The sequence below is a fragment of the Ceratotherium simum genome, chromosome 10, assembly GCF_057802395.1.
Source record: "Ceratotherium simum simum isolate JZ-2026a chromosome 10, ASM5780239v1, whole genome shotgun sequence".
Lineage (NCBI taxonomy): Eukaryota > Metazoa > Chordata > Mammalia > Perissodactyla > Rhinocerotidae > Ceratotherium > Ceratotherium simum.
In genome coordinates, this window is record NC_141909.1 from 51,844,284 (window position 1) to 52,132,641 (window position 288,358).

At 36.5% G+C, this 288,358-nt stretch overlaps 2 long non-coding RNA genes across 3 annotated transcripts; both read right to left on the reverse strand.

The window, feature by feature from the left end:
• Positions 1-2,054: 2,054 nt before the first annotated feature.
• Positions 2,055-42,808, reverse strand: LOC147916112 (uncharacterized). Of its 2 annotated transcripts, XR_015553412.1 has the most exons (4): positions 42,635-42,808; positions 12,117-12,159; positions 5,125-5,228; positions 2,055-4,159 (listed from the first exon to the last, which is right to left on the reverse strand). It is a non-coding gene; the product is annotated as an uncharacterized LOC147916112 (long non-coding RNA). The 2 variants fall into 2 exon arrangements; XR_015553411.1 differs by lacking the exon at positions 12,117-12,159.
• Positions 42,809-89,553: 46,745 nt separating this feature from the next.
• On the reverse strand, positions 89,554-225,401 carry LOC147916113 (uncharacterized). Its single transcript, XR_015553354.1, has 3 exons — positions 225,309-225,401; positions 106,231-106,338; positions 89,554-89,874 (listed from the first exon to the last, which is right to left on the reverse strand). It is a non-coding gene; the product is annotated as an uncharacterized LOC147916113 (long non-coding RNA).
• Positions 225,402-288,358: the final 62,957 nt, after the last annotated feature.

The window sequence follows — 288,358 nt, forward strand, 5'->3', positions numbered from 1 at the left end:
TATACCTGATGAGACTACCACACTCCTCAGAAATATAACCTAAACTTTCATCTAGTGGAAGAAGCTTCAAAATCCAATCACAAGGTCATAGATGAACCTGGAAGATTTCTGGAAATGTACTTGCCAGATTTTACCTGTTTTACCATTGGGAATATTCCTGGGATTACATATACGCCGTTTTATTAGGTAGAATTTATAACGGAAAATATGGTTGTCCTGGAATAGATTCAACACAGGATGAGTTGGGGATGCAGACGTGATGAAGTGATGCAGGCCCCTTACATAGAATTGCTTTACTCTATTTCCTCCGCCTGGGGAAAATCCTACTCCTCCTTTATAATCCAACTTAAATAATTCTTAAATCACATTTTTCCCCACAATCCTCAGGAGAGGCTTATCAGAGGCTGGATAAAAAAAAATAAACAAACAAAACCAAGAAAAGAAGAAGCTCAGCATGGCATGTTGGGGTGACATGAATACTAGAAGATCCAGATAATGAGAAGCATTGGGCCCAGACTACTCAGCACCCTTCCCGAGCTAAGATGTATAGATTTTCTCATCTGCAATGGGAAATCAACTAAGGATTTAAAGCAGGACCATAATGATTACCTGAGTTAGGGCAGTAGTAGACGAAGACAGAAAGGAAAGGATTAATTTGGAAGACATTAGGACAATAGAATCAATAGGAACAAGAGGCTGCCTGCATGAGGAGGAGAGCTAAGGCTTATTCCAGGTTCCAAGGCTGGGTGCCTAAAAAAACATCTATCCTCTGAAAAGAATGTAGAAATGAAGAGCTGGATTAATTTAAAAATACATTGCATTAGGTTTTTTCTTGTCGGATTTTAAATTGTTAGCAACTGTAGGACTCCAGTCATTGAAGATTTTTTTTTTCTTTAATAATAACAAAGAGTAACAGTTTTCAAATGGCAGTTAGTGAATCAGAAATTTCTGGGGACTTTGTGAAAAAAAATACAGATTCCTGTGCCCCAATCTCACAGATTCTAATTTAGAAACTCAGTGAGGGCCCTGGAAATCTGCGTTAAAAACAAAACAAGGGGCCGGCCCAGTGGTGTAGTGGTGAAGTTTGCATACTCCGCTTCGGCAGCCCAGGGTTGCCAGTTCAGATCCCGGGTGCAGACCTAGACGCTGCTCATCAAGCTATGCTGTGGCGGCATCCTATATACAAAATAGAGGAAGATTGGCACAGATGTTAGCTCAGGGACAATCTTCCTCATGCAAAAAGAGGAGGATTGGCAACAGATATTAGCTCAGAGGCCATCTTCCTAACCAAAAAAAAAAAAAAAACTCCAAATCCCCAGATGATTCTAATATGCAGCCAGGTGTGGGAAACACAACTATGTGCCTCTGCCTTTGGCTAGTTAAAGATCTCAAAATTCTAGGTGAATTTTTAATGAATAAGGATGCTGAAAGATGTGAAATAAAAATAACAGTAAAGTTGTAGGTATCAGTAAAATTTCAGAGTCAGAGCATAATTTTGAAAGAAAAATAGACTTGTCTTCACACACATGGAGGTCTAATTTAATTTAGTTCCCATTACCTTTTTATTTTTAACTTGGAGCAAAAATATATTTATTTTTCCCTTAATTCCCTTTGTAGTCTTAAATACCTGCTCTGTAAATGAACTTAGGCTTTTTATTCAAGATGTGTAAAATAGCTGGGGACAATTTTTCTTCTTTTTTTTCTGTTCCATAAAAGTATTGGTTCATTAAATTGTAACTTTAGTAAATGCTCTTATTTAATATTTATTGAGTATAAACAATATGTCAAGTGCTGACAAACTATAGTCTTTTCACAGCAAATATAATATAGTTCTTTCATTTCTTACTCATGCTCCAATTTAAACGTCCTCATTCCTTCCTTGGTAAGCCAAGGAATCCTTCTGTTTGTGTTTACTGTAAAATTTTCAGGCCAGATATCTTATTTATATTTGTCATGAAAAATTTTACACTTAAAAATAAGATAACATGAAAATGGAATAAAACAACTTTAATTTCTTAGAACATGAGATAAAGTATTAGGGAAAAGAAGGCAATTAGAAAAGGCATTAGGAACAAATTATATTCATTAAATCCCCTGGCGTTATTCCAAATGGAAATTCTTTTGATAAGAGAAATCAATGTTATTATTACTCAAGAATAAAGAACAGTAGGATGAATCCAGGGTAAATATTAAGTTGCAGAGTGCTAAGTCATGTATAAAGAAGTTTGTTTAAGAAGAAGAATTACTTCTTATGTCCACTGGATGCATCCATGTAGATATGCAAATTTACCAACTTCTTGACTCTGGAAATTAACCAAGATTCTACCAGGCACTATCCTCTTTGGCTAACACATATGTGTCTACGGGGCAAAGAACTTCAAAAGGCTCTCAGCCTTCAGCAGAAACTCTGACAGAATGGTGACAAGAGCAGTCAAATGCATAAAAGTAGAAAATGACCCATACTCACCTCAGAGCTATTTCAAGCTTTCCAAGTATACGTCCAAAATTACATCTATCGATCTTTATTTTCAGGGATAGAAGACAGACAGTGGTTTTCAGGAACTCCTTAAAATATGTAGAATAACTGTAAACAACATCTTCTGGATAGAATTTCTTTTTGAATAGAGTTCCTAAAATGGACCAGGAGGTCTTTTCACCTCTGACAATACGGACAAGCAGATAGACACTGTATTACAGGGTTGCCACTGGTCATTAATTTTCCCAGTCAGGATGACCAAGTGGACTGAGTCCAGTCTGAAGACTAGGTCATAGTCAAGTCTAAATTTGGCATCCCCTATGACTGTCCTATTAACCTTAGATCCATAAGTTAACCCATAGCAGGCAGAGTAGCCCAGCTGAGCGTATCAAGCAGAACCCATGCCCATTTCACGACAAGTTGAAGGCTTAGAGCCTATTATTTCTTGGCTGAAGGAAGGTCAAGAGTATCCCAAATTAAATCAGGAAAACAGAATGGTATGAGTTTACTACTTAGACTACAGGAACAGATCTGACACCCTATGGAGAAGAAAGGGCAAAGGGTAAAGCTGACGGGACAAATTTTATGGCAGGGTGACAAAGAACAGCAGGGAGTAAGAGGAGCACTTTGAATTCTGTGCAGAGTTCAGCGGCAATGATCCACGGGCTCTCAGAGAACTGGTCTTCTCACAGAAGCTGCATCGGCAGTGCTGGTAGAGCAACGGGACTCCTTCCAAAAGTTTGAGAGCAGCAGTTTACGAAGCTGCCAGAATGGAATAACATAAAGCAAGACTGTGTGTGATCACTTGTACATCACCCTTGAGTATTTCCAGATACAACCAGCTAGATTTAGTGGGAAAAGAGTGGTCTTTATAACAGAAATGGGGTAAGAAATTAGCGACATATTTCATTACTACCTTAAGCAGGTGAGGCCCAGGACCATTCAGATTGCAGAATTTTGTGGATGTCATCTGACAATGTAATAATAATAATAAATAATTTCCCATAATAATTTTTAAATAAACTTTTTCTTTTGGAATAATTTTAGTACAGAGTTCTTGTACTTGTCATGCAGTTTTCCCTAACGTTAACATCTTACATAACTGTTATATTTGTCAAAATTAAGAAAATAATAGTGGCACATCACTATTAACTAAACTACAGACTTTATTCAGACATTATCAGTTTTTCCACCAATGCACTTTTACTGTTCAAGGGCCTTTTACTGCTTCAATCCACAGTAGCACATAGCAGCATGATTTTATTAAATTACAGAGTAATCAATTCAAAAATACATACTGTGTATCTAAACAGTGTGCAAGACTATTCTCTTCAAGGTATTACAGTCTAATAGGAAAAAAAAAGCAAAAGAAGTCACAATTGTAGCATCTTATGATAAATGCTGTGATAGGATCAGGCACTGTGGACTCTAGAAGCACACAAAGAAGGCTAAGATAGCCTAGGTAAGGTGACATTTTCTCTGAAATCCCCAAACAGGGATAAGGGTTGGAAGGCAATTGACTGAAGGTAGAGAAAGCTGTTCCAGGTAGAGGAAACATCTTTTAGGTGAATAAGTCTTTAAAAAGTTCTGTATAGGTATATATAAACTGTATACATAAATGGCTTTGAAAACTTGCTTTTGTTCAAATTTTCATAAAACATTGTCTTTTTCATCCTCTTGAAGCTGTGAAAACATTTAAAAAATCAATCATTAAATGTGGCATAGGTGGTTCCTGGTAAATTCATAGGTATTGACATTCTCTAGCCTAATTTATCTTATTCATTCTTAGTGTTGGATGCATAATCTGGTGGTACTGACTATCGGTTCTCTATTTTAATATATGTTTGTATATTCTTTTAATGTTAATAATTTATCACAACTATTTTAAATTGTAAACCCCTAGGAGGCAATAACCTGTTATATATCGCCAAGTGACTGATTTAATTCCAGATACCAATGGTGCTTCAATAAATACTGTTTAAATCACTATTTTTCCCTTGGTAGATATGGGAAACAGGTGATCGCTATGCATGCATGTGTGTGTAAGTTTTGAGGAGAGAAAGAGTGATTGAGTTCATTGTTTTTTCTTCTGAAAAAATACTGTGTTGATAATGATAGAATGAAAGAAGATAGAATCTGAGCTCCTGAAACTATAACTGAATGTTAAATGGAAACATAAAATGTTTAGTTTAAGACGGAAGCCAACTAACAATACCTTAATTTCTTCCAACTTCCCATTAAAATACCAATGATGATATCCATGTAATGCTTATAAATCTTTAAGCCAAATCATTCCTAGAATGATATTGTAGTTAAAAGAAAACACATACACATATATTTCATGTCTCTAAATGTAGTATCAAAATAACCAAAACCCTTTACATGTATTTCTTGAAGACTGCAAAGTAAACACAGACTTCAATATTTCTCATTTCTCTTTCTTTTTGCCTTCACATACCACAACTGTTCTATCTATTTTCAGAAATTCATCTCCTCAACTGAAAGAATTCCATTCAACTGTCAACAACTGTAAAGCATCTGAGATTTTACCCTACTTTCAAGCTAAGAAGTTAGCTTCCACTGTTTCATGGATGCTGGCAGAAGATACGGTACTTCTGGGTCAGAGATAAGAACTGTTTATTACTCACAGCAATAGTAATGGCTGGAACGTCCACATCATTGTACGAGTTTCTTGAGTCCCAGTTCCAAAGAAGTGATGCAAAGAATGCCAGATAACAAGCCAGTGGATTGTCTGATAGGAGAGGAACACTGAACTTAGGGAACAAAAATATTTTATAATGCATACCTGTCCTTTGCCCTATAGAGAGATATTATCTTTATTTTACTGGACACTAAACAGACTTTTCCTTTGCTCCAGAGGGAGACACTATGTCTAGCTACCAGGGCCATCCACTAAATATTATTTCAAACATAGTCTAGAACAAAAGACAGTCAGTGCCTTACTCACAAGACATGCAAAAATGTGAGCCCCATGGAGAATTGTCTCCCTACAGTAACCTCTGCCAAATGTGCTTCTTACTATTCTCCCCTTCCCCTTTCCTATTAATTCTATCTAAAAGCTCAGTGTTCTATCTGGCAAGACCAGACCCTCTATGAAGAGCCATGGAAGAGGAGAAATGGCAATGGGCCAAAGATGTCTCTCTCTGTGTGTGTGTGTGTGTGTGTGTGTGTGTGTGTGTGTATGCGCACGCGCGCTTTAGGATGAGACGGCGGTAGTCTAGGAATATCTATAAACTACAACTTTGTCTGTATCATAAAGAAAGAAGACATATCACAGTTGAAATGTCGATATAGTCTATACGACAATGTCTAGGGAGAATTTTTATTAACTACAGTTTGAAGAAAGTACATTTAGAAAAACTTTTTCTTGTAAAACACATACATTATCTGCTAAAACACAAAAACAAAGGAGAGTGGATATAAAAATCTTTGATATAGCCATATGTTCACCTCTAACTCTGAGACTAAGATGATGTATCAGAAGATGTACTGAACAACGAATCCAGACTGTATCTCCCTAGCACTGTGATCCGAGAGAGGCAGGACCATATCATGCTTAAGAACAAAAGTCTGAATCCAGGTCACTTGCTTTAGTCCAGAATTTGCCAGTCATTAAAGCATGCTGTATCTTTGTGTCCTCATATATAAAATGTCAGTGATAATAGTATATGCTTCACCGGAATCTTGAGAAGATAAAACGGACTGATAAACGTACCGTAGTCCCCTTTATTGGTGGGGAATACGTTCCAAGACCTCAGTGAATGCCTGAAACCACTGATATACCAGACCCTATATATACTGTTTTTTCCTATACATGCATTCCTATGATAAAGTTTAATTTATAAATTAGGCACAGTAAGAGATTAACAACAATAACTAATAATAAAACAGAACAATATACTATAATAAAAGTTACCGTAGATCTTAACAACCTCAGCATGTGGATTTTTTTTTCTTTCCCTATTATTATTAAAGTCGAGAACTTTTACCTTTTCACTTAAAGGAAGCACTTTATGGCTTCTCCTTGGCATATCCGAATTGCTAGTAACCACTACTCTTGTTATTTGGGGCCACTATTAAGTAAAATAAGGGTTACTTGAACACAAGCACTGTGATATTGTGAAAATGATCTGATAACCGAGAAGGCTACTAAGTAACTATAGGGAGGGTAGCATATATAGCGTGGATATGCTGGACAAAGGGATGATTCATGACTAGGGTGAGATGGAGCTGAAGAGCATGGGATTTCATCACGCTACTCAAAATGGCATGCAATTTAAAACATAAATTGTTTATTTCTAGAATTTTCCATTTAATAGTTTTGGACTGCAGTTGCCTGCTGGTAACTGAAACCATGGAAAGAGAAACTGCAGATAAACGGGGACTTCTGTAATGTGTTTAGAACCACACCTGCAGAGTAAATGCTCAAGACATGTTAGCTGATTATCTTCTGAGGCAGTCCTTGCAATCACAGTACATCTTCTCCATCATCCTTACACCATCACGACCACTCTACCCTTGCCTTCCCAGTGAATCTTTCTATATTTATTCTGAAATTACAAATTCTCAGTATATTTGTGTCTTGTGTTTCAACAATCTTGGGAGCTTGGTACTTGGAAAGTATTAAATATATTGAAAAAAGGTAAAATAATATCTGCGTGTGGTGGGTTTTAAAGCAATATAATCATCCCTAACTAAAAGAGAAACATAATTTGGTTTTTATTTATAAACAATTCCATTTTCTCAGCAATTTCATAGTTATATTTCTTAATTTATATTCTAAATTTTTTAAAGTGGAAAGTCTTAATCATATAAAAAAGTACAGTTGACGATATAACGAACCCTCACCCACCTTGCAAAACTATAAATAGGGCCAAACTTATTTCCCAAATTACTCTTCCAGCTAGTCCCAATCTCAGATATCCCAGCTGTATCCCAAGCTACTCTCCATATTCCAAATTATTTTGAAAGAAATACGAGACATCCTAATTATTTCATCTCTATATATTTAAGCATGAGAATCACGTCTAACCTAAATACTCTCTTTTATGAACTGATGTATGCTATTCAACGTGTCTAGCAAACCACCTCAGGATTTAAAATTTTACTTCAAATATAATAATTTTTGTCTTATTTTCTTCATTCCATATTTCTCCGTTATATTTTCCATTCTAATGTCATTTATACTTTTTAAAACAGCATTATTGAGGTATAATTGATATACAAAAACTGTACTTATTTAATGCATACAATGTAATGAGTTTTGACATATTTCTACACCCACGAAACCATCACAACAATCAACGTAATAAACATATCCATCATCTCCAAAGTTTCCTCATGCCCTCCCCAAACTTTTTTTGTGGTAAGAACACTTAAAATGAGATTTACCCTCTTAACAATGTTATTTTTATAATTTTTTATTTTATTTTATTTTTCCCCCAAAGCCCCAGTAGACAGTTGTATGTCATAGCTGCACATCCTTCTTCTAGTTGCTGTATGTGGGATGCGGCCTCAGCATGGCCGGAGAGGCGGTGCATCAGTGCGCGCCCGGGATCCGAACCCGGGTCGCCAGTAGTGGAACTCACGCACTTAACCGCTAAGCCACAGGGCCAGCCCTTAACAACATTTTTAAGTGCACAATACAGTATTCTTAACTATAGGCACTATGTTTTATAGCAGATCTCTAGAACTTATCCATCTTATATAACTGAAACTTTAAACCATTGAACAACTTTCTATCTCCCCCAGCAACCACCACTGTACTCTCTGCTTCTCAAAGTTTGATTATTTTGATACCTCATACAAGTGGAATCATGCAGTATTTGTCTTTCTGTGACTGGCTTATTTCACTTAGCATAATGACCTCCAGGTTTATCCATGTTGTCACCTATGGCAGGATTTCCTTTTTTTAAAGCTGAATAATGTTCCACCGAATGTATATACCACCTTTTCTTTATCCATTCATCCATTGATGGACATTTAGGTTGCTTCCATATCTTTTCTATTGTGAATAGTGTTGTAATGAACATGAAAATGTAGATATCTCATTGAAACCCTGATTTCAATTCCTTTGGATATATACCCAGAGTGGGACTGCTGTATCATATAGTAGTTCTACTTTTGATTTTATGAGGAACCTCCATACTGTTTTCCATAGTGACTGCACCATTTTACATCCCACCAACAAGGATTCCATTCTTTATTTCCAAAATAGATTTCAGAAAAACAGTGAAGCACACAAAATGTAACAATGACACTGTTATTAAGATGCAGTGCAGTGAACACACCTTAGAAGAACATAGAGTATTACATATTTATGATATATGAGTAAACATTATATTTTCTCTACTGAGGAAAGCATATTCTAGCAAAACTAAGGCCGAAAAAATGATATATGAAAACTATCGAAATAAAAATGCCATAATGGAAGTTAAGAGTGTAGTGGTAGAAAGTAATAAGGACATTTAGCCCTGGTTTGAGAATAGCTTTGTCTAGAAAAAAGCCATTTAGGAAAAGGCAGAAACACAATACTCCAAATAGTGGATGCTCAGAGCTATAGTCTTTCACATTCTTTGCTGGGAACAAAGAAGAATTACATTCTGGCTATGCGACTGTAGCAAAAATAAAGACCTTGACGTCCAAAGAGCCTCAGCTCAGGAGAACAGAATAAAATAACTGAGAAGTCCAGGAATTAGTCTATGAACTAGGCATATCTATTCTGGGAAAGGTAATCTGTTAGGATAAAGGTGCATAGTCAGGGGAGGGGGTGCAAATAGAACTAAAAAAAATCTATTTGCAAATGTCAACCAGAACATATGGCTTAATTTTGAGTAACTAAAAAGTACACTGGGCTTTTTAAACTATCCCACAAAAGAAATGACAATTATCCTGAAGAGAGTTATATATATGTGTAAGCGTTTGAGGGGGGAGGCATTCTACATAAAATAATAGAATATTTTATGACATCTATTTATTGCCATCAGATATATGCAAAAATTATGGCCTCTATGGGGCCGGCCTGGTGGAGCAAGTGGTTAGGTGCACGCGCTCCACTGCGGCGGCCCGGGTTCACCGGTTCGGATCCCGGGTGCACACCGACGCACCACTAGTCAGGCTATGCTGTGGCTGGCGTCCCATGTAAAGTGGAGGAAGATGGGCAGGGATGTTAGCCCAGGGCCAGTCTTCCTCAGCAAAAAAAAAAAAAAAAGGAGGATTGGCAGATGTTAGCTCAGGGCCGATCTTCCTCACACACGCACACAAAAACATGGCCACTAAAAATTAGAGTAGGGAGACGTATTGAACAAATTCACTATCAAAAAGGCAAAATAAAAGAGAAAACTATATTAAATGAGAAAAGAAGGAAATAAAACCAACAATGAAATAATCTACCATTATGCCAGCTGAGACAAGGTTGGATGTTATAAACCACAACTTCACTAATGGGTGGTACACAGCTGAACAGCTCAACCAGAACACAACAGAAAAGAAGAAAGGAATGAGAACCTCGAGGAAAGAAAGTGACAGTTCTGGTGGACTTAGAGTGGTGTCCCCAACTACAGAATGGTGTCCCCAAGTACAGAATGGTGTCCCCAACTACAGAATGGTGTCCCAAAGGAAAAATAAGAGGAAACGGAATGGAAGCAAGAATCAACTACACAACAGGAAACAAAGAAAAAACGGCTCTAAACTGAAGAAGAAATTCAAGTTGACAAGATAAAGGATTTTAATACGATTACTAAAACTCAATTTAAAAAAAAATAATCAGGTAGAGTATGGCCTTCCTGAAAATTTCAAAATTAGAGAAATACATACAGGTAAACGAAGAGAAAAATCAAATTAATACAAGGGTTCAAAAATAAAATCTTCCTCATAAGTATTTCCTAGAACATTAAGTTTTTAAAAAGAAAGTATTGCTTCTAGAATTTGCTTGATATCTCTTTTACATTTTTTCTTAAAGATGTTTTAATGTAAGTAATATATGTACATATGAAAAAGTCACACTATACATTAAGAGATAAAATGAAAGTTGAATTCCGTGCTTCACTCTCTGTCTGGTCTCCTGGCCCCTAACCTGAAGGTAAACAATATTAGCAGTTATTTGTGTATCCTCCACTAAAAATAGTACATACTTATGTATAAGATAGATAGACAAACTTGTTACTTTAATACATGCTTATATAGAATTTCCTATGCACTGAGAACTGTTATAAGCACTTTAAAAATTATCTATCTTATATTATTCTGTATGTACTATTTGTCATTTTTAATATAAATTTACAAATATATGTTAACAGTGTGTTTTCCTGTATTAGACCATACAGATTTGTGCCATTCTTTTTAACAGTTACGCAGTATTTCATGCCCACAGAATTTTTGAGGTCAAATATTATAACCCAAAATGCTATACCTAGCCAGCTTATTATCATATTTATTTCTGAAGTCAACAGAAAACCTTCTCAACTATGCAACTAAAAAAATGTGCCAATTGTATAAATTCTTGAGAAGATTACTTATGTCTACAGCCAAAAATATACCTCTCAAAATCAAGAATGCAATAATAAAGAGGCCATATTAACAAGAACTAAAGTGACTACTGGTCCCAATTAAATTAATGGGACCAATACTTTTATAAAATGATTACAAGTAACTTATTAACGTTATAAAAATAATAGTAGAAGTTGTGATATATTAACAATAAGACAAATCTTGTGTAATATGAAGCCTTTGGCTATATTAACAAAATCTCTAAAGTGGTAGACATGGGCACATATATTGCACAAGATTATTTGTACACAAGAAGGAAGAAAATATATCTACTGTTTTAATTTCTCCAATTAATAAATATGGTTTTAAGAATACAGTTGTAATATATGAAGTTAAAAACAAAAAGAAATAAGAAAAAATGAATGAAACATATAACAGTAAACCAAAAAGTATGTGTTAAAGAAGATTTAAAACAATGGAAACAGAAAACGAATGCAAAAAATAAAAGCAAAAAATAAAAAAGATAATACTAATAGTGAAAAAATATTTTTTAAAATGTTTGGAAGCTGTAATATCAATGAGTTAAACTTTTGTATTAAAACTTCCGTTCTCTTAATTGGGTATGAAACAAAATCCTCTGCATATTGTCCACAAAATAATGCAGAAAATATAAAAATTAAAGCATGTGCAGATCTACATCAGCCTAGCACAAGTAAAAAGGATCTAAGAGTGAGTAACAATATTAACATCAAAGTAGAATTTAAGATTAAAATAAATATGAAAAATATTCCTTAAAAATGTGTAATAATCATGAAACTGTATGTGCTGAAGACACAGAATTAAAATGTATATTTAAAAACTATTCAAAATGGTAGGCTTAATTGAGAGAAACCCAATTCAGATGACATATTTAACAATTATTAATAGATCATTTAGGACATGGGATAGATACACACACACACAGACCCCATACACATTACAGAGGATAAATCTATTTTTAAATCTATCTTCAAATGCCCTTGAAACATATATGCTACAAAATCTCAATAAATATTTTATGTAGGAACTGTAGAGCACACATTTTCTGAATGCAATGCAATAAAACTGAATGTTTAATAAAAAACTAACTTACTTAAGGGCTCGCTTTGTATGTCAGACACTGTTCTTGGCACACTCTACAAAAAAGATAAATATATCTTCATTAGAAGCTATCATACTAGTAGGGGGAGACTGACAATAAACAAAATAAGGAAAATATATAGCTTATTTTATGCAGATGAGAGATACAAAGAGAAAAAAGCAGGAAAGAGGAGGAGAGGGTACAATTCTGAATGGGGTGATCAGAAATGTTTTCATTAGGAAGATGAAATAAAGAAATATCTGAAGAAGGTGGAAGATTATTCCAGGCAGCAGGAACACTAAATTTACAATCTTTGGGGAAAACAGAAATTACCAGAAGTAATTCGAGCTTAATAAGGAAAATGGAATAAAGCATTGACTACAGTAAAAACTGAAGAAGATTTGGAGAAATTAGGATTTGTAAAAGTTCTATGTTCAGACAATTTATGGTTAAAAGAAAGCGCCATTGTTAGTTGTTGTTATTAGTGCCCAAGGAGCATACTGTAAATAAAAAGTATATATATATATATTTATATGGTTAAAATATCAGTATTATAATAAAAGAGGAATTTTTAACTTTGCTTGGGACTGTTCTAAATTGGTTTCCAGAAAGGTAATATTTTAGCCAAGACATGAAATACAGATCAAAATTCCAAAGCAGATGAAGGATTAATGTCAATTTAGACAAGAGGTGTTGAAACATGAAGACACAGAGACATGAGAAAGCATGCATATGTCTAATGTCACATGGCAAAAGTTAGATATGGTGGATGTCATTTACATAATTTGGAATCTCTTCAGGAATGGAAAGGAGAGTTTTAAGCAAAAATTCTTTTTTCATACTAACTGTCAGTTTACATTTTAGGAAGATCTATGGATGTTTGATTGAAGAGAAGGGAAAACACGGGTCAAAGAGGCTGGATAAGAGGCTATGCATGTGGTGTTGGTGAGAGATGATGAAGGCATGACCTGAGTAGTAACTAGAATGATATCTTCATTAAAAATGTCTACCAGCCTCTGCATGTTTGAAGATCCACCACTGCCAGCACTACTGTGATCTCCATGTATGAACACGGTCACTCCCACAGATGTTCTTTCTCCAGGGAGTCTTCCTTTAACTAACTCTCAGAACAGGACAAGCCATGGTAGAAGGACTTCCAGATGTTCCTCAGCCAGTTCCAACACCACCAAATGTCATTCGACCAGTAATATCTAGCAATTAAAGATTGGAATCCTGTACATCTATTTTAACAGGTCTGGACAACTACTTGAGAGGCCACTGACAACCTGGCCAAGATCCTCATTTTTTCCCATTTGCTGAAACGCAAGCCCTGGATCTATCTGAAGATATCCATGGAGACTCCTTGGTCCCACATTGTATCTAGTCAAGGAAGACAACCTCATAATGTCAAAATATCTGCAGTTGGAGAGTGCCCCACTACAGTAAAAGATGCACAGGTATGCTCTGGGTTACAGATATTACTCATGGTTCATCTTTCCATTCACACTAATCATCTACTATCAATTTCCCCTAAAAGGACCATGCCATGACCATGACACTACCTTCTAGTAACTGATCTGTTCACATCCTCCTCAGTCCTGAACAGTCTTGAACCATGATGTCCCTATGCAGTCATTGGGAGGAAATTATTTAAGATACATGGAAGTATTCTCCACTACATAGGGATATTGTGCAGGAAATTCAAGAATCGAGCAAAGGGTGGAACCAGATAACCTCTAACGTTCTGTCCAACTCTGATTATATGACAAGCTATCTGTCTTGTAAACCAATAAAAATTTTACTCTTGGGCATGTTTGAAAATATATCTACATATATCACTGCCATAATTTTACAGGAAATAGCAACTGCACAATCTGTGACCAACTCAACATGCCAAGGGATTTAATGTGATATATGACCAGACTCATTGGACTAGACTACTTTATTGCGTTCCCCAATATCAGCAGGCTGGTTGTCATGAGCTGGAAGTATGTTAAAGCTACTTTAAGCACGAAACATCAAAGAAGCAGACGTATGTTAAATAACTTTGTTTAACCCCTTTGCTCTATTTTTTCTCCTACATGTCTCCTGATATATACCTGCACTCCCCAATGTACCCCACCATTTACAAGCCTTATTCACTCTACCTTAATTTGGGTACTTGTTAACACTTCTTTTAACCTTCCTTTTTGTAAGAATTTCCACTTCTATTATATAAGGGTATTCTTTCTTCCTTTTAATGTAACTTTTATATCTATCAAAGATATACACACATATGGTTTTAGAGAAGTCAAATAGTTCTCCAAGGCTTAAAATAAAATGTAGCTGTCCCCTCTCTTCCTGTCCCCAAGCTGATCAGCATTCCCCAGAGGTAGCTACTTTCAGCTCCTTTGGCTGTTTCCTCTGGTATCTACTTTTATGTTTCTAAATAACATGCTTTGGGGGCTGTTTCTCATTTTTTTCCATTTTAGGTATTACCTATCGACTTCCTACCGTGAAAATTGAGGAATTTTTCTTTACCCTCTTTCTCTCCTTCTTTCTCACATGCAAAATTCCTATACCTCATCCTTCAATATAATAATATCTGTGTTTATAATATCAGTATTAGTATTCACTACTGCCTCTCTTTTACAATTTTTGGCTCTTCCTGAAGGTATTCTCATTATTGCATGTAATTCTACATCATATTTCTATATTCTATGTTATAATTCTATATTTATCCCCAAACTCTCAGATATAGGTATAAATCCTGTCTAAATATACTGAAAGACATCAAGTACTTCAGAGATCGACTTTCAAATAACCTGATTTTTAACCCCCTTTACCCTCACTTTCTGAAAAACTGGTGCTTCTGATTCTTATGCTTTCTGGCATTCTGTAGTGCGAACCAGTTTGCTTCTGAATCTTCCCTGCCTCCTGCCCCACCCCCCCGACTTAGCCACACCTACTGACTTCATTTCCAGCTTCCAAAATTTTGTTGCTGTCATCTCATCTCTCCTTTTTCCCTGCCTTTCTTGATTTAAGCCTTGTCAAAATCCTTTTTAAACTGAAATCTCAAGGTTTATTCTTTACCTTTTTTTGTAAATTATAAATCTTCTACCCAGTAAAGGGCATGCCTCTCTCGTGCAATAATTGTCCATTTTTTATGGCAAGGCTTTGATTGGGCATCTTAGACCTACATTTTTTTACAGCAAAATTTCATTTACTCTTTCTTGATTTTTCATGAGCATAGGTTATTAGAGTAGGCAAGGAAAACAATTTTCCCTAGTGTCCACAATAACTAAAGGTCTTGTTTACAAAAAGAGATCCATGAAATTCAGTACCAAAAAAGGAAATAATTGTGAGTAATATTATTGAGCACTTGCTCTATCACAGGTACTGTTCTAAGTGGTTTACAGATATTAATGAACAAATACACTTGATCCTCATGGCCACCCCAAAATCTCAGGGTTTTCTACGTCAAGGAAGGAAGATGGAAATGATGGGCTCTGAAGGTTTAGTAGACCACTAGCCATTCTGTTCTGAACAAATAATCTGAAAAACGTAGAGCTCTGGAGACTCAGAACAAGTTATGTAACAATTTTATTATTCAGAAATTATTTTCAAATATAAAGTCGTAAGGATATTTTCTGAAATTGGAATAGTGTTTTTTTTAGTCATACCAAGCCATGCTTAAACATACATTTGTCACTACAAGGTCACATGTGGTCTCGCTCTCCAGTGTCCCTTAGCCTCATAATCTTGCTGTTCATTCTTACACTGTGTATACCTGCCACACAGGACTTGTCTGTTTCTTCAGCACTTCGTGCTAACTTTGACCTCAGAGCTTTAACGTAAGCTGTTGCATCAGACCGGATTGTCTTCCCTCTTATTATTTATCTAGCAAATATCTATAGATCTTACAGACCCTTCAGGTCTGAAATTTTATCTAATTTGCTTAGAAAAGTTGAGTTCCCAGGCTTAGGTAAGCCCCATAATATACTTCCATAGTACCTACATGTCTGCTTCATAGTACTGTGCATGTTTTTCATTGTTTGATTATGTATATGTACCTGTCTTTTCTGCCAACCTATAACCTCCATGACTTCAGCAAACATATCTGATTCCTTTCTCCTCTTTAACTCTACTGTTTTCCCAACTGCTTATTATTGTGCCTTTTAACTAAGTAGGGCCCAATAAATGTTTGTTAAATAATGAATGACCAATTATTTTGTAAAATTAGCTACTTCCAGTGCTTAGTCATTTTCCAAAGATGGAAGATCCATTTTTTAAAGAAAATAGTCATGGTGGAGTGAGAGTAATTTAGGTAAAAGAAAATTCTCTCCTTCCTCTTCAATAGATTTTCATATTAAGTCTTCTGGAAATTTTGCCTGCTGTAAACCCAAGTTTTTCCCTCTACTTATTGTCTTGATTTTACAAAAAGACGGAAAAAAAATCTTTCTGCCATCAAAGAAGTCAAGATGTTCTATCTGAAATTACTTTGATCTGTTCTCTACGATTCTTGAAGTAAAGGAAGAGTTAGGAGGAAAAGAAGCATATTTTACAGAAATATGACTGAGAAGAGCTTTGTACCCTGCAAAAGTTATTCACAGTTCCAAGTAGCTCTTGAATAACAAAACCCCACCAGGCAAATGACCCCTTTTCCTGTGTGCCAATCTGACTGTATAAGACCAAAATTTTTTACTTACTAATGCTTAACGGAAAAAGTCATCCTCACTCAGCTTTCATGGTTAACCAATTGTCACTTCTCTACAGTCTTATAAACAAGGAGAAGAGACAATTGGGATTCATTTTAGAGATCATTAGAAAAGAGCCGAGATGGACTTAGTGAAATTTTAAAAGTCAATACTTAATCAAGAGAACACATGCCGAAAGAGAGACCAGTATTTTCATCTGACAAACTAAATATCAGCTCCCCGACCATCATTGTAAAACAGAGTTGATTCTATAACTCCCAGCACACTCAGACAAAAATTTACCACCAAAGTCTAATTTGATTTCCTTATCAGGCAATTAGTATATTATTAAAAATTCACGGCAGGGTCAATCTCCTGTTGATTTGCATAATTAAGTTACCCTCTCTCAGTTAAATTAAGGGAGTTTTTATTCATTTCTAGGGCAGATTTTTGAGGATGGAAAAGATTTTTTTTTTACACCAAAGAGTAAGGTATCCGTGGCTATAGACATATTTTTTACTTTTAATCTTTCATAAAGTTCAAGCTGTCAGATTCTGGCAAGAGATGCCCAATTCTTTCTATTCCCTTCTCTGCTCACTCACTTTCTCAGAAATATCTGTAAATAAATAGCTATTTCTTAATACATGCTGAAAGCTTACTTAGTGCTTCCTGAGGAGGTACTTGCTGCCTGTCAACAAGGAAAAGAAATAAATATTAGTGAAAGCCAAACCTCATGAGGTTTATAGCTTTGGTTTAGATAAGACGGCAAAAAAGTGTTTTCCAGATTGTGTTTAAACTTCTTGAGTCTACTAAGTTTGGCTGAAGATTTCCTCTTTAGGATTTTTGTTAATACTTTTGCAAGCAGTTTCTTGTGGGAGTCTGGCAGTCCTGATTTGGATCTTAGACCCAGAAAATTCAGAAGTACAAATCAATTTTTTAAAAGGTTAATTTGAATGATTATAGAACAGCGTAGAAAAGAAAAAATTCTTCCTTGACCATCTTAAGGTCCCTGACTGGGTCTGGAAATTAAACTGACAAAGACAGATTAACAAGAGAAAAGCATACAGATTTTACTGAATTTTTACACGTACATGGGGACCTTCACAAGAGAATGAAGACCTGAAGAAGTGATGAGAGCAGGAAGCTTTTATACCTTTTAGACAAAGAAATAAAATACATTTGTGAAGAATTGACGAGACAAACTGGTAGGAGTAGTAAATGGTGAAGAAGTAACTAGGAAGATAAGGGTTCGTTTAAGAAGGTTTGTTTATACCGTCTCTGGGCCCTAAACTCCCTGTCTCTGGCCATAAGGACGTCCTCTGTCCTCTCTGTACAGGGAGAGTACATTTGACATGGGAGATTGATATCCTGCTTTCAGGGAAGAAGAGCAAGGATGGGGGACAGGGGTGAAGAGGTCAGAGAGAACTTCCTGCTTCTGCCTTTTTCACAAACTCCTTCAGCTTAAGATATTCAATATGCCAAGGTGCCATATTTTGGGGTAGTGTGTCCTGAACCTCATCAATAGGTTGTTTCAGTGTATTTTTCTTGCTTATTATACAATGTTTACTGAGAGCTATGCAATATAAAAGACAATGAGGCTGACAAGTTTACTGCCTAGAGAGCCAACTAAATGAAATAGATTATATATTTAATAAAGAGTATCTGGGAACCCAGATGTGTACCTCTCGGGGACAATAAGATGAGATGGTACATTTGCAAGGAATGATTGTTAGTTCTGTGTTACTAGGCAGAACATTTAATTTTTATGTCTGAAGTGTCCAAACCACCTTCAATTCACCTCCAGGAAAGAAAAAGATACAAGAAAAGCTATTAACAACTGTGTTCAGTGTTTAAGATCATTTCTGTTGAAATCTCTTTCTGCTAAGATGTAGTGCAAGAGTCCATGCCTTTCTACCACTGAACACATAGTAGGCATTGAATCAATGTTCGTGGAAGGAAGAAAGGAAGTCAATATGTTCTTGATTTCAAAATTATATTTACTTTTTTTTAGGACTCACGAAATTAGTACATAAATTATTCATTATTGGAAATGAAAAGTATTTGCTCCATGCTAGTCAATTAATGGAAAGAGAGTAAGAGAAAAATTATGTTGTTTTTTTTTTTTAAATATAGCAGTCCTCCTTTTTAATGTAACCACTTGATTCAACTCTGGAAATAGTTTTCTAAAATTAACACCCACTTTCCCAATCAAAGTCCAGATTTGTATTTAGACTCCAGTAACCATCACTAACATGGCATGTAATATTGACTGTAAATGATTATGGCTATTGACTGTCTGATTTGTTTCAGAATCCTGGTGAACCAAATAATTTTTCAGGGTTGCTAAGTAAAAAGACACACTTACATTAGGACTTCTATTTTTTTCCGCTTTTTATATAGGTGCTTCCTTTTTTAATTTCAAAGGTGAACGTTGCTCAGTTTGATATAAGCTCTCAATGTAAACAATTATCCAAAGTTTATAGAATATTTAGAAAGCAGTATATGTTAGAGGGGACAGTAGGGGAAAGAGGAGATGACAAGCAACTATGCTCAGAACGTATAACAAAGACTACAGAACATTATTGTTAAAAATTCTTCATTACTACTCAAAATGGTCATTTTTGTCCTTTCACATTTGCATTACAGGGGAGATTTTCCACAAGATAAAATAAGGACAGAAAGGATTTTTGATGAAAAGTCAGGGCACACACACCTTAAAGGTGCTCTTGGAAGAATGCTCATTTGAACAGGCAGAGAGTAAATGATTGACACTGTGCATAAGGGCTTTGAAAGTCAAGGCTTTGACATGTCATTTGTTAGAAACCCTATTATAATAACTGACAGCCATACCCAGCAGATGCACCATAGAGATGTTGTGCCAATTTCTTCCCTAAGAAACATTAAATATTGTGAATTTTAATATGAAATATTCAGCAGCAGAAACCAGTACAGCTATTTCTTGTTGACAAGGTATGGACTAAGTACCAGGGACAAAATTCTAAAAGGTATAAAGGTTACAAGTGATGAAAATCATATCAAAGAGTTACAAGAGCTCCACTAAGCCAGATGATTTGAAAAGTGGACAGAATGAAAGGTTTAAAAGCACAGAGATTCTTTTTATGTATAAGAACTTCTTTTTGGGGGACAAACCTTGAAATCAGCATTTAGAATTTACATAAGACTACTAGCTAATGCAAAACATTTTATGACACAAGATTAGGGGTGTCTGAGGAATGGGCACATGTTAAATATTCCCAATTCACTGCTTAAAATGAGATATGTGCTTATTATTAAAACTCAAGAAGATAGCAGCCAAGAAAAAGTATTTAATCTCTCTCCTACTTGCTAAGGGGGGAAAAAATGACCATGGAGAGGAGATGAGACTAGACTAAATTTTTGTAAAGGAGTATTGGGCAGCCACACTGATCATCCTTTACCACCTCTCCCATTTCTAAAACTTCTGCTCTGTATTTATATAATTTGCATAGCTTTGGAAGGAAAGGGTTTGAGAAAACAGTATATAAATCCTGCTGACTACTAATCTTTCTGCTCAAGGGGGAAGTGTGGGCATGCAGAAGTGAGCAGAAGATGAGTCAGAGGAGGGTTGTGATTTTCCGCATGTATGGGACACAACCGTAGAGGTAAGCCTGTTAGAACACATACCTGTCATCCTCTTCCTTACTCCACCTGCTCTAACTTAGGGTGTCAAGAACAGCATTTGGCACCCTATAGGTGCTCGATAAATACTTGTTGAATGACTAAGTGAATGTAGTACTTTGTTAAAAAATGGCATTACTGCCTTCTGTGGATAACTCAGTGATAATTCTGCTTTGTCAATTTGGAAACTGAGTCACATGGGAATGGGGGAATGCTGGGACACAGTGGGATAACATACTCTGCTAAATCTTGCTGTCTACTTTCTCTTTTTCTCTAAAAGGCTTCCCCACCACACCCCTTGGTTTATATATGGGAACATAAACATCTGATTTAATATTAATTTCCTCTTGCTAATATCAATGCATGGAATGAGTATTTGGGAGATCAGCCATTTTTGTTTCGTAAGACCACAAAATTGTTAAAAGGTAGAAATAATTCTTGCCCATTTGATAGCAGCAATTTAAACTGATACCTTGGATATTGGAAGGAGGGAGTTGCCTAAGGATGACAACTAGCCTCTGATCTAATTGGAAAGCCTTTTAAATGCCTCATTGTGGTTTTCACTTAATGGCTTATTGAAGCCATTATGCTCAGCATAAGAATCCTTAGCCATTGGCACCCAGAATGCAAGCCTGGAAGGCATGTCTCCTATTGATTAACTAATGAATTAATTAATCCAAAGAGCCTGTCTGTGTTCCTTACCAAAGATCTATGTATCTCAGGCTCAGGGGCGGTGAGGTAGAGGGGGAGACAGACTATGCACGAACACAAGATTAGTATAAAAATTCAACCTTTTTTTTTTCTGCAAAGCATAACCCATGAAGATAGAAGCATAACCTCCTTGCTGCGAAAGTGTTAGAGGTGATTTTGAGAACTTTATTAGTAGTCCTTGTGCTCCTCCCATCTGCATGTAACTTCTCGATTAGGGAATTACCTTACAATACCCCTAATTAATGCTAATTTATGCCCGTTTAGTGACCATAAAAATGTGTCACCAAATTTTAATTGCATGGGGAGGGTAGATAGATGAAAGTACTAAAGAATTAGCGTGTCATTTACTAAAGAGACCTTTAGGAACAATAAAGACCATCTGCCCTGTCAATCTTCATTCTCTGGAGACAACACTACACCTTAGAATCCAATGATAAATAAAATTGTCTGCTGTAGCAATGAGGGTAAACGTTGCCCTTCTTCATTATTTGTGTCAAACCATGATAGGTGGAACTTTTAGAGAGACAGCTTGTTGCAAATGCTGACTGTTCATTTTAAAATTAAGTTTTATGAGTAGCACAGCATTTTTATAGAACAAAGGTGACATCTATTATCCACTTAGGTCTCAAGAGTATATTTTTCATAGGTTGTTAATTAAATAGTTCAGAAGGCAGTTTTTGAAATGTATCAGGTGAATTCTTTATTTATATATGCCCCAGATTCCCAATATTCATGTACTTAAATGAGAATTTCATGTCAGTAGGTTTTGCAGACTATGGCAATGCTATTTCTAGATATCTCCTAAATTTACCTTTATATTTAACACTCTTGGCTTCGCTAGCAACTGACTTCAATACATAACAAAGCACACATGCTGTTCCAAGCTTCAAGGAGATTCAGCAGGCAACAAAATGGCATCTTTGATTCCTTGTGCCTAGTAAAGAGCCTGGCACATGGTACAGCCTCACAAAATATTTGCTGAATGAGTGAATGAATGAATGGATGGATGACTTCAATCATCTGCCATTGTGGTCTCTAGTCTTCACTACAGTTCCTGACAATGTGACAGTCCCAAGCTCCTCTAAATGGAGGAAGAAAAATCAATGAATATGTTCAAAGTAATGATAACTACACCCAAGACTCTGGCACAAACTCCTATTAGGTTACACCAGGTTAATGATATAATTGCTAAAACCTTTGGTACTCCCACCCCCAAACTCTTTTTAACTGGAAAGATTCCAGGTGATTCAGAAGCTCTTCTGGCTTTAGCTGTTCACAGTGAACCAGTAATCCCTACACTCATGGCCACACAGCCTACTTTCCCAGGTAGAATTGTTCCTAAACCACTCTTTTCTGTGCCTCCCTGACACAACCACTACCTTCAGAGCCTAGACTCAGAGCCCCAGGTGAGGACAATGCTCCTTTCTGCAGTAGTATCAAGAACTAACATCTCTGTCCCTATCCAGGATGACCACAGCCACCATAGGCAAGCCTATGAGTCCCTAGATCTTGGGATGTAGCCCTGAGAGGCAGAATTGTCTTTTTGATGAGTGGGTGGGGAAGCACTGCTTTAAGCTAGTGCTTGTTTGTGTTCAGGTCTGGTTACAGTCTAATAGCAGCTGGTCAGGGAAGAGACTTGCACAGATGCTCGACCAGGCATGGAGTCCCAGAGAAAGAGGACAGAGGCCAGGGCAGCAAGGGCATTATATTTTCCTGATGGGGAGATCTGCAAAGTGTGATTTATAATGATATAACATTTTCAAAAAGTCATCTAAAAAGAATATGCATAACATGAGCACAATTTTGTCAAAATTATGTGTGCAAAGTTATATATTTTCTTCCTATCTATCTACCTACCTACCTATCTATCATCATCTATCTATGGCATTTATAAGAATATGCAACCAAATTATAGAATGGTTATTTCTGGGTCCTAGGCATACAGATAAATTTCACTTACTTCTTAATATGTTTCTGAAATATTTTTGTTTGTTTGCTTGCTTTGTTGTTTTTTTTTTTTTTTGCAGTGAAAGATTCGCCCTGAGCTAACATCTGTCGCCAATCCTCCTTTTTTTTTTCCTCCCCAAAGGCCCCCAGTGCAGAGTTGTATATCCTAGTTGTAAGTCCTTCTAGTTCTTCTATATAAGCCGCCTCCACAGCATGGCAACTGACAGATAGGTGATGTGGTTCTGCGACCGGGAAGCAAACCAGGGCCGCTGAAGTGGTGAGAGTGCCAAACTTTAACCACTAGGCCATCAGGGCTGGCTCTGTTTGTTTGTTCTACAAACAGCAAGTATAACATTATTCCTCAAAAAAAATTATTACCACTTTGAATAGTAATAATAACTATAAAAAAAAAACATACTTGGTGACTAAAAGGTTCAGTGATCCTTGGCAATGATTTCTCTAAATTTCTGATTTCAGAAAATGAAACCCTTTATTTGCAGGATAAGGAAAATAAAACCTTTTTATCCCCTCTGATAATCTTAACATTCAGAAAATATAAATATTTTAAATGATGCAAGTAGGAAGAAAAGATACTGAATTTCACTGTGTAGTTGTTTTCTATCACTTTTAGAAACATCAACATTTTATCAGATCAGTCATCTAACATGTATTTACATTCATGTTATTTCTAAAACTCTCCTCTACTTTGGAAAACTTCCTTTAAAACCATCAACCTGTGCCTATATTAACCTAGTACTTGGAATGCCAAATCCCATTGACAACATTGCTAATATAGGAATGTTTGTAAAAGACCAAGGGCAAATTCTGCAATTATCCCCAAGTCTCAAAAAGCTAATGTCTCTTCCTTGAGTTCTTTGACAACTGGGCATTTATAAAATGTGTTCTCTTTTCCAAGCATTGAATTCTTTAAACAAACAGGCACCATCAACTTTATAAAGGAATGAGATTAGAACTACTTTCTCCTTATTTTAAAGAGTCTTTTTCCTTAAGAGTTGAATTAGAAAATGGCACAATTTACCATCAGAAATTTTAAGGCCATTTAGTCCATTGTATTGATTCCCATGTGACTCTAAGGCTGTATCAAAGATATGATAGAAGCAGAAAATGAAAAAGGTGAAACAAAACAGGATCAAGGTAATCTCAAAAATAGAAAGGAAAAGAAAACAAAAGGAAGATTTTCTTCCCCCTTTTAACCAAATTCCCTTGGGTCCAGTCTTTAATGCTCTAGAAGGTCTTAGGAAGGAAGAAAGGTTATCTGATTGGCATCAGGAATGCGATCATGGGGATTCTATTACAGGGGAAGTGAAAAGGAAGCCCCCATCTCTCTCCATCTGGCTCAGGGTCACCTCTGTCTGTGATGTTCCTTGTGACTGGGCAGAAAGATAAACATATGGCACCTCAAACTATTTTTCTTAGTTAAGGACACAGATAGAACCTGAGACTTTAAAAAATAAATGTCATACTTAATTGACTAAAAGGAATATTTAGAGGATATTTCATGGATTGGTGTCTTTGATGAAAAATTTTTTTTTGGATCATAAAAATTATTTGTATTCTATATGCTTACTTTAATTCTTTATTTTCCAGCACAAGGTCAGTTTTATACAGACAATATACTGTTTCTCATAAAAATGAAATGGCCCTTCTTCATATATGCAGGCTATAATTAAAATACATCAAGATATGTGGCAGCAAACTTTAAGACACTCAACCACTGACTGCCAGTAACAAGTCTAATCAACCCGTGAAGAGACTGACAACCAGGATTTTGCAGTTGCTGGAAGGTAGTGATTGTGCTGAGATATATGTGAGAATATATGTAATAAAGGAGTGAGAGGGAATCTGAGCTGTGGAGCTGAGATATCCAGCTACTTACAGTTACTCGGGCAGGAACCACATTCACTAAAATTGTTTATGGCTCTTAAAGGATTATTTAGGTGCTTGGTGCCTAACGAGAACATTGGTTATCACAGAGTCATTAAGGATATATTGATGAAATAATATCACAAAATGGCCTGATGAGCACTAGAGATATTTTATTCATTGTTGTAAATACTCTGAAATTTGCTTTTTGGCTTGCTTGGAATTAAAAGAAACACCACTAAGTATGTGATGCTGGGGAGATTCAGCCTGAGATAACGAAACTTAAGAAAAAGAAAATGAAAAGACGGGTTTAAGTACAAGGAATACAACAAGGCTATACATATATAAACATGGGCTTTCACTTCGTCATGTATTTCATACTTTATGGAATGAAGATGGAGGAAGAAAAACTAGGAGACAACTCAATAGGAAACCTTAATTGATTAGAATGCCAATGGCAGAAAGACACAACTGGAAGAATTCATTAAAGATTAGCTACATGCTATTGCAAACAAAACAAATTTAAACGATGCAGCCCAGGCAGATACTAGGAAATAAAATGGTAACAGCTGAGAGCCTGTTGGTAAGGGAAGTTCATATGGTTAGCTATTCCATACTTTCTCTCTCTCTCTCTTTCTCACACACACAGACACACACAGACACACACAGACACACACACACATCAAAATTCATTACCAACTCGTCCTTCAAGCTATTGTTGTTGGAAATAGGAAATGTTATATCTAGCAAATAAAAAGGAAGAGAAAGAGAAAGCAGTAAGGTCCTAAAAATGTATTAAAGCTCATATCATAGATACTTTTCTAAATAAAACTCTTGAAAGTGTTATAAGGTTCATTTTAAGTTACTATTGGCATTTCACCTCTAGATCATGCACATGGTAGAAGTATGGGAAAGTCTAAAATGTTCATTTTAATTTTTTTGTAAGATTTTACCATGCACTCTGTGTTTAGGTCTATAAAAGAAAAGAACCCTGATGATAAACATGCTTCAATTACATGTAACAGTAGACTTAGAAGGAGCATAGCAAGTCTTTGCTTTTCTTGCCAAACCTTTCTGCAACTTAATCTATACAAAATCACCTCTCGGATTACTGTCAAACATCAGCCTAAGAAGACTTGCCTTTTTTTCTCTCTCTAGCTTTTTCTGGGAAAGGCATAATATGTTTATGCTTCAAAGATTCTTTACTACCAGGAGATAGGCAAGTAAGAGTAAAGAGGAGAGGTAGGAGAGGCAAATGATGATTTAGGCAAACGATTATTTAGGCAGAATAGATGACATTGTTGTCAATATAAATAGTATTTTTTGAACACCTACTAAGTACCAGCAATAAAAGAGATACAACAATAAAAATACAGTCTAGGTCCTCAAGAAACTAAAAGTCTAGTAAAGGGATAAGAAAAGTCTATAAATAATCATATGGAAAAGAAAGTAAAGTAAGCTCAAAAAATAGGTTCAGAGTTGGGGCTGGCTGGTGGCATAGCGGTTAAGTGCATGGCGCTCTGCTTCAGCCGCCCAGGGTTTGCAGGTTCGGATCCCAGGCATGCACAGACGCACCACTTGTCAAGCCATGCTGTGGCGGCATCCCATATAAAGCAGAGGAAGATGAGCACAGATGTTAGACCAGGGCCAATCTTTCTCAGCAAAAAAGAGGAGGATTGGCATCAGATGTTAGCTCAGGGCTAATCTTCCTCACAAAAAAAAAAAAAAAAGGTTCAGAGAACCAATCTGGAAAACATCTTGCAAGATAAAGTTGACTTCAATAGGTAGAGCTAAAAAGAAGAGAATTATGGACACAAGGAAAGTACAGGTTGCAGGAAGCATGAGAAATGGTTGCATAACAGTTGGAATTCTAGTTGACTAAAGCATTGAAATATATATAGGAAATATAAAAAGTGAAAAGAAGACAGAGAAACAGGCTAAAACTCTCACAGAAGACTTGATCATACTAAGGATGTGCATGATAAAAATAATTTTTTCTTTTCTCATACTTCTCTGATTCTCTTCAGTCTCCTTACTGCACTGTGGTTTTTCTGATATTCCCCAGGGTTATATCCTTGACCTAATATTCAAGACATTCTCTATGGTCACATGGACTAATCTACTTTACATAAAATGCCAACCATCACTGACATCCTGATGACTCTTGGATGGGTTTCTCCAGTTGGAATATCTGAAGCCCTCTCTTAAGTACAAGATCCATGTTTCTAAATACTTAATGGGTTATTCATGTCAAATATCCCTAAAGCACCTCAAAATCAACATATTGCCACTTGCTCCTTCCCTAGATTTTGTAAATGACACTATCATTTGCCTGTTATAAAAGCAGGTTCCCTATTAAGCATACCATTTGTGCACTGGAGGAAACTAACCTGCTAAAGGAGTAGCCTGGGGCAATTTGTTAAGCATAGAGGACCATTTTGCGAAACTTGCAACCCCCTCCTGTTCTCATAAGGGATTAATTCAGTGGCTGTCTACCAAAGAGCAGCTCTTCTGTATGCTGGGCAGTGGCCTAAGAGGGAGGCTAGTGCAGAGCACTGAGCAAGTGGAGAAAATATTGACTAGGTTATTTAGATAATCTCTCAGGAAATGGAATTTGAAATGTGAGGAGAGTATTAGAGTATTAAGCAAGGGACAATGTTGGCAGAACTGCAAAAGGCACTAAGACACAGGCAGTGAAAGGAGGGTAGTTGAGTTACATTAACGGTGATGCACAGGAGTAGAGGTAAAGCAATTGTTAGGGCCCATCCTTATATCTCTAACACAGTGCCTGACATTCAGTAGGTATTCTACAGATATGTGTTGACTTTTTCATTTTGGATGTGATTATATAGCCACTATAACTGTCTGACTTTCTGGGCCTCTGAAGTTGAGAGTAGGAAGAATAAGCAGCAATTGTTGCAAGGTAAGAGATAAGAGGTAATTATGGCCTGGGTTAGTGTAAGAAGATACATATGAGAGAAAAATTGGTATTTAGAATCTCCAACACTTACATGATATAGTTAAAGGAAAAATGAAAGATAGCCTTGAGTGACTAAGCCTGAGTATCCTGAGAAAATGTTTGAATCTTCAATAACACTATGAAAGTTTAGAGGAGGAGCTGGTTTGGAGATGATGTGGATGAGTTTGGTTTTGGAAGCTAGAGACAAGGTTTAGGGAGCATTTCTCATGAAGGAAAGAAGTATTCCTTGAATGATAGTATTCCATATGATATTTAATATTTAAGTACCCTATACAGAGTATGATAATAAATACTATTATTAAAAATAATATAATAGAGAAGTCAAGATGGCAGCGTAGGCAGACTCTGAACTCACCTCCTCCTGCGGACACAGCCAATTTACAAGTACACGTGGAAAAATTGCCCCTGAGTGAGAACTGAAAACTACTAGATAAGAGGAACTCCTGCAACAAAGGACAATCCTAATCGAGGTGGAAGAGGCAGAAACTCCCTTCTGCAGAGAAAAAACGCTGCCTTCACAAGCCGCAGTGCCTCACGGCTGCCCGGGAACAGCGCACAGGTCTGCAGCCCTCCCTGGAGGCGTGGGGCCCTGAGCTGGGAGCGCCCCCGCTGTGGGCATTTTGTGGACCCAGCACAATCAAGATGAGTGACATAATATGTGACTTTGCCTACTACTAAAACATTGGGGAGTACCCCCAGAAAAGCTGGCTCACAAAGAAATTAAAACCAGCTCTTAAAGGGCCCACGTGCAAACTCACCCATTTCAGAAAGCAACCGAAAATCACCAGAAAGAAAGGTGCACAGTGCTTTGGTGAAAAGACACTCACCTGATAGGCTCTGAGTGCTTGCAGTGAGAGGTGAGACCTCTCCAGGGACTGGGACATTGGCGGAGGCCATTGTTGTGGCCTGGGGTGGGCGTGCTGACACAGACGCCATTGGAGTTCTCCCTGGGGCCTGCAGGCCCAGGTCTGTCCCACCCACTGGAGCACCAATTTAATCTAGCTCAGCCAGGGCAGGCAGCACACCCTACAGACTGGCCCCACTCAACAACAAGCCCTCAGGCAACTTGTGGGCCTGCATAGATTGGTGACTGGATTCTCTGCAGCCTGGCAACTGAGCCCACTTCAGTGAGGCAGGACGTACACAAGGAGCTGGTGGAGAGTGTGGGGCAGTGGTGGAGTATGTGGGGCTCCCGCCGTGGAGAGACTGGGTCTACTTCAGGAGGTCAGGGCACGCAAACAGGGCAGGACTGTGTTGACTGTGTGCATAGACCTATGGGTGGCAGGGCTTGTCAGCTGCAGAAGACTTGTGCTTCTCAAAGACCCACGTAGGGGGTTTGCCCCGCCTTCCAAAGCCTGAAACAATTGGGTGCTCCCGTGCCTGAGGCCAGCCCCACCCAGATGCAATCCTCAGAGAGCTGACAAGAGACAAAAAGGCTGGAGGCTTATAGCAATTGTAAGCCCCTGAGCCTAACAACCTGCCACACTGGGGGCCTACTCACTTAAAAGAAATACTGCAACACAAATGTGGTATTAGAAGTTGCAGCCAACTGTGCTGGGGCTCCCCACACCTGATAAAGAGACTGAAGGGCCCACAACAACTACAAGCAGCTGAGCATTACAACAGCTGGCCAGGAGCATAACTTGGCCTCCCTGGGCGCCTACAGGGAGAGTAAACAGGCCACAACAGAAGGACACACGTAGCCCACATAGGGGTCACCCCTGGAATATTGAGAACTGAGGGAAGCACACTAGGCCTCCTAAGCCATCACTTACATAAGGTCACCTATCCAAGAGCAGGAGACATAGCTCACCTACTTAATACGTAGACACAAGCAGAGGGAAAGAGGTAAAATGAGGAGACAAAGGAATACATTCCAAGTAAGGGAACAGGACAAAACCCCAGAAAAGGAACTAAGTGAAACAGAAATGAGCAACCTACCTGACAGAGAGTTCAAACAAAGAGTGTTAAGGATGCTCGCTGATCTGGGGAGAAGAATAGATGAACTCAGTGAGAATGTCAACAAAGAAATGGAAGATATAAAAAAGAACCAATCAGAAATGAAGAATACAATACTGGAAATGAAAAATTCACTAGAGGAACTCAAAAGCAGAGTAGAGGATACAGAAGAAAGGATCTGTGAGCTGGATGAAAGACTAGAAGAAATTACCCAAGGTGAACAGGTAAAAGAGAAAAGAATTAAAAAGAGTGAGGACAGTCTAAGGGACCTCTGCGACAACATCAAGCGCACTAACATCCGTGTTATAGGTGTCTCGGGAGGAGAAGAGCGAGACAAAAGGGCAGAGAATATATTTCAAGAAATAATAGATGAAAACTTCCCTAACCTAAGGAAGGAAACAGACATCCAGGTACAGAAAGCACAGAGAGCCCCAAACAAGATAAACCCAAAGAGGCCCACACCAAGACACATCATAATAAAAATGTCCAGAATTAAAGATAAAGAGACAATCCTAAAAGCCGCAAGAGAAAGACAAGTTACATACAAAGGAAACCCCATTGGGCCCGCCCCGTGGCTTAGCAGTTAAGTGTGCGTGCTCCGCCACTGGTGGCCTGGGTTCGGATCCGGGCGCACACCGACGCACCACTTGTCTGGCCGTGCTGAGGCAACATCCCACATACAGCAACTAGAAGGATGCGCAACTATGACATACGACTATCTTCTGGGGCTTTGGGGGAAAAAAAAGGAGGAGGATTGGCAATAGATGTTAGCTCAGAGCCGGTCTTCCTCAGCAAAAAGAGGAGGATTAGCATGGATGTTAGCTCAGGGCTGATCTTCCTCACAAAAAAAAAAAAAAAAGGAAACCCCATAAGGCTATCAGCTGACTTCTCAGTAGAGACCTTACAGGCTAGAAGAGAGTGCCACAATATATTTAAAGTGCTAAAGGAAAAAACTTACAGCCAAGAATACTCTACCCGGCAAGGTTATCATTCAAAACGGAAGGAGAGATCAAAAGTTTCCCAGACAAGCAAAAATTAAAGGAGTTTGTCACCAAGAAACCAGTGCTACAAGAAACGTTAAAGGGACCAATTTAAGGGGAAAAGAGAAGACCACAAATAGGAAAAATTATCTATTTCCATGATAAGAGGGTAATGGATACAAACGCACAAAAAAGAGGTTAGATATGATATCAAAAACATAAACGGAGGGAGGAGGGGAGTTAAAGAGCTTTCAGACAGAGGTCAAACTAAAGAGACCATCAACTCTGTATAGAGGACTACTAAAAACTGAGAAAAAACAAAAGTTAAAAAATGGCAGTAAGTACATACTTATCAATAGCTACTTTAAACGTCAATGGACTAAATGCTCCAATTAAAAGGCATAGGGTGGCTGACTGGATAAAAAAACAAGTCCCAGAGACACACTGCAGACCTAAAGACACTCACAAACTGAAAGTGAAGGGATGGGAAAGATACTCCATGCAAATGACAATGAAAAGAAAGCTGGGGTAGCAGTACTCATATCAGACAAAATAGACTTTAAAACAAAAACTGTAAAAAGAGACAAAGAAGAGCATTACATAATGATCAAGGGAACAATCCAACAAGAGGATATAACACTGTAAATATCTACTCACCCAACGTAGGAGCACCTAAATATATAAAGCAATTATTAACAGACATAAAAAGAGAAATAGTAACACAATAATAGTAGGGGACTTTAACACTCCACTCACACCAACGGAGAGATCCTCCAAACAGAAGATCAATAAGGAAACACTGGCCTTAAATGACACACTTGAACAGATGGACCTGGTAGATATATACAGAGCATTCCATCCAAAAACCGAAGAATACACGTTCTTTTCAAATGCACATGGAACATTCTCCAGGATTGATCACATATTAGGCCACAAAACAAGTCTCCATAAATTTAAGAAGACTGAAATAATACCAAGCATCTTTTCTGACCACAAGGGTATGAAACTAGAGATCAACTATAGGAAGAAAATCAGAAAAGCCACAAATACGTGGAGATTAAACAAAATGCTACTGAACAACGATTGGGTCAATGAAGAAATCAAAGGAGAAATCAAAAAAAACCTGGAGACAAATGAAAAAGAAAATACGACATGCCAGAATTTATGGGATACAGCAAAAGCAGTTCTAGGAGGGAAGTTTATAGCAATACAGGCCTATCTCAACAAACAAGAAAAATCTCAAATAAACAATCTAACAATGCACCTAAAGGAATTGAAAAAAGAAGAAAAAACAAAGCCCAACATAAGTAGAAGAAGGGCAATAATAAAAATCAGAGCAGAAATAAGTGAAATAGGGCCGGCCCCGTGGCTTGGTGGTTGAGTGAGCACGCTCCACTGCTGGCGGCCCGGGTTCGGATCCCGGGCTCGCACCGATGCGCTGCTTCTCCGGCCATGCTGAGGCCGCGTCCCACATACAGCAACTAGAAGGATGTGCAGCTATGACACACAACTATCTACTGGGGCTTTGGGGGGAAAAGTAAATAAATAAAATCTTTAAAAAAAAAAAAAAAAAAAAAAGAAATAAGTGAAATAGAGCGTAAAAAAAAAATAGAAAAAATGAATAAAACCAAGAGCTGGTTCTTTGAAAAGATAAACAAAATGGACAAACCTTTAGCTAGACTCACCAAGAAAAAAAGAGAGAAGGCTCAAATAAGTAAAATCAGAAATGAAAGAGGAGAAATTACAACAGACACCTCAGAGATACAAAAGATTATAAGAGAATACTATGAAAAGCTATATGCCAAACAATTCGACAATCTGGAAGAAATGGATAAATTCTTAGAATCATACAACCTTCCAAAACTGGATCAAGAAGAAGTAGAGAATTTGAATAGACCAATCACCAGTAAGGAGATCGAAACAGTAATCACAAACCTCCCCAAAAATAAAAGTCCAGGACCAGACGGCTTCCCTGGTGAATTCTACCAAACATTCAAAGAAGACTTAATACCTATCCTTCTCAAACTCTTCCAAAAATTGAGGAGGGGGGGAAGCTCCCTAACTCATTCTATGAAGCCAACATTACCCTGATACCAAAACCAGACAAGGACAACACAATAAAAGAAAATTACAGGCCAATATCACTGATGAACATCGATGCAAAAATCCTCAACAAAATACTAGCAAATCGCATACAACAAAACATTAAAAAGATTATATACCACGATCAAGTGGGATTTACTCCAGGTATGCAGGGATGGTTTAACATTCGCAAATCAATCAACGTGATACACCACATTAATAAAATGAAGAATAAAAATCACATGATCATCTCAATAGATGCAGAGAAAGAATTTGACAAGATACAGCATCCATTTATGATAAAAATTCTGAATAAAATGAGTATAGAAGGAAAGTACCTCAACATAATAAAGTCCATATATGACAAACCCACAGCTAATATCATCCTCAATGGTGAAAAACTGAAAGTTATCCCTCTAAGAACAGGAACCAGACAAGAATGCCCACTGTCACCACTCCTATTTAACATAGTATTGGAAGTCCTAGCCAGAGCAATCAGGCAAGAGAAAGAAATAAAATGGATGCAAATTGGAAAGGAAGAAGTGAAACTCTCACTATTTGCAGATGACATGATTTTATATATAGAAAACCCTAAAGAATCCACCAAAAAACTTTTAGAAGTAATAAACGAATACAGTAAAGTTGCAGGATACAAAATCAACATACAAAAATCAGTTGCATTTCTATACACTAACAAGGAAGTAGCAGAAAGAGAATTTAAGAATACATTCCCATTTACAGGTGCAACAAAAAGAATAAAATACCTAGGAATAAACTTAACCAAAGAGGTGAAAGATCTGTAAACTGAAAACTATAAAACATTGCTGAAAGAAATTGAAGAAGACACAAAGAAATGGAAAGATATTCCATGCTCTTGGATTGGAAGAATTAACATATTTAAGATGTCCATACTCCCTAAAGCAATCTACAGATTAAATGCATTCCCTATCAAAGTTCCAACAACATTATTCACAGAAATAGAACAAAGAATCCTAAAATTTATATGGAACAACAAAAGACCCTGAATAGCTAAGGGAATCCTGAGAAAAAAGAACAAAGCTGGAGGTATCACACTCCCTGATTTCAAAATATACTACAAACCTATAGTAACCAAAACAGCATGGTACTGGCACAAAAACAGATACACAGATCAATGGAATAGAATCGAAAGCCCAGAAATAAACCCACACATCTATGGACAGCTAATCTTTGACAAAGCAGCCAAGAACATACAACGGAGAAAAGAAAGTCTCTTCAACAAATGGTGTTGGGAAAACTGGATAGCCACATGCAAAAAAAATGGAAGTAGACCCTTACCTTACACCATACACAAAAATTAACTCCAAATGGATTAAAGACTTGAATGTAAGACCTGAAACTATGAAACTTCTAGAAGAAAACATAGGCAGTACGCTCTTCGACATCGGTCTTGGCAACATATTTTCAAGCACTATGTCTGACCAGGCAAGAAAAACAATAGAAAAAATAAACAAATGGGACTAAATCAAACTAAAAACCTTCTGCACAGCAAAGGAAACCACAAACAAAACGAAAGACAACCTAACAATTGGGAGAAGATATTTGCAAACCATACATCTGATAAGGGGTTAATCTCCAAAATATATAAAGAACTCATGCATCTCAACAACAAAAAAACAAACAACCCAATTATAAAATGTGCAAAAGACCTGAACAGACATTTCTCCAAAGAAGATATACAGATGGCCAACAGGCACATAAAAAGATGTTCAAAATCATTAACTATCAGGGAAACACAAATCAAAACTACAATGAGATATCCCCTCACACCCGTCAGAATGGCTATAATTACAAGACAGGAAACAACATGTGTTGGAGAGGATGTGGAGAGAAGGGAACTCTCATACACTGCCTGTGGGAGTGCATACTGGTGCAGCCACTATGGAAAGCAGTATGGAGATCCCCCCAAAAATTAAGGCTAGAACTACCATATGATCCAGCTATTCCACTGCTGGGTATTTATCCAAAGATCTTGAAAATACCAATGCGTAAAGATACATGCCCCCCTATGTTCATTGCAATAGCCGTGACTTGGAACCACGTTATTCACAATAGCCAAGACTTGGAAGCAACCTAAGTGCCCATCAAGGGACGAATGGATAAATAAGGTGTGGTATATATACACAATGGAATACTACTCAGCCATAAGAAATGATGAAATCCAGCCTTTTGCGACAACATAGATGGACATTTAGGGTATCATGCAAAGTGAAATAAGTCAGAGGGAGAAGGTCAAATACCATATGATGTCCCTCATTAAGTAGTAGATAATAACAACAACAAACAAACACCTAGAGAGAGAAACTGGATTGGTGGTTACCAGAGGGAAAGTGGGGAGGGAGGAGGGCGAAAGGGATGGGTTGTAACTAGTATTTGGGTGGTGAACATGATGTAATCCATGCAGAAATAGAAGTATAATGATGTGCACCTGACTTATACAATTTATAAACCAATGTTACTGCAATAAACAAAAAATTTTAAAAAAACAAATAAATCAAAAATAACAGTATAATATAGTTTTCATTGAATGATGTACAAAAAAAAGGTATATACTGATTTTCATATCATGTTCTATATGTTCCCAAGCAGAGAATCTGTGATTATTATTTATAAAATAAATTAAAATATTGTTATAAATTCCACATCACAGAATTATTTTCTCTGGTAAATTTACAGTTTACTGATCGACTCCTATGTTACAATGTCCTATTAGTCAGCTGTGTTTTCTTATCCAGATAACATTATCAATTATTAACTTCCTCAGCTTAGTTGATCTATAAAATTAGTAGTACTTATTTTCTAAAATGAATGGTTGAATTTATTTTATAATTTGCTCAAATAAATTCACGTTTACTTTTTATTAATTTGTTAGCACCTTAGAAACATTTTCAATAATCATGATTGTAAATCATGTTATCAACTATTTTCCCCTTACAGACACTTCCCAAGACTTTCTATAACTATGGCTATTTTTGTTTTGTTTTGTTTTTTTGTTTTGTTTTGTTTTGTTTGTGAGGATGATCAGCCCTGAGCTAACATCCGTGCCAATCCTCCTCTTTTTGCTGAGGAAGACTGGCCCTGAGCTATCATCTGTGCCCATCTTCCTCTACTTTATGTGGGATGCCACCACAGCATGGCCTGACAAGGGGTGCCTTTGCGTGTGCCTGGGATCCAATCCTGGGCCGCCAGCAGCAGAGTGTGTGCACATAACCACTGCACCACAGGGCCGGCCCCAACTATGGCTGTTTTGATTAGAGTGTTGTTTATAAGTATTACTATTTTTTATCTATATAAAATATGATATGATTATATACTTTTTTTTATCTTTTGTTTTTTATTTATTGAGGTAACATGGGTTTATAACATTGTGTAAATTTTAGGTGTACATCATTATACTTCTATTTCTGCATAGATTACATCATGTTCTCATGTTCACCACCCAAATACTAATTACAAGCCATCACCACACACATGCGCCTAATTATCCCTTTTGCCTTCGTCCCCCCACACCCTTCCCCTCTGGTAACCACCAATCCAATCTTTGTCTCTATGTGTTTTTATTACATACTTTTAATTTATCTCATTTATTTTAATAGAGTAGATTTCTGTTAGGCCATTGGTTCTTTGAGATTAAGTACATTTCTGAAATTAGCCTGTTGCCTCTATCTTTGCAATTTTTTCTTGTTTAAAAATTATGACACGATTTTTCACTTGGGTCTCAGTTTCTTCACCTATGAAATGAGGCAGTGCGGCTAAGTGACTTAGGGTCTCTTCAATCCTAACATTAGTTCATTCTTTGGCTCTTATATATAAGAGAGTTGGCTATGTCTATTTCCAAGGTTGCATAATTACCCTATCCTCCTGGCTCATTATATCACATTTGCAGTGTCATTAATATTAAATATTGAGGCAGCTTGTGTAAATAACATAGTGCTGTGACCTAAAGCTTATGCACAAAAACTTTCATTATGAATATTTCTATTTCTTCTTTTTTAATATCTGTAATTTTTGTACACATTGAAGGAAATGCAGGAAAGAAACAGAGTAGGCAGAAAAGAGTAGGGGAGGGGCATTGCTTTGTCCTAATGATGATGTCCATTATGAAGATGTAATAAATGTATAGTAATTTTATTTTTATTGAATTTTCCTCCATTCTCAATTGAGGAGCAAATCATATAATTTTGCTGGCAACTATTGCCCTCTTGGATAATTTATATTGCAGAAAGAAAGGCATGCTCTCCATGGATATTTGTTATGTTTTTCTTTATCATTATTCTTAAGTAGCTGATTTACACCTGTTGAACTGTCATTATTCACTATTTGCAAATGATGCTGCAACGTTATGGTCATTGAGGGGTTATATCCAGAATCCAACTAAAGAAAAACTAACTCAATTCTTCATTTTCAGTCAACATTACAGAAGGCTTTTAGATTCATTTGGAAGCTTATTGCACTGCTAACCTTTGCCATTTTTATTCCCCTTCCATTATCCAAAATAATGTATTTTTCATCTGTAGTAGATATACAAATTTGATCCTAGCTTTAGGCAATGTAATGGTATGTTTCAACTTCTATTTTATAATGATCACTCTGCTGGATAATGGGATAGCAACAGGATGAGAAAGAAAAGAAGAGAGACAGAGAGCAAGAATGTAAGAGAGAGATCAGTGTTAGAGGCAAGAGATGATGGTGACTTGAACTAGGGAAATTAAAGTGGGGTAAAAAGATTTAAATGGATTTAAAAATTATTTAGATGATATATAAATAGAGTAGAGTGACAAACAAATTAAACATAATTCCAGGTTTCTGGCTTAAGTAACTAGGTATGGTGGTGCCATTCATTCAGATTGAGAATATCAGAAGAGGAGCAAATGATGGTAGTTTTGATACAATGTAGAGTCTGAGTGGGAATATAATGGGTGTGTCTATACTTCCTGAGTTTGAGGTACCTACTAGATAGTTAAACGAACATATGCATGAAATTTGGACCTTGTGATAGTCAGCCTCCAGGATTGCCTCCTATGATTCCTGCTTTCTGTTATCCATACTCTTTTACAGTCTCTTCTCACATTGTGTGAGCACTGGTCTGTATGACCAATAGAATACAGCTGAAATGATTACATGTGACTTCAAAGCCTAGATAATAAAAAGCATCATTGCCTCCCTACTTGCTCTGTCTTAGATTACTCAGTCTAGAAGAAACCAGCAGCCATGTTTTAAGGAAACTCAAGCAGCACTAAGGATAGGTCCACATGATAAGGAACCGGGGCCTTCTGACAACAGCCGTGTAAGCCATATTGGAAGCAGATCCTCCAGCCCCAGTCAAGTCTTCAGATAACTGAAGCCCCCAACAATAGATTTCCTGTAACATTTTGAGTCACTTTGAGCCATAACATCAGTTATACTGTTCCCAGACTCCTGATCCTCAGAAACTGTGTGAGATTATAAATTCTTGCTGTTTTAAGCTGCTAAATTTTGGAGTAATTTTTCATGTAGCAATAGATAACTAATACAGACCTCAATAAAGAGATCTAAACCAGAGATAAAGACGAGAATCATTGAAATCAGTTTCATAGTTTTGGATGAGTTGAGCTTTGGTATTGTGTATAGGAAGAAGACAAACAGAGGAGAGAATCTTAAATACAGCAATATATAAGGGCCTGGAATTATGGGGAAAAAGTCCAAAAGAGACTGAGAAGTGGCTAAAAAGGCGTGAGGAAAATAAAAAAGGGTAATGTCATAGAAGCCACATGAAGAGAATATTTTGAGAAAGAAGGTGGAGGGAGGGGTTACACAACTAACAAATTCTGCTAAGAGGTCAAGTCAAAGAAAGACAAATATAGTGACAGTCAGGAGATCGTCTGTATGGAAAGCAGTTTCAGAGAAGAGTTAAAAATAAAAACAAACAAAAAAAGTGAGCTGAAACTAGACCTTGGATTGTTCTGAGGGCAAATGCCTATTATGATCACTACCACAACTCAATACTGAACTTTGGTCAGCAGCAAGTTTTAATTTTGGAAAGCAACTAAAGGTGGTCTCCCACGTACGGTGTATTCTTTACTTAGAACAGAAGCAACATCTAGATCCTCAGATTTCCAATGGGAAAGATATACCAACTATGAGCTCAAGTGAAAGAATCAATGGATATGCAAGGATACAAATCACCATACGTGAGCATCAAGAGAAAAAAATTGATTAAAACTATCAAGAAATTCAAATATTGACATTTTCAGAAAAGACTACAGAATTATTATATCTAAAAGCATAAAAATTAAAATACAGATTCACAAAATGGTCAAGCATCAAAAGAATCCCAGAAAAAAATGGGCAGAATTGAAAAAGAATAAAACAGAAATCTAAAAATAAAATTATTGAAATTAAAATATTCAGTGGATAGGTTAAACAGCAGATTGGATATGGGTAATGAAAGAATTATTTAATTGCTGTAGGCTGTTTCAATGACATATTGAAGATGGAGACCAAAAGGAGAAAAAAAAGAGCTGAAACTAGAGCAGATTAAAAAAAAGATCTTTAGAAAGGATCAGAGTTCAGCAGAGAGAGACACAAATATGGAAGATATGTTTAAAAAATAAAATAAAATAAGAGACATGGAGAATAGAATGAGACTAGTGAAAAAGAATGAAAAGCAGACCAACCTATACATGAAGGAAAATAATGTATGACACAGGTGACTTGGTAGATCATTCGAGACAATTCCATAAATGATACTGGGACAAATTATATCACATGGGGAAAAATACAAGTATATTGCTACCTCAAACTACACAAGATACAATCAATAAAACCTTATTGAACAATTATCATGCGCCAGGCGCTGCATTTATTTTGAGGCATTCAGCATTGATAGGTACAGTATTTCCTTTCATTAATATATTACACCCATGCCTTCCTCTCTCTCTTCTGCTCTATTTGGATTATTGAACTATCCTTCTAGATGGTATTTCTCTTTCCAGTGTGGCTTTAATTTCCACACTCCTTCCAGAATAATCTTTCTATAATGTAACTGATTATGTGCTTCTTGCTTTAATGACTTCTACTCCCTTTGGAATAAAATAAACACTCCATAGCATGGCATGCCAAGAGCTTTTCCATGTCTGTCTACCTCCCCGGCTTCCTGATGTACCATTAAAATGTGTGCATAATGTCTTGTGTATTCTACTACTTTCGGCTCCCTGAACTCACTGTTGTCATGCTCCCTCATCCCTCTATGCATTTGTCCATGCCACCTCCCTGTCAAGAGATGTACTGCCTCATCTAGCTTTGCTCCCATGTGGAAGTTTTTTCTCATCTGTTTTAGACTCAGAGTAAGCATTGTCTCTTCTGTGAAGCAAGCAGGGACGACTTCCCTCACTGTCTGTACAGCTTTCTGTCATAGCACTTAAAAGTTAATTTACACTGTTTGCTTACTTTTCTATCTCCCCACTAAAATATAAGCTGATTGAGGATAGGAAATTTTATACATCCCTAAGGGTTTAGAACAGTGCTTACATATTTTTAGATGTAATTAATAAAACCCAGCAAAAATGACAAAAACCAAAACAAACATAAACTTAACATATTGATTCTTCTTGAAATTATTCTAAATCATACATATTCTGGATCTGTTAAATAGTACTGTATCAGAGAAAACTACAGGAACATAAAGGTCCAAAATACCAGAATAGTAATACGAAAAAAATAACTACAATGACAGCTTGACTTTGCTTTTGGTCCTATGATTGGCTTCGGCGAATAGGATGTCAGCAGAGAAGTCTCAAGCAAGGACCTGAAATGTGCTGGAAGGGCAGGTGTTGCCTTCTTGTGCTCCTGCTGTAACCATTAGAAGAAAATGTCCTGGCTAGCCCACTAGTGGTTTTTTATTTGCTTGTTTTGTCCTTTGAAAATGCAAGTGCATACATAATAATTCCTTGCAGGTAATAAGATTCTGATTAAAAGGCTCTACTGAACTGTGACTTATCTCTCTACTTGGAATTTGCAAATGCTAATGAACTTACATATTTTTCTTATGTGCCACACAGACATCCAGTTCACTTTGTTCCCACCTGATTTCCCGAAAAAGCAACAGTCTCATCCTATGCTTGTCCTAATGTAAGGCTTATTTACTTAGCCAAAAATTTTCACCTCTGACAGGCATGCATAAATCCCCAACCGAAGCCCGCCAATCAAGATCCTAACTCAGAGGTAGACTATGCCTCCGAGACAAGCATCAGATTTGCTTTATTATTGAGCACAGTTCTATAGACAGGCAGAATTCTTACTGAAGCCATATGAATCAGTCCAAAAAAAACTGAAAAAGTTTCGTCTGACTCACAGGTGCAACATGAAGAAAAAGACAGCCCTGAGTGAAGATAAAAATGAGGTCACAGCAAGAAAGAGTCTACTTGGGTTACTCAAAAATCTCCAACACCATAAAAAGCAAATTAAAGAGCCATAACATTATTTCTGGAGACATCAGGGCTTCAGTGACTTGCCAGCTCAGTTTATAAGAGTAGGGTGATAATGAGGCCATGCTTTAGGGTCCTGAGGGGACCACTTACTTTGGCTGTGCTCCAAGGCCACAGACTTCACCCCTAAACCAAATCAGTAGCCGTGAAACATTTGCTGTCAGTTACAATGGCCCCTGAGTGAAAGGGCTTTGATGGAGTAGTGCACATCCATCACTGCTCACTGAAAAAGCAGGTCAAGGCAGAGGTCCTCTTGATGGAGTGTGTGAGAGGTTGAGTAGACTCATCTCAGGACAGGAATACAAGGTTACAGAGCTGAAGATTTATCAATTGTCAGTTTTCCCTCATGTTCTTTGTTAATGTTGTTTCCTTTCATAATTCGTTAGCTAAAAATGGGCAAAAGGTCAGTTAGGGTGGCAAGTTACTTGCCCTCTTTAATCTAACTCAGATGAGGCCCAGGGTCTGACTAGCCCATAGAAAGAAAATGATTCTTTCTCATATACAATAAGTATACATTCTAGGAAACAATTCTAGCAACACTGCTGTAACTGTATTTGAGACTACTAGCTGAATAAAAAGACATTATGTGGAAGAAGCACAAGGAAATAGTTTTTAATTTAATTTATTTAAAAAGTTGGGTTTTGGAGGAGTCAAGATGGCGGTGTAAGCAGATCGGAACTCACCTCCTCCCATGGACACAGCCAATTTACAACTACTCGTGGAAAAATTACCCCTGAGACAGAACTGAAAACTGGATGAGAGGAACTCCTGCAACAACGAACAACCCTAACTGAGGTGGAAGAGGCAGAGACTCCCTTCTGGAGAGGAAAAACGCTGCCTTCACAAGCCGCCAGCTTCACGGCCGCCGGGAGCAGCTCACAGGTACGCAGCCTCCCTGGAGGCGCGGGGCCCTGAGCCGGGGAGCGCCCCCGCTGTGGGCATATTGTGGACCCAGCACAATCGACACCAGCGGCATAATATCTGACTGTGCCTGCTACTAAAACACTGGGGAGCACCCCCAGAAAACCCGGTTCACAAAGAAACTAAAACTGGCTCTTAAAGGGCCCGCGTACAAACTCACCCGTTTCAGGAAGCACCCTAAAATCACCAGAAAGAAAGGTGTACAGTGCTTTGGTGACAAGAGACTCACCTAATAGGCCCTGAGTGCATCTCGGTGAGGGGTGAGACCTCTCCAGGGACTGGGACATTGGTGGCGGCCATTGTTGTGGCCTGGTGTGGGCGTGCTGACACAGACACCATTGGAGTTCTCCCTGAGGCCTGCTAGCCCAGGGTCTGCCCCACCCACTAGAGCACCGATTTAATCCAGCTCAGCCAGGGCAGGCAGCCCACCCTAGAGACTGGCCCCACCCAACAACAAGCCCTCAGGCAACTTGTGGGCCTGCATAGATTGGTGACTGGATTCTCTGCAGCCTGGCAACTGAGCAGACTTGAGCAGGGCAGGGTGGGCACAAGGAGCGGGTGGAGAGTGGGGGGTGGTGGCAGAGTGTGTGGGGCTCCCGCCGAGGAGAGACTGGGTCCGCTTGGGGAGGTCAGGGCACTCACACAGGGCAGGACTGTGTTGACTGTGTGTGTGGACCTGTGAGCGGCAGGGCTTCTGAGCCGCAGAAGACTTGTACTTCTCAAAGACCCACATAGGAGGTTTGCTCCACCTTCCAAAACTTGAAACAATTGGGTGCTCCTGTGCCTGAGGCCAGCCCCACCCAGCTGCAATCCTCAGAGAGCTGACAAGAGACCTAATAGGCTAGAGGCTTACAGCAATTGTAAGGCCCTGAGCCTAACAACCTGCCACAGTGGGGGCCTACTCACTTAAAAGAAATACTGCAACACAAATGTGGTATTAGAAGTTGCAGCCAACTGTGCTGGGGATCACCACACCTCATAAAGAGACTGAAGGGCCCACAACAACTACAAGCAGCTGAGCATTACAACAGCTGGCCAGGAGCATAACTCAGCCTCCCTGGGCACCTACAGGGAGAGCAAACAGGCCACAACAGAAGGACACACGTAGCCCACATAGGGGTCACCCCTGGAACTTTGAGAACTGAGGGAAGCACACTGGAAGCCTCCTAAGCCATCAGTTACATAAAGTCACCTATCCAAGAGCAGGAGACGTAGCTGACCTACCCAATACGTAGACACAAGCACAGGGAAAGAGGCAAAATGAAGAGGCAAAAGAATACATTCCAAGTAAGGGAACAGGAAAAAACCCCAGAAAAGGAACTAAGTGAAACAGAAATGAGCAACCTACCTGACAGAGAGTTCAAACTAAGAGTGTTAAGGATGCTCACTGATCTGGGGAGAAGAATAGATGAACTCAGTGAGAATGTCAACAAAGAAATGGAAGACATAAAAAAGAACCAATCAGAAATGAAGAATACAATACTGGAAATGAAAAATTCATTAGAGGGACCCAAAAGCAGAGTAGAGGATACAGAAGAACGGATATGTGAGCTGGACGAAAGACTAGAAGAAATTACCCGAGGTGAACAGGTAAAAGAGAAAAGAATTAAAAAGACTGAGGACAGTCTAAGGGACCTCTGGGACAACATCAAGCGCACTAACATCCGTGTTATAGGTGTCCCGGAAGGAGAAGAGCGAGACAAGGGGTCAGAGAATCTATTTTAAGAAATAATAGATGAAAACTTCCCTAACCTAAGGAAGGAAACAGACATCCAGGTACAGGAAGCACAGAGAGCCCCAACCAAGATAAACCCAAATAGGCCCACACCAAGACACATCATAATCAAAATGTCCAGAATTAAAGATAAAGAGAGAATCCTAAAAGCCGCAAGAGAATGTCAAGTTACTTACAAAGGAAACCCCATAAGGCTATCAGCTGACTTCTCAGCAGAAACCTTACAGGCTAGAAGAGAATGGCACGATATATTTAAAGTGCTAAAAGGAAAAAACTTACAGCCAAGAATACTCTACCCAGCAAGGTTATCATTCAAAATGGAAGGAGAGATCAAAATTTTCCCAGATAAGCAAAAATTAAAGGAGTTTGTCACCAAGAAACCAGTGCTACAAGAAATGTTAAAGGGACTGATTGAAGGGGAAAAGAAAAGACCACAAATAGGAAAAATTATCTATTTCCATGATTAGAACATAATGGATACAAATGCACAACAAAGAGGTTAGATATGATATCAAAAACATGAGGGAGGAGGGGAGTTAAAGAATACAGCTTTCAGACAGAGGTCAAACTAAAGTGACCGTCAATTCTGTATAGAAGAAGAAAGGAACAGAGAAGGACTACTAAAACATTGAGGAAAAAAAAAAAGTTAAAAAATGGCAGTAAGTACATACTTATCAATAGCTACTTTAAACGTCAATGGACTAAATGCCCCAATTAAAAAGCATAGGGTGGCTGACTGGATAAAAAAACAAGACCCATATATATGCTGCATACAAGAGACACACTTCAGACCTAAAGACACTCACAAACTGAAAGTGAAGGGATGGAAAAGATACTCCACGCAAATGGCAATGAAAAGAAAGCTGGGGTAGCAGTACTCATATCAGACAAAATAGACTTTAAAACAAAAACTGTAAAACGAGACAAAGAAGGGCATTACATAATGATCAAGGGAACAATCCAACAAGAGGATATAACACTTGTAAATATCTACGCACCCAATGTAGGTGCACCTAAATATATAAAGCAATTATTAACAGACATAAAAACAGAAATAGACAGTAACACAATAATAGTAGGGGACTTTAACACTCCACTTACACCAACAGATAGATCATCCAAACAGAAGATCAATAAGGAAACACTGGCCTTAAACGACACACTAGAACAGATGGACCTAGTAGATATATACAGAGCATTCCATCCAAAAACCGAAGAATACACATTCTTTTCAAAGGCACACGGAACATTCTCCAGGATTGATCACATATTAGGCCACAAAACAAGTCTCCATAAATTTAAGAAGATTGAAATAATACCAAGCATCTTTTCTGACCACAACGGTATAAAACTAGAAATCAACTATAGGAAGAAAATCAGAAAAGCCACAAATATGTGGAGATTAAACAAAATGCTACCGAACAACGACTGGGTTAACGAAGAAATCAAAGAAGAAATCAAAAAATACCTGGAGGCAAATGAAAATGAAAATACGACATGCCAGAATTTATGGGATACAGCAAAAGCAGTTCTAAGAGGGAAGTTTATAGCGATACAGGCCTATCTCAACAAACAAGAAAAATCTCAAATAAACAATCTAACAATGCACCTGAAGGAACTAGAAAAAGAAGAACAAACAAAGCCCAAAATCAGTAGAAGAAGGGAAATCATAAAAATCAGAGCAGAAATAAATGAAATAGAGACCAAAAAAACAATAGAAAAAATTAATAAAACCAAGAGCTGGTTCTTTGAAAAGATCAACAAAATTGACAAACCTTTAGCTAGACTCACCATGAAAAAAAGAGAGAAGGCACAAATAAGTAAAATCAGAAATGAAAGAGGAGAAATTACAACAGACACCTCAGAAATACAAAAGATTATAAGAGAATACTATGAAAAGCTATATGCCAACCAATTCGACAATCTGGAAGAAATGGATAAATTCTTAGAATCATACAACCTTCCAAAACTGGATCAAGAAGAAGTAGAGAATTTGAATAGACCAATCACCAGTAAGGAGATCGAAACAGTAATCACAAACCTCCCCAAAAATAAAAGTCCAGGACCAGACGGCTTCCCTGGTTAATTCTACCAAACATTCAAAGAAGACTTAATACCTATCCTTCTCAAACTCTTCCAAAAAATTGAGGAGGGGGGGAAGATCCCTAACTCATTCTACGAAGCTGACATTACCCTGATACCAAAACCAGACAAGGACAACACAAAAAAAGAAAATTACAGGCCAATATCACTGATGAACATTGATGCAAAAATCCTCAATAAAATACTAGCAAATCGCATACAACAATACGTTAAAAAGATTATACACCATGATCAAGTGAGATTTATTCCAGGTATGCAGGGATGGTTTAACATTCGCAAATCAATCAACGTAATACACCACATTAATAAAATGAAGAATAAAAATCACATGATCATCTCAATAGATGCAGAGAAAGCATTTGACAAGATACAGCATCCATTTATGATAAAAACTCTGAATAAAATGGGGATAGAAGGAAAGTACCTCAACATAATAAGGACCATATATGAGAAACCCACAGCTAATATCATCCTCAATGGTGAAAAACTGAAAGCCATCCCTCTAAGAACAGGAACCAGACAAGGATGCCCACTCTCACCACTCCTATTTAACATAGTATTGGAAGTCCTAGCCAGAGCAATCAGGCAAGAGAAAGAAATAAAAGGGATCCAAATTGGAAAGGAAGAAGTGAAACTGTCACTATTTGCAGATGACATGATTTTATATATAGAAAACCCCAAAGAATCCACCAGAAAACTTTTAGAAGTAATAAACGAGTATGGTAAAGTTGCAGGATACAAAATCAACATACAAAAATCTGTTGCATTTCTGTACACTAACAACGAAGTAGCAGAAAGAGAAATTAAGAATACCATCCCATTTACAATTGCAACAAAAAGAATAAAATACCTAGGAATAAACTTAACCAAAGAGGTGAAAGATCTGTACACCGAAAACTATAAAACATTTCTGAAAGAAATTGAAGAAGACACAAAGAAATGGAAAGATATTCCGTGCACTTGGATTGGAAGAATTAACATAGTTAAGATGTCCATACTTCCTAAAGCCATCTATAGATTCAATGCAATCCCTATCAAAGTTCCAACAACATTTTTCACAGAAATAGAACAAAGAATCCTAAAATTTATATGGAACAACAAAAGACCTCGAATAGCTAAAGGAATCCTAAGAAAAAAGAACAAAGCTGGAGGTATCACACTCCCTGATTTCAAAATAGACTACAAAGCTGTAGTAAGCAAAACAGCATGGTACTGGCACAAAAACAGACACACAGATCAATGGAATAGAATCGAAAGCCCAGAAATAAACCCACACATCTATGGACAGCTAATCTTTGACAAAGGAGCCAAACACATACAATGGCGAAAAGAAAGTCTCTTCAACAAATGGTGTTGGGAAAACTGGATAGCCATATGCAAAAAAATGAAAGTAGACCCTTACCTTACACCATACACAAAAATTAACTCCAAATGGATTAAAGACTTGAATGTAAGACCTGAAACTGTGAAACTTCTAGAAGAAAACATAGGCAGTACGCTCTTCGACATCAGTCTTAGCAACATCTTCTCAAACATCACGTCTGACCGGGCAAGAGAAACAATAGAAAAAATAAACAAATGGGACTACATCAAACTAAAAAGCTTCTGCACAGCAAAGGAAACCATCAACAAAACAAAAAGACAACCTAACAATTGGGAGAAGATATTTGCAAACCATACGTCTGATAAGGGCTTAATCTCCAAAATATATAAAGAACTCATGCATCTTACCAACAAAAAAACTACCAACCCAATTAAAAAATGGGCAAAAGTCCTGAACAGACATTTCTCCAAAGAAGATATACAGATGGCCAACAGACACATGAAAAGATGTTCAAAATCATTAACTATCAGGGAAATGCAAATCAAAACTACAATGAGATATCACCTGACGCCCGTCAGAATGGCTATAATTAACAAGACAGGAAACAACATGTGTTGGAGAGGATGTGGAGAGAAGGGAACTCTCATACACTGCTGGTGGGAGTGCAAACTGGTCCAGCCACTATGGAAAACAGTATGGAGATTCCTCAAAAAATCAAGGATAGAACTACCATATGATCCAGCCATCCCACTGCTGGGTATTTACCCAAAGAACTTGAAAACACCAATTTGTAAACGTACATGCACCCATGTGTTCATTGCAGCATTATTCACAATAGCCAAGACTTGGAAGCAACCTAAGTGCCCATCAAGGGACGAATGGATAAAGAAGCTGTGGTATATGTACACAATGGAATACTACTCAGCCATAAGAAACGATGAAATCCAGCCATTTGTGACATCATGGATGGACATTGAGGGTATAATACAAAGTGAAATAAGTCAGAGGCAGAAGGTCAAATACCGTATGATTTCCTTCATTAAGTAGTAGATAATAACAACAATAAACAAACACATAGGGACAGAGATTGGATTGGTGGTTACCAGAGGGGAAGGGAGGAGGGAGGAGGGTGAAAGGGATAATTCGGTACATGTGTGTGGTGATGGGTTGTAATTAGTATTTTGGTGGTGAACATGATGTAATCTATGCAGAAATAGAAGTACAACGATGTACACCTGAAATTTTTACAATGTTATAAACCAATGTTACTGCAATAAACAAAAAATTAAAAAAAATAAATAAATAAAATAAAAAGTTGGGTTTTATTATAATTATTGATATTTCACCTTTGGTTTATATATGGCCTTAATAACTGTTTCCTAAGGAAGGTGTTCATTCATATTCCACATGCAAAGTCTCAAAAATGGTTGCTTAATAGAAAATACTTTATTAGTGAGGATGTTATAATGAGAAATGTTAATAATAATGAGACAGATATTCATTTCACATATTAATTAAATATTTACACAAAAATTTTAAGTTTTTCTACCTTGCTAATTTTATGCATAATCCTGTAAATAAACTATTACCTGGGACAAAATATAACCCTTCTTTCTGACAAATGGGGTACCACTACCTATGAAGTAAAACATGATATAACCAGGTAATACCATTTGGTAACTTTTGCAAATATTGGCTGCTCCTTACAAAACTAGCACTTTTATGACTGAGATTTTAGTGTAAAAAAAAATCAAGTTACATTAAGCATTCATGATTCTGTACAGAAATAATTTTTTGTAAAAAGGGGTATTGGACAAAACAGTACTACAAAAAAAGAGAGAGAGCAAGAGAGAGAAATTGTAAGAGTTTTCATAGCAGTGAGGATAAAGACCTCAAATTGCTTTATCAAATAGTCTTCCTGCAAAGTGGTACTGGCCTGACAATTACCCAAATGTAGAATGAAGCCCTATACCAAGGAAATATACACACATATTTCAACAAATCAATGGTCAAAATGCCCCCAAGGAAAGTGGGCCATCAAGGAAGGAAATGTAATTGACACAAATTAGCGCTATCAAGTTTCATCAATATGAGCAATTAGGAAAACAAAAAATATTAATTCGTGATTACAAATTAGGAAATGAAGATGAATTCTAGAATAATATAGAAACAAATAATGGCTATCAAAGAATGACTAAAAGCTGTCATGAGCCACAAATATCTCAGATACTTGAAAAATATATTAGTAAGACTCTAATGGACATGTTTAGGTCTAAGAGACCTGTACCAGGAGACTATACAAAAGGTAAATATTAGAAACACATTTATGTGCCATAAACCTCATTCTTTACCATCCTAACTTATTCGATTTTAGTGAGAGCAGAGTGATGACAAAAGAAAAAATAAGTCTAGAAACATTTTCATGATTAGAAAATGACAACCTCTAGGTAGTACCAGTGTTGGTATTTAGTAAATGCTGGTTAGGGGATATACGACATATGAGCCAAAAAGAAAGTCGATTTTTAAAAAATAAGTAAAACATAGAAAAGACGTGAAAAGTTTTCTTCAACAAAAAAACTGATGAAGTAGATTGAATAATTGCCTAGGTAATTAATCTCGTAGACTGACAACTTACATGAAAATAAGTTAATGAAAATATCCAAACAAAATTTTAAGAACAGATTCAAAACAATTGGAGAAAGAAAAATGAAAGCTATAATAAGGAAAGAAAAGTGACTTCTCAATCAAAAAACAGTAGTGGTAGACTTTTAATGGTAAAATACATACACTAGGGTACTTACACCTCCAAATAAAAAGAATTGGGAATTCTAGGAAAGTGTGTTTGAAGTTAGAGACATGATAATAGAAATATAGAATAACTGTAGAAAGGGGAACTATTTAGGAGTAGAATTATACTGTCAATTTCTATGTGTATTTTTAATAGAAAAATTTCACTCAAATTTCATTCATCACTCAAAATTTCATTTTGAGAATATATTTTCATAAGAATATAAGACCAGTTCATTAAAAATTCTGTGAAAGATTTCAAAAGGTGTAACTTTCTATGTTGAAATGGTTTAGCATCTAGTTAATAGAAAAGACCAATAAAAAGAAAAAGAAAAGAAGAACAAAAAGGAACAATTTTCAGGATTGTTCTCTTCTCTCATTGACCCATGAGGCCAAACAATGACTTGGGCATACTTTTTCATCTTCTTTACATTATTTTTCTCATTTCTATGGAAAGAGGTATGGTGTCTTGACCTTCTTCACAGGAGATTTGTGTAGACAAAGTTGGGGGCATCATTTATTGTAGTTCTGAAAGTTTCGAAGGTCATAGTAGGCCCTGTGCTGTCTCTCTGCCTCCTTGCCAGGCTTGCTGTCGACTCCTAGCAATTCTGTCCTGCCTCCTCACCCAGAAATATCACCCTATATTTTGCTCTTACAAAGGGGGACTTAGAACCTCAGAGAGTGTTATGAACCCAACTATGCACTACTCCATTATGAGCAAACCCTTTATGGAGTTGAAAGTTCTTGAGGAAGGAAGGAACTAAAGAAGGACAGGATAGTCTTAGTCAGGGCCAGAGACCATAGGCACTGAGATACCCTTTAGTAAGTCTGGAAAGAAGGATTAAAACCAGATGGGTGCTACTAAAAACAGGTGTGCAAGAGGAGGTACCCATTTAGCATTTTAGAATAAAAAAGAATCTTCCCAGGGGTCTCACAGCAGTGTTTTTAGAAAAACATATCTACACAAATGTAATGGAAACCCGAATTTTTTGCCTCCATTATATATGATTTCTCTGCAAATCAAGTGAAAGCAACTACTTTGCTTTATTCTATTCTTTATAATTCTCCTCCTCACTCTGTCCTTTTGGAGAATATTAAAACACAATTCACTCTCCCTCAATTTGTGTGGAGATGAGACTGGATAGAAGTGCCACGGAGCTGACAGGTCATACTTTAAATTAAGTTTCCCAAATAAGAATTTAATCTAGTTTCAATAAAAGAGTTATTAGCCACTTTTAATTAGGAAAAGCAGGCCTGAATCTGGGGTACGCTCTTCAGCTCCCAATGCAAGGACTGATCGTTAGTCACTGATGATATCAGGGCTTGTCTTCGAAGGGCTGTGATACAGAGGTCCACCAAGTAATCTCAGGAGAAGGAGAAGGTTGAAATGCGCAGTTCTGGGGATCGTCCACAGATCTCAGTTCTACTTTATCTGCAAAGGCTTTATCTTGGCATCAATACACCGAGACTCTCTTTCTAAATTGACTAAAACTTTTGGCAGTCACTAAATAACTCACTGGTAATAAAATACACGAGTTCATCACCACCACAAGAAAGAAAGCTGTATTTACCAAGTACATCCACGTACATTAGCAGTCTAGAAACTTTGCAACTTTATTTTTCCTCATACCTGCTTGATATCTAATAATAAGGAGTTTTTCTCTTATTTGTAAGATTATAAATCAATGGTAGACTTAGGAATAAATGGGGTCATGTGACCACAGGCAAGCAACCTTTTCTCACCCACCATACACGTCCCTCAAACCCCAACAGGTGTGACCAATGAAATAAAAAAATAGGAGAGAATATGTATCAGTGCTGAAAAGTTAGAAGGATATTTACCATTCACATTCCATGAACTTTAGAGCATTTCTGCCAAATGAGGTACAGATTGAATGGAAGTAAGGATAAAAGAGCCAAATTGTTCATTAAAGAGCTTGGAAAGAAAGCACAGGGAACGTTGGTAAAGCTTCACAGCCACTTTTAACTTGAAAGAGAGAGAGCAGACCATGAATGGATGCCAATAATGATATTAAGACTTGCTATCATGTAGGCTGCATAAAATGAACAGAAAGGCCATATGGCAGAGCTTCTTCTGAAAGTGACAGAATAGCAGTTCAGTAAAGCATCCTTCAAATCAGATGGGTAGCAGAGAGTCTTCATTGTCAAAATTCATTTTGACTGGGGCTACAAGTACATGAAAGCCTTCAGAGTCCTAATGTCTTTCCAGCATGGGTGATTGCAACACGCAGAAATGAGCAAGCGGCAGAAATCGTCAGACCTGTGAAAAGATACAAGGTAGACGGGGCCACTCTGAAGAATCAATAGACATGTCACTCTCTGAAACAGATGTACTGCATAATGTTCCAGAAAATACTGGCTTTGGGTTTTCAAAAATTTTGCACAGTCACAGTGAAGGATTGATCTAAAATCAGGAAAGAGAATTTAAAGATGAATATCGTGGTTGTGAATTAAGTTATGTTACTGACAATGAGAAACACATGGAAAACTGCAGAACTGAAATAGTGAACCGAATAATATACTCAAGGAATTCACCTGACTCTGAGGAGATATAGAACATATGAAAAAGAAAACAGCCAGACATGACAGACCCAGGATTTCCAATATACTAATAATTGGAAGTCTAGAAAGAGAGAATTTAAAAGCCAAAACAAAAGAAAATGTAATTAAAGAAAATATAGAGAGAAGACACACATACACACAAAATTTTCCAGAGTTGAAGAAATAACCAAATCTGTAGACAAATAGAATGAGTTTACCAAGTATCAGGGGAAATAAATAAAGACACCAATATGTATTAAAATAAAAATTTAGAATTTCAATGATAATAGAAATACATACAAAAATCCAAGGAGAAGATAAATTTAAAGATACATCAAAAAAATTTTAAATGACGTGTTTATTTTAAATGTTTCTAGATGTATAAGATATTGTAGAAAAGTCCACAATAATTTTAGGAAAAAAGAAGAAGAAAATTTTTATCAAGAATTCTCTAGGAAGTTGTTTTTATATGTGATAACTAGATTAAAATAGCCATAGATATAAAGGGATAAGAAAGAACAGCATCTATATATGTATTTAAAATGTACTCAGAGACTGAACCATTAATTAAAACAAAGACTATAAGAATAGGAAAGTACAGATATAAGATCATGATGACGATCAACAAACCGTGGAAATATTAGAGTTGTATTTTAAAAGCATTGCTATTTTGGTTATAAGTTAATGCAAATTAAAAAGAAAACCTTGACTTAGGATATGTAATATGTAACAATAATAAAATTTCATAACAACAGTCTGGGTCTAAATGTAAATTAGATCAGTAAAAACAATAAATTGAGGAGAGAAGGTTGGAAGAAATTAAACATGTAAAACCTCAAACAGGAGAATAGATATATACTGTTCTTTATAATTCGAAAAAATAGATGTGTTTTTCTAAACATTTGAAGGTAACCACTAGTAGAAGAAAAATGGATATTCACCTTCCAAATCAATAGATTAAAAGGAGGAAAATAATAGGAAATGAGAGAAAGCATAAACCAAGCTTAGAGGACAAGTATATTCATTGCCCCAATAACCCTAACTTAATTCTAAAAACTACAATAAAAACACAGTCTCAGAATGGGGGGAAAAAGTCAAAATTCCACAATGCACTCTTCACAAAATGAGTACCTAAATTAAAGTGGCAAAGAAGGGCTAATTTGGAAAACAAATTATGTGCTTAAATGCTTATCACCATGTAATTGACAACACCAAAATCCTCAATACAATTTTCATAAATCTATAGGACCTTGTTAAGTAACTTAAGGCACTTCCGTCTGAAAGGATATTATTTTCAGCATGCTATTGAGATGTATGAAAGTGTTAAAAAAAAAGCAGATTACTAAATGTCAGTCAGGTTCCTCTTAGCTTTACACAAGTTTCTACATCTCTGTAGTTTTATCTGGGTGGTGGGAATATGGGCCATTTTATTGTTTTTTATATTTAAAATTTTATGAAATATATTTAGAATATAACTTATTTTAATAATAAGAAGAAAAGTAAAAGAAAGATGAATACATGAACTTTGCCCATCCTAGAAAGTGTGGAAGTTCCTGGTTAAGGTTTCTGTGACGAGTTGCTGTGCATCTCTTCCAATGAGGGCAGCTTCAAACAGAACAAATATTAAGGTTTTATTTATAGGTTTTTAAGTTCCAGTCTCATTTTCTCCTTTTTCCATTAATGTTATATTCAGCCACTAAACTTGAAGGAAATTGAATAAAGGCAAATTTGAAATATGCAATAGCTCACACACAATAGTTTAAGAACCACCTTAGACATTGCTTTGCATAAATATAACACCCAACACTTAGTTGTCTCCTGCCTCTTAATGTGCAGCTTGTACTATTGAAGCCATTGCTTCGTACATGCCTTATAAACAGACTCGTCGCTTTCTCCTCTCCAGAGACTAACCTGATAGCAACTTTCTAACCTCAGAAATCTCCATTTATGCCTTTCTTTGAAAATCCCTCTTCTTAAACTGTAGACAGCTCTTACCACATAGTAGAAATAATAAGAATGAAAACACCAGCTAAACCTAAACTGGGTCCATACGCACTAAATGTCTCTCTTTATATTATTCAAAACACATAGATGGTAATGAAAAGAGGTAATGCAGATAAGGCACATACAGTGATATAATTAAGAAATATTTTCTTTTGCCTAAAGAATTCTGGGAATTAATAAGATTATTTTTGTGAATGCTCAGAATAGCATGAAATCCATCAGAGGATAATTTTCTAGGCAAGTTAACATTTACATGACAAGAGCCTTTTGTAAAATTCAGAATTATCATCAACATTTGTATTGATTGTGATTCTTCTTCAAATTTTATCACTGTGTATACACGGGTAACCATACTCAGTTCACAGCACATGTGTGCATCTATTGGTGCCGTATCATCGTCTTCTTTTATGTTATTTCCCAGCTTCCTGCCATTGTCTCCTCCTTGATGTAGTCCAATCTAATGTATTTCAGTTATTACTTTAAATATGCATGCACCTTCACATAACATGTAGTATTCTTGTCTTTTTAGTTCATTCTCTCTTATATTCTTTTTCTAATTAACTCATTTCTTTCTTACATTTCTCATTCTCTTTCTTAGTGTTTTCACTCAACACTATATTTCTAAGCTCTATGCAAATTGCTGTAACTTAAGTTTTTGATATTAACTGCCACATACTATTCCACATTTTACTAGAATATACCTTCGTGGTAGACATCTCTAATTCTGACTTCCTAGCAGTCAGAGACAATACAAATATGAATATAAACACTTCTATCTTTTTAGAGACTTGTGAGATAACTATAAATATATAATAGAGTATAAAAGTTATAAAAATATCATAATTATGTGTGTGTATACATAGTCATATGTGCATACCCAGGAGAGGAACCGCTAGGCCATAAGGAATAGACGTTCTTCGCTTCAGTAAAGACTGCCATAGCACTAAGGAGAATGTGGATACTATTTGAGATCACAAAGAGGGCTTACTGAGTTTCTTTCTCTCTATATGCTTGAAAACAGATTCCAAGACCTCTCTTTGTAATTTTTGTGACTCCGATGGATGTAAGTGATTGTGTAATTTGCATTTCTCTGATCATTTGTAAGTTCGAGCATATCTTCATATAGTTACTAGCCTTTGAGCACCCCTTATGTGGATTCATGTCCCTATTCATATTCCTTTCCATGCTCTACTAGTATTGTATTTGTATTTTTTTATTGTATTCTTGACTTGCCAGAGTTCCCTATATATTCTAGACATTGACCTGTTTTAGATGTGCAAATATTTTATCATAGTGTATCATTCATCTGTAAATTTAATGAAGCAAAAATTTTTAATTTGGATGTAGTAAAATGCATCCTTTAAAAATCTAGTTTGTGCATTCTGAGTCTTGTTAAACAAGAGTCTTTCAACCCTAGCTCATAAAGGTATTCCTCACCATTTTCTTCAATTAGCTTTACTATTTCACTTGAATCCATTTGACGTCTACCTTTGTATATGGTAAAATAGGCATTCAGCTTTCTTTATTCTCCAAGTAATAATACAGTTTTCCAGACATCATCTACTAAATAAGCCACCTTTCCCCCAATACTTTGTAGTGTCACCGTATTTCCACTTCTTGTATGTAGACAGCTCTATTTTTGAGCTGAAGATTCTGTAACATTGGTTGGTTCATCTGCTACTATGCCAACACAATACTAATTTTTATTGCAATGAGTTTGCACTGAGTCTTAAGATGTGGTCAGATAAGTCCTAGCCTCTTTGTTTTTCTTTTGAAAACATGCTCATTGTGGGTCTTTATTAAGCTCCAAATTTTAGAATGATTTTGTTAGGTTCTCCAAAAATTCAATTGGAGTACTTCCACCATGTTCACAGTGTATCTCCTTCCTTTATTTTACTCTTTTTTTAAGATCAGTAATGGATTTAAAAATTGTTTCTATGAAAAGTTTTGTGCTTTCTTGGTTAATTCTTAGAAAGCTTTCCTGTTGTGCTTGCTATCATGAAGTGTACTTCATTTTATTTCGGTACTATTGGTACCATTGGTGCTATTATATTTTCTCCGTGAAAGCTATTTTTTTTTTGTATTCAATAAGCTTACCGGAATATATTATTAATTCTAATAGTTTGTCTAATCTGTTGGATTTTCTAGGTAGACGATTACATCATCTGAAGAATGACAGAAGAGAAACACAATTAGAAGACAGCAGAGTACACAATTGCTAATTTAGAGAAGAAAGGCACTGATTCTATTTTCATACCTTATTATCCACAAGTGACTTATCTTTCTCTACCTGTCAAAAAGCTCACATTCTAAGGCGAGGGTATTTTTTGGACCTAGTATCAATGTTTTTTTTTTTCTTTTTTTTGAGCAAGATTGGCCATGAGCTAACATCTGTTGCCGATATTCCTCTTTTTCTTTTTTCTCCCCAAAGCCCTAATACATAGTTGTATGTCCTAGTTGTAGGTCCTTCTAGTTCTTCTATGTGAGATGCCACCTCAGCATGGCTTGATGAGCTGTAAATAGGTCTGTGCCCAGGATCTGAACCTGGGCACCCTGGGCTGCCAAAGTGGAACGTGTAAACTTAACCACTACACCAACAGGGCTGGCCCCTCAGTGTAGGTGTTGGTCAAAGGGATTAGCATAATTCCATCAACTCTCTCCCTCCCTCCCTCCTTCTTCTTTCTTCCCTCTCTCCCCCTTTCTCTTTCACATCTCTCTCTCTCTCTCTCCTATAATAGACTAAATTTTCACCTCTTTTTTAGATGAAGGTAGATTACTTGTTAGCTTACCTAAAATTTCAATTGCACTGTCTTTCTTCACTAATGTATATACTAATTATCTTGATGGAGATTAGGTACACTATTTGCTCTTCTAGATGACAGAATGGCAAAACTGATCTTGATGTAACTAAAAAAAGATTGACAAACAGCTCCTTTAATTGGTCCTATGCCAATTGTTAGGCTTTTTAATTTTAGCCATTCTAGTGAGTGTGCAGTAGTGTCTTATTGCGGTTTCAATTTGCATTCCATGATAACTGTCTTAATTAGCTTGGGCTACTGTATTTGTTATATTGGATGTCTGGTAAGGGCTCTGTTTCTAGTTTGCAAACAGCTGCCTTCTTGCTGTATCCTCTAATGGCAGAGAAAGAAATCATCTCTCTCCTATCTCTTCTTATAAGGGCACTAATCCTATTCATGAGGGCTCCACCCTCATGACCTAATTGCCTCCCAAAGGCCCCAGTTCCAAATACCACCACATAGGGCATTAGGGTTTCACCATATGAGTTTCTAGGGAGACGCATTCAGTCCACAGCAAACACTAACACTATTGAATATCTTGTAATAATAATTGCCATTCACATCTTTTATTTGATGAACTGTCTAAATCTTCCACCATTTTTCTTTTTAATCAGATTGTTTGCATTCTTCTTAATGAGCTGAAAGAATCGTTAACGTATCTTCTGGCTATGTGTCTTTTTGACATATGTTTTGCAAAATATTCCCCGTCTGTGGCTTGAACTTTCTTTTTACTGTTTTTTGAAGATAAAAAGTGTTTAATTTAAATAAAACCCAATTAATCCATTTTGTCTTTTATGGTTTGTGCTCTTTGTGTATTATCTAGAGAAATCTTTGCTTAAAGCTTGTATAATTGTATCTCTCACATTGGGTCTATGATCCACTTTGAATTAATGTTTTTACATGTATGAGGTAAAGATCAAGCTTCACTTCTGTGCATATGGATATCCAATTATTACAATTATTCCAGCAGTTTGTTGAAAATATTGTTCTTTTATCTTTGAATTATCCTGACACATTGTTGAATATCAATTGCTAGTATATGTGTAGGTCTGTTTTTGACTATCAGTTCCACTGAACAATGTATCAAATCTCATGCCAATATTACATTGTCTTGATTACTATAGAAAGTCTTGAAATCAAGTAATGCATGTTCTCCAATATCTTTTTCTTCTTTTTCAGTATTGCTTTGGGTATTCTACGTTCTTTTCATTTATATTTGAAATTTATAACCACTTTGTCAATTTTTATAAAAATGCCTGTTGAGACTTTTTTTGACATTGCATTGACTCTATAGATCAGTTTGGAGAGTCATGACAATACCCATATTGAGTCATCCAATACTGTAACTTCTCTCAGCAATTTTCTGTAGTATTTAGCACATAAATTTTGCATATATTTTGTAAAATTTATCCTTATGTATTTAATATTTTTATGCTATTGTAAATGGTATATTTAATTTTCATTTTCTTGTTAAGATATAAAAGTAAAATTATTTTTTTAAGATAATCTGAATCTTACAAACTTACTAAGCACATTTATAATTTCTATTACTTTTTGTTATATTCTATAGTATTTTCTGAAGAGATGGTTGTGTCACTTGTCAATAGAGATGTTCCTTCTTCCTTTTCCATCTATATGTTTTTTATTTTATTTTATTTTTTTCCTCATTGCACTGACTAGAACTCCAGTACAATGCTATGTAGAAATGTAGAGATTAGCTATCCTTGCTTTTTCCTGAATTTAGGAGGAAATACTTAGTCTTTCACTATTAAATAGGATATTAGCTGTGGGTTTTTCAGAGAAACACTTTCTCAGCCTCAGGAATTCCCTTCTCAGACAAGTTTGCTGAGAAATTTTTATCAAGAAGTGCTGTTGAATTTTGTCATATTTTTTTTGCATCTATTAAGATGCTTATATGTATTGTTTTCTTTTTTATTGCTTGTATTGGGAATTACAGTGATTGATTATTGAAAGCTAAACTGCTCTTGCATTCCTGGGATGGAATTCATTAGGTTGTGGTGTATTACTCATTTGGTTTATCACCAGATTCAATTTGTTAAAATCTTGATAAGAATTTTTCTCTATGCTCATGTGGTATATTTGTCTGCATTTTTCTTTCCTTGTAATGTATTTTTCTGATTTGTGATTTTGTGTGCTGACTTCATCAAACATGTTAGCACACATGCTTTTCTAATTTCTGGATGAGTTCATGTCGAAATAGTATTATTTCTTCTTTAAATAAATGATAGAAATCATCAGTAAAGTGATTTTTCTTTGTGCCTATTAATAATTATTTCAAGTTATTTTATAGTTATAGGGCTTTTCATGTTATCTATTTATTTTGAGTGAACAGGGAGTGAAAGGAATTTGAGTGAGTGAAAGGAATTTGTCCATTTCATCTAAATTTTTTAAATTACCAGCAAGAAATTTTTCATCATATTCCCACATTATATTTTTAATGCATGTAGATTCTGTACCAATTCTCCTTTCATTCCTGACATTAGTAATCTGTACTCTTATTCTCTCTCCCACTCTCTCCCTCTCTCTTCTTTTTCCTGTTTAGTCTGATTGAAGGTTTTCCAATTCTGTTGGTCTTTTCAAAAAACTAGATGCTATTTATTTTCTTCACCTGTTTTCTGCTTTTATCTATATTATTTCTTTTCTTTTGCTTAATTTGGGTTTTATTTGCTCTTCTATTTCTAGTTTGTTCTAAGGCGCAAGACTAGATCATCGACTTGAGACATTTCAATTTTTGTTATATGTATATTTGATTATATAAATCTCCCATTAAATAAGCTTTAACTGCATCCTATAAATTTTGAATTTTCATAATCTATAAGTTCAAAATATTTTCTCATTTCCTTTATTTATTTATTTATTTTACCCATAGGCTACTTAGAATGTGACTTTCCAGTTATTTGGGACTTTGTGTGTGTCTGTGTGTGAGAGAGAGAGAGAGAAAGAGAGTGACAGATGTCTAGATTAATAATTTTGTGGTCAGAGAACATATTCTGTAAGGTTTAAATCTTTCGAAATCCTGTGACTTGTTTTATGGCATAGCATACTGTCTATCTTGGTTCCACGTGCTTTTGCAAATGAAGCATATTCTGCAGTTGTTGGGTGTAGTTCAGTGTAGTGTTGAGAATGTCATTCAGATTTTCTAGACTTACTAAATTTTTCTTTATTTGGTCTGTCAATTACTGAGGGAAGTATGTTGAAATCTTCAAAACTGATTTTAAGATTTGCCTATTTCTCCCTTAGTCTCCATCAGTTTTTGTTTTATATATTTCAAAGCTGTTATGATGTGAATGTATACTTCTAATTGTCTTGCATTTTTGATGCATTGACTCTATCATCACCATCTTTGTCTTTAGTGGTACTCCTTACCTTGAAGTCTATTATGTCTGATATTAATATAACCACTTCAGCTATCTTACACTTAATATTTTCACAGTATATTCTTTTCCAACCACCAACTTTCAATCTATCTTTGTATTTAAAATGTGTTCTTGTCAATAACATGTATGATTCTTTCCTTTATTTTTTTGGAACCAGAGGTTTGAAAACATCTGCTTTTGGATTGGATTGTTTAGAAAATTTATAATGTATGTATTCATTGCTATAGTCATTTTTATCTCTACCAAATTACTATCCATTTTTATTCATCTCCTTCAACTCATTGATCTCAAATTTATTTAACAGTTTTCATACTTTGTTGATTCTAGTTGTTCATTCATTGGTAACAGGCTTTCCATCAATTCTGTGAACGTATTTATAAAAGATATCTTAAAATCTTTGCTAAATCCAATATACAGGCCTTCTTGAGTTTCTTCTCACTGCATATTTCCTGAGTATAGGCCTCTTTCCTTTCTTATAACTTTTGATTGAATATTAAATATTATAAGTAATATTTTGTAGCAACTCTATATTCTACTGTGTTCTTCTGATGGGTTTTCAAAAAATTCTAGTAGGCAGTAGACTTGCCTTATTCAAACAGCAAATAGTGTCTCTTTTACTCTATGTAGCTGCTGGTATCTCAACTCCATTTTTATGGCTTCCTACCGCTGCTGTCCTATCCTGAGCCACTCTCAGTCTCCCTTGTGCCTGGAAAATCTGGTAGTCAACCAAGGATTTGGTCAGAGATGGAACACACCCTCTCTGTGGTTTTCTTGCTTCCAGCACTCTCCACACCTCCAAATTTCTAGCTATTCTCTGTACTTTGACAGAGAGTCCAATTATCAAGATATGCCAGTCTCCCACTCAAGCTGCCCATTGTTAGGAAATGTAATCATTTGAAAAAACATCAATCTCATGGATATGGCTCTGTGCAGTGCCATCTTTCAATAAGCAAATGTTTTCTGATCCTTCTCTGATTTTTCAACGTGTCTTTTAGAGGTTTCCCAACTCACATGTAGCTTAGCTGTCAGCCATGGTTTTGGGGCAGTTTATGCTTTGAATTTGGATCTCATTCCTTCTTCAGCTCTCATGCTGCCATAATTTCACTTCAATTTCCAGCAGCCTCCACTGCCCTGCTCTTTGATCTTTGTAACTTTAGCTGGTAAGACTGCAACTTTTCTCAGTGCTATTTTTGGTAGCTATAGCTGTGGGACTTGGCCAGCACGCTCACCCTCAGGTCAGAAATTATCAGGGATAATCCTATCCCTTCTAGTTGTAGGTTTTTGGAATTAAACTTTCCTCTGGCTCTGCCTCCTTTTGGACATTTTCCAATCTTCAAATAGCTCTTTTTCTTGATCTAGTCTTTTTTATAAATACTCTCTGCATTGGGTTTCTGTAACGATATCACTATTGTGCTTTTAAGGTAAGCTCCTCCCTATTCAGGGTTTTGGGGATCATATGCTCTCTAATATCTTTCTAGGACTGGGAGAAATACTAGGGGCTGCTACAAAGGGTTACATAGTAATTGATGTCATCCTGAGAAGCATGCAACATTACACCCTGCTATAACGTATCTTCTCTCTCAAACTTTACTTGGGAAAATGAACTTGAACTGAACAGCACCCCCGGTCCCGCCTCATATGAAAAGGGCTCATCCTATTTCTTCACTGATGGTTGTTGACTGGGATGGGCAGTACACTGGAGAGTGCCATGAGATTTTTCAAATCTTTCGGTTCCTCCAGATACTGACATTCTAATTATCAGTGTCTAGTTTTGCCAAAAAAGCAAAAATACTAATTAAAGACACTTGGTATGCCAGCAAATTTGGATTAGGTACAGAAACTGACCCCGAGTACCAAAGGGCTTCCCTGAGGAGTTCATATATAAATTTTGTGTTTGTCCTTGTTTGTTTCCTGCCTGGAAACATGGCAGTGGAGTCCCCCCGTCGGGTATGCAGCATGTGTTCTAAGAGCCACAGGCTGTGATGGGCTATCTCACTTCTGCACGCCACAGACTTTCAGACTTAGATCCCAAGCAGAAGAATTCCCATTGGCCCCCACCATTATTTCATATCCAGGTCTGCGTTTGCTTTGCTTATAGGCTGGTTGCTATCCCAGTACTCATATCTATGTCAGTTTACAGCTTCTATACTTGCAAGGTTTAAAAAAAATCCACCCACAGAACTCAACTGAAAAGGAAGGAGTGGAGCAAAAGGTCAGGACAGTCCTACCTTGTGGGAGTTGGAGCAAGAAACCAGAAAGTCAGAAACCAAACCTCTCATGGCTACCGAATCTCTGCCTCTCTCACTCATCCTAAGGGATTCCATTTATTTTCTCCCTTCCCTCTTTTTCTAAGTAAGATCCATATGCATCAGCCTTCTAATACCGCCATCTTAGGCCAAATTCTCTATGGGGTGAATTCTCTCAAGAATCTACTCCAAATTAGACTGAAGCATATGGAAAGTAGGGAAGCCTCCTCTAATAGTCTGGGCGGAAAAGATGTTTGTTCCACCAGACAAATGGACTAATAGACTATCTATTCACATCAAAAAATAATAAATGGCAAAAAAAAAAAAAAAAAATGGTAATAGCCCCAGAAATAAAAAATATGCTTTGCAATAAAACATTAATTAGATATTTTCTTATTGAGATCACTACTATTTAGAAGTATCCTCTCAATGTTCAGAAGTTTAAAAGCATAATTTATATCCTAATTTAATTATAAATTTGTGCTAAGATATATAATAATTCCATTTCATTGCCTTCAATTTACTTTTCTACTCCTTTCTTTATAGTTGCATATACCATGCTTTATCTATTGTGTAGTACTTTGTAAAACAAAGGCACATTATATAAATGTGAGAAGTCATTATCACGTACTTACTACGCAAGACTGTACAATGCCCAGAGCAGCAAAGGGAAGGGAATTCTCTGTACAGAGCAGTTTTTTGCACTTTGCTGATACATTTCTCAAATCACAATCATTTCCATGGTAACAGTCTGTGATATTGAAAAGCCAGCCAATGTCTTCTAAGATCCAGCAGAAAAATAATTTTGTCTCTAAATGCAAAAGCTTCTTAGTCAATCACAAATATTGTCAATAATTAGCAATAACAGCAAGGGGAATTCAATTACAGGCAAAGCAAATTGCTTTTTATTTAAATGTTCTCTTTTTAATGCATCCCAGTGTGTAAGTCCCTCTTTAAATTAGTGAAAGCATGTGTGATCTCAATACCTCCACTGGGGGTTGTAGGAATATATGGAGTCTCGCTCTTTGCTTGAGTGTTTAGAGGCTTAGGACAAAATTGTACTGCTGTTGGTACTTTGTAGTGATATATATCAATAGTAATTTAGATAATTAAGTGTATTCCAGCTTTATTTCAATTTTCTCCAGTTGTAAAATCGTTGTCTGCTAGCTTAATATATTCACATTTATGTAAATTTAAATACAATCATAACCATTCCATAGTCATTATCAAAACAGGTTGGGTCACCTTCATTTCATTTTCTGATGCTTTTTAACCTTATGGAAAGGTCCAACAAATGTTCTACTAGAAAAGAGCAAAGAGGACTCATCTTGGTTCCTGTCAGTTGAGTTTAATTTTTGCAGTAGGTGTCATTTTAGCCAATAGTAGAAATGTGAAAAATTTATGAACAGGAACCACGGCATCTGGAGGAAGAACCTGAGATGCCCACCCTTCAGTAATTTCATTAAAGAGATGAGAATAAAAGAATTCAATTTGGGCATCCTGGGGAAATTTGCCTTGAGGTCAAAGTTTATCAACTGGTAAGAACTCTTCATTATATACCCTCTTCTGCTCTTCTCTAAAAAGCAGCCATATTCTTAAAACTGACTGTTCCACCCACTGATTTGTAACTTGGCACAGAAGCATACGATATGCAAATTAGATCACTACCAGGGCTGAGAAATTCAAAGTATGGGAAAATAGAAGCTATAAGCAATTTTCTCTTCTGAGGTGTAAACTCCAGTATTTTCATTTTACCTACCTCAGGGTAACACATTTCTAGTTGATTTAATCTATGTAAGTATTAGAAATTGCATTGTGGCCACAATGCAAGCAATTTTTAGTGATGTTAACTATAAGCACTTAGGTGATTTTTATATATTTCCCCTTTTGTTTTTTTGCTTTATTATATGTTGTGTATTATAATTCCTTCAAGGCTAGAACCTATTGCTGAAAACCAACCCATTACCTAATCTGGAGTACATTCATACAGCAAAAGATGAACGTGGTAGATTAAGGACGGCTGAGTATACTTTGATACCCCTGCCATGGAGAGGTAGAATCTAAACCCTCTCCTCTTGAATCTTCGCTTGAATTTGTGACTTCTCTGACGAATAAAACATTGCAGAAGTCATGTTCTGGGACTTACGAAGCTAAATCAAAAGAAGTCTTGCAGCTTCTGCCCAAGCCTTTTGAAACACACTCTCTGGGAATCCTAAGCTTCCAAGTAAGAAGTTCCTTACCCTGAGACCATAGTACTAGAAAGGCCATTTGTGATACCTGCAGTTGACTGCCCCAGCTGAGCCCAGCCTTCAACTTATTCCCGCCCAGGCATCAGATACATGAGTGAAGCCATCTTGGACCCTCCAAACCAGTCCGTCTAGCAGATGAATACAACCAAGTTACCCTGGTTGGTGCCATGTGGAGTAGAAAAATTGGCCAGCTAACTCCTGACTGAATTCTTGGCCCACAAAATTCTGGAGATATAACAAAATGATTGATGTTCCAAGGTTCTAAGTTTTGGCGTGGTTGTTTATGCAGCAACAGATAAACCAAAATAAGAAAAAAAGTGTCCATATATTTGGGGGTTTTTTTAGAGACCGCAAAATATTTATTCTACTGACTAGCTAGAAACCTACTTTTGTCTGTTTATTTCTACTACTTAATATAAACGTAAACTTCATCTATCTAATGATTGCTCACTCTTTTTTCCCTCTTCAGCACCATCCTTATTATTGACATTCTATATTTTATACTTTCCTTTCATTCTAAAAGTCATATTTAGATAAAGTTAATAATGATCTTTTCTCAGGGAAATGAAGATATTTTGAAATCACACAAAGCTCCTCTACTACGTATCGTTAACAGTCATGTAAAATACTATCTTTACATACTATAATGTTATAAATTCATTTGTTAAGAGTGGAGAACTTACGATAATACACTCTCTCATAGTGGAGTAGCAGACTGTTTTTTGAGATGATATACTATCATACAATATCAGGAACATCAAAAATGTGCTATAGTTTACAATTGAAATCAAGAAAGAAAATAGTTTGAAATCATGAAAAAAAAAATGTAATCAATCAAACAAAAGCAAAATGTCTAACTGCAAGCTGGCAGTCCCTACTTGAGGAGGTAAAGATAAGCCTGAGGAGTGCTTTAGTCACCAGCACAGCACCTCGCACATAATTCCACATATATATGTGCTAAATGAATCAATTAGATGAATTAGAGCCTAAATTAAAGAATGAATTAGAAGCTAAATGATTTCTAGACAGAAGAGGCAATATATTTTATTGAACCATGATAAAAAATTCTAAGAGGCACAAGGGATTCAGACCTGGTATCAAGACAGTTGGCCAATAAGACAACATACACAGAAGGCAAATATAAGCAGAAGAAATTCAACATAATCTGTGCCTTACTAAGAGATAAATAGTTTTTCCCAGGGAAGACATATACCTACTATCTAAATAAGCAGCACCCTACATTCCATGTAAAGAAAAGTAAGATGTGAGCCAGCCCTGATGGCCTAGAGGTTCAAGTTCGGCACTCTCACCCTTTTGGCGGCCCGGGTTTGTTTCCTGGTCACAGAACCACACTACCTGTCTGTCAGTTGCCACACTGCGGCGGTGGCTCACATAGAATAACTAGAAGGACTTCCAACTAAGCTATACAACCATGCATTGGGGCTTTGGGGAGGGAAAAAAAAAAGCAAGATGAACATAGGCACAAAACACAAAGAATTCTTTTTGAGCTTCTGATAGAATAAAACTGTAGTGTTGCATGTGGATCTGTCTTTGAGGAGCCAGGATGCAATCGAAAAAACACAGAACTTGAAGTCAATCAGATCCATGTTCAAATCTCAGTTTCTCCATGTCCTCAACTTTCAGCAAGTTACCTAACTTTTCAGAGATTCAATTTTATTCTCTCCAAATGAAAATAATATCTCTCCTATTAATTAATTACCTAGTACCTGCCTGAAATAGAATAGGTAGGCACCCACTAAATGTAACTTTCTCTTTCTTTTAAGGGGATGGAGACTACCTTTAACCATATATCATTCTAATGTAGAGATAAACTTTTTTTTTCCTGGAGAAGTTAAACTGTGTCTAACTTTTCAAGCCACACTCAATTCTCTTTTTCTGCTTACTCATGTATAAAAGAAGGAAAATTAAAAATAACAACAGCACATATCTGCTATGCATTTCTATCTTTAAGTCTTAGTGGGAGTATGATTAATGTTTTCCTCTCCTTTTTCAATTGAAGATTATGACTTTGGAAAATGATAGGAAATGTGCCAAGTAATTATATCTAAAAAATGACTCAAAGGTTTCAGAAAAGAGCCTTTAAGAAATAATAGGAATGAGGAAGACAATTTTGAGATAGTAGTAGAATATACAGAAATAGTGTAAAATAAGATCTTACAGAGTTCAACAGATGTAATTTAGAAAGAAGCATCGTGGAAGTACTGCCTAGCAAGTCTTAGATTAAGAACAATGGGATGGGAATGATATTTTTGGCCTTAAATATCTGAATACCACTGAGTAACAACAATCATAGCTAATGTTGATTGAGAATTTACAAACAAATAGTTACTCCTTAAAATCATTACTCATTTTTAAATTTAATTCTCAAAGCAACTCTAGGAAATAGGTACTATTATCTCCATTTTTCAAATTAGGAAACTATGTCACTCAGAGATTCAGTGACTTGTCCAAGTTGTACAACTAATGAAAGGTAGAGATACAAATGAACTTGAAAATTTCACATGAGGAAGTAAAAACGTCCTATAGATATTATCTCTTTTTGTTGATATGGAATATTATATAAAATGCAGTAGCAGATGATTCCAAAGAATCACATTACAAGGAACCAGCAGGAAAACAGCTCTCCGATCAAGCAAATGCTTCAAGTTTTTTTGTGAATTTACTTGATCCTCCACCCCATTTCCACAGTTATACATCTAAGTTCTGTTGGAGTCACGCACCACTTCTAGTCCTCCAGATGCTGGCTAGAATTAATACAGTAGTCCCCCCTTATCCGTGGTTTCGCTTCCCATGATTTTAGTTACCTGCAGTCTGGAAGCAGATAATCCTCCTTCTGACGTACTGTCAGAAGGTCAATAGTAGCCTAACGCTATGTCACAATGCCTACCTCGCTCACCTCACTTCATCTCATCATGTAGGCATTGTATCATTTCATATCAGCACAAGAAGAAGAGTGAATATAGTATAATAAGATATTTTGAGAGAAAGAGACCATACTCACACAACGTTTAGTATAGTATAATGTTATAATTGTTCTATTTTATTAGTTGTTGTTAATCTCTTACAGTGCCTAATTTATAAATTAGGCTTTATCATAGTTATGTATGTGTGTATTGGAAAAAACATAGTATATATAGAGTTTGGTACTATTTGCAGGTTCAAGCATCCACTGGGGTCTTGGAACATATCCCCCACGGATAAGGAGGGACTACGGTACTGACACAATCCACCAACAGTGTAGTCAATATTTGTTAGTTTCTATGTGGAATCAGTCTCCCCAACTCCCAACCAGTGTGTCCCGGCTTTCCCTTGTAAAATTACCTACCTCCTATTCTCAGCTGTGTAACAGTTAGGTGAAAGTGACTGAATTCTTAGTCATAGACTAGTTCGAGAATGGACATGTGATACAACTCTGGCTAATTGGAATAAAGAAGCTATTTGCTGGCAGGTTCTGAGAAAGAAGCTCCCTGAATCTTTTATGAAAGCTACTGGAAAAATAATTTTCTCTTCACTAGATGGCTTTTTGCATGGATGTAACAATGTGGGAGTGTAGCACCGATTGGTGCTATCATGAGGAAGATAATTGGAGAATCTAGGTGATGGAAAAGCCAAGACATCTGCAAGGAAGTGCAGGTGGAGTATGGGAGATTCTGCAAATCTCTGGATCAGATCACTCCTGAAGCCAGGTCTAATGCTGTATTTCTCGGTTATGCAAGTCATTAAAGTTACTTTTTAAATTGAAACTAGATTCCATATGATACAATCTCATAGAACAGGATTTCTTAACCTCAGTACTGTTGATGTTCGCTCAGATAAATCTTTGTTGACTGTCCTGTGCACTGTAGGATGTTTAGCAGAATCCCTGGCCTCTACCCACTTGATACTGTAGAACATCTCCATTCGTGACAATTAAAAATATCTTTAGACGTTGCCAAGCGTTCCCTGCAGGGCAAAATCGCTCACTGTAGAGAAACACTAATATAGAACGTTAATAGACATTTTGGGTGCCCTGCCAACCATTCCCTCTCTCTAACTATCCTGATTTTCATTCATGAATCCACACATTTCTTGCTTTGATGCCTAAACTAAGCCATGTAATCCTATTCCTTAGTCATAGATTTTTGAAGGCTGTAAAGTGATAAAATTTGGGCTGATGAATTTCAGAAAAGGTTTGTGTTTATATCTAGAGAAAAAACACTTCCTGTAAGCTGTGAAAATAGGTAATTCTATTAGATTGTAGAACTACGTAGTCCTGGGAATCATGGGCAGCCATCTTGTGACTGTGCTGAGAAGGCAGCCCTTAGACTACAGCTGACACAAATCAGAACAGGAAGACAACAAACAAAAAACAAGTGTTTGACAGCTTATTATGAAGTTGAATGAAACCAACTCTGAAGCTTCTAGTTTCAGGAGTGAATATATTCCCTTTATTGATAAATTTGTTTGAATATATGTCCATTACTTACAACCTATGTGCCCTATCTGAGTCAGAGTTTGCTTTGTCTTGGGATATGAAAAATGTTCCAGGCAACTAAACAGAGTATAGGCAGTTCTGTCTGATAGAAGTTTCTGTAATGATGGGAATGTTCTATATGTGTGCTATCCAATATGGTAGTCATAGCCACATGTAGCTATTGAACCCTTGAAAGTTGCCTAGTGTGACTGAGGAACTGAATTTTGTTGTTGTTGTTTTATTAAGGTAAGAACACTTAACATGAGATCTATCGTCTTAGTAAAGTTGTAAGTGTAGAGTACAGCATTGTTAACTCTAGGCACAAAGTTGTACAGCAGAACTCTAGAACTTAGTCATCTTACATAACTGAAACTTCATACCCATTGACTAGCAGCTCCCTATTCCCCCTCTCTCCATCCCCAACAACCATCATTCTATGGTTTCTTTGTATTTAACTATTTTAGATATCTCATAAAAGCTGAATTTTTAATATTATTTAATTTACATTAATTTTAATTTAAATAGCCACATATGGATAGTGGCTACTGTATAGGGCAGCACAGGTCTAGAATAAATTAGAATAAAACATGGTCATGCAGTCAAAGCTTTGGTTAGCAACAAGCCACAGCCTATAAAAATAGTAGAGATGGAGCTCTTAGCAAAATCAAGAAATCAGCAAATACGAAATTTGAAACTATTGTGAGATGGACAAAACAAAGAAACAGGACAATTCCACAAGTGTTAGTATTCCAGAGAGTACCAAAGCTGGCAGGTTACTCTGAAGGCTGACTAAAGCTGACATGGAATTTTAATTTGGACAAATCCAAAGCACAGTCTCCTTGGTCTTATATCTAGCAGACAAAGTGGTGAGCATCTGGATTGGAAGAGCTTGGATCAGGTGCCTACCAAGGCCCAGTCAGCAATGGCCAGGGTAGTGGATCACATAATTCTCTGTTCATGACAGCATTTGTCTATAATTTCCTCAGCAGTCATTACAGGCATTAATAACAATAAACATTATTTTCTTTTAATTTGGATTTCCTTAGCCATGTAAGATGTGTGCTATCATCCTCTCTCTATTAGTGAATAAATTGAGGAAGAAGCTCTTAAGCAAGTGCTAGTTCTCCTTCATCGAGACGGCCTTTAGAAACTACAATAGGTTATTGCGAATTCTTCTCCATATATCCTCAAAAGTCTGCTTTCTCTTTTAGCCCCCTTTCCATCTCCCTAGGAAACAATTCTAGAAATACTTAGATCAATTTCAAAATGCCATACTTGTTACTTTATTTAAATTGTTGCTCCCTAGGGGGCATGTTCCCTGAGGGAGACACAGCTTGCATTTGTGCAAGTACCAAATCACTCTGTCTTTATTCCAAAATTGGAAGTACATGCTTGAAATTAAAACATCGACTGCTCCAGAAATCCACAAGCAACGGGTTGCCTGTGTGTTGTAGATGACAATAACAAAATGGAGTAACATGTCAAGGCTTCTAAAATGGAGCTGGGAGGCCATTAAGGAAGTGGGGCTTATGCACACACACCCTGTCCACCACCAGCTGCTTAACTGACCTTTACCTGACACCATAGGTCACATCTTGAAGCACTTCCTCATTCTAAGAAAGGACAATCTGCCTAGATACAACTTAAGGACCAACTATCACCTTGCCCCATGCTAGAATCAGTCATTAACTGGTTCAATGTAAACCTCTGTGGGCCTGTGCCCTTTGCCTTTATAAACTCATGTCTCATTTGTCCTCCTCAGAGCACATTTGAGTTTCTACTAGAATCCATGTCTCCTGAATTGCAATTCTTGAGACCTCAAATAACTTTTTGCTTCCTTTGCAGTTTATGCCTCATATTTGTTGACAGTGTCTTTAGAGTCAAAGTGTGGTTATTTACTTGGATTGAAAAAGTTAACTGTGAAGTAGAGACTTTCTTAAAACTTTCCACTTATGGAGCTCTCCAAGTCAGAGCTGTTTCAAAAGCTGAGAAACCAAAGAAGTCAGTGATGGCTCCTGCTCTGTGTGTTTTCAGCTATCTGCAAGAGCCTCAGTACCACAGGGTTTTGCCAGTGAGTCTGAACACTAAACCCAGAGGGAGGGAAGCTCCATGGGGGAATTGTCAACAGGTGGGGCATGGTATCAACTGAAAAATCCAGTGCTTTTACAAAAAGAGTTGCAAAACTAAAGAGGTGCCAGCAGCCTGTAAGCTCCACATACCAGGCCCTGTGGTGCTTTCCCCTGGTACTTTTCTGCCCATGGCATAGCTCATATAAAATCTGAAAACTCAAAAATCTGCAGTTTTGGAAACAAACTGAATGAGTGGCAGAATTTCTGGGTTCATATTAAACATTGCTCCTTCTTTAGGGAAAGAAGAGGCGATAAAACAAATTTGAAGTAAAGTTTGCCACAGACTGAATTTACAATGTGCCAACTCTTCAGTGCCTTACTAAGTGGGCACTACAATAATTTTTAGGAAAATGGACAAAAGAAAGAAATATTAATATCACTGCTGAGAAAAAGCATTGTACTCTGCCTACATTGTTGGAACATTTGGAGAGATCATGAGCAAATATTTAGGTTAGGGAGACATCTGCCAAGGTAAAGGTCTTTCAGTGAAAAGGGCATTGGAAACTTCTGTCTGGAATATAATACTTTGCTCAATGAAAGTATCAAAAGTGAGAATAAAATATATCAAAAGATTGATGGTTGGTTTTGGGGGGATGGGGGGAGGATTGAAGAAGAGGAAAATAAGGGTCTGTTTGAGCATCCAAATATAAATAAAATTTTTAAAAACTGAATTTACCTAAAATTATCCATTTTACTAAATATAAGTATAAAAAGTGAATGAATAATTTAATAGGGAGAGACAAGAGAGGATATGAGCTGCCCGGAGAAGTAAATTCCAAGCTTGAGCTAAGTGTTCTTTCTAGACTATTCTCTTTGGAAGTATTTCCTGCCAAAAGTATGCTCCCAGGATCACCTCTGGTGATGCATTAACATTCCGAAAGCTTTTACCTAACCCAATAAATGAAACTCCCTGATTAGCTACAAGCCCTGTAGACTTGGTAACTTTACCCATTAATTAACAAAGGGACAAGTGAAAGGAAGGAGAGAAGCAGAGGGCAAGAAATCTTGCCATTTCTATTAAGTCTTAGCATAACAACAAAAATGAAAATGGATGATTTATAGCCACTCTTCTCTGGGTAATTTGTTGTAATAGCTAGATTTTGGATTTAAATCACATAAGCTAGCTGATCAGTGATCTGTGTATACGGGTTTGTGTTTGTGTGTGTGTATATACAGTTTTTCATACATGTACACTCAGAATGCTTACTGATAAGTATAAATATTTATGACACATTTGTAAATTCTGTTTAAGGAAATGTTATGGATAGTTTTACTTCAAAAATTGTGATGCTGGGACTTTCAGAAGATTACAAATACATTTCTGAATAGAAACCAAGTACACATCTGCTAATAAGACGAAAAGCCACCATAATGCGTTCCCTTTCCACTCAGAAATTAAAGTGATGGCTGAATTTTAAAGACACAGAGGATATGTGGCAGTGAAATATTTATTAACTTAACCAGAAATATCAGACACAGGTAATTTTTTCGTTTATAAACAACTGATCTATTTGGATAGGAAAATGTCACATTGAAACACAAAAGCACCTGGAGTAGGGATAGAGAGAAGATTGGTTGCAGGAATTCTAGATGAATTTCAAAGTAACAAATCAGCCCCTGACAAGGGCAGCATTGAAGAGTTTGATAATACAAATATGCAGAGGTTAGGCTCCAGCCTGGAGAAGATATAGAAAGCAACACTATCTAAACCCAATAGCATTTTAATATAAACCATACATGTGATCTCTGTATATCTCTACAGAATCACCAAATTTAAAACAGCAAATTCCGTCTACACTAACCTGATCATTTTTTTCTCTAGAGGGTGACAAATGGTGTTTCTTAAGAATTGTTTTTGTTTTAATTAATTAATTTATTTTTTAAAAAGCCTTCCCTATTTTTGTGTGTGTGTGTGTGTGAGGAAGATCAGCCCTGTGCTAACATCCATGCTAATCCCCTTCTTTTTGCTGAGGAAGACCAGCTCTGAGCCAACATCTATTGCCAATCCTCCTCCTTTTTTTTTCCCCCAAAGCCCCAGTAGATTGTTGTATGTCATAGTTGCACATCCCTCTAGTTGCTGTACATGGGACGCAGCCTCGGCATGGCCAGAGAAGCAGTGCGTCGGTGCGTGCCCGGGATCCGAACCCCGGCCGCCAGAAGCAGAGCGTGCGCACTTAACCACTAAGCCACGGGGCCGGCCCTTAAGAATTGTTAAACTGACTTTCCCAGTGATCAGAAATTAAAATTAAATAGGCTGACTTCTGATGTTAATATAAAACTATGTAGTTATCAAAATTTACATAATAATTAGGAGTGTCTGAATATTCAGTGAACATTATATCCAAATACAAGAATAACAAATATACTAAATTAGTGAATTTTCATTAAAAATTTCGACTAAAAATCCAGACACCATGTATGGTAGTATCAAAAATTACCTTTGAAAATAGAGACTTTTCAATCAGCTAATGAGGAATCTCCAACACAGTTTATTTACTCTACAAACTCATGTTCGTTACGCTAAGTGATTTAGGAGCTATCACAGAATTATGAGAAGATGTCTCTGTATTTAAGAGTATCCTATTGGAAGACTAAACTATATGATACACATATGAAACTAACTGCAAAGACAAAGTTGTGAAGGAAAGGAGTAAACACATATGGGCTGAGGTAATGATGGGACATTTTATAAAAGAAATAGAACCAGAGCATACCTGGAAAGATGGGGGTTCTATAACAAGTACTTATGTGTTGTGATGGTGGGACATCCAAAATTTGGAATAGAGGGAGATAGATTAACCTCTGAGCAATAATCTTAAAGATACAAGTCAAGAAATTACAATGAGATTGAATGATTTCTGCCAGATGAAAATGTGTTTGAATTTATCAATATATTTAAAGAAAGGATACATTTTCTTCAGCAGGGGTATAGGTTGCTAAGGAATCTTAGAAAAGAAAATATCAGAGGAAAATGACAGTGCTCGTGCCCTTGCTTCCCAGGGAGAGAAGCCACGGTGTTCAGTGGTTATGAAATATATGATCCATTCAACCTCCCTTAGTCTGATTCCCTGATCCCCACACAAGCTTCCAGCTCCATATCTCTTTCCTTCCAAGAGAACGAGATGGATATTAAAACTCATAGTACAGAAGTTACGTGCTGCCTCTGAAGACAGCCATCCAGACTCATAACCTGGCTCCACCACTTACTACCTGTATGACTTGTGTAAGTTACTTGAACTCTCCATAGACTCAGTTTCATTAGACCTCAAAACGGGTCTAATAATAGTGGCTACTTCAAAGAGTTTTGGGGAGAATTAAGTGAATGTAACACACTTAGAGGAATGACTGGCATATAGTAAGTACTCAAAAATATAAATTATTATAATAATAAGCAATTTACACAGCCCCTGTGACAATGGTTCCCATAATAAATTAATAAATGAGCTTCTTTTATGTAGCTTCAAAAGCTACATATATGGCATAAAACAACTGCCATGAAATGCTACATTTCGAGTGTGTGTGAAAGAGCTCCTGCTGCCAATAAATGGGTATTTTTTTGATATTTCTGCCCCATATGTTTTGTTAATAAGATTTTATTTCCTGGAGACTGCTCAAGCTTTGGCTTGAGTAAGAGTTGGACATCAAGGCCATTATATCAAAGACCATCCTATCAGACTTCCTCTAAATGAACATTTCACAAAGCGCAGTTCTACGAAATATTAATCTCATGGCATGCTACAAAAATAGAGTTCCCTTGCTCAAAAAGGTTGGGAAATGCTGCTCTAAGGTTTCGTAGAAATCTCATTCCTATTCTTACCCACTGGAACAGGACTAGCTCTTCACTGGTTCTTTACAGTAAGAATGTTACTTCAAAAGCCAGGCTTAATATTTAATGGTTAATTGCCTCCTAAGTAAAGTCAGTGATGAAATGTAAGCTGGATCAAAACAGGAGAAAATAAAGGCATCCTACTTTTTCTTTATATTTCTTAATTCAGTACTTTATAATGTATGCTACTATCACTTTTTAAGTACTCTCTCTGTTTCTATTTTAACCTTTCATCTAACCATTCATGCTCAATTATTTAACCATTCGTGCATTCATTATTTAACCATTCATGCTCCATACTGCCATAAATGATATCCTTCTGAAAAAAAATTGAGAGTCACCTCTCAATTAAAAATTGCCTATTTAAGGCCAAAGACCTGAATATACACCTCACTCAAGAAGATATACAGAGCTTGGGAGTCAAGATGGCGGCGTAGGCAGACTCTGAACCCACCTCCTCCCATGGACACAGCCAATTTACAACTACTCGTGGAAAAATTACCCCGAGACAGAACTGAAAACTGGATAAGAGGAACTCCTGCAACAACGGACAATCCTAACTGGGGTAGAAGAGGCAGAGACTCCCTTCTGGAGAGGAAAAACGCCACCTTCACAAGCCGCCAGCTTCACGGCCGCCGGGAGCAGCTCACAGGTACGCAGCCTCCCTGGAGGCGCGGGGCCCTGAGCCGGGGAGCGCCCCCGCTGTGGGCATTTTGTGGACCCAGCACAATTGAGACCAGCAGCATAATATCTGACTTTGCCTGCTACTAAAGCATTGGGTAGCACCCCCAGAAAACCCGGTTCACAAAGAAACTAAAACTGGCTCTTAAAGGGCCCGCGCACAAACTCACCCGTTCCAGAAAGCATCCTAAAATCACCAGAAAGAAAGGTGCACGGTGCTTCGGTGACAAGAGACTCACCTAATAGGCCCTGAGTGCATCTCGGTGAGGGGTGAGACCTCTCCAGGGACTGGGACATTGGCGGCGGCCATTGTTGTGGCCTGGTGTGAGCGTGCTGACACAGACGCCATTGGAGTTCTCCCTGAGGCCTGCTAGCCCAGGGTCTGCCCCACCCGCTAGAGCACCGATTTAATCCAGCTCAGCCAGGGCAGGCAGCCCACCCTAGAGACTGGCCCCACCCAACAACAAGCCCTCAGGCAACGTGTGGGCCTGCATAGATTGGTGACTGGATTCTCTGCAGCCTGGCAACTGCGCTGACTTGAGCGGGGCAGGGTGTGCACAAGGAGCGGGTGGAGAGTGTGGGGCGGTGGCAGAGTGTGTGGGGCTCCCGCCGTGGAGAGACTGGGTCCACTTGGGGAGGTCGGGCGCTCACACGGGCAGGACTGTGTTGACTGTGTGTGTGGACCTGTGGGCGGCAGGGCTTCTCAGCCGCAGAAGACTTGTACTTCTCAAAGACCCACATAGGAGGTTTGCTCCACCTTCCAAAACCTGAAACAATTGGGTGCTCCTGTGCCTGAGGCCAGCCCCACCCAGCTGCAATCCTCAGAGAGCTGACAAGAGACCTAATAGGCTAGAGGCTTACAGCAATTGTAAGGCCCTGAGCCTAACAACCTGCCACGGTGGGGGCCTACTCACTTAAAAGAAATACTGCAACACAAATGTGGTATTAGAACTTGCAGCCAACTATGCTGGGGCTCCCCACAGCTGATAAAGAGACTGAAGGGCCCACAACAACTACAAGCAGCTGAGCATTACAACAGCTGGCCAGGAGCATAACTCAGCCTCCCTGGGCGCCTACAGGGAGAGCAAACAGGCCACAGCAGAAGGATACACGTAGCCCACTTAGGGGTCATCCCTGGAACATTGAGAACTGAGGGAAGCACACTGGAAGCCTCCTAAGCCATCACTTACATAAGGTCACCTATCCAAGAGCAGGAGACGTAGCTGACCTACCTAATACGTAGACACAAGCACAGGGAAAGAGGCAAAATGAAGAGGCAAAAGAATACATTCCAAGTAAGGGAACAGGACAAAACCCCAGAAAAGGAACTTAGTGAAACAGAAATGAGCAACCTACCTGACAGAGAGTTCAAACTAAGAGTGTTAAGGATGCTCACTGATCTGGGGAGAAGAATAGATGGACTCAGTGAGAATGTCAACAAAGAAATGGAAGATATAAAAAAGAACCAAGCAGAAATGAAGAATACAATACTGGAAATGAAAAACTCATTAGAGGGACTCAAAAGCAGAGTAGAGGATACAGAAGAACGGATCTGTGAGCTGGAAGAAAGACTAGAAGAAATTACCCAAGGTGAACAGGTAAAAGAGAAAAGAATTAAAAAGAGTGAGGACAGTCTAAGGGACCTCTGGGACAACATCAAGTGCACTAACATCCGTGTTATAGGTGTCCCGGAAGGAGAAGAGCGAGACAAGGGGGCAGAGAATCTATTTCAAGAAATAATAGATGAAAACTTCCCTAACCTAAGGAAGGAAACAGACATCCAGGTACAGGAGGCACAGAGAGCCCCAAACAAGATAAACCCAAAGAGGCCCACACCAAGACACATCATAATCAGAATGTCCAGAATTAAAGATAAAGAGAGAATCCTAAAAGCCGCAAGAGAATGTCAAGTTACATACAAAGGAAACCCAATAAGGCTATCAGCTGACTTCTCAGCAGAAACCTTACAGGCTAGAAGAGAATGGCATGATATATTTAAAGTGCTAAAAGGAAAAAACTTACAGCCAGGAATACTCTACCCAGCAAGGTTATCGTTCAAAATGGAAGGAGAGATCAAAATTTTCCCAGATAAGCAAAAATTAAAGGAGTTTGTCACCAAGAAACCAGTGTTACAAGAAATGTTAAAGGGACTGATTTAAGGGGAAAAGAGAAGACCACAAATAGGAAAAATTATCTATTTCCACGATTAGAACGTAATGGATACAAATGCACAAAAAAGAGGTTGGATATGATATCAAAAACATAAAAGGAGGGAGGAGGGTAGTTAAAGAGTACAGCTTTCAGACAGAGGTCAAACTAAAGTGACCATCAATTCTGTATAGAAGAAAAAAGGAACAGAGAAGGACTACTAAAACACTGAGGAAAAAAAAAAAAAAAAAAAAGTTAAAAATGGCAGTAAGTACATATTTATCAATAGCTACTTTAAACGTCAATGGACTAAATGCTCCAATTAAAAGGCATAGGGTGGCTGACTGGATAAAAACAAGACCCATATATATGCTGCATACAAGAGACACACTTCAGACCTAAAGACACTCACAAACTGAAAGTGAAGGGATGGAAAAAGATACTCCACGCAAATGGCAATGAAAAGAAAGCTGGGGTAGCAGTACTCATATCAGACAAAATAGACTTTAAAACAAAAACTGTAAAACGAGACAAAGAAGGGCATTACATAATGATCAAGGGAACAATCCAACAAGAGGATATAACACTTGTAAATATCTACGCACTCCAATGTAGGTGCACCTAAATATATAAAGCAATTATTAACAGACATAAAAACAGAAATAGACAGTAACACAATAATAGTAGGGACTTTAACACTCCACTTACACCAACGGATAGATCATCCAACCAGAACATCAATAAGGAAACATTGGCCTTACACGACACACTAGAACAGATGGACCTAGTAGATATATACAGAGCATTCCATCCAAAAACCGAAGAATACACGTTCTTTTCAAATGCACATGGAACGTTCTCCAGGATTGATCACATATTAGGCCACAAAACAAGTCTCCATAAATTTAAGAAGATTGAAATAATACCAAGCATCTTTTTCTGACCACAAAGGCATGAAACTAGAAATCAACTATAGGAAGAAAATCAGAAAAGCCACAAATACATGGAGATTAAACAAAATGCTACTGAACACCGACTGGGTCAATGAAGAAATGAAACAAGAAATCAAAGAATCGCAGGAGACAAATGAAAGTGAAAATCCGACATACCAGAACTTATGGGATACAGCAAAAGGGGTTCTAAGAGGGAAGTTTATAGCGATACAGGCCTATCTCAACAAACAAGAAAAATCTCAAATAAACAATCTAACAATGCACCTAAAGGAACTGGAAAAAGAAGAACAAACAAAGCCCAAAATCAGTAGAAGAAGGGAAATAATAAAAATCAGAGCAGAAATAAATGAAATAGAGACCAAAAAACAACAGAAAAATTAATAAAACCAAGAGCTGGTTCTTTGAAAAGATCAACAAAATAGACAAACCTTTAGCTAGACTCACCAAGAAAAAAAGAGAGAAGGCACAAATAAGTAAAATCAGAAATGAAAGAGGAGAGGTTATAACAGACACCTCAGAAATACAAAAGATTATAAGAGAATACTATGAAAAGCTATATGCCAACCAATTCGACAATCTGGAAGAAATGGATAAATTCTTAGAATCATACAATCTTCCAAAACTGGATCAAGAAGAAGTAGAGAATTTGAATAGACCAATCACCAGTAAGGAGATCGAAACAGTAATCAAAAACCTCCCCAAAAATAAAAGTCCAGGACCAGACGGCTTCCCTGGTGAATTCTACCAAACATTCAAAGAAGACTTAATACCTATCCTTCTCAAACTCTTCCAAAAAATTGAGGAGGGGGGGAAGATCCCTAACTCATTCTACGAAGCTGACATTACCCTGATACCAAAACCAGACAAGGACAACACAAAAAAAAAGAAAATTACAGGCCAATATCACTGATGAACATCGATGCGAAAATCCTCAACAAAATACTAGCAAATCGCATACAACAATACGTTAAAAAGATTATACACCATGATCAAGTGGGATTTATTCCAGGTATGCAGGGATGGTTTAACATTCGCAAATCAATCAACGTAATACACCACATTAATAAAATGAAGAACAAAAATCACATGATCATCTCAATAGATGCAGAGAAAGCATTTGACAAGATCCAGCATCCATTTATGATAAAAACTCTGAATAAAATGGGTATAGAAGGAAAGTACCTCAACATAATAAAGACCATATATGAGAAACCCACAGCTAATATCATCCTCAATGGTGAAAAACTGAAAGCCATCCCTCTAAGAACAGGAACCAGACAAGGATGCCCACTCTCACCACTCCTATTTAACATAGTATTGGAAGTCCTAGCCAGAGCAATCAGGCAAGAGAAAGAAATAAAAGGGATCCAAATTGGAAAGGAAGAAGTGAAACTGTCACTATTTGCAGATGACATGATTTTATATATAGAAAACCCTAAAGAATCCACCAGAAAACTTTTAGAAGTAATAAACGAATATGGGAAAGTTGCAGGATACAAAATCAACATACAAAAATCAGTTGCATTTCTGTACACTAACAACGAAGTAGCAGAAAGAGAAATTCAGAATACCATCCCATTTACAATTGCAACAAAAGAATAAAATACCTACGAATAAACTTAACCAAAGAGGTGAAAGATCTGTACACGAAAACTATAAAACATTTCTGAAAGAAATTGAAGAAGACACAAAGAAATGGAAAGATATTCCGTGCTCTTGGATTGGAAGAATTAACATAGTTAAGATGTCCATACTTCCTAAAGGCATCTATAGATTCAATGCAATCCCTATCAAAGTTCCAACAACATTTTTCACAGAAATAGAACAAAGAATCCTAAAATTTATATGGAACAACAAAAGACCCGAATAGCTAAAGGAATCCTGAGAAAAAGAACAAAGCTGGAGGTATCACACTCCCTGATTTCAAAATATACTACAAAGCTATAGTAACCAAAACAGCATGGTACTGGCACAAAAACAGACACACAGATCAATGGAATAGAATCGAAAGCCCAGAAATAAACCCACACATCTATGGACAGCTAATCTTTGACAAAGGAGCCAAGAACATACAATGGGGAAAAGAAAGTCTCTTCAACAAATGGTGTTGGGAAAACTGGATAGCCATATGCAAAAAAATGAAAGTAGACTTTACCTTACACCATACACAAAAATTAACTCCAAATGGATTAAAGACTTGAATGTAAGACCTGAAACTGTGAAAGTTCTAGAAGAAAACATAGGCAGTACGCTCTTCGACATCAGTCTTAGCAACATCTTTTCAAACACCACATCTGACCGGGCAAGAGAAACAATAGAAAAAATAAACAAATGGGACTACATCAAACTAAAAAGCTTCTGCACAGCAAAGGAAACCATCAACAAAACGAAAAGACAACCTAACAATTGGGAGAAGATATTTGCAAACCATACATCTGATAAGGGCTTAATCTCCAAAATATATAAAGAACTCATGCATCTCAACAACAAAAAAACTACCAACCCAATTAAAAAATGGGCAAAAGACCTGAACAGACATTTCTCCAAAGAAGATATACAGATGGCCAACAGACACACGAAAAGATGTTCAAAATCACTATCAGGGAAATGCAAATCAAAACTACAATGAGATATCACCTGACGCCCGTCAGAATGGCTATAATTAACAAGACAGGAAACAACATGTGTTGGAGAGGTTGTGGAGAGAAGGGAACTCTCATACACTGCTGGTGGGAGTGCAAACTGGTGCAGCCACTATGGAAAACAGTATGGAGATTCCTCAAAAAATCAACGATAGAACTACCATATGATCCAGCTATTCCACTGTTGGGTATTTATCCAAAGAACTTGAAAACACCAATTTGCAAAGGTACATGCACCCCTGTGTTCATTGCAGCCTTATTCACGATAGCCAAGACTTGGAAGCAACCTAAGAGCCCATCAAGGGACGAATGGATAAAAAAGCTGTGGTATATATACACAATGGAATACTACTCAGCCATAAGAAACGATGAAATCCAGCCATTTGTGACAACATGGATGGACATTGAGGGCATGATGCAAAGTGAAATAAGTCAGAGGGAGAAGGTCAAATACCGTATGATTTCCTTCAGTAAGTAGTAGATAATAACAACAATAAACAAACACATAGGGACAGAGATTGGATTGGTGGTTACCAGAGGGGAAGGGGGGAGGGAGGAGGGTGAAAGGGATAATTGGGTACATGTGTGTGGTGATGGGTTGTAATTAGTATTTTGGTGGTGAACATGATGTAATCTATGCAGAAATAGAGGTACAATGATGTACACCTGAAATTTTTACAATGTTATAAACCAATGTTACTGCAATAAACAAAAAATTAAAAAAAAAAAAAAAATTGCCTATTTAAGAGATGGTAAATGCTGCTATGAACTGAACGTTAGTGTCCCCTCAAAATTCGTAAGTTGACGCCCTAACCCCCCAGTGTGGCTGTATTCAGAGATGGGCCTCTAAGGAAGTAAGTAAGGTTAAATGAGCTCACGAGTGTAGGACTTGATCCACTAGGATTAGTGTTCTTATAAGAAGAAAGACCACAGGGCACAGCAACGCACGCATGAGCACATATTCTCTTTCTGTCTCTGTCTCTGTCTCTTTCTGTGTGTATGCTGCAAGGAAAGGCCATGTGAGGACACAGCAAGAAGGCAACTGTCTGCAAGCCAGGAAGAGAGCTCTCACCAGAAACTGAATTGGCTGGAATCTTGATCTTGGATTTCTGGCCTCCAGAACTGTGAGAAAAAAATTCTATTGTTTAAGCCACCCAGTCTATGGTATTTCGTTATTGCTGTTGAAGCTGACTAACGCACATGCCGATGGAGATTGATTTTGTTTGTAGCTGCCTGGTATACTATTATAAAGCTAAGCAGGACATGGTACAATGATCTATGTGCAATATTGGGAAATGGTAGTATGTATGTCACGTGGCTGACCTATGGCTTACAGTATATATTATAAATTCCTTAGCATGGTGTCCATGGCCCTTGATGGCTTTGCCCCTGATGGCTTGGCCCCAATATACCACGGACAAGCAGAACATCCTAAAGAAAACTGTCATAAGGAGTTGATTAGTTTTCTGTAAAATCATGATCCCAAGCCCAGTGGCACTCACGACTGCCTGGCAGTCTTCTAGAGTTCTGATGGTCTTCCAACCCAAGCCTTCTCCTCTCCTCTCAAACTTCTGAATACCCCTCCTCCATCATCACTTCCCTCTCTCACTTTCAGCAGATGATCTTGCTGCATGCTCATCCTCCTGCAACTATATCCATCTTGTCTCCTGTTGCAATTGTGATGAAATCCCTTTTCCTAAAAAAGGCCAGTGCTTCCACAAGAAAACCAAAACAATGCTAGTTACTTCAACATACAGAATTCAATTTAATTTAATCAGTTACATACATGTTGGAGGACTGAAAAAGCCAAAAGGGGACACTTAGATAAAGATTATAGGAGGCAGCTTCTCTATAGCTGAAGAACAAAGGAAAAAGGCTGAGGTTATCCAAACCTAGGAGAAAAGCCCTGTGTAACTGGAAACTGATTCTCTGAGGATGGGACACCTCTCAGCTCTGAGCTCCATGTAAGCTTCCAGCTCTGAGGGGCTCAGTGAGGCTGATGGGAGCGTATAATAGGAAGCTAGACACGGGAACAAGGTGACGCTGGGAGGCCATTGACAGGAATAATGCACAAACACAAAGGAGGTCCCTCCTTCCTTCATTCCTACTTGCAGGCCCCTTCTAGTGCCTCCTGTTGGTAGAACCGACCAGGAAACCAGCAGGTAAATGAGAAATGTGTTTGTAGCATTGCTGGTCAAGCCTCACAGAACAGAACAAAGAAGAATGGGTTTGGAATTAAGAGACAAGAAATTTATAACCAGAATATTCTGTTATTTCTTTTCTGTCTTATACCTTAAGTTTCTTTCTCTCTATCATATAATTCTATCATCATTCCAACATATTCTCAAATCTTCCATAAAATCCTCCCTGGACCTCATATGCCTCTCTATAGCTACTGTCCTTGCTAGTCCCCTTCATAAGAAAAATTCTCAAAAGAGCTCTCCAGAAAGTCTATTTCCACTCAACTACCATCTAAATATCAAACCACTTCAATTTGGCCTTCACTTCCACCCTTTAGCGCAATTCCATTAATACTTGGATCTCACCAGTGTTACCAAATCCAAAGGATCCAGCTTTGTACTCATCTGACTCAACCTTTGTGCATTCAACCCAGGCAGCTACTGTCTCCTCCTGGAAACACTCTCCTTTGTGGATTTCCATGAATCCCTGTTCTCCTCACCGGATGTTCTTTTCAGTCTCTGATACTTGCATCTCTTGTTTTACTTCACTTCTAAATGTTAGTATGTCACAGGTGTTGATCCTGGTACGTAACATTTCTGTAACTTCATTGACTGTAAGGCTTGAGTTTTTAACAGCATCTATATGCTAATAAACTCCAATTCATATATCAAAAGATATTACTCTTCTGAACTCCAGACAGCCAATAAACTGTGATTCCTCCCTCATTTTTGTTAAAGCATCACAAACATGACATGGTTCAAATGATACTATTTATTATTTCTCAAAACATGTTCCTTCTTTAGTCTTCTCCAAGACAGGAACTAGAATCAATTCCTACCAGTTGCTCAAGTTAAAAACTAAGAAATTATCCTTGATGATTCTATTTCTCTCATCTTCCACATCCAATATTTAGGGATGTCCTTGCTTTTTCTTCCAAATATATCTAAAATTCATTCACTGACATTTTCCCTTTCAGCACTAAGGATCCAAGCCAGCATTACCATATCTTCTTCACTGGTTATCCTGCTCCTATGTTCTCCCATTCTAATTCAATCTCTCCAGAGCAGCTAGAGTAATCTTTAAAAAAATAAAATCAGATTTGGTTACTTTCCTTTCAAAACAATTAAACGGCTTCCTACTGCACTTAAGATAAATTCCAAATGACATTCCACAACCTATAGGGCCTTGACTATTTATCTAATTTCACCTTATATATGTCTCCCAAAAACAACTTGCTATATTCCAACAACATTGTTCTTCTTTCTGCCACTTAACCAATTTTTGAGCATTTACTATGTGCTACCATTACAATAAGCAAAGTACCTAGCATCAGGAATATAAAGTCTAATAGAAAGTGACACAGATGCATATATGCACACATACAGTTACAGATTTTAATACTATTGTATAGAAATAAACACAAGAATTTAGGACAGAAATTAGCATCACAGTTGGTGGAGAGTTAAGCTGAACCCTATAAAATGAGTAATTATCCATACAAAAGATGAAGAAAAAAAAATTTTCAAGCACAAGAACACCACAGAAAGGCCCTGAGAGCTTAATGCAGACAAGCATGTGGTAGAAGTTCAGGACAGCCAGAATGCAGTAAATGAAAGGGAATCAGGCCAGAGATGTGGTGGGGGAATACGGCAGCCTAACCAATCCAGCCATTACGGGTTTCTCAACCACAGCACTATTGACGGAGCAGAAGTCTTTTTTGTGGGTTGCTGACCTGTGTATTGTAGGATGTTCAGCAACACTTCTGGCCATTAGACGTAAGTAGCACATGCCCCCAGTTATGGGAACCAAAATCATCTCCATATATTGCCAAATGTCCCATAGGCAGCAAAATCACCTTCAGCAAAGAACCACCCAACTGCAGTAAGAAGTTAGAATTGTATTATAAATGTGAATCATGGAATCTGTGCCCTACATTGATTCATTTAATGATTTATTCAGTATATCTTTATTGAGAACCTAATATGTGTCAGACACTGTGACTAAGTGCTAGAGACAAAAAGTGAACAAGACAAATCCCTGCCCTCATGGATCATATAATCTAATGCAGGAGCAAGTTTCTAAACAAATAACATAATTATATAATTACATCTGTGATAAGTACTATGAAGAAAAAGTACATTTTTTCATTTGCACAGGCACAGTTGAAAATAAATGAAAAAATATTTAATCTATCAGCATCCCTTCATATACCAAAATCTTTGTCCAACATCCAACTTATGTTTAATGACATATTCTGTTGTGTTTCTTGATATATTTTACTTAAAAATAAATTTTTAAAAGTTTTAAAATCTTAGAAGATAGTATTTGGGTACTTTATATTAAATGATCCACACTGACTATGAAAGTTTTATGAGAAGAGAATGCAAGCCCTGAATATAGGATTTGATATTAAGGACCCAATGGGATGAAAATTCAACAATTTTCATAAATGAAAGAGGGTACGCTGATGAATAGTCTGATGCTGATGAAACAAAGCAATGAAATAAAAGATGACCTCAAAAACCTACAAACAGAGAACAATAAAAACGTGTGGACTGTTAACAGAAACGGTATATCCAAATGAATGAAGGGGATAAAATTCTCTGAGCCACATGGAGTTACTGGTTATTCACAAAGAGCATTTAAAGGGAGTCTCACAGGTCAGGGGTAACATATAATCATGAGAGATCATCACCACTTTCACCACCATCATCCTAACCATTCCTCATACGGCTATTTGAATGAAGTACTAGGCTAAATATAGTGCAAAGGGAGCTAAAAATTGTTGTTCCTGACCTCTAACTAAGGCAGGTTCTAATAAGCAAGAATATTGTTAGTGCTTTCATATGTCCAGCTTAACTTACACCTGAATTTTGCCATGAAGTCCTAGGACATAGGGTCTACACAACTAGTTGTTAACCTTTTGTACAAGATCATCTAGGAGGTCTCTAAGAGGCCATGATAAAAAACGAAAGCTTACAGACATATTGTGCATAACATCTGGTCTTTGGACATAGTGATCAGGATTTCTCTTAATAAGCAAACGTGTTTGCTTATTTATTCAGTGGTAAAAGCAAGCATTTCCATTTTTAAACGTTGGACAGAGAAGCTACCATTTACTTTAGAAAGGTAACTTTTGGTTATCATGTGTCTAAATAAATATCTGTTTACTGACTACTGACAGAGACATCTTTTTAGGAACGTTGCCAGTATGAAGATGACTACCCCAAACAAGCATTATCAGATAATTTATGGGGTTTTGGTTATTATCAGCCATCTCAATCCCCACAACGCTTCATATTTTTGGAATGGAAAGATAACTGTTTTATAAATAATTGAATTTGATTGACAATATCAGGACATCTAGCCATATTAAAACAAAAAAAATAAATAAAACACATTAACTTTATAATTTACAAAAAACTTTATAATCTATTAAATTGTTTGTTATGGACTGAATTGTATTCCTCCAAAATTCATGTGTTGAAGCTCTAACGTCCAATGTAACTATATTTGGAGAAAGAGCCTTTGAAAAGGTAATTAAGTTTAAATGAGGTCATAAGGGTTCGGTCCTAATCCAATACAACTTGTGCCTTTATAAGAAGGGAAAGAGAGACCCGGGATGCTTGCACACAGAGAAAAGGCATTGTGAAGACACAGTGAGAAGGCAGCTATTTGCAAGCCAAGGAGAGAGGCCTCAGGAGAAGCCAAACCTTTCAGCCACTTTGATCTAGAACTTCCAGCCTCCAGAACTGTGAGCAAATAAATTTCTTTTATTTCAGCTACTCAGTCTGTGGTATTTGGTTATAGCAGCCTAGTAAACAAATACATTGCCCAACTTTAACAACATAATTCTAAATTAAGTTTGGCATTGGTATTTCTAACTTAGACATAAGTTAAATTATTTGTTCTAAGTCATAGAGCTAGTCAGAGGCTGAACTGGTGCTCAGAGATCATCTATACCATAAATAAGTAAAACATCTTATGACCAACCAAAGGCAAGTCATTCTATCCATAATCCAAGAATACTTTACAATTTAATAACAGAGGAATGCTGGCACTTGTAAAAAAGTTACAATTTGACATAATTATTCAAAAAGAGAATTAGAAATACAAATAAGCCAGAAAAAAAATCCTGAAGAAACAGAGATTTCTTTAGAATATTCCTTTTAATAGAGCTCTTTATAGGAATAATGTTGTTTATATTTAGTGTTATGTTTTCATTTTTAAAACCTCTTAGTTACAGCCTAAATATTAATTCTTATATTTTAAAGCTACTTTTAAAATCTAAGGCACTGCAGAATTTCAGAGGTCCTTCATGTAGATATGTTTATATATGTACACACATGTGTCTTTTGATTAACCAAGACTTATATAACTTGTTAAGAAACTGATGTTCTTGTAGTTACAAGGAAATAAAGAATATGACACTGAAATTCTTATTTACACTAATGATTAGAGATATCTCTATGGCACTTAGTAACCAAGGCTATTTAAATATGTGTTTTATTTCTTTTCTGAGCTCTTTTTTTTTCTCAATGATAATTATTTTTCTTCTCATAATAGATGAGCTCATTATTACAATAGAAAAATACTAGAAAGTTGACACAAAGTTTAACCTTGGTGTTTTCAATTTATGTTAATACTTTAGAATCTAGTTACTGGATATTTCAAGTGATAGAAAAATTGATATGAATTTGAACACTTTCACATTCCACATTATACTACTCTTTTCAAAGCTATAACTTAGCTAAATCTTTGTTTTTAGGATAGTTAATGATGCCACTATTTTAAAACATCTAATTCTAATAATAAATCTAATTCTAATAATAAATCTAAATAAATAATAATAATAAATCTATAGTTACTGACTTTGAGACAAACAAATGGAACGTACATTAGTAGAAATTTTCCTTTTTATTATAGTCTGCTGTCAAAGAAAGTAAATTATTTAAAAGATAATAATTTATCTTTATATAAAAGATAATAATAAAGTTTCAACAGTGTGTTTGAAACACGTTTCTTGACTGTAAGGTGTTAAACGTTCTTTCCATGGTCCCATTAGCTCCCAGAGATTGTTTTAAGACATAAATCCTATACAGATAGTTCTAGAGAAACTAAGAACAGTTTCTCTACACCTGCAAGGTGATTCCAGTTTAGTGATGTGGCTGTAACTACTGAGAATAAATTCTTTCTCTTCACATTTCACTAGAAGACAGCAGCATATCCCTGGAGAAAAAAGAAGGCAAAAGTAGATTAATATATTTGCATACTTTGGATCTTCTAGATCCTCTCAATGGACTTGGTATAGGCTACATCTTTGTAATTAGAGTTTCAAATACTCTCTTTATTATTTGAATGAAGATATATATAGTCAATTGCATGAAATACCTGATCTATACAGTAACAACTGCCTATGAATAGGCTATGCTTCCTATACTCAGTATTGAGCAATTTTCTCTGTATTTATTTAAATATAAGCTGATGATACATTTTATGACCAAAGATGCTAGCTATTAAACAAAATCCATTTCCTTTTCTTCCCGGGCTCTCACCTAGACTATATTCCCCACATCCTTTGTGATTGTGTGTGGCCACATGACTTGAGTTCCAATCAATAGAATGTGAGTGGATGTGATATGTGTCACTTCAAAGCTTGACTCAGACACCTTTCTTACATCTATTCCATAATATTATTTTCCCCTTCCAGTGTCCATAAAAAGGACTGTAGAAGCAATCTTAGAAGGCCATAGTTGAAGAAGACAAAACTTTCATCAGCTGGTAGTCCTGAAAGAATGGAGAAGATATAGTCTCCTTCTCAGGCCTGACATATATGCAAAAAATAAAGCTTATTGAGTTCCACCCAATATATACTTTGGGGTCCATTTATTACTACATTTGTTTAGGCAACATTTGTAGGAATGTTTGCCATTCAGCAGAGAGTACAGTTTTTATTTACTGGCCACGTGAGAATTCAGTTTGGTGACATCTCTACTACTAAATCTTCACTAATAAATATTAATTGATGGTAGACTTGTGATCATTTCTCAATATATACAAATACCAAATCATTATGTTATACACTTGAAACTAATATAATATGTCAATTATATCCCAATAAAATTTTTTTAAAAAATTAGAAACAAAAAAATATTAATTGACGGTTTTATGAGTTGGGAAAAAATAAAACACAAAAACAATTAAAATTACATCCTAGTTTTGCTCTCTCATGTCAGCAAGATAGCAGAGTAGGAAGGCACAGGCCTTCCTTCCACACAGGGACCCTGAGTTAACAACAATATACACACCAGAATATCTCTGTGAGAACTCTAGAGACCAGCTGAAAATCTATAGCACCTGAGCCATTATAAAACCAAGAAGGGATCCCAGTGAATGGAGTGGGAAAATTCACAGCATTTGCTATGCCCATTCATACCCCTCCCACTATGCAACATAGCATGGAACAACCAGGAGGAAACACCCTACACTGGAGCTCCTATCTCCAGATGAAAACAAGAATTCATGATGCATCCGATGTTCTGGTTAATCCAGGCACTGCACAAGAACCGATTTCTGTGTCACCTGACTCACAGCATTGTCCTTATTGGATTCAGAGTGTGGAATATGCTGAAAACAGAGGTGAGCAGGATGCTATAGCTGCAGTTCTGCAGGCAGATGCTAGGGGGAGAAAGAGACCAGAAAAAGTTAGAGAGATTCTAGAACCTCCAGCTGGGCTACGTGGTGAAGGTTGTCCCCTGTACAAAGCTGCTATACAAAGCCTAGATTAGGTATTTTCTTTATATGTCCAAATCCCAGCAAAAAATTCTGCAAGATATACAAGGAAACATAACCAAATCAAAAGAATAAAATGTAATTTGAGACACCTCTTCTAAAGAAGCATAGAACTATGAACTGCTGACAAAGAATTTAAAACAACTTTCATAAAGATGCTAAATGAGCTAAAAAAAAAAATACAGATAGATAACTAAACAAAATCATGAAAACAGTGCATGAACAAAATGAGATATCAACAAAGAGACAGAAACTATAAAAGGAACAAATCAGAAATTCTGAGGCTGAAAAACACAATAACTGGTCTGAAAAATTAATTAGAGGTGTTCAATAGCAGACTTGATCAGGCAGAAGGGAATCGATGAACTTGAAGAAAGGTCATTTGAAATCAAGTCAGAGGATCAAAAAGAAAAAAGAATGAAGAAAAGCAAAGAAAGTCTACGGGACTTATGGGCAGCAATCAAACAGACCGATATATACCTTACGAGAATCCCAGAGGGAAAAGAAAAAGAAAGGGACATAGAGCTTATTGGAAGAATTAATGGCTGAAAACATCCCATATCTGAAGATATAATTGGACTTAAAAATTCAAGAAGACCAAAAGTCTCCATCTAGGCATAATCAAAGGGAGTCACATCAATTCACATTAGAATTAAATTGTCTAAAGTGAAAGAGAGAAATTCTTGAAAGTGGCAAGAGAAAACTGATTCAGCACATACAAAGGAGCTTCCATAAGATTTTAGTAGATTTCTCAACAGAAAATTTGCAAGCTAAAGGGAATGAGTTGATATCCAAAGTGCTAGAAAAAAAATTGTCAACCAAAAATACTGTATCCAGCAAAACCATCCTTCAAAAAATAAAGGAGAAATTAAGTCTTTCTCAGATAAACAAAAGCTAAGGGAATTCATGACCACTAGAACTGCTCTACAAGATATACTAAACGGATTCCTTCAAATTAAAGTGAACCAATGATAGACAGCAATATGAAGCCGTACTAAAATATAAGGTTCTCTAGTGAAGGTAAACACAAGGGCAAATATTCTAGCCTGCACTATTGTCATTTTGGTGCATAGAATTTAAATGACAAAAACATTTTAAAACCTTATAAATCTATGTCAAGGGTATATAATATATAAAGATATAATTTTTTACATTAATAACATAAGTGGGGAGGAGCTGTAAAGGAGTGAAGGTTTGGTCTGCAATTGAAGTTAAGTTGTTACTATATTAAAACAGAATGCTATAACTTTAAGATGTTTTACGTAATTACAATGGTAACCACAAGGAAAATATCTATATTATATACACAAAAGGAAATGAGAAGCATATCACTATGAAAAATCAACAAAACACAAAGAAAGGCAGTAAGAGAAGAAAGGGGAGACAAAAAAGCTACAAGGCATACAGAATACAATTAACAAAATGGCAGCAGTAAATCCCTCCCTATCAGTAATTACTTTAAATGTAAATAGGTTAAACTCAAAAATCAAAAAATACAGATTGGCTAAATAGACTTTTTAAAAAAAGGATCCACCTATATGCTGTGTACAAGAGATTCACTTTAGATCTGAGGACATATATACACTGAGAGTGAAAGGATGGAAAAAGATATTCCACGCGAATGGTAAACAAAAGAGAGCAGGAGTGACTATAGTAATATCACATAAAATAGACTTTAAATCAAAAACAGTTACAAAAGACAAAGAAGAACATTATATAAGAGGGTCAATTCACTAGGATGATATAACAATTATATTTATGCACCAAATCTCAGAGCCTTTAAATATGTGACACAAGTATTGATAAAATTGAAGGGAGAAATAGCAATACGATAATAGGATGATACTTCCATGCTTCACATTCAATAATGAACAAAACAATCAGAGAGAATACCAATAAGGAAACAGAGGACTTGAACAACAAGATAGAAAAATTGGACCTTACAGACATACAAAGAACACTCCACCCAACAACTGCAGAATATACATTCTTCTCAAGTTCACATGGAACATTTTTCAGTATAGACTATATGTTAGGCCACAAAATAAGTCAAGAAATTCAAAAAAATTGAAATCATACAAAATATCTTTTCCAACCACAACGGAATGAAATTAAATCAATAGCACAAAGAAAATTGAAAAACCCACAAATACGTATAAATTAAACAACACATTCTTAAACAATCAATGAATCAAAGAAGAAATCACAAGGGAAATTAGAAAATACCTTGAAACAAGTGAAAATGAAAACATAATATACCAAAATTTATGGAATGCAGTGTGGGCAGTGCTAAGAGGGAAGTTTATAGCTGTAAATATGTACATTAAGAAAGAGAAAAAGATCTCAAATCAACAACCTAACTTTATATCTCAAGAAATTAGAATAACAAGAAAAAACTAAATCCAAAGCTAGCAGAAGAAAGGAAATAAAGATTAGACCAGAGATAAAGAAAATAGATAGTAGAAAACAATAGAACAAAATCAATGATTCTAAGAGTTGGTTTTCTGAAAAGATCAAAAGAATTGACACTCTTAAGTAGATTAACCAAAGATTAAAAAAAAAAGAGAAGACTTAAATAACTAAAATCAGATATGAAAGAAGAAACATTACAACCAATGCCATAGAAATTAAAAGGATTAGAAGAGAATACTATGAATAATTATACTCCAATAAGTTGAATAACCTAGAAGAAATGGATAAATTCCTAGAAACATATAACCTATGAAGACTGATTATGAAGAAATAGAAAATATGAACAGACCAATAATGAGTAAGGAGATTGAACCTGTAATCAAAAACTTCCCAACAAAGAAAAAGCCCAGGACCAGATGTCTTCATTGGAGACTTCTGCCAAATATTTAGAGAATTAACACTAATCCTCCAAAAAATCCTTAAAAACATTGAAAAGGAAGGAACACTTCCAAGCTCATTTTATGAGGCCAGCATTACCATGATACCAAAGCCAGACAAAGACATTAGAAGAAAAGAAAATTACAGACTAATATCTCTGATGAATTTCATGCAAAAATCATCAATAAAATACTCGCAAATCAAATTCAACAGCACATTAAAAAAAGGATTATACACCATGACCAAGTGAAATTTATGCCTGGAATGAAAGGATGGTTCAACAGAAGAAAATCAATGAATGTCATGCACCATATTAATAGTTAGAAGGACAAAAACCACATGGTCTTCTCAGTTGATGGAGAAAAAGCATTTGACAGGATTCAGCACTCTTATATGACAAAAACACTACAAACGAGGAATAGAAGGAGACTACCTCAACATAATAAAGGCCATTTATGATAAGCCCACAGTGAACGTTATACTCAATGATAAAAAACTAAAAGTTTTCCCTCTAAGATCAGGAACAAAGCAAGGATGCCACTCTCACCACTCTTATTCAACATAGAATTGCAAGTCTTAGCCAGAGCAATTAGGTAAGAAAAAGACAAAAAATGGGAAAGGAATAAGTAAAATTATCTCTGTTTTCAGATGACATGACCTTATATTGAGAAAACACTAAAGATTCTACAAAATTGTTAGAAGTAATAAACATATTCATCAAAGTTGCAGGATATAATATTGACACAAAAATCAGTTATGTTTCAATAAACTAATAATGATCAATCCAAAAAAGAAATTAAGAAAACAATTCCATTTACAATAGCATCAAAAAGGAAAAAATATCAAGAATAAACCTAACTAAGGAGGCAAAAGATTTGTACACTGTAAACTACAAAAATACTGCTGAAAGAAAATTAAGAAGAGACAAATAACTGGAAAGATATCCAGTATTCATAGATTGGAAGACTTAATATTGTTAAGATGTTCTTACTTCCCAAAGTGATCTACAAATTCAATGCAATATCTATCAAAATCCCAATGGCATTTTTTGCAGAAACAGACAAAGTCATCCTAAAATTCGTATGGAATTTCAAGGGTCCCTGAATAGCCAAAACAATCTTAAAAAAAAAGAAAAAATTTGGAGGACTCACACTTTCAGATTTCAAAACATACCAGAAAGCTAAAGTAAAAACAACAATATAGTACTGGCATAAAGACAGACAAACAGACAAATGGAATAGAATAGAGACCCCAGAAATAAACCCTTGAATTTATGGTCAAATGATCTTTCACAAAGGTGCCAACGCCACTCAATGGGGAAAGGACAGGCTCTTCAACAAATAGTATTTGGAAAACTGGATATTCACATGGAAAATAATGAAGTAGGTTTCTTAACCTACACCACATAAAAAATTAACTCAAAATTGATTAAAAACCGAAATGTAAGACCTAAAACTATAAAACACCCAGAAGAAAACATAAGGAAACATCTTCACGACGTTGGACTTGCAATGATTTCTTGAATATGACACCAAATACACAAGCAACAACTACAAAAATGAATAAATGAGACTACATTAAACTTAACAACTTTTGTGCATCAAAGAACACAATCAACAGAGTGAGAAAGCAATCTATGAAATGGAAGAACACGTTCGCAAATCATATATCTGATAAGGGATTAATATCCAGAATATATAAAGAATTCCTACAACTCAACAACAAAAATAAATTAACCCCATTGAAAAACAGCCAAAGGACTTGAATAGACATTTCTCCAAAGATGGTATACAAATGACCAACAAGCATATCAAAAGATGCTAACATCACTAATCATAAGAGAAATGCAAATCAAAACCACAATGAGATATCACCTCATATCTATTAGGATGGCTACTATTAACACACACACAAAAAACAGACAATAACAAGTGTTGGCAAGGATGTGAAGACATAAGAACCCTTGCGCAGTGTTGATGGGATTGTAAAATGGTGTAATCACTAGGAAAAACAGTATGAAAGTTTCTTAAAAAATTAAAAATAGAACTACCATATGAACGAGCAATCACACATATATCCAGAATAATTGAAAGCAGGGTCTCAAAGAGATATTCTTATACCCACGTTCATAGCAGTACTATTCACAACGGCCAACACATGGAAACAATTCAAAGAGCCATGAATGGAAAAAAAATCTGGTGTATACACATAATAGAATATTATTCAGCCTTAAAATGGAAGGAATCCTGTCACATACTACAACATAGATGAATGTTGAGGACATTATGATAAGTGAAATAAGCCAGTCACAAAAAGACTTTTTGTAGGATTCCACTTATACGAGGTATTTAAAGTAGCCAAATTCATAGAAATGTAAAGTAGAATGGTGGTTATAAGGTCTGAGGGGAGAGGGGAAAGGGGAATTGTTGTTTAATGGGTATAATTTCAGATTTGCTAGATTAAAATGTTCTGGTGATCTGTTTCACAACAATGTGAATATACATAACAGTACTTAACTGTATATTTAAAAATGGTTAAGATGGTAAACTTTTTTTGCGTTTTTTTAACACATTAAAAAAATTAACATTCTAGGTGGTACGTAGAGCCATAGTTTCCAAAATGTTTTTCTCTTTCACCTTTATATATATACACACAAATGTACATATACATGTATATCTATATGCACATACATATATGTATATTATATGTATATTCATAATTATATTCATATATTACTATGATTAGCTAATATCTCAAGGTATAGTATGCACATAGGATAAGGGTCATATTTAGTGCATATAAATCCACATTTTCAAAGGCATTCTTTGTCATTTTAATTTTCAAAATTTTGGCCATCTATCAGATCTAATTAGATCATTTTATTTATTTTGTAATGTGACTTACAAAGAATTCGTACTAAAATAAGTGTCAGCTGTGCCATTTCTTTGTCGGTTCTCCATGCTTATATGATTAATATTATTTCAATTTGAAATTTTCTTTGAAGGAATATTTTAAGCCATTTTTTCATTTTGTAAGGTGAATTTATTAAAACTAAATAATACGATCTATAAATCCACTCAAATGATCACATGTAAATTGCAATGGATAGCAATACAGTGAAAGTGAATGCAGTGTCAATCATGCCACATTGTAAAATTCCACTTTGTGTAGGATATCTCAGGTACTATCTGTGACAGATGACTGCTTGTCTGACCTAAGGACCTTTGAGGACACTAGGGTCAATCAATATATTAAACAGTGTTAAGGCTTAATTTGTTTCATATTTTTAGGTGGAAAATAAATATAAATAGATATTTTAATATTTCCTTCCTGTGCAAGTTTGGAGGTCAATTTTTTTTTTCTTTAATCTTAAACAGTCAAAGACATTTTTAGTCCAGGCTTATAGTTTCTTTAACAATATGGTACCTAAAAACAATGAGTAGGCTTCTTAGCTATTTGATTTCTTTCAGTTTCATGTTAGTAACCACCCAAAGTTCTTTCCCAGATATCGTTCTCAAACCTGCTTTCTTTATTCACAAACCACCCCTCCCCCATTATGTCCTCTGCTTTCTCAACTTAATGTCTGAGACCTTGAAACCATCTGGAGCAGTTGGCATTGATGAGATGGTAGAATCCTCAATCCGACTTTGCTTCAAAGTTGAATCTTGGTTCAATGGATAAATCTCAGTGAGTGCTTACCTCTCAAAATCATTTTTAATCTTATCTCTTACTCTTTCAAGGCCAGAAACACCTTTGTGAACCCTGTCAGGCCCTTGATACCTGAACTCTCCTCCATCCCCTCAGTCTCTGCCTGAAATCACCCAATTCTTGCCTGAGCTTCTCTCTTGTGACACGGCAAAAGGCAGCCAAAAATAGCCAACATATCCTAACACGTTGGCTTTTTCCAATCACTTTCTACAGCTATAGGCTTGGATGTATGTGGTTTGCCTTCCAGGTACCGCATGCGAAAGTTTTACCAAATGATTTACAACTACATAACGTGAACCATAAGCTTCTCAGCCTCTGATATTAGTCTCTTTGCCATGCCATCTGTCTCCTAATTGCTAAATTCATGCCATGTATTAAGCAGAACTCCACTTTATTGTACCCATTTCTGTATTACATAGAGTAATGCTAACTGCCATAACAAATGAACCCCACACCTTAGTAGCTAAATTCCATAGAAGTCTGTATCTTACACTATTTATAATAGGTGGTGGGGCAAGTTTAGGGAAGGGAAAATATCAGCTCCGTGCAATCACCAAGATATCCAGGCTCCTGCTATCCAGCAGTTCTACTTTTGGCATCCTCTCCACTCAGCTGACAGATTGGGAAGAAAGTGATTAATTACACATATTGTTTTACAGGCCCAACCCAACATAGGTACATGTTACTTTAACTCCCAAGCCATAGCCACATTAACTGCAAGGGACACTGAGGAAATGCAGCCTGAGTAACCAGAAGAAAAGGCAAACCATTTGGAAAACAATTAACCAGCTTCTTCAGCACAGAGATGACTGAAATAGCTTCCTGACTGGTTCCCTCCTTTTACTTTGGCCTCCGAGAATTCTATTCTCAATTCAATAGCCAACAATTTCCTTTAAATATAAATCAGGTCTTTTCACACAGTTTTTCAAAACTCCACAATAATGCCTCATTAATTCGTAGTAAAGACAAAGTCATTACAATGGCCTATAACGCCTAACGTGTTCTGGCCCCAGGACATCACTGTCCTCCTCACCACCAATCTTTTCTCACTCATCTGCTCCTGCCACATTGGTCTCCTAAATATTCTTAAATGTCATTAAACAGGATGGGTGCAGCCTGGCCTTAGGATCTTTGCACTGGCTACCCCCTCTGCCTTGAAGACTATTCCAAAAAACTGCATAACTAAGTTCATTATTTCATTTAATTTTTCTCAAATGTTGCCATCTCAATGGGACCTACGTCATCCAACTCCCACAGCTAATAACCCCTGCACTCTAGAATCCAATACACTTGCTGTGGCACTCATTAGTAGAGTGTACCAAATAGGTCTTGTTTTCCCGCTACAAGGCAATTGGCAATACTGTGCTTTGTGGCCGACCCTATTATGAGTTGATGGGACCCATGATGAGCTCTTGCCAATGACCTGGGAATGGAAACAAGGTGTGGTTCTTCCTGGCCAGAGTGATTAACTGCCTGGCTGGGACTCTCTGGGCTCTCTTTTCCTATGTCACGGCAACGGCATGATTTAAACCATGGCACTGTTAGCCTTTCTAACTTATAGACTTTATTTGTTAAATTTACTATTCACTGTCTATCTTCCACAACAAAACTATTAGTTTAAGTGGCAGCAATCTTTACCTGTTTAATTCATTACTACATCCAAAGTTCTCAAATAATGTCTGTTATATAATAGGTATTCACTAAATATTTATTAAATTGATGAATGAATAAAAGGGAGTCCCAAAATTATATCCTAATGAAGAAATCAATAAAAAGAAAGGACACAGAATGGGCAAGAAAAGGCTCCAAGGAACAGGTGGTGACAATAAAAAAGTAAAGCATAAAAAGTAAGTATAGGGGCCAGCCTCGTGGGATAGCAGTTAAGTTCGCATGCTCTGCTTCGGTGGCCCGGGGTTCGCGGCTTCGGATCCCAGGCACGGACCGACACATTGCTTATCGGATCCCAGGCACGGACTGACACATTGCTTATCAAGCCATTCTCTGGTGGTGTCCCATATAAAGTAGAGGAAGATGGGCAGGGATATTAGCCCAGGGCCAATCTTCCTTAGCAAAGAGAGGAGGATTGGCAACAGATGTTAGCTCAGGGCTAATCGTCCTCACCAAAAAAAAAAAAAAAAGTAAGTCTAAATACTGAATTATCACACACACACACTCTGACCATGTAGATAAGTATATACAAAAGTATTTTATAAAGAACAATGGAAATAAATACATTCATATGCTTAACCTTGTTCATTTTTGTGTGTAAACATTTGTATATTTTTCTTTTACTACTTCTCTAATTTTACAAAATTCTAAATGATTAATACATCTGTATAAGCTAAGGGGTTGATATTTAAAGAGTCTCCAAGTATAGAGTATCCTCTTCTTCCTTTCAGTAAAGAGATTCCTCTAGTTTTAGTTGGACACCTACATACACTATTTCTCAGTTCCTATTATAGTTTGATTTATCCATGTGCCTAAATTTGGGTCAATGGGATATGAGTAGAAGCAAAAGAGGAAGTTCCAGATCATCTCCTTAAAGAAGCTTGCCCAGGGCTCTCTGTATCCTTCCCAATCACTGAACGAGAAATGCCAAACACTGGGGCAGCTGGTTGAAGTTGCCAGACCTGCTCTGCCATCACTGCTCAATCACCCTCTGGACTGTGATATGAAAGATAGATCAATTTCTAACTTATTTTACTCACTATATTTTACAGTCTCTTTATTATAATGACTTAGCTATTACGCTAAAAACCACTAAATCCAAGTAGGAGGTGGCCACAAAATGAGCTAATACTATTTTGTTGTTTAATATAAAGGCATCAACATATTTCCCCACTTCTTTCTCATCATATGTGAGTATGAAGATTCAATCATAAAGTGACTCTCCCTTTTCTGAGAATAATACTGGTTAGATAAAAATATGACACTTCATCACAAAGGAGTAACTTTTTAGGCAATGTGTTAGTTTTACTTAAGATGTGTCCATTTTTATACTTGAGTACAACATGAAAAAATACCTATGGGAAATGTTCTGTAAAAGCATAGACAACCCATATTTTGTATGACTATGTTTGTAAATATTTTAGATCAATTTGGTGCGAGTTATTTTCACTTGAATAGGACAGAGTATGATTAAATTGGTTTTGTTCTAAAAATGTATAGCTTCATTTATTTCCTGAACTCTGTCTATAATGATTTCTATCCTATTGTCCCTGCTCTTCACTGACACCTATCATAATATAATTATATCCCACTAGTTTTGTTCTATTTCTTTTCTTACCTCCTCTTAATTACCCCTTTTGTACCCCTAGTCTATGGTCTCTGTGTCTCTAATATATAGAGGTACTAATTTCACAACCCCCAAGTCTTGTCAGGTTAATGATTAATGAGCAGACTATACTCAGAGGCTTTGGAAAGGTTAAGCATAATTACAAATGGGTATTTTATGCAATGCTGGAGATGTGCAAGCTGTTTTTTAAAAAAGGGCAAGAAAAAAGGTAATGAAACTTATGGGATTCATGTCAACTATTGTATCTCAAAAAAACGGTCTTGTTAAAATGAGAAATTAACATGCTAACTGAAAGAGATTGTTAAATTCTACCCTTTGTTTTATTCTCGATTAAAAGACACACACACACACACACAATCATATGGTAGAAATTAGGTACAATCACAGGCCTGTATTACCATTGACCTTTAATTTTACTTTTTTTTCTTTATTATGGAAAGGTACTTTTTCATATTTAGAGAAAAAATTATGGTTTGAAATAAATACAGTAGCTGACCATTGCTATTAGAAAAATTAAATAGCATTCAGAGAGGGAATATGTAGTTTCGACTTGAAATTTTATCGCTCACCATGAAAAGAGCTACTTTCCATGGAAAAATAACTTAAAGCTTCTTTAGAGGTTCAGTTACACAATTATTGTAAAATATAAGCTGAACATCTGGCCATCCCAGCACCATGGGGATGGTACTAGGATTATAGTAATTAAAAGAAATCCAGTCAGTGTTTTCTAATTATAAAGCGTTACCAGGGTTAAAACATTCATGTTTAAAAGTTAGAAAACCGTTGACCTAACTGGAGGTGCTTTTTCCCAAAATGTTTCAGAACAAGGGAATATGTTGGAATTAACTTAGTTCAAAAAGGAAAAAAAAATGAGAATATTGATCTTTAAATGTTGAGTTGAAAAGTGAGAATTTTTTTTGTAGCAAAGAGATTAGACATTAATAGTATTAATTCATTTCCTTTCAGAGTATTATTCAAGCCCCTACGAAGGGCAGCCCCCGCCGCCTGTCCACTCAGATTTCTCCACTCACTCTACTCAGTGACTTCGCAAATGTAGTCTCTCATTCTTGCATCAATGTTTTTCTCTCTCTATCGAATAATTTCCATTGACATATGAACTTCAAGTTTTTTATCTCATTTAAAAGGGGGGAAAACGGTCACTCAACTTCATTACCCTTCTATCCACCACCCCATTTTACTCATTTTGTTTATATCAAAATTCCTTCAAATACTTGTCTATTTTTCTTGCCTCTAATTCCTTGCTTCCCAATCTCTTTTAAGTTTCACTCCAATCAGCCTTTCAAATCACTCCAATTAACTGCAATGGCTATCTTCAACATTATCGATGATCTTCCTAAATCCAATGTTCAATCCCATCCTCCTCTTCCATGGTCTATCATCAGCATTTGGCATATAATTCCTTCCTTCTTTTTTTTTTTTTTTTTTTGGTGAGGAAGATTGGCCCTGAGCTAACATTTGTGTCCATCTTCCTCTACTTTGTATGTGGGACGATGCCACCACAGGATGGCTTTGATGAGCCGTGTGTTGGTCTGCGCCCAGGACTTGAACCTGTGAACCATGGGCCACCGAAGCAGAGTGTGCGAACTTAACCACTTCATCACTGGGCCAGCCCCTAATTCCTTCCTCCTTGATACATTTCCTTCACTTGGCATCCAGGACATCCACAAGTAACTACCTGGTAGTTTTACGTCCACCTCCATGGTTGCTCCATCTCATTCTCCTTGCTAGCTCCTAATCTTTTTGAATTCTTACTGTTGTTTATGAATGCCCCAAGACAGTCCTTGAATATTTTCTCTCCTCTATCATAACTTTCTCCCTGGGTGAGTTAATCCAATCTCATGGCTTTAGATATCATTTATATGCTGATGACTGATAGGCAAGAATTTTTACTGTTGACCAAGTATCCACGTTCTCCCTCACATTACCCAGATCCCTTGTAGTTGGGGGGCCCATTGGATTGGCCATTACCAATAGGTGATGTCTATCTCTTCTAGGCAAAGCATTTAGGAGCTGGTGTGAGATCCCCGCTACGCACATGATGATGGCAATGATGATACATGGTGATGGAGAAGTCCTCATATTGAAATAGTGGAGTCCTGAGATGGAATCAACTTAGATTTTTGAGTCAAGTGCTTAGAAGTGAGCTGCTCTGCGAAGAGTGTTTGGACACAGAGTACAGCTTGTTTGAGCAAGAAATAAAGCTTTTTTGCTTTAAGCGTGGGGTCCACAAACTTTTTCGGCAAAATGACAGATGATAAATATTTTAAGCTTATAGGCCATGCCATCTATTTTGCACCTACTCAATTCTATCATTATAGTGAGAAACCAGCCATAGAAAACTGTAAATGAATGAGTGTAGCTGTGTCTCAATATAACTGCATTTACTGAAAAGGGTAGTAGGATGGATTTGGCCTATGGACCATTGTTTGCTGACTCCTGCTTTAAGCCACTGAGGTGTGGGGGTTTCTTTATTATCATGGCATATAGCCTGGTCTACAGTGATTAATACAACTTTCAAATTTATGTCTTCGTTCCAGACCTCCAGGCACATATATGACTGCCATAGGCTCTTTATTGCTCCCTTTTAATTTTTTTTGTGTGTGTGTGAGGAAGATTAGCTCTAAGCTAACATCCGATGCCAATCTTCTCCTTTTTGCTGAGGAAGATTGGCCCTGGGCTAACATCCACGCCCATCTTCCTCTACTTTACATGGGACACCGCCACAGCACGGCTTGACAAGCCGTGCATTGGTCCGGGCCTCGGATCCGAACCTGCGAACCCCGGGCCGACGACGAAGTGGAGTGCGTGAACTTAACCCAACGCCACGGGGCCAGCCCCTAAAATTTTTTTTTACTCCATTCTCAACCCTGAATGTCAGTATCATATTATCAAAACATCTCAGATCATATCACTCTTTTGCTCAAAATTCCACAATAGCTTTCTATCTATTTAGCAAGTGTCTAAAATTGTTATAATAGTCTGCAAATAAGTTAACCATTCATTCTAGTTTGCAAGGACAGTATCCAGATATAATCATTAAGTTCACCTCCTTCCACTTTCAAAAACGTAATAAGATGATGAGTTATATATAACCATAAAACTTATGAGGATTTGGCCCCTCACATCACCTCAATGACCTCATCTACTGCTGTCTTCCCATCTTTCATATTTCTCCGGCCATATTGGCCTTCTGGCTATTTCTTAAATACACAAAACACCATTCAATTTTAGGACTTTTTTGCATATGCTCTTCCCATTTCCTGGGATGCTCTTCTGCAGACATACACTTGGATTCCTCCTCACTTTTTTTTTTTTTTTTCTTGTGAGGCGATCAGCCCTGTGCTAACATCCGCCAATCCTCCTCTTTTTTTTTTTTGCCGAGGAAGACGGCCCTGGGCTAACACCCGTGCCCATCCTCCTCCACTTTATATGGGACGCCGCCACAGCATGGCCCGCCAAAGCAGTGCAACGGTGTGCGCCCGGGATCCGAACCAGCGAACCCCGGGCCGCCGCAGCGGAGCGTGCGCACCCAACCGCCTGCGCCACCGGGCCGGCCCCTCCTCCTCACTTTTATCACATCTTTCCACAAATGGTACATTCTAAATGTAGTCTTCCTCAATCTCCTTGTTTTAAATTGTACGTCATCCACTAATCCACTTTCTATCCACCTCTCTGATTTACTGATCATCATAACACTTATGACCATCTATGATAGATGAGTATGATAAAACGTCCTTACTTCATTTGTTAAGAATCTTTTCACACTAGAATGTACCTTCTAGGAAGACAAAGTTTCCCCACCCCGAACCTACAGCAATGCCTTCATATAGTAGATGCTCTATAAATATTTTTTGAATGAATAACATCCATAATGAAAAGTAACTGTTTAGGTCCTAAAAAGGGTATTATTTCTTTTCAAGTTCAGTTACATTGCACTGACTTAAGAGATGATCTGTGTCTTAGCCTGGATCGCCTAGAACAGAGATTTAGGGAAGGATTAAGTGACAATACTTTATTTGAAAGGTCTAAGTCTTCAGTAAGAATGAGGAAAGAATCAAGTGGATGAGAATATTATGAAAAGCAATGTAAGGTGACACATTACAGTGCTAGCTATCGCTTCACAATGAGCTGCTGAGAGACCCAGAAGTTGTTTCACAGGTGATTTTGCTCAGGCACATGGAATGTTTCTTGAAAGACCAAATGGGGAAACCCTGCCTTGGATTAGCCTATTAGAGGGAGAAAGGAGAGCAAACTCATGTATTCTCCTCACTCCTTTCTCAGGTTTCCCATTGGTCAAAGTTAGCTGCTTGGGGATATAATGCCCCTGAACTTTCTGGTTGTATTATTTGGCTCTTCTGCAACTGTTTGGAAAGTCAGATCCTAAACCGTATGGTTTTGTGTTTTATATAAGTTTGTTAATACTTCAAGGAGCCAAAGACATGAGTCTGCCTTGCCTCAGGCAGAGAAACTATGTGGACCAAGACAGGGTTGGGAGGTCAGGGTAGCTGCTGCAGAGGCAAGAGGTTGAATGTCTGAGAGTCAGGGAAGTCAAGAGAAAATTTGAGAGGGTACCTAGGATGTGTTTTTTATAACCATTTTTTTAATTGGTCAAATCCATATTTCATGGTCATAATTACTATATGCACTTCTTTTTCAGGGAAATACACATACAGGTTCCCCCCACTATCCAAAAGTAGAGTGTTCCTATGAAACCTTTGGTAAGTTTTGAAATGGCATAAAGCAAAGAAGCAATTACCATTAATGTATATGGGAAAAATTTTTGAGCATTCCTAGACCCAAAAAATAACCTGCCAAATCATACCAAATAACACTAACATATAGTAAAAGTAGGAATGATGTGACAAATACACAGCCCATATCAAGTAGAAATTACGTACGTACGGTGTAGTTTCACTTACCAGAATCCGGAAGACAGCGAGCACCCTGGAAGGCTGAGAGGTGGCGGTGGTGACGATGGTGTGTTAGGCTGGGTCATCGGAGGTTGGCATAGTGGGAGGCACAGGAGACTGGAATGTAGGAGAGAAGAAGAGCGTCATCTATTAACATGTCGTCATCATGTGAATCCACCAGGGTAGGCAGGTTACTGACGTCTACACCCCCTACGTCTGCCTGCCTCAATGTCGAAGGGTGAGGTTCGTCGTCTGCTATGGCTGCCGGAGCTGATGTGGAAGGCTTGAAATACGACAGCATGCTTGACTGCTCAGCCTCTGTACCGGCTCACTGCCAAACAAATGCTAAACGCTATTTTCACTTTTCCCCTTTTGTCATAAAAGTGAAAATCCTCTTCAGATTTCTTTCAGTTAGTGAAAACGATAGTACTAAGGTATGTCTTGCATAAAAGTGAAGTGGAGTAAAGAGAACTTTCAGATAATGGAGGAAACCTGTATTGATTTTGTTTTCTTTCTTTTAATTAGTAATATAATGTTAATTTGTGGATAGATTAGGTAGCTACCTGGGCTGAATGTTCAGCCTTGAATAACAAATTATTAAAAAAAAAACAAAAAGACATGCTAAAAGTATAGGAGAAAATGTTGTGTGCTTGGCATCTGACCTGTGGAGAAATCTTACAACACTGGAAAACTGACTTGCACAAGCTGCTCTATCAAAGGCTAAACTGTGTGTTGTGAGGGTGTGGTCAGGTAGATAGTGAATAACCAATTTCTATTACCAGCTACTCAGGAGATAATCGTCAATGTCAACTACCTGCCTTCCCAGAGAAAGTTGAGGTTCTGTCTTCATAACTACAGTGCTGGAATTGATGCTGGAACAATAGAGAGAACTAATTCTTTCCTTACTCTTCTGGAAAGTGTGCTATTTAAGCTGCTTTCAGAGGTGTGCGTGCTCCTTTTCTCCTCATAACGTAAATTCCAAATTATCCTATCTTTACTAACTCAGTTTAGATATAACCCTGGATATAGAGTATTCCTAAGAAAAATTAACTAGATTGCTTGATGGCTCGATATGCAAGTTCCCCTCAAACAGGTTAAGTCCAAAGCAGAAGTTCTCCAACTTTCAAAATCCATACCTATTCAGTAAAAAAATTTTTCCTAACACCACCTGCTTCTGAATTAAAAACTTAATATTTTAGGGATATATGGAGGTTTGGTCTCCATGTTTTTAAGTAATGCCTCAGTAGTGATCACTCCATTGTTGACACTTGAAGAGATCCTAAACTTAAACCTGCAAATCTATTTCACAAGACCACTACCAAAGCTAGACATTCAAGATCTTCAGGCATCAAATGGAGAGCTTTACACAATTTAGCTCTATTTTAAATAGCCTGGCAAGAGCAATTATAAAGTGTTCATGACACTATCTCACAATTTCAAAGTTAGATATTAAATTAAGAAATATCACCTAGTTTTTACATTTTAAAGACAAAACTATTTAAAAACAAAAATTAGAACTTCTTCCTTCATCTCCAATTAACATAGTTTCTTTTCATGTTCTTATTAAGAAATGATGTGATGATCATGATTCCTTTGTTACTTCACTTATTTTATGGTTATTTAAGTAACACTATGAAAAGAGAAATAGGTAATAAAATTGATAAGGAGAAATGGTTTGGAAAACGTTACCCACTTTATATCCAGATCAGAATGCATTTACCGAGACTTTCTTACTGAGGAGCCTTCAACACAAATGATATCTATAAAATTAACAACATAGGAGCAGAAATCAGTTAAGAAACTGTTTCTAAAGGCTTTCATAGTCCCTATCCCTTAATTAAAAATCTTTTTCCTGGTTTTGCTATTGGTTGGGATTTCTGCTGATGTTTTCCAATGAATATTTCCACTAATGAAAAGGTCTTTATATTTAATAGCTTTAGAGATACAGCAAGATTCTGTCCATTAAAAGGAGTTATTTTCTTATTAATTTGGAATAGACTAATGACTGAAAAAGGAATATGACAAAGTCAAAATGAGAACAGGTTACTAAAAAATAAGGACAGCCCGAGGAGTTGGGGCATGATCATTGGTGCAGCTTGGGTATCTATAGTACCTTGGAAGGTCATGTTCAAGCTTTGGGGTAGCAGAAAAGAACACATGTCAGCATTTATTAGCCATTTACATATGTTATCTTATGTGGCCTTCCCAACAACCCGATCAGTATGATTTTCTCAAACATCACACAAAGAAATTAAGGCTCAGAAGGGTTTGGAAACTTGCCCCAAATCACACACATCAATAGTTCTCAAACTTCTGAGTGCAGTAGAATCACTTGCAGAGGTACTGAAAATCTAAATATCATCGTTTCATCCCCATATGCTTCCAGTTAAGTGTCTAGTCTGTGGTTTTCCTAACCTCTCCACTGTTTATCCTGAGTGTGAGAAACCCTCACTTAGACAGCAAGTAGCAGAGCCAGGATTCCAAATCTATATTCCTGTGTCCACAAAAGAACTCTCTAAGTCTCAAACAAAACCAGCATTGCATAGGAAATAAAATGGATATAGTTTATAATAATCAGTGTCTCTTCTTTTCGGCTTATTTGAACATTAACATCGGACATGACACTAATTAACTTTGGACATAGAACTTGTTTCCCTTCAAATGAAAGAGTAAGTTTTCTCTGAGCACTTATTTTAGGATTCTAGTCTATATATACCCTACCTATACTAATTAATTTGGTTACTGCTTTGCTATACATTTAAATTTAGGTAGTTTCAAAGTTTTGGCTGGTAGGAGTATTGGAAATAAATAAAAAATGTGGTTATTGTTTTGTTAAGAGAAGTAGAAACAGCCATTGATGTGATTGCTTGCTCCAAGGAGGCTTCCAGGAGCTGAAGCTTTGAGGTTTTATGGTGTTACCTATTCCCCCACTGCACATATTGAATTCAATAGCACATAGATTTAGAAGTATGGCTAATCATCAACAGTAATGCGTGCATGCACTGTGGTCCAGTAAATCCTGCTATCAGAGCATTTTCTTTTTTCAGTAATTATTTATTAAATTGTAATAATTCCTTCTCTTCTTCAAAGGAGAAAGGGGACATGATTTTTTCAAAACATTAAAGCATTTAACTTCACGATCCCAAAATTGTTCAAGCTGAATTTGCAAATTTAAGTACATTTGGTTTAGCAAAGATACATCAATGAATAAAATGAGAATAGATTCATATCACATTTTTATACTTTTTATACTATGCTAGAAGACAAATGTCATAAATTCTTTTTATTAAGAAGCAATAGTTTGTTTTAGTCTTCCTTTAAGTCAAAGACTTTTAGATTACAGAGTTCAGCCTTGCACTTATTTTCTATATCAACAAGCATTTATTGGACACACTATTAACAAGTGTTTCTACTACGTATTTTGGGTCTTTCAAAGTTGAACAAGAAGTTATCCCATCCTCAGAAAGTTTACAACTCACAGCTTTATGTCAATTTAGTGGAAAAGCAATAGCCAAACAATTAACTGAGAAACAAATTGCAAGCACCATCTGACAAAGGGTTATAACACATATCTAAGACAATTGATACATCCATTTCACCATCAGAGACCAGAGCTGGGTCCGGTCAAGATATTGGCTGAGGATACATCAGAGACAATGAAGGAATGGGGCAGACCAAAGGGCAGGCATGGAGACCAGGGCCTAGAAAATAGTCAAGATTTAGAAGCAGAAAAAGGAGAGGGACAAAGGAAAATGGTGGGCAAGGAATTAGTGTGGAAGGACAAAAAGTAGAAAAGACTAATGTGCATAAAGAAAAGCATCTGTTTTCATGTAAAATGATAGAAGAGCTTACTTCTAAAATATTAATATATGAGAAACTGATGTTCAGAGAAGCTGTACTGACAAATCCCTACAGAAAATAAACTGAAAAATATCCCAATTATTCAAGAAATTGATACTTCGATGAAGCAATCATTTGCTGTTGATTGTCATGAATCGGTCTGCTTTCACAATTTAGTATGACAACTGAGAAGGGCAGTTGTCAGGAGATCTGGGTTCTAGTTATGACCTGTCAATAGCTATCAAATGTGCATGTCACAACTCCTTTGAGTTTTAGTTTTCTCCTCTGTAAAAAGGTGCCAGACAAAAAACAGGTTGGGGGTAGAGTGGCATGAGGAGAGAGTTCAATTCCAAGATTCTGTGACATGGTAATACACACGGTAAGGACAGAATAGGATAAGAAAGTAGAGATAACCATAAGGGCACTGTGCACAGGCCGTACAGCAGGGAAGCAGAGAAAAAGGTTATCATGCGACACCTCGTGGAGGAAGCAAGATTTAAAGCAGCGTCATAACAGGACTCCTAACAGTTTAGGGGAAAATGCAAAGGAAAAGGCATGAGGAGAGACAAAGTGATAAAACATGTGCTTAGGCAATGGCAGTGCTTCAATTTGGCTTCAGAAGAGAGAAGGTATAGGGAGGTGGAAGAGAAAAAGCTAGCCAAGATGCAAAGAGTGGGCATGAGATTCATATCTTCTGGTTGACGGCCATGTAAGTTTTCTTTTTAACATAATCATATTTGTGATTTAGGGTAGTGTCTCACTTAGGTAACTCCAGTGTCAGCTCTTCTATACCAGACTTGTGGCCCCCTAGCCAATCAATCAAGCCTCTTTCCCACCAGCCTCTCTAAACCCATCTCAACACAAGTAGCTGTTACCATTACAAAAATATGGGCAGGAAAGTTGAACTCTCTTTTCTAGTCTTACTTGTGAGATATTAAGCTGGTCACTGAGGTAAAATGGAGCCAGAGGTGTATCCCTGGACTGGGAAGCTGGGAAATGGAAGGAAGTAAAAGATGAGACCCACTGCAGAGCCTTTGCCACCTGTAATGTGAGACAGGTAAGGGAATGGGAGGCCACCAACAGGACTCGGAGGCACCCGCCTGGAACCTTGCAAGACTGATAGTGCCCATAAGGGAAAGGAGAGAGACTGTAGGAAGGAGCTGTGAGGAGCAATGTGATTAGGGCTTGTTGAAGTTAGATGTGAGCACGGCATATTTATTGGGACTGGACCCTATGGTACGAGCAAGAGCCAAACAGACTAGAAAAAGAGCAAAGGTGTCTTAGATAGAAGTAAGAAATACAATCAAAGGTGGAAATTAGCTACTGTAAGTAGAGAAGTGAAGACAGTAAACTGAGAAACACTCTTTCTAATGGGAAAGAGGGGGATGTGAGCTTGCCTAACAAGATGGAGCTGATTATGGGATGTCCTCTAGTCTCTTCCTCTTCTCCCAGGGCTTGACTGCCTTCCTTCCTTATCATCATATTGAGGGTGGTCAGAGAAGCAGGAGTCCCTGCTTAAATAGCATGCAAAAGCAGGCAGACACAAAAAGCCAGCATAAGTCAGAAGGACAAGAAGAATGTACCGCCAGGGAAGGCCATGCATAATTCCAGCCTGCCTAATTCCCTAGCCTTCGTTGAAGGATTAGTTGGTGGCATTTGTACTTGATATGTATAATGCCTGCTCAGTTATGCTTCAATAAAATATTCCACACTGTGCAAATAAAGCAGGCTTTGTGTGGGATACAAAGGAATTTTTCTGAGTGCTGCTGTTTTGGTCCCAGTTTTGTATTTAATCCTCACAATGTGTAACAAACGTGTGGCCCTTTCCAATGATTCTGCGATCAGCCTCTGCCATCACCGCCTTTGGAGACAAAGTCATTATGCTCAGTGACTCAGGTCCTTTTGCCCTCAATTTACAGAAAGGAAAAAGGGCTTCACCATACCTATGCAAGGGCTCACTATCCAAAAGCATTCGCCTATTGAAGGTGCAGAAGCTGCCTCCCCCGTCTTCTGACTCAAAGCCTCAGGACTCACTGAGGCCATCTCTGGACAATTCTGCTATATTAAAGCCCAGAAAAGGTATACCTTATGTTATAGCTTCTAATTAATTTTAATCTCCGTACTTGAGTTTGTTTTGTTGGCAGGCCATGGAATAAATGTATAGAAACAATAGCAGCTATAATTGATGTGCATCCACCAGCTAAGGTGGGTATATGGTGACGCTTAAATGTCAGAGCACTGAACTTATTTTTATCATGCCTTTTGTTTGGGAAATACAGTGAGGGGAAAAAAGCACTCATGCCATAGATCTCTGTGGTTGTGCCTGATGCTTCGAACATGGGTGATCTGGCTTCAGAAGGTTTATAATGACAGACGCGAAGCGAGCTGCCCTGATACTGATCATCCCTATGGGAGATAAACTATAACGGGTCTCCTTGGGGTGGAAAACGAATAAATGGGTTTGAGTGCTATTTGCTAAAGCAAGGTCACCACGGCTGAATAGCAATTTAGAATGCATCACAGTCAAACAGACATTTGGTCCTTGGTTGTCTGTAATTTAGGGTATTACATTTGTAAGATACTGTTTTTAATTCACAGTTTTAATATAATTGTGTTTACTCAATTGGAGTTGTTGGACATTGTAATTTCTGAGTTCTAATCTGGTTTTTAAAAAGGCAGAGCAAGCATTGATTGTCCTCATTAAAGTTTGAACAGCAGCTATAAAAGCAGCATGATGGAGCTGAGCATCAACTTAAGAAGAAAATAGAAGGGAAATGATGGAAGCAGGCAATGGAATAGGAAAAAAGCTTAAATTTTCACACCTGTTCTAAGCACCCTCGGGTTATTTGCTGTGGGGTAAAAGGGCCCTAAAAAATGAGTATGTGACAAGGTGAGGCATGGAAAGTTGCTGACAGCTAGAAGGATTCATCCTAAATATTCCAAAGGCAGCAATAGGGAGAGCAGAGGTTCCTAGGGGTCTGTAAAAAGGAGAGATATTAGGGTAAATGTGTAGGAAAAGTGTCACAAAAGTTTAGAAACCTAGAAAAAAAGCAAGAAGGGAAAACACGTGCTGGTATCTGGAAAGAATCAGAGGATTGTGAAATAAATTTTAATTTGAAATGCTTTTCCTCTTTATCTTTTTCTTTAAACATTTTTATTTTATTTTATTATAACCTGGTGATTTGATGTTCTTCACCTTAAAAAAAATCTGAATTAACAAGTGAAACAATAACTGTTGTGGTCTATTGTGTTACTCTGCAATTAGACATGTGATTAGTCAATAGTCCAGGATGAATGGAATATTACAGCTCATAAAACGTTGGGGTCTCATGGACAGTTAATGGCCTTTGGAAAGAAATACTACTCAAGCTTCAAATTCCAGCTGAACTCTGTGTGCTATAAGGGCAGGAGAACTTAGACCAGATGAGTCCCTTTCACATGCACATGCCATGCTGTGTGGATCCGGCTGTGGAAGCTGTTTGCCAATCTTATCTTCAGAAACACATAGTCGGTGTTCAGCCAATAATGAATGTCAAAATAATACTTAGCTTCCCTTCGGGTGACTCAAAGGGCTTTGGCCAGAAAATAGGCATAATAACCTTTCTGGTACGTTTCTCATTAATTGTCCTTCAAACTGAGAGAGGCATTTTCAGAAGACAGTTTGCTTGTGCTGAAAGATTAGGGAGCAGTGAACAGTGTGAAAAGTACTGAATTGACAAGACCATTCTGAGTGATATACTGCACAAACGAAAATGAAAGTCCAATCTTGGCACTGGGATCCACATAGGAATCCGTGAAAAGCCTCTGCACATCTATCACTATGTGAGAGGAAATAACTGCTATGGCATTTCTGAGCTCCACGTGCAAAATGAAGATTTACATGTAATGAGTAGTACATGTTTCCCCTTTGTCCCTCTCTCCAATCAAACATCCAGCTCTAACCTGAGACCACAAAGAAAAATGCCCGTGAGTCTGGGATCAGAGAAGTGGGGATAGGAAGTGGACAACCCTTGTATGGATACACGGAATGAGCCCTCAAAGAAGGGTCACATACTGAAAGGGAGGAGTTGGCAAATATAGCTCCCATCTCAGTTTTGCCTGCATATCCTACTTCCCTTCTAGACAAAAGAAAGATGCTGATAGAGAGATAGTTGCGACAAAAATATCTCATCAGGGAAGTAGATGCCAGCTCTAGAGATGAAACACCACTTTGTATCTGGGAAAATGAGAGTGAGTAATGACTGGTAGGCAAATGTCTTGTGAAAGAAGCATGGTAGAGGTCCTTTAAGAGAGAATGGAATCTGGGCCAGTGGGGGAGAAAACAGACACTAGCCTCAGAAAGTTGGAGTAGGACAGAACTGAGGCAATGAGATAATGACTTAGCAAAATCTTGAAAAAGTGTTTTTCCCAAACTCCCCATGCACGGGTAACTTAAAACAAGCTGTTAGTGATGATAAAAGAAGGCTTTCCAGAGGGGAATACATTTCACTGAACCCTCTGGATTCTTTGTTCCAAGAAAATGTTTAAAGAGTGTTTTCTTATAGATCTCAATATTCCCCTTCCTCCTTTATTACTGGGCTCTTGTTGTTTTATACTGATTTTAATGGGTTTTGGTTTTATTGTAACCATTGTTTTCTTTATTATAAATGGCCTGAAATTCTTTTTGGGCAACAACAGGGTTTAAATTAATAATAAATGCTTAAAATACCATCAGATCTTGGCACTCCCTAGGTTTTTCAAACTAGAGAAAACAGTGATTTAAAGAAAAATATATATATTACAAAAATATAAAGTATAAATATGTGTGTATATACAAATATGTGTGTGTATATATAAATATATGTGAGCATATATAAGTATATATGTGTGCATATATATATATATAGTATATGACAGGAAGAGGGTGGATGTGTGACTCAACAAAAAAGATTAGTTTCATGAATCAGTTGTTTGTTTAAGATTGACAACTGCCTTCACAGGAAGCTCACTTTGAGGGAATACATACAATGTACCTAGTAGAAATAAAAATTGGAAAAATGTTTGCAATGCTTCAGAGTCTCAGAATGAGAATGAAGACCAATAATGTAAAATTTTCAGAAGCAGAGCAAAAAATAGAGATATTAAGAGAAAAGCTGTCTCCACGTCAGTGAAAGAAAGCCCATGTATGCTAAAATTTTCACTGACTATATACATTCTTCAGAAGCTTGTGGGATGAAACAGTTTCTTTACCATAGACATTATATAGAGGAGACTGTCTTTCACTTTGCCAAAGTAAACAAATCAATGATGAAAAGAAAATACGTGAAAAAATAATCTTAAGAAATAGAGAGAATAACCCTGCTATAACACTAACTCCGTAAGCTCACTATAAGCCAAGCATTTTTATGTACTTCAGGGAGCATTTACTCATTAAATCCCCCACTACCTTGTGAGGAAGGCCCCAGAGGTTATGTTGTTTGTCCCAGGCTGTGCACCTCATCAGTGGCAGAGCCAGGATTCAAACTCTGGCTACCTGATCTAGAGCTCACCTTTGCCATGAAGTAATATCTGAAGGAATGAGTAGAAAGGGGAAATGTACACAATGGAGAAACAGAACGGTCTTCTAACAGTCTTTTCTAACAAAGTTCATGAATGGAAAAGCTTATGAAGGAAATAATGTTGAGAAGATTATGAGTGAAATATGCGGTTATACTTCTTGGATCACCCAATTTATTAATCAATATTCATTGAATACTGAATATTTTTAAGACACACTGCCAGCTGCTGGGGAAGATACAGGAAATTTGTCTACTTGTTGTTGACTTCATCTCTTTCCATGCGATCCTTCAGTGGTTCCCCGATGCTTCAGAAAAAAATGTGAATCCTTAGTTTGACACTAAAGCTCTTCATGGTCTAGCTTCACTTACTGATAGTGCTCTTGTGGCTTGTTCTCAAGCCATTCTGAGATAGCCACATATCATCTCTCATGTCTTGGTGAATTTCCGTAGGCTGTTCCCTCTGACAAGAACTCTCCTCCACATGTCATTCCTACCACCTTTTGGCCTGGCTAAAAGAAGATCCTTTAAAATCCCATTCAAACATATTTTGTGAAGTCTTGTTTGATTAAACGCAGGTCTGAATTAGGTATCCCTCCTTTTTGTTCTCACAGCCTTCCACACTATCATTTTCAGTTTATTTTTCTCTTCCACTAAAATTTAAGGTTTTTTTCAATCAGGAATTATATCTTTCATCTCTTTTTCCCTGCACTAAGCTTAGCCATAGGAGCCATATAAAAATATTTGGATTAATTAACAGAAGAATGACAGATTTTAAACAGTGAATATATGCAACACATATAATAGATAATTATCAAATTTTAAAAAGAAATAGAAAATCAAGAGAAGGCAAATAATATGGCAGTATTTGATTTGTTCTTGAAATCACCTTTGTCATTTCATAAAGGATTTGAAGCATCTTACAAAAAATGTTTCAATACAAAAGACAAAATATATAGTTAAGGGACTCATTACAAAGGGGAAATAATCACATCTTGGGTGGATAAGCACACTAAGAAAGCATTCCATATTGTATTATAGAAGAGTGGGGGGTGAGGGTCCACAAATATAGTTTCTAGTGAGAAAAGCATGATCTGTTACCAGATTCGCAGGGGCCATAATATGAAATCAAATAAGTTTTTCAGTAGAAGCAGAGCTGTTCTTGATTGGTAAACCTGAGGGAAATTTCTTCCTTGGTCTCTCATAAAGAGGACTCTGTGTGATAAAAAACTCAATGTTTTCAATGCTTCCTTACACTTCCTATAATGAATTTCACATAGCTGTTTCAAATAAAGTCTTTCAATGTAGGTCAGTGACCTAGCACTAAAGCAAAATTCAGTAAAAGTAAACCTAAGAGAGGTCAAAACAGTACTGTCCAACACAGTATAATATAGTATAACACAGTATAACTTTGATGGTTGGACTTGATCCAAAGGCAACAGTCAGGACAGCCAGAAAGGCATATGTTGCGTGTCCTTCAGGAAATTTTCCAAAAATATTATATCTCACAATGGGTATTTAATAACAATCTGACAGCAGGAATTTCAAGATTACATTATTTGGCAAGAATCGAGAGAAGAGAACTTCTGTTTTTCTGATCAAAGCACATGCATATGCATTGCCAATCAATTGAGAAGAGTAAATATCAAGTAAGGAGTCTAATGAAGATTTATGCCTGAATGGATGGCCAACCAACCATTTTAGAGAAGTACACCTTGTGAAGTTTTTAATTTTTTTCCTTAGAAATTAGTCCCGGGTCTATACCAGGAAATGGATAATTGAGCAATTGATGGCAAAAGTTCTAGGACAAGGCATCATCAACGTCACTTTACTTTGAAAGTTTCTTAAAGCTAGTATTATCCATAAACATCCACAGTACTAAAGAAAAAAAATGTGTGTGAGTCTGTGTTTCAGCAAAGTCCACAGGGAATTTCTAATAGAAAACAATCTGTCTTCCTGGTACATCCTTCGAGATGAATGAGTTGCAAATAAAATCCTGTCTATTTGGGAATTATGTTTGAAAGAATATCTGCAAAATGAATTGATTTTATTTTAAAGCATCTGAATTTATCTCCATTATCAGAAGGATATAGAAAGTGATGAAAGATTCTCTCTTACCACTAAGAACACTGGGGATGTGCAGCTCTCTGGCCTTTGGGAAAAGCAGTAGCCCAAGTTCAGAGAGTAATAAGTACAGCCGACGTTCAAGATGAGAGTAATAGGTACAGCTTTTAGAAGCAAAGCACATGTAACCAGGGGAATGTCCACAAAAAGATGGTAAAAGAGATGTGACAGGAGTTTATCAGAGCCCCAAGAGTGGCTGCTACATTTGGATTATCATCACTATTTTACTGATACGAAAACAACGAGACTTTTCTACCCAAGCTCACATGATTAGTTAAGTGGTAGTGCCAGGACCAGAGTTCAAGTGCAGTGAAGATTTATTGGTTGCTTTCTCAGTGTCTATTCCCTCCTTCCTGACTTACCAAGACTCGCACTTTCCCAAATATACAGATGAGATGGGCTATAACTGGTCAAAGCCAATCAGTATATCCCAATTCTCTAGCAATAGTGATTGGTTCAGTATTGAACACAATGAGCTACAAGAGAAATAACCTCTCTGTACTAGGCAGAATTATAGGATGGCCCTACAATCTCTGTCTTTTGCCATGATTATGTTATACTACACAGTCATATGTAGCAAGGTAATTAAGATTACTAATTAGGTGAACTTTAAGTAGGGAGATTATCTAGGTGGACCTAACTTAATCACATAAGTCCTTTAAAAGCAAAAAGTTTTCCGGCCAGCCCGGTGGCGCAAGCAGTTAAGTGCGCGCGCTCCGCTGCGGCAGCCCGGGGTTCAGCGGTTTGGATCCCAGGCGCGCACTGACACACCGCTTGTCAAGCCATGCTGTGGCGGTGTCCCATATAAAGTAGAGGAAGATGAGCATGGATATTAGCCCAGGGCCGATCTTCCTCACAAACAAAAAAAAATAAAAGCAAAAAGTTTTCTCAAGCTGGCAGCAGAAAATGAAGTCAGAGAAGCATAAAAAGGATTTGCCATGTTGTTGCTAGCCTGACGACGGAGGGGGCGACATGGTAAGAAATGTGGGTAGACTCTAAGAGGATGAGACTAGCTGACTTCCAGCAAGGAAATGGAACCTCAAGCCCTTTAACCATACAGAACTGAATTCTTCCAACAAGAAGCAGCTCAGAAATCATTTTTCCCTAGCATCTCCAGATGAGAACTCAGTCCAGCTAACATCTCAATTTCAGCCTTGTAAAACCCAGAGCAGAGAACCCAGCTACATCATGTGGGACATCTGACTTATAGAAACAGTGAGATAGTAAATTTCCATTATTTAATCCATTAAGTCTGTGGAAATTTCTTACACAACAATAGAAAACTAACTAAGTTTCTAGATGTAAATGAGAAAGCTCCGAATGCTCTGGCAGCCACCTGTCAAACGTGAGGGGACAGTCTGCCAAGAACTGCATCAACACTACAGGAAAAGAGCAAAGAAACAGAAAAAGAGAAAGCACAACTTTGGTGTCTGCGCAACCTGATCAAATCTTCATTGATACTTGCGTACTTTTGGACTTTTTGGTAAAAGAGTCAATAAATCCATTTGTTGCTTATAGAATCTGAGTTAGGTCTTCTGTTGCTTATACTAAAAAATACTCCATTGGGTTCACCAATTTCTTGATTCCTAGATTACAGTGACTCTGTCCACAATGATGTTGGCTAGAAAATAGAAGCCTTTTCCTTGGGTTTCATAGTTTCCGTGAACCTCTGATTTAATGCAATAACTATTATAAATATGTGAAATAAAGTAGAGAAAAAGAGAAATAGGGTAAAATATGGAGTATTTCAAAAGAGAAGTGTGAACTAAAAGAATGCAAATTAAAATTCTAATTTTGAATTTAGATAAGATATCTGAAATGCTGACTACATTGGATGACTTAACAGCATACAGGATGAAGCAAAAGAATCAGCTTACTCAAAGACCGATCAAAAGAAGTGATACAAGATTGAAGAAAAAAGAGAAAAAACTAATGTACAATATATGCAGGACACTGTATCAGAGTGACACTATCAAACGATCTAGCACACGTATAACTGTAGTCCCAGAAGGAGGCGAGACAGAAAACTACTCAGAAGAAATATTTGAAGAGATAATGCCTGAGAAAACTCCAAATTTAATAAATAAAATCAAGCCACACATTCAAGAAGTTCAGCAAATCCCAAAGAGGTTAAAATTTTTAAAAAGATTATATCTAGACACATTTGAGTAAAACTATTAATAAATAAAAATAAATAGAAAAGCTTATATGCATCCAAAGATAAATAATACACATTACATGAAAGAAAACAGCTGATTTGTCATCGGAAAAATGGAAGATAGAAAATAATGGAACATCTTTTCAGTGTTGAAAAGGAAAAAACCCTGGAATTCTAAATCCCTCAAAAAATCCTTCAAAATGATGACAAAATAATGGGAAAAAACAATAATCTTGATGGATTATTGGTGAGAATACAAAATTGTATCACTACTTAAAAAACAGTTTAGTATTTTCTTAAAATTTAAAATTATATATCTTACTAGGGAAATGAAAACATATGTCCCCCCCAAAATTTTCACATGAATTTTCATAGGAGCATTATTTACAACAGCCAATAAGTAGAAATAACCCAAATGTCAATCAACTGGTAAATGGATTTCAAAAATAAGTGGTATACCCAAACAATGGAATACTATAGAGTAACAAAAAATAATGAAATACTGATATATACTACTCATTAAAGAAACTTATAAAGCATTATGCTAAGGGAGTGAAGCCAAACATAAAAACCACATATTGCATAGTTATATTTATATGAAATGTCTAGAAGAGGCAAAGTTATAGAAATAGATAGTAATGATTGCCTAGGGCTGGGTGTAGGAATGGTGATTAGCTGTAAATGGGCATGAGGGATTTTATCTGGATGAATATATTCAATATATATATATTGGTATATATATTCAATAGAAATAAATGCATATGTCCACACAAAGTCTTTTATAAGAATGTCCATAATGGCCTTATTCATAATATTGCCAAATTGTAAACAAACGTCCATCAAAAGTAGATTAAATAAGTTAACTTGTAAAATTCACCACTCATAAATAAAAAGGAGCAACAATGTGCTCCAATGTGGATAAACTTCAAACCATTATGTTGAGTAAAAGAAGTCAAACACAAAAAGAATACATACTGCATAGTTCTGCTTATGTCAAGTTCAAGAACGGGTAGTATTAAAATTATTGTGACATCTGTCAGAATAGTGGTCACTTCTGGGAGAGGGTATTGAAAAGATAGGGGGCGATGGGAGTTTTCATACAAGTGTAAATATACGTCAAAATCCATCTTGTTGTCCGTTTAAGATGTGAACATTTTACCATGTATAAATTATAAGTTAATTATACCTTAATAAAGTACATTCAATATGAAAGCACAAAATAGCTGATAGGGCTAATTATTTGTTGAAAATAGATCAATAAACAATTTTTACCAGTGTAGAAAAAACTACTTGCCTCTATACAACCATCTAATTTAAAACCAGCTTCAAATAATTAAGCTGCTGAGAAAAACCCGACGGTAAAATATAATTTTTAAAAGAATAATTAATTTTTAAAGGAATCAAAACATGTCCCTATTTTAGAGGACAGACGTTCTGAAAATCATAACCCTTAAGTTTCTACTGGATTCAATTTTACATAAGTCTTAGTATCCAGAAATCAATAATGACTTCTTCTAGAGTGGCACATAACTAGTTCTTTTCCACTGTGCCAAAATCTAACAAACTATAAATAATAGTTGGAAATTAAATTAAGCTGAAAGTATAGACATAAATAAGCAATAAATGCCAATATTTTCACCAAGAAATTACAAAATACATTGCCAACAAAGCATAAAAGGGAGAAGTGATCATCTACATATTTCTCGTTTTTTAAAAAAATTAAAAACATTTGAGATTGTAAGAAGCAACAAAGTTCATTTTAGCAACTGACTCAACAGGAAATGTCTCAGGTGAAATTTTATACCAGGGTGCTGTGTGATATCATAAAGTAAACAATGGCCTCAAAAATATTTCTGCAACAAATATAGTAACAATGTATTTTCTGTAGGGTTCTCTGATAAAGGCTGAAAATATGACATTACCAGACACACTCCCAATAGCAATTCTGTAAGGGCTTAAGATAAATATCATCCAAGAATACTGACTTTCTGATCTCAAGGTAGAATTTAGACTATCTAAAGGAGCAGAAGCCAGCATATCCATTTCACCTGCATGTAGAAATAACAAAATAGAAAGAAATGATGCTCTATTTTTAGGGATGTCACTTTAAGATAGCACAGAAGAAATTATATGAGTTATATGAAGTGTATTCATGTGCAAATAACCCAGTTCTGGAACTGAACAACAACTTCAATATAGCTACTATAATAAATGGAATATACTGTGTTCTCATATCGTCAGCAAAAGTACATATTATCTCTTTCTGGATTCCTGAGATTCCTTGAACTATTTTCAAACAAGCAAGTAGTTGTCATGGTCTAGAAATGTAACAACTGCAAATTGCTACGCCTTTTGAAGTACAAAATGAATTCTAGTCTCAGAACCAGAGATTCTGCCTTTACTATATTGACCACATTAATAATTTCAGGAAGGAGTCAACGTTCTCCGTTCATATAGAAAGGATTTGAGAGAAGGAGACAAGAAGTGTTTCCCTCTCACTCTCACGCCTTATGTTATAGTACGATGTCTAAGAATGGAGCTTACCAAATGGAATCTGTGCTTTCGGGATCTATAGATTATATGTTCTCTCTCTAACAGATTGCCTATAATTTCAGATGACACTTTCTTATGTTCCTCTTCAAAATAGGCAAATGGAAGCTGCTACACACACTGGCAGAACATCTTGACAATCTAGTCATGTCTTACGGCACAGGTGCATATGAAGCCTGTAAGCTCTGTGACTCTCGGTGTCTATGTGTATCTGCGCCTTTGTGTGAATAACAGTGTATGTGTAAACAGTTTCTTGCTTGAGTAGCTATGATCATAAAACCACTACAGAATGTTAGCTGATATCAATAGCTCAACATACCTTAACTATTCAATGAGGTAGTATTTTGTGAAGAAAATAAGATTTTATTCCAAATGTGTAATCTTTACTTTTTGTCACTATTTTCCTTGTTATACTGTAAGTGCTCAAGCTGTGTCTTCTATATGTATTTACTCAGATGATAAATGTAATTTTGACAATTATTGCTTTCTCTCAAGAAAGGTCAGAAGGATTACAGAATATTCTATAAAAATATAGCAGCATTATTTTCTATCCAACATAAAGTATATCTAAGTTTGGTAATCATTATAAAACTTTACATTTGTTCCCCTTTGAGAGAAGACTCAACCTCTCACACAAAAAATGAAATACCACTGAATTTGTTTGCAATATTAGCTAAATCATGAAAGATACCTTTATCCTCCCTCATCTCCAAAGCATGGTTAGCAGTTCAGCTATTATAGTTCTCTTTTCTGATCTCTATCAGAAGACAGTTAAAGAACAATAGCCATTCCATACAATGGGCTGCATAAATACAAATATTGATATCATGGCAGCCATAATTCCAGAGTTTTAATTGATTTTAAGAATCACCACAGAGAAGTCTAGAATGCCAACTAGAAAACTCACTGAAGATAAGGTATTGTCACTATAATTCCCTTTGCTCTAAAGTGTATGTTAAAGTCGTGTTAGATATATCATGAGGAAAAACTGAAATTAGTTGTCTTCATGAATCCAGGGGTACTATGAAAAGATAATAAAAACACATACAGGCATATTATGGATATAATTACATAAAACCAACGCAAATCTTTCATAAAAATTTAACAAAGATCATTTTAACCATGAAAACTAAAAATACAATGTATACAAACCATTAAACGATGGTTTGTAGTAGGCAGAGAAGAAAAGTATATCATTAAATATTCATAACCATGTACCAAGGATGAAACAAACCACACAAATTGAGTATATATGTCTTCATAAACTATAGTTCTGGTAACTCGTGTTTTTTTATTAGAAAATTATACTATATTCCAAAGTGCTTTATGAAGCATCTAATTAAAATACTGTGGTAAAGGAATATATGCAGGTAAACCACTATCCACAGACATGAATTAGTTGCAAGTATGTCAATTAACTGGTGGTAAGAGTCAGAGAAGAAATAAAGACTAAACAAGAACTATTTAAGAACTATGATAAGAAGAAAAATGAAATCAATGTATAAAGCACTATATTTTAAGAATGAATTAAAATTATTCATTCTTAAACATACAATTACTTATTTCACTTTAATAAATACCATTTATTTTTTTGAAAGGCTTCAGATTTTGGAGAAACTGACCTGTACCAAATCCAAATAATAAAATAATACTTCCATATCCTATTTTATAAATTTGGAAATTGTAGAACTGCAAACACTTGATATCTCCAAAACTTAGAGCTGTACTAGTTTTTTTTTTTTTTTTTTTTTTTTTTGCGAGGAAGATCAGACCTGAGCTAACACCCATGCCAATCCTTCTCTTTGTGCTGAGGAAGACTGGCCCTGAGCTAACATCTATTGCCAATCCTCCTCCTTTTTTCCCCCTTTTCTCCCCAAAGCCCCAGTAGATAGTTGTACATCATAGTTGCACATCCCTCTAGTTGCTGTATGTGGGACGCCGCCTCAGCATGGCCGGACAAGTGGTGCATTGGTGTGCACCCAGATCCAAACCCAGGCCGCCAGTAGCGGAGCGCATGCACTTAACCACTAAGCCACGGGGCCAGCCCCTGTACTAGTATTTTAACAGCTTTTTTAAAAGCTATATACACAACAATAAAGTGCACATTCTTAAAGTTTACAATTTGATAAGATTTGACACATGTAAACCCTGTAAAACCATCCCTGCAATCATGATATGAACATATTTCCTATCCACAAAAGTTTCTTAATGTCCCTATGTAATCCTTCCCTCATGCCTCTATCCAGGCAGCTACTGATTTGTCACTATAGATTAGTCTGCGTGTTCTACAAATTTATCTAAACAGAATCACAAAGCATATACTCTTTTTTTTCAGATTCATTTATGCTGCTGTTTGTACAGATAGATTGTTTTTGTTTTGTTTTGTTTTTGCTATGTAACCCTGCGTGTATGGGTATACCAGAACTTGTTTACCCATCTACCTGCTGTGGACATTTGGATTTTTTCTAGTTTTTAGCTATTGCAAATAAAGCTGCTATTAATGTGTGTTCAAATCTTTGTATGGACATAGGATTTCATTTCTCTAGGGTAAATACCTAGGAGCAGAATAGCTGGTTCATATGGAAGGTTATGTTGAACATTTTAAGACCTGCCAAACTATTTTTTAAAGTAAGTGTACCATTTTACTTTCTCACCAGCATTATATGAGAGTTCCAGTTGTTCTGTTATGGCAAATAAACCTACTACAATGCTTAAAATTAAAAAGTCCGGTGGCCATAACAATTGTTGACAACTATGTAGAACAACTATGAGCTTGGGTAGTGTGTCCATTTCATTTATGCTGGCAAATTTTTGCCATGAGGTTATTCAATATATTCCTTTATTTTTCCTTTAATATTTGTAGAATCTAATACTATCACCTTTCTCATTCCTTATATTGGTAATTTGTTGTCTTTTTTCCTTCTTTCTTTTCCTAATCTTTTGCTAGAGTTTTATAAGTTTTACCGATCTTTTCAAAGAACCAGCTTTTAGTTTCATTGATATTTCTCTATAGTTTGCCTGCTTCTATTTCAGTATCTTTAGCCCTGGCAATACCTTTCCCTATTAAATATATTTCATCTGATATTAATATAGTTTCTCCAGCTTTCTTTTGATTAGTGTTCAAATGGTATATCTTTTTTTATCTATCTATGTTTATGCTATTTGTGTCTGTATAGAGTGTTTTTTTGTACACAGCTTTTTATCCAGTTTATAATTTCTGACTTTTCATTGGCGTCTTTAATTTGGTAGCTTTTTATCTTTGTTACCTTTTCCTTTATTTCTACCTTTATTTGAATTGAGGTGTTTTTTTTTGGGGGGGGGAAGGATTAGTGTTAGTCCTTCTTTAAATGTTTGGTAGATTTCACTTGTGAGGCCATCTGGTCCAGGATTTTCCTTTGTTGTGAGCTTTTTGATTACTGATTCAATCTCCTTACTAGTTATTGGCCTATTGAATTGAGTATTTTTTTAAATTCTATTTTATCTCCTTTGTGGTTTATTATCTATAATCTCTGTTTTGTTATTTTAGTTGTAGCTTTAGTATGCATAGTTTACATTTTTAATTTAGCACTCTATCCTCATTATATTATATCAGTCTGCATATAACACAAGAACTTTACAATAATATACTTTCATTTCTCCAGTCCAGATCTTTGTGCTCCTACTGTCATCTGTTTTATGCTTACATAGGCTATAAACTCCATAATACATTGTTATGATTTTTGTTTATACTGAAATATGCATTTTAAAGATATTTAAAGATAAGAAGTAATGTATATATTTACCTACATAGTTAACCATTGTCAGAATTCTTTTTTACTATGTGTATATGTAGATTACAATCCACTCTCATTTCTTTCTACTTAAATGACTTCCTTTAACATTTCTTGTAGAGCATGTCTGATAGACATGAATTATTTAAGCTTTTATGTCTAAAAATGTCTTCATTTTGTCTTTGTTTTTGGAATATATTTTTTCTGGATATAAAATTTTAGGTTGACAGATTTTTTTTCTTTCAGTACTTTAAAATATGGCTCTATTGTCTTTTCCCTTGTATTGTTTCAACGTGAAATTTGCTGGCATTCTTATATTTGTTCCACTACATAGCATTCATGTCTTAAAATAAATATATTTAAAATATATCAAATACACACTTAATATTATAAATTATATATACACACACATATATTATCCTCTCTCCTATTCTCCAAATAATTAGATTGCTTTGTCTTGACCCACAGCTCATAGCTGCTCTGGGATTTTGTTTTTTATTGTTATTCTGTTTTCTCTGTATATTTTATTTGCATAGTTTCTTTTGTTATGTCTGCAACCTCACTAATCTTTTTGTTTTCCACAATATATACTTTGTCCTAAATTCCATCCAGTATATTTTCACCTCCAGAAGTTTGATTAGGGTCTTTATGATTTTTAATCTTCCATTTCTCCTGCAAACTTTTGAACATATGAAATTCAGGTATAATGACTGTTTTAATGTCTTTGTTTACTACTTCTAACATCTGTATTAGTTCTGTGTCAGTTTTAAAGGACTAATCTTTTTCCTTATTGTGAATCATATTTTCTACCTGCCTTGCCTGTCTGGTAATTTCTGATTGCTAGATATTGTGAATTTCACTTTTTTTGTATGTGAGGGATATGTTTGTATTTCTGTAAATATTCTTGATCTTTGTTTACGAATGCAATTCAGTCACTTGGAAACAGTTGATCCTTCTGAAAATTTCTTTAAGGTTGGTTAGGGAGGACCAGAGCAGTGCTCAGCCTCAGTAACCTACCCAATTCCCCACAAATAATGAGGTTTCTAGTCTAGCTGGTGGGAATGGGAACTATTCCCAGTTCTGTGTGAGCACAGGGCACTGTTTCCTCCTATTCTTTCTGATGTGTTTTGCTCTCAGCCTTGTGTAAATTCCTCACAAGCATCTGCTAATCAGTACTCTGTTGAATACTCAAGTACGACTCTCTGGAGATCTCTGGAGTGTACGTATAGCTTTCTATTACTCTCCAGTGCTCTGGTCTGTAAATCCTAGCTTCCTCATGCTCCTCAGACTCTGAACTCTCTGTTCTTAACTTCTGGATTCTTCCAGGCTCCACTTGGATTGTCTCTGTGTGCCTGCCACATCCTGAAAATGCTCTCAAATCAGCAAACTGCAGGACCTCATTTTTTTTCCATCTCTCTACTATCACTGTCTTTTATTGCCTGAAGTCCAGCAACTTGAAAATCATGGTTTCATGTATTTCTTCCATTTTTTAATTGCTTTAGAAGGGAGGATAAATCTGATCTCTTTACTCCATCTTGACCAGAAGTGGAAATCTCATTATGTTTTGTGGATTTTAGCAGTGATAGTGGAGAAGACGAGGATCTAGCTTTTACATATACGTATATAGTGGAGCGATCAGAAATTTTCCCATTAGATGTTGGAGTGAAGAAAATGAAACCATAACTGGCTTACATATGCTTTATCAAACTAGTTGATTATTTTCTTTGAAAAAACTTATTCTGGGTTTTTTGTCTCCTGGTTCTGCTTTTTAGGCCATTCTGAATTTCTCTGCTTCCAGAAGATTGATCATTTTGATTCAAAGGATCTTGTTATGTCACTCACAAAGAAAAAAAATCTTCCAGTATTCTTTTAAAGGTTTTTAAAATTTTATTCTTGTTTGTTTTGTTTTGCTTCCATAATCTGACTTTTCAGATTGTGCAAACTAAAACAAATAGTCATTAGGAGGAGTTTTCAGGCTCCTATAGTGTATTTAATTTCTAATATCAGTTTTAGTTTCTTTGTCTAAAAATGAGTGTATTTCTAATAACAATTGTTTCACATAATAATTTAGCTACTTACATCATTAGCTGTATGCAGCAGCAGAATAACTTTTTCTCAACATTTGTCACTACTTAGCGGTCATTTATGGTATTTCAGTGCTCTGGTACATTGTGTTGTTTTGCTAATTGCATGTCTTAACCTTTAATATGATCAATGTAAAATATGAAATTGGAAAAAAATTAATATAGCATTTATTTCACTGGCAGGTTTTGAACAGTTTGAGTTTTACATTTTGTTCAGCCTACGTGATTCTGTTATTTATATTTATGAAAATATGACTCTCCTTAAGACGAAGTTAATTTAATTATCTGTTTTTGCTCTAATTTTGAAAATCTTTATATTCATAATCACGTGATATATTTGAAATATCTTATTGAATGACACTCATGATGAAATATTCAAGTAATATTAATAATCAAAATCCATTTGTGAGAGACAAATTGTATGACCTAGGTAATGAAATATGCCAATTAAAATTAACTTGGAAATAACCAGGAAAATAGTAAGTTTAATATTTATCTTTTAAAATTTCCCCAGTGTACTATTTTTATAGTATAATGATGATTATAATTTTAAAAGTCATATATAAACGTACAATGTTCTCATTTCTAATATTTACTTCATGACTGAAATTTCTTTGCATGCAAACAAAAACAAAACAGCCAAACTCTTACCACTTTTGCCAAATTACACACACAAAAAAACACCCCATAACCTTTCAAGTTACTTAGTCATTTATTCTGTTTTAGGACGCATGTTACCTTGAAATACTTGTTTAAACTGGAATTGCAATATAATAAATCCAGCCGTATTCTAAATAGTGTTTATTTGACAAACACTCACTTGATAAAAGTAGAATATGAATTAATGCTTCCTCGATCTTAGAAAATATTTTGGGTAATTTCTTAAAGAAATCACCAGCCATTCCCATATTTATTGTTTGCAAATAAATAGTAAGGATTATTTGATCACATTGTGGCAAAAAAGGAAGAGTTGAGGGAGCTGTGTAATGAGACAACATTCCCCAAAAGAGAGTGGTTTGTTTTAACAAAGCAAAATCATGATTTATGGTCCTGAAATGCAGTGGGTACTTATGAGAATGTGTGGCTATGAATGGAACTTCTGTTACTAATTTTTCTGATGTTTTATTTTACGTTCTTCAAATTTCCTTTCAGCTTGAAACCAGTCACCAGCCAAACCTATTAAATATTCCCTATGTGCCAGGCACAATACTAGTCACTCATAAAATTTACTAACAATTAATCCCCACAATCCTATGAGTTAGGAATCAAGTTTTTGTTTTTTGTTTCTTTTTAAGGAAATTCTTTTCTCTCTTTTTTTTTTTCCAGGAAAGATTCGCCCTGAGCTAACATCTGTTGCCAATCTTCCTCTCTCTCTCCGTTTTTTTTTTTTTTTTCTTTCCTTCCCAAAGCTCCAGTACCTAGTTGTATATTCTAGTTGTAAGTCCTTTTGGTTCTTCTATGTGAGTCGCTGCCACAGCATGGCTACTGACAGAAGAGTGGTGTGGTGCCGCGCCCAGGAACTGAACCCTGGCTGCCAAAGTGGAGCACACCGAACTTTAACCACTAGGCCATCAGGGCTGGCTCAAGACTATTTTCATAGAACCAAAATAGGGTAACTTGCCCTTTTTAAGTTAACAAGAAAATTAAGTGATGGAGCTGAGATTTGACTCTCAATATGCCACAGTCTGTTTGTACCTGCTATAGGATCCTGAACTCAAGACTCATCCCGACAGCCTGCAGTACCAGAAGACATTAGAAAAAACTTCATGATGCACAACCTCATCACAACAAAGTTCCAGATGCTTCTAACGTAATTAAAAAAACTCATACTGATGGAACAAGAAAGCAAATAAAATGAGTGAACTTTCTTCCCCATATCTGAAAATTTGTCCTTATCTAAGCTACTGAAAATGTTACTATGCTTTGTTTTAAAGGTAAACAGAAATGGTTTACTAATGTTATTTTCAAGTTTTCTTCATTGTTCCAATAAAAATCAATGAACCAGGAGAATCTTGTAGATGTATTTCTATTTTTGTTTTTATATTTTATTCTTTTTTGCTTTATTATAAAGTTATTAAAGTTATTATAAAAATCCAAATAGTATAGAAGGCTGAAAAGTGATAATGTGAAAGTCCCCTTCCTTCACTTCTCACAGTTAACTCCTGCTAATGTTTTCTAGTTTTTCTGGAAACTTACAAACTAGAAAATAGCTAAAATCAAACAGATTTGGATATATCTATTGCCATAGGTACCTCCTTCCTGGGATTACGACAAATCCTTTGTTAAGAGAAGATATATATACAGAGGCAATGATTACGATGTCTCTTACATTTCCTTTTCAAATTTGTGGTAGTGAATAGGAAAAAGATGAAAATATTTCCTATGTTCTCAAGTCCATAATTTTATTGGTTTTTTTGTTTTTTATCACCCAGAATCAGTTACTTTCAAGCCATATTGTTTGGGTAAGAGAGATCCCATCCTCAGCTGCTGGTCAGGCCTTCCATCCATGGTGGTGATTAGTTCATTGTGAACACATGACTTACTTCTGACCTTTGGGGTCAGGTCTAGGACTTCTGTCTGACGGACCATATTAGGGCAATTATCAGGATTACTTAAGCTGCAGAATGTATTCAGATTTAAGGCATAATTTGCCACTCTGCCTAGTATTGATTTAAAAATTATTCCCAACACGTTGCCTCTTGGATGGCTGCCTTTAGCTCCACAGCTTTGGGCTCAGACTCCTGCACCCGAATATCCAACTCCTCGGGCAGTATTTTGCCTGAGATGTGTTAACAACGCTATATCTCTAAGTTAACGTTTTCGACATAAACCAAAATTGCACTTTATAACTTTCTCCCAGAGTCCCATATTGAGACATATTTGAAAAATTCTGGCACGTGAGAAAAACACAAAATCGATGAAGAATAGTTGACACAATAACTTGAGAAATAATAGTGGATAAAGACCTACGTTTTATAATGAACACACACCAAAAATCTAAAGTGAAGTTGGAGCATAGATAACCATGAACTTATGGCAGATAAATATATTAATTTTTTATTTAAATTTATAGCGAAGTAGTACTCGTTCCACTTCATAGATAGACAAATTAAAGAACAGAAATTTACTGACCACACTGGGTAGCTGTAGAGACATAACCAAACAAATATGCAGCTATGTGCAGGGACAAAAACAAGATATTATCATTTCCACATAATCTTCTTTTTAATCATCAAATGTCTATATTTTATAGGAGAGATTTCTAAATCTGGAGAGTCATTTTCAAATTTTAAAACCATAATGTTTCCCATCAAATGACAGAGCCATTTACATTCACGGCAGCTGAGAGATTTTTTTTGCACACATGGCCTTATGCCTGAGCTTCTATTAGTTCTGTTCCAGAAAAATGCAATAAATATGTCTAGAGACAAGGGACAAAGTTAATAAAAGGCTGTCCTTTCCTTTGCCTAAGACCCTGGTTTAAAATGAGCTGTTTTCCCTGAACACTATATATTAATTGGATGGCTTCCGCTTCAGCCATAGACAAAAGCAGTCCAGATCATGATTATTTGCAATATAATTCTTCTTGATATGACGAGCAGTCACAGAGCATAGATATTAAAAAGTAAACTTCTTCCATGATAAGAAAAAGATCTTAGAATGCGACCTCTTGGTAGGTCAGTTAGAGGACCTCCTCCTATACCATTTTTTGCATTGTGTGTGTCCGTCTGAAAGATTCATGAATATTTTATAATCATAGAGACTTCAAAACAATTTACTTCTAATTAGCTCAACTTCTAAAAAATTAGTTGTTTCAATAAAGTGCTTTTTGTTTTTAATATGTATTCTGAATCCTCGATTCTGATGTCTCCTAGGCACAGACACTTGTGGAGCGTGGGCAGTGTTTAACAGATAGCAGACTCTCCGGAGATGTTTGCCCATTTTAATTAAAATGTAATTTTTCCATCTTTTTGTGTAGTTTGTAAAATATAAAGCACCTACTTACTTTTTCATATCATAGGAAGGTGCTATTCTCAGGCCCTTTGCTTAAAATACTAAAAATAGGTTCTGAATCTAAATTAGACAAGTTTCAAGTCTTTGATCTTAGGTAGTTTCTGAAATCCAAACTTCATACTGATCCAAAGAAGGACTGAAAATGGCTAAGCTTGCAGAGTGCCTTACCCACTCTGCTTTTGGGGGGTCATTTTAATCTAAATGACTAGGTTGATAGCCAAGGCATCAGTGTAGATAATCATTGACAATCAGGTAATCAGGTATAGCAATATAATTCTTCCTCCCATTATCCCCTCCTTTAAAAGTTTTTTTTGGAGCCAAACACATACGTCTCTGGTTCTCAACTGGGGGTGAGTTTGCTCCCCAGGGAGTATTTGGCAATGTCTGGAGACATTTTTAATGATCACTACTGGGGAGTGTGCTAATGGGTAGAGGCCAGAGATGCTGTTAAACATCCTACAATGCTCAGAACAGCTCCCAACAACGAAGAATTATCTGACCCAAAAATGTCAGTAATGCTAAGGTTGAGAGACCCTGACTTAGGTGGACAAAAGTAAGGGAGATGGTGTAGAGTTAGACTATTTTATATTACTAAACTCCATTCTCTAAGCCTAAAATAATTTGTGTGTGTGTGTGTGTGTGAGGAAGACTAGCCCTGAGCTAACATCCGATGCCAATCTTCCTCATTTTTGCTGAGGAAGATTGGCCCTGGGCTAACATCTGGGCCCATCTTCCTCTACTTTATATGGGATGCCGCCACAGCATGGCTTGACCAGAGATGCGTCTGTGCGCACCTAAGATCCAAACCTGGGAACCCTAGGCCGCTGAAGCGGAGCATGCGCGCTTAACCGCTGCGCCACTGGGCTGGCCCCTAAAATAATTTTTTATTTAACTTTCTACGTGTTTAAATTCAAATAGATTCAATTACACATATTTACTAATGCATTCAGACACTCTTGAATTCATCCATTGTCTCATTAAAGAAAAAAAGGATGTAAAGGAGCTTCTAGAATCCCAACTCAAAAAAATACTTGAAATATTTCAGATATTAAGGACAAAGAAACCAGAGCAGAAATATGAAGCCAGATTAAAACATACAAATGCACAGATAAGGTCTGAGAAGGTAGTTGTCTGATCATTACGTATTATGCCTTGGACTTTACACTAAGGACAAAGGGAAATCACCGAAGGAATTGAAGCTACACATGGACTTAATAAGATTTGTGTTTAGGAAGATTACCCTTGTTGGAGGGGAAAAGTTTATACAAGGCAATGCACAGAGTCAGTGTCCAAATAGGAGGTTGTTGTAATGCTCCAGGTAAAGGAATTTGATGGTTTGGCATAGAATATTGTCCATGGAACGGAGAAATGGGCTGACTACAGAAGATGTTTATGCAGTAGAATTGGACACAACTATATCATTAAGGAGCTATGAAATCGTGAAGATGAGGATCAGTCAAGGATTATGCCTGGATTTCTTTCAGCTTAAACAATGAGGAGGAACAACGAGAAACAATGAAATTACCACAGGAGGTAGGATGTAGCAGAGAATGTGTTTGGGTGGGGAGGGAAATTAATAATCTCAGTTTTTTATATCAAACTCAAAATCCATTGCAACACTTTTGAAAACGTCCTTAGACAATTGGTTATGTGAGATTAAAAATTCTGGACTAAAATCTGGATTGAAAGAGAATTCAAGAAGTCATCAAGGTGGCAGAAATTTGGTTTGGCCAGAATTCATGGGTGCCCAGGAGTCAAAAGAGGAGGAGGGCCCGGGCATCAAGGAAATTTGTTCAATCAGATTTAATGAACTCACCTGGTACAAATAGGGTACAGTACAGTTCCTTGGTCAAAAACAAAAACAAACAATGTTTTAAAGAGACGCCAAGACTGACTCAAAGTGGTGAAAATAAAATGTAGTTAATATTAAAACTGACATTTGTATAGTGTTTTAAAGTTTACAAAGTGCTTGCATGGGAATTATCTTATTTAATTCATACAACCTGAGTAGGGAAGGACAGATATTATTATTGTTTCCATTCTGTAGTTATGGTACTGAGGCAATAAGAGGTTAAAGTGTATTTCTCAATATCACACAGGATATAAGTGCCATCACTGAATTTTAAGCCAAGTTTTCTCATCCTAAGCTCCATGCATTTTTCAACGCACACACGCACACACAAAGCCTGAATATGGATAAATAAAAACTAAGAATGAATGTTATTTAGAAAATAGTCTTTCCCCCGTAAGGATTCTATATATGCATTAAAAATAAATCTGGGCCATTTCAAGAGACTAAAGCTTAATACTAAAGTATATTTCTATATCATTTATCTAACTTGAGAAGTTAAATGTTTTAAATATTTATAATGAACATATATAATGTTATTAAAATAGATAACTGTTCTCAATAGTAATTGGTCACTCACAGCCTCCTAGTCTAAATAAAATTTTAGCATGTTTCCATATACACAGATAATTTTACAGTTTATTGGTAAATGTATATTTCAAGTGACCTTGGATGTCAAATTTGAATGGCCAAGGTTTCCTGGAGTAGGAAATTTCAGAGGGAGAGAAATCTTAACACATGCTTTGGTTTCAATGGTGCACTATCTCGAATGAAAATTGATAATGACTCCAGGACTGGAAATGCTTTATCAGTCCCAGAGGCTTAGTCGGCTCGCACCAGATGCGGGAAGTGGACTGTATTCATTAATATCCTTCAGTGAGGTCACAGGTAGGGAGGGAAGGAGCTCCAGGGGGGATAGCTAGTGAAATAAAAGGAAAGAATATTGAGTTTTGTGTAGTAAAGGAAGGATGCAGGTTTATAAAGTTCTCATTGTCTTAAGTATGTAAGTAAATTGAAAGTCAAGTCTACTGAAAGGAACGCTTTATGTTACTTGCATCTTCCACATTTCTATTCCATCAAGCACAGACAGCACCTGTTCAGAGTAACTATTGCTTTCTGCTTCTCTTTCACCCTCGTCTACCCTTTAAAATTACAAAAAAGAAAGTAATTGTTCTGGCTTTGTTACCTTCTTATTTTGTTTTGTATTGGCAAAAATTAGGATGAAAACATGTGGCATTCTTTTATGACACTTTGTTAGCTCTCAGAATTGAGCTTAACCGATTCGAGCGAATCCCTGTGCCAAAGCGACTCCTGAGGGATAATACAAATCCTTCGAAAGGATTGCAACACAGCTTCAGCAACAAGCACTGAGACCTCCTTATCCAGCCTAGCCCTGCTGACATATTTCAGAACTGAACCCCAATCTTTATCCCCACACAGCATTTCTCTGGTGATTTGAGCAAGCCTTGTTAACAGTTTCATCTAACAGGCTCAGCAGGTTCAACATTTGATTATCTTTCCCTCAGGCTCACGATCAAGTCTTTTTCCTTCGTTAGGCACTGACAGGAACACTGTGCTCAGGTTCTGTGTGTGGGTAGCTTCAAATACTGAACGTGCAGAAAATGCAGAATCGACAATCTGTATAAGTCTCGCATTCAAGGAATTTAATTGTATTATTGAAATTCAGGGCTGCGCCCCTGAGACATCGATCTGGTATTGCCTGTTTCAAATCCTGGGTGCACTAGCAGCATGATGATGTGTTCATGGAATTTGCAATTTAGATAATGAGGAATCAAAGCTTGCGTGCGACAGGATCACTAACTGACAGAAAACAGGGGAACCAACGCAAATCAATATGGACCCGCCCGATGGAGCCCTCCTGGCAGCATGCAATCTTGGCAAAGCTCCTCAGGTTCCAATTTAAGAACAGGCTCAGGACTTCGGAGAGGGGCACAGTTGGATGTGCAGACGGGGGTGACGCTTTTGCTTTCCAAGGCACAGAGAATGTTTGCTCATAAGTTTTTATTGCCAAAGGCAAGGCGCTCCGGCTTCAGCAGCCAAATAAAACAAAGGGGGATTAGAACAAAACAGTGGAATACAAAATATGGGGAAAAAAGGAGGAAGAAGACTTGTGACAAATGATTGCTTTTTGCTCTGCAAGAAGTTAGATGTAATCTGCTCTGTTGGGGGATTCTCAAACAATTTAAAAGGAGGTGAAAGCCCACATTGTTAGAAGGAGAATACATTTTAATCACGAAGTTAGATTTTTCTGAACTTTTGTTTACTTCGGAGCTGAGTAAGAAAAGTCAATTTTCATTTCAGTTAGGAGAGTGAGTTAAAGGTGTTTTTTAGGCTAAAAACAGGCTATTGTCCTACATCTGCCCTTTCATTCAGTAACCCATTCTCCTCTCAGATTACAGATGCCCTGGGATTACCTGGTTATAAGAGCAAAAGCTGAGGAAAGGGATCAACTAGGGTAGATATTTCAAGCCAAATTTTGTATCTATTTCCTGGGCGTTTACTCTAGTGGGATAATTATTAAATTACATGGAAGTTCCATGCCCCAACAAAACCTGAGGTACATCTCTAATTTAGGCTTGTCCCGGCATAATTCTGAAAAGCACTCGTTTTTATTCTCAGAATATCTTGGCTTGGATGATAAAAACATGGTAATATATGGTCACCCTGTAAACCTAAAAGAGTTATCACTTTAAAAGGAGAGGGGTTTTCTTTTCACCAGATAATATGATAACACTTAAACGTTGTAGCTCCATGACTAGTTTTGAAAAAATATACATGTCACTGTTTCAGCTCCCTCTGAAGTTAAAGAATAAATGTCATATTAAAGGCTTTAGGAAAAAAGTCATTTCTTTTAGTCAGATTTTACTGGTACCTATTTACTCCTTAGATGCCTTCGTGCTTTAGAAGGTACAAGAATACACTTGCAAAAGACCAGTATATTTCCTCAGTGCCAGAGAAACTGCTGGACTGCTCTGTGGCTCTGAGTCAACTTTCCCTAACTATATTCCCGTAACAGTCAAAATGCTGTATTTTGTGATTAAATACAAAAAAAGCTAGTCAAATAGAGAGATCACTTTAAGTTATTCAGAACTAGCCTTTTAGATAAACACATGCTAAGGTCTATTTATTTTAACCCTTTTGGATAAAAAAAAATTTTTTTCTAAAATGTATGGAAACTTCCCAGACCTGATGATCAGAGCACCGCTGAAAATAGTTTAAAGTTATCTAAATTACTGGAAAGGAATTGGTACTGACACCATGAAATACCTTGACAGTCCCATCCTTAAATTGTCTCATATCAGTTTGACATTGTCACTTACTTTTTTTTTTTGTATTGAGTGAAAACTATGAGAGATTGATTTTATTGGTATACGACAAAGGTGCTGTTGTATAAAATTGGCTATTCAATGAAGGCTAGAGCAGCTTTATCTCAATTGTTTCTTATTCATCTCAAATTATTTGGGACTTGTTTTTTTAGCAATATTCTCTCATTTCAGCATCTTTACATCAATCTCCTAGAATCAGATTCAACTCCCTCTCACAATGACTTCTACTAACTTCTATAGAGAAACATCACATTTTGTAAAACTTTAAAATATTGCTACCAGAAATCATTACGATCAATTTTCCCTTTAAAGTCTACCAAAGTCAAGATTCACTATATCTTCCCTTCCATCTAAAACAGCCAAATTTCATTCTTCTGGAGCAGGAAAATTAAAGTATTTTGAAATTTGGTAACTTTGTTTAACACGCTTATTAATCTAATAATTGGACACACAAGAAACTTAATTACCCTTTGAATTGACAGAAAAAATACACTACATTTTAATCCAATGTAGCAATTAATTGACTCATTTACTCATAAATAATTGCTCATTGCTTCTACCTGCTACACATTTAGGAATACATCCAGGAATATGGCAGGAATGACACAGAGATTGTCCATCCCTACTCTAATTTGAGAGGCAAAAAAATGCAGCCCCAGGAAAAGCAAAATGACTAATTTCTCTGCTTATCCCCTCACCCTGCCATCTTAAACTTAGCTCATTAAAACTTAAAGAGCTGCTTAGTCTTTACAGATATTTCTAGAGGTTTCTAACTGAATATTATTCAAAAAAAAAAAAAAAAAAAAGCCAGCACAGATACAAAGCAAAGTTTTCAGGCAGTTGATAAAATCAAAAAACCTCATCCTCTTATTTTGCTTTTAAGCCTAGTTGTTGTTGTTGTTTTTAATTCCCTACCAATCATTGTTCAATATTCATCCTACTATGAAGAAATTATTATCCCATTGCACAAATTACTCTCACTCCAAAATGACATGATTAGAAATTTTCAGCTAATCGTAAGTGGTCTGTAGTTTGATTCCCATTCATCAGTGCTGTGAAAGGGGAAGATGTCAGGGAGGGAGCAGGGCTCTATTAAGCATTCCTGATTAGGAAATGAACACTGAAATTGATTAATAATTGAGAAAAGAATTAAAATTCTCTTTCAGCCATGTTATAGAGAAGAGATTGCTATAGTTAATGGCAATTATGTGAAATATTCTGGGTAATGAAGCAACTTAAATAAACTTTGCAGTCCTCACTCATATCACAAACAGAAAAAACTGGCAATTTGAATGTAATATCACAATTTGCATTTAAGATTATAAGGAAACTCAGTGCTTGAACTAACTCAGCCTATTAGGTAATAACAATTTCAGTAAAGTGTTATAATTATTATTAATAATAATAATAATGTTCTCTGCTTAATTTCCTTTAGTTTGACTAGCATAGTTTACAAATATTTTCAAATAGGCTAAATATGCAACCTAAAACCCATTCTTGAGTTTTTTAAGGGGGTGCAGATACCATGGAGGTAGTTCAGCCATTAATGCTTTAGAATGTATCCTTTTAACTATATTATCTCATTTGCAATTTTATGTGTTTTATATGACATTTATATATATACATATAGATATAGTAATTAATTCATTAGATTTCTAATAAATGAGAATATAGTCTCGGTTTTTTTATACATGCTATAGATCCTATGATAGTGGCACATTTAACTCTCCCTTATCCCTGAACACGTTTCCTGAATTCTCTGCCATTTAAATAATCAAAAGCCTGAACTCGAGCATCTGGTGGTCTTTGGGGGAGGGGAGCAGGTGAGTAGCACCCCCCCCATAGGGAGCTCACAAGGGACTCCCCAGGAACCACTGACGACATTCTTTGTTTATATACAATGTTAGCAATTTTGGATAAAACTTCAGTTAGAGCATCCAGTAACTGGATGCCCACTAAGCCAACATCAATGCGCCAGTTATCAATTATTTTAGGGTTAGTCTCTTCCCAGTCAACTAAAATAACCAGATTTGCCAAAGAGATTTTGCTCAATACACACAATCCTGAGATACACGATCAGAGCTGTGTGAAAATATACACACAGAAAAAGAACAGAAAGAAGTCAGAAGTCTAAAGAGTATTTTTTTCTCTAAATGGTCGAATTGTGTATTTCATGTATTTTCCAAAATTTCCATTAAAATAGAAATTACTTTCATCATGGCAAAGTAACCTTTCTGGAAATACTTTATTACAATTGTATTTTAAAGACTTAGCATTCCACTTTCAAAACTTTGACATATACTTTAGAAAAAATATTTTCTGAGCACCGTCAAATATTAAATTGTTTCTGCCGTCAGTATCTTGTACCTTTGCCATCTTAAACAGATGTTTATTTCAACTAGGGAGGTAGTGGGTGTAAGTGGAGGAGAAAAATAATCTCTCACACTTTCTTTAATTTAAAGTCATTATCATCTTTATTAGATGTTGGTCAAAGGTGTTTGTCATCAATGGTTTCATAAGAAATTTTGGATTTTTTCCCTCAACTCATTAAACTATGAGGAGGCACAGATGACATTCTGTGAAGAATCCCCAAACGTGACTTTTTTTGAAAGAATAATTGCCAGTTCAAGAAATCCTTCAGTCTTCTTGGGATTTCTCATAGTGTTTTGTTATTTTTGCGGTGTTTTTAGTTCCTGGAATCCATGATTTCTTCTTATCTAGCTTCCCTGAGGTTAATCTGAGGGAAGAAAAACAGCAGCCTGAATTTATTTTGTCAACTTGGTAGCCTGTTTAAACAGAGATTTTGCTTTTAACATGGTGCTATTCAGTTCCAGCTAAACCTTTGAATCCATTATTACTAAGAATATTGTTCTCTTCGATTAGTAAAATGATAATTGCTGAGGGTCTGTTGCTAAAGGAATGAGAGTAAAAAAATACACCAGAATTTATTTAATGTAGCTATATAGCAGGTTAATTGAAAACCTATTGCATTATATGTAAGTATAGATTGATTTATTAGGGTTATAGACCATATATTAATGTGTACTTTTTTCATTAGAGCAGACCAGAATAGATCTGCAGAAATGTCCAAGAAATTAAAAATATATAAACACAAATGTAAAGGACTTCCAACAACTCTTAACCTATTGATAACTCAAGCACATAAATATGAAGAAAATTAAACATAATTTTAACTTTTTGAAAAGTGTGAAGTTAAAATAAATTACTGCCCATCTAAATTAACAATATATAATGAAGTTGATTCTATAGCAATTTTGAAGAAATGTGCAGAAATTGTTAAATAACCATTACTTGCTTTATAATTCTATTTCCAAAACACAACTTGATTCAGTCCACTTCATCTCATTTTTCCTGCCTCCAGCTTAATCCAAGTATCTGTCTTTTCTCACCTGGCCCACTGCAGTGTGCTCCTCACAGATCTCCCTGCTCACCTACTGTATTTAACCTCTCCTCTCAATTGGCTCCTTTCCTTTAGAATATAAAAATCTTCAAGTCCCTTCCAGCATATCCTTTTGACCCTCTATCTAGCTCTCTCTCCATGTCTTCACAAAGTTCCCAAAACAATACTCTGTATTTTTTGTCTGCCTTTCTTCAGTACTTTTCTACTCTTAATTCATAGCCTAATTAATTCATTCATAAATCTACTGTAACACTCAGTTGGAAACTTACTCCCTGGGGTCATCAAGAACCTCCTAATTGTCAGGTCCAATTTGACCTTTCTGCCATATTTTGCACTGTTGACCATTCCTAACTTTTGGAAACTCTTTCACATTTGCCTTTTCTGACACAATTTCTCCTTTCTGCATATCTGCGTAGGTGTCAGGCAGGGTCATGGCAAGAAACAGATGGTGCACTCAAATTGGATAAATTGAGAAGAGTTTAACACAGGGACTATTTACAAAAGTATGAGCATGAGAGATGGGTAGGAGAGCAGCTCCCTAGGTTTAATATCTGTGAGTGTCACTACTCCTTGGCATATAGTGCAAATAGAGGAAGGGGTTACCAGAACCCGGAGAGACAGGGACTTTTGTTGAGCCCTACAGAAAATGTGACCTTCAGTCACGGGACATGTGAATGCTTTGAGAACCCACGAGGATGGATGTGGGAGAATAAAAGCCCTGAACTCACTGTTCTTCCTTCTGACTTTTGCAAGTGTCTCCTCCTCAGTTAGGTCAACGACACCTAAAGCTAGAAGGCAAGGCAGTCATTTTATATGGTCCAAACAGGTCAGCTTCTCAGGGCACAAAGCAGGGTAGAGAGGAGCGGACAGTGGACCTGAAAGGGCTAACAGAAGACACCCCGTCCAGCCTCTATTTTTAAGTGATGATTTTTCTCCAGTGTTCCAATTTGGATCCTCCTGTCTTCACACTCATCCTCTTGACCCAGACATCTTCTTATCTTCAATCTTGGCTTATACTATTACTTTTATGCTGGTAATTCCCCAATCTATATCTCCATTATAAATATATTTTCTGAGGTCAGTCTCATTTAAACAGTATCTCTTTCTTGAATTCAACATCACAAAATCTGAACTTACCTTCTTCCCATATAACCTCCTCTTTCCATATTATCTCTCTCTGAAACTGAATGGCACCCCAACTCACCCAATCACCAAAGTCAAAAACCCAGAATCATCCTTGACTCATTTTTTTCTCACTAGGCACAGCCAATTGATCACAATGCTTTATAGACTATCTCCTAATGAATATTTAGTTCACCCCCTCCTGTGCACTGTCACCATCACTATCCTAGTGAGTTAACAAAAACATACACACCAGGGATTATGAACACTAATTACACGAAGAGTTTACTTAATTTTGTAATTAAAGTAAATTCTTCCAGAGGAAAGCATATGTTAGCTAAGTCCTGAAGGATGACTAATGGGTGCCTGGGCAAATGGTGGGAAAAGTGTTGGATAAAAAAGAAACAGTATGTGCAAAGTTTTCTAGGGGAATAAAATAAATTCAACACTTGAGAAACCAAAATAAGACATGTATAACTGGAGTGTGGAGAGTGAGAACAGGAGAATATCTTAAAATATCTTCAACCGAGACTGGAGAAGTAGGAAGACAGAAGATTGAAGAGGGCTTTGGAAGTCTTAACGTGGATTGGGACTTATTGCATATGGTACTCAAATTTATGCAAGAAGAATTAAAGAACAGACTCCAAGAAAATTATCTCTATTTAAGCCTGAAAAGCTCTCACAGTCTTAACCTATAGAGTAGGAGAACTTACTAACCAGGTGAGAAAAGATGATCTGATCAAAGTTAATTAGTAAAGAAATCTTTTAGGAGCAGCATACCTTGTTTACTACTCAAGTCTCCAAGTACAACTCATCTTTGTGCCCCAAACCTCTGTGGATATTCAAGAATTTTCAGATTAGATTACGAGTCAGGAATTCTTCTTTGTGGGGAATCCCTTTGCATTTATGATTTACTCCAAAACTCTTGAAACTTATCGTGTTATGACTGTTTATCATTCTTCTTTTGAAGAGGCAGGATGGAAAAATCATTTATCCAAGAGATAAAAGTCGTAGATATTATATTGTCAATATTATTTGTTAATCATGACCTTTCAGATTGCTAATAACTAGGGCGGGCCACTTAAACTCCATCTGTTTTTTTTTTTTTTTTTTTGGTGAGGAAGATCAGCCCTGAGCTAACACCCCTTGCCAATCCTCCTCTTTTTGCTGAGGAAGATTGGCCCTGCGCTAACATCCGTGCCCATCCTCCTCTACTTTAAATGTGGGTGCCTGCCACAGCATGGCTCAACAAGCGGTGCATAGGTCTGCGCCCGGGATCCAAACCCTCAAACCCCGGGACGCTGAAGTGGAGTGTACAAACTTAACTACTATGCCACCGGGCCGGCCCTAAACTCCACATTTTGATTTCTTCTTTTCTAGAATAAAAGAGTTGAATGATCTAACTACCAAGAACCTTTCAAAGTCTGAAATTTTGTCAATTTAAATACACCAAAAACATGAGAATGGATGAAATAATCCTTTTAAGATTTCTTCCAGTCCTCTAAGCCCTATAACAAATACCATAAAGTAAATGAAATGGACGATCATGAAAAATCATCATTACACGTTCCCAAGTAAATCATTCATTCATGTAGAACATCATTTAATCCATAAAGCTTGGCATCAGATCTAGATCTGCCATCTACCATAGTACTTATTCAACTGTTGAAATTTCATCTCCAGAAAGGTCTTGGTAATTAGACAGAAGATATGTTCCAAGTTAATGAACTGAGGCAATTCACCTGGCTCCTAGAAGAAACTACATATCACTACATACACACACGCACACAAACACAAACGATACTTGTTGAGGCTAGACTATAGGTATTTTCATAGACAAATGAGAATAGAAACAATGAAAATGAATAGTAGAGGGGAAAAAGTACATTGTTCTTTCTCATTTTTACATCTTAAACTATTTTAAATAATAACTTCTGTCTTTATTCTTAATTTTCTTTTATCACCTCTTGACTTCAACTTAACACTGTCCAGTGGAGAATTATTCATCTCCTAAAGGATCCTAAGGCTTAATTAATAGAGGAGTCAGCCAAAGGGATAAAGCTAGAGATATCAGAAGTAATTACAATTTAATGAAACAAGAATTGAACAAATTACCACAAAGCCAAGTAGCCTAGTAAGTGACCTGAAATGAAAAGTTGGTCATCAAACTGATAACCTCTCTTTTTACCTCTCTCCTTGAAATACCATTTCCTTTCACTCTTTCCCATTCCATTCTCTTCTCATTTTGGAGAATTTATGAAATGATCATAGTTATGATTACAAATAAAAATCAAAAATATAATTGCACATCTTATCTCAACACAAGTTCATATATTGAAACGGTAACTGTGAGGCGTGGTCTGCAGGGGGAAATTAAAATCGACTTGAATGAAATAATTTAGAGTCAAAATTAACTAAAGACATGTTTGGATAAATGTTCACTTTTATTTCAGATATACTATAAACTTTTTTGAATATTTAGCATAGTTCGAGGCCTACATGGAACTCATTAATGTCTCCCAAACACAGTTTCCAGGGTGGTCTTCAGCACAGAAATTCACTGCAGCACATCTTAGCTACTTACATTCAGCCTTAAAAGATGTTTGGAATAGAGGGACTGTTTATAATCCCGTGCTGTTTATTTTGACAAACACAATCTCTTTTTACACTGCAGGAGGGAAACAAAAGGGGGCCAAAAAGAAAAGAATCTTTGTTTTAAGTCAGTTGCTATCAGATGTTAAGAACTGAAAAGGGAAAAAACTCCCATCCCTCCCCTGAGAAGCTGCAGCAGGGTGAAATTAGCCCGGAAGGCAACTGCTGTCCTAGTCATACTTTTGCTAGGGCTGAAATCAAAGCCTATTCCAACATCCTCCTCAAGCCTCTCTCCCAGAGATGCAGACTCTTTCTGCCACCAGTCAAGATGCCTAACTGGATTGGATGCCACAAAGTATTTTGGGTTTTAGGGGAGCAGGGCGTGGGTGAGCAAAATCTAGCTGATAGGAGAAAAATTATCTACTATAGACCATGGCATTCTTTTTTTTTTTTTTGTGAGGAAGATCAGGCCTGAGCTCACATCCGATGCCAGTCCTCCTCTTTTTTTGCTGAGGAAGATTGGCCCTGGGCTAACATCCGTGCCCATCTTCCTCTACTTTATATGAGACGCCACCACAAGTGTGGCTTGACAAGCGGTGCGTCAGTCCGCACCGGGGATGCAAACCTGCGAACAACCGGGCTGGCCCCCAGACCATGGCATTCTTTATTATAAACTGGACATTAGTGAGTAAATGACTTCCATCTTTCAGCAAGCACCAAGACAATTTAATCTTGCATTTTCTTTTGTCTAACTGTTCATTGCCTCTATGGACATATTTGCTTTAACAGATAAGGAAACTGAGGCAATTAAATGAGGGTTTAAATTTTATCCCAAATTTCTCAACTGTCTAATGACTTGTAGTCTAAGAAACTAATTTGCGTCATTATTGCCAAATGAACAGTTATTTAGTCATACAGCAATACTTTCTTCTGACAATAGCTGATTTTAGAAATACATTGAAAGTAGCCTTATATAATCACATCCTTGAAGAACTTTATTTGCTAGATAGATAAATGATGCTAAATTCCAGTTGAGAGGAAAATTAGGTTAAATCGAGTCAGAAAGATGCTCAATAAATACAATAAATGAAATACAAAAATAACGAAATTAAAATACATTTGTCTGTATATCAAAATGTTATGACTATAAGGAAACTGTGATGCAGAAAAAAAGACTACTAAAGTTCTTTATTAATAACCTCTTTGAAAACAGAAGATTATTTAAGGTTAAATATTAAATTCTCTTAAAGAGATAAGACATCAAGAAGAAAGTATTAGATAGAGCTTCCAGAATATATAAAAAAGACACCAAAAAAGCATTTAAAACTAACTCAAGTTTTGTATGTACGTTATGTATGTACATATGTATATTCCGTATATGTACATATGTATACATACATTTTAGATATGTATATAAACGTAGCAAGGATTTATAATGAATAAATTGTTATGTCCATGGGGAAGTCCCTGTGTAACTACACATTAAGATATGTTTTCAAATTTTACGCTAAATCATCCTTGCTGTGCAGGCATAAGGCCAGATGGAATCTTATGGCTGCTATGTCAATACCTACAGAACGTTGATGTCTTCTCAGCTAGGCCAAATAGAGCCATTCCGTCTGCCATAAACACTGGGCCCAAAGGCCACATTTATAGATTGCACTAAAAACGTTAAAATTATTTTTACAGTGAAGGTATTTTTATAGGTTCTGGGAAAAAGGGAACTTGATATGGGTTTCAAAATACTTATTCTCTGGCGATTGTGAGTGCATTTTCATGTATGCATGTATAGGGAAATAATAAAAAAGCCTTAATGGGATATGTTTATGGATGCCAGTGATAAATTAACTATGCAGTATTGTTGTTTCCCTGGAGGGTATGATCTAGTGGATTCTCCTCAGCTTCTACATCTTCAGGCTTCCCACCATCATGATTGGTTTTATTCCTTTTTTTCTCTAATCACTTCATGGTTTCCTTCTCCAAATGGAAGATATAAGGTATGTCTTTGTCAACCTGCCAGAGGGTAGTCAAGGAAAAGACAATGAGGCAGATCAAATTCAGTGAACATTTTAATTTGTTTCCTTCAAAAATGAGATTTTCACAGTGCCTGAAAATGCCAAGAAATTCTGTACCCAGGTTCTTAGAACCTGTTTAAAACCAAAGGTTCTGGGGGGCCAGCCCCACGGCCTAGTGGTTAAGTTCAGTGTGCTCTGCTTCGGCAGCCCAGGTTTGGGAGTTCAGATCCTGGGCATGGACCTATATCACTTGTCAGCTCTGCTGTGGCAGCGACCCACATATAAAATAGAGGAAGACTGGCACAGATGTTAGCTCAGGGCTAATCTTCCTCAGCCAAAAAAAAAAAAAACCCAAAGGTTCTGAAGGCAAAAGATGACTATTGGTCACTGGCTGTCCCCAAATCACCTTTGTTGCAATGCCCCCAGCCTCTAGGGGGGGCCACAGGCACCAGTGGTCTGTGCACTTGTTGCCATTTGAGGTGAAGCCATTGATACAGGCACCATGTACTCAACATCTATCTGTGAAACATAACATGACTGAAGGAAACCTCTTTCAGGTTAGTATATGGTACTGGTCAAGCAGGAGTCATAAATCTTTGCTCACATTTTTCATCCTTTTTTCAATGCTACAGAATTTCATAATAGTTAAAAATGTCAGACTTAAATTCATTTATTTTGACTTCTGTAAAAGACAGACAAGTATGCATAATTAAAGTGAAGGGAAAAGAAAAAATAAAGAGGATGACTGGAGGCTCCTGTATTATAATAAGGCACCAGATACTAATGTTTTTCTAGAATGCCAGACTCCATGAGAAGACCAAGGAAGGAAAATCAACTCTGGTCTCATTTTTCACTCCATCAAAACTTTAGTGTGCTGGTCATTGATTCTTGGTGGGTTGGTTTGTACGAATCAAATTAAATCGTCCTTTTGAAGGAATCTGAAAGTCTCTAGTGCTGCAAAAAGATAATTGTATGGGGAACAATTTTAAATATTTTTAGTACCTTATAAATGTAAGTTACTCATGAGTATTCCCTCTGTACTCAGGAAGAAATGGTGGAGAAGGGAGGAAAGGGAACTGCCTGGCCAGGCAAGTCAGCTGAACCATCCTGGAGAGGACTGAGTTGGTAGAAAAAGATGCCAGACCTGTGTCAAACTCTGTGGTAGACATGGTGCTTAACCTTCCAACCCATTCCTGGTGTCAGAATGTTGACCACCCAAAGCTTCTACAACAAACAGCCTAGGCATCAAGTGACCTCAACCAGCCTGACTAAGGTTGATTGGTGTGGACCTGTGATCAAACTCCAAAAAATCTCAGGCAAATTCTCTCTCCTAGAAATTTGGAATTAGGATACTGAAAAATTAAGTCTGTTAGGTAATGGTATATCCCTAACTGGAAGTTTGTGTAGTCATACCAAATTTAGAGCCATGGTCAATCAATGCCATGTCCAAGCTGAAATTCTAGGGAAGGAGTGAAAATCTAACTGCAAAGAGGTGGGAAGGGGGAAAAGAGACAATAGCGAAGCAAAGAACTGGCCGTGTGGCTCAATGAAACAGAAAAGATAGAGCTTCAGTTTCTAACTTTCTACTTCCAGTCTTGCTGCAGAATGGATGAATTTCACTCTCTGCTTTGGAGTTAACTGTTGTTGGCTTAAAATATGCACCCTTTTCATAAGCCATTTAAAATTAAGTTATTTTATTTAAGCACAAATATGCCATGTCTGTAACATGTGCACATCCTTCTCTTAATGCTCTTCGCGCACATGGTCTACACCACACACAGACACACACACACACTACAGTGTGTGCGCAAAATACTGTACTCCAGCTCTTTTATGTCTGCTCGCATTGGTTTTAAGCTATTTTGTTTGTTTGTTTGTTTGGTGAAGAAGACTGGCTCTGAGCTAACATCCATTGCCAATCCTCCTTTGGCTGAGGAAGATTAGCCCTGAGCTAACATCTGTGCCCGTCTTCCTCTATTTTGTATACGGGATGCCACCACAGCATGCACATGGCTTGATGAGTGATGTGTAGGTCCGTGCCTGGGATTCAAACCTGCGAACCCTGGGCTACCAAAGCAGAGCACACGAAATTAACCTCTACGCCACTGGGCCAGCCCCTGGTTTTAAGTCTTTTTAAGAGAAAGAATGATGCCTTCTATATTTGAACATATACTAAAGGCCCTAGCATTCTTCCAGGTGAACCAGTGACATAATAAATACAGATTCATTTGACCATCATGTCTATCCAGTTCTTTTCAGTCAATGGTGGTTGCTAACTATGAAGAAAATACCCTAGCATAAACACTCTCTCAGTCTAGATTTCCTCTAAAACATGTTCTACTTGGCACTGGATGAACTTGGAATGCCTATTAGCTAATACTTATTGTTCCACCCTCAATAGCATCTTTACGCATATGTCTTATAAACAAGCATTTCATTAAGGAAGAGCCTGTGTTACTTGGAGAAGCACCAAAGGAAGGAGCTAGATTGATGCACTATAACCTTAGGACTAAAACAGACAATCTAAGAAAGTAAGTCTACAGATACAGACAAGCACACAAACTTTGGAAGCTTTCTGAAAGCTCTGTAACTTGGCTATATGTATTTTTTGCATTGCTTCTTTTTCTTTATGGAAATTAAAGGTCAAGCTCTTAAAGGCAAGAGTCTACAGGAGTTTCTTCAAGGATAAAAAGGAAGAAGCCATACTGGGCAAGATAAACAATTTTTTGAAGCCAGCTTTTTATGGAAAAAGGAACTCAAAGACACAGATGATGTGTGTGTGTGTGTGTGTGTGTGTGTGTGTGTGTGTGTGTGTGTGTGAAAAAGAGAGAGATTGAGACAGAGAGAAATAAAGGGGCGGGGGAGAAAGATGGAGAGACCCTCTGAGTCCTCTGTCACATCAGGATCTCCAGAAGCTCCAGGTAGCTCCTGGAAGTTGAGGTAAGCCTCTGATCCTTGTTTTCCCAAGGTCAGGTAATTTTTAATTGTTAAAAAAATTTCAGATATTTAGCCTCCAAACCCTGATTATGGGAGAATGCTGTGGGAGATTCATCCATTTCTTCCTGGAACTACATAAGTATAACGAGTATACATTTGAAATGTATGAGATTTAATTTTCAAGTCTATCAACGACTGATTCATGTGTTTCAAAATATTTCTGAAGAAAAATGTATATTAAATTCAAGTTGTGAATGATAAAGGCTAGATGCCCCTATTTACACATACAGCATAAAGCATCTTTTGTGCTGCCATCTTGGGAACACCGGAGTTTGGGAAAAAGCGAGGAGCAACAGTTCCACTATGGGTTAAATAATCTCACTTTACAGAAAACCAAACTCATAGATAATTTATTAGCTTCCCCAAAAGACAATCCATTGAAAACTTCCATATATGTGAGAGAAATAGTTTACACTCTAATCCAAGTGCCCAACATGGATTCACTAAAATCTTTCCAAAACAAGCCTTTGTTAGAGGGAAATGCTTTGCTAAACTCTCTTTGTTTCATTGAGATGTGATGTTCCTTAATTATTTCTGGCCTCCAACTCTAAATCTTGATCCTCCAGCGGAGGTTGAATGAGGGATCAATTGGTTGGAGGTAATAAATATTGGTCCATGTTTCTCTTCTGGGAGAAGTTAACCTTTTAAAAATATTGGGCACAGAGATTTTCCTTTTTTCCCTTCCTCTCCATCTGGTCCAACAACAAGCGATGATGTGGATTGGTGCTGCTGTTCTGAAAACTCAAATTTTGTCTTCGGAGGGGGTGCACATTTGCACAGTGAGAGAAAGGGAGGATGAAGGCAGGCTCATGGTGGCACTCTCTCTAATGTCCTCTAATTTACCCTTTACTGGCAATTAATGTGATGTTTGGGTAATTCATTTGCTGATTTGTTTTTCTTATTTCTCAATTTTTCCCAAAATTCACCGCAAAAGGGGGCATTTTATTTGACCTTGCAGACAGACTGTAGTAAAAGGTAGGTATATTTTTATATGAATTTGACAATGCAATTTTTGATTACTAATGAAATTCTATAAAATAAATTCAGCAATATATAGGAAGAAATAAATTACTGATCATCCATAAAGAACATTGACTAGTTAATCTAACATGCTTTCAAAATTATTTTTAAAAACAACAAAAATTTATGCATAATTATTTGAGATTAAGAAATAGATACTCCACAACATTTGGTGCAGTCAAACACAAAGCCATATTTAAGTCCAGAATTATGAATTCAATTAATAATTAAAGGATTATGCTCATAGGGAAGGTATATATAAAGCAGTAAATGGCTTTTTCAGGTGATTAAACATCTAAATGATGTTTCACACCAAAGAAAAAAGAAAGTTTATTGTGACTATATTCCTTAGCCTGAACAATATTCCTCCAACACAATAAGAACATAATTCAATGAAACCGAAATAGCAGAAGAGAGAGTGAAGTTCCTTTTGCTCCTTAAGCTCTGAATAGCTGGCCTGACTGCTTTCTTCAAGTTACCAGGGATATCATAGCAACTGCAGTAAGAGGTGAGTGGAAGAATGAAGTGAGGGCACGTCTGAAAATGGAATAATTATGAGAGACTGGATTAAAGAAGTGAATAATTTTCAGTCAAAATGATCTGTATAGAAAGGCAGTGATATAATTAGACATTTTAAAGCCAATAAGAATTTCAGGGTCATTTGTGAGTGGGAGAATGTTTGGATTTTATAAGCCAGCATTGGCTAAATCCTTCTCCTGACACATTACAGCAGTTATTCTCCCAAAAGCCTTCGCAGGATACAAATTGGACAGTGTACAAGTAATTACTGATGAATGTGAATGTGCTGCTCAGCGATGAAATGTTTTCATGGAAACAGAATGAAGTAGATGCAAAAGTATTCTCATCAACTTTGAATAGATACATCCAAAGATAATGTGAATACTACAAAAGATTTGAAAAGAGGTGTTTCAGTAATGTGATCGTAAAGGGTCATTTATAGTACACTTGTTAAAAAGCTCTTCTTACTGTAACATGTAAAGGGAATTGTACAGAACAAACAATAAATACACATTACAGCTATTTAAGGCAGCATGGATGCTAAAAAAAGGCATTCTATTCATTAAGACGTGATTTTTTAAAATTCCTGCAGTCGGAAATTTATAGTTCACATAATAAAGATCCTGTTATATTTAATGGACATTGAACACTGAATTTCTTTGTGTCAATAATAGTCTTTTTTAAAGGTGTGCTTAATTTCATTACAATTTCCTTGAAAAACATCTATATAGTCTCAGAAAAATTAATACGGATACATATATTCTAAAAAACATTGTTATTGGCCATATTTGGTCTACCATCCTTGCTTTACTATTGCTTCTTAATTCTTTGTGCATTCTCCTCTCACAGCCAGTTGAACCTGTAATTTCACATTTCTCATGCGCTGTGGCTCCAAGGAGCACCACCACACTCAGAGCAAGGAAAGGGTCCTGAATTTTGGAACATTTCTGCCAGAATGACAGGATGTGTTCAAGAATTAAAATGAGTTTTCTGCATTGGTCTAAACCCTGTGCACTCTTCAAAGAAATACAAATAAAAATCACAGTCCAGAAGACTGGACATTTGCTATATTTAAGGTTTATGTCACAAAATACTTAAATTATTTATTATTTGATATATAATATAAAATTTAATAATGCATTATATCAACCTCAGAAATATGTTCTGGCCCAGGCACTCTCTTTCTCAGAGCTTTGCTTGTTATCTCAATGAGAGAACAATCTTATGAGTTGAAAGAAGGTGGAACCTCCAGAAATATTTCCAACACATGAAAAGTCCTATAGGATAGCCCAGTAGGTAAGAGCTTGGCCTCTCCAATCAGAAATACCTTCTATTGGGCTGGCCCCGTGACTTAGCGGTTGAGTGCGCGTGCTCCGCTCCTGGCGGGCAGGGTTCAGATCCCGGGCGCACAGCGATGTGCTGCTTCTCCGGCCATGCTGAGGCGGCGTCCCACGTACAGCAACTAGAAGGATGTGTAGCTATGACATACAACTATCTACTGGGGCTTTGGGGGAAAAAATAAATAAATAAAATTATTAAAAAAAAAAAGAGAAATACCTTCTATAGTTCTGGACTCTACCTCTTTCAAGATGAATGACCTTGAACAATTTAATCTTTCTTGGTCTGTGGGGATTGTTGTGGGAATTAAATGAGATATCAATAAGTACTTAATCAGAATGCACAGCTACTCCTGTTAGCGTCCATAGCCTCTGCCATGAGCTGGGGGAGGCTGAGGTCACTATTAAAGAGTGGTTAATCTCTCGCCATGGCTGTGTTCACAACAATTGTCTCTTATTCTGCTGTCAGGTACGGTTTGTGCAATTTAATTCCAATGATGAAGTACCAAAGCTTGTAAATGATTTTATCTTTATTAACAAACTGGAGAGGTCTCAAGGTATAGGTGTAAGGAAGTCACTTTCAAGATGCTACTTTGAATGGGAACGAAAGGGGTTGAGTTACAACTACTGCACTGGCAGCTGCCCACAGTCCTGTCCCCTCCAAGGGAGAGTGTCTCACAGATGTAAATATCATTTGATTGTGTGTATTGGATTCAAAGATTGAAAACCCTTCTCCAAAGAATTGTCCTTGAACTTCCAAGGACAATTTTAAAATAACAGAAAATATGAGAAGGATATTTCAGCAGAGGAAGCAAAACAGAGAAAACCCAAAGGTAAGCTTAAGAACAATCAATTGGAGGTCCAGAAAGTCAACTCACTCCATTAATTGCCTTTTATACTTTTCACGTGAATCCGTATTTGGAAATATTCTAAGGTATAGGAGGAAGTTTAAAGGAATTGAACATATCAGGTTATATGGTACCCTACATAAGCAGTACATGTTCATTCAACAAACATTTATTAAGCATCTTCTATGAGTCAGACACTGCTCTGTCCTGGATGGCAGTAATAAAGCATTAAAAAAAAAAAAAAAAGACAGAAAAATATCCCTCTGATCTTGGAGCATATATTCATGTGGATGCACATGTTCTCATGGGCTGGAAGAGACAGCATCTCAAATAAGTGGGCGAAAGATAGATTATTCAACAAATGGCTCTAGAAAAACTGGGTAGCAATTTGGAATAAAATAAACTTAAATTGAAACATCACATCTGGGCCGGCCCCGTGGCTTAGCAGTTAAGTGCGCACACTCCGCTACTGGTGACCGGGTTCGGATCCCGGGCGCGCACCGACGCACCGCTTCGCTGGCCATGCTGAGGCCACGTCCCACATACAGCAACTAGAAGGATGTGCAACTACGACATACAACTATCTACTGGGGCTTTAGGGAAAAAAAAAGGAAGAGGATGGGCAATAGATGTTAGCTCAGAGCCGGTCTTCCTCAGCAAAAAGAGGAGGATTAGCATGGATGTTAGCTCAGGGCTGATCTTCCTCACAAAAAAAAAAAAAAAAAGAAACATCACATCTTACACACACACACATACACAAATCCAGAGGGATCAAAGATTGAAACATATCAAATAAAATGGAAACATACTAGAAAACAATCCAGGAGAAAATCTGACTAAAAAAATCTAAGTATGAAACAGTATGCAGAAATCATAAAGTTAAAGACTAATAATTTATCCTGCATAAAAATAAATAAAACATTTTGCATTGGAAAATCCAACATAATCAAAGACAAAAGACGGAGCAAACATCTAGTTTTCTTAATATGTAAAAATTACCTTGAATTCAATAGGAATAAGACCAACTCAGGGAAAAATATAACAATGGACAAATTCTCTGTAGTTTATTGATATATGAGAAAAGTTATCCAAACAGCTGATAGTGGAAACTCTCAAGTATAAAGATGAATACTTGAATTCTGATGGGCTTATGTTGCCTTTTGCTCTTTGATAAAAGAAGATATCTTACAAAAGGAAACACTGATTAAATAATTTTGAAGATTTTTGGATTCTGGAGAAATGATTTATGTTTAATGAACATCATAAACTATTACCTTGGTTCTTAGTTAAAATTATAAACAATGTGTCCACTGAACTTGAAGTCAATATCTAAATTTGTCTTCATTTTTAAAATATTGCGTTTTTAAAAAAATTATTTTATTCCAGCAAACTATTGGATTAAATAACTAAGCAATAGTCGTAAGTGAGGGAAATCTTCAATGTCAGAATATATTAACACTCTCCTCTTCAGGTATAAATTATAACCAAAGCCCATATTCATTTTTCTATACTTTAAAATATAAAGAAAACACTAAGATTACAGGAAGTCCTTTCAAGTGGCCTCCTGGCTTTTAGTCAAACACAATACAAAGCTTTTACTTGGTTGCATTACATTTAAAATAACTGTAATGGTTAAGGCACCTCTTTATCTACAAAATGACATTACTGGTTAGCATTTCTCAGTTCATTTTTCCAATATATATTTTATTTAATTAATTTAAAAAAACTTGAGCAAAAATTCCAGTTATTTTCATCATTAATTTTAAAATGTTTGCATGAATGTAGAGCTTTAAAAGTCATAGACTACAAAGTTACTTGAACAAAAAGTTTATAATTGAGACATACATAACGTGCTATGCAAGGCCTCAAACACCAAGGGAATAGGCAGGTCTTATAAGAAAACTCATTTCAGATTAAAAACCTTTAAGCAAAATTCCAAAGAAATGTGTACTGGAATATTTCAAAAGTGAAAACCCCAAGACTTATCAAAATCTTAAATTATTGATCTGTGTCCTTTCCGCATAATACTTTACTTAAGCAACTTTGGAAATAATCAAAGTTCACAAGCCTCATGGAATATCCAGGATTCTTGCTATCACAAGTGACAAGAAGCACAATTCAAACTAAAGAAAAACAGAACAAGTAAAGGTATGTTTGGGGAATAATGGCTTCAGAAAGGGTTGAATCCAGGAGCTAAAAAAATGTCATTAATCCTCAATTTAGCTCTTTCCATATCACAATTTGTCAGACATTTGCTACATCATAGCCTCCAGCAGCCCCACATTTTACTCTACCAGCTTTCAGCTTATAGACCAGGAGTAAGAAAAAGAAGATTCCTGGGACTGAGTATAGCTGGACCAACCCAAGCACTGGTCCATCCCAGTGTGACTCATCATACGTCAGGTCTGAGTCGTTATGCTGACCCCCAAAGCCAAACTGAACCTCGTCGAGTAGAGACAGGGGAAGGAGCAGTTTCTCACGAGTAATTTGAGCTGTTGTTTTCAGAAGAAAAACACACGGATGTGGGACAGGCAAAAATCTTCCTTTCATATCTGTATAATCCTCATTACCATATTGCTTTACGCTTCCTAGTCTTTTTCATCGGCACTTTCTTCTGAAAGTTGTCTATTTTCTCTGCAACCCATAGTTAATGTCATCACTCATCTAGATTATTGGGACAGGTACTTAATTTCTCTTCTTGACTCTAATCTTGCTTCCTGTTACATACAAGCTCCTCCCTGTACCCAAAGTGACCAATTTAAAGCGTAGACCTAACAATGTCACTATTGATCATTCAAACTCAATAAATACCTATCCCCTTGTCTCAAATCTTGACACATTCATTCTACCCTTTACTTCAATACCCAATCTCAAAAGATAATCTTGTCTCATGACATAAGGACAAAAGAGAAAGAATAAGTTATTGGGAAATGATCCTTTTCTCTAAAAATAATTAAATAAAAATCTGATATGGGGATGAATCATTTTTTCCTCCCTCCAGTACAACTACATTGAATATCTGCACAAAGATTAATTCACAGATATGTTAGAATAATAAGATACTTTATAGGACTCATAATAAACCAAATTCTCCTTGAATATTGATTCTTTCCTCTGTAGTGTGGAAGCATCTCACTGTTGGAAGTTTTTTGTGGTTATTATAAATAAGGTTAAACTATTACAAATCTCTATATCCACCGCCACGTTTTCTATTAATACCAAAAAATCTGTGCTACTATTGTTTAATAATGTTGGCTTATGGGCTTAAGAACACTCTCGCACAAAATAAAACCATAATATTATTATATTCCATTGGAAAGTTTTGAATTGTCAAAGTGCTTAAAGCATTATAATCATATTTTTCTCTCTTCTCAATGATCTGGAAACACAAAGGCATCATCTATACTTACTTTGTAATAAGTTCATTAAAAAATGAGCTTTATGAATACCTAGTGATGTTGGGCAACATGAATTTTGTTAATAAGATGATTCAGCGTGTGCCTAATCCACCAGCACACAGTAAATAGATCAAAAAATGCCAAACTATGGTAAATGTAAAGCCATATTACTGCATCATAGTTGATCTTAATTTCATTTTACCTTTATGAAATATCCATAAAACCTACTAAGCCCTTAGTTAGGAGAAATTTATTAGATAAAGTAAAAAGATATACTTGGGGAACTTGTAAAACAGATTCTTTAGTGCTTTCACCTCCTACTGATATATTGATAATAATCAATAATTATTGTTTTTTCTTGCCACTTTGATTTTGTTCACATCTTTATTATTTAGCATACAGTTTACAGCAGTAATTACGAGCGTAAGTTCTAAAGTACATGGTTTCAAATACTGGCTCTGCCGCTAGCTTCATACTTTCTGAAAATTACTTACCTTCTCTGTGCACTATTTCTGCATTGGTAGAATAGGGATAATACTACCTACTTCATGGGATTGCTGGCAAGTTTATGAGGCTTCATACCAGGAGAGTGCTTAGACACGATTGCACACATGGTACATGCTCTTATACATACTAAATACCATTATATTTATGCAGCTCACCTGGTGTGGTAAAGCACTTCTCAGACTCTAGGTACAGATGCTTCTCAGACTCTAGATACAGTATTAACCAGAACTAGCAAATAAAGGCAGGGATACAGGCTCCATGTAAGCTGGTGCACTGCATTAGTCTCAGAAGTAATATTGAATACAATAATATGCATCAAAGAAAATAATCTATAATATCAGTGTGTATTATGCGTATGAGGAACAACACATTTTTGAAGTGTTGTGAATTTACAGAACACTCCAGATACACATATTCCCATATATATCCCTCCACTGTGTTCTGTATCTCATCTCCAATTTTCAGAACAGAGGTGAAGGGATTGACTTTAGGTAGGAAGTTCGACAAATCCTCTGTTATGGCAAGAGGCAGAGAGCAAGGATGTGTTCAGCTGTGTGAAACCCTGAGGTCTCATGATAGGAAATTGATGCAGTTTCATCTACTGGCTCAGTTTGGTGGTAAACTTCTCAAGAAAGGGGAATGTGTTGGCTACTTCTTTAATATCATTCTCCTTCCCAACAATGACAAGTTATTAAACTCTACACACTTTGAAGTCTCAACAAATAACTGGTTTTCTGAAGTTTCATTACCTTGAGTCATAGAATGAGAAACCAATAAATTCATAAGGCCTTTCTATAGATCATAAATGTCTTCCATTCTGATGGAGTTTATGTAAAAAATAGAATAGAATTTATTCCTCTAACTCATTACCAACATAGAGCTCTCAACTGAATTTTGAGATGAAACAATACTACAAAAGTTACTTTTAGGTAGAAGTCATTAACAAATATTATTTTTGTTTTTACACTATGAATATCTACATAGCAGCAAGTCACAGATTAAAATAACATTTGAATGTTATTTGAATTCAATATCCATTTATTTGAATCAATTCTTGATTTCCATTTTTCTTCTATTTTTAAGTACAGTGTTCTAAAATGTCCACACAATCTTTGAAGTATGTTGTTTAGCTTGGGAAGGTACAAAAGCTCTTAAAATAAAACACAAATAGCTTGGCAGGTTTCATAAGAATATTTACTTTTAAAAGATCTATTTTCAGAAAGGATCAGCTTTGCCATTTCCTTCAGATTAAAATAAAATATAATCGTATAAGGCAGAATTTGTCATCCCTTAAAAATTAACTTCTCTTTGTTCCTTATTTCACTCTCATTTTCCCTCTGATATCCTCTTTTTCACTTCAATTTCATCCAGGAGCATTTGCGTCCTTCATTAAGGCATGATGCACACATCAGATAATCCCTCTAAACGAGCCTGTGGTGCATACTGTCAATATCAATGTGAGGGTAAAAACAAGAAGTTAAAAATTTTAAGAAAGAGAGTATTACTCTCTCCTCCCCATCAGTCAAACCAGCAGGAAGGTGATGAAATAAGGCCTGTGGCTCAAATAAAGGCCAGAGGTAGAAGCGAAGTCACCTGGATATTCCAAAGTTCTTTTGTGAAGTTGCAGGTAGGGGAGGTTTTACGTCCTTTGGTGTGATTCTTGTGAGAAAAGGATTTCAGTGACGCGTGGAGTATAATCCAAAGCACTACTGATAGACTTAAAGAAATATGCCCTGCACGTCCAAAATATCTTGGCCAAAGTGACTTTGGGTCACTTAAGCTCGCTGAGCCTAGGCTTGCTTAACTTTTAAACTAGAGATGATAATGTCTACCTGTGGCAGAATGTATTTTCCAAAAAGAAAATATGACTTCCAAGGTCAGGTCATAAAACGTGATACAGCTGTCATCTGGCTCTCCTTTGGGGAGCGTGAACCTGTGGCTCCCTGGGCCATCATGTAAGAAGTCCAGCTTACCTGAGTCTACTATGACAGAGTAACCATTTGGAGAGACACCTGGAGATAGAGGATATTCCCAGACAAGGCACCAGATATGAGAATGGAGAAGTCTTCAAACTGCAACCTCATGAGAGACCCTAAGCTAGAACCACCCAGGCAAGCACCTCTTAAATTCCTAACCCATAGAGACCATGGGAGATAATAAAGGATTATTATTGTTTGAAGACACTAAGTTTTGTGGTGATTTGTTATGCAGCAATCGATAATTAATTCTCTGCTATTTAATTTGTGAAGATTAGAAGGCATATTTTAAAACTTTGTTAGAGTAGTTTCTCAATAAAAAGCAGATAATGTTTATTCGTATTTTACATGTGCTACATGCATTTATAAACCATCCTTCCATTCTCTGCCCCAATTAATTTTTAATAATCAGAAGAAGAAAATAAGAAAAAGAGGAAAAATATTTACCATCTTCTGTAATCAATTTTTCTGTTCTCTGAGATGCTCTTCCAAGAATAGTTTTTGTAAAGGATAATAAAAGATTTGGTGAGAAAAGGCACAGCCCTTTTTAGTGCCCTCTTTTTTTTTTAATACGCTTGGAAACTGAACTGAATGAATAAATTATGCCTCTATCACTAAAATTATTTTCTCGTCTGTTATTCCTCATTTCTAAATCTGCAAAAGAAGTTATTTTGTTGGGGTGAGGAATATTATAAGTATGGCAGATATCAAATATAATTAATTAGGATATTTTTAGTAGTAAAAATTATAAATCAGAGCATTCTATAATTAAATCAATAATCATTTGTTGGCATAATGGACCATATACAGATGCAAAAACTGCAAGATTATGTAACCAGTGGAAGGAAATTGCCTCTTAGCAGAGACCAGTGTGTCCTTCCACATCCTAGAGCTTAGCTGGGCTCTAAAGAAAATGCACAACTTCATATATTGGCCATGCTAAGCGAGGCTAAAGCCAACTGAAACTGTTCCACATAAGAAATGGAAGAAATGAGGGCTTTTGCTTCTGAGAGTGAGGAAACAGAGAACTTTGTTGGAGGGGGCAGCAGGAGGGGTAGATTACAAAACAATGTGACAAAATATCCCAAGATGTAAAAACAATAAAAACGCCAGTGTCAACTTCGACACCAGATTGTTTGCCTATGTGCTATATTACCTCCTTCCATCTCCACAAACACGCAGTCAAGTCAGCTGTGCATTCCAAATGCCATCCAGGTAGTTTATAATTTCAGATACTGAAACTGATGCTGAAAATGATGCTAAAAGTGACGCTATCTCAGGAACAGAGATGGGCAGGTGACGATGACACTCCCTACTTTTAGATATGAAACAGCGCCTATCTCTAGCAAATGTCATTTACTTGCTTAGCACTCAGGGAACTTTCCCTGTCTACTCCTTGGAGGTAGACGAGCTATGTTGAAAATTATGGCTTTCTGACGATTTTTATTAGTAATAATGCTACCTTCCCAGCTACTAATAATAGAGACAACATAGCAATTAATACTGAAGGGTGCATACTTCACCTCAACTTAAAATTCCCTTCCAATTAAAGTTGGAATGGTGTTGTTCCCCACAAACATGGCTACTTCTGTTTCAAATTAAAAATTGGCAACCTTGAGGTGAGTCAGCATATACACTCAACAACTGCTATCAAGTCAAATGATTTGTGTGGGGGAAGTAGCCGTACTGATTAAATTTTCTAGTAAAACAGTGTTGGTGATATAATCTATCTCATGAACATTAAAAATCCATGCTTTAATTGAGTTACTCTAGTTTACGTTAAAACTGTTGGAAGGACTGTATAGCTTTACATTCTGAGGGTTACTTCCTAGTATACTTGAAGCTATCCTTCTAATAGCATGCAGAGCTAAAATTCTTGCTTTGAAATTGGATAGACCTGAAACAAATGCTAGCTCAGTCATTAACTAGTTAGGCGACCTTGATCAAGTAACTTAACCTCTCTGAGCCTTGATTTTCCTCTGTCAAATGTAGACAACTGTAGTACCCATCCAAGGGGTTGTGGGGAGGGTTAAATGAGATGATTCATGTTCCTGGTTCAAAGTAAGCACTCAATAAATGTTACCTCTTAATCCTGTATTTTTTAAGTCATCACCAGGTCCACAATAATATAATATCAGACTGTGGAGCCAATTTCTCCTAATGATGAAGAGAAACAACTGCCACTTCTTTGAGCATTTCATACTTTAGAAGTATTTTCACTTGCTTTATCATATTAATCTTCACACTAACTCTAGATCCTGGATGTTCTTACTATCTTCAGTCTAGAGACGAGAAAATTGAAGCTCAAGGAATTGAAGAAACTTTACCAAGGTGACTCGTGTAGTTAGTGGTAGAATCAGAACAGGAAGCTGAAGCCCAGGTTCAGTCCTCTCACTGCACCATGCTGCCACTACTGCCATAGTGACTGATCTCAAAACATAAAAAACAGAAACAGAAACGTCTCAAACATTTCAGTTTAAAGCCTCACATGTTTATTTGCAGTCCTGAAATCTTGATATTATTCCCAGGGATTCATCAGTATAATCTCGCTTGCGTTATTCCTTTTCCTGCCCTCCCTTGTAATGGCCACGCTTCCATTCACACACCTGTGGTATACATCGCTTACTCACCTGTTCTTCCTCCACAATCAGATCAGCCCACTGGAGTTCTACATACCAGCTTTGAGCAGAATGGCTGCACTCCAACAATTTGCTGAAGCTGGCTGTGTATCACCCTCGAAGACAACAGGGAGCATACAGTGTGTCAAAGACAACCCTGATCCACCAAGTGCAGTGCTAAAGGCTGTCTGTATCACTCTCTCGTTGCAGTTCTGCACCTACTTTGTAGAACTTGAGCTAGAGTGCTAGAGTGAAATACTAGGTGGGCAACAGGTAGAGCAATAGCTAAAGGAAAGATTTGCAAACCTTATGGGGCTTAAAATACAAAGAAAAATAAAACTTCACACCTCCTGTCTGATTAGAGCACAAGGTTACTTTTTTCAGCTAGACGTTTTGTTTTTCTTGAGATAGGGTTATGGTGGGGTCAGCTCATTTGCTGACCTCTGTCTTCTTCACCCTGAATATTTCATCTCAAATGCTGGACTGATTTTCAGAAAGATCCTTAATATCGAGCAGAATTTAAAAGACAACGAGTCAAGGGTCCTTGAAGAATTTTGAGTACAACAGTCAAGTAACAAGGGCACTGGAAGCTACAATTAAGTAGCCTTGAGGAACTGTAAATAGTTGTGGATAGCAGCCTGAGAGTGCCATCAGTTATAGAATCGTGGCAGCAAAGCACTGAAGATTTTTCCACAAATGGATGGTTTTCCACCTCAAAGTTATGCAGTACATGTCTTATGCTTTTCTATAAATTTATGCTGTAATATCCTTGACTCTCACCACATCCAGAAGGATATAGATAGTGCTTCTAAACAGAGAGGCAAGTTCCCATTGTATGGCAGCAATGCCTAAAGTGACTAATTGCCTATTTCTTATCTCTGATTCATTCCCTGGTTTATTCATTGATTCTTTACCATTTATGGAGCCAAACAAAAAAAAAAACTCGGGGAAATATCTTCATGATCTTACTGTGCAGAGCTAGTGATATCATATGATTCATTGCCAACATCATCTCTCCCGATATGCCTTCCAAGAGCCTTCCTCACAATGCTCTTCATAAAGAGTGAAGCCAACTGCTGGCTACAATGGCAAAATCTTCAAGATAATGCACAAGGACAATTGTGGTCACTGAAAGCTTTTTAATAATACTACAGTCCTGTTATACCAAAAAAGGATATGGATATATTAGTCACGGTCAAAGAATTTTACATGATAAGGGGAGGCTTCCCAATCTTACTAAGTGGCATCAGCTTCCCCCAAGTTTCTCTAAAAGAGTTTGAAGCCCACTTTGATTCTTCTCTCTTACATCGTCCATCAAATTCTTCAAGTCCTTTCAGTTGTAACTCCAAAACCTACTCTGAATCTCTGTCATGACACCTGCACTGCTGCCAGGCGTGCCCAAAATGCTATCCCCCCTGGCCTGGATTACCTTAATCTGGTTTCTTTGTTGACTGCCACCTGACTACTATCCATTCTCTGCACAGCACTAACATGAAAATCCACGTTCTTTTATCACGGCTTTCTTGCTTTTTGAGATCTGGTCCCTGCCTCACTCTCTTATCTAGTACTCTCCCTGGCCATACTGACGTTTTCAGTCTTCTTTGAATACTCAAAACCTGTTCTTCCCAAGTAGTTCTCACCATTCCTACATCTTTGCGTGGATGGCTTCTCTGCCCAGGCAGCTCTCCTCTCAAAGGTAACTTCCTAGAGACCTATCCTGGCATTCTTTTCTAAGTAACTCTTCCCAAGTCATTATCCATCACCATGTTTTACTTTTGCCATCATATTTACTGCCTGACATTATCTTGCTTATTTTACTTGGTTACTGTCTGTCTCTGTCACTTAGAGTACAAGTTCCCTGAAAGCAGGGAGTCTGCTGTGTTATTTACTTGCTATCACCAGTGCTGGGACTGTTCAGAGCAGACAGTAGTAATCAGTAAGTATTTTGTGAATGGGGGAATTAATGAAAAGGACCTATGAAATAAGACATAATAAGAAATGAAGAGAAGGAAAATAGATATGCTACAAACTATCACAAATTCAAGGTTTAAAATCAAAACCTTACTATATATTGCCAACGTTTTATAAAATGTACATTAATGTATTATTTGTTATTTTGGCCTACTGTTTTATGCAGACATGTAGAATAAAGATTTACTCTTCGTGCTTTTTCTGAACTCTTATTTACGTTTATTCGTGAAATACTTATTAAGGAAGTAAAATTTGATTGCAAGCATTACTAAAAGACAAGGTTACTTGAGCTTGGTTTCATGAGGAGACTTGGGAAATGTAAACATATTTGAGAATACAAACATATTTTTAATAATTAATGATCATTAATTAACAGAACTTGTTACTTAAACAAATAACGATCTTTCAGAATTGAAAAGTAAATAAATAATTCATCTTTGCTTATTTTTTTCTCTACTGTGTTTTCAAACAGGTAGCATATGCTCCACATGTGAAAATGACCAAGTATGCAAACAGTTGCACCTATCTGCAAATAAACTAAATGGCCTTATCAGGAGACATTTATGGGCATTCCACAGATGAGGGCTGTCACCCTACTAATCAAAAGAATCCTAATGATATCTAAGTTTGTTCTCTTTGATTTCCCTATTCATAGAAGCTATTTCTTAATCTGAAATTTCACAAGTGCTGTCTCAGTGGGAACAACTTCCCATTTGTCTCCTTTTTCATAGTGTTGTATATCTTACTTAGTTTTGAATGATCCTTAATACATCTTCCATATTTGAGAAGAGCTACCAGCCAAGTGCTGGCAGATCTAAGACGCAGCATGTTGCACCGGGAAGAATGCAACTTAAAGGGTGATACTTCGATTCCTCTGAAGTTGGCCACTCACTGGCTTTGCAACTAGGCTATGTCACTTCTGCCAGCCTCAGTTCCTCACCTATAAAATAGTAACTACTCTCACAAGGCGATGGTAAAAATTAAGTGAGATGGTGGATATAGAAGTGCCTAACATAATGTCTGGCATGCATTGTCCTCTCTATCCCTCTTCTGTTCTCAGTTCTGACACTTACTAGCAATGGGACCTTGTCAATTCACTCACCAGGTCTGGGTTTTAGTTTCCCACTTTCAGATGATAGCATAATAGCCTACATGCTCTTAAAAGGATTTCTTAGGTCAAAAAGTCTAAGATTCTTACATGTAAGAGTAATCAGCTTTATCATTCATATGGGAATGATATGTTCAATGTCTCTAATAATCTCTTCTACACTAATTTCTCTCTTTTATTTCATCTCTGCTTTTCCATGTATTAGTGTTAAAATTAAATCTGATGTCTTTGAAAAAGCCACCACTGTCTTTCAGATGTATCAAGTGTCAAGTCTTTTTAAAACTCAGTGCCCACAGTGTTATAGTGTAGGAGGTGATGGTGCTTCTCTTGGTAATGTCCTTAAAGGCACCTGTACTAAGAGTTTTAAATTCTCTAAATATTATTTTAAAATGTTTTCATTCTAATATAGATCATCTATATTTTAAAAGGCAATTTTGGAAATAGGATACTTCAGCAACATAAAGACTCTCACCTTCCTCAAGGTTCAGCCCACATGACTATACCTACATGAGGACCCACGAGCCAGATAGATGGAAAAGATCATTCCTACCCACTTACAAATCTCCTCGGCTTCAGTTTCACTTTTGTAATATACTAGAGCCCAACTTTACTTGATTCTTTTCATCTTCCATCATGTAAGAATAAAACATAGATAAAGAAATATGTAGTTGAAAATGCATTTGTATTTTAATCGAGAACTGTGTGCTCAGGAATTATCACTCATGCAAACGGAGATAGTCATCAGTCATAAGTGCTGCTTTGTATCTGCAGCAACTTCTTACAGAGAAAAGAAGTATTTCTGGATTCTGAGAAATTTGCTGTCAGAATACTACACAGAACTCCTCTCTTTGTTTAATTTCCTGCTAGCCTCTGAAAGGAGAAATGAAGTAGGGGGGATGCTTTTTTCCTCTGCTGTGACCTGAAAATAGACAGGAACAGATTATCTGTAATACTGCTATTTAAATCAAAACTCTGGAAATGACATTAGTCATTATTTTTATTTAGTATGGATAATCATAGTAAAATTGGCAGAATACTTTATAGTTTATAAATGTAGATACGTATATGAGTATAGGTTTGTATATTATATAATTTGATTTATACAAAAACTTTATTATAATTGTGATTCAGAAGACAGCAAGGGACTTGGGACAGGAACCCAGGGCTTCTGTTCATACATCTTACATTATTTCCATATTATATTTTCTCATTTAATGTACAGTAAAAAAATCAGAAATTCAGTTGAAATTTCAAATAAGAATTTGAGGGATCTGAAAAATACTTTATTTGTATGTATGTATACCTACACAAACACATACACATATAGTACAAAAGAACTGTTTTCACATCCAATAATTAAGATTTTGGTTTACCTTTGTGCAATTAAAAATATATTTTTAGAATTCAATATAGACGTACTTCCAACTTCTATTCTCCATATTTAAATCGTCAACTTTGAGAAATGTACAATTTTAATGCCCGATGAACATAAACCAGATAGGAGACTGAAGCTCATCTGTATGTTACTTTGTAAATGTTCTTAAATCTTTTCCACATGCTTCATTCTTTATTTCAAATAGTGTGTAAACATCTTCACGATGCGAACTATATTTTCTTTTTTTGTGATACCTCATAATATAAATTTGAGAGACAAAAACAATGAGATCTCAGTAAACCTTGGCTGTCTGAATCTAATTGTGTAGATTTTTAACCTCCCACAGACACTTCAGTTAATTGTCTCTATGTTCTCCTCATAGTTTAAACTATGAAGTCAAGAGCTAAGCAGAAGAGCATTTTAATAGTGGTCTGACATTAACCAGGAATGATGTTTACATTTGTACCATCCAGTACACGCCAAGCCTCAACTGATGAGTACTAAGTGGATTTGCATCTTCCAGTATCTGTATGGGAAACATCATGTGAACACCAAGTCCTAGACGTCTTTAAGACAGACAGTGTTGTCTAATGGTTAAGAGTATGATATTCAGAGTTAGGGAAACCTACGTTCATATCCAAACTTTCCTATGTGAACTTAAACAATTTACTTCAACCATTTAGTCCTCAGTTTCTTCTTCCACAGAATGAGAACAACAACAGCACCTCCCTCACTGGATCTGTTCAGTAAGGATTATACGTTAATGTATGCACAATACTTTGACTAGTATCTGCACATGGTTACTCTTCTTTTCACAGTACTTAGTAACCATAATCTTATCATATTATTGCTTCCTTTGACACTATTTACTTTTTGCCCACTATTCACTCATTCAACAAATATTTATTGGGTTCCAACTATGTAAGAAGCACTGTCCTAGGTGTTAGTCACACAAAAACACAAATCTCTACTCTCACAGATTTTACAGTTCCTTTATTTGTACTATCACTCATAATTTTGCATTATACATTCTCTACTATATTCTCTATTGTATGACTGTATTAATGCCATTATTCAAATAATCTCATAAATAAATGTAAAATTTTGTCAGATAAATGGTTCAAAGAACAGTAGGTTCACGCTACAAGGAGCTCACTGTTTTTCCACATTGAAGAATAGACCTGATACATAACTATCATCCACAGAATCTCAAGGTGGGAGAGAACTGAAAGGATGACCAATTAAACAAGTTTGTGTTTGTATGTCATTTATTCTCTTCAATGATTCTCTTCCGTACATTTTCCATCATTTAGTCTAAAGTTCATTCTCTCGATTTCTTGTCACTTTGTCAACCTATTGTGATGTAAGATAAATAATTATGACCAAAAATAAGGCTAGGATACAAATGAGAAAACAATATAGTAAAATCTTGTTAATCCAATGCTAGTTCATTCAAAATAACATTCAAATCAAATCAACAGTTATTCCCCAGTCAAATAGATATGGTTTTCTCATTAAAATTGTTCATTTAATACAAAGCACGCATTATGAATTATTTAAGGCAGACATTAGGTCCCAATAGTACCTTGCATTATTAAAGTGGTAGAACAATTCCAAGAGATGCCAGGAAACAGCTGTATATCAGCTACACTGAAATTGTATTTGTGGACCACTGTGATTACTTGAGGCTGTAGGATTTCGCACATAAGATAATCTTTTGTTCACCGCTTCTCTTTAAAGCAAGTGTTCAGGACCATTTCTATAAATTTACAACATTTTCCAGGGAAAGGACTTGCCTTCTTCTTCTTACAGTGTTAAGTATCTGGCACAGAATTATTTAATTTTAATAATTAAAAACAGTTGAAGAAGCTTTTCTCTCAACCATGATCTCATTTTTTCAATGATAAACTGGTTTTTATCATCTCCTTGAATTTTTAAAAACTAGAAATTTTCCATTGGGAATTGCTATCTTTATATAACTGGAGAACTAAGAGAACCTTGCTGTTATGAAAAGGTTCTAAGTGTACTTGGGGGGAAAAATTGGAAGATACAGGGCTGCTTTTTACATACAAATTTCCTCAGCTTCACTATCTTTGAAATGGAGCTCCTGTGATTTGACGCTCAGAGGATCTTGGACGCTCAGAAAATCCAGACCGCACACAATTTTAATGTTTAACCATCTGAGGATCATCGGATCAGAAGTGTTATGAAAGTACAAATATTAGGATTGTTTAAAATGTTAAATGTATCATCTCATTAGAAAAGGAAATCTTGTTTTAGTCAGAATCCCTGGGGGTACGGATGGTATTTCTCTTTAAAAACTATTAAACAAGCTAAAAGCAGACGGTACAGTAAGCGTGGTTTGAGCCACCAGGCATGATTTTAGTGTAAGATTTCCCCTCTGTTCTAGGATGCTTAACTGTTGAGAACAATTATTCCCTGCTGTGGCCCAAGTTGTGTCAATATGACAATTCATTTGGGAGATTTGTAAATCATTAGAAAGGTTTACAGTATTTTATCCCCTTAAGGACCACAGTGTGCTATGTCACCATGGTGATTTATGACTCCTTCTGAATTTCCTTGGGATAAACCATGTGCAGTTTAACATCCTATACTCCTTAAATTAACCAGAATTACCATCTCTACATGATCCATTTGTAACACAGAGAGGGGTAGATTTGAAGGTTAAATCACAGAGGCATGTGAGAGCAGGGTGTGTGTTTATAGTAATAATTAAGATAATAAAACTACAGTTTTAAGGAAAGCCAATTCAATTCATAAAAGAGGCATGATAGCATGAACTTTGCCATTATAATTTATTAAAACAGGCAGTCATTCAATAAATATTTTTGTTGACTCTTTTGTGCACAATTTCTCAGGTGTAATAGGAAACATAAAGATATCAAAGATATGGCCCCTATCCTCAAAATACGTAGACTAAAAATCTTTATGAATTTCTCCTATTCTCTCTTTTTCGGCTCCATCAAACCAGAGTAAAAATAAACAAAACTCACAAACATACAAGAAGCCTCTCTCTGCCTTCTTCCCAGACTTTCTCTTAGAGCAGAACTAATGTTACTGACCTAATAGCTAGTAAACCCCATGTTATGCCAGCCAGCCAACTGCAATCACTACTCTTTCAATATATTTCAAAAGCCAAAAGAAGTGGAGAGTCAGCTCCAGGCCCCCTGGGAAACCCTGGTGCTGCTCACAGCGGTAACGCCTTCAAGAAGAGATCTCGGAACTGTTTCTCTGTTTCTACTCAAGGAGGGGAGTCGTTTCTCCTTCTCTCTCCCTGCAAATCCCAGATGTTTAAACTCTCTATTGTTTTGCCTACTGAACCCCTGCTTATCCTCCAAGGTGTGACTCTTTCCCAAATATGAGCCATAGTCAGGCCCACCCTTCTTTATGTCCTCCCAGCCCTTCCTACTGACTCACCTGTGGTTCTTGACGATAGTGCATCCTGCGATGTGGATGCATCCCTATTTCCAGAGCAACAATACAAATCACATGAGGACCGTATCCCATCTCATTCACCCTTGCATTTCCAGAGTTTAGAAAAGCACTGGGCATCTGGGAGGTATTTAATAAGTTAAATGATGGGCCAGCGCCCTCTTTTCAATTATTTTAAATTCTTTTACATGATGGAGTGATGGGCTGGCTTTACATAGCTCCAGGATCAGAAAAGAGTGCTGTGAGCAGAAGCTCTGCAGAAGTCATATTGGAAGAACAAAAGAAACAACTGTCAATATGTAGAAATCACCAGTAACTGGAAAGGAGCCTGTCACTGGATGTATTTAAGCAGAAAATGAATAATAATTTGGCGGCAATGTTATACAGGGAAATCCAATAATCAGATTGGCTCGTACTACATGGACTTTATTTTTTCTTACTTTTGCCTATTTTTCGCATATGTAGCAAGCATGCAGTGTTTAGTTTTTTGTTTTGTTTTTAAATAAATGAATGATGAATTTGCTTTAAGTGTGACAGGGAAAGGCATAAGGAGACCGGCAACTCTGATAATATCAGTCTCCATTGTTGATTCCTTCTACTTCACACTCTACTTTTTTAGTCCCCTTGTCCAGGTTCGAACCGACCACAATGCGTGTGTTCTTGGCTCATGTTCCTGGCTCCTTGTGATCCAAATCCTTAGCTTGGGTCTAGCTCTTCAGGTTACCAGACTGGGCTCACGTCTGCTTGTTATGTTTTGAACATCTAGGTCTTCGGCATCTGCTTCCCTCCTCCTCTTTCCCACCTTTTCTCATTTGACAACACAACCGTCTGCCGCTCTCCTCTCTTTTTCCTCCACATCACCCCAATCTCCAGCCTCAAACCACTTCTCCCCTGCAGCCCAAGACTCAGCATGCTAGAGTCAAATGCTTTTGGCAGCTAACACTGTGAAAAAAGCTTTGGCTCAGTTCACTCAGATTGTGGAAAAGGGAGAGACTAGGGTATCAGATAGAGAACTGACTTAATTTTAGAAGCTATGAATGCAGTGGTAACAGAAACATACTCTCCATGGCTTTCCACTACCACAGTCATAATCATCATGTCTATTTTTCCAGCCTTTGGTCCAGCAATCATGGCAGGCAGAGGCAGAGGTTGCTTTGATTTTTTTTTTTAAATTGTAAAAGATATTCTTCACTACAAGTGTTCGCATACATCTGTCAAAAGGTTCCACTCAGACACTGAAAGCTTTGCCATCTGAACTCGGAATGCAGAACAATCCATGTCGGGGACAGAAATCAGTATTGTATAACAATGCCCCGATTATGGGTCAGACAGGTGGGACGGTGAGATGACAGCAGGGCTAGTGGCCCCTCATCACCCTGTGCTTGCAGGCCTACACATAAATGTAATTAAGGGGCTGTGCTGGTGTGACTCTGGTCTCAAGGTTAATTAACCACAGGAAAATGACACCTTCAGGTGTCCTGTATCATAACAGCATTCGCAGAAAGAAGCATGATTTTAAATTGACAGCACTGACTCACCAGACAGCAGAGTTGAAACCAGCAGAGGTGAAAACAAAGACTGACATAGGTTGCTGCACTGCTGACAAGATGGAAAAAGGACACATTCTTCCTGCCTTGGGTAGAAATAACACTGAAACTAAGAAAAACTCAGCCATCATGCTCACTGTTGAGTGTGAGCACCATCCATGATTAACTGCATGTGGAAAGCTTTATCATGGGTGCCCTGTGCCCCCTCCATTCCACCCCACTGAAGCTTGGCATTCCTGAGCCCTGCACCCCCGATGCCAGCACACACGCATGTGCACACACACACACTGACACACTCCCTCCCTCCCTCCTAGGATTCTCCAACTCTTTCCCAGAGAAGCCCAGTACGAAGGCATGTGTAAGGCCCCTGACTTGCACTGAAGGCTGAGACCCTTCAGCAGGCCCCTCACCTTCTTAGAGGTTTATTTTCTTCCTATTTAATGGGACTTTTTTTATTCCGTATCTTTCCTTTTCCAATTTTCAAGCTATGTCCAGACTGGTCTGCACTGGCATCTGGCATATCCATGTGACCTGGAAGGGAGAATCTTAGTGAGAAAGAGAGACTGTCTGGCCCTCAACATCCAAGATCCTTGGGTTTCTCACCAGGCGTTTTTGGCTACCTAAGGAACTGGGCCTCTGCTACCTGCTCAGGTGTGTGTTCGGGGGCAGGACGAGTATTTTTTCCCTACGGTGAACAGTACCCAACACACCAGCACGGACCCCCGCTTGGGTTTCTCTGAGCACTGAATGCAGTGCGCTCAGCTCTCTCTCCAACCAAATCCCCTCTGCTATCAATTTGTAAACAACTCGGCTCTGCCTGCATAATATGTGAGCAGGCGATGCCAGCGCCACACTGTGCCCTTCCCTGCTCCCAGCCAAGTGCACCTGCTGCCCAGGGCTCTGGCTGCCGCCGCTGCTGCTGCTGTTATTATGCTCTGCCATCGCCTGCCCTGCTGCTTGCTGGGCTGGCGGCACATCTTCAGCATGGGGAGGAATGTTTATTGGTTTTAATTGGTGGACACGGCTGGACAGTGACATTTGGGGAGTATTGTGTGTCATTCACCCTGCACCAGGTGCCAGCTGCGATGGCAGATGTAGGTGGCTCAACTTAGAATACAACCTACAGATTATTGCCTTTCCACAAAAATGCAGCTGCTGTGTCTCTCCCCTACCTATGGGAACACATACTCTTCCCTTTCTCGTTACCACCTCTAGTGCTTTCCTAAGTGGAAAGGTTTCATTTATTCTGATATACAATGGTCTCATTCAAACAAAAAAACAATTTGCCCATCCTCTCTCCAAAAACCATAAATATATAGTCTATGAATACAGGTACCTTTCTTTGTGTGTGACCCAAACGTCTCCCTGAATTTACTGTTAATATTCTATATGTTGCAACAATTCATATATTTCTTGGGTAATATTCTGAATATCAACTTAGCAAATCTTTTTATACACAAATAAAATGTTTTATATCAGATCCTATTCCTAGTCAACCCTATAACTAACCTCTTGCTATTAAGAAGCCTCAAAGCTGCATGCTTTTCAACCCAAGAGATTTAGTTTTTGTGTGTTTAGCTTCTCTTCCGCATCACGTGACCTCACTGCTCCTCTTCCAACTGGGGTCACGCAACAATACCCACAGCAGAGTCAGGTGGAAGACCCAGTGGGCCTCCAGCAGCAGTGGCTATGTGAGTTGCCAACTGTCTCCCTTTGATGCACTAGTTCTGGACAAGGGTACAAAATCACACACACACAGAGCCTAACCTCCTCAAACAGTCCTTTTCTCAGGATTCCTTCCTCTGTTTCAGCCCGTCAGCAAAGCCTTGCCTTCACCAGACCATCAGAAGCCAAGAACTTGGTGTTGCTGCTTTATGCTTTAATAATGGTGCTGTATGTCACATAAAGCTTCTGCTTGTTTATACGTTTATATCAGCCTCAGCTGCTGCTGCGGGAATGCGCTGAGAGGGTACTTAGTGGCTTCCAAAGAGCAGAGCCAGAAATTGTAAAACTCTTCTGCCACCTAGTGGTGCAACAAAAGCCGCACGTGTCAGAAAATGTAAATATGTCTACAGGGCCCGGAATATCAACTTGTTAAACTTTGGCTTCAGTTTAAAAGGAGACAATTAAAACATATACCCCATGTCCTCAAGTGTAGTAATTAAAAGTGACCTAAAAGTAATGTTTTAATGATGCCAGATCTTTAAACAGTGAACGACTAAATAAAATGCCCTATGCTGGTAACTATAGTGTTCCCAATCGTCGATTTATAAAACAAAGTGATCCAAGCAAATAAAATCATTATATTGAATTTCTTCTCCAGATTTTCACCATGGTTTTTTTTAACCATCTGTTGTTTAGCTATATACTATTCCAAAGTGCAGGGAGGGCTTGGAGTGTAGTTGTAAGTGGAAAGGAGATTATCATTAGCTTTGAAAAACATACAGCTCATGTCATAGCATGGAGTATATACAGCCATAGAAGGTACCACTCATCCTACAACACTGGAAAAGAGGGAAAATTCAGGATCTATGTAATTCATGCACTATAATACTGTAAGTATTGAATCCTACCTTCATATGGTTTTAAACAGCAGATGATATATAAATACTGCAAAATAAATCAATTATTAAATCATTTCCAAATCACTACTGAGTAGGTCACTGCGATTGTTTTGACACAGATAAATGTGATCTGTAATGGAATCGTTGTATACATAATGGGGAGTTGATTCCTTTTTAAAAGACAACAGAGTTTGAGGAAGAATGAGTACTCCGAAAGGATCTGAGGAAAATAGTCTAAACAGCAGATGGTATGGCTCCTTATGGATGCTCAGCATTCAACAGTGAGAGAGATTTAGATAATGCTAAAGGTGAAGAAATTGCAGAATCAAGTATCTTTCTCCTCTCTAAAAATGTAAAATAAGAAAACAAAACTTATGCATAATTTATGGATGCCCCAGGACAGTCTTAAATTATGCAATCCACATATCCATGAAAAGTTGCTTAATGTATTCCTTACTTACTTCATGACACTGATTGCTCCCCCCATCCCCCACCCAATACACACATACACTTTGTTTCTGAGACAAGTCAGCTAGAGAAGCATGTCTGTATCTACCAAAGAGTGACATTCATTTCTAAAGCAAATACACCAGTGAGCAGAGAAGCACAAAGGCATTTGCTAACTAAATGCTTCTTTTATCAATTCAGTGGTCTTCTCTGCTTAGAAAGCTTCTCAAACATGCATAATGGGATTAAAAGCACTCTCAATAAAGTTCATTACCTTAGTGGTACCATCTTCCTGTGAAATTAACTGTATCTCCTATATGTACATCTACTTAAGGTAGTAATTTAATGGCAATAACATCTATATCTAAGAGGGTTATTTTTCCCCTGGATCTGCTTCACACTTAGAGATCTCTTCATGTTGTTCAGAATAAAAAACAGAAACACTGTTTTCTTTGTGTTTTAGGGAAATGAGGAAGAAAATGACAAAGGAGAAAAATCAAAGAATTCTTAAAGCAACAATCCTAGAAAATAGTAAAGCCACAAACACTTTAAAATGAGTGTTCAATGGAGGAGGAAGATGAATGAACTATAGGTATATCTGATTTGCATTAAATAATCTCTACATTTTTACTTAGCCTTTCATCTTTTTTGTTTTTTGGTGAGCAAGATTGGCCCTGAGCTAACACCTGTACCCATCTTCCTCTATTTTGTATGTGGGACGCCGCCACAGCATGGCTTGATGAGTGCTGCATCAGTCCGCGCCCAGGATTCAAACCTGCAAACCCCAGGCCGCCAAAGCAGAGTGTGCAAACTTAACCACTACACCGCCAGGCCAGCTCTTAGTCTTTCATCTTATACTCTCTTCTCATCTCCTCCTCGCTGCCATCCCTCCCTCCATGCATACACAATCTTGCCCCCTCTCTTTATTTCCGCAAATCATGCTCACTTCCCGTATTTTCATACACACTCAAGGGAGGTATTCTTAAGCCATGTTAGATAGGGGCTGTGTCATAATGTTAATTTCTCCCCCTTTTTTGGGCAGAGCTCTGATTTTTTTATTCTCTTTTTCTACTCCTCACACTTGACTCAGGAGAGACTGAGCCTCTATGCAGCACTAAATCCCAATTTGCCTAAACTAAACATTAGCACCTCCTATTAATTAGCTAAGGGTGGGCATGTGACCCAGGTTGTCCCAATATCATGGGAGGTGTGCTGGGGAAGGGGAGGAGGAGGATGACTCTGGATTCCTATAATGACAACACCAGGAACAGAGAATTCCTTGGTACCTTTGGACATGGCTCTTTTTAAATGTGTCTCTTGACACTGTCACATCTATCTTACATCTCTGAAGAAAAGCAGCCTTTAGGACGATTGTAGAGGATGAATGGAATCAGAGTCTGGGATGACTTTGGACCCTGGGGTCCACTAATCCCAGGGCTGCTGACCTTTAAATAAAAATTAGTGTACTTTGGCCGAATGGATCCTACCCTATGCCTCTGCCCAATGACATGCAGCTGAAAAGACTACAGATGGCTCCAGAATACATTCTCTTTCAATACTGGCTAATTCTAAAACCTTTACTTTTTCTACATTACTACTCAAAATTATCCTGACTCTCCTAATTATCCATTCTTTCCTCCTTCACATACAGTTATGTATTGAATCCTACAGATTTTACTTTCTAAATATCTCTTGAATCAATCTTTTCTCATCTATTCTACATTCACTATTTTAGTTCACTCCCTTATAATTTTTCTCTTGAAGTCATGTTACAGCCTCATACCTCCTCTATTTCAAATAAATCCTTCACTCTGCCTCTAATATGACCCTGTAAATTTCAAATACAAGAGGTCCCTTTCCATGCTTAGATGCATTCCTAAACGTCCCTCTGCATTCACAGTCAAGCAAAACCCTTTGCGTGATCAACAGGCACTTCTTGACCCATCCTTGAAAATGCGGTTTTTCTCACCTTTCTCGTCTTTATCCTCTATTGTCCAGCCATACTGAAATAATTATACATCCAAAATTTTGTTATTTCTCGCCTCTGGGCTTTTCCACCTTGGTTCCCTCTGCCTGTGATGCCTTCCTGAATCAATCAACCCCAACTCTAGTTTACTCCAGCTGGTTACTTTGTGGTCAAGTATCTGAGAAGCCATCTCTCCCATCCTAAGCTGTTCTGGTTGTGTGTCCCTCCTCTCCCCATGTCACACTGTACTTGCCTCTTATACAGTGGTGAGCACACTACTCTGCCATTTTTTTGTTTGTGAATTTGCTCCACTAGCATATGAGCTCTTCCAGAATATGGAGCATTACTTGACCAACACTTCATACCACGTCTGGCATAGAAAAGGTTCTCAATAAATGATTTTTGATAAATGACAATATCTAATGGCCTTCCAACTTAAAAAATAATAATTGTAAAAGGCACAGAGCTAGTTAGTGGTGCAAATGCAAGTAGAATTGAGAGCTCTTGATTCCCAGTCCCGTTATCTTTCTATTACAATGTACTGTTTCAGATTTAGTTTACTCTGGACCCTAGTGGTTAAAACTCAGAACTGTCATTTAAGACAAATAGCTTCTTCCAAGGGCTTTACCAGAGCCTTATAGTTAGAATTGCCTGAAGCAGATCTTTTAACCTTCCTATCATCCTCTTTCTTATTTACAAAACAGGGGCAACAGTATTGCTCATCTCTTTTCGCTAAGGAATGATTAATGTGAGGGCCAGTGAAACCAATATCCACGGAAATGATTAAAGGCAAGGCTAGGACTCAAAAAAGAATATCCTCATGCTCTTTTTTTGGTTTGCTAATATCCTTCTACGTATTTATTGAATACAAGAAATTCAACAACAGCACAACTCAGAGTATATTTCCCTGTTGTATCTAAGAAAGTAATATGAAACAAACAAAAGAACTACAGCGCCTCATCTATACATACCTTTCTGTGTTACAAAATGGAGTTCAACATCTTCATATTTAACTGTGTTTATGTATCAGGCAATAAACCCTTGACCTTGTAACATGTTATATTTCAATGCATTTAATCAATTCTATATTTATACCCTGAAATGCTGTGCATTTTGATTCTACTCAGTATATGGCAGTATAAATACAATGATTCTATGAGGAAAAATAATAGTTGGAATCAAGTGAAGTCTGAATTGTCTTTCAATTCTGAATATTTTAAGAAGGATCAGAGCTATGCTGCTATATGGATAAAAACAGTATCTTCTAGACAGGCTCATTTCTCGTCTTCCTCAATGATCTCCTCAAATGTTATCTTATCAGGGAGGTCTTCTTTAACCATTCTATTTAAAATAGTAGCCCCCCCACTCCTTCCAACACACTCACACTCAGTCTCTCTCTCTCTCTCTCTCCCCTCCTTCCTATTTTCCTTCCTGGCTTTAGCTTTTTTCCTGCTGCTTTATCACCCCTGTATCACAACACTAGATGACACACCCTTTATTTTAAGTGTTTATTGACTTGGCGCCTGTCTCTTTCCACCAGACTGTAAGTCTCTTGAGGACAGAGGGGGTGTTTTTCCTGCCGCATTACCAGTGCCTAGAACAGCGTCTAGCAAGTGGGAGGTGCTCAGCACACATGTGCTGCAATAATGAGTATCCTACGCCGCACAGATCCTGTCAGTTTGGAGATTCTCTCAAAAAAGCACCTTTTTATCCCGTGACCTCTGACCTGCTTTGTTTTCTTGACTTTTTTTTTAACATACCACAGCTGAAATATGTTTAGTGCCTTCAAAGGTCGTTTTCTAAACGGTTTTAGCGTTTTCAGTCATTTTCATCAAATGCTGCCGCAGCTTTGCTACGTGATAAGCCTTTCTCTTATGATATCCAAATACCATTGCATTATTCAGAAATCTTCCCAAGTGTGTCCTTTGGAACCTACAGTCTCTGATGCAGCATCTCATGCATGGGGATATACAGTTGATAAAAGGCTAAAAGAAAATTAATGGTTCCACATTTTATCTCACTGCTTTTAAAAAAAAATGTATTTATCCTCTGAGATACAAAATACGATGATGTAAGTTAAAACAATAGAATGTTCTCGTGGCTTACAAAGTGCTTTCCCAATCCATCCTAAGATTGGATGTTACTAGCAGCCCGGGTGCCACTATAGGAAGATAACAGAGGAAAGTGTGTTTCTAAGACAACAGCATTTTCTTTTATGTTTTATGCTGTAATAATAGTTCCTATTACTTTGAGGATTGCCTGGAATTTTGCCAGGAATAAAACAGTGTACATTAACCATTTAAGTAACCCTTCAAAGGACCAAAATAAACAAGTAAAAATTATTTTATTGATTGAAAGTATTACAATAACATAATAGCAATTTATATTGAGCTACCATGACAAAGAGGCAAAATTCAAATATTTAAAAATTGACTACATTTTAATTAAAGAAGTGGCTATTGATGGGAACGTACCTACTGATTTTGAAAGATTACTTTCCTGACAAGATGAGAAAATAACGGACTATCATACATGAATTTCAGACCTTATTTTACCATCCTTCTCAACACCCTATGAGCTTACTCATCCTGACCATGCTCACATTTTCTTTATAAAATGGAGAGAATCATACTGATATACTTGAATGAAATAAAAGAATTCATAGATTGAAAAGAGCTATGAATCTCCTGGGTAAAGATTATTTCAGGAAAACATACAACAAACTAACACCATGAGTAATTCACCACTGATTCCAAAAATATTCCATGTAGACTTTAGTAGTGAGTTCTCTTATTCTACATAAATGTTAAAATCTTCATTCTATTAACAATTATATTTCAGTTTTATGAATGTTATTACCAGAACACATGTTGTTGAAAATTATTTCCAGCATTTTCTTCTTATATACCAAAAGAAGAAAAAAAGGAAAGAATATTATTAACATATATTTCAGTTGAAGGATTTTTTTAATGAAAAAATTACCTTTACATATTTTAAAATCAAGTTTTATACAGCACGTTTACATAATAAATTAAAACAGATTCTTTTTTTTTTTTTTTTTTTTTTAAAGATTTTATTTATTTATTTTTTCCCCCCAAAGCCCCAGTAGATAGTTGTGTGTCATAGCTGCACATCCTTCTAGTTGCTGTATGTGGGACGCGGCCTCAGCATGGCCGGAGAAGCAGCGCGTCCGTGCGAGCCCGGGATCCGAACCCGGGTCGCCAGCAGTGGAGCGCGCTCACTTAACCACCAAGCCACGGGGCCGGCCCCTAAAACAGATTCTTACTCCTCCCTCACCAATGTTTCCACTTAAAAACAGGCTCAAGATTGTAAGACAATTCAGTAAAGTTTTTTTTTCTTTTTTCGAGGTTACTTGTAAGTTCAAGTCAAGAAAAGGTACAAATGAGGGCAGAAAATAGTCGTGATAAATTTAAGGAATAATTAATAAGTACCTGCTATGAATAAAGAAAAAACTTCAGGGGCCGGTCTGGTGGCATAAGTGGTTAAGTGCGTGCGCTACGCTTCGGCGGCCTGGGGTTCACAGGTTCGGATCCTGGGCACACACCAACACACCACTTGTCAAGCCATGCTTGTCAAGCCATTCTGTGGTGGTGGCCCATATAAAGTGGAAGAAGATGGGCACAGATATTAGCTCAGGGCCAATCTTCCTCAGCAAAAAAAAAAAAAAAAAAAAGAGGAGGATTGGCGTCAGATGTTAGCCCAGGGCTGATCTTCCTCACACACACACACACAAAAAATCTACAGCAATAAGACAATGATAATACAAGCCAGATTATGATAAATGCCAAAAGACAGGTACAAACAATATCCTAAATATCCCGAAAATGTGAATCAAAGATCCCGTTTTTATGCTAGCCCTCATTCCAGTCTGAATTACAACACAGACAAAAGTCTATTGTACGTCAACCAAAAAAAAAAAAAAATCATATGAGAGCATTGTATTATTTTCAATTCATTCTAGTAAGACCAAAAAACACAAGAATGAACCAAAAATTCACTTTATTTTTGGAAGGCTTTCCAAAATTTATTCCTCTCTCTTTTGTTTCCATCTAGGGCCAACTAAACTGTCTGCAACCATCGTTCACTCTACTGACAGGTAAGTGTTTCACACCACTTTTTGTTCATGCGCCTTCAGACAGTTTTCAACACACGTGATTGCTCTCAGCCAAGCCAATTTAAATTATTTTGGGAATAAGATTTCATTAAACACTACATCAAATGCCTTACTAAAATCAATACATATTACATCCACTATATGGCCTTTATTCACTAATGCTGTAGTTCTGTCAAGATCTAGAAACAAATATGTCCTCTATAATTTATATAGGATACCTATGAGTTATGCTCAGCTGTCTTTTGAGAATTTACACATATATTTTTCTTTAAATTTGTTATTTTACTTTACTAAGGAGAAAGTTAGACATATTTGAGTAAAATATTCAAACTGAATCTGCTTGCCTACTTTCAAACATGAATGACACATTTTATCTATAATGTTTTATATTTTTCAGGTTTTGTGACTTCTGAAGAGTCAATCATTATTTGATAATGTGTTCATTCCCTTAAACAATTTCTATCTATTATGTTGTCAGTTTTTCACGATTAAAACACATTTTATAATTGAATTACTTTGGTTTAAATTAATATGCTGTGTATATCTAATTATCTAGTTACTGTAAAATTTTTTTAGTTGAATGTTAAATGTTTTGGCTAAATTGAAAAATCTGCCTTTAAAAAACACAAATAAACGCTACTTTCAATATTGCGAATAATTTACAAGGATGGCATCAATGAACTTATGTAACACTCAATGTCAAGGCAGTTTCACTGAACAGAAGGCCCTAAAACCAAACACTTTGTGTTGAGCCATTGGTAACAAGGGATCATGGAGTCAACAGGGGCTCTGGTTACTCTGGTCAGGCCAGCCCTAGCTCCCCTAGCTGAGAAGATCAGGAAGGGTAATTCAACAGCAAGTGTTAAAATGATCAACACCCACAAATTGCAGCTTGATTATTTTTTGGTCTAAAATTGTGGGTAATTTCTACATACCTCTAGTTTGCTTCTAAAGCACAAACTCTGAGCTCTGATCTGCTTACCACATCTCTTAGTGTCAACAGTGTCACTAGGATGAAATTACAGAAAGACAAATTACTCATAGATCCATAAATACCTAGACTTTTAGACGATTTGAACAGAGAAAATACATATAGAATGTTTGCTTTAACTTCCTTTTTTTATAGATGGGAAGAAGGGTCCCAGTGATGCTAGATGACTTTCTCAGAGTTGTACAACCAGTTAGAAATAGGACTAGAACACAATTTCTACTGATTTCCAGTCTGGGAATCGATCCATAATATCACACTATTTCCTCATTCTTCAGTAAGAGGAGGATAACGTAGTTGTGGAGTTTATAGGATTCAAAGTCCCTATGAAAAATTGTTATAATGTGTAGAGTTCTTTAAAGAAATTTTAGAATTCCCAGGAGTACTGAGGTATGTAGACACAAACTATATTGATGACTTGTTCAAAATTCACTGCTATATTCTATATTAAATACTTTGCTCATTATATTCAATTTTAAAAAGAGAAAGATCAGGAATAAATCAACAGAAGCAACTCTCTCTCTTTATAAAATCTCATTTCATCACGTTTTCAATTCCCATCTACATGATGATTATTGAAAACTCTGTATCTCCAACCCAAATCTCTCTTCTGTACTCCAGATCTCACTATTTAATGGTCAATACTACTTAATGACTGTGAGTACCTCAAACTCAAAATGTCAAAAGTAGAACTCATCATGTTTCTTCCACACCCATACCTCTCAAGAAACCAAACAAATAAAAAATCAAGCCAGACTTCTCTTTCTTATTCTCTGTTATCAGAGGCTCTAACCAGCACCCATCCCTCCATCCCTCCATCCATCCCTCCATCCATCCATCCCTCCATCCATCCATCCATTGAGCAGCCCAAAGCCTAAGCCCATTCAGCAACTCTTCCATCAATTTCACTTCTCATATGGAATTAGTCACCAAAGTTTGTCTGTTTACCTCCTAAATACCTCTCACCTCCTCAATATCTCTATCTGGACTCCCATCCTTTCTCTATCCTCGTATGCCCAGAACAATCTTAACTTAGACCCTCACGTTGTTCTCCCGGATTAATAGAACAGCAGTTGAACTGTTACATTGTCGTTTTCTTTCTAAAACATAAATGTAAAACCTGCATTTCTTCTTATAGTCCACATTCTTTACCATGGCATACAAGGACTGTCATGATCTGACCCTGGGTTACCTCCACAACCTTATCCTTTCTACTCATGCTTCACTACTAACTCTTCCCCTGCATTTAACTCTCACAGTTCTCAGAAAGTTATGTGTTCTCTTTCATGTTCAGAAGTATTCCCTCTGAGGGAACAATTTCCCTGTCTCAAGGACTCACCAACCGACCCCACTCCTTTTAACTGAGCAAAGACACTCTTCCTTCAAACCCACCTAAGCCATTATCTTTTCCATGAAGCCTTCTCTGACTGTCGTGAATGTATTAGATGCTGCTCATAACTCTAACCATATTAAATTAAATATATCTCAATTAATAATTAACATAAAACATTGTGATTTTCCATTTTGAAGTTAATTTTCAATTTCTTTAAAATTTTCTGGGGCCCTACAGTCTCCAATTCAGCAAAACAAGGGAGTTGGATTAGATGACCTTCAACACACCTTCTGAATGTAAATATTTTACATTTCTTATGGCATACTAAGTACTGATTTTAATGAATAAGATGATTTCTTAGGCATTTATTATGTATAAATTATTGAATGAATTAAACATTCATTATCTCATTTAATTTGCTAATAGTGGGAATACCTTATGTTATAATAATAGAAAGTCAGTTTAAACTAGTTTAAATAAAAATAATAAATTTATTACTTCAAAAAAAGCAAAAAACAAATTCAGAAACAAGAATTAGCTCCAGGTACAACTGAATCCAGGGCTCAAACAATATCTTCAGCACTTGGTCTATTCCTCATTTTTGTCTCTGCATTCCTCAGACTTAGTCTGGCTCTCATATAGTCCCTCCAAACAGTGGCCCTGAACACCTAAAGTTTTTCATTATCCTTCATATAATAATTCCAGGAAAAAGAGAGTTTTTCTTTCCCAATAATTGTAGCAAAAGTCCCATGATTGGATCTTACTGGATCTACTTGGGCCACGTGAACAATCTGCTGTGACCAGAGATATTGAAAAACCGGATTAACCAGGCCTAAGCACCCAGCACTAAGCTAAGAGTAATGGAGTCAGGCTAACCCATACCTCACAGTGAGATCAGGGTAGGGTTTGTTGCCAAAAGATAATCTCTTAGTAAAAGAGAGATTTATGCTGGCTAGGTAAAAATAGCACATAGTCCACAAGTTCCAACAATTTGTGGGACTGGCGTTATTAACCCCACATATTTTCCCGCTAGACTAGGGGTCAGCAAACTTTCTCTGTAAAGGTCTAGAGAGTAAATATTTTATGTTTGTGTGAGTCATATTTGGTCTCTGTCACAAATTCTACTTATTTCTTTTTTTACAACTCCTCAAAAATGTGAAAAACTTTCTTAGCTTGAGGGCTGTACAAAAACAGGCTGTGGGCTAGATTTGACTCATGGGTCATAGTTTGCTGATTTCTGTATTAGACAGCGAGTAAATTGAGGACAGATGTCACGTCCCTTTGGTATTAGTATTCCCAGAACTAGCACATAGTGAGCGCTCAGTAAATGTTTGTTTGTTGAATAAATGCAGACTTGGATCAATTAAATTGAGAATTGGAATGAGAAAATGAATTTCAAACTCATTTCATATATAGCATTGGAATAACCAGAGATGGAAGCTCTTTCTTAGAAACTTGATAAAGTTCATCTGATCTCAGCATCTTGGGAAAACAGAGTTGGAGGAGATGGGGAGGGTATGGGAGTGAGAGTGAGAAGAGTCGTGATATTAAAGAATAATTCTTCATTCAGTTATTAAAGACCACATAGAGAATGCAATGGACTTTTCTGTTGGGCCTGTTGATGGAAAAAAACAAAGGATCTGGGAAAACACACCCTCCTGAAGCATCACCCAGACAATAGCCACCACCTCACTAAAGGATAAGCTCATAGAGAGAAACTATTGAGAGGCAGGTGGGAATGCCTTTAGTTCTATTTTTAAACACAGATCCAATGTAACTTATGCTTTCAAGCTCCTGAAGGCTAAAGCTCTCAGTTCCCTAAGGCCACACTTGCTAAGACGTAGAGCTGTAGTAACAATCAGGGAAAATGGAGTTTTTGTGACACCTAGAATGAAATAGTATAGGAAGAGAAATTACTACTTTATATTAGGGAATTTTCTTTTAATTTATGCTATATAGTATTTTCTTATTTATCTTTCTCTAATGAACATGTGTCTCAATTTGATATATGTCAGTCTACCACCTCAATAATTCCATGTCATTTTTTCTGGCACTATGATTCCAACAATCCTTCAACCTCACCTAAACTCCCAATCCTTTGATCCCAACATCTTTTTCACATTAGTCATCCCCCTTGAAGTCCTCTTTTTCCTCTTCACATAGTTTAAAATATACAATCATGGGAGTGATTAAATCCAACCTCAGTTCCTTGCTCCTCAGTGGCTGAATGGTGCCCCCAAAATGATATGTCCATGTCCTAATTCTAACAATATGTGAATGTTACCTTATTTAGAAAAAAAGAGTCTTTGCAGATGTAATATATTACAGATCTTGAGATGAGGAAATCATCCTGGATTACCCAGGTGGACCCTAAATCCAAAGACAAGTATCCTTAGAAAAAACACACAGAAGATACACGGAGAAGGTAATACGAAGACAGACGGTGATTTGAGTGATGTGGTCACAAGCCAGAGAGAATAGGAGGAGGAAATGGGACCATGAGGGCAGAGATCAGAGTGATGTGGCCGCAAGTCAAGAAATGCCAACAACAACCAGAAGCTGAAAGAGCCAAAGAACAGATTTTCCTCTAAGCCTTTAGAGCGAATTCAGCTCTGCTGAAATCTTGATTTCAGACTTCTGACATCTAGAACTGTGAGAAAACAAATTTATGTTGTTTTAAGTCACCCAGTCTGTGGTGATTTGTTACAGCAGCCAAAGGAAATTAACTCATTCCTTTCTTAGTGTACTCTGCGTCACTCCAAACCTCCACCTCCTGTGGATCTTATCACATGCACTGAACATGGCTGGTGAAAACTCACAATTGTTACCATTTAAAATCCATGACGACAAACTTCCCTGGTCCATCCATTCTTTCTTGCTCTCCTTAGGAAAGATTTCTTAACCTCACTCTTGGTTAACAATCTTACTTTCTCTTTCACTGAAAATAAATAGAAGCAATAAAAGAAGTTTTATAGACCCCTACCATTCTGTAGGTACCCATTTATCCTGGATATGTAGACCAAGTACTCATACTCCACTCTAAATATCCAAAGACAATCCTACTCCATGAGCAAATACGTCCCTGCTTGCCTATCAAAGGTCAAGGCTCCAAAGATTCCCCTGTGTCTTCTACATCAAGTTTTCTCTCTACTGAATTGCCTTCAGTGTATGAAAACGTTCCCTTTATACTACCTACTGCCATGTTTCTTTACTCCCTTATGCAGCAAAACTCCACTAAGTTGTCTGAACTGATTCCCTCTAATTCCTCTCCTCTCATTCTGTGTTAAGCCCACTCTATTAAGCTTTTGCCCCCACTACTCCACCAACAGTACTCTTATCAAGGTGAGTTGTGACCTGGATGTTGCTAAATTTGATGATCAATTTCTATTTCCCTCATTTGGCCAGTAGCATTCATCACAGTCATCATCCCTTCCTCCTTGATATACTTTCTTTACTTGGGTTTCAGAACCCCACTGACCATTCTCTCATTTTCTTTACTAGTTTCTCCTCTTTTCCCTACCTCTTAATGTTGATGTATCCCAGGGATGTCCTTTGTCCTCTTCATTACCTACACTCAAGTTTTTTGTGATCTCATGAATTTAAATACCATCTATTAGCAGATAACTCCTAAGTTTGTGTCCCCAGTCAAGACTCATCTGCCAAATTCTAGACCTCTATATCCAACTGTTTCCTTGACCTATCCACTCATTTGCACTTGGAAAGTAGACATCTCAAATTTAACACATTCAAAACAGAATCCCTGATTTCCCTCCCACGACATTCTCTTTCCATAGTCTATCCATTAACTGCTCGAGGCAAAAACCTTTGCCGCTGTACGGGAGACCTAAATTTTTCTTACATCCCACACCCAAATCATCAGGAAACCTTGTTGGTTCTGTTTCAAAACACACTGAGAATAAGACCATTACTTTCCACCTTCACTGTAAATATCTGGTCCAATCCACCATTATCTCTCATCTGATCTCCTAACTGGTCTCCTTATTTTCATCCTTTTTACTTTGTAATCTATTCTTAATAGAGTTGCTAGAATTTTCTTTTAAAAAATATACCTCAGATTATATCACTTCTCAAATAAAATCTTCCCAACAGTCTCCCTACTTTATTCAGAAAGGAAATTTAAACAATCATAATAGCATATATCCATTGATCTCTCTCACCTTATCTTCTATGGTCTCCCCTCAGCCACATCTCTACAGCTACTTTGGTGCCCATGCCGTTTCTACAAAACACCTGACGCTCTCCAGACTTAAAGCATCTACACTGGCTGTTCCTTCAGACTAGGACATCCATTCCCCAGATATCTGCAGGTGTAACTCCTTCACCTCCTCTAAATCTCTGCTCAAATGTCATCTTCTCAATGAGGCCTACACTGACCACGTATTTGAAAATTACCCTGTCCCCAACTACCACACTCCCTATTTGTCTTCCCCGCTATATTTTCCATAGCCCTTATCACTGTCTGCCATACTACACAATTTACTTAACTTTCTGGTTCACTGTTTAATTTCTGTCCCTCCACACTAGAATGATCTCATCAAGGCAGCGATTTTTGTCTAATTTTGTCACTGATAGATCTCAAATTCTTAGGATAGTACCTGGCATATCATAGGCACTCATCAAAATAAATAAATAAATGAATAAATAAATAAATAGTTGAATAAATAATACATTCTAGTGGTCCGAGAGTCAGGAAGCTTAAGTTCTAATTCCCACTTTGTCACAAACATGCAATAGGTCTTTGAGTAACGTTCTTTAATTCCAAAACCTCTCGGTCAAATGATTTGAATGACAGTAAATTGAACAGTCAGGGGAAAAAATATGATCGTAAAAGCCTCTTACAGATGTCAACATTTCATAATTCCAAAATCTTATAAGTTACTAATTTTTGATAGCAAAAGAGAAAATGAACTGACACTTATTGGGCATTAAGATTGTACTAGATATTTTAATCCATCATCTTAGTGACTAAAAATTCCAAGATGTAAGGTCTTCTCCACCCATTTTACAGTGAAGGACCTCTGGGAAGCTTAAGTTATCCTATAAGCAGAAGAACTCAGATTCTAGCACCCATCTCTCTACAAATGTACACAACGCTCAATCGCTGAACTGCTTAGTTAAAAAATACGTTAGCACTTTGGTTATTGTCATGGACCTCTATGGTATTTCTTGCCTAGCACTCTTTCCTTCTCTTGGCAACTCACAGCTCTCTATCTTCCATGTGGCTCTGGAAGGAATTGGTATATTCACACAGGACCTCATGATCTGGTTGCAATCAGTTTTGGAAGTGCACAGCTTATCTAAGCTCAGCCACTCACTGCCCTTCCTCTGAAATCACATGGAATAGTAGATCACAGGCTGTGAGGGAACTCACAGTTAGGTTAGTTTCCAGTTAAGTTTCCAAACATATGGAGGGAATCATTCTGCAAAAAGGGAATGAATCCTTCATGCAAAAAGATGCAAAGGAAAGATGAAGGGAGAGAGAGAGAAAGAGAAAGATGATGGGAGAGGGGAGCTGATACCTAGTTCTTGGAGTACTGACCATTCTAGCTTCAGATGTTCCCAAGGTGGGACTGCAACCCTGTCCCTCTGACATTATTTAACTTGTCCTTTGATTTATAAAACAATCAATTCTCCTCTCAGATTGTTTTTTCTTATCAGCAAATCTGTATCTTTTTCTTATTTGCAAATTTTGCATTTGTTAAGTATAGATTTACAACCTAACAAGGCACCAGCACTACCTAAAATACTCTGCATTCCAAACCCTGTCCCTACAAGGTATAATCAAGTTCAAGTGCGCATGTCTTGGAAAGTGAAGCTGAGTTAATTAGACAAACCTCAGAGCAAATAAATGAAATAAATGTTCCATTCTTAGGAAATACCTCTAAGAAACAAGGATGAAAATCTGAAATAAAAATCAGCGGTACCACTAGGTCCTTGAGCCCTTTTTCTCCAGTTGCTTTACGCCAAGGTTTGAGATTTGAAGAGAGTATAAGCCTCCAGGCAAATAATGAAAATGAGTGTCCTGAGCTGAATGTTAAAAAAAAATTAATTCATAGAAATTGTAGTAGTGACTGCAGAAAATAGAGGAATTTTTCCTACTCAGCTCCAGCCATTTGTTACCATTTCTGTACACTTTCTAAAGAAATCCAGAAATCTGAGTTTTTATGCCAAACCTCTGTATTTATAAGCATTGATTAAAGGTTTTATAATACTGTGCAGGCCAAACAGAACACATCTGCAGGTCAAATTTAGGCCCCGACATCCATTTTACAATTTATGCTTTAAACTCTCATTGGTTATCCAGGACCAGTAAGACGAGGCAAAGTATGAACGCACACAGAATCAGGTATATTGGCAGTGGCCTCCTGGGGAAGCACTGAAGAAAGTTTTATTTTCTTTCACCTTTCATATGACTGATTCCTTAAATTTCATATAGACTAAGTGGGATGTTTTTTAAGTTGTGGGGTCATGAATTACTCCCACATACTCGTATGTGTAAGAAAAATGTAGTGGTGTTCTACATTTATTACAAAACTGATCTGAACTTCCCTCACAGAAGCACACCCAACTGGACAGCATAAATAAAAAATAAAGTATTCCAATCTAATAATGCAGACTTTTTAGACAATTCATCTTTGAGGGGATTACTGTTGTCTTATAGATTACTTCTTCCTCCCCCAACTCCCTGCTGAGATAGCGTCTGAGCATATATATGGTGGAGGGAGCTATATGAGGAGCACTTGGATTCTTCCTCATATTCTTCACTAGCTCTCTGGTCATCTGAGCGATGCCATTTGCCAGTGGGGTTAACTGGACACCCTGAAGGCATTCAATTCTGCAGCCTGTGGCTGATGAAGTGATGTGTCCTTTGGCTCAAGCAGTACTCTAAGGGAAGCCATCGCCTTTTTGCTGACAAGGTCCACTTTGGCTCTTTCTGGCTCTATGGACCCTGAAGTCTAGTAATAACTTCCATGTAGTCCCTAGCCCAGGTGGGCCGTTGGGCAGTTCTTGATTTCAGGTCCTTCCCACTCAGCTACAGTGACCCCTCAACTCCCTAGCATGCAGTGACCCCTGAACTCCCTAGCATGCTTACCGACCAGTACACAAGGCTTCCTTTTGTACCTTCCATTTGGATGTGTTTACCAACACAGGAGCTCAGGTGGACTTTTTGGTGCAAAGCCTACCCTCCTGCTCTCCTCTGCCTTCCCAGAGTGAACTGCCTCTTCTATTCCGAGGCAGCCCCCAAGAGGCTATGCAGGAACATCTCCCAGTGTCCCAAAAGAAAATGAGATCAAAGTGCCTCTGGTCCATATTTTCCCCTCTACCTCACCAGATGTAAAAGCCCCTTAACTCCAACAAGGCAGAAGCCTTGAACAGGGGTTAAAAAGCCCTCTTCCTCACTCTATCTCACTCTCCCTCTGCAGCAGGAAGAACTGGGACAGGCAGGTCTGGGCTGTTGTTAGTTTCTCCTCCTTAGTGTATGAAAATTCTATGATTAAGAAATCCAGGCTTTGATAATGTTATAGCAGTAAATGAAGAAATTTAGAAAATACTTTTCCCTCTAGGTAAAACTAGCTCCCAAGCCTACTCCCTTATTGAGGACTTGAAAATCATATTTGGGGCGTCAGAGCTGAATATTGCTTTTCTCATTGTGTTCATACATTCCTCACACTCTTAGAGGCAGATGGATGCATCAGGCTAAACATGGAGGAGGTCACGTACAAGAAAATACGTAAAAAGCACAGTAAGGCGATAACTCATTACACTTACGTGAATAGTAAAGTAGAGCAGAAATTTCAAGTATATTTAATTTGGATGTTCTACTAAACAAAACTGAGGGGTTGGCACAGATCCTTATTCACGTATTCCAGACCCAAGCTTGAGATTTGACCAATATTCCAATACTTATGAGAGCTGGAGAAAAAAAATCCCTTCCACTATGGTCACTTTTAGGATATGTCTCTTGCTTTACTTGTGTAATCGTGCAACCTCCTTGGACGTTTAGTGAACAGTAACTAACATACTACTATTGATATAAATTTCTTTCTTCTCGTATTTTTTCTTTCTCAACACTGCATCATTTTCTTCTTGCTCTTAAAAAAATTTCTTTTAATCTAAAATTTTTATCATTATAGTATCAAAGGGGTTTTTCCATGGCAACATATCAGTATCATTCTCTCATTCATTAAATCATATTTATTTCAATGCATTTATTAACATTTTAAAGTAAAATTACTGATAAAAGCCATTTTTCATTTTTAATATAGAGTTTTATTTTTTGAACTTTGAAAGTTTACTTTTGATTGATTTTTAATGACAAAGTCATCTTTCTTCCATGTTAAATTGATTCTTGAGTACTCTATTTTTCTCTTAGGTGAGGCACCAGAATCAACCTGAACATTTCTTTGATGTTTTAGTATATTATTTCTCAAAATCTCTTGCAAATTATGCCCTTCATTCCATAGCAAACATGCTACATTTATGGACATGTATAATTTAAAACAAATAGTCTTTTCTAAAACTTCTCTTTGAAAGGTAATTAATCTCATTCAATTAAGAATAGACATTAAGCTAGCAAACCAAACTTTAGATTTAATTATGAGTTTCACAAAGTCTAAGTGACCTTGAACAACAGCCAATAACCCTGGATCATATTTTTTAAACAGCTGACAGAAAATAAGTACATTCTCCCCCACTGCATTATATTTTAGGGTGTATGAAAGGAATTAGGTGAATTATTCTCATTTTTATTGTTTTATGAATATGTTTGTATGAATTCTCAGAAGACAAAAAACCTTGGTGTTGATTTTCAAATGTCACTGCTTTTTTAAACATAAATGTTTATAAATCCATGGAAACATTGGTTCCTGTGAATCCACACTGACCCCAACAAATACCATGCCTGACACATACTAACTTCTTATAGAGAATTAGAATTCAGTAATATCCACTCTCCCTTACCCACCTGCCCTGGGAGGAGTATACATCGCCATCTCCTTGGTGTCAGACTTGGTCACGTGATGTGCACTGGCCAATGGAGAGAGGTTAAAGGTGAAAGTGAGATTGCTAACTTCAAGTGGAGTCTTTAAAGGTCACTGAAAGTTTCTGCCAACCCTCCTGCCCTCTTCATTCTGGCATGACAACAGCATGCCCATATTAAAGCTGTTCTTCAAACTAGGTTCTGGAATGAGATGTCATACGGTACACACCAGAACCTGACCCACAGCCTGGAGTAGAGCTGCTATAGCCAATCCACAGATTTTTTAATGAGAAATCAATAAACATTATTGGAAACCACTGAGATTTTGGGAGTACAGGGTTCATAGCATCTTTGCAGCAATAGCATATAAATATAGTAACTGATACCTAGAAGATGTGTGCTGGCAAAGCAAAAACCTAAAATACACGTCATGTGGCTTTAGTGCTGAGTGGAAGGCAGCATGGAAACTGTTGTTTCAGACTAGACAAATGGTGACATATTATTTATGGCCAAATATTTGGCAAAACTCTCACCTGCAGTAACTCAGAGGGCAGAAAATACACCTAATGAATCTGTAGGTTTAGGCAAGGAGATATTGAGAGAATATTACTAGCCTGAGTTGTTTGTTGTTAACCACAGCTGATAAATATCATGGGAAAGTGATGAGCTCAGGAAAGAATGGGCCTATTCACAAAAAGTGATAAAAGGGAAGGAGAGAATCCAAATATCCCTGGACTTTCAAAGTTTGTAGATGCAACTGATTCTCACTTCCAGCTTCTTCAGTCTTTAAGTGATTGTCAGATTGAGAGAGAGCTGGGGAGAAAGACCAGTCTAAAGCAAGATTGTTATACCTTTTAAGACCTCTGATTGGATTAAGATGTCCTCCAGTAAATTTTTTTTTTTCAATAAAATGGCTCAGTGAAAAAAGATGAAGGACACAATCCACAGAAGACTCATAATACAAAAGTATCTGTAAGTGCATAGATATACTGGCACATGGTAGTGACTGAAATCAAATATATTAAAAAAATATTTTTGAGAGTGTAATATTGCCAAAAGTGCTGTAAAACTAGACCAAAAAAGATTGTGACTGTGAAAGAAGTAAAACAATCATCAGCCCCCAACTTTCTAAGGACAAGGGGCAGGCTGAGAATGCAGCTCAGCCGCCAAGGAGGGCCCTTTCTGCAATGCCTCCCTCAGATGTGAAGAGATATCATAGAAAGCCTGCCGAGAAGATAGAGTCAAGGCCTTGGGGAACAATGAACTTGAGGGATACTCACAGGACCGGAACTGGAGCTTATCGAGGAATATCTCCTATATCCAGAATAAAGGGCCTCACAACATCTGCCCAGTGGGTTTTCAGAATAGCCCAGTATCAATGACTACTGTGTGTTTCTCTTTGTTCCCCTCTTTGAATAGGAGTGATTAAAGCAGTTGTCTTGTTCCTTTCCTACCCTGTGTGTGGGAAATGCAGGGGGCACACAACATTTTTTTTCTTCAATTTATAGATTTCCACAATGAGTTGCATCCAGCCATAGCACAGAGACCATAACAAAATGTAGTACTCAGTATTATTTGTTGCTTATATGAATGGAGTAAAAGTTAACTGAGGTAGTATGCTTACTATATATTTTGGTCAGAAAAGTTTCTTGTACACAATTTAATCATTTAATACATTCATTCAACAAATATTTATTGGTGCAATAACACAGCTAGAATCCTCTAATCGCTCTCCGTCTCTTCCATCTTGATAAGTAAAATCCATCATCCATATAACCATCAAATTGATTTATCTAAAAAGCAGAGCTGACCACATTGGACACACCTCAGATTAAACTCAAATCGTGTTTTCTATCGCCTACTGGATAAAGTTCATACCCCTTTACGTGTTATACAGGATTCTCCATGAAATGGTCTCTGCTTTCATTTTTAGTTTCATGTTTTCATTTTGTCCTCAAAATTTACACTTATAAATATTAAATTGCTGGGAACAAACATCAGTTGTTTGCTGATTCCCAAATTAACGGATTTTACAAGCTGTATCTGTGCACTGCAGCAGGAGTGACCTGACCAAAACCAACTTGACCTCTGAGATATTTCAACAGGAAATTCAAACAAGGAGTGAGGAATTGACAAGGGCATCTTCGTGTTTGTTTTATTTTGTTTCCTGAGTCCCGTGACTCACCCTTCCTTGACCAGGAATCATTGTGCTGAACTCTTCCTTTCACTGAACAAAGGTGAATTGCACACACGCTTAGAAACTTCAGCCTGCAGTGTTATTTGTTGCTTAAAAATAATAACAACAGTAACGTGAAGAGAAGAATCACATGAGAGGATGATTTTCCTTCATTTATTTCTCAAAATGTCAATATAGAGAAAGAAAATATTTATGAAGCAAAATAAGTATATTTGACAACTCCCAAATATCAAAATCTCAGATGATTTAAGGCTCAGAAGAATACTGAGATAGTTATATAGATTATCAGAAGAACACCAAGACACAATTTTTTTAAATGTCAGCTTATTTTTATCTGAATTGTCTTGATTGTCTACACTAGGTTTTTCTCAGCCTCAGCACTATTTATGTTTCACGCCAGATACTCCTTTGTTTTTGCGGGGTGAGTGGGGGCACAGGGTGAAGGTGGGAGGACGGGGGGCTGTCCTGAGCACTGCAGGATATTTAGCAGCATCTCAGGCCTTTAGTCACCAGTAGCACCTACCCCTCCAGTTGTGACAATCAAAAATGACCTTGCCAATTATCCCCTGGGGGGAGAGGAGGCAAAATTTCCTGGGTAAGAACCACTAGTCTACATTGATCAAATTTTTTGAAAATTTTGCATAATTTTCCCTTTCATTTTATTCACCTAGGCATATCTTTGTGTAGGCAGACCCATGACACTACCAGACTATTCAGGTGACCATCTCAACAAGTTTTTCTTACAAATTAATCTTCGGTCACTTCAGAAAGGGTGCAAAAGCTTCTGTGAACTAAATTCTCCACTGGATAACATGACAGCATGGCTACTTCTGTTGGAGCATTTGTGCAGTTCAAAGAACCTTTGATTTTTCTTTTAAAGATCTTGTGTTTAAGGTGTGGTTTCCAATTAATCAGTAAAAAGCTCTTGTAAAATCCTTTAACTCTCTCAGCCTCAGTTTCCTGATAGGCAAAATAAAAACTGAATTTATCCAGTCAGGTTTAATAGCTCACCCTGAGGATCCAATAAGTTAATAGATGGGAAATTATATTATAAATGGCATTCTAAAGAGACAAGGTTTATTTTTTAATAATCCCATTTCTCTAAACCCAGTTTGAATATAGAAATTGAGATTCCCACCTTGGGTGATATTACATTTATTCTAATCTCAAACCTCTAAATTAAGGCACTTCCAAAAGAAGATCAAGAAGGGATAGGGTAACAGTTAACTCTTTTAAAGTGAAATGATGTAGCAAATATTCTCTGAACCAGTTAAATTTTAATTGCTTGTACATGGATGATTCTACAGTGCTTTGCTCAGATAAGTGCTTAATAAATACTTATGGAATTGAATTAACTGAACCAAAAGACATATTTCCTTCTAATAGATTTAGCAGTATGACAGTTACTAGTTCCATCATGCAGAAATAAATTATGATGCCTTTAAATAGCAGCTTCATATGGAATTGATAAAATAAGTTCAGAATAAAGTATTCTATATCCATTCATTACTGTTTCTTTGTTTCCTTTATGTTCACTCCAATACCATAAATATTACTAATATTTTTGTAATTTACCTTGAAGCTGATAGTCTTAAAACAGTCTTTTACTTATCGTATTATGTTTTCTTATTCCACCTTTCTGAAATTTCCGCATTCTTCAAAGCCCAAATCAAGGTCTATCTTCTCCATAAAGTCTTCTAAGCATACTCGGAGTCACATTGATTTTTTTTGTGTGTGTGTGTGTGTGTGAAGATTGGCCCTGAGCTAACATCTGTTGCCAATCTTCCTCTTTTTGCTTAAGGAAGATTGTCACAGAGCTAACATCTGTGCCAGTCTTCCTCTAGTTTATACGTGGAACACCGCCACAGCATGACATGATGAGTGTTGTGTAGGTCTGCGCCTGGCATCCAAACCCTGGGCCACCGAAGCAGAGTGCACGAACTCAACGACTACGGACTACGCCACTGGGCCAGCCCACACGTTGATTTTTTTTAATTCTATTTATTGACTCTACAAAATCATAAAATGTACCATTTTATTATGTTACTATCATCTAACATTTCATGTATTTTGCATTTTATAAATGTTGTTCAGTAAATGGATGTTAGTTTCATCTGTCTCTAAAAAGTGCTGTTTCATAAACATGAGGACTACGGCTTACACCTATTTTTGCATTCCATGAAGAATTCTTCTTTCAACAAATATTTGCTGAATATCTGGTATATGCAAGTCACTGCGCTCAGTGATTTGGGGGATACAAAGATGTGTCAGCTGAAATCCCTGTCCTCCAGTGGTTTAAATGTATAATTGATAAGTGGCCTGAAGCCTATCTTATAATTACATGAGTTCACTCAATTTAGGATCTTTTAATATTTTCATTTAATTTCCACTACCACCTGTTTGTTTTGCTGTTGTTGATACTTTTAAAACTCAACATCTAAATGGGAATTCAAACAAATCTCTTGAATATCAAATTCGTTGATGTACGATGACATTCTTGCTTTTACTTTCCCATTATATTTCTTTTCTGTCAAAAGAATGCCAACATACACATTAAATCAGAATATCTGATCTCATATAGTTTTATTTTTTTCCCTCAAGTTAGTCCTTTGAAAATTCATCTATTCAATCTTTAGTCCTCCTTATCCACTACTTTTAAATTCACAACCTTACTGCTCTGTTCAGAAGACTTGCCTTTTCCCTTTCCAAGTCTGATTGCTGTGGTTTTCTTTGAAGCAACTCTTGAAAACAGAGTCAACAGCTACCTCTAGGTAAATAAAGGCTGAATAATAAATTCTTACCTTTTCAAAAGCCTATACTTAAGACTCCGTAAGTGTCATTGCAAATGCTACTCATGCTGGAAACTAATGCCTTCAAAGGCCAGAAGGTGCATTTGGATAATATGGCCTACAATCAATCCTAGACAACTTTTTAACCTTCACAATGTCAACTAACACCTCTTAAAAATCAGTGTTATGGACATATGTCATTACACATTTGTCAAAACCCATAGATCTTACAACACCAAGAGTGAACCCTAAGGTAAACTATCGACTTTGGTTGATTATGATGTGTCAATGTAGGTTCATCAGTTGTAACCAATGTACCACTCTGGTGGGGGGTGTTGATAATGGGGGAGGCTATGCATGGGTGGGGGCAAAGGGTATATGGGGAATCTCTGTGCCTTCCTCTCAATTTTTTTGTGAATCTAAAACTGCTCTAAAAATATAATAAAGTCTTACAATTTAAAAAAATAATCAGTGTTATGTTCACTTTACTTGGGTTCAATAATCGACTTTTCATTTTTTTTTTTATAATTTTATTTATTTATTTATGTTTTTCCCCCAAAGCCCCAGTAGATAGTTGTATGTCATAGCTGCACATCATTCTAGTTGCTGTATGTGGGACACGGCCTCAGCATGGCCAGAGAAGCGGTGCATCGGTGCAAGCCCGGGATCCGAACCTGGGCTGCCAGGTTTGGAGCGCGCGCACTTAACCGCTAAACCGTGGCGCTGGCCCTAATCTACTTTTCTTTAGATCATGTTTCCAGTTCAAGACTTTTGAACTATCATTTTAATCCAGCTCTTTAAACCCTGAGTTGATCACAGATTAACCTAGCGGAATACATATGCTCTGTACTTCCTATTTTTCATCTGTTTGTGTCTATCACTGCTCGCATATACCCGATATTTATGCTAATAACAATATGAAAATTGACTAAAATTATTTGCTGGCTACTCTGCTACGTACTTGATATGTATTAGCTCATTTATCATCATATAAAACTATGAGATATAAACTATTAGTGTCTCCATTTTTCATATAGTGAAAATTAGACCCAGAGAAATTTTATAATTTACCTTTGGTCATCCAGCTATTAAATGATAGATTTCATGATTTTAACTATTGTGCTTTACTCCTATATATCTTTTTTTTTTTGTGAGAAAGATCAGCCCTGAGATAACATACATGCCAATCCTCCTCTTTTTGCTGAGGAAGACTGGCGTTGGGCTAACATCTGTGCCCATCTTCCTCCACTTTATATGGGACGCCGCCACAGCATGGCCTGACAAGCGGTGCATTGGTGTGCGCCCAGGATCCGAACCCAGGCCACCAACAGCGGAGCACGTGCACTTAACCACTACGCCACAGAGCCGGCCCCTATAAATCATTTTTCATATATAAATTACTACATCATTCTTCTTTTCTAATATTGTTATGTCTCATTAAAAATTGAGTTATAGGGCAGCTTTCATTAATAAAAAATTTGAAATATAAAATATTTTAAAATATAGGTTTATTACATGCAGATATTTGAATAAATAACTTAAAGTTGACTAATAATATGTGTTGCCTAAAGACTGAACCTACCAAATGGCTTCCTTTATTAGAGAATTACTTGTAATTCACATACTTTTATGTGTGTGTGTCAGGAAGACTAGCCCTGAGCCAACATCCGATGCCAATCCTCCTCTTTTTGCTGAGGAAGACTGGCCCTGGACTAACATCCATGCCCATCTTCCTCTACTTTATATGTGACACTGCCACAGCATGGCTTGACAAAAGGTGCGTCCATCCACGCCCAGGATCCTAACCTGCTAACCCCAGGCCACTGAAGCAGAGCACATGAACTTAATTACTAGGCGACCGGGCCAGCCCCCACATACATTTTTTTAAAAATAGGAATTTCAAAGTTTATTGAGTTCACTTGAAATTTTTCTAAGTGTGCAAGCAAAGATAAAACAGCAAGCAATATTTTTCTTTTAAAAAAATTACAAAGGATCTGTGGATTATAAAGCATATATGAAATATTATCTATAAATTGCAAGTAAAATCATGCAGAACCACCACAAAAACATGATGCCAAAAAAGCATGAATTAAGACATCTAATGAACTGAGCTAGCAAGACAACAAGATGCAACTTTTCTTAGAGTAACAATTATACATAATGCAAGATGGGGTGTATTAATTTCTAGTGCCTACTATAATTCTTAACATATTGTAAGCATCAAATGAATACTGGTTGGTTGGTTCTCAGGTGTGAGTTAATATTATCAGTGGCAGTACTGCTGATCATTTTCACTAGATTCCTTCCCCTTCTTTATCCCTGTTTTAGTTTACACAAAAATGACATGTGAGACAGCTCAGTTCTCTAGACCTACACTTCAGCACACATGACAAGGCTTCAGTGTAGAGTCCTATAGTATAAGGTGGCAACCACCTTCCAGGGATCTTATTAAGCGCCTTACCATAGCTGGGCAGAGTGACATTGACAGTGTTCTAGAGAGAGGGGATCTCAAGAGCTGCCTTGATTCTCCCCTCTGTCAAGACTCTTATTGATCAGTTTCCTAGAGCTGCGCAAATTCCTACTATTGCCAAGGCCTGGTTGTTCCGCTCTATTTTAGATTCCATGATACCGTAATCCCCTCCCCACAATGATTTCTTTCGTTTAAGCCTACCAGAGTTGATTTCTTTTAGTTTCAGCAACAACAAAAAGAACTGCAACAAATTCTTTACTATTAAAACCTCAGTTTAAAAGGACATGTACTTACAATGAGCCCAGAAAACCTCTAACCATTGTCAAGGGAGCTTCTCTTTCACTGTATTCGCCTAAATACTTCCTATAATGATTTTAATATCATTGACAATTTAGTAGGTGAAAAAGACATCTCATTGTTATTTTCATTTTATTTCTTTGAATGCTAGGGAGATTGAATATATTTTCATATATTCTTTGGCCATTTACATTTCTTCTTTGTAAAATGTCAGTTAAAGTTCTTTGCACATATTTCTATTGGGGCGTTCACCTTTTTCATATTGATTTGCAGAAGGTATTAGAAATATTAACTCTTTGTTTGCTAAGTGTAATATGAATTTCCCAACTTTATAACATGCCTTCTAATTATTCTGCTCTTTTTTAGACAAATATAATCCTCCTCATTCTTAAAATAATAAATTCTGCCAACTTTGTTTCTTTTTGGCTCTTTCCTTGATTTTAACTTTATATTGGATGCCTTTCCTTACCCTGATTTTTTTTTTAATTTAATTTGTATACTTCACTCTTTATTTCCTCTGGAATTCATATTTGTAAAAGGTAAAACTCTAACTCTTCTGATTTACTGGATGATTTTTTTCAAAGAGTCTCAATAATGTGTTTAACAACCATTCTTTTCTTCTCAGATTCAAACTATCCCTTGTGGTAGACACTTATGATATTTATTGCTTTTCGGTCCTTATTCCTTTTTCTGATGACACCTTTCCATTAAGTACATTTTGGTGGGCAAATGTCAGTCAGACGCCCCACGGGTGGGCATAAGCACTGACCCCTCCAATGGATCCAATGAATTGAGTGTTCTTTGTCTGAGATTTGGACTCTTGAGGAGACAGACAACAAACTGAAAATGACTGAGTTCATTTTTCTCAGCTGTGACCCCATGAGAGGCTCCATTTCGTGCCACTGCCTGCACTGGTGGAGCAACTAGATTCTTCTCACTATGGAACCTGCCCTCTTCAGCATTCAGTTTCCCTCTGGGATATTCATGTTCTTAAAATGAACTTCTTCTTTCCTGCAATTACCCAGAGCCAGTCTACATTTGTGAAGCCAAAACACCTAATATTTGTATATTAATAGAAAAAGTCCTGAAGAAATATAAAATATATTCTTATGAGAAAGTAAAATATTGGTGTATGGAGTTTTGTTATTGTCTTAATGCAGGAAGGGCCAGAATGTCACGCAACGTATTATCGGACTGGGTACGGTTGTGAACTGAGACTAATGGCTGCCAACATAGCCTTCAGGATGCTGGCTGCTGTGACCAGTGTCAGCAACAGAACTTTCATAAGAAATTCTTACAAGGTATAAGAATCTGTATCACGAGAGCAGACTCTTTCTCCAAGCCTGGACCTCTGCAGCCCCACAAGGCCTCCCTAGAGAGGGTAGCTCAGTAGCCATTCACAAAAGGGTCTTGGAGTGTATTAAGGACTCACTGAGGCTCACTTTCCTGGGAAGCTATGGAATAACTCTAAGGAAAGGCTTCTCACCTCGGAGCAGTTGGAGATAAACAGACAGGAGATACGAAAAGAGGTCCTCCAAAATATCTCCAGGTCATTTCCAAGAAGTGATTTGATATCCTAAATAGTGAGCCTATGGTTCACATTTTGATGACTCTGCTTAGACCCACATTCTAACTGGAACTATGTTCCAACAAGCACCTATAGAATAGGATTCTACTCTAGATTTAAAACTACCCACTAAACTTAGTTATGGAGTGGTTTGAATACAGTAACTCTTGAAATTTCCCCTCAAGTCAGTAGATTCTGTAGTCTTCCCTATCTTGGTTAATGTAATTTATTTCTGGTAGCTTTGGCCAAAAGACATAATAATTCCTTTGAAACCTCTCTTTTGCTAAAAAAGTCTACTTGATTCCACTTTCTAAACATACCCACATGCTAACCATTTCGCACCACTTATGCCCCTATCCTTGGCCCAAACCATCACCATCTCTCACCTGGATTAAAGCAATAGGCTATACACTGCTCTTTGTTCTACTCTCCTGGCCTCCCTGGAGTCTTGTCTGAATGTGGCTGCTAGGCTAATGCTATTAAAAATAGGTTGGACTATATTTATCAAAATCTTCTGATGATCTCCCTTCTCATTTAGAGTAAAAGACAAATATTTTATACTACACAGAAGTCCCAATGTGATCTGATTCCCTGAGACCTCTCATAGCCCACCTCTTTCTGCTCGCTGTCCTTCTCTCTGCTCAGTCCCCACTACCCCCTCTCACTCAAACAAGCCCAGCATGCTCCCATTTTAGGATCTTTGCATATGTTCTTCCCTCTGCCTGGAATACTCTTTTCTCACGTAGCCACCTGGTCGGTTCCCTCGATTCTTTCAGGCTTTCACTCAAAAGTCATCTTCCCTCTGAAGACTTCCCTGGCACCTCCCTAAAACTTCAATCTCCCTCCAACGTTCCACATCCCCTCTGCTTTACTTTTTTCTCCTTAGTGCATATCATTACCTATCACTACTATTTACTTATCTAATTGTTTTATTTTGTATCTCTTACACTTGGAATGTAAGCTCCAGGAGGACAGAGATTTTTTTCTCTTCATCCCCAGCATATAGAATAGTGCCTGGCCCATGGCAGACGGTCAAAAGTCATGTTAAATGACAAATGAATGAATGAATGCTTCTTTCCCTAGTCAAGAAAGAAGTTTTTAGATTCTCTACCATAGTCTTCTATTGAGAGTTTTTAGGGGGAAAAAAAAAATCATAGCCAGTTAGTTTCCTGATTAAATAGATTGAAAATATAGAATGCTTATAAAGGCGTTAATAGTGTTCATCATGAGTGGTTTAGAAAATTAAACCCAAAGTATAATCTTTATACAAAAGACCTAGTGTACCTATTACTTGAATGTTTTAATGAAGAAACACATGATTTAGAAAGATTCACAGAACATTAAAATAGCCAAATAGGTACAGTAGCTTCCATTTCTAAAAAATTTTCTTCTATCCAGAAATTGTCTGAAAAGGCTGCATCGGTGTCTAAAAGATCATTACAGTGTGAGTAAAGTGGACACAAACTTGCCCAATTATCCAGGATGTTTACATGAGGGAATAATCCTTGAACTATAGAAAACAAATTAGGGCAAAAATCAAGTCTTATTATTTTATAGAGTAGGTAATAAAAATACAGAATTAAGAATGCAGAGCAAAAGAGCTAAGGAACAGAAACAAATTAAGAGAGATTTGGAAAATATATGGGTAAAATTAGACCACGACTAGTAATTAACAAAGAAGAGGGTCCAGGATCTTGAGCGGTTCATGTTATGAAGAACAACTACCAATCAATCCCACTAAACCTTCTGGATGCCCCAATCAATGATGGGAAATTGGGATGCACCTTTGGTCTGACAAACTAATCATTTTTTATGTTCTTACGTCTAAATAGCTCAGCTCCATCTGGTTCAGCTGCACTTATCTAGACCCTGCTTCAGTTTCTTAAATAATAAAAGTATTTTACTAGGGAAATAAAAATAGAAAATGCTGATCACTGGTTATGGGTTGTGAAAGAACACATTGCTTGTAACTATAGATACATATATTGAGTCCTGATGAGTTGTAGTTTATGATTGCTCACAAAACTAAATTAATCTTCTACTCATGTGGCATGGTAAAACAAATCAATGTATGGAATGACATACCTTGTAATCAAGCAATGCAAATAAATCAGATAATCAACATAAAATCAATATGCAAGTAAAAATGAAATATAAAGTAATAACCAGAAGTCTAAATATGAGTGGTGATACAAATCATGTAACCCTTTTTTCCCCTCAAATATGGCTAATGATTAGAACCATCTAGGCAGATTTTTCAAAATACATATTTCCAGGCTATACACCTGGAGATTAAAATACAGAGATTTGGGGGAGGAACTGAGGGCATTAATAAACTATTCATTTAAACATTTGGAAAATTAGTAGTTATGATGCAGTGCTGTGTTAATACTTCTCTTAGTCAAAGTCACCACTGACCATTTAAAATAAAATGAGATTAATATAAGGGAAATCATGTATAAATTAGCATGCTTGTCAAATATTTTTAAAAATTATTATAATGATTTTACTTGAATAGTGTAGTAATACAAGTATGAAAAAGTCAGAGGTAGCAGGGATTTACATTTTGGAGACACAACATATAACCTGGTTGGGAGGAATCTTTTTGGACTCTACCAAGTCATTGGACTGCAAGAGTTAACCCTTCCATTACAATATCCATTCACAAAACAAGACGTGTCAATTTCAAACAGACACAAGGAAAAGAGGTGAATGTGTTATTGTCCACTTTTCTTGTTAAGATCTCAATATGCAGTCTCAGACATTCTACATTTCCCAATTGCAAATTTAAATCTCTAATCTTCAACTGGAAAGTGACAATAATAGCAGTATTTGCCTGTATAAGTAGGCACCCTTTCTGTTCCAAATGACAATGCAAAAATGCAGTGTCTGCCACTGGGCTAGAGCTGGCTTGGGGTTCAGCCAGATGCGTAAGCTCAAATGTCATCCAGATCGGATTAATTCTCTTTTTCAGTTTTTTAATCAATAAAACACATTTAGACATTAAAATAAAAACCTAGCCTACAAAATAAAACATTTCAAACATACTTAAGACCACTCTGTATATATCCTTGATCCTTTCCCTTCATCCGCCTCTTTCCACCTTCCAGATAATAATCACTAACTTGTTTGGTGTTCATGCTTTTATTATTTGTATACTTAATCCATAAACAAATAAAGAAATACACACACACAATTTTTTGCATGCCTTAAATGTTTTGTAAAGGTCCTAGAATATACATTCTTCTACAATTTGTTTTTTGTGCTCAACATATTTGTAGGGCCGGCCCCGTGGCTTAGAAGTTAAGTGCACGTGCTTCACTGCTGGCGGCCCGGGGTTCGGATCTCCGGCGCGCACCAATGCACCGCTTCTCTGGCCATGCTGTGGCCGTGTCCCACATACAGCAACTAGAAGGATGTGCAACTACGACATACAACTATCTACTGGGGCTTTGGGGGAAAAAAGGAGGAGGATTGGCAGTGGATGTTAGCTCAGAGCCGGTCTTCCTCAGCAAAAAGAGGAGGATTAGCATGGATGTTAGCTCAGGGATGATCTTCCTCACACACACACACCAAAAAAAAACATATTTGTAAGACTTACCCAGGTAAACATGTGCAGCACTAGTTGATTTATATTAACTAACATCTGCATAATATTTTAATTCTTTTGTTGGAAATTTATTTGCTTCCAATTTTTTACTACTAAAACACAGTTGAAATAAACATTCTTATTCATATCTCCTTTGGTAAATATTCAAGTTTTTATTCAGGATTTCTTGTCTTTTTCTAACTAATTGACAGGAATTCTTTATATAATATCCACTACAATCTTTGGTTTAATAACAAATTGTCTTGCTAATTTCTTCTTGTAATTTATAGCTGTTCAAAAATTTAAAAAACGATTTCTATTTTACTGTCATCAAATATTTCAATATTTTCTTTTATGGTTTGTGATTTTGGAGTATGATTTTTGTATAGAATATAAAATTGATTAAAAAATTTTTTCCATATGGATAAATACTTGCTTACTCTGGAAAAAGTCATGTGGCCTGAGAAATGAGATGAAATAATTCCCTCAGCTCTGGGTCACATGCTTTACTCCTAGAGTTAAAGATAGATAGATCTCCACCCAGAACACATGAACTGAGAATTGAGAAAATTTGGATCCTATACCTCTACATTGGAAGTAGTTTGATTAAACTATTAAAAGAGCAGCAAAGGGGTTTCTTTTGAGGTTTTCTTCTACATTATCCAAACCAATTTGGTTCAGGGAAACAAGATTTCATAAAATATAGAAATCTTCCTCAGCAACAAAGAATGTGCAGATTGCTGGAAGTTTCCTCATGCACTCTCTATTGTAAGTCTAAGTTTAGAAGGGGTCAAATGGGAAGTGAACAATAGAAGATAATCCTCTGTATAAAATTTCAGTTAGAAAAAACACCAGCACATTTCCAAGAAGTTGGCTGCCTACTACCCACTTATCCCCAAGTGAAGCCTCAAAATTGACCACCTCATCCCCTCACAGAGCCCCAGTCAGCCTTTTTGTTCAGAGGGAGGCTTATTATGTAAGCAAACTCACATACACAACAAAAGAGGAACTCAGGCTAGCTGCCCAGAATAATTAATCCAATTCTACCATTATACAATATCAACAGAAAACATCTGATTATCAGACGTACGAAAAAAATAGCAACAGGAAAGTGAATGATCAAGACTAAACAGAAAAATGACAAAGACCAACCAACCAAAAAAACCCTGAACCCTGAAGAAGCAAATATAACTCATGGAACAGAAGAAAATTAAAAAACTACCTCATTGGTATCTTCAGGAACATAAAAAAAAAGATGCTACCAAAAAATAGAACCATCAGGAAATAAGAAAAACCTGTTGTAAATGAAAAGAAAGAGAGGCAGAAGAAAAACAAGAGGCAGAAGAACAACCAAAGAGGTCCAATATCCAATTAATAGATATTCCAGAGAGAGAGAATAGAGAAAATAGAGGGCAGAAAATTATAAACTTAAAAAGCAGAAAAATATTTCCCAGCAGTAAAGACACAGATCTTCAAATTGAATGCACGTATCCAAAGAATGTAAAAGGAACCAGTTCTACACTCTTGGACAATTTCAGAAAACAAAAGACATACGATTTGAACACTTCTACTGTGATACAAAACAAAGCAAATACATATGAATAAAATTGCCATCAAATCTGAAATAAGCAACACTGCATGGTATAAAAGTTCTGAGAGAAAACAATTTTAAACTGTAATTTGATTATCAATATAAACTGTAAATCAAATATAAGATCAGAATAAAGAAATTTCAATATATAGGAATATATAGCTTACTTCTCATATCTTATTTTGAGGAAGAAGAAAGACATGGAATACAGTATACGAAAGAACGTGGTAAAAATGAATCTCCAAAAGATGCCTACGCAGCTGGCCTAGAAAGATATTGGTCCAAATTAGAACAGGAAGTTAGTGAGCTATAAGCAAAAATATCCTCAAGAGAAGGTACAATGCATTCCACTCAACAGTTACCCAATGTAGAAATCTGTAATTTCTCAACAACACCAAATTGAAATGAGAATTTAATTTTACCCAATACTAACCAAACTAAAAATATATGGCATAGTATTGATCAATTGATAGAACGTTAGAAAAGAGAATCCAATTGAACTTGATGTTCAAAATAGTATCCTTAGAGTTCATAGTGTTATGATATTAGATAAGCAGAAAAGAAAATCTAACCATGGCATACTAATTTCCCTTGTAGGGAGCAGTGTCTCCATAATCATAAGGTAAATAATATATAATGGTTTTCAACTTGATAATATAAAAAGAGAACAGAAAAGAATCTAAAAGGGGGGGCTGGCCCGGTGGCGCAAGCAGTTGAATGCACATGCTCCACTGTGGCAGCCTGGGGTTCACCGGTTTGGATCCCAGGCGCGCACCAACACACCGCTTGGCAAGCCATGCTGTGGCGGCGTCCCATATAAAGTGGAGGAAGATGGGCATGGATGTTAGCCCAGGGCCAGTCTTCCTCAGCAAAAAGAGAAGGATTGGCAGATGTTAGCTCAGGGCCGATCTTCCTCACAGAAAAAAAAAAAAAAGCATCTAAAAGGTATTAACCTGACACTCTTCAGATCAAGTTATAGCTGATAGATACTGAGCCTTGAGGAAAGGTGGTAGGAAGGATGGGAATACTAATATCCTCATCTACACGGTAGGAAGTCCAGAGAAATGGCCTAGACTTTCCGGGACAAGAAGCTCAAGTTTATGCACATTATTTTCAGTATTATTAGTAAAACAATAGACTAAAGATAATAATCTAAAAATTTACATTTGGAAAGTACACAGAGAGATGGATGTGGTTACTGTTGGTAAACTAAATCTTTATCTTCCTTAAGGGAAAATAAATATATGATCAAATGTTGATTAATTCATAGCTATGAAAGCAATTACCACAGCCGCAAATATTAAGAAAAAATGATTGTTTCCGCTATGAAAAGTGGTTTAATAGAATACTGCTTTGTTTCATAAGTTCTCTTTAATGACTTGCATTTTTACAAGGTACCTAGATTCTTTTTTTTTCCCACTTTCATTTAAATTTTTTTAAAAAGCCATAACACAAAATATCTGATGGAGAACACAGATAAATAGGCTACTTAGCCTAAGTCCATACATAACTTCTAACACATGTAATGCAGCTCCGCCTCATTGATTCAAAAAGAATAAAGTTGTTGGGGCTCTGAAGTAGATTAATGGGCTTTCCTTGGTTGGCAGAGGGTTTCAGTGAGAAAAAGAAATAACTCAGAAGTGGGTAATGAGAGTGCTGTGTTGGGAAAATAAGCTCAAACAGTTATCTCATTCCTTTTATAACTTTCTGAATAGTGGTTTTAATAAAGTATTAATAAAATATTTTGGCCCCAAACAGCATAAAAAGAAAAGCAATTTAATATTGAAAAGAACCTTTGTTCATTAAGAAATTAGCATCTTTTTAAAATCTAAATGGAATGATGTTATTAAAATAACCAAGCCCAACAAGGCATTTTGTTCTCTAAGACAAATATCTTTCTATAATGCTAAATTTTATTTTAGGGTATTTTATAAGCATCATTTTCATTTTTTTTTTAAAATTTTAAGAGTATCTTAGTGTTACCTTAATACAAATATCTAAATACAAATATCTTCTAATTTTTTTAATATTCTAAAAACAAAAATTATTACAACATTGGGTTTTAATGAAAATCACTCTTACAGGACTACTAGTAAAACTATTTAAGATATTTATATGTAAATATATGTATCTTTATTATAATCTCTGTATATAATATTACCTATCTTTTCATCTTCCTTAAACAATGTATTATCCTTTTAATAAGCTCTAAATTATTCCATATTCTTCTTCCAAAGTCACTTTGTCAATTGTAAATCAACTTATTTCCTGAAAAGCAACATTTATGATTTCCAGAGTTATTCATCAAATGTTTTAAACTTTCACTCCATAAAGAGTAAGGTAGCAATTTTGAGTTTCTGGTCTATTTATTAAATGATACGAAACACTGAATTCTTTTCCAGACACAGGATATAAATGTCCTTTTTTTAAAAACAGTGGTTCTGATAATCCTGTGAAGCTCAGGACATTTAGGCAAGGTTTCTATATTCTCCACTATATTTTCCAAGTTATATAAAACATTTATATTGATCTAATAGTCAGGCATACTGATTTCAAGAATCAACCTAATTGTTCAACATATTTTAGAGCATGCAAATTTACTATTTTTAATGTTTAGTGTTTAAAATTTTTTAATTAAAAAATTAAACCAATTTGATTAGAACTAAAACCATTTAATGCAATGGAAAATGGGCAAATGATACACACATTTTTAATTTAGTTCCATATTTGCATTAGAACAAAAAAAAATTTTGGACATATAGTAGGATCATCCTCCTCCTAATAGAAACCCATGAAACCCATGTAGTATCCATGATTAAAACTTGAAAAATAAAAGCCATGTACCCAAAAGTTCTTAAGATATCATTTGTGTTACAACTAGTTTTAGGAACTCTGTTTAAAGAATGTATGATAGCAGCATTAGATAAAGCTTACATAGGCAAATACAATCCCATGACCTGCATTTCCTTAAGATTAGGATTACACAGGATATTTATAGATACTGTACTTTGGAAACTTCAAAAAACAGTATTTGTGATAGAAACAGCTCATTTACTCACCAATTTCCCTTTCCCTCCTGTGCACATAGCTGTATTGCATTTCCTTCCAGACAGATCCAGCCATGGGGCTAAAATCTGGCCAGAGGAGTGCAGGATGGAGTAAAGTCCTCCACTTGGCCACTTCCCTCCTACAAACCTTCTAGTGTGACCCTCAGCTCTTTTTCCCAGTCTTCTAGCTGGATCGAGAGGATAAGTTGGAAGGTGCCTGGGTCCACAGAGGATTGACTAGACCAGAGCCTCTCCCCATTGCCTTGCAATGGATTATGACATGGGGGAGAAATACAATTCTACTATATATAAATCCACTGAAATTTTGGGGTTTATTATGGCCAGTAGCCTATCTTTATTCCACAAAATGTACCAAGTCACCAGTAACAGTATAATAAACACCTCCAGATTAAGAGTTAAGAAATCTAGATTCTAGCCCTGGACCAGCCATCTATCGCACAAACAGCCATAGTTAGCAACAGTGGTGTCACTTCAGATGAGCTTCACGTAAGCAACATCACCACTGCTGAATCATACCACTAAAAAATACCCCATGCAATAGTTACTCTTTGTTGAACATCCATTAAGTTGCTTACAAGGCTAGACAGATGTTCAGCTAATTCCACAGATAAAAACAGAAAAATAGGCTCAGAGATGTTTCAAATGACACAGCTACAAAGTAGCAGAGGCGATGTGAGACACCAATTCTCTATGACTCCCAGGAGGAATTCACGGAAGCACTCCACTTCTCCACACCTCAGTTTCCTCACCAAAAGGAGAGAATTAGGCCAGAAAAACTCTAAAGGCTTTGACTCCACGATTTCTCTGTAAGAAATAAGTCATAGTTATCAGGAAAATATGGAAGGGTTGGCTGACATACTCATATCTGTGTTCAACTATTGCAACTGTGTTATATCTCCTACAGATCAACGTGGAGAAAGACGCTGGCCTTACTAAGCTTCCTTCCATCTTTCCTTTCTTCCTCTGTTTTGCTTCCACACACAAACACACACCCCATCCTCCATAACCTACAGTGATTCACAATGTGACTCATTTATCTGACAGTTATTTGAAAAGCGAATGTTAGTGGGCCTGAGGAAGACAAACTTGCATATGACACAAACTTTACACCCAAAGAAATTTTACATATTACTTGAGAAGATACTCAAATCACAATAGTCTTTAATAGGAAGATTGTTTTATACACAGAGATGGTGATCTCAACACAAAGTCCTTTAGTAAGGAAGCCATTTGCAGTGACCTCTGAAGAACCAGTAGGATTTGTATTGTGTGAAACAGAAGGGCAAGAGGGACGGTGATAATCCAGTCAGAGGAAGCAGAAGGAGCTGAATAAGCAGTCACGAGGGTGGAAAACACGAGAAAATCCATTAACTTCCAGTACAGTACAGGATGTTTCACTACATGTGGTCTCCCTTTCTACTCCCTGACCTTACAAATGTTGAATATTTTGAGGGTCTCCTGGTCTGTTCTCCTTCCATGTCTACCACTTTATCACCTATATGCTAATGATTTCCACATCTATGTTTTATTTCATTCAACAAACATGTATATAGCACTTAACTATACCAGACACTTGTCTAAGCACTAACAAATATTAGGTCATTTGAATCCTCATACAATCCTATAAGCTAGGTGTACTATTTTCATTCCCATATTATAGGTGAGGAACTGAGGCCCAGAGAGGTTGAACAGCTTGCCCAGGATCATGCAGCTAATGAGGGTTAGAGTTGGGAAGTAGCCATTGAGCTCGAACATATCTCCTGAATTGTGAACAACCATATTTAGATACTTATAGTATGGCATAAATTTGGGAACATCATCTAAACAGATGATATTGTTGAAGACTTGGAGAGGGTTCAGTGTCCGAGCGTCCGTGGGAACAGAGTACTGGGAACAGAACCAGGGGGAGAACTCTGGAAATGTCCACTTTTAGAAACAAAAGAAGGAAGCAGAAACAGGGATAGAATTGGAAATAAAGGCAAGGCAAACGAGGGCCTGCATTGCCATATAATTTGGGGTGGGAGAGAGACAAAACAGAAACATGGTCCATAGATTAAATGCTACAAGATTACATGGCCTGAATGCTAAGAAAACACCACAATACTTGATGTTCTTGTGACTTGTTTGAGAGCACTAGCAAGATCAATGAGTAGGTATCAATAAAAGGCAGACAATGAATGTAACTTTATAAGGGAAAAAGTGGTATTACAGACAACGCATTAGAAGATCTGGTTCTGCTGAGAGATTCGGAAATGCCTTTTGTGTTCCCCCCTTTGGGCCTTGATTTTCTTCAGCTAATAACAGACGAGTTCAGTCGAATAATTTCTATTCAGATTTATGTTCTTATCAGAATACTGACTGCAGAGGAAGAAAGCAGATAATATGGAGGAGGCTGTGTTTGTTTAAAGCACATGTTTATTGGTGAGTGTGCGAGGAGTAACCCCGCTCCTCTGACTTCAACAGCTATCATGAGACCCAAGTGACTTTGAGACAGACAAAACTGCTTGAAGAAAGCTACGGAAAAATCTAATCTAGCGGCATTTTCTTCTTTATTTTCTAATTTCACCTTTTAAGTGGACATCCTCATGACTCCTTGAGAGGCTCTGAAAGCTAAAATTACCACCAAATGCTTCTTTTCCTATGTCAGCCCTTAATTTTGGCCTTTTTATTCCCTTAAGATCCCAGGTTCAGACATAGCCATCAAGTGCTTGGGGTGACCAAATGTGAACTTCTGCTATTTGCCATCATTTGATGTAATTTCAGTGTCAACTTGTTCACTTTTAAAATGTCAGTAACACTTGTTCAAACCAAATCAAACAAAAAAACTTTGGGCTGTCAGAGCATAACAAGAGATCACTGAATGAGAGCTGAATACTTACCGGTATGTGTCCCAAAGAACAGCAGAGGACGGAACATTAGCACTGAGATGTCAAGAGCCATAAAAAGACGTAATAATCTGTGCAACTAAACTCGCTACCCCAAACTCAAAGGCATTTTAGGATATATCAAGGCCAGCAGTTAAAACTAATGGATGTAACAGAGCTCTATATGAAAGGGGATCTCAAAAGCTACTTAATTCAATCTCCAGCTCCAACGCATGTTCTCAAGGTGGCGTAGTGGATATCTGTCTTATTGGAATCTTCTGAACATCCCTTTTATATTTTGTAACTTTCTACACAATGAGTCCTGCCTCCCCAGCCTCTCTTGCAGCTGGGGCACAGGTATGCAGGTTCTGTAGATGGGCTGGTCAGAAGCATGCTCCTGAGACTTCTTTTAGGAAGAGAGTGATGTAGAGAGGGCCTAATTATGTGAAGCTGGCAAAGGGCAGAAGGATGTTAAATTCTCATGGGCAGCAAGAGTAGAGGTCTAAGCAGAGATTCTCATGCTCAGAGGCCCTGGTGTAAGCCACTTGTGCCTGGGGGCAATGGATATAGAGTTTCCTCTGTATAATATGGATATAGTTCCTGCCTGCCCAGCAGGAATTTAACTCCTTATCCTCTTGAGAAACGTGGATGCCTCTTAATATGCTTTATAAAGTCTTTTTCACCTTAAATGAGATAGGTTTTATTTTTTGAAACTAAGAATGTTTACTTTTAAACAGAAAAACTTGAACAGCTGATTTTTGAAAGATATATCAGTACAATAAAGACTATACGCTGGTCCTGTCTACTGTGCCAATTTTGCCCATGACTATTTTTCCTCTCAAACCACTTCTTGAAATGCACATGGTTTCTTAACTCTGCTGGCTTCATTCATTTGTGTATTCATTCAACTGTGATGTAATGAACATCTATAATACTTATTGAGTGTCTAGAATCCAATGAATAATGATGACTGAAACTCTGTCCTTGACTTCAAGAAACTCCCAGGGCTAATGGTAGAAGTAAACTAGGAAAAAAGTATGTATAATACAATGACATCATACAATTAATATTACGATGAAGGTGAGCACAAGTCACTAAGGAAACACATGGGAGAGTGCTCCACTTAACACAGGCCCTGGAGGTGGGAAAGTCAAGGAAGACCAGGTAAAGAAACTCCAAGTGAAAAAATAAAAGTTGGATAGAGATAGATAAATGTGGAGGTGGATGACTGACAGATGTAAGAAACAGCATATGCAAAGTCTTAATTTCAAAAAAAAGTATTGTGTGCCCGAGGAATCGCAAGGCATGCAGTAGGATTTGAGCTATAATAAAATGGAATGTGAAAAGAAGTCAAGCTTAACAGATAAGCAAGGAACAATGTCTCATATGGAGGAATTTGTCTGCAATGGGAAATCACTGGGGAATTGAGGTGTCCAAGGCTGGGACACAGACCTCAAGTAACCTAGGATGAAGAGAATCACGAGGCTCTGACGACTTTTAAAGAGATATTTACTTTTTTCCTTGTCTGACTGATTAAAAGAAGCTTATCACTTTTTCTACAATGTGCAAAACAATTAGGAGCATATTAGTACCTCACTGTAGGGTCCTGATGTAAGCCTTTTGTTTTTGATTTTAATCAGCCAGAGGTCATATGTGCACATAAGGTGCTGAGCAGAAGAACGCAGCAGAGTTGTCCTCACTTCAGATAATATTGACCAGATTTCTCTCCCGAAGTTATCCCTCAGTAGTTTGGCTTCTCAAAGGTACAAGGCTCAGCGTCTTAGAAACGAACACAGAGTCATATTTATGAGTCTTTATGTCATTACTACCAGTGAACAAAATCACTGCTATTTTGACCCCAAATGCAGAGCAAAACCTTTTAACATATTCCTACCTTTTCTAAAACTCACCCTCCTCTGCCAAAAAAGAAGTCGTTTCTTAGGCCCCCAGTGTCAAGTTAGGCATTATGATATTTTTCACTTACTTTACCTTATTCTACAAAGATATCAAGTCTTCACTTCACTCTGTTAAAGGAAATCACCCCAGAACCATGTTCCCAAGGTTAGTTACATTCCTTATTCTTAGCAACTTAAATCTTTATCATTTTTCCCCTTTCCAAGACCCCTTATGAAAAAAGTAAAATCTGGAGCAATCCTGAGCCAAAGCTTTGGACCATTGACACCGTGTCAGCACTGTGCTAGGTGCTGAGGATGCAACAATGAACAAGACAGGCAAGGCCCCTGCACACAGAGCTTACAAAGGTACACTCCCTTAGTCTGGAGTTCCTTGAAGGTCAAGGACTCCACAGCACTAATTAATCACTTACCAGTACGTAGCGGAATACTGTGCTCAATTAAGTACATGCCAAATTTTTTTTTTGGTTTTTTTTGGTGATAGCTGCTCTGAACCACTCAGGGAAAGGTGTGTCATATTCTTAATAGACTCAGAATTTCTTTTTTATGCAGCAGAAAGAAAAGCATTAAAGTTCTATTCATAGCCTAAATAGCTGATGCTTTTATTATTTATTATTGTCAAATTAGTTGAAAGAATATTTTATCGCATTATTTAAAACTGATCATAATAACTTGTCCTCTATCAGACTCGATACTCAGATTTTTATTAAAGTGATTCTCTTGTCTGGCATTGAGGTATAACTTTGAGATCGGCAACAAGCGTGCTAAACAATGAATAGCAAATGTAGCCATTCTTTATACTATGAGCCTTGGACCTTCCTATAGACCAGTAATGCCCAAAGTATGGTTCCCAGAACAGTAGCATCAACATCGCCTGGGAACTTGTTAGAAATGGAAATTATCTGGCCTCAGCCAAGACTTATCAAATCAGAAATATCTGCGTTTTAACAGGCCCCCCAAGGGATTCTGATGCACAGAATCAAGTTTGAGAGTCAAGCTGCAGAAATATCACACCTGACGGCTTTCAAATTTTCAACTTTAAAGAACATGAGTAAGAACCTCACAAAAGAATACAAATAGTCATGTAAAAGGATACAACTTCACTAAAATTAAATAAGTGCATAATAAATAAATGTTATTCTATGGTTTATTAATTAAACTAGCAAAGACTTTTGAAAATTATGCCAATGCTGGTGAGGGTTCTGGGAAATAGACATTGGTGGAAGTATAAATTTGTTCACATTCTAGATGGTAAGTTGATGATAATCAAAATCCTTTAAAATATCTGTAACTTCTCACCCCAAAATTCCCATTCTAGGAATTTAATATGAGGAAATAGGATTAAGAGTTTCATCTCTGAAGTTAAGCAGACCTGGGCATAAATACTTCTCTCACATACTAGGTTACGACCTTTGGCTAAGTTCTTTAAACTCTCTAAGCTTCAGTCTCCACTGTCTGTGAAATGGGGTTAATTATAACAACTACCTCATAAACCTGTTGTAAAAAATAAACGGTATAATCCATATAGTTAGGGTTGCCAGCTAAAATACAGAACATCCAATTACATTTGAATTTCAGATCAACAATGAATAACATTTTGATATACATATGCCTCAAATATTGTGTGAGACATATGTATACTAAAAAATTATTATTATTATCTGAAATTCAAATGTAACTGGGTGTCTTGCATTTTCATTTACTAAATATGGCAACTCTACCTACAATGAGCTAGGTATTCAATAAATATTAGCTATTCATTCATTACATTCTGACTTAAAAGATTGATAAGGTAAACTGGTGACAAGCAAATTTGTTGGTTTAAATTGAGATTAGCAGTTCTATGAAACTCAAAAAAAGTTCATACTTATGAAAACTTCATGATACACAGATGAATATGCTGAAATACGATCTTAAGATGCCTCATATCTAGAAATACCCCTGAGTAATCAAAGACATTCACTATCGGGTTTGAATAAACCCAAATTAACTGGAAAACCTGATTTGTTAAAACATTTGAGCATCCCAGTTCTGCTGCACTATAAGAAAATATTTGCTTATACATGTATCAAAAAACTACTCTGATAATAGAAAAAAATAGAGAGTGAAAGTAGGGTTGCTGACTTTGTAAGAAACAGAAAGAAACCCATGTGCTCCCAATTTGTTACTAATAAAATGTAAACATCCTGAAACTTTAAATTGCATTTGATTCAGCAACCAAAAATAAATTCGTCTTTTTAAAACTGTAAAGTTATCTCTTTTTGCCAATAAAATTTAGTGACTTATAATTATGCTCAAAAATGTATGTGACACAGTTTAAAACCTAAAGTATGAAGTGGAACAGTGGTGGTTACAATCTGACTTTTTTTGCCCCCCTTCCTTAAAGACTAGCAGGATGCAAATGCTGAAAGAGGACAACGTTGTGACTGGTCTTTCTTCACTATCAAAGTGACTGGATCATGACTGGTCATGAATGATGGAGTCATTTTGATGTCTTAATGATAGATAGAGATACCTCCCTGATCAATTCTGCCTGCCACTGTGATAGGTATTGACTACAGGCAGCTAGAAATGACTGAGCTGTGGTTGAATTCACTAGCTACATAAATATCTGGCCAAGTTGGGGTCATCCAGAAAACAGTGAGATCCTTTCCTGGTGGGTTGTCTAAGACGGATCCATGGAAGAAGTGCTATGGGATTTTGGTCTTGAAAATGACTACGATTAGGTAGACAAAAAGAGGAAAGAGGCATCCCAGGAAGGTGGGAGATGCTAAGAGCAAGTCTATTGGGGATCAATGGGTAAAGTGGAGCAAAACGTTCTTGAGAGAACAAAATGAGAAAAAAGGTGAAGTAACTTTGGGTCCGCTTAGAGGTACGAAGGAGTAGTCTTAGTACCACAACAGGAAAACACCGAGGTTTCATAAACACAGGGGTGATGGATACAAATTAGATTTTCAGAAAGCTAATCTTATGGGAACATAGAAAATGTGCTGGAGGGGATGGAGGCAGAGAGATCAGTTAGAAGGTCTCCTAAGAGTCTTGGCATTAAGAGGTGAGAGATCAGCTTTATGGAAGCAGAGATAATGGAAGTAAAGCTGCTATGATGGAAATTAAGCCATGGGAAGCAACAGTCGCTAAAACTTGGTTTATACTGGGAGTGGTAAGATGGATGGAGAGGAATCCGGCTTAAGCTGGGGAGAGGGCAAGGGCCAATTTGATAAAAGATCAATGATGTCTTGGCAGGGTGTTTAAGTGGAAATGTCCACTAGCAGCTGGAAATGCACAACTGCTTCTTTGAAGAAAGTTTAGTGATATAAATAAAAATCTAAGAGACCATTGCAGGGAGGGAAGACAGAAGCAGTGAGAACATATTGGAGAGAAAAGGTGGAAAGAGTGCTATTGATTACCATTTAATTCCTAAAATAACTTCCATCCTAAAAGTAGACGGATGAAGATGGAACACTTAAAATATGCGCCAGGAATTGTAAGACCAAAAAGGAGTAGTATTAGAAAGACAAATAAAACTAGCTTAGAATTATATCACAGAAGCCAAAGTTGGAAGGACAATCAAGAAGGCAAGAGTGTCAGTGGCCAAATAATAAGTAAAAAGGCATTCCAGGCAGGTCAAATGGCGAGGGTAAGAACTCTGAAGCAGGACAGAGGGTGGGAAAGTTTAAGTTCAGAGGAAAGATGGTCGATCACTTGAAAAGAGCACGGAATTGGAACTCCCACCAAGGTTTGAATGCTGGTATGCTTCCATTAAATGGAAATAGTGCAAGTTTAAAGCCAGTTCATCTGGGTCAGATACCCAGAGCACCAATCAGTAGCGTCAGAGAACGTCCCCTAAATATAATGAGAAAGACAGTTGCATTTCTAGAAACTACTTGAAGAGAGATTATTGTTTGTGGTTAGAAGAAACACTTGAATTAGCCATGTGGAGTGGGAAATGGCGTAGTGTGCACTCAGCAGCTCCCTACCCCATCCTTGCCATAGGCCATTCAACACAAAACTGACATCCCCTCAGCTGTTTCGAGAAAGAAATTGAAGAGCTTTTATTTTTGAAGTGGACTGTGCTGCCAAGGTCACCTTAGGGGGATATCGCTTCTGTGCCTATTCCTCATTTGGGGCCCGTTGTCTCATCTAATTACATGCTGAACAAATATTTGAAGAATATTGTTTGAGGGGGAGCAAATTAGCCCGCCTGATACACCCACGGGTCTCAGCCTGGCCCTGATCTGTCTCATTCTTGTAAAGATTAAATGTACATGAAGCACTTAGGGAGTAGTGGGCACTCCATCCAGTAAGTGGTAGCTTTCAAAATTGTTATCCAACTACTAATGTGCCTATGCAAGGGGTCTTTGCAAAGCATCTCTGAGAGAGAAAGATAAAAATAAGGTTTAGGAGAGAGCATAGAAGGCTTTCATGCCACACTGATGAGCAAAAACAAGAGAAGAAACAAAAATGAGACTATTTTGAAATACATGTTTTAATGTTGAAAACCTCAGTTCTAATCTCAGCCTACTATGTACAGGCTGAGTGATCTTGAGCAAGATGTTTAACTTCCCTATGCCTGTTTCCTACCTAGCCTATAGTATTAAAATGCCACTTCATAAACTTATTCTGGTATCCTTTGGCAATTAAACAGCCACAGGAGGTGGTAGAAACCAAAATGAAGGGTGTTAGAAAGGGAATTAGTAATAAAAAATGAAGCCAATCCTTACAGATAGACAGAAAGATTGCCAAGGAAAGTAGCTGCAGAGGGAAGTGTGGTGACTGAGCTACATGCTTATCTTCCTCCCTACCTCTGCCTCTCTACTTTCCTTCTTTCCTGTTTCTTTCTTAATATGGGAAGAAATATTGTTTACAACAGAAAAGAGGTCACCAACACAGTCAATAAAATGATAATAAGTACAAATCTCACTAAAAATAAGGCTTTCTGCTGGGAGGCATTCTTTCTTCCTTCATGCTTCCTTTACATACACAACACAGCATAGACGTACAATTATACAAGCCATTAAATGTTGAATTTCCCTAATATCTGGGATATTTTTGTTGTTTTAGATTTATTTTTGTATTGCTTGTTAATTGATCCTGGGTTTCTATCACTAAGTTGCCAAACTCGTTTCTCAACTGATGAATATGAAGACTAGATATGTCTAACGCTGGCTGGAAACGGAATCCCTAGAAAACAGAACCCAGCAGAAAGCTCTCTGAGGTGCTGCAGCAGGAACTTGAGTTTCTACCGAAGACCTGCTCGTGGAGAAACACACTTCTATGGAATAGATGGAGAGTGATATTGTGACACTCAGAAAAGTTGATCCTATCACAAATATAGCCAATAATCAATGTCTTTTTGCTACCTGATTACTTTTTTACATTATTGTTTCTGTAATGCATGAATTATATAAAAATATACTCTTATGGTGGTCAAGAAAATGGTGATGCTTGGATTTTAAAAGCACCAGGAATATTCTCTTCCCTCTCCCACCCTTATTATCCTCACTGCTGCATGATAAACAGGTAATTAGTGACACCAATAATTGATAGGAAGGTATTTTTTTTCTGCTGCCTCTTTTTAACCTATCCCTCTCTGACAGCTAAGCAGAAACATTCTGAGTCAGTGATTTATTTCTAAGAAAAGCCACTGTTCTTATATTAAAAGGAAAATGTTCAAATTTCATGCATCTGTAAACAAAGAATGGGTGACAATCCCTGAAGATTTGGGTGATTTCCACTTAATCAAATGGCATAAACTATTAATGTTGACTCTTAAATTTATAATAACAAATTAAATAGTAATATTGCTATCTGGGAAAACAGACACCATGGTGCCAGTTGCCTTGAAATTGCATTAATAGATAATACAGTGGTTGTTTTGGCCTTCGGTCTGTCACATCTTACATTTTTATTTTCACTGGTATTTTAAAGTGATAAACCTAAACCATTTCTATTAAGAGAAAAAAACATATTATACATTATCACACCTTTGCTTAATTGCTAAAAGATGCATTTTAATTTCATTTTATATTATTTGAAAAACAAGTTGGTAAGTCAGAAATTATAAAAATGTATCTTCTCTCTCACCTAACTTCAAACAGAGCCACACTTACACCATCTCAAATGAAGAAACCCTCTGCTCTTAAAGGACTCCAGGTATACTTTCCTCCCTCATTTTCCTCATCTTATAGATGGGATAAAATTGACCTCACACAAAATTGAAAGATTAAGGAAACTATACACGACACTTAGCACACTGTTTAGCATATAATAGCTGTTCAAAAACATTAACTATTATTTTCTTATTTCTAAAGAAACTTCACATATATATATAAGTACAAACGAAAAGAATTTTCAAGACTGCAAACTATAGTGCATTTCCCTCTAGAACTGTTTATTCCAGGCTGTGTTTTTTTTCACCAAACATTTCTTGAGCGTGCACTGTGCACCACACTATCTGTTGGCAGTAGGAATAAAAAAGCTAAGCATGGATTTTGGCATCATGGGCTTTGAATTGTTTGACACCATAATAGCATGCAATTCCCAGCATGCTTTTGTAGGCTAGTTGCTCTAATATCTTATATAAGAACTGTTTGGAAAGAATGCCGTGGGTAAATTGTTTTTGTTTTATTTTGTTTTTTTGCTTATTTCTTTACATCAGGTTTTTATCTTGCTCATAAAATGAGGAAATGAAATCTTGATTTATCTCAAAATCAACAGGATGCACAAATCACAGTTCAATACCCATTATCTGTTCCAAACCTGTTTAATGGATAAACTCACACAATTTGAAACCTGTAAACAAAAGATTCTTACTTTAAGCACAGCAATTACATAAGCAGAGCCATAACAACAAAATGTTATCCTTCTTTCATATAAAAATAAACATATGAAATGCCAAGTTAGCCCAGCAGCCTATTAATAACCAGCATGGATTGGTGATAAAGCTTTCTTCCAGTGCTGATTAAAAAAAAAAAGGAAAGAAAGAAAAGAAATACATGTCAGAACAATATAAGCACAGTGGAGGATTTGGCAGGCTACTCAAATGAATCAATTTGAACTCCTGAAATGAAGAATCACTCTGGAAAATGCAAACAAAATAAAAAGAAAGCATGACCAAAAAAAAAAAAAAAAACACCATTATTCCCTTAAGACTGTAAAATAAGGGCATTATGCATCCTACCTGAAGCAATGACTATGTCTTCAACTTGAAGAAAATCTTATTTTAACCTGTCTAAACAAGAGAAATTGTTTTCCTATTCATATAAGTATTTCTTCTGTGTTTGTACAATATGTAATTCAATAGGAAATAGAAGCTTATTATCCATCCTTCTCTTGCAAGGAGGTCTGTACTTCTTCATTCTCTATCCTGATGACTGTGTCATCGACAACATCATCAATAAACACTTATCATTAAGCCAACGAAATTGTAGCTGTAAGGGAAAAAATCATATTGTTACACATGGATTGCTCAATTGAAAGAGTTTAAAATTGTTCATATCCCATGAATGTTTCCAGAACTTTGGCAAATAACACTACCATCCATTTACCAAAGGATTCGTAACCATTGCCAGGCACTGCCCTTGGTGTGGAAACAAATCAAGTTCACGGTCTACTGGTGAAGATGGACATTAAACAATATGAAATCTTAAAGTCTATAATTAAGCTACACCAGGGGAATCCCTGACTTCAGAGACCATTACAAAAGTCTTCCAAATGTAAAAGCCTCATAATCATGATAAAAAGCAGGATTCCCTAAATAAAAATTCTCTGTTGGTGAAAGAAAACAGGAAAGAAAACAAAAGCATTCTATAAGACCTTGGAGGGAAATCAACAAAGAAGATGAACTAGCAGGAGTAATTATTGTGTGAATTTCTTTGGACCTTTGGTTCTGAAACATTCCTTAAAAACTGCATTAATGCATTATTTTCTTGATGCAGCTTGGATATACGATATGGCAGAGGTGTTTTAGCCTCCCTAATAGATTAACATTGTTTTTCCAGAAGCTCTTGTACTCTTCACATTGGCAAGGAAATTGTGAGTAATCTTTACAACCAGATCTATTTCTCTCATTTCATATCTGACAAAAAGTTTCTTTAGAGAAATAAAAAATAAATTGAAGTTATTGATAACTTCACGAGTGCATCTTGAATGGTGATAGGTTAGTTATAAAGTGTCTCAGAATAGCAAATTTTGCATCTTTCTCTATCTTTTAATAAAAGACTACTACTCCTGGGATGCCAATAGACCACTGGTCCAGGGCACTGGGTCTGAGTATTTTCCAAGCAGAGGAAGAAGGAAGTGTTGCTCCAGAACAGTTATAGAACAAGACCCTATAGAAAGTCTTCTCAGTTACCTGCTCTTTCCGTGCAAGGCTTCTCTTATTTTATGGGGATTTGTTATGAACTATTAGAAAGAAACCAAGTGATAGCAAAACCAACAAATCAGATTTAGAGAAATCTTGCAAATTCTTACACTCATTGGCCCTGGCTTATCTAGGTGCTCACAAAAGGTAGTTGAATGGGTGATCTGTATTCACTAATGCCTCCTTCCTCCAATTATTTAATTGGAAATGAGGGAAAAGCTTTTATCTCCTAACGTGTAGCTGACTACGCATCAGACTGTCAACAAAGAAGTAAAAACTTAGCATTCAAGCAGAATTCAGCTTTTGCCTATTCTCTTGCAGTTTCAGATATGAAGTAGAAGTGTTTTTCAATTCTTCTTGTCACAGAGATGGACAACTTGAGTAACGGGAGGTGTGGAGAAAAGAATGGCTATAAACAATGCAAATAGTTAAAATTGTGTAATAGTCTTTGTTCCTACATAAGGAAGCCAGTAGAAGTAATTTAAGAGGTCATGCATTAAAACTTGTTTAGTTTATGCATCCCAATCACACTCTGCCATCAAGAGTCATTTCCAATGATAAAAATAATACTGGAGCCTTTAGGACACAGCCTAGGGTACAAGCAACACGTATCTGAGACAACACTATTCCAAAACAGTCTTCCTTCTCTATCCTCTATGCCACTTTTCCTCCCTAAATCAGCATATCTCCACCCTCTTCACCTCTTCTCCTACCATTTCTGCGACACATTGCCAACACTCTTTAGACTCTGCCTGTAAATCACAAACTCTTCAGCCACTGCTGTCTCTGTCACTACTGCTTCCACCATTTTTACATTTGCGACTGCAGCACCAATATCTGTCATCTCTTTAGCTTCTAGTGCCTTTGTGCTATTCCTCCTCCTAGCTTACCTCCTCCACCTCCAGGATGCATCCTTCAACTGTGCTACATATTTCTCCTCAACTGCAGTCTCACTGTCATTTTGGTTAAGATCAACAGAACTGCCAAGAACACAGTATTAAGGAAAATAATTCCTCGAACCTTTTCTGTACCTAGGTCTCACAAATTCACAAAATTCAAATTTTTAAACTGGAGAAATTGTGTAAAAAGTATTTGATGGAAGAGAATGTCATAACTGAATAACTGAAAGTTCTTCCAAATTTTCCAAATTGAATTATCTTTACTAATTTTCCTTTCCTATTTGTTTACCTATAGCAACAACAAAAGAACTGAATGTGGTTACCACAATAAATATTTTCTGAAGATCCAAAAATTTGCAATTTCTGGGACCTTAAAAAACACCATATTTATTTATTGACTGCCTACTTTGCACAGAACAGTGTGCTTATCATGGTGAGAAATAATTAAGTCTAGGCATCCAAAAATCTTAGAAACAAGAGGAGATAAAGGTGTAACCACAGGACCAGGAACAGAATTTGCCATCCCAAAATATGCCTCTTTGGCATTAGGGCCATTTTGAGCTGGCGATTATTGAAAAAACAGCAGACACTGGAAAAGCTCTGAAAACCTAGTAGAAGACACCCATTTGTAAGAGAAATTTACATTCATAAGAGAAATCTCCATTTGTAAGGATGCCTCCCTCTCTGTGCCAGGAAGGGGAGCATGACTAAATCTCTAAAAACTCTTATCAACAGAGAAGGCAATGACTTAAATCTGTATAACAACTTTACCCTTGTTTACTGTGTTTTTCCTGGTAAACTCCCATAACTGACCTCATCTTAATAACAGGATGTTAAAGCTATTTTTCAGGGGTGGTGAGCCACCAGGAGCATGTGCAGAAGAGAAAATTCTGATCTGCCAATCAAAACTCATTCTGCCAGCACTTCTGCATACCAGCCTGCCCTCCCTGATCCCTTAAATCTCACCCTATACCCAGGATTGGGAAGACCGAGTTGCGAGCCTTTCCTTCCATCTTCTTACCAACTGATTGCATAATAAACTGCTGCTTCTCTCAGAGACCGTTGGACCACGGTATCGGCTTCTGTGTGCATCAGGTGGCAAGCCCTTGCTCAGTAACAAATGCATTCAAAACACCATAAATGCAAATATCATGAATATACTAATGTCCCTTCATCCACAGTTGTGTTGTTACATATCACTCAACCTCACAACTTATTAACACAACTCTTACAGGATTGACTTAGACTTGTTTTAAATGCCAACAGTATACACAACACAAAGAATCCACATTGCCTGACGGCAGTTTGAAAATCCTTCCACAAATCTGTTTTAAGAAATGTAAATACAGTAATGTAGATAGTTCTCGGATATTCAATAATCATGATAACATATTTAAAACTCCCATTCCTCCAACAATTTTACCTTCTTAATAATAATTAGGACCTCCTTCTTGAACACTACCCCAGTAATATCTATTTTGCATCCAATCAGATTGGACTTCTCTTCTTTAAGGATTTTACCCCTACCAACTTCCTTTCAGTGGCCTATTTGCCTTCCTTATTATTACAATGGGGGTCAATCAACCATTTTGAACTTCTATTTTTACTATTTTCTAGACAATGCCAAACTTAGTTAAAATATCCTTTCTTCCTCTAGACTTCCTAGGTTACACAACGAAATAGTGAAAATCTTACACTAAGAGTTTCTCCTTGCATCTCACTCCTTTGGCTGCAAATCACATTGTAACCGAGCAAGTGCTTGTTCTGCTCGCTGCAAGCCTGAAGCCAATCAATTGCAAGGTGAGCTAGTGGTCAAGAAAGGGATTTATTTGATTAGCCAGCAAAATCGGAAGATGGTGAACTCATGTCCCAAAGACTATCTTCCCCAAGCACAAAGTTTAAGTAGTTATATAGGTAATTGTGGGCTATAAAGGAAGGGCTCAGGAATGTTACCATCTGGCATCGGCGACTGGAGGTGCCACACCAAGTCTTTCAGTTATCACGGACAATGGATGCCAGCATAGATGTTATTCTCTGAGGAGGTCATCATATTCCTAAGAAACTCAAAAGAACAAAGATATCATCTATCACTACAGGGAGGTACATGCATCAGTCAGGATTATTTCCAGGAAGGTAGATATTTATCTCTTAGGCTATGTGCAAGGTAAAACATATACACTGTGGGTGAGTTACTCAAAGGTCATTCTGAGTTACAATATGGCTTCCCTCATGTCAACCTTGTCCTAGGCCGATATCAACCCTATCATTCTATAAGATTTTTCTTATAAATGAATAAACCTATAATTATTTTTCTTTAACCAATTTAGAATGAGCTCATGGATGCCTTTGGAAAATTTATTTTCCATTTTCATTAATCAGCCATCAAACCTAACTCATCTGGTATTTCAATTTTTTCTCCAAAAGGTGAAGGGTGAGAACAATTATAATTTATAATTTTCATCACCGATGTCTGCAATTTCTACCTGTGACACATTTAGAAATCATTGATTAATCATCTCAATGCTTTTATGAAATGGATATTATCTCTATAGTTACATGATTTAAAACTAAGGAAATTTTCTTTAAAAATAAACCTGAGAGTAACCTATTTTAAGGAGGATTCAAATCACTTTCAGGGAAAACGTTTTAATGTGTGAATTTGGTGGTACAAAGCAATCAATTTGTCATTGTATGGCACTGATTAATTTTGATTATTCCTTAAATAACCATAGGACATAATGAAAATCATACACGTTTCAGGACCAACACGCAGCAAAAAATTTTTCAAAGCCAAAGTTCAACAATATTATCTTTTAAAAGTGCTCAGGAGGTTGATTGCAGAGGTTTGGAACCCATGTGTTTATAAGGCTGTCAGCCTAAAATATTAACCATGAGAACTCTTTTAAAATTTATCATATTTAGAATTTGGCATTGAAAAACATTTATGTGAGAATTTGTACTAAAAAATTCATGACGTTCCATTAAATCTCAAGGAACTATAAGAGAATAAATAAGTAATTAATCATAATCATCTTTCTCTCCTGCCTCTCTAGTATACCAGTACACAGGTTGTCCTTTCCACTTGAGTTTTGTATTTATTACAAGTCAGTTATCCTTGTTTTCAGACCTATTCATGAAGTTTTAATTATTTAATAAAATATAAACTGATGAATATGAACATAAAATAGAAATATTTTACTTTGTGATAACTATTATGAATGCTTTGGAAAATTCTCAAAAATATAGGTGAGCTATAAAAAAAATGCTATCAAATTAGGTGTGGGTGAAGCCATTAAAAGAGACTAATAATTATAAAACTACAGAAATATCTACCTTCAGCTTGGATCACAAGTGTTTCTAAGTTCCCATTGCACCACAAAGAGAGTAAAACTCAATCCAAAATCATTAATGTCTGCTATAAGAGCATGGTTTTTTGCAGAAAAAGTAAAATCAAAAGAAAAGAATAGTCCTTGTCTTTTTATTCAAATATGAGTGAACATAATATACCATATGTTGTAAATTGAAATAATTTAAGTTATTTGCATATCATTTTTAATGATTCTACATTTTATCTGATGCTCTTGATTAGTCAACGAAAGATGCACTAAGACAGGATTGGATAAAAAGTTCCTACTCTAATATCTTAAGCCATGAGAAAATCAACCATATGAGAAGTTAATTTTCCTCCAATTTTAGGGTTCAAAAAATACGGATGTACCTCCTTAAATGACAGCCTATTCTTTCAGATAATTAAAATGGAGCCTACAAGGCCAATAGTCAAATGTCAATTTTAGGCAAAAGGAAATCTTAGTTTGTCAATCAAAAATGCCTTTATTTCCACTTTTGCTTCCACTTCTGTTTATACCTCTCTAATCCTGAGATGCCAAAAACCATTGTTCTCTTCCCCATTTGAATACCTCATTTATACGTATACTCTTGGACCATACTTCTTCTAAACATCCCTCTCCATTACTCTAATATATTAGAACCTGATCAGGTTCAGAACATGCTACCCCAAAATATGGTACCTTGGTATAGTTAATTTAATGTAGTTTATTAATTTAAGTAATGGTATAAATCTAAGCTGAAGGAGTTTAGAAAAACAGCAGAAGCAGAAAGGTCACTCTTAGCCCCTCCATCCTTCTCCCCTGAAGCAGGTCAAAAGACCCTCATGTGCGAGGTGCCTTTCCTATACCCAGAGGAAAGGAGCATTCTTCTCTCTAAGACAGACAGACACACCGAGAAGAAGCTAAATGAACAGGTTCTGCTCAGTTTCCCCCAGTCTACTGCACTTACCCTATACTCTTTTTCCTATCATATTTCTCCACAACTATCCACTCTTCAACAAACCTAGCATAAAAATACTCAGGTTTAATTGTTTTTCAGGCCTTAATTTCCTTTTGAAGGTTCCCGTGTCATGTAAAACTTACATTACGTATATTTGTATCCTTTCCTTTTGTTAATATGTCTTCATCAGTTTCATTTTCAGACCCAGCCAGGGACCCTAAGAGGGTAAAGGAAAACTTTTTCCTCTCCTGCAAACCCAAAGAAGGGCTTGGCTAGTTACGCTCATGTAATGTGTTGAGAAAAAGACTATTACACAAAAATGACAATGCACCATGAGCCCAAGATTATGTTCTATTCTCTCCTCTCCCTCTTACCATCTATATGACACCCGGACAACCATTTTGGGACCTCAGTTACTTTATCTGCAACATTAGGAAGTAAACTAGAATTATGACAGTTTACAATGTACCAGACACTATACTAAGTGTTTTCCATTTATTGTCTCATTTAATTCTTACAATACTCATATAAAGTAAATATTATTACCCCATTTTACCTATAAACGAACTGAGGCTTATGAGCCAGAGAATGGCAGAAATGAGAGGAAAAACCTAGGTTGGCCTGAACCTTACATTCAATAGGAGAATTTAAAACCCATTAATTGTTTAAAAAATAAAATAATGCTACCTCTCTAAATTAACCAGACTTGCTGACTGCATGATTCAAATAATCTGAATATTTGCTTAACTCTTTACCTATTTTGTCAGGTAGACAAAGTAGGCTACAGATAAAGCCCAAGCAAAATGGCAACACAATAAACCTAGAACAGGACAGGCAAAAGAGAGAGCTTTCCCATTTTGCAGCATTTATAAATTCAGTCTCAAGTGGGTCACTTCACCTCTCTGAGCCTTCTGATACGTTTTTAATATATACATTTATTTACACTACCCTGAAAGCAAACGCAAGGTCTCCAGATCAGAGACAGACTATCATTACTTACAGCAATAACCGCACTGGTTCCTCATGCCCCATTTCCCCCCTTCAGGGCAATGCAGAGAGAACCAGATATATCCTATGCACACTACAGGTTTGTTTTTCCCCTGCCCCACCACAGAAGAGGAACCCTAAAATTATGAATCTGAGAGTTTATAGAGGCTACATGTTGTCCTCTCAGCTGCCACTCTCTGGAGAAGAGAGAAAGACTTTATCTTCATAAGTAAACAAACTCTCACTGGGAAGAGAAGGAGGAAGGCAAGCATTTGGCTCCAGAGGCAATAGGTTTTATTATCCTTCGAATGAGAACAGCTGGTTCCACCATGAAAGAGATACTCAGCTCTAGCTCTAATGCCATTCAAATATGAGGAATGAATGGATCTAGAAAAAAAATTTATTTACATATTATTCTCTATATTTATAGCACATCGTTTTTCTCAGAATGTCCCAACCATATAGTAATATGAAAGCATTCATAATGCTTCCCAACACCTTAGTATCTTCATCAGTAAAATAAGTGTTGCTGTACAAATTCTCCAAATTCCATCCATTTATGACATTTTTATAGAAGTGATAGCTCCACTCAGGAAAAATAAAACGGCTAGAAAAAATAAAGTTAACAAGACATCTACAGGCAAAACGGTCAACTGGAGAACTCCCTGGCTTAGATGTTATACCTCTCTCATCTGGGGCAAGTCATTTAAACTGTGTCAGCCTCCACGTTCTCACTGGTTAAATGAATGGCGTGGACTAAAATGAATCTAATACTCCTTTCAACTGTAAGACTATGAAATTATTTCTGAGTCAACATAAACGGATGTGTGTGTCTTTAAATTCTACTCATATATATTACCACTTCCATCCTCAAATTTGCATCAGTGACTTTACTGGCCAGATCTGCAGTTGCTCTGTGAAGTAAATAAATATTTTAGTCACTCATAAAATTGATGCCATGAGTCTACTTTGCATAATCATAGTTCAGACCAGGTGTTGGTTGGTTTTCTTTATTTTCCCAAGAAAGGCTGAGAAGGAGGATGTTTTGAACAGTGGCTCTGCAACGTGAGTATGCATGCGAATTACCTGGAGATCTTACTACTATTGCTGTCCTCCACCAGCGCCTCTAAGTCAGTACATCTGGGATTAGGCCCAAGCTCTTGCCTTTTTAACAAGTTCCCAGGCGATGTTAATGCTGCTGGTCTAGGGACCACACCTGTAGAAACACTGACTTACACATCCATGGCAGTGTTCCTAAAACTTTAATTTACAGAAACCACTTGGGGATCGTGGAAAAAGGCACATTCTGATTCAGTAGGTCTGGGGTGGAGTTTGCCATTCCGCATCTGTAACAAGCTCGCAGGTGATGCCGCTCTTCCTGGCCCACAGACTGCACACCTTGAGTAGAAACAGTGAGCACCTTGGAGCCGTCAGACGTGCAAAACTGAAACTCAATTGAACAAACGTATCGACTGCCTACTACGTATCACACAGAATAAAAGTTGCTAGTGCCCCCAAATGAATTACACCCTGTTTGTAAGTTCAACAAAGTTGAGAGAGAAAAATCAGAAAATTTAACAAACACATGTACACTGATAAAGGCATAATAAAGAGCACTAGAGAAACACAAACAGTGACCCAGTTAGCTCTGACTAAAAGGGGACGATGTTTGGGAACAGCACAGAGGGACAGGGATTTTCCTGAAGTAATGCAAATATGATTTATTTTACCTAACAGGCTCAGAAAAATTAAACCTAAGATGCAATATGAGCATTTTGAATTTGTTTGAATCAACAGACACTAGGCAAGAACGAAAAAGCACTACTTTAAATAGTTAGACCAAGCAAACAACCATTTTCACTTTAAAAGGGCCTAAACTTAGCTAAGCAAATAAGCAGACATGTTAAGCCCCACTTTAAAAATAAAATAAGCCCACAGGATTTCAGCTAAGGTAAAAAATAAAAATAAAATAAGCCCACAGGATTTCAGCTAAGGTAAAAAATCCTTCACAAAATTACTCAAGTACCCAAAGACTGAAGTTAATGCAAATAGCACAGAAGCCAAAGCAAACAAAGACATACCCACTTCTCAGAGGTCCCAGGAGGAGAAGGCTCTTCTGAGGTGCCTGGGACAAATTTAAAACCTTACCAGTGCTCTGATTAGCCAGGAAATCTCCACCTCCAAACATTTCCTGTCCTGATAGGGCACCTTCAGCCTCAGGGGCTGCAGACAGAATCCTGTGTAATTGAAAGTCTTATGAAGAAATATTTCCTTCTGATATAATGGAAAATGTAAACTCCCAAAGTTTTCAGCCACCAGTGTTTCTTTGTGGACAATAGAAAATGAAAACAAAACTGTGCTTCCTTTCTAAACAGAGAAACAACTTATAAATTAAAACATAAAACATTCAAGCAATTAAGAATAATTGAGCCAGCACTTAAAAAACCAGTTTTTGATAGAATTTCGTGTCGTTTTCACAGTATGAAAGTGAAGAGAATAAAGATGCTATTGTGTGTGGGGAATTTTTTAAAGCTATGCTGTTTGGAGGAGGAAATGAAGATAGGGCTGTACCAGCCTCACCATGTCATCTGATGAGAGAATTGACCTTTAACTCGTGGCAGGTGAGAAATGGGCTGGAGCTGAGGCTAAGGCCCTTCTGAACACACACTCGCATCTTCCTCTCCTCACTACTCAGGGTTTAACCTCAACCCCAGACCTTGTTTTACAAAGGTGAGACAACAATCAGAATTGGAGCAATACAGCAAACAATCAAATGTGTGGGGAGTTCAAGTTTAAGGGTCTTCTGTCTTTTCAGATGGAGAGTTTTGAGTTTACATTCAAGAGCATGATTCCCACAAAGGGGGAAGCAGACCCACCCTCTGGTAATATGGGTGCCACAAATGCCCTATAACCATCCCGTTTTTTTTTTTTTTTACAGGAATCATTTCGACTTAGCACTGTCAGCTTATGTCACTTAAAACTGAGACGGTAATAACATTAATGTGCTCTCACTCTTCCCGTCCTTGATTGTGTTCAGTGTTTACTGAATACCTACTTTACATAAAAAAGTTACAAATATATAATTCCGGGGGAACTCCATGGTAATGTTGATCAGTTTGCAATTTAAATACATTGCACAGAATAGAATACCATCATATTCACAAAGCAATTGGCTTGGCACTACAATGGCGTATTTCCAGTAGCTGGGCTCCCATCCTTGCATTATATAACACCTATAATGGCATGGTTCACCACTACAACCTTGGGGCCATCACTCACCTCTTGTTTATTTACTTCATTTTAATGAATGCCAAAACTGAAGATTCCCTTCAGTTATATACCTAGGACTGCAAGTACTATCCCTTCTTAATGGAATTATACAAAATCTGACGAGTCATGGCCCTGACTGTTAGATAGACGAAATGGAGAGGGGAGGATAAATAGAAAATAAAACTTTTTTTAATGAAGAAAAAAACATTTTTTAAGAGAAAGCATTACATCTTTGTTTTATTTTGCTTTGTTTTGAAATACCTGTTTCTATAGTTAAACACATAACAGTTAAAGCCCATACAATAATATATAGAAAATGAATGTAAACACCTTCTGAGAACTGCTCTTTATAGATTTTAGTGTGATGTTATCCTCTATTTAAACATCTGCTTGTAAGTTCACTGACTCAGAGTATATTAGATGTGTCAGAATGTAGAGTTTTAATAACTAGGAAAAAATCTCAGATAAACTCAACTCTTAGACATGAACAAAAATGTCATTCTTTTTGCAGCTAGATTTTAATACATCTTTCAAGGTGTAAGGAGTGTGGGAAATCAATAGCAAATCCCAGGGTCCTTCTGCTGAGATATTCAAAATGTTAACTCTAATGAGAGCCATATCCAACAAAGAGGCAGATACAACCCAGGGCTGAGCACTTCACACGAGAGCTGGAAGGAAGCATTGTTCAAAATTCAAACACACCGTAAGTCTCTAAATAACAATACAAAAGCTTGTATTTGTCATCATAATTTTAACAAACAATGTAGCCATTTTTCAGAACTGAAAGCACTGATACGAAGGTAGATAATTTTGGAGAAATTATTTTCTCTTGTTTAGTAATTATCATTAATGACAGAAAGATTTTTTAATACTAATAAATCAGGCCTGAATTGACTGACCATGCATCCAAACTGCTGCATTATTCACACTGGAATTACTCCAAAGATTAGCTGCAAATTGCCCTCTAAATTGAATTTATGGTTTCATTTTTCAGAACTACTGTGTTGTGACAGATGAGAGGAATCTGAGAGGAAAATGGCAGCGATGGACCCAATTTCTTAGTCCTCTATTTTCAAGATAGAGCCAGACTATCTCTATAATTTCTTTTGGCAAGCACAAAAACCTGATAGGCTGAAATCCAGGAGATTCTACTCCACATCTCACTCAGGGAAAGGAAAAGGTCAACACTGTATTTTTGTCAAGTGGAAGCTAATCAAATCGACATCCATGGAGGAGGAAGGAAGTTCACATATATGATGCAATTATTTTGTGTGTTATATTCTTTGATTTAATCCTCACAACAGCACCCTGGGACAGGTACTTGTAGCTTCATTTTAGAGAAAGGAAAACTGAGGCGCTACGAGGCTGGGTAACCTGCCTGAGTCTGGACTTTTGGGGGGCCTCTCTATCTGCAAACTCATGCCCAGGATCTCCTGCCCTGCTACCTCCAAGAAGGGCTCTGCTTTGATCCCATTACCAATCCAGATGTATTAATTTCATGTCTACCAAATCATTTGTGGTTTCTTTTTGCAGAAAAGAAAATAAAAATGACTACGGTCCAAGTTAGGCAGAAACACAAACCGATTCTACAAACTGGGCATCACAAACACACCTAAATCTTGGGTACAACTGTTTTTAGGCTATTATTGAAAAGCTGAAACAAAATAAGAGCTGCCAGATGGGAGAGACAGTAAAGCCCTCCCTCTTTATGTGAGGTATATAAGTTGTTGCACTACAGAGAGGGGAAGACAATTTTGTTAGCCTTTAAATTGAGTTTGTATCGTCCAGGCCTCTCGGGTTAGAAATGATTGAAAACAAATATTGGGCTGGAGTTAGTGACAAATGCAGTTGATGCCTTCAGGTTTATAAGACACCAGTATGTGAACACATGCTCTGTTTGTAAGACAAATGATAAGGCAGCCTCCTACAGCTTTCTGTTTTCAAAGGTTTAGAATGTGTCACCATTTTTCTTCTGTAATGGCCTCAGGTATCCTTTTTTTATCAAACTAGCTCTCACGTTAACATTCAGATACCCAGGCATTAATGGCATTTCTAAAACGTGCAGAAGAAACCAAGTTATTTTTATTTACAAACAAATGTTTTCACATTTTTTACACTAAGGTTGTTAATAGTGAATTTAAATATTCCTTTAAGAAGACAAAACTTTTACCATTTAGAGGAGAAATTGCAAAGCTCTGGGTCTCTAGATAAATCCCTTCGTGTACTTTAACCTCTTAATCCAATTACTTTATTATTTATTTTATAATGTATCTTTTCTTAGTGCATATAATTTTAAATTTTTGCATCTGAAGATAATTTTTAATATTTTTACTTACGCTGGTATGACATAAATTTTCAACTATATACATATTTCTACTCTACTCGTGCCAGATGCTGCCTATATCCCACCAAACTGGTCCATTTGTGTTTTCCCTTTGATTATTTTAAATGAAACTAAAGTGTCGACATTTGAATTTAAACTCAAATGCTATCCTTAGTTGACGACAAATGTGAAAACAAACTTTAGTCAACCATTACATGTAAATGGACAATATAATACTAATCCTGGGTGTCTAGAACAACTGAATTCCTTTCACTTTGAATTTTGCTATTATTTAGAAAAGACAAGCCAAGATCCACGGTATGCAAGATACTTCAGTGACGCAAGCCCAAATGTTCAATTTGCTCTGTGACCTCTGGCAAGTTCCTTAATGTCGCTGAGCTTCTTCACTAAAGAATGGGGTTAATAATGCTTATTCATAAGGATGTTGTGAGGATAAGATAAGAGAACCAACTCTCTGAATCTTATTCATAAGGCATGTCCTCAAGCCTTCACAACATTTCTGAGAAGAAGGGGTTGAACTTCACTAGTGGGCAAAGAGAAAAGAACTCCAATGATAAAAGAGCAAAGCAATACTAAACCCAAATCAATGGCTTGGATTGGGTTTTCAGGATGACTTTATGTAAATGTATATGATAGAAAAAATCCAGGGGAATATCCACAACACCACAACACGTGAACAGCAGTAACCTTGGGAACTGAGTTGGGTGGACTTTCATTTTCTGTTACCTATTTCTGGAATATTTGAAGTTGTTTATAATAAGCATATATTACTTTTGTGATAAGAAATTCTAATAAATATTCAAAGTAAAAAGTGCCTAGGATAGTAGGTGCTCACTTAATATGAGGGTTTTTTTTTTTTCCCGTCTTCCAGATTCACCACCTATAAAAATAAAAGCATTCGTTTATTCATTCATGCTAATACTTATTGACTACGTACTAGTTCTGAGCTCTTCTGGGTGCTGAGGATTCAAAGTGGAAGATAATAGACAAGTCTTGGTCTTTCCTATCTGTCAAGGCATAGGGACAAGTAGTAAAATTTGCAAAATTCCCTCTAAGGAAATTTTTAAAAAGCTTTCTCTCAGTCTGGTTCTCTCTCAATTAAATTCATACCACAGAGAATTTCCCCACCTGAAAGTTGGCCACTACCCTCTGAGAAGTAATGTTAGAAAAATATATCAGGCATATGTCAACAAAATATAAATTGTTGTGATACTATAATATCGTTTTGTGAATAAAACATTAATAAGCATATATTTGCTTGAACTATATACATAATTTCTGTTTTTATATGTCAAACGGTCAAATAGCAATTTTGCATGATTTAACTTAAGGTTTACTATCAAGATAGTTTTAAGACAATATTGCATCCAGATTTCAATGAAGATCTTCACAAAATAAACGCATTTCTCATTTTATAAACCTTGACTTGAGTGCAACTAAGAATTCTCAGAATAATTTTCTAGACAATTTTTGATGTCTACATGAATGGATGGTAGCAGCAACACGTAAGCCAAATTGACTGAAAGTCCAAAAATTATTCACATATGGCTTTCAAATATTCCCTGGAAAGTACAAGGATATATGCTTAGTGAATGATATCAACAAAAAGCTTGACCACCCATTCCGTTAAACCGTATCAATGATTCAAAAGCAAGGTGTGCAGAATGGAGAATCCTCCAGTTCTTCAGTGATATAGTCGCGCCAATGATTTAAGCAGAGCAAACCTTAGCATGAGACTTTAGTTAAAGTCTCAGTCTGAGAACAAAGAAAATCTTCCTTGGCCTGTACAGAATCATTGTCCTTTCATCGTTAATACCTTATTGACAGAACTATGAGAGGTAAGTAACAACAACAAAGAAAATAACAAAGTAAAACACCCTGAAGAAGCAGCTGTTTAGATGGTTAAATCTGTGTAACCCTAAAGTGTTTCCTGGCACTCTTAGGGGAAATTGAAAGCAGTGCCAATGCGCAAGGAGAAAACTGCAGAAAACATCATGTGATTTCTGTACTGCCCCAGAAGTCGATATTCATAAGCATCTTGTTTCTGACACACCTCTTTGAGCAAGGAATAGGGAATCTAGGGCTTAGTACTGCTGGCATCCTAGAAGCTGACAGTGGCTGAGAGTAAATGAAGATGGCCTCAGGGAGGGCAACCTGGGAAGTAGAATAAGTTCAATGGCACAGACAGTGAAGCTGGGTACCTGAGGGTTACTGTGGCTATTCAATAAGAACATGATGTCAATTTGCTGTTTTCTTGTTTAACTCGAGGGATGACTTGGGTCTCGAGACTCAAGTCTTGAGTTTTTGCAAAAAAGCTTTTGCAAAAGCTTGTTTTGCAAAAGAAAGAGAATGCCTTCAGGGAGGTTACAATCACCAATGGCTGGCCCTCAGCAGCCCTTGAAGCCCAGAAGTCAGATTGCCTAGGGGCTTATTGGGAGTGACCCCTTTGTTTCTCCAAAGCTCCTCCTGCCAAGCCCCCTAACTCTGTAAACCCCCCCTGCTTTCTGTCCCTGGGAAGGTGAAGTTGAGAAAACCCAGGCTCCCACCTTCTCACTTTGGCCAATTCAAATAAACCTTTCTCCATCTCCAAGCACGGATGTCTCAGAGTTTGGCTTGCTGTGCATTGGGCACACAAACATGAGATTAAGAGGATCTACAGTACAAAGGAGATTCTAAACGTAGGGTCAGGAACAATCAATGGGTGCACTGGGGTGAAGCCTGTGGTTTAACCTAAGGACAAATTTAATTCTCATAACTTCCTTCTATTGTATATCCTATTATTACTCTGTATTTTAGTTCTGTCTTGTTTGTACACTCCATAATCTGAACATAATTGACCAATGCTTATATAGATTTAACCATCATGTTACAAAAATTGCCCACTATTGTTTCTTGTATCTCATGCCTTCCTTCTAAGTATATTTTTCTTACGGAGATATATTTTCATACTTTTTTCAGCCAAAGTCTGTGGATCATATACGTTTCTTTGTCTGAAAATGTTTTTTATTTTATCCTCTTTTTTAACAGATATATGTATTATATACAAATATATATAGTATTTTGTTGGAGTATAACAGAGAAATGCATGTAAGACTGACATATACGGCTTGATAAATTTTTTGTTCAATGAACACATCCATATAACCCAAACTAGGGAAAGAGTTAGAACATTACTGCACTGTAGAATCTCTCTTCATGTCCCATTTCAGTTATTACTCCCCTAGCCCAAAATAACTATAGTTAATTACTTCTAACACCATAGATTTGGTCTGCCTGTTTTTGAACTTTATATAAATGGAGCTATGCATGTAGTCCTTCATTTGGGCTTCTTTCATTTCACATTATGATTGTAACATCCATCCATGTTTTATAGAGGGTTTCTTTTTGTTTTGTTGTTTGTTTTGCTTATTTTTTTATTTTTTGGTGAGAAGACTGGCCCTGAGCTAACATCTGTTGCCAATCTTCCACTTTTTGCTGAGGAAGATTGGCTCTGAGTTAACATCTATGCCATCTTCCTCTATTTTGTGTGTGGGATGCCACCACAGCATAGCTTGATGAGCAGTGCATCGGTCTGCACCTGGGATTTGAACCTGTGAACCCCGGGTCACCAAAGTGGAGCACGCAAACTTAACCACTATGCCACTGGGCCGGCCCCTGTTGTTTGCTTTAATTATCGTTGATGATATATTTCATTGTTTCATTATAACAGTTTATTTCACCATTGTACTGTTGTGGACATTTGGATTGTTTTCAGTCATAGGCTGGAATGTGAACATTCTTGCACCTGTCTTGGATGTGCATATATATACATGTTTTATAGAGATATATACCTAGTATATTAATATGTCCACCTTAAGTAGATACTGCCAAACTCTTTTCCAAATCAGCACTACCATTCTCTACCTCCACCGGCAGTGTAAGAGATTAAAAGATAGTTTTCAAAAGAGGGTACAATTATAACTCTCATACAGACATAAAAATGAACACATTAAACATTTTATTTAACAGCTTCAATGAGAGAAGTAGGCCAATGTTATAATCAATTTGAGAGAATTCAAAGAAAAAACACATTTACGTAGAGTTGAAAATAGCTCAAAGATAAGAAACGGTGATAGAATCAGATAACCAGAAAGAGCATGCCCTATGTAGACAATGTGTCATTGTAAAATAGCTTAAAGACGAAGAAAAACTAGAATCAAATGACTTATAAGAGTGTCCTCTAGATGATGTAGTTTTTCATTGAAACACATTTTTTTTTCTCCACAGAGAGTTCCAACTAATCCACAAACTCTCCAACACTTGTGAGTTTTTTTAATTTTAGCTATTTTGATGGCTATGCATTGTAGTTTTAATTTGGATTTCACTGATGATTTATAACTATGAACATGTTTTCATATGTTGATTGGCCCACTGACCATCTTCTCTGGTTGAAGGGCTATTGAAGATATTTGTCCTTTTATTCTAGTGTGTTGATTGTTTTTTACTAGTGCATTTCTACAATTCTTGAACTATTCTGGATACAGGTCCTTTGTCAGTATATGTATAAGTGTTCATCTGTGGTTTGCTTTTTCACTTGCTTAATGCCATCTTTCAATAAACAGAAGGAATGACATTAAAATATTCCTTGTTCAAATCTATTCTTAAATTCTATAATTTATTTTACATTCATTTGTTTGTCTTAGCATCTTGAAGATCTCTCTGCCTTTCTTATGGCTTCTAATTTTGCTTTTGACATATGTGCTATAAGTTTATTTATTATTTCTTTGCAGATCTCTGTGCTTGCTTTTAAGATCTATTTTTTCTTTGCTCAGAAGACCTTTATTCTGACTCTAGGGTTACACAATTTAAATAACTTATCTCAGGGTGTAGATTTACTTGTATTTAATCCACTTGGAATTCTTTGTATTTCCTAAATCTGAGTAATCAGGTCTTTCAGCAAAACTCTTTCAGCAATTATCTTCAGATTGACTTCTTAAAACCTTGCACTTCTCTCATTCTCTCTACTTCTCCTTCAGGAACTCATAGTAGACATTTGTTAGACATTTCATGATCACCTCCATGTCTCTGAATTGTTCATATTTTCTGTCTCTGCATTGCACTCGGTGTAATTTCTACAATCTGTTTTCCAGTTTGCTAATTCACTCTCCAGCTCAATATAATCTATTTAAACCCATCCTTTGTGTTTTAAATTCTGATGACAATATTCTTTAGTTTTAAAAGTTCTATGTGGTTCTTCTACTTTTCATTCTACAATTGTATTATTTTTTCAGATTCTTACTCTTTTCTTTTTTATTCTTTCATTATATCTTCAATCTTTTTTTACTGTGGTAAACACATAACAAAATCGACAATCTTAACCATTTTTAAGTGCATAGTACACTTGACCATGGTCAAATGACCTTTGACAAGGGTTCCAAAGCTACACGATGGAGAAACGATTGTCTTTTGAACAAAAACCATCTGGTCCTGGGCTTTTCTCTCTTGGGAGGTTTTGGATTACTCATTCAATCTCTTTACTGGTTATAGGTCTATTTAGATTTTTTATTTCTTCATGATATTGTCTTGGTATTCTATGTGTCTAGAAATTTATAGATTTCTTCTAGGTTATCCATTTTGTTGGAATATAATTGTTCATAGTTGTTTCTTGAGATCCTTTTTGGTACTGTGGCATCAGTTGTAATGTCTCCTCTTTCATTTCTGATTTTTTATTTTGAACTTCTCTCTTTTCTTCTTGGTATACTTAAGAGTTTGTCAATTTTAGTGATCATTTCAAAAAAACAATTATTAGTTTTTGTTTTTTTCTTTTTCTATTCTCTATTTTGTTTATTTCTGCTTTAATCTTTATTATTTCCATCTTATGCTAACTTTTGGTGTAGTTTGTTCTTATTTTTCCAGTCTTTGAGGTGTAAAGTTAGGTTGTTGATTTGAGATCTTTCTTCTTTTTTAATGTAGATATCTATTGCTGTAAACCTCCCTCTTAGTACTGCTTTTGCTACATCTCATAAATTTAGGTATGTTGTGTTTTCATTTTCATTTGTCTCAGTATATTTTCTATTTCCCCTATGATGTCTTTTTGACTCCTTAGTTTTTCAAGAGTCTGTTTAGTTTCCACATACTTGTGAATTTTCCAGTTTTTCTTTTGCTATTGATTTCCAGTTACATTCCATTGTGTTTGGAAAAGGTATTTCATATGATTTCACTCTTCTTAAATTTAAGATTTGTTTTGTGGCCTAACATGTGACCTATTCTGGAGAATGTTCCATGTATACTTGAGAAGAACATGTATTTTGTATATGTCTGTTAAGTCCAATTGGTCTACAGTGTTGTTCAAGTCCTCTGTTTTCTTATTGATCTTCTGTCTGGTTAATACATCCATTATTGAAAGTGGAGTGTTGAAATCTCCTACTATAACTATATTAGTGTCTATTTCTCCCTCTAATTCTGTCAATTTTTGCATCATATATATGGTTGCTCTCTGGTTAGGTGTATATTTATTTATAACTGTTATATCTTCTTAGAGAATTGATCCTTTATTTATTATTCCTGCTTTGTCCCTTGTAACAGTGTTGAGTTAGAGTCTATTTTATCTGATATAAATATAGCCACTCCTGCTGTCTTTCAGTTACCATCTGCATGGAATATCTTTTACCATCCTTCCACTTTCATCCTATGTATGTCCCTATAACTAAAGTGAGTCTCTTGTAGACATCATATAGTTGGATCTTGTTTTTTATCCATTCAGCCACTCTGTCTCTTGATTGAGGAACTTAATCTATTTACATTTAAAGTAATTACTGATATGGAAGGACTTACTGTTGGCATTTAAACAGTTAACAACTTAACTTCAATCACATCCATAAACTCTACTTCTTTATATCTCTCGGACGCCACCTTATGTTACTGATGTCACCAATTTCATTTTTTGATAATCTGTATTCATTAACATAGCTTTATTTTTATAATTATTTTATGTTTTTATCTTTTAAATGTTATGCTTAAAATAGAAGTGATTTATGCACAATCATTATAGTATTACAGGGTTCCATATTTGTATCTGTCTAAAATTTGTATATTTTCCTTTACCAGAGAGCTTTATATTTTTACACGTTTTCGTGTTGCTTTCCAGTTGCCATTTGTTCAACTTGAAGAACTCCCTTTAGCAATTCTTTGAGGCAAATCTAGTTACCATAAACTTTCTCCAGTTTTTTTTTATCTGGAAAGGTCTTTATTTATCCTCCATTTCTGAAGGACAGTTTTGTCAGTTTTGTTAGATATAGTATTATCAGTTGGCTGGCTGTTTTTTCTTTCAACAGTTTGACTATATCATCCAATCCCTTCTGGCCTGTAATGTTTTTGCTGGGAAAGGTCTGATAATCTTATGGGAGCTCTCTTGTACCTGATGAGTCGCTTTTCTCTTGTGGAATTCAAAACTGTCTGTGACTTTTGACATTTGGATTGTAATGTGCATTGGTGTGGACCTCTTTAGGTTCCACATATTTTGAACTTCTTGAATTTGGATGTCCACTTCCTTTCTTAGATTCAGGAAGTTTTGGGCCATCATGTCTTAAAAATAAGCTCTCTGCCCCTTTCACTCTTTCTCCTCTTTCTGGGTTCCCATATGGCCTATATTGGTCTGCTTGATGATGTCCCATAGTCCTTTAGTTTATCTTTCCTTTTCTTCATTCCTTTTCATCTTTGGTTCTTCTGACTTGATAATTTCAGATGAGCTCTCTTTGACTTGCTGATTCTTTCTTCTGCTTGGTCAAGTCTGCTGTTGAGCTCTGTAGTGAATTTTCAAATCAGTAATTGTATTCTTTAGCTCCATAATTTGTATAGTTTCTATCACTTTGATGATATTTTAATTTTGTTCATGCATCTTTTCCTTGATTTTATTTAGTTGTCCATCTGTGTTCTCTTGTAGTGCGCTGAACTTCAAGACAATTATTTTGATTCTTTATCAGGTAATTCATTGATTTCCATTTGTTTAGGATTGCTTTCTAGATATTTATTTTGTTTCATTGATTGTGCCACGTTTCCCTGTGTGTCTTGTTATTTTTGTTGTGATTTGTGCCTTTGAAAAATCAGCCACTTCTCCCAGTTTTACAGATTGGCTTCATACAGGGAAGACCTTCACCAATCAGCCTGGCTAGAGATTCTGGGGGCCTCTCAAATCTTTTATGGTGATTCATCTTCTCTGGGCTTGTGTTTGTAATTTCCTAATTTGGGGGGGGTTTGCTGGTGTCTTTTTTAGGAGGTTGTAATCTCTTCCTCCCTCTGGTATCTCTGATACTGCAGGCTCTCTGGAACTGCCATAAACTGCTGAACTCTCTTTTTTTCTCTACCGCTGCAAGGCATCCAAAGTATACTATTTCCATCAGTTCTCCAAATCAGGAGTAAGAAACCAGTCCCTCAGGCAGCCCCTCCAAAAGCCAAAATGTTGGACATATGGTCCACTCATCTCTTTCTTTCCTGAGGGAAAAGATGTGAATTGGGCTCTTCCACCCGATGTCAGTGAACTGTGCCGGCTGGGGGGAGGGACTGATGCAATTGAAATGAACTGGCTTTTCTTACTGTTTCAATGTGGCTGTTCTCGGCCTTGAGCTTTCCCCAGGTAGTGCAACGTCCTCAATGGTTTCTGGAGTTTTCATAAAATCTTTTTTGACCATTTATATTTGTTAAGTCAGTGTCTCTTTAGGGCAACAAGGTTTGGGGCTTGCCATTTGGCCATCCTGCTAATGTCACTCTCCTGTCTTCAATGATTTTTAGCATACTGTTTTAATATTATTTTCAAATTATTTATCTTATGATTTTTTTGGTGGACTCTTGCTACTGTTTGTTTTCTCAGCTGAGTCTTATTTGGTGTATATTTCTTTCTTGTGTATTTATGACTTGGTATTGTGAGCTCACCATCTCTGACTGAGATTACTATTCAGCCTGAGTTGAGGTCTTGTGCATGCATAGCAATTTTGCATGCTTCAACTAGTTGATACTACTAGCAGAAGGCCAATCTTAGGATAATACCCTGCATAGTAGACTCCTGGATCATGCAAGTAATATAAATATAAACCCACATAGGATGTGAAATACATTCCTGTACTCACAAATTCTCAGAGAAACCTTTCAACTTGGTATAGTTACTCAGACCTAAGACAGAACTGGCAAATCTCTTTGTCATCACCCTGAGTTGGTAGTCAAATTTTCCTTCCTTTTATTAAAATTTTCAAGTTCTAATCTTAAAATCAAAAAATGTATTCTTTTATACCAGTGTCTTCTCAAAGATTGCTTCTTAACCAGAGCAAAGGTATTTCTTATGCCATAATTTTTCTTCTACTACTATACTCTATTCTACTGCCAACATATAAAATTAATCAATATCATTACCTTCCTTTTGAGTAATGTAAGGCACTTAGAACACCTTAACATCAATCACTCCTAACTTACAGATTATAGCTGTCTCATATTTTTGATACATGCTTCTTAAAATTTCACAAAATTTTATTATTTTTGCTTATTATAACCCATGTTTATTTAGCCATATACTTCCTACTTTCTTTGCTCATAATTTTTGCTTGCATGTGCAATCATTTTGTTGAAAGTACATGTATTAGAATTTCCTTTAATGTGGGTCTGTTGATGATAAAATTTCTTGGGTTTGTTTGTCTGAAATTACCTTTTTTGTATCTCTATTTTGAAAGATATTTTCACTTATAAGATTTTAGATGAACAGTTATTTTATCTGAATACATTGAAAATATCTTTTCACTATCTTTTGGTTTTCTTGAGAATTCACTTTTCAATCAAAATTTCATTTCCTCAAAGATGATCTGTTTTATTTTCTCTTCTGCTATAAAGATCTTGCCTTTGTATTTGGAAGTTTTCAAATTCACTACAATGGGTACATACATGAGTTTCAGACCCTATTTAGAATATAAGGATAAAAGTTTATAATTTCTGGACAATGTTCAACCATTTCTCTTAACTTATCTTGAAACTTTTTTAGTTCTTTGTCTCTCCATGTTATAGTCTGATTAATTTTGTCACTAACTCTCTCTTTAGCTGTGGCTAAACTGCTGATAAAACTACCCATTAAATGTTTAATTTAACACATTATATTTTAATTCTAGGAATTCTATATGGTTGCTTTTTCCAATATTTTTGGTCATTTTAATAATCTCTTACTCCATACTGTTATGTTGAATCTACTTTTAAATTTCTTTTATCATTGCTATGGTCTGAATGTCTGTATCCCCCCAAAATTCATATGTTGACATCCTAAACCCTAAAGATGATGGTAACAGGAGGTGGGGCCTTTGGGAGGTGATTAGGTCATAAGAGGGAGCCTTCAAGAATGGGATTAGTGCTCTTACAAAAGAAACTCCACAGAGCTTCCTAGGCCCTTCCACCATGTGACAACACAGTGAGAGGGCGCTATCTATGAACCAGAAAGTGGCCCTCACTAGACACCAAATCTGCCAGTACCTCAATCTTGGACTTCCAGCCTCCAGAACTGTAAGAAATAAATTTCTTTTATTTATAAGCTACTCAGGCCTTTATATACAAGCTATATTTTGTTATATAGCAGCCTGAACAGAACAGACTAAGATAATCATATTGCATGTATATTATATTCTGGAACTGATACTTCTTGTATGTAAATTCTTAGCAGATCTGATTCTGCTGTTGTTTCTGCTGAATGCAATACATGATGACTTGTTTCCTTGAATGTTTTGAAATTTCTCACTCTGAGACCTCATATTTCTTAAAATTTTATCTGTGAAAATTATCTGAGTCGTGGTATGAAATGTTAATACTTCCAAAGAGAATTTTTTTTTTATCCGCCAGGTATCTGTCTTGAGTTTATCAGATGTGCCACGTAACATGGATTTGGGTTGCAAATCCACCTGAGGTCCAGTTTTTAGATATGAATTTTCAAAGGAGATTTCTCTCATCTCATCTCAGCACCAAGGTTCAAGATGTACCTTTCCTGCAGTGGAATCTCATAGGGAACAGGTTTATTGGTAATCACCTATACACCGGTAAAGTAATCCTTTCTGGTGTTCCTATGCCATTTTCACCACATGCAACATAATAAGCTTAAGGCCTAAGCCAACTCCACTGCTCCAAGAGATCTGCTTTTACTTGCGTTTTGACCTGTAAGTATGCTTTATATTCTTGTTAGCTCATTAATGCATCTTAATATATTCAATAAGGGGGGAGACCAGATCACAAAATCTATCAGACTATTAGAAAAAAATGGCAGTGTTTTCTTTCTAGTATACATTTTTACTAAGCATGAAGCCCCTCAAAGGGTCCAGCTTTAAGTAGAGTGGCCTCAGTTACAACTCTCAAATATGAGGGCTTCACATCTTTCCCCTGGCTTATGTGGGCATTAGAGCCTCAGCACACATGTTACCTAAACCAACACCCTCCCATCATTCTCACCCTCTTTCCCCAAATAAGACATTTGCAGGGTTTTAGTTTCCTCTTTGTTTTTATTCCCTGGACATTCTAATTACTTTATTTAAAGTTCAGTCTGCATTTAAAAAGACCATTTATGATATTTTATAATTATTCTTATAGCATTCCTAGACTTTTATAGCAGATGTATAATGAGGTTATATATTCTACTAGATTGTCCCTTAAAATTTTGGCACACTTATTTACTGAAAGTCAATGGATTAAAAAATAGAATTACATTTGCAAATTTAAAAATAGCCAATTATATGGCTTCATTCAACTGACTTTTATCAAGGCATTTTGTACCATATAGAATTTATATTCCCTTGAAAATTGAATATAGTATCTTGCACATTTTTTATAATAATTTTTATGGGATTTTTCTTTCAGTTTGCAATGATATTGTCATGTTTATGGAAAATATTCTATCCATTTTCTCTATCACAAATGTTCCATTTCCATCCCAAGTGAAGTACAGCAATACGATTCTGGCGCTAACCACCCTTAGTGTCAGACTCCACAGGTTTAAATGCTCAGTTCTCCATAAGCCTTCCCTCACTTCAGATGCCAACCACAAGTCTCAGGGGCACCCACACTTCTGCCTGATCAGTTATAAGTTCAGGGTTTCCCACGAATCCCTCAGCTTCAACAATTCGCTGGAATGACTCACAGAATTCGAGAAAGCACTATATTTAAGATTATAGTTTTATTACAAAGTATACAACTCTAGAACAAACAAATAAGAAAGAGACACAAAGAAAAAGGTCGGAGAGTCCCACACACAGAGCTTCTGTGCCCTCTTCCAGAGGAGTCTGATGTATCCCCTTCTCTGTACATCAGTGGGTTCAATCACTGAGAAGCTCCACTGAGCCTCTGTGTCCAGAGTTTTCATGGAGGTTTCATTATGTAGGCACAATTAATTAAATCACTGGCCATATCATGTAACTCAATCTCCAGTCCTCCTCCCCTCCCTGGAGGTCAGGCTGGCCCAAAGTTCTAACCCTCTAATCATGCCACTGGCCTTTCTGGTGAGGAGTCCCTATCCTGAAGCTATGTAGGGGCCCAGGATGAGTTACCTCATTGTCATAACAAAGACACTCATGACTCAGGAATGCTGTGGGCTTTTGAAGCTCTGTGCCAGGAACAGGGACCAAGACCAGACATATTCTTTATTACACCACAATCATATATACCAAAAATATCATAAAATACATTAATCTATGAAGTACCACAGAAAAACAGATAATAGAAGTAATGAATAGGTCAATTCATTCCTAATATATATTAATACTTGTGTGTAATTCTAAATAGTCTAGGTGCAAATTTACAATTTTAACATCATCTTTTACATGTGTACAGTGCTTAAATGTTAAAAAAAAAAAGAGGTTCTCATATACTATATCATTTCATTATGTCCAGTTTGCGAACTAAGTATTATAAATGCCATTTTTATAGATAAATTAAGATTTAATGACTTGCCTAAACTCACAAAAATGTAGCAAATCTAGAGTCAAATTGACTCTAAATTAAGTGATCTCCAGCTAATATCATAGCTGCCTCCTTAATGCCTGTGATTTTTATCAGATAAAATACAATGCATCTTTTGTTTATTATTTTGTTTCTATGCTCCCACACCACCATCAACAGAGATGAAGTCATCTTTGCCTTTAAATTCCTTCAGTCCTCTGACCACAGCCAATTAATACTGTTGTTGCTTTGACCAGAGGGACGGATGTTAATTTGGCTAAGAAGCACATGGTGATTTGCTTATTGTAAGTTAGAAGCTAGCTAAAGAAGCTAACAGTAAAGTAAAAAACTGGTGTGTTCCTTACTCTCACGGAAGGCCTCTACTGAGTTTGATTTAATGCAAGGGCAGTACTGCATAATGAATACTGCATTTTCCATTTCTATAGTGAACTAAAATAACCTATTGTGAGTCTTAGAATGTAATAATCCATACATTATTACGTTTTATTGATAGGATTTTACATTCTGAAATCCACTCAGGCATATCCAACCCCAAATACTTTTAACCAAAGTTAATTCTGTGCATGAAATTTATTATATACATCATCACGCTTTTTACCTAACTGCACAACATTTAATTTCATGACCGTAATGGAACTGTAGACATTAGCTCCATTTCCATATATTGGATAGGAAAAAAATAAAATTTTCTTTTTAATATGATTGAGTGTGAATTGTTACACTATGGCACTTAATTGAAACCAATACTAAGTTAAAATGATTCCTTCTTCCAGACCCTTAAAAAAGTAGAGGTGATGGGTCAATTAAAATCAAGAGGTTATAATTCATCAAACAGCATTTAGGCCAGTAGATATTCTATGTAGGGCAAACAAAAAATGCCTTTCTTTTATATTTTTAGTTAATAATCAATTTTAATGTCTAGAATTTAAATAAGCATCTGATTTTTCTTCCAATATATGCAAAGGGTATTTTGACATAGAGAAGTATAGCAAAGTAAGACATATTGTAATAATTAACTGAATTATTCCTGGCAGTCCGTGAACAATTACAGAATTAATAACCACCCAACCAAACGGTGTTATGTTGGAATAAATTGACCGACAAGGTTTCTCAGCTAGGAAATGAAGCTCAGATAGATCATCAATAAAAACGGTTGTGATGAGCATACTTGTGAGAACTCCAGGGTTTTACATTTACAAAATATGGCTGTGGTAACTGTGCTTAATGATTGGAAGAAGGTATTTAAAAATTCATTTGGAATATTTTGCCCTTTTTAATTTCGTGCTGAAAGACATAATGTTTGATGGTCACTAATGTACCATACAATCTACATTTAATTCAATACCTGTAAGTTCTGAAAGCTACTGAGAAACAGTCTATCCTACATAAAGAAAAAAGCAAAAGGGAAAAAAAAAAAATAAGAGCTGCAGTTTGTTTGTGCCACACGCATCCATATTAAGAATGATATTGGATAAAAAATAGAGATAATTTTGAGAATGAAGGATGCCATATGCCATAGTATGAGATAGTACGTAAGCTGATATGAGATTATATAACCTGCCTTACGAATACATTTATTAAAAGGTTTGACTTAAAAGAAATAACTAAAAGATCAGCTATAGTACTATTTACATTTTTATTTTACTGTACTGTATCTACAGTTTTTGTAGATAGCTGATCTTCTGGAGGGCAGAAAAAAATATTAAGGAAGGAGCAAGAGTAAAGGAAGGAAGTTTGGGATATTGAAAATGTCACTGATGTGAATGTCTTAACATATTTCCAGACTAATTGGGTTCATGAGTATATGATAACTAAAATCATATTCTGCTGCAAACAGGAGGAATTAATTTATAAACTACTTTCAACTCTCTCCTTACTCTGTCCATTCTTCTCAGCAGCCTAAGTCACAGCTTCCAGTACTACTAATATGCACCTATTTCTCTCTGCTTTTTTCCCTTTTTTCTTGACTATATCCACTGCGATGCCCCATAAATACTTCAAACTCAATGTGTTCAAAACTAAAATTAGCACTTGTCCCTCAAATCCCTTCTTCTATGTTCTCTACCAGTTCACACTAGAGTGGTATGTTTCCTCATCCTTATTCCTTATATCCAATTAGCCCCCAAATCCTCTCATTGCTGCTATCATCTGCTTTGGTATTGTCCACTTTTCTCTACCTGATTTTCACATTTTCTCAAAGCGCCTCCATGTCTCCAATCTCACCTCATTCCAACCCATGCTCACATTATTGTCAATATAACCTTGTCAGTCTTTTCCTTAAAACTTCAAAAATCCAAAGGTTCAGTATAAAATGCAAGTTACTCAACACAAGATATAAGGCCCTCATGAACTGAGTCTTGCATACCACTTCAACATCAGGTTTCCCCACTTTCTCTCTTGCCCATAAGCTCATCATACTGGTTTAACAGAAGTTTCCTGCAAGGGCCAAGTCCACTTAGAGGTCTTTGCCTTTGCACATACTGCTTTCTCTGTCCAGAAAGTCCTTCTCTTCCCCTCCTCTGTGCCCACGGCTCTATCTGTTTAATGCTTACTGATACTAAAATCTAAATTCAGAAGTTACCTTCTCTAGAAAACTTTTCCTGATCCCACTTCCATCCCTATCTGAGCTAAATGCTTCTCTCCTAAAGACATGGGGTTATCTCTACTAGAGTAATTTTCAAAATATTATCACCATTGCTAATGCTATTTGTGGCCCTTCCAACTAGACAGTGAATTCTCATAGCCGGCAGGTTCCCCAGGAATCAGACTCTGAAGTACAGATGTGCATGCAGGAAGTTTATTGGAGAGTGTTCTGTTCTCAGGATCAAGAATTGTGGGGGAGTAAAAGAAGCAGGGTTGGACAGAGAGAGAAGTTGAACCACGAATTGATGCAATTACAACAAAAGCTTCAGCCAATCTTATGGGGAGCTCTGAAGTTGGGATGGCCCTTCAGAATTTTCCCAAATTGAAGGCAAGAGAAATAATCTCCATACTGACCAGTCACTGGATGTGGGCTTTCTCTGAGAAATGAGCACGACTTTGGATGAGGTGGATTTCTTCAGCCATGGGCAAGGCCCAAAGAGAGACTTAGCTAAGAGCTGTCAGCCACCAACATTCTTAGCAGCTGGGGTGATGGTATACAGGCAGAAAGGGCACCGTGGAATCTGCCACAGCTCCTTAAAGACAAAAACTTTTTCCCATTCATTTTTATGTGCCCCTGGACTAGCAGAGCCCCTGAGTTATAGGATGCATTCAAAAATAAATGTTTATTGAATGAATGCATAGTATGATTTTTAGTCAAATTCATCTTTCTGAAAGCAATCTGTGCTGCAGATACCTTATGTTCAATCTGAAAATAAGGACCAAAGAAAATACAAAGTGTAGAATAAATAGCTTTTAATCTAACTGCAGTCCCTTGGCTTCTTAGAAGACTCATAACGATCTTCTGTCTTTAATCTCCCCAACAGAATGAAAAGTTAAAAACACAGCAACCAAGACTGAAATACAGAAGAAAAGTCTTTATGTTAAAAATACATTCATATAGTTTTTCATTTGAAGAAAATGCAAGGCTGCAGCGTTCCTCGTATTAGTTGAGTCCCAACATTCTGCTCTTATTTACATTTGCTAAAACAAGCCAATGAGGTGGCCAAGGGCAGACGTGGATGGTTATATTGGAAGCTCCCACACAGGCAAATGAGATAGGCCAAATCTGAAATGCCATTGTTAAACACTATACATGTTTCATGCCTCAATTTTACCCGAGAAATAGAGAAAAACAGGAAAAATGACACAAATTTGATTCAGGCTTACTAAAATTTGGCAGAGACACATGATGAGAAAGACTAGGGGTAATGAGATGGCTGGGATTGGCTGCTGTGAAGAGAAGATGACGATCAGCAGCTATTCAGTAAGTTAGGATCTAAGAGATCAAGGTGTCAATTGAGACACCATCAAAGAAGATGAAAAATCACTGAAGATAATAACAGGTGGTGAGGTAGAGAGAAAAAACATAAGTCAGGTACTGAAGTCATTGAGTTTGGGGAAGTGGGTCCTTTTGGGATCCAATAAGAGATATAGTTGCAGTGATTCAAAAGTCCATAAGGAAGACTTGTAAATCAACTCTTGACAAGCAGGAGAGAAAAGAGGAAAATATTCCTTCTCCCATACCTCCACTCACCAAATGAGAGAGTTGTAACCATGAGCCCCACCTCGTAGAGGGCGTTCAACAGGAAAAGTGTGTGGAACAGTCAGGGAAGATCCAAACCCCCATAGGTCTTAACACGCTTTGATTTACATAAGAATCACACAGGAGTACAGTCAATTTTGCTATAATAGTTGTTTTGAAGTGTGAGTTTGTTCCAACATTATTGGTATATTAGGTAACCATTTGAGCATAATGCAAATTTCACTTTTGCTTATGTGAGATTTCTTCTGGAGAAACACAGGTGAATTCCAAAAATTGCACCCAACTGAACTGAGCCACTTTGGAATGCACAAAATGCACACAACCACACACTTGAAATTTCTACCAGCTACCTCACTTCACCACACGTGTTATGAGCCAAAATCGTGCACATCTGGTATTACAACTTTCTACTCAATTTCAGAAAACACTCCTTACATTACTTACCAATAACACAAGCTGCAACTCTCCTGACACCCACATCCACAAGCAAAGTTTAAGTCTTTTTAAGGGTATAGGGCCATTTCTATTGCAGTATTTACGTATTTCTTAGCCATTTAACATATGTCAAACTGTACTGCTGTGTTTCCCATCTTTTTTAATGTATCACTAATGAAGTTTTTGAGTGCTGTGTTCCTTATTCCACTTTTCTCATAAGCCCTGTGGTTTTTATTGTGTGGTTTTGTATAGTGCAGTGATTTTCAGGAGCACATGTGTTGCATTATATCAGAACTGACTGTATTTGTTTAAAAATGCTGATACTTATGGTTTATTCCAAGATTCTGATTCAATATGTTTGGTGTGGGACCAGTGTAGTGGACAGCTTTTTTCTCTCTTTTTCGTACAAGTTTCCAAATTTTCTTCCAATTTTGGATGAGTACGCCATTATTCAAACTTAGGAGAAATTAAGACACAGATATGTAGCCAATGGATGTTCTTACTTGAGACAGGAATTTGGAATGCCCTGAGAATGAATCCAGAAAAACAAAAAGATGACTGAGAAGTTATTCTCAGAGACAGTAGAAGCTATGGCATCAAGAATAGAGTGGAGGCAGTGATAAAAGTCCAGTAGCCATGGTGCCAGAGGTGGAATCCAGCCATACTCATCACCACAGCATGGCTCTGCTGCCCAACCATCATTAGTTCTTCCCTATTCTCCAAGCCTTGGTTTCTGGCCTCTATGTCGACTTTGTGAGCTACTCAACAGCCTACTCCTGATAAACTTCTTTTCTGTTTAGGAAAGCCATGCCTTCAAAAATAAATCCTGACACTAATTCATCCTCGGATCTAACATTATAACAAACACTCTGATGATTCTGACAAGGGTGCTCTGTAGAATTCCAATTGAGAATTATTGTTCTTAAATAGATGACAGAACTATTATTTTGAAGTAGTTCAACATTGCATTGTTTAAATTGACCAGCCATTTAATTTTTTTTCCCTTTTTCTCAGATGTATGTTACCAATCATTAGAACTTTCTTTAAAAATGTGAACTTTTCCACATCCAGGCAGAGGAAATGTTTCTGGAGACATTCACGCATTGGAACTGGGAGGGTGGGAAACAGACAACACTTTCTTCCTCCACTTTCCTCAACTTTGATTACTTTCTCTAGGCCAGAATATTAAAGTTACCAGTTTTCTAAGCCATCATACTTTGTACTAACAGAAAAAGACCTGGTACCTATGAAAACTACAAAAAAGAATAAAATCTTCTGGTAAGTTTTTGTTCATCAAAATTATTTATATCCCTTGAAAAGCATCAATTTGAGGGCAATAAAATTTTATTTTAGAATGAATCACAGTGTCATTCATTTTCCCCAGTAACTCATGTCTACTCCCTCAAAATATTTCCACTTTTTAAAATCCAGCTCCTTTGTAGGTGGAAACATACAGCGAAGCAGGTTATGTTTTATGAGTTATTTCAGTTCAAGATACTGATTTCATTGTCTGTTAAAAAATATACTGCTTGTTCTTTGTATCTCTAATGATTCAGAAAGTAGCACAGTTAAATACTGGACAGCTGTTATATCTCGTATGTGTAAGTGATATGTTCTTGCAAAACTGCACATTCCTTGATTATTTATATCGTGTTTCATAACAACTAACAAGCTGTGTGAGTGGGCTTCAGTTTCCTCAACTGTAAAATGAAGGGGCGGCAATCAATGACTTCCCTGGTCCATTCTAGTTCTAATACACTATTGTTTATAATAAACACTAACAGAAGTTTATCGTATGCATCCTTATTTCTTATTCAAAATGATTAATCCATTAATTGTTCACATCGTAAACAATCATCTCCTAATTACTTTTTTAAAATACAAATCCCTATTTTCCATTTCCAAGTTGACTTAAACTAGAGTTCAAAGATTTTTATTGTAATCCTGTGCATTATAATCATTAATTTTACTGCCACTGAATATTCAAAGGTAATCCCTTCTCAAAGAGCAAGTTACACAGCATATTTAAAACAGTGGTGAGAAATCACATCACTAAACCCTTATAGTGAAAACTCAATTATCTGGCAATTGTAGTAAAATTGGTCATTTTGTATACTGAATTTTTTTTTTTTTTTTTTTTTTTTTTTTTAAGATTTTTTTATTTATTTATTTTTTCCCCCCAAAGCCCCAGCAGATAGTTGTATGTCATAGCTGTACATCCCTCTAGTTGCTGTATGTGGGACGCGGCCTCAGCATGGCCGGAGAAGCGGTGCGTCGGTGCACGCCCGGGATCCGAACCCGGGCCGCCAGCAGCGGAGCGCGTGCACTTAACCGCTAAGCCACCGGGCCGGCCCTGAATTTTTAAGTTAATAGCATCAGCACCTACATGGTAAACCCCTTCGCAGAAATGTCTCTACTTTCAATTAATAGATGCCTTTAGGAAGAACATACTAATTTACTCTTTTATGAAAAATTAGACAAAACTTGAGAAATAAAGTTAAAAAGTGGGAAATATCTTTTCTTTTTTGTAAGACAAATTATATATTCATTTGGTTTTTAACAGACTTTATTTTTAGAGCAGTTTTAGGTTCACAGCAAAATTGAGTGGAAAGTACAGTGATTCCCCATATCCCCCCTGACCCCACACATGCATAGCCTCCCCGATTATCAAGCTCCCTCACCAAAGTGGTACATTTATTACAATTGACGAGCCTACACTGACAGATCATACTCATCCAAAGTCTATAGTTTACATTAGGGTTCACTATTGGTGTTGTATGTTCTAGGAATTTGGACAAATGCGTAATGACATGTATCCATCATTGTCATACAGAGTATTTTAACTGCCCTAGAAATCCTCTGTGCTTGGCCTATTCATCCCTCCCTCCCCACTAACCTCTGGTAACCGCAGAAATGTTTACTGTATCCACAGTTTTGCCTTTTTCAGAATGTTACATAGTTGGAATCATACAGTACATAGTTTTTTCAGACTAATAGAGAGCCTAGACCACAACTTGGGCCTCCTCACTCCAGTTCCAGCACCTTCTTTACTGTACAAGGGTTTGGTAATGCTGCCCATTTGCCATAGCCAGTGGGCAGTTGTCTTATGGCTTAGGGAAAGCACATCTTTCAATATCATTCAGGAGTGAAAGCCATTTAAGTATGATCTAAGGGAATATACTGAGATTGAGTCACTATTCTATTGATTAAAGCCCTCAGACTAAGTGAGGTTGTATGTTAAATTGTAGACTTTTGTCCAGAAAAGAAGCAAATAATTTCTGCCTTGTGGAATGGACACCTCCAAAGATTATGGTTTATTACACTGTAAGACATTCACTCGTTTTGTATCTAAGCCAGAAATATTCCCAACTTTTCTGATTAAATTGCACACACACACACACACACACACACACACTCATATACACCTTGCTTCTTGAATGCTCTTTGGTTTCTTGAATGCTTCTTGAATGCTGAATGGTTTTAATAGCTTATTGATTTTCTCATTAATTAATGAGCTGAATAAAATTTCTGACATGTTTATTTTATATTTATATGAGAGTCATCATATTGCCCTTTTGAAAAATGGACTTTAACAATTCATTCATTGAAAATGCTTTTAACATATAACACACTTCAGTCACACTGCTGCAAGCCACGTGAAAGAAACAAACAAATAAAAGTCAATTCTAGCCCTAGACAATCTCACAATCTGATCAAACAGCTAACTAGAGAGCAAAGAGATAAATGCCCTGGCAGAAGGTTGATCAAATTGCCACCAAACTGAGGGAATCTTACCCCGACTGGATTAAAAAGAAAAAAAAAGATTTCAAAAAGGAAGTGGCATTTGGGCTGATCATTAAAGAGTAAAATGGACTCTCAGCATATTGCGTAGAAGTGGAGGGTTACTTCTAAGCTCAGTACATAACGCAAAAATCATTCATAAACAAAATTACCCTTGAGGAAACTCTTACACTCACCCATGAGGGGTAGTATACATTTTGTATATATAATCCTGCATGGTACTAGGGCTGCAAGGATGCCTAATGTATATAGGGACGTAGGGTAAATAATCTCAGAGAGAAACCATATTCAGAAATCTAATCACTCAAGTGTTTTGTTGTTAGGAAAATTTGAGTGAAGTTATGGCTTTTTCTGTTCCTTGTTGTCGTTTTCTTCCTGTAGACTCTTCTTTTAACTCTTTTCTATAGACCAGTTCTTTTAACTCTTCATTAGGCATTGTTTTTCTGTGAATAATTCTGCACATAGAAGCCATCACAAACAATTTCATGGCCAGCTGAACAATATATTTCACTTCTTCATTAATTGTCAGGAATATATTGATATTACTCACATATTTTTTCCATTGATTTTGGCCAACAGACATTTACTACTTTAGATTTGATTGCATCTATTGCCTGGGTCATACACTCTCCTTACCAAACAGAAGAGAAAAATTCACAAACTGTACAGGTTTCTTAGGCTATTATTTGTAATTTATTTTGTGCCTGTGTGGTGAACTAGGGGAGGGAGGATGTTTGCTTTTCTCTAAGTATGTTTATTTGAATTTAAATAAGTTAAGTGTGTTTATGTACCATGGAACTGCACTGTTACAGAGAAGCTACCAAAATGTATATAAGCAAAGAGAATAGTATAAGTAACAGCCAGTGGCTTGAATCTATAGGGCAAGTTTGAGTAACTAGGAAAATCCTGGATCGGGTGTGATCATCTCTTTTTTTTTTTTTTTTTTGCTTTATTGAGATATAATTGACACTTAGCATTGTGTAAGTGTGAGGTATATAACATGTCAATTTCACACACCTACATATCGTGAAATGATTACCATGGTAGGGTTAGTTAACACCTCCATCACCTCATACAATTACCATTTCTTTTTTGTGATGAGAACATTGAAGATCTACTCTATTAGCAGCTTTCAAGTATATAATGCACTTTTGTTAACTATAACCACTTTGCTGTACATTAGATCCCAGAACTTATTCATCTTACACTGGAAGTTTGTACGGTTTGACCAACATCTCCCCATTTCCCCCACCTCCAAGGCTCTGGCAACCACCATTCTACTCTCTGTTTCTATGAGTTCAGCTTTTTTAGATTCCACATATAAGTGATATCATACATTATTTTTCTTTCTCTGACTTATTTCACTTAGCATAATGTCCTCAAGGTTCATCCATGTTGTTATAAAAAGGTAGGATTTCCTTCTTTCTCATGGCTGAATAATCCATTCTCTATATATACCACATCTTCTTTATCCGTTCATCCATAAACAAACATTTAGGTTGTTTCCTTATCTTGGTTATTATGAATAATGCTGTAATGAACATGGGCACAGAAATATCTTTTGGAGATGCTGATTTCATTTTCTTTGGATTTATATCCAGCAGTGGGATTGCTGGATAGTTCTCCTTTTGATTTTTAAAGGAACTTCCATACTGTTTTCCACAGTGGCTGTACCAATTTACATTCCCACTAACAATGCACAAGAGTTCCTTTTCTCCACATCCTCACCAACACTTGTTATTGCTTGTCTTTTTGAGGACAGCCATTCCAACAGTTGTGAGGTGATATCTCATTGTGGTTTTGATTTGCATTTCCCTCATCATTAGTGATGTTGAGCATCTTTTCATGTACCACTTGGCTATTTATATATCTTCTTTGGAAAAATTTCTATTCAGTTCTTCTGCCCATTTTTTAATCAGATTATTTGAAGTTTTTGTTTGTTTGTTTTTCCTATTGAGTTGCATGAGTTCTTAATATTTTTGGATATTAACCACTTAGCAAATATATGTTTTGCAAATATTTTTTCCCATTTCGTAGGTTGCCTTTTCATTTTCTTGAATATTTCTTTTTTTTTCTTTTTGTGAGGAAGATCAGCCCTAAGCTAACATCTGTGGCAAATCCTCCTTTTTTTGTTGAGGAAGATTGTCCTTAGGCTAACATCCATGCCCATCATCCTGTGCTTTATATGGGACACCACCACAGCATGGCTTGATAAGCAGTGCATTGGTCTGCACCCGGGATCCGAATGCATGATCCCTGGGCCACCAAAGTGGAGCACTTGAACTTAACTGCTATGCCACCAGGCTGACCCCTGTTGAATATTTCTTTTGCAATGCAGAAGCTTTTCAGTTTGATGTAGTCCCACCTATTTATTTTTGCTTTTGTTACTTGTGCTTTTGTTATAAATTGTTATATGTAGTTTAATAAAAATTTAATCTGATAATAAATTCAATAAAGGAAGGAGAAGTAGTACTATTAAACATAAAATGTATAAAAATGATATTCTAGAAAATTATTTTATAAAGACTCTCACTAGATATATAATTTGGAATTATTTGCTCAAAAATGGAATATGTCACATCAAGATAGCGCCAATATTTTAAAAAACTTATTAAAAGGTATTATTAAATTGACAACTACTTCTAATTTAGATTTTAATTAGTGGGGCTAAAACCTATCCAAACCCAAAATAATATGTGTGAAACACTTCCTACAGCTTAAAACCATTCTTATGTGGTTATTTAAAAACAAACAAAACACTGACAAAAGATTATAAACATAACACAGACGTAAATGCAAGAACTTAAACTATAAACAGTCTTAAAAAAACAAAGAAAAAAATCTATGTTACAATAGGATGAAAAAACATTTCTTTGATATGGCTCCAAAACCATAATCCATTAAAAAAAATAAAAACATTGATAAATATGACTTCATCTAAATTAAAACATTTTTTGAAAGTCACTTGTTAAGAAAATGAAAGATAAAACACAGACTTGAAATTATTTGCAAACACACATCTAATAAAGAAATTTTATCTTGAATATATAAAGAATTCTTATAACTCATTAATAAAACTAACTAATAAAAAAGACAACAAAAGATTTGAATAAACACTTCACCAAAGTGGCAAGGAGCACATGATAAAATACTTAAAATCATTAGTTCTTACAATAAATATGTTGTACACTTAAAATGGGAAAATTTAATGATATACAAATTATAACTCAATAAAGCTGTTTAAAAAAATAAGCCAGATTAATTTTTTTAAGCACTCTCTGTATCAGGATATTTTCTAACAGCCTGTCTTTTGTTTCACCAATTTTCTCTTTTGCTGTGTCAAATCAACTAATCTTTCAACTGATTTCTTAATTTCACCTATTGTATTTTTCAGATATAGACTGTCCGTTAGATTTGTCTTCACAAACATCGGTTCTCTATTGAAACTGCCCATCTCATTATCAATTTTTGGAAACATATTAATCACAGTTAATTACTGCTCTATTCTGATAACTCTAATAAATTGATTATCTGTGGGTCTATTTCTCAGGTCTAGTATTTTTCTTGTTTTTTTTTCTTGATTTGGTACTGTCTCCTGGCATGTCTGTTAATCTTTATTGAATGCCAGATAATGTGTAGAAACAGCTGTAGAGGTTCAGTGTGTTGTTTTCTTGCTCCAGATGGGATTAGTTTTCTCCTAGGAAACAATTGGAGGGCAGGAATATCACCTTGATCCCATCATAAATTGAATTAATTTGAAGCTAATTTCTAGTTTTATAGATACAGGCTATTTTTTGCTTGATCATATTTTTAGGATGTAGCCCTTCGGGGATGTTATTAAATGTCTGGAATATTTACTAGGGTTCCTCTTTATGGGTGGACTTTGAATTCCATTTTTGGTTTTTGTCTCCCCAGCGCTATGAGACCATCAAAATCCTCACCTACCTTCTTAACCTCTTAGCCGATGGGTTCTTTATTCTTATTTCCTATAATCCAGCAGAATTTATGAAACTACAAATACTTTGAGAAAAGATTGCCAGAAGATAAATTTTCTGTTGCTTCCTTTTCTCCAGAATCTTAGTCACTGAAATCCCAGCTGCCTTGGTCACCCTATATTCTATTTTTGCCTCCCTGATCCCATGAGATTGTCAAAAGTTCTAAGCCATGACTTTCTGCTGGCATGTTAGCCTGTGCTGCTTATGAATAGACAAGAGCCTAAAAGTGGCAGAGTGTCGGGCTCTTCTCAAGATGTTTCTGCTTTTCCCTATAACTTGGCCTTCTTGGAGTCCTGCTGTCAGAGATACCCTATGCCTGCTCTTGGATCTAATTTTTTTTGTATTTTATCCAGGTTTCAAACTTCTTACCTGGACAGATGGTCTGATACAAGCTATTCTTTCATAACCAGAAGCAAAAATGAGAATATCACTTAATAATTTATTGGTGATTATAGTGGGTGGAATAGTGGTGCTCAAAATGATATGTCTACCTAGAACCTCAGAATGTGGCCTTATTTAGAATAAAGGCCTTTACAGATGTAATTAAGTTAAGGATTTTGAAATGAGATCATCCTGGTTAAGGCTGGGCCCTAAATCCAACGACTAGTGTCCTTATAAGAGGCAGAAAAGAAATAGACAGTGGAGAAGCCCCTGTGAAAATGGAGGTAGAGATTGGAGTTAGGCAGCCCCAAGCTGAGGAAACCCTGATGCCACCGGAAGCTGGAAAAGAAAGGGAAGGATTCTCCTCTGCAGCCTTTGAAGGAAACACCTCCCTGTGGACACTTTCATTTCAGACTTTCAGCTGGGAGAAAATAAATTTCTGTTATTTTAAGCATTTAAGTTTCTGGTAATTTGTTATGGCAGCTGGAAACTAATGTGGTGACAAATCGTGCTTTTTAATTTATAATTAATTAAATGTAAACAGTACAGCGTACATCATTTTTGTGCTCCAAAATAACAAAAGCACTTAAAATCATTCCTAATGAAATTTACTAGTTTATATATTATTAATAAGGTGGCATTGTGTCAAAAATATTGGAAATACAGATTTAATTCAGTTTTCTTATTTTACAATGAGGAATAAACAATTGAGGAATTCATGGTTCTCAGAAATGAAGGGAGTTTCATATACTGTCTTAACTGCTACCTCCCATGCAACATTTTGCTACCAGACCATGCCTGGTCTATTTTGTGATTATTGATATACCAATGCAGTCACTCAATATTTGAAGTCTTTGTCTTCTCTCTAAAAGCCTGACCCAGGCAGTTTCTCAGTGCAAATTCCAGCTTTGATTCACTGTGATGATGAGGGACTGGGGCACAGGTTGTCTGGGCAATACTGTTGTGTACAATATTTGAAAAGTGAAGATTCACTTTTGATAACCCTTTGGCATTGTAGGAAGTTATGCCACCAGCATTTCATTTCTTCTCGGCCTTTTTGTCTTGTTAATATATCTACTGTCATCAGTCTAGTCCATTTATCTCTCTAATCAATTATCTAGATATATCTAACTTCTAGAAGGCCCCAAAATATCTAGCTCCTTGATCATTTTGGGTCTCTCCTTTGTGCCACCAACACTCTTCCACTTGACTGGCCTGTGTGCACTCTTGAAGGCTGTTTACTCACCTCCCCAGCAGTCTTGTTTGAGCCTCTCTAATATCCTCCCTCTCAAAACTAAAGTTGAAGTTCCTCTTTTGTGCTCCAGCAATTCCTTTAAAATTTTATTGAAAATACTGACCCTCTTTACTGTGACCATTTTTTTTTTTTTGTGAATGCCTAACAGAAACAGATCATCTACTATTTCCCTTTGAAACTTTAATATCTGGCAATAAATGGATACTGAACGATATTGAACAGAAAGGGAAGAACAGCCAAGGTGCCACTGTCTGAGGGGTAGTTTGCAGGACTGCCACAATTGGTTGTGAAAGTAGCTAACCATACAACTTCAGGCACTTCATTCACACGTGGTAGTTGGGAATACATAGACTTATTCAGTGCACAAACTGTGTATTTACACAAGTCTCGGCAGTTTTTCCTCTCAAACCTGCCCTCTACATTGAGAAGATCATGCTTTCTATAGTTCAAAAATCCATCTTCAGGTGGCCTAAAGGATCCTTCCTAATGGCCATCTTCTAATGAGAAATGACACAGTACTAGGCCTTTTACACATATTGTTTCATTTACTCTTTAATATAGTCTAGTTACTCATCCTACAAATAAGGAAACTGAATTTGAGAATGATTAAATAGTCCCAGGATTTACAGTCATGAATTCCTGACATAAAATCCACCTAATTTTCTGCTACATCATGCTGTGATTGCTCATAATTTTCACAGAACGTGTTTGACTTGTTTTGTTTTTCTGAAGTTAAACCCTCTAGTTTATATGCTATGGTATAAAAGTATAAAAATGTATTATTCAGGAATACACACTTTCCGTAGCATCACTTAGGTCAAAGGTAAATATTACCCATGGTGCAATTGACATGGCTAATGGTCTCTTGTTAGTGAGCAATGTGGTAAATATCAATGAAATGGAAAGAAAAAAATAGTCTACTTTTTTTTTTTCAAGTTCTTCCTAAAACATTCAGATCCAAAGTTCAATTTGGGGTACAAAAAGTCTTCTTTGTTTTTCTCTAGAGTAAATTTAGATCCAAGAAAAAGATCACTTTTCCTTTGGCTTTCACCTTCTTTTGCACTGGACACATCCCATTTAGAATGCATTTTCATCATAAAACCTGCCAATACCCTTACTTTTGAAGCAGTATTTTTATTTTTCCTCTGCCTTGGCAATACGATTTCTAGTTTCTTTCTCTGCTGTTGATTATTTTCCAATACACTGATCAGTTGTCAAGTATTTGCTCTCTGACTTCTATTTGGTTTGTGGATAAAGGAGATGTGTGTTGGCAACTCTTTGGAACATCTTTGGTTCTCTGTTGCAAAGCAAATTTTTAGTCCTTGGATGTTTCTCTACAGTTAGTGAAGTATAACTTTCTGACTTGCGGGAAAAAGGCTTAAGAAGGCTTATCCAAAAGACACACAAGATTGCTCAAACATCAAAGAACTCTTAAAAAGCAATGTGTTGATGAATAAAATGCAATGAATCATAAAGTTTGCTTGAATCTCATTTGAAATGCATGCAGATTTAAAAAGGGCAAAGGGACTGAAAGAATGTATTTTTGATAGCTTCACATGAAAATACATTACAAATGTGTAGCACATTTAAATCATTCGAGTTCACAAATAAATTCTTATTACTCAAATTACCCATATTCATTTGTTGCTTTAGGTATTTTGCAACCTACTCATGAGCTAGAAAAACTTAGCTATTGAGTTAATAGGCACAACCTTTCAACTCATGGGCTTTTAAAACTATTTTGCAAGAATTGTTAAAGAAATTATTTGAAAAATCAAACCAGTCATTTAACATCACCTCTGTATAACTCCTAAAGAACTTTCCAGTCTTCCTTTGTGTAGCACCTGCTCTAGATAATTCTGCTTTTAAGAACTTTTGCACAGTAATTAGATTATTTGTTCACTTGGACCAGGTTATCTCTACTGCACTTGTAGAGACAGATTTTTCTTTCAAGCCCTTTCCTAGAGTAGTCAAGTCCAGTTTCTAGCTCTGTTGTCCACATCCATGTTTCCTTTTACTGATAACAATGGCTTCAGGTTTTCAGTGGGGCAGAAATTGTCCATTTTCTCAGCTCCTCTTCCCAAGCAGAATAGAGGTGCTATTGAAAGATTTTTGCCAAGGCTAAGAAATAGAGATATTGTATTCTTAACACTTATCTTTTTAGTATTCCATGATCTTATTCTTTTGTGCTGATATTATAAAAGAAGTCAATAAATTCTCTTGTACAGGCTTACTATATAATGATTTTCTCTACTCTAAAAAATTTACTTTTCTTGGTGTCAGACATTTATATCTTTCATTTTCCTTATCACTCTCTCACCATTTTAAAGGTATATATGGATTGTACATATGTAGATTTTCTCTTAGAATAGTGTTCTTTGGTTTCTTTATTTTTTTAAATTAGGAAATGGATATAAGTACTGCCTGTGCAATTTCTCTTTCTTGTGTATTCCAACTCTTCAACTCCATCTGGTATCTACAAATGAAAGACTTTCTGCTAGTTACTTCATTTATCAGCTGAATTCTTCAAAAATCAAAGAACTTCAAAAGGTTTAAATTGTTTCATATTCTATTATTTCTTTTCATTCCTCATATTTTTCTATTGTTTACCTTATGTTGTATGCTTGACTATTTTCTAAAATTATCTAACAAAACTATTTAATTTAGTTAAGTTTAACCTTAAACAAAGTAAAATAAATGTGCTAACAAACTAGTATGTTTTTAGCACAGCTTCAAATGCTTCTGAACAAAATTTCTAGAGAGTGGCTTTAAGAAAAGGGGGTTTGAAGATTGAACACAGATGTTAGGCACACATAATTTTAAGGTAGAGTATATATGATAAATTTTTTATGAACTGAGTGTTACTACTACTTGAATGCTGGTTCAAATTCAACTTATTCTTAACATTAGCCAGAGCTTGAATTGACATCTTGATACCTGTGCTTATTGTGGTAATTTTGAGATTATCTATAAATGTCTCCTTTGTATTCAATTTTGTCAAGCACAAGCAAAGATTTTGTTAATTAACTGGGCTTATAAAGTATTACTCACATCCTTTATTTCTGGTAATTGCTGATCATTAGAAGTGCTTAAATTAGTTGCAAAATTAGTAATTTTCTATTTATATTTCCCACCCTTAACATTAAAAGAATAATCTTGAATTTAGCTCAACTTCAGGTTTCAGTAGAGATAAATCTTTGGTCTAGATAAAGTAAAAGAAATGATAAGGGAAAAAGAGATATAGACTTTTAGGAAAGCAGGCATGAAACACGTTTATGTATAAAGCTAGTGCTGTGATGAGAACTACATAATCATGAAGTTAGAAGGGAAATTTAATGATCATCGAATGCAATCCCTTCATTTAATCAGTGATGAAAATTACGCCCTGAGACGTTTTAACAACTGCCCGTGATCACACACCTAGTTACTGGTTAAACTAGGCTGAAACTCAGGTCTGTAGCTCCTGGATGCTATTGTTGTGGTTTTGCTATTTCCATTATGTGTTCTAGAAATTATAGCTAGATGATGAGAAATTTAAATGAACCTAGTGTGTGCCTCTACCTATTCTTACATTATAATTTCTTTTCTTATTGACCTTCAGCTAAGTTTTAAAGTAACAATGCTTGGAAAGCTTTTCAAGCTTAGAGAGCCTTCAATACATATCATACTATATTGACATGATGATGATTTTAGGTGTATATATGTTTAGCCTGCTCATCCCTACATCATAAATCCTTGGAGACACCTCCAGTATGTTCAGAAGTTAACTCCTCAATGACACTGGACTATATTTACACTGGGACTAGATTTAAATGGAATTTCTTCATTGAATCAAACATAATCAGCCAGCTCCATGATTCTAGTGTGAAGTACGGCTCCTCGGTGACTCAAGTAGGTTGACATACTACTCCCATCATCTTTGTCAGCTGTTTGACACCTCTGAGCTCTGACTACCTGTTGAGTAGATATCATTTAACAACAACAACAATAAATAGTTGCCTCAAAACCAGGAATCTGAAATAGAGCATCATGATCTCTTTCAGTTCTAGGATTCTCTGATTATCTTCCATGTAGTAGCATCTTACAGGCCACCAAATGTGGTAGTATATATCACAGAGTATAATATATGTATCAGGTACATTCCAAAGAATTTTGCATTGTTTCCTTATGTGCGAAAAATTGAAACTTTAACTCCCTGCCAACTTTCAGATTAAAGGTTGAGTTGTTAGAGGTTTTCATTAAAGTATAATATAGATACAGAAAAGTGCACATATTGGGGCTGGCCCGGTGGTGCAAGCGGTTAAGTGCGCGTGCTCTGCTGCAGCGGCCGGGGGTTCACCGGTTCGGATCCCTGGCGTGCACCGGCACATGGTTTGTTACACCATGCTGTGGTGGCGTCCCATATAAAGTAGAGGAAGAGGGGCACGGATGTTAGCCCAGGGCCAGTCTTCCTCAGCGAAAAAGAAGAAGATTGGCATCGGATGTTAGCTCAGGGCTAGTCCTCCTCACACACACACAAAAAATGGCACAACTTGAACTAGTGACAAAAACTTATAGAAACTTAACAAAAAAATTATCAATTTACTAGAGTCACTGGAATTTGATTAAGAAAAGCAATAAGAATTTTACTCATGTTTACATCATGAAAGAAAGTTGGGAAAATACTTCTCTGTCCCATATTCCCCATCTTCTCAAGACTCAGAGATCAAGTGTTGGTACCAATCAGAAAACTAGACACCTATCCTTCAACTTCTTGGGTATTTTATTGTATTGTGTGTGTCATGTTGTGTCACATCATATTCTATCACATTTCATTGCATCCTATCTTTCATAGTATCATGTGGTAGTGTATTGTTTTGCATGAAGTGCCCAGAATAATAATCTTCCCTCCATTTGTCTTTACACACCGTTTTTTATTTTTGGTCTCCCAGAACTCAACAGAACAGTGGGAAAACAGAGTGGCGATGGATAGAGTGATTTGAGCACACTGCATTCTGGGAGGTATGGTACCCTTAAGCAAAGTTCTAGAGGAAGACTCTTGTCAGTAGTATTTGGGAATTTTGTTTTTTCATAAATTTCATTAACTCTCAGTGTCATAGAACCAGGCAATAAGTTGCCAAGTCCGTCCATCAGAAAAATAGTAGAAAAATTCTTTCTAGATACCAAATATTGGAATAAGAGAATTCCAGTCTCTCTTCCAGATGTAGATCAGAAAAGTCAATTATTAAGAAAGTGCATATTAAGCGAGATCAAAGACAATCTAAAATCTTAGTGTTGGGTGTAAATAGATTCATCGTTTTTAAAGTAAGGGTAGCTGGAAAAAAATATATAACTCATCCCATAGCATAAGAAAAGGAAACACCATCTTGGATACTTAAAAGAGAAAAACAATGTATCTCAAAATCGTAATGAAATATAGGTGTAGGAAGTCTATAATACTATTTGGAACCCTCAACACAGTATAATTAAATATAGCCATTAGGAAAAAAGAGCAGCAAGTCATAAGAATAGATCAGGATGATACTAAATACTACTAAGATGAGATGGGAAAACAGGATAATAAGCAAAGACAATTCTTCAAGGGCAGAGTTCAATTATCCATTGGAGGCAATCAAAGAACAGAAATATTACTGAATAAAATTGAAACAAGATATACTGGATATATTTGCAAAGTATTCTTATAACCAAGAGGAAAATTACAAAAGAGTTTCAAATTATGAGAAAGATGTTGATAGATATAAAAGACAGAGAAGGAAGATATGGTGTATTAGATATTTCTAAATTAGTATTAACTTTGTTAGGTCTGGTAATGATATTACAGTTATATCAGAAGATGCCATCATTCTCAAAAAACATCCTAAAGTATTTATGGGCAAAATATTATGATGTCTGCAACTTACTTTCAACTGATTGAGCCTATGTATGCATATACCATACATATACGTACGTTATGTGTATATACATATATATATGGAGAGAGACAGAGTGATGAAGCAAACGTGGCAACACATTAACAATATGTGAAAGGCACAAAGCTGTTTATTGTCTTATTCTTTCCACTTTTTATAGGTTTTATTTTTTAATTAAAATATGGAGGGAAATATTATAGTATAATATAGTGTAGTATAGTGTAAAAGGAGTTATGTTTCAGCCAAAATTAAAGGAACATGATTTATATAATCCAAACAAAATTTTGAACTATAAATAAAAATTTTAAAAATCTCACAGATATGTAGGGGCAACAAAACATATGAAAAATCAAAAACACATAGTTGAGCTTAGATTCTTCTGATGTGGCACTAAAGGCCAGAAAATAGTGGAAATTTTTACAAACATTTTATGGAAAATATAGCAACACAAGATGCTTTACATAGTCTATTATTTTCGGTGAAAGTAAATGAAAGGCATTCACATGCACTAAATCAATTACACACTGGCCCTTCTTGGGAAAAAGAGGAATTCACACCAACTGAGCAAAAAATCACAAGTAAGAGAAGGAATGACATTAAAAAAAAAAAAACAAAAAGAATGATTATAACTGTGAATAAAATGCTGGAGACTATGGTAAAAAGAAACATTTATAAAAAACTATAACCAAAACCTAGATCCAAACTGAGATTCTATTAAGAAAGATTGAAAAGCTGAAGGAGAAGGGAAAAGTTCATAAAAAATAAAAGTCAGAAGGTGCCATTTTATTCTTGAATTTGATAATCCATGAAATATCATTGAAGGGTTGTCATATTTTTGTTATGCTGGTAAATATATTGTTAAAATTTAAAAATGCCTACTTTACAAATCAATACAGAAGACAAAAACAAAGAAAACACAATCCAAAGACAGAGGAAAGAGTAGATAGAAAATTAATGCATTAAAAAAAGAAGGTCCAAGCTAAGGTTACAGAATTAGGACACAGCACAAGGTTGAAATTCTAGTGTAGAGAAGGGATAGAGTTAATATGACAGTCCATGTAGTAGGATCCTCAGATCCGCAGAAGAGCAATATGTGGCTCAGAGCAGAGGAAGTGAAATTGAAAAAACATCACTGTCTGAATTGGAAGTGGAAACTGACTTTCTGAGACCCAGTACTCGACGCAAACTGTACTTCTTCGAGTCTTCTTATCTATATATTTCTCCAACCCTTTTGAAATGTAATTTCATCAGAGCCTAGAAGCTCTATCTTCTTTTATGTATACCAACTTAATAAAAGCTATTCCTTTTAGCTATCCATTTATCTTTCAGTTCTCAGACCAGATTTCATTCTTCTCATGCCCTGAATATCTGCAAAGAGCAAGCATCAACTTCAAAGGAAGGAATCTCTCCTGTTAAGAACAGGCAGTTCGTTGAGACTAAGAGCATGGCTACTAGTGATCATTTTAAACAAAGATGCTTCCCGGTTTCCTCTATTTATATGTTTTTTCAAAAAATTGTCTCTCAAATTTTAACAAAGGCAACACAGAAACCACCATTATATAATAAGGATAAGGGCATACATATATGAATTGTTAGATTGCTGAAACCTAACAACGGATCTTCTAAAAATGTTTGATATGTTCCCCGTTCAAAATTATGCTAAATACATACCAAATTTTAACTCTCTGAATCAAATGTGACCCTTAAATTTTTGTATGGAATCCAATATTTATGATTATTCACAGTTTGACACTACTTTATCAATAATGTAGAATTTAATGAGAACACATCTTTATTAAAGGATTGTTTTATTTTAGTCATATTAAATTGTTATTGAAAGCATTACAGATGTATTTTTTAAATATTTTATGATCAGATGTCGGGACCTTGTAACAGCCTAAACAATAAGTCAAGTTCAAAACTTAAAAAAATATATTTTTCTACCAAAATAAAGATCTTTAAAATGGTTTTATGACTTACGTAATTTTCAAACTGCTATTAAAGATGGAAATTTACATCATACTCTAAAATTCTAGAGCCAAAGGTACTATGTTTTTGAAAAGGAAATTCCAATAAAGAACAAATGCAAATATCCCCAAAATTATAAGAAAATAGTTGAAACACTAAAGTTCTAAATATTTAGAATTCTAAAGTTATGCATCAATTATCAGTTCTCTTCTGTGTGTATGAAAACTACTCATGATCTAATAATGGTATTGTTTTTCCAAAATGTATCACCATAGTTTGGCCATAGTCTGATCATATTAGGATACCAAGTCAATGAATAGTTTTATATGAATAATTCTTATATAATATAGTAAAATCTCTCCAAAGTATAGTCTGATGCATATTTGTGCCACTATTCATGCAGGTCCAAACTATTCTCATAGATACAGCCATTGTTTTCATTCAAACTTAAATGTGAAATCTGTGATTGTAATAATTGGAACAACAGCATGGTTACAATTTATTATTTTGAGAAGTAGTATTGAATTTATACATGAATTCTGCTTCAAGATTTTCATTTCAACACACTTTGCTAGCATATTATTTTACGTGCGGCATTCATTTTTTGATGCATTTATCTATCCTGCCTATTTTAATTAAATCATCATTGCACTCTGATGTTTTTGCTAATTTTGGATGATGGATCCATCGTTCTTTGCTTATAAAAGCTGATTGGAAACAAGGCATTCATTATGTTGTGCCTGATAATCTGTTCACTTCATTATCACAGGGCAGTTGCTGTAGTTGCATCTTTGTTATCATCAAGTTTTTATAAATATTGTGTTCTCTCTTGATTGATTTTCATTGGCAGCATAGTCTTTAAATTTGTAGTCACCAAATTCTTGTCATTTGTGCTATCTTACAAAATGCTCCCTAATATACAGAAAATTATGTTTTCAAGAAAACCTGCATCTCAGTCATTTCTTTAATAGATCTTTGATCCACAGATATGCTATTTGGATAAATTAACAAATAGGCTGCTATTCCCAAAGTGTATTGCAGTCACTACTAAAATCAGCTTCCCTAATAAATTGCCTACATTTGTTGCCTTGTTGAAATCTAGAGTTTTTGAAAACCATCTCAATTCTTTACATCATCGCAAATTCCATCGTGGAAAATAAATTTCTACATGAGCATTTAAAAAGGGAGAGATGTTAACTTTTAAAATACACTTTGAGTTGATTGTCATTGCAGAAAATGTACTGTACGGAGAGGCAGGTGAAAGGAATCATTGAGCCCTGATTTTCTTAGTTCTCTTTCGCAGTTACCACATTAAAATTGATATTGATTCTTTTGAACAATACAGGAGGAAAATAGTCAAAATCTGGAAAGTTTGCATAAGATATGGGAAGTAATAACTTGCCTTTTCCTTTTAACCATGTGTATATATCAAAGTTGGGCCTAGGGAAACAGGTCCAGAGATTTCCCCAGTAACCATCATCACAAGAATTCAGAATCTTTTGCAGCATTAATGGTCTGTAGTCTGAGCAACCAGCACAGCACTTGAATGTCCACATTCAAATAGCCAGTTTATTCAACTCCCATTCATGAGGAATTTGAAAGGTATCTGACCGAGACTTTACATCATTTTATTTGAGAAGGGGTTATCTACCTCTTCGTAGTCAACCTCTACGTTGCCAAAGAAATATGAGCCTACAATTCTAAGTTACCAATCTGTGATTATTGCAATCAGAATCACCAAAATTAGCATCCAAAATATTTACAGAATATCAATTTGTTCAGGCACTCATGCTGGGCATTGTATAAAACAAATAACAAATAAAACCTAATTACTGGTGATTATAAATAATCTAATAACTTACTCTAACTCATTAGAATAACCAGGACCCTACACATAGAGAGCCCCTTTAGAAGCCAGAAAAAAACAGTCTGATTTCTTTTCTATGCTTCAGAAACTGTCAAAATTATGACTCCTCTTTCTGGCCTAGGCTTTACATAAATTCATAATTTTACTTCTAGGAGTTTTATGATTTCAGGTCTTACATTTAAGTCTTTAACCCATTTTAAGTTTGTTTTTGTATATGGTGTAAGAAAGTGGTCCAGTTTCATTCTTTTGCATGTATCTGTCCACGTTTAAAGAGAACATAGGTAGTAAACTCTTTGACATCAGTTTCAGAGAAATTTTTTTGAGTAAGTCTCCTCAGGCAAGAGCAATAAAAGCAAAAATAAACAAAGGTGACTACATCAGACTAAAAAGCTTTTCCACAGTGAAGGAAACCATCAACAAAACAAAAAGACAACATACCGATTGAGAGAAGATATTTGTAAATCACGTATCTGATAAGGGGTTAATGTCCAAAATATATCAAGAACTCATACAACTCAATATCAAAAAAGCAAATAATCCAATTAAAATATAGGCAGAGGACCTGAATAGACATTTTTCCTAAGAAGACACACAGATGGCCAACAGGTATATGAAATGGTGCTCAATATCACTAATCATCAGGGAAATGCAAATCAAAACCACAATGAATATTACCTCACACCTGTCAGAATGACTATTATCAAAAAGACAACAAATAATAAGTGTTGATGAGGATACGGAGAAAAGGGAACCCTTGTGCACTGTTGGTAGGAAAGTAAATTGGTGCAACCACTATGGAAAACAGTATGAAGCTTCCGCAAAAAATTAAAAAAAGAACTACCATATGATCCAGGAATATCACTTCTGGGTATTTATCCAAAGGAGATGAAAACAGTCATTTGAAAAGATATATGCATCCCTATGTTCACTGCAGCATTATTTACAATAGCCAAGATATGGAAGCAACCTAAGTGTCTATCAGTAGATAAATGAATAAAGAAGATGTAGTGTATATAAATATATACACACACACACACACACACACACAATGGAATATTACTCAGCCATACAAAGGGATTTGCAACAACATGGATGTATCTAGAGTGTATTATGCTAAGTGAAATAATCCAGACAGAGAAAGAATACTGTATGATTTCACTTATATGTGGAATTGAAAAAAACTAACAAATAAAACAGAAACAGACCCGTAGACACAGAGAACAAACGGCAGTTGCCAGCAGGGAGGGGGGTGGGGGGAAGGGCAAAATAGGTGAAAGGGATTAAGAGGTACAAACATCCAGTCATAAAATAAATGTCATGTGGATGTAAGGTACAGCATAGGGAATATAGTCAACAGTACTGTAATAACTTCGTATGGTGACAGAAGGGAACTAGTCTTATCAGTGTAATCATTTTGTAATGTCAATAAATGTCAAATCGCGATGTTGTATACCTGAAACTAATACAATATTGTATGTCAACTATACTTCAATAAGAAAATTCATAATTTCTAAAACAATATGAAATAGTCCAAACATCCAATCAGGTTCTCACTTTGCACAGATGTTAATATTTTGTAATATTTCCCTCAGATCGCTATTTTAAGAAATAACTATTACTTTACAGTTTAAGATCTACACTCTCTTCCTTTGCCTCTCAGTTCTCCTCAAACATAATCATTGATCCACAGTTAGTGTGTAGGATTTAACGTATATTTTGATAATTTTACCAAATGTACATTCCCCTATAAACATAAATATTACGTTTTAAATTTCTATTTTAGTGGTAGTACATTCTGCATACTATTCTGTAGCTTGTTTCCATCATGATAACTGTAGATCTAGTTTATTCTTTTACGTGTTATGTATTATTCCATCACATGATAGAACTGGGTTTTTACATGTTCAACTCCATTTTGAGGGACAGGCTGTTTTTAGATTTTTGCCGTTAGAAAGCTACTATTGCAATAGCATTCTTGTATAGATATTTGGAAGAGTTTCTCTATGGGGAGAGAGAGAAGTGAAATTTTTGAATTTTAGGGTATAAGAATATTTAATTTGATATCAGCATATTTCTTTACACTCAAGCCCTGTAGATATATGTCCCTGTTTTCTCCTATCATTGTCAAATTATTAGATTTTTCAAAGTTTTGCCAATTTGATGGTATATAATATTTATTTTAATTTGCATTATCCTGCTTATTAGTGTGGCTAGGCATTTTAGTGTTGTTTATTGACCTTTATGCTTCCTTTCCTGTGAATTGTACTTTGGTATTCATTGTCCATTTTTCCATTGGGTCATCATTTTTGAATGGATTTGCAGCAGTCCTCCATGTATTCTCTGCATCAATCTTTTATCATTTTATATGAAATGCAAATGTTTTCTCCCCATCTGTAATGTGTTTCACATTGTGATATCTTTTATCACATAGATTATTTCTCACATGTTATTTTCAGGATCTGGTAAAAAAATGGGAATACAAATTTATCGTTTTCCCCCCAATGGTTTAAGAGTTGTCCAGATTTTTTTTCACATTTATTATTGCCACCTGTGTCACACAATAAGTTCCCATTTATATATCAGTGTCCCCTTAGGCTTCTTCTTCTGTTCTGTTGGCTTATTTATGTCTGCCTGGACCAGTATATCACTGTTTCAATTACTATGTCTTTACAACTGTAGAGCACCAGTCCCATTTCATTCATATTCCTCAATATTGTCTACAGATTCATAAGCATTCTGGATTCACTTAAGCCAAGTTTCACGGTAAGTCATATATGAACATGATATACCTCATAATTTAACAAATCTAATTTTATGCCATTAAATGTTTTATAATTTTCTCCATAAAGTTTTGCATATTTTTGTTAGATTTTTTCGCTTTAATTGATAGTTTTTGTCACTATCAACTGAGCTATTTTTAACTATGCTTTCTAGCTTTTGTTTGTGACTAGACGCACCACTACTTTTGGAATGGTAATTTTGTGTTCAGTAAACTTGCTCAGGTTTTTTTTATTAGTTTGGATATTTTGTAGATTCCCTTGGAATCTGGCCTCAGCATGGCCGGAGAAGCGATGCGTCGGTGCACGCCCGGGATCCAAACCCGGGCCGCCAGTAGCGGAGCGTGTGCAATTAACCTCTAAGCCACGGGGCCGGCCCTCAGCTTTTATTTTCTAACTAAGCTTTTAAGGCTGAAAATCACCCTCAAGTACAGTGTTAACACTAATATGTTTTAATATGCAATATTTTCATTTGTATTCAGTTCTAAGTATTTTCTGATTTTCATTATGATTTCTTATTTTATCCTAGAGCTATTTAGAAGTATATTCTTAAGTTTACCAATGTATAAGAGTGCTTCCCAACCTAAGTGCCCATCAAGGGACAAATGGATAAACAAGATGTGGTATATATACACAATGGAATACTACTCAGCCATAAGAAACGATGAACTCCAGCCGTTTGTGACACCATGGATGGACATTGAGGGTATTACGCAAAGTGAAATAAGTCAGAGGGAGAAGGTCAAATACCATATGATTTCCCTCATTAAGTAGTAGATAATAACAACAACAAACAAACACATAGAGACAGAGATTGGATTGGTGGTTACCAGAGGGGAAGGGGGGAGGGAGGTGGGTGCAAGGGATAATTCGGCACATGTGTGTGGTGATGGGTTGTAATTAGTATTTGGGTGGTGAACATGATATAATCTATGCAGAAAGAGAAGTATAGTGATGTACACCTGAAATTTATACAATGTTATAAACCAATGTTACTGCAATAAACAAAAAATGAAAAAACAAAAAAGAGTGCTTCCTTTCTGTGTTTTCATTTTATGATCAGAGAACAGAGTCTCTATGCTATATGTTCTTGGCCAATTATTATGTTTCTGATTTTCTATATCTTGATTTGTTTTCTCTCTTTTTTATATAGTTATTTCTAAAAAAATGGTCTTAAATTTTCCTATTATGGTAGTAAATTGGTAAATTTCTCCTGCTCAACATCTGCCATTAGGATAAAGTCTAAAACCCTTGCAAGACTCTGCACCGTCTTGCCACCACTTTCCTCTCTAGCTTCGTGTCTGCCATTTTGTCTCACAGTGTACATTGTAAACATTAAACTCCTTTAATTTCCAAATCATATCATGTTCCCTCCTGCCTCTAAAGCTTTATTCAATAAGTATCCACACCTCTGTCATCTGGTTAGAGTTCTCTGTTCAGCAACCTCCAAGAAGCCCCCAAGTCTGAGGAAGGGGTGCCAGTCATAATACCTATTCCTTCTGTTGGCACTGTTTTAGTTCCCTTCTCTGAGTGTTTCCTGAAGGTAAGGATCAAGTCCATCTTGTTCAATGTTGTCCCCCAGAACATAGCGCCAAAACTGATACACAGGAGTTTCTCCACACACACAGACACAAACTGAGTCAATTAAATCACAACACTGGAATTGCTGATTACACAGGGACCCCGAGATATAATTTCTCATTTTTAAAATAACCACATGTTTTTTGACAAAAAACAAAGAACTTTTCTTGGAGGTAATTTCTTAAAATGTAAGATTTTAATTACAGCTTCTATGGCATCAGCAAGATGATAGCCACCAAATCCAGAAAGACATTAGAGAAGGGATATTTTCACCTCTAAAGCTGTACTTCTCTTGAGTATTGACTGATCTCTTTTGTATTTTTAAGATTCTCACCTTTGCTGCTCATTAGAAAGAAAAAATAATTCTAAGACAGAGAGTGTATTTTCTGCATTATCCTGTGGGATTGAAAACTCTTCCCTGTTGGTAATTTTCTTAAAGCTAATGGTTTCTTTCATGTGTATATTAAAAATCGACAAATGCCTTTCTGTACAGTGTTTCATCTCCGTAACAGCCTGAGTCTTGAAAAAAGTTGAGGCCCTAATTGTATCACATTATAAAGCACAAAAAAGGAGGACAAGAAATCTCCTTCCTGACCTCAGCTAGTCAGCTTACTCTATATCATCTTTCTTTTACTTCAGGAACTACTCAGATACTATTTTCCAGGTGTCTTATTTTGAGTCATTCTCAGTAATTTACTGCCATAATTTATAATCACATAGAGTCCCACAGGTTAATTACAGAATCTTCTGTGTAAAAAACGTATTTTCCTTTCATTCGTTTCAATGATGCAACCTTTATTTCATTTAGCATTCTCTAATTTTTCCACTATAGAAAGGGTAAGTAGACTGGCTCGTGGTGACCTATCCATAATTTTATAGGCCTATTTGCCAACCCTTACCTAATTCCTTTCCAAGCCTATGAAATTTGTTCTTATATCTTGTGTATTACATTGCAGTTTCATTGACTCTAAACTGTAATGCTGTTGATGGAAAAAAAAAAATCTAACATTTTGCATTCACAAAAATCTGCTAACCTTTTGTATAAAGAATAAAGTTCCCCAAAATTGAGTTTGGTGGGAAATGTGCATACTTTATAATTACTCCACTCAACACATACATACATAATCATTGCTTTCCCATACAATTATAATTATATTCTTATTGAATGGAAACTGGCTACAAAAATGCCTTCATTATTATTAGTAGATAAATACATTCTTGTAACAGTTGAAAATAAGTGCTTTGATGGCAACTCTTCTCAGAAAAAAAACATTCTTTACTTAATACAGGCACTTTTCATATAGAACTAGTATTCATAACATAAATTGTGATAATGTGATTAATTTCTTAGGAAGCATTGTTTGCATAATGCAGCCCACTTTCATTTATAGTTCAATATGAAACTTGATATCAATATGTAAGTTGAGATCTGGAACTAATATCTCTCAAGTAGTTAAACATAGAGTATAAATGAGATATTTTGAAGTTATGTTTTATTATAACAACTGGTGATAATGTATGTTTAATCATTATAGTTTTGACAAAAGGAAAAGAGGGACCATTACTCTTCAAATAAAGCTAGATACAAATATTGCCTTTGCTTAGTGATATTCAGGTTTTATAACTTTCTTTTTGGACTATTAAAAATAAAAGCAATTCCTTTTATTGTTAAAATTCTTCCAGTGTAAAATAAAGTTGTTATTGCGAGTCTGAATCTAGAAACTAATCACCACCACACTTAATTTTTTCATTGAATAAAGACACAAGAGATGTCTTAGAAAAGCAACTCTCACATTACCAGCAGTACTCGCTGTGCATCTGTTGTAAGGCTCCGTGAGTGGAAGTGCAGGCTCTAGAATTAGACTGGATGGGTTTTAAATCCAAGTTCCTTACATACAAGCTGTGTGGTCTTGGGCAAGTTACTTGACCTCCCCAAGCTTCATACTCACCCGTGATATAGGGATAATGATAATCTATATCTCATAGAGTTGTCGTGAGTATTAAATGAGCTAAGTACTTAGTATAGGTATCTAGCACATAAGGATACAACAAATCTTAATTACATCTATTACAAAATTAAGAAATTGCCATTTTGAATGTTTCTCATATCAAAAATATCCAATCACCTCTTACTTAACCACAGTGTTTTCAATAAAAAGTCAACTATAAATTCAGATAAAATTTGAAGTAAGCACTTTATAATTTTTTTAGCTGTCTTTTCTTTTCTATCTTTCAATCCTCTCTTTTTCTTAAACTAATTGGTAGCTTAAAGGTCTCCACTAATGCCACTGTGAAATATGTTGTCAACAGAGTGGAGGACACGCATTACTATTAAAAGTCCAGTGTTTGTGGACACCCTGCAGAATAGGGATGGACCCCCCCACACACACACACACCCAAAATTTGGTTCAGATATTGAGACTGATGATGCCACACATGTACTAAGAAGGTACTCTTTCTGAGAAGAGCAGGGCAGGTTTCCCAAGCAAGTCCAACAATGTCTTGAGAGAGCAGGGAAAGGAAACTGGCTTGGCTTTTATCGTGGTTAGTGGGTGGGGCTGGGTGATGGTTGCCATATGTATTGTTTGAACTTCCCACCAGGCTGAAGGAAGGAGCACCAGGCTTTCTTATTGGCTTTCCCAGATATGGAGCAAAGGGAAAAGGGTAGCAGTGGGGCCTCTCTCAGCACTGTAATATCAAAGTGGAGTCAGTCTATTATATCAGTAATTGGAGACTCTAATTTTACAGGGGGAATAAATCCAATGAATAAAATGTCTTCAATTTTACTTTTATACCATAATTTTAACACACGATTTCCTTTACTATATTAAAATCTAATCTAGTTTTAAAATTTAGAAAAAAAGTTATATATGTGCTAATGTAAGTCTGATATGTCAGGATTTACAGGATTCTCCAAGGTGTGCCATATTTCTCAAATGCTCTGCCATTTGAACAAGATTGAATCACTAAACAGGTAAACTATTAAGCAAATTCCTCCTAACTTATTTGTTCAGTCATTTGCTAAAATTAAAAATAAAGCAAAAATTGAGGAAGTGCTGAGAAGAGAATGGAGCTTAGTCCAGATAAAAGTCGGAGTTTTATAAAAGCATTATTTTGATTCTTTTTCTTGAAATGACGAGATTGGGGACCAGTGTGAGGACTGAAGAAGCCAGGCCAGAGAATTCTCTTTCTATATTGAAACATGGAAAGAATCTGGACCAAGTTAGAGCTCTACGTGCCCATATATTGGGTATAATTGCTAGAGAAATCCAAGCATTCGTGCTGTTCTGCCCTGGCTTGGCACAGGCTACACACAGAGATGGAACCTGGCACATTTCCACAGACTTAGGGCCTTTTGTTGGTTATGAGGAGATTGTTAGAACATAATGACACAGTGGAGAGAGCCAGCCCCACAGACCAGAATGCAATGGAACCTGAAGAAACTGGATTTGCAATTTAACAAACATTTATGAATGAATTCATAAGAAAATAAAGTAATATTATAAAGGTTACCTAGCCTTATGTAAATTGGCATAATATAGCTTCTTTAACAGTTATAAAAGTTAGATATAATTCTATTTTGATATTTTGGAAGATTGTGTCTTCCAGCATTCTAATATTACTCTTTTTTTTTTTTTTTTAGAAGAGTTCTATTTAGGTAAAAAAAAAAAAATCTATATAAGAGTGGTTCATGAATAAAATTGGAGTTGGAGTCAGGCGAAAAGTTAATGATTGGCTACCCAAGCCTGAAATAATTCTTTTTCTCTTTGCCAGTGGTTTGATCTAAGCTATCTGGTTGTCCTAAAAACAGTGTAACATTGGAATAGCCTATGGCATCTATTTTGAATCCAGGAACTGCTAAAGAATAAACTCTGTGTGTTTGCCCTTCTGTTCTCCATTTGAGCCTGCAATCCTTGACTAACCAGAGGGATAAAGGTCTTGATTGAGGGAAGACTTCATATCTTTGAAGAAGGGACGTTGGAGGATGCCAAAGGAAAAGGAGAAGGAGACAGAATCATCCATAAAGCAATTTTGATCAAAGGATAAGCAACAGCACCAGGGAAGAATAAGCTGTTGGAAAGATATGAAGAAATCGATCTCATTGACCGTGGATAAATATGCTATTTATTTCATGTTGCATTCTGAATTGCATTTGAATTTCTGAATTGCTTTCCTGAAGCCCTCAATAGATTGATGGGTGATTAACGAGTTAGAAATGTATTGGTTTCACTATAAAGAATATTTAGCACTATAAGGAAATAAATTGAGACTTAACCAATATTCATATTAGAAAAAAAGAGAACTGAGGGTTGAGAAGAAACTCAGGAAAAAAAGAAAGAGAGAGAAGTAACTATCAAGGCACAGTACTTTGGTATTAAAATTTGTCAAGAGATGAAGAAAACCAACAGTGCCAAGTTAAAATGTCTTGCTGAATTTTTCTGAGCTCAGGCATGAAAATATTCTAAGCAGAATCAAAGACATACCATGGGGAGGAGGCAGAGGAAGAATTAATACTCTTGATACAAAGATCAAGAGTATTAATTAGAAGTAAAACAAGAAGATACCATTTGTAAAAGTGGTTTAAAAAAAATAATACCTGAGGGCCGGCCCCGTGGCTTAGCGGTTAAGTGCCCATGTTCCGCTACTGGCGGCCCGGGTTCGGATTCCGGGCGCACACCAATGCACTGCTTCTCCGGCCATGCTGAGGCCGTGTCCCACATACAGCAACTAGAAGGCTGTGCAACTATGATATACAACTATCTACTGGGGATTTGGGGAAAAAAAGGAGGAGGATTGGCAGTGGATGTTAGCTCAGAGCCGGTATGCCTCAGCAAAAAGAGTAGGATTAGCATGAATGTTAGCTCCGGGCTGACCTTCCTCACAAATAATAATAATAATTAATAATAATAATAATAATACCTGGGGGGCTGGCCCAATGGCACAAGCAGTTAAGTGCACATGCTCCGCTGTGGCAGCCTGGGGTTCACCGGTTCAGATCCCAGGCGCGCACCAACGCACTGCTTGTCAACCCATGCTGTGGCGGCGTCCCATATAAAGTGGAGGAAGATGGGCACAGATGTTAGCTCAGGGCCAGTCTTCCTCAGTTAAAAGAGGAGGATTGGCAGATGTTAGCTCAGGGCTGATGTCCCTCACACACACAAAAAATAATTATAATACCTAGAATAACCTTGAGTATAGGGGAAATGGCAGTTCACTGTTCTGCTTGTATATCAGTTACATGACATTTTGCCATAAATATTCAATGATTTTAAAATGTACATATCCCTTGAAGCAATAATTCCACTTCTAGGAAATTTTCCTGAGGAAATTATGATAAATAGCAAAAAAAGTTTTATCTATTAGAATGATCACCACAGCAGTATTTATAATAACAAAAATCTGATACAACATAAATCCTGAATGATAAAGTGATTAGTTCAATAAATTGTGACATAAAATTATGTGCAATTATGGAACATAATTTATTGGTATTTCCATAAAATGGACTACTATGAAACAATTAAAAATCATACCAGAGGAAATTATTGAATCATATAAAAATACTCCAAGGGCCAGCCCCATGGCCTGGTGGTTAAGTTTGGCACACTCTGCTTCGGCAGCCCGGGTTTGGTTCCCAGGCACAGACCTACACCACTCATCAGCAGCCATGCTGTGGCGGTGACCCACATACAAAATGGAGGAAGACTGGCACAGATGTTAGCTCAGGTTGAATATTCCTCAAGCAAAAAGAGGAAGAACGGCAACAGGTATTAGCCCAGGGCCAATCTTTCTCAAGAAAAGAAAAAATTTACAGATATCAAATGCAAGTGAGTTATAACACAAAATGAACAGAGTTATCTGATTCTCATACATACTTAAAATAGCTATAAAATAAAACTCTAAGCACTTGTTTTTGAAAGATTTATTTACAGTTTTTATTTCTTCTCCATGTCTCAGTATATTTCTTATAATGCCATAATAAATAGGTGAGTTTTACTAGCACAAAAAAATTTTTTTAAATGGGCATTGTTAAAAAGTTACAGAAGGACAATACTGCATGTGTCCACTACGAAATATCTAAAATAGTCAATCTCTTAGAAAGTAGAATGGTGGTTAACAATGAGGTCAGGAGAGAGAAAGAGGAGTTTCTGTTCAACAGGTATTAAGTTTCAGTTCTGCAAGATGAATAAGTTCTAGAGATCTGCTGTACAACATTTTGCTTATAGTTAACAATACTGTACTGTACACTCAAAATTTTGTTCAGAGAGTAAATCTTATGTTATCTGTTCTTATCACAAAAAAAAGTTATTGGGAGGGCTTCTGCTTCTAGCATAGATAGAGTAAGAGAGAACAAATTTATTCCCTGCAACAAGTAAAAATAAATAAAAACAGGTAACATAATCTATAAAACAACAGTTCTCAAGATATTAGATAATTAAAAACAGTGACTCTGGAGAGAAGGGAAACAAATGAGGTTTGCCCTACAATTGTTCTGGTTACTACCGGAAGAGAGTTTGTAGGCCATGGTGCCTCCAGTTTCTAGGCAACTCAGGCAGAGCACGCAGACATCCAGAGTGGAGGCAATGCAGCCGAGAGTCGGAAATAAGGTGTCTAGAGCTCACAAGATGAATACTGGAGAGGAAAGAGCTGCACAGAGAATTCCCAAGATCTTCAGAGCATTCCCTTGGAGTATTCGGCTGGTACTGCTCAGCCCATGCATGTAAGGACACCATACAGGTCTGGGAAACAACCACGCAAAAGGATTAGAGGAAATAATCCTGGTGCTCACACAGGCCTCGAAATAGTACCTATTCCCACAAGTAGAGTAGAAAGCCTCTTAATTCATGGGGAATTGGGAAAAGTTCTCAGATACATTTTGCCACATTGGCGGGAGGAATTTCAGACTAGACTAAATGTTATTCTGGTTCCATCTAATAAAGCTTAAAAGCAAGACCCAAAAGGATCAAACCGTTTCCTAGTAACTTAAATGTGCCCCAGAACAAAGCTCAAAAATATTTATAGGGTTAGAAAAATATTTATCACTCAACTAGATAAAATTCATAATGTTGGGCATCTAATCAAAAATTGCCAGGCATGCAAACACACAGGAAAAATATGACCTATAACGAGGAGAAAAATCAATTAATCAAAACTGACTCTAAAATGAAACAGATGATAGAATTAAAGAAAAAAAAGTTATTATAATGGGATTCCATATGCTCAAAAAGCTAGAGGAGGGAACATGATTAGAGATGTCGCAAATATAAAAAGAACCAAATCAGGGGCCGGCCTGGTGGTATAGCAGTTAAGTTCGTGCTCTCTGCTTTGGCGGCCCGGGGTTAGCAGGTTCGGATCCTGGGTACGGACATACGCACCGCTTATCAAGCCATGCTGTGGCAGCGTCCCATATAAAGGAGAAGAAGATGAGCACGGATGTTAATCCAAGGCCAATCTTCCTCAGCAAAAAAAGAGGAGGATTGGCAACAGATGTTAGCTCAGGGCTAATCTTCCTCAAGAAAAAAAAAAAAGAACCAAATCAGACTTCTAGAGGTGAAGACTACAATATCTTGGATGAAAAATTAACTGGATAGGATTAACAGCAGCTTAGACATAGCAGAAGAATACATTCATTAACTGAAAACACAGAATAGAAATTACGTAAAACAAAACACCAAGAAAATAAAGGCTGAAAATAAAAATGAACAGAACATCAGCAAGCTATGGGACAATTGCAAGCAACCTGATATAAGTGTAATTAGAATTCCCCAAAGACAGTAGAGAAAAGGGAAAACATGAAAATATTTGAAGATATAATGCCTTAAGTGTTCCAAATTTGATGAAAAACATAAATCACTATATGAAAAAAGCTCAACAAATGCCAAGAACAAGAAACATGAAGAAAACTACACTAAGGCACATCAAAATCAAGCTGCTTAAAACCAATGATAAAGAGAAAATGGAATGATAAAATGATAAACGCATCCACGGAAAAAATACGTCACTACACTTTAAAAATTTTTAATAATATATTATGGAGTTTATAACATGTATCACAATAAATCTTACTACAACAATAGCATAAAGGTCTGGAAGGGAGAAATGAAAGTACATGGTTGAAAGGTGCTTATAAGGGAGTTGAAATGACACAAGATCACTTGTAGATAGACTGTGATAAGTTCAAGAAACCACTGAAATTCTCACACACACACACACAAAAGAGTTATAGCTAATCAGCCGAAATTGGTGATTAATGAGATCATAAGAGATACTAGACTAATCTGAAAGAAAACAGAAAAAGATTAAAAGGGAACAAAGAACAGAGAGGACAAGTAGAACACACATCTCAATATGATAGACTTAAACTCGGCGACATCAAAAATCACATAATTGTTCTCACCACACAAAAAAATGGTAATTATGCACGGTGATGGATCTGTTGATTAATTTGATTTTTGCAGTTAGTTCACTATGTACACATATGTTAAATCATCGCATTTTATGCTCTAAAGATACACAATTTTTATTTGTCAATTATATCTAAATAAACCTGTAAAAATATGTAAAAAATCACATCTACGTGCAAATGGTATGAACACACCAATTATAGGGCATAAAGTAGCAAAATGGATGAAAAAGATCCAACTATATGCTTTCTACAAGGAAACACATTTTTAAATGTAAAGATAAATAACCTAAAAGTAAAAACACGCAAAAAGACGACATGCTAACAAAATTTTTTAAAAACTGGAGATGCTATATTAATATCAGAGAAAGTTGATCTTAGACAAAAGAATATTAAAAAGGCTAAAGAAGGTCAATTCATAATGATAAAAGGGTCAATTCATCTATAGGGCATAACAACCTTCTAAACATTTGTGCATCTAAAAACAGAGCTTCAAAATATATAAAATAAAAACTGATAAAATTCCAAGCAGAAATAGACAAATCTATTATTACAGTCAAAAATTTGAACACAAGTCTCTCAACAATTGATAGAACAAATAAACAGAAAATCAATGAAGATATAGAAATCTGAAACAATAGGCAGCTTAATCTAATTTACTGACATTTATAAAGCGTTCCACTAATAAAAGCATATCTTTTTTCTGGTGTACATAGAACATTTACCAAGATACAACATATTCTGAGCCATAAATAGGTAGCAATGAATTTAAAAGGATTTAACTCATATACAAAGCATTTTCTCTGATCATAATGAAATTAAATTACTAATCAATAACAGAAAGATAACTTAAAAGCCTCAAATATTTGAAAATTATATAACACACTTTTAAATAAGCTATAGATAAAGAAGAAAACAGAGAAAAATTACAAAGTGTTTTGAATTAAAAGAAAATGACAAGAGAACATATCAAAACTTTGGATACATAGCCAAAGCAATGGTTAAATGGTTACATTAACTACAAAGTTATGTACAAAGTTACATTAGCAAAGAAGACAGATCTCAATCCAAAGATCTTATCTTCCACTTAAAAAAATCTAGGAAAAGTCAAGCAAATTAAACCTGAACTAAGCAGAAGAAAGAAAATATGAAAAATAAGAACTGAAATCAGTGAAATAGAAAAAAAAATGATAGTAAAAAAATCAATGAAACCAAAATCTGGTTCTCTCAGAAGATCAATAAAATTGAGAAAAATCTGCTACACTGATTAGTAAAAACAGAGAAAGCACCCAAATTACCAATATCAAGGAAAACAGATGTTATGTAACTATTGGGTCTATAGATATTAAAAGGATAATCAGGGAAAACTATGAACAACTTCATGACAGTAAATTTGACAGTTTTATCTATTTTCTAGATAAAACTGACAAAATTCTTTGAAAGATAGAAACAATCAAAGCTCAATGAAGAAGAAACAGACTATCAAAATAGCCCTATATCTACCTAAGATAGTAAATTTGTAGTTAAAAACCTTCCTAGGAAGAAAACTCCAGGCTAATTCCCTTCATGGACATAGATACAAAAAACTTAACCAAAATTTTAGTGAATTGACTTAAAAAAAATGTATAATACATCATAAGAAAGTGGGATTTATTCCAGAAATGCAAAATTATTTGAACATGCAAAAAGTACTATTGTTTTTGAACAAGAATGGAAAGGCAATTGAGTGAAAGAAGGATACTATTTTCGACAAATTGCATTGGAAAAGTTGAATATCGATATGAAAAAAAAGGAAAAACAACTTTGATCCATACCTTGTACCACATCCAAAAATTAACCTGAAATGAATCATAGACCTAAATGCAAAACCTAAAACTATAAAACCTCCAGAATAAAACAAGTGTAAGATAATAACTTTGTGATTTTGAATTAGGCAAAAATTTCTTAGATATAAAACTAAAAGCATAATACATAAGAAAAAAATTGATAAAGTAGAATTTCATTAAAATTAAGGACTTCTGTCCTTTGAAAGACAATATTAGGAGAATGAGAAGACAATCTACAGTCTGCGAGAAAATATTTGCAAATCTCATATCTGATAAAGGATTTGTATCCTAAATATAGAAATAATTCTCAAAGCTCAATAATAAGAAATCAAACAACTCAATTAAAAAAATGGGCAAAATATTTAAACAACTACCTCCCTAAAAAAGATTGACGGCATATAAGCAGATTGAAAACATGCTCAACATCATTAGTCATTAGGGAAATGCAAATTAAAACCTTAATGTGATACTTCTACACATGTATTAGAATGTCTAAGATTAAAAAACTGACTATCGCAAGTGTTAACAAGGATGTAGAAGGACCAGAACTCTCATTAACTGCTTGGTGGCTATGCCAAATGGTAAATGGTACAACCAGTTGGGAAAATAGTTGGATAATTTCTTAAAACATTAAACACACAGCTACCATATGATCCAGTCATTCCACTCCTAGATACTTAATAGGGAAAAATGAAAGTATATATTCACATAAAGACTTAACACATATTCAAATCCACTTTCTTTGTAATAGTTAAAAAACTGGAAGTAACCCAAATGTCCATCAACATGTAAATGGATAAACAAATTGTGAAATGCATGTGTATTCCATACCATAGAATACAATTCAGCAATAAAAAGGAAGGAACTAATGATACACATAACAAACATGAATGAGTCTCAGAATAATTATGCTCAGCAGGCAAAAAAAAGCATACAAATTGTATGATTCCATTTATATAAAACTCTAGAAAATACTATTCAATCTAGAGTGACAGTAATCAGATCAGTGATTGCCTGGAGAAGGGAGGGGCTTAGAAGTGGGACGGATGGATTACAAAGGAGTACAAGGAAACGTTTGAGGGTGATAGATCATTGACTATGGTGACTGTTGCCTCGGTGTATACATATGTCAAGACTTTTCAATTGATACACTTTTCTCTACATTAATTATTATATGTTAACACTTCAATAAAGCTGTTAAAAATGTCACTGCACATTAATTTCTCTTAAAATAATTGCATTAATCTAACTAGTCCAGAAGCAGAACTATCTAATAAAAAAGTCCTGACAACTAATACACTTATTGAACACATATTTACTGAAGATTCAGTAACTGCCAGGTAGTAATTTGTGAATCCAAATAGGAATAAGTCCTTACCCTTGGGTCACTCACAATCTACTGGCAGAGGTCAAATGTAGACACACAATGTGTTGTGGTCAGTTCTACAGAAAAGGTCTGCAGGAACTGAGAGAGAAGGGAGTGGAGGGAACACTGAGCTGGCCAGATAAGGCTTCCATGAAGATGAGATACTTGAGCATCCTGATCTTGGAGGATCAGGATGAATTTGCCAGAAAGCTGGGAACCGTATGAACTAAGGCACAGAATTATAAACAAGCATGATGCAGTGAGAGAGAGAGGCCGTGAAGAGAGAGGAAATTGGAGCGGCAAAAGCAGGCCAGATCAGAAAAGCTTTTGTATGCTGGGCTAAGAAACTCGAATTTTATCCAGCTGGCTATAGGGAGCTAATTAGGGACTTTAAGAGGAAGAGAATAACATTATCAAATTTTTATTTTAGAAAAATCACTTTGGAAGCAGTGTGGAGAGTAGTTAGGAGGAAAATAAGACTAGATACAAAATGATCAGATGGAGAATTTTGCTGTAGTCTAAGCAAAAATACACTTTGGTTGACTGCTTCCACCAAAGTGAGAGCGTGGAGAAAAGAGCTTGGATTCCATCAACACTGGAGGTAGAGTCTATAGATAACTGGACACTGTTAATGAGGGAAATGAAGAGTGCTTTGCTACACAGGAACCCAATAGGGAAAATCAGGCGAATGGTAGTGCCATCCATTTAAGTGAGTACAAACAGCAGGTTCAAAGGGAAAGAAAATGAGTTCAGTTTTGGAAATGTTGAGTTTAATGTGTCTTTGGGATGTCTATATGGACACATTTTAGTAAGCAAGATTCTATATATATCTCAGAGCTCCTAGAACTTAGTGAAACTCGAATGTGCCATGTTAGAAATTTCACTTACTCCTATGGACAGTATTCGTATTCTGGTAAAAGACATAATACCATTTATTGAGCACTTCTTGATGCTAGCTATTGGATTAAGCACTTCACATACATTATGCTATGCAATCTTCACAACAAATCTACATTAGTTTTTTTTCCTTGTGTTACTTACAAGGAAAGTGAGGCTTAGAGAGGTTGTGTAACCTGCCCAGGAACACTTTGTGGTGCAGTTGGATTTGAATAAGCCAATGCTCTTAACAACTATACAATGCTAGAACACCATATTTTAAGGGGGTTCCTAGAAAGGTAGAGTGCAGCTGTGTTCCTAACTGACCCATAAATAGCCTCCAAGGAGCCTATGAGTGAAAATAATACTAAGAAAAAGCTCCCTGGCTTCAGAAAATATAGGGAAACGAAGTGAGTAGTAACCATAACATGAATCCAATAACGGAGTCTAGGTCACTAGGAGGCAATCACTTGTCTCCAAGTCCTCTCAATTATCCGTGTTTTCTACTTTATATTCTCAGATATGATTATTTTGCCTGATTGA